Here is a 288358-nt window from a genome sequence, read left to right as displayed (position 1 = left end):
ACACTGGTGTTGGAACCAATTCAAGAAAAAAAAAATCCCTCATGAATATTTAAATAAGGCAAGAATAGGAAATGAAAAAGTGTGGTTTATGAAACAGGAGCCCAATATCTTAAATTCCATTATCAATTGTGATTTTTTAAGAAGTTCAGTGGATGAGACCTTGATTTGATGCTAAAATGTCTTCTTCAATTTCAGTTATACCAGCAACTCATTTGATTTTGAAAGTTTTTACTCTTAACTGTCTTTTAGCAAATTTGTTAATCTCCAGAATGCATAGAAGATAATGAGAAAACAGAAGCTACCTCTGGTTTCTTAAAATGAGAAAGGAGTGAATAACTCCTATATTTCCACTTGAAATCAAATGGAATGATCTGTTTTACTACCCTATAATTTATTAATCTGATCAAAGTAATAAATTACCATTTAGAGTTTTATTAAAACATAGCCATGACAGTCTGACAAAGGATGGAGTGTGTGAGAAGTTAGTTTGACCTTCCATCTATTTCCTAAGCGAAGAAGAAAACCCAACCAAAGTAATTTATTGAAAGAAACTGAGAGATAATCTAGCCAGAGTTCAAAGAGGCTGAAATATGAATCTGGCTTAGAAGAAAAGTTTTCTGTACCATTTTAAAAGTGTTTTTGCAGGTTGATAACAACCTTCTTTATAAATACTTTTGTCACAGCAACTGTCCATGTCACACTAATTTGCATTCACTGTATGTGGTGCCAACTTATAATTACTCTCTTGTGACACTTCATGCTCCAGAAATATCAAACCACTTGTAAGTTCTCAATTGTACCAGGCTCTCTGAACACTGTGTTTTTTACATGCTGTTTACCCAACTTGTATAGGTTCCAAACTCCTACTCTACTAAGTTGAGGCGAAAACATCACTGCTTCTATAATTATTTCCCTGTCTCAAGATAAACTTGAGTTCCCTCTTTCCATGGTCTCACGGTATCCCATGTAGTACCTGTATCTATTTATGTCTCCTCTTCACCATTAGACTGTAAACAATTTCAGGTCAAGAATATGAGAATTGGCCGGGCGTGGTGGCTCACGCCTACAATCCCAGCACTTTGGGAGGCCGAGGCAGGTGAATCACCTGAGGTCAAGAGTTTAAGACCAGCCTGGCCAACATGGCAAAACCTCATCTCTACTGAAAATACAAAAATTAGCAGGGCATGGTGGTGTGGACCTGTAATCCCAGCTACTACAGAGGCTGAGGCAGGAGAATTGCTTGAACATGGGAGGTGGAGGTTCCAGTGAGCCAAGATCACATCACTGCACTCCAGCCTGGTCAACAGAGCGAGACTCTGTCTCAAAAAAAAAAAAAAAAAAAAAAGAATATGAAAATTTTTGGAGGAGTCTCACTTTTTTTTTTAAGTCAGAGTCTCTGTCACCCAGGCTAGAGTGCAGTGGCATCATCATAGGTCACTGCAGCATCAGCCTTCTGGATTCAAGAGATCTTCCATCTCAGCCTCCTAAGTAGCTGGGACTACCAGCGTGCCCAGCTAATTTTTTATTTTTATTTTTTATTTTTGTATTAATTCCAGCGTGCCACCGTGCCCAGCTAATTTTTTAAATTTTTTGTATTAACAGGGGTCTCACTATGTTGCCCAGGCTGGTCTCAAACTCCTGGCCTCAGGCAATCTGCCCTTGTGACCTCCCAAAATGCTGGGATTACATTTGTGAGCCATTGCGCCCAGCCAGTCTCATGTCTTTCAGTGCTTTAAGCAATTGTACTTGCTATATGGTAAGAAGTCGGTGATAAATATATAGTGAATGAGTGAAAATCAGACAATCGACAGTGATCAATAAATCCTCTATTAATTCAGAGCCTCTGTCATATCTTCCATATTAAATAAAGAGGCGAGGCATGGTGGCTCATGCCTATAATCCCAGGACTTTGGGAGACCAAGGTGGGAGGATCGCTTGAGGCCAGGAATTTGAGACCAGCCTGGACAGCATAATGAGATACTGTATCTACAAAAAATAAAAAATAACCAGCTGGGTGTGGTAGCGTAGGCCTGGAGTCCCAGCTACTTGGGAGGCTGAGGTGGGAGGATTGCTTGGGCCCAGGAGGTCGAGGCTGCAGTGAGCTGAGATCACACCACTGCACTCCAGCCTGGGCAATAAGGGTACTGCTAAGAGAGAGCCAATCCACTCTGCGGTACCTTGGAGAGTCTCAAAATTTGCAGATGTCAAGTATAGTGAATGATGCTTAACAAATAAGTTAATGTAAGGAGTAATAGATGGTTTTTTTCATCTTAAAAGGGATGTTTCCCCCCATATTAAAACTCTACATATGCCCACCAACTGGTCTAAGTGAGTAAATTGAGTAAATCAGGTGTATAAAAATGACCCGAGTAAATAATTATTCGTGGCTCGGCATGGTGGCTCATGCCTGTAATTTCAGCACTTTGGGAGGCTGAGGCAGGTGGATCACTTGAGGTCAGGAGTTCGAGACCAGCCTGGCTAACATGGCGAAAACCCTTCGCTACTAAAAATATAAAAATTATCTGGCTGTGGTGGTGTGCACCTGTAATCCCAGCTACTTGGGAGGCTGAGGCAGGAGAATTGCTTGAACCCAGGAGACGGAGGTTGCAGTGAACCAAGACAGTGCCACTGCACTCCAGTCTGGGTGACAGTGCAAGACTCCATCTCAAAAAAAAAAAAAGAACTATTTCTAATAAACTGAAGTAGACTAGTATATGATTGTGGCTGTTGTCGGCAATGAAACAAAGTCCCGCCCTTGCCCATCCCCATGTGTGCCTTGTTAATAGGCTTCTTCATTCTCTTTCCGCAATCAGCAGCCAGAGAGAGAAACTGACACTTCCTTTTTTGAAAGTGAAACAGATGTATCAAGTGAAACTCTTTCTACTTTCACTCTTCAGTGCCTTTTTGCCTTCCACTTAAGTATGATCTATCAGAATCTAAATTTGATGAGTATGATTTCCCTGTAGTTAATACGGGGAGGAATTTTAGAGTTAGGGGTAGAGAGCACATTGATACATTTACACAGTAATCAACCTTTTTTTTTTTTTTTTTTTAAATATATCCTAATTGAATGTTCCTGTCCTCACTTGCTTTAGTAATTTACTGCTTGGGGAGGCCCCTGTCCGGTCTCTACTAGTGATGTACCAGCTCTTCATTCAGTCTCAGGTTTAAATTGTACTTAAATAACAACCATACACCTCACCACTCTTGAGATCTGGGTGTGTACAAACTTCTCAAATCCTTCCTGTGGCCATAAGCTAGGTTTAATGTATATTATGTTTTCTCTTTTTTATTTTTTCTGCGAGCAAATCTAGGAGGCTCTGACTCATTTCCTTGTCCCTGGAATCCCTTTTATATGTGGTTCAGCCTTCTTTTTCCATTTCTAATTGTCTTAACCTTATCTGCCTCTTCTTTTTTCTCTGCTTTTCTTATGAGCTATAACTCAATTGTAATTGAGCAAATAAAAAGTCAAATATATTTGAATCTATTTGTGACCACTTATAATGATCAACTCACAAAGTATTGATATGAAGTACTGATATTTTCATTTACACTAGTAGTCTTCAAACACACGCATACATACACACACACGGCAGTAAGGAAAGCTTGGTCCTTTCAATAAATGATGTGAGGTCAGTTGTATAGCCATATGGAAAAATAAAATTTTTCCTATACCTCCCATACTTCCCAACATTCAAAAAAGCTAATTCCAGGTGAATTATAATTTATGAAAGAGAAAGCAGTAAAGCTCCTGGAAGATAAAATAGAAAAATATTCATGACTTTGGAATGTGGAAATACCTCTTAAACAGGACATAGAAGGCACTCTCAATAAAGAAAGTAATTGAGAAATTGTTATATAAAAAATAAAATATAGGCTGGGCTGGTGGCTCAAGCCTGTAATCCCAGCACTTTGGAGGCTGAGACAGGCGGATCATGAGGTCAGGAGATCGAGACCATCCTGGCTAACATGGTGAAACCCCGTCTCTACTAAAAAAAATACAAAAAACTAGCCTGGCGAGGTGGCGGGCGCCTGTAGTCCCAGCTACTCGGGAGGCTGAGGCAGGAGAATGACGTAAACCCGGGAGGCGGAGCTTGCAGTGAGCTGAGATCCGGCCACTGCACTCCAGCCTGGGCGACAGAGCAAGGCTCCGTCTCAAAAAAAATAAATAAATAAAATAAAAAAAAAAATAAAAACAAATAAATATTGGAGAGGAGACTGAGGGCAGAAATAAGAAAAAACTAAAAAAAAAGCTAATTGAGAAATTGTACTTCATTAACTTTCTGCTTTCAACAAAACACAATTAGAATTATGAAAAGGCAAACCAAGCAGTAGGAGAGGGTGTTTGCAATTGGTGTAACTGAGTAAATACTTGTATTGATGACATACAAAAAACCTCTACAAATTAGACAGACAACCTCATAGAGAGTGATCAAGAGATTTGAATGATAACGACCAATAAACATTTGAAAGGGGGTCCAAATTCATTAGTCAAATTATAATGCAAATTATAATGGCAATGAGATACCACAACATGCCCAAGGGACAAAGTTTAAAGAGTGAACAATACCATTCTGGGTAAGGACAAGAAGAAATGAGAAATCTCATACACTGTGAGTGTAAACTGGTAGAACTATGTTGGGAAACTTTGGCATTATCTGCTAAAGTTGAGTGTATGCATACTCCACAACCCAACAGCTTCACTCCCTCTACATATGTATCTAACGGAAACGCATGCTCGTATACACAAAAGACATATACAACAGCGGTCCCCAACCTTTTTAGCACCAGGGACCAGTTTAGCGGAAGACAATTTTACCATGGACCTGGGAGGCAGTGTGGCAGGGGATGGTTTCGGGATAAAACTATTCCACCTCAGATCATCATTCTTATAAGGAGCATGCAACCTAGATCCCTCGCATGTGCAGTTCACAATAGGGTTCACGCTCCTGTAAGAAAGAATTCAATGCCTCCGCTGATCTGACAGGAGGCCGAGCTCAGGCAGTAATGCTCGTGTGCCCCGCCACTCACCTCCTCCTGTGAAGCCTGGTTTCTTCCTTTTCTTTTTCTTTTTTTTTTTTTTTTTGAGATGGAGTCTCGCTCTGTTGCCCAGGCTGGAGTGCAGTGGCGCAATCTCAGCTCACCACAACTTCTGCCTCCCGGGTTCAAGTGATTCTTTTGCCTCAGCCTCCCAAGTAACTGGGATTACAGGTGCGTGCCACTACGCCCAGCTGATTTTTTTTATTTTTAGTAGAGACGGGTTTTCACTATGTTGGCCAGGCTGGTCTTGAACTCCTGATCTTGTGGTCTGCCGCCTCAACCTCCCAAAGTGTGGGGATTACAGGCATGAGCCACCGCGCCTGGCCGTGAAACCCAGTTTCTTTTTTTTTTTTTTTTTTGAGACGGAGTCTCGCTCTGTCACCCAGGCTGGAGTGCAGTGGCCGGATCTCAGCTCACCGCAAGCTCCGCCTCCCGGGTTTACGCCATTCTCCTGCCTCAGCCTCCCGAGTAGCTGGGACTACAGGCGCCTGCCACCTCGCCCGGCTAAGTTTTTTGTATTTTTAGTAGAGACGGGGTTTCACTGTGTTAGCCAGGATGGTCTCGATCTCCTGACCTCGTGATCCGCCCGTCTCAGCCTCCCAAAGTGCTGGGATTACAGGCTTGAGCCACCGCGCCCGGCCATGAAACCCAGTTTCTAACAGGCCACGGACAGGTACCAGTCCGCAGCCTGGGTGTTGGGGACCCCTGAGAATGTTCAGAACAGCATTACTCACAAGAACCAAAATCTGGGGACAAATGCACATCACCAGGAGAATCAGTAAACAAATTGCAATATATTTGTACTTTGCAACTCTATACAATGAAGAGTCCACTACTGCTATATGCAAAACTCGACTGGATCACACAAACACGATGCATAGCATAAATACCAGGCATGAGATAACAGGTACCATATGATTCTCGGTAAAAAAAACCTCAGAAACAGATAATAGAAAACAGAATAGTGAATGTTTGGAGGAAGGGAGCAGAGCATGATTGGTGGGGAGCACAGAGCAGGCTTCTGGGATGCTGTTTGTGTTTTATGTCTTAAGCAGGTGATGGTGATTGAGGTTGTTCATGTTGAAACAATAGATTGAGCATTTACAATTTGTGCACTTTTCTCTATGGATGTCATACCATGTACGTTATAGGAAAAAAACTGTCTCAGAAAAAAGATAAATGTATAAATACTGAAATGGGCATAAGGTGAGAGCTGGTAGCAAGTTAAGGAAGACTCCATTGAGTTCCATACTGTTAGACTACCTAACATGCTTTAATAGATCATACTTAAGGACAGGATTGGTCCTAAGGGTAGTGATATGAGCTTGAGATAAGGTTCAAATAGTCACAGCTGGCTGGGGGCAGTGGCTTACATCTGTAATCCCAGAACTTTGGGAGGCTGAGGTGGGAGGATTGCTTGAGCCCAGGAGTTTGAGACCAGCCTGGGCAACATAGTAAGACCTTGTCTGTACAAAAATTTTTTTAAATAGCCAGGCATGGTGGCACATGCCTGTAGTTCCAGCACTTTGGGAGGCCAAGGCAGATCACCTGAGGTCAGGAGTTCTAGACCAGCTTGGCCAACACGGCGAAACTCTGTCTCTACTAAAAATACAAAAATTAGCCGGGCATGGTGGTATGCACCTGTAATCCCAGCTACTCGGAGGCTGAGGCAGAGGTTGCAGTGAGCTGAGATTGCCCCACTGCACTCCAGCCTGCGTAACAGAGTGAGATTCCATTTCAAAAGAAACAAAAAACTGAGCTCTATTGAATTGGGATGGCAAGATGAAAGAACACTCAAGAATAACAAAGTGTTGGCTGAATGCGGTGACTCATGCCTGTAATCCCAGCACTTTGGGAGGCCAAGGCGGGCGGATCACTTGAGGTCAGGAGTTCAAGACCAGCTTGGCCAACATGGTGAAACCTTGTCTCTACCAAAATATACAGAAAAATATTAGCTGACCTTGGTGGTGCACAACCATAGTCCCAGCTACTCGGGAGGCTGAGGTGGGAGAATTACCTGAACCCGGGAGGCAGAAGCTGCAGTGAACCAAGATCGCACCATTGCACTCCAGCCTGGGCAACAGAGTGAGACCATGTCTCAACAAAACAAAACAAAACAAAGTACTTCAAAATGTTGTCCCCTTTGCAGTTTGTGCTTTACATTGCAAAAGGACACACACACAAAGAATAATAGCTTCTAATTTCAGGAATCCAAACCTTTCTATTTTCTGTTTACACACTTCACAACAACCAGACTTTCTAAAGTAATATAAAAATCCTCCTATGCTCTCTCATAGTTCTAACAGCCTCTAGATTCTTAGGGGAAAATTCCTGGTTACTTTGTTTCTAACTTTTAAAATCCATGTCCTTTATCCTTCAGAGGTCTTTGATGGTTCAACATTTTCCCATCAAGCTAGTTAGGTTTTATCAGGCACGGTGTGTCCTGGTGTAGCAAATTTCGCATCTTCAGAGAAATGCCAATGCTGACAGGACTCAGGAGATTTCTGGTGAACAGTATTTGAGACTGGACAGTGCTATCAAACAGGAATTGAACATATTTTCTCAATCCCCCCCAATGAGGCTTTAGCTTAACTTTATAATTTTTGCTGCTCTATTGTTACAGGAAACAGGTCCCGATCCAGACCCCAAGAGAGGGTTCTTGGATCTAACGCAAGAAAAGATTCAGGGTGAGTCTGTAAATTGAAAGCAAGTTTATTAGGAAAGTGAAGGAATTAAGAATGGCTACTCCACAGAGCATCCTCGATAGCGGCTTGTTGCCCATTTTTATAGCTATTTCTTTTTTCTTTTTCTTTCTTTTTCTTTTTTTTTTTTTGTTGAGACAGAGGCTTGCTCTGCCGCCCAGGCTGCAGTCAGTGGCACATTCTCAGCTCACTGCAACCTCCGCCTCCCGGGTTCAAGCATTTCTCCTGCCTCAGCCTCCTGGGTAGCTAGGACTACAGGCACGTGCCATCACGCCCAACTAATTCTTGTATTTTTAGTAGAGACAGGGTTTCCCCATGTTGGCCAGGCTGGTCTCGAACTCCTGACCTCCCCATGTTGGCCAGGCTGGTCTCGAACTCCTGATCTGCCCACCTCGGCCTCCCAAAGTGCTGGGATTTCAGGCGTGAACCACCACGCCTGGCCAAGTTATTTCTTGATGATATGCTAAACAAGGGGCGGATTATTCATGCCTCTTCTTTTTAGACCATATAGGGCAACTTCCTGACGTTGCCATGGTATTTGTAAACTGTCATGGCGCTGGTGGGAGTGTAGCAGTGAGGATGACCAGAGGTCACTCTCATCGCCATCTTGGTTTTTGTGGGATTTGGCTGGTTTCTTTACTGCAAACTGTTTTATCAGCAAGGTCTTTATGACTTGTATTTTGTGCTGACTTCCTATCTCATCCTGTGACTTAGGATGCCTAACCATCTGGGAATGCAGCCCAGTAGGTCTCAGCCTCATTTTACCCAGCCCCTATTCAAGATGGAGTTGCTCTGGTTCAAATAACTCTGACATTATCAGTATGACTTCAGAGTTTCTGTGAAAAACTTTGCAGTTGACCAATGTTCTTCTCCCATCCTTTAGTCCCCAAGTGTCCTTAATGGTACTCAGGTAAGCCTCCTCTCCAAGGCACAAGGTATAATGATGGGAAATAGTTACATCTAAAGCCATAGCTGGGTCTTAGGAGATGCTTTGTGGATACACACGGATTTTATATCCTTCTAGATCTTCTCAGATCCTCTGTTCCATGCAACAGATGTAACTAAATTCACACATGTCTGAGATGGTAACCCATGTACTGGTGATGCAAAGACGAGTAGTTCCTGTTGCCAAAGGGGTCACAATCCAACACAGTGGTCCCCAACCCTGGAGCATGCTACTTACCAGGGGAGATTTGAAACATGAATACCTGAAGCCACCTCAACAGCCCCCTGCCCCTTTTTTTAGGTGGAGTCTCGCTGTGTCACCCAGGGTGGAGTGCAGTGGCACGATCTCAGCTTGCTGCAACCTCCGCCTCCTGGGTTCAAGCAATTCTCCTGTCTCAGCCTCCCAAGTAGCTGGGACTACAGGCACATGCCACCATGCCCAGCTAATTTTTGTATTTTTGGTAGAGATGGGGTTTCACCATATTGGTCAGGTTGGTCTTGTACTCCTGACTGCAGGTGATCCACCTGCCTTGGCTTCCCAAAGTGCTGGGATAACAGGTGTGAGCCATTGCACCCAACCTCAACAATCTTTTAAAATAGGTCTTGGGTAGGGTCTGGATATCAGTTTTTTTGTTTGTTTTTAAATATCCCCGGCGATTCTGATATACAGTGAGCAACAACCCATCTAGTAGGTAAACTAATGCAAAATTAGCATTTTATAGAGGACTGTTTTATGCCAGGCACTGTTCTGTTCTCATATTTTATATTATTTAATCATCCCAACAACCCATTAAGATAATATCGTTACTTCCTTTTTTTTCTTTTTTTTTTTTTTTTTTTTGAGACAGGGTCACTCTGTCACCCAGGCTGGAGTGCAGTGGTACGATCACAGCTTGCTGCAGCCTTGGCCTCCCAGGCTCAAGCAATCCTCCGGCCTCAGCCTCTCGAGTAGCTGGGACCACAGTCATACACCACCATGCCTGGCTAATTTTTAAACATTTTTGTGGAGACGTGGTCTCACTATGTTGCCCGGGCTGGAATTGAGCTCCTGGGCTCAAGTGGTCCTCCAGCCTCAGCCTCCCAAAGTGCTGGGATTACAGGCCTGAGCCACCACGCCTGGACCTGTTACCTCCGTTTTATGGATGAGGAGATGAGGCAGGGTAAAGTTTAGTGACGTACCCGAGACCACACAGCTAGTATGTGAGAGAACCAAGAATTAACGCCAAGGTCTGCTGCTGGAGCCTGTGTTCTTAACCCCTATACCCACTGCCTCAAGTCACCTGCCCAACAATGACTTAACTGGTAAACCCTTTAACAATGGCAGTTTGTTTGCTTTTATTACTACGGGATAGATTTTTACAAATGAGGGCAGCTTATAAAACATACTGAGCGGTGAGAGGTCGGAGCTGTTGATTCTGACTGTGGTTGAGGAGGTTGGAGAATATTTTGCAGGGGAAGAACTATTTAAATTTAACTTTAGGCCAGGCACGGTGGCTCATGCCTGTAATCCCAGCATTTTGGAAGGCCGCGGGGGTGGGATCACTTGAGACCGGGAGGTCAAGACCAGTCCGGCCAACATGGCAAAAGCCTATCTCTACTAAAAACAGAAAAATTAACCAGGCATGGTGGTGTGTACCTGTGATCCCAGCTACTCAGGAGGCGGAGGCAGGAGAATTGCTTGAACCCGGGAGGTGGAGGTTGCAGGGAGCTGAGATCGTGCCATTGTACTCCAGCCTGGACAACTGAGTGAGACTCTGTCTCAAAAAAAAAAAAAAATTAACTTTAAATGATGAGTAGGATTTATAGGCAGAACAAGGAGTTAGAGAGAAGAGTTCAAGGAGAAGGGATGTCCTCTACAAAGGCACTCAGAAGATGTGCACGAACAATTCCAGAAATGTGTTCTGTCTTTTGAGTTGAACTCTCTGGTTCCTTTAAATCTTTTGTCTATGAATGATCTATTCTAAGTATCCCAGCCTGCCTAAAAAGTAGTTTTCTTTAGTGCTTTCACCTTTCTCGGTTTATATCTCAAGATATAAAAGTGTATGTTTAAAAAGATATACTTTAAATATATATATCTTTAAACAGACATACTTTTTAAACTAAAATGAGTAAACATTTTTTCAACTAAAATCAGTAAAAATACAAGTAGAAGTACTTGTTGCAGGTCTTGGTCATCATTCAAGATATGACTGTTGTTGTCAGTACTTGGCCCTTCTAGGGAAGTGCCACTTATCAACAGTCTCTACAGTGCTGATAAAGTGGAGTAGGTTTTACTCAAAGTAAAACAGAATCTTCAGGTCGGGCACGGTGGCTCACACCTGTAATCTTACCACCAAGGCAGAAGGATTGCCTGAGCCCAGAAATTCGAGACCAGCCTGGGCAACATGGAGAGACTCGATCTCTATTAAAAAAAACAAAAAGCAGAGTCTTCATAAGTGGAAATATAAGTTTTAATTATTCCAGCTAAATCATCGCAGTGAAAAGATGTTACTATTTATCTCCATACTCATAGATAGCCTTGTGCTCTTGGAACATCGTATTTATGAAGTGAGCAAGCAGTACGTAGAATAGCATCAGACAGACCAGTCACCGAAGGTTGCTGACTTCTAGGAATGTCTCATGCAGGTTGCATCTGTGTGTGAACTGGGAAGTTGAGATTGCTTTCCACAGAAATTAAGCAAAATCCTGGAGGTAAGTTGTGGGTAGGGCTGCTGTAGACTCCTTGACAGGGTAGGAACTAGAACTCTGAAGTAAGCCACTGGTGCCTAACAAATTTATAAAGTTGTGGAGTGGATCCTTGGGGGCTGATGTGGCCTCCAATGCCTAACATGGTTGAAAAGGCCATGGACTTGTGTTCTGGGTTCCTCTAGCATAGCCAAGTCCTCACGTAACCTGGTCTATATTGACCATCTCTCTTGACCACTAAACTTGGGGAGCACGTTGCTGAGGGCCAATGGAAAATGCTGGAAGCCATGAGCCCTCCTTGTATCCCTGATCTTAGATGGGTCTATGGTTTTTGGTGAAAGCCATCCAGAAACAACTTCTAAACCCAGTCTTGAGTTGTCATTCTGAATCAATCCTCTTATTTTTTTTCCTTCATTACCTTATTTCTAGCAACGTATCTTACTTATTTTGTTCTCCTTGAAGATGAGTTGTGTATGAGTTTTGGGTGTACTATCTTGACAACCAAATAGCGTTATATTTAAACATGTATGAAAATAATAAGCTTAGCATAACCTGACTTGACAGATATGGTATGCCTAGTGAGGCTGTTTAGCTAAGGTTCAATCTCAGGATCTGTGGGACTCTAGTGCCATCTGCTGGTCACATTGATGGCTGCTGCCATCACTTTCTTGGCCAACTCTGCTGTCTTACTCTACAAGACTAACAGGATCCCACAGTTAGGAGAGCGACCTCTGGTGAGCAGGCCTTGGAATTTTTCATTTTAATTGAATTCATAAAGGCTCAGAATGCCATGTAGACAATTTGTAATGGTGGGAGGAGATAAGAGTATAAATATTGAATGTATTCAAACCTGTCAATGATGTTCAACTCTTTTCACTGTCCATAAAGATCTTCTAGATGCAATAGAATTAGATTTTGGCGATTACATCCTATTTGACGGGTGTATTGTTTTGCATTCATGGGCTGTTTGATATTGAAATACTATACAATTTTAGTAGTAAGAGCACAGGATCTGGAGTCGAAGCAGGGTTAAAACAAAGGCTTTGTGGATAGGCATGATGGCTCATGCCTGTAATCTCAACACTTTGGGAAGCTAAGGCAGGAGGATCGCTTGAGCTCAGGAGTTGGAGGCCAGCCTGGCAAAATGGCGAAACCCCAACTCTACAAAAAGTACAAAAAAAAAAAAAAAAAAGAAAAGAAAATTAACCAGGCATGGTGGTGCCTGCTTGTCATCCAAGCTACTTAGGAGGCTGAGGTAGGAGAATTGCTTGAGCTCGGGAAGGCTGGGGCTGCAATGAGCCGTGATCACACCATTGTACTCCAGCCTGGGTGACAGAGTAAGACCCTGTCTCAAACAACAACAGTAGCAACAACAAAAACAACACAAATGCTTTGCCACTTACTAAGTCTTTGCTTTGAGCAGGTTACTTAGCAGAATTTTCTGCGTCTCAGTTTCCTTGGCTTAAAATAGAGATAAATGTACCTAAACTACAGAGATGAGAACAATGCCCAGCGTGAAGTAAAACACTCAACAACTGTTAGCTGTTTTATTTTATTTCCTTGAGATGGAGTCTTGCTCTGTCACCCAGGCTGGAGTGCAGTGATGCAACTCGGCTCACTGCAGCCTCTGTCTCCCAGGTTCAAGCATTCTCCCTGTCTCAGCCTCCCAAGTAGCTGGGACTACAGGCACCCGCCACCACGCCTGGCTAATTTTTGTATTTGCAGTAGAGACAAGGTTTCACCATGTTGGCCAGGCTGGTCTTGAACTGACGTCAAGTGATCCACCCACCTTGGCCTTGCAAAGCGTGGGGATTACAGGCGTGAGCCACAGTGCCCAGCCAGCTATTTTTATTAAAACAAAAATCTCGTAGTTTATATCATTCTGGGATAGGAGTAATCTCTCTGGGCCATCTTTTTGTTGGAAGAGAGCTGAGGACAAATGACTCTTGTTCCAAGCATCGGAGAGAGGTTCTGCAAGAGGGAGGATACAAACTTGTACTCGTGTAACCTGGATGGAGAACCCACGGAGACAAAAGTATTCTAGGGGTGTGAATGGGGATGGTCGTGACTATCTCAGATGGTTTTGTGAGCAGAGATGTAGCTACAAGGATAGTGTTAGATTAATGAGGTAGGGGCCGTGGGAGGCGACAGAAAACTCAGTGATAAAATCCCATGTAGTCATTGGATATTGGCTGGGGCTGGAGGCGGCCTTCAGGCTGCTCCATGTGGTCCTTGAGTTGGGAACATGCTCTGCAAGTCCTCAGATATGGTCAACGCCCTTTCTGAGGAGCAGAAAGAATTAGTTATGTGCGAAGAACAAGACATTGAGCAATCCAGTGTGGGACAGGAGGATACAGACACAGAAGCTGGGAACAGAACTTGATGAACCCTTGCACAGTTATCGTTTCTGCAAAGCTGGTGGAGTTGCTGTTACGGCCTTGGTGCAGCGGGGATGCCGTGGTTTCTGTTGTCTGATGATAGAAATACATGTTCCCGCTAAGGAAGTCAAATAAGAGTTGGGTTTTTGTGGAGGGATTTTTTGATTCCTATTTTTAATTTTTTTCTTAAGATAATAAGGACAAAACTTAAACAACAAAAAATAGTATAAATAATAAAAACTATAGTCTTTTTTATGCTGTGCTTAAAGATAACCACTCTTAACTCATTCAGCTTTTTGTTCTTTCAGTTTTCTTCACAGGTCTAACTACTGTCTAAAATCACTATCTGTAAAGGGATCAATTTAAAGAAATATTTACTGACTTTCCACTCGGATACATGAATTTTCAGCTCACTATTCTAGTGTCTCTCTTGTAGAGGGTACAGATGGGTAGTGTTCTTTGGGCTGCATGCTATTGAAAAAACATTTGAGCCAACGTTCAAAGGATCGAGTTAAATATAAAAATATAGATTTTTCTACTTCTCTTGAAAAATCATCAAATATTTAAATGAGGTTTGCATTCTTTTACGGCAGCTGTTGACCTGAGCTGAATAATGACTCAGTCACTCAGATTTCCAGTTTCCCCAGATGCCCCCACTCCTTACTGCTCTTTAGTGCTGAGGCTGAGGGTAAACTGCCATTTCTCATCATAGGTCTCTTTCTTTTCTTATAGCAAACAAAATATTTCCCCGTGCCCATGTGGGAAAATTACAAATTAATAAAGCAAGTCCAATAGTCTTTCTCACATCAAAGTGTGTTTCATGCATGGGTTTAGCTGCCTGCCATGGTATGCATTTGCATTTGAGACCCTTGGTTGTTCTATTTGCCACAATCATAACCTGAAGCAATGTACTTGTAACAGCAGGGAGAGTAGGATGCTTCCTCTCCTCATTTTGACCGAGGCGCCGATAAGATATATGCCAAAATGGATGTGAAGCCAAGTCCTGTATGCAGATTACAAAGGAAACAGTCAACATCTGGTTTAATGACTCTCAAGCTCCTCTTTACCCATTACTTCATGGAGAATATAGAAGCGCTGGGGTGGAGAGGATGAGAGCATGTTCGAGGAAGGTTTCTTTGGAGAAGGTTGACCGTGAGCCTCAACCCCACATATCCCACCAAGGGACTGAGACAGAGATAGTCTGCCTCATTTCCTCAAAAAAAACATGGACTTTCCCTAGAGCAAATGGGGGTTCTCCCAAAGTATCCCTGAGGATTTGAGGGACAGAGTGGACCAGCATCTAATTCTTTTCTAGCAAGTCTGAAGGATAACAAAGGTTAGATGGTGAGCCAGGAAGCAGCTTGAATGATGGAATCCGAGAGGGTGGCGGTTCCGCTCAGGAATAACTGCATTCTCCTCCAGTGGCTGCTCAATAGGAGCACGAGTGTTTCCAATGGACCAGATGTGGACCACATGGCAGAGTGAACCCTGGAGCCACTTAAAGTCCTGCCTAAAAAGACAAACTGGGAAGGTGATGTATGCAAATAATCAGTCTTGTTGTTAAGTGGGTTGCTAGAGGACCAAGGGTTGAGTGGAGAGAGGTCAGCTGAAGGTGATGCACCACTCACATCCCAGGTACTTCACCCAGGCAGACCCTCCTGGGTCAGCTTCTGCAAGTTCCATGAAAGAAAGAGACAGTTTTAGGCATCCACCAGAACCTGATGGGCAGTTGTAACAGTGGTATGTCTATTTCCTGACAGTGAGCAGAAATGTCATGGGATTAGTCCAAGATGTCATCTGGAGCAGGAGAAATTGAACATCCCTGAAGACATTTGCAAGGAGCAATGGAAAAATAAAGCAAAGCACATATTGATCACATCCCATGAATTGTGCTGATTTAGCGTATTAGTAACTTGCTTTTACTTTTCTTTCTAGAATCATCACACGTCGCTTTATAAAATGAGACTATTATCACTTCCTCTCTTCCTCAGAACTGCTGCCATCTGCATTTAACTCCTGAAATGCCAATGTTAAAAACATAACTTCTGTAAGCATTACTATGTCTTTAATGTCTTTGTTGTTGTTAAGACAGGGTCTCACTCTGTCACCCAGGCTGGAGGGCAGTGGTGTGATCATGGCTCACTGCAGCCTTTACCTCCTGGGCTCAAGCAATCCTCCCACCTCAGCCTCCTGAGTAGCTGGTGTGCCCAGCCAATTTTTGTATTTTTTTGTAAAGACAGGGTTTCATTATGTTGCCCAGGCTGGTTTCTAACTCCTAGGCTCAAGTTATTCACCCGCCTTGGCCTCCCAAAGTGCTGGGATTACAGGCGTCAGCCACCGTGCCTGGCCAATTTTTTTTTTTTTTTTTTTTTTAATAGAGACAGGGTTTCATTATGTTGCCCAGACTGGTCTCTAACTCCTAGGCTCAAGTGATTCGCCTGCCTCAGCCTCCCAAAGTGGTGAGATTACAGATGTGAGACACTGTGCCCAGCGTAATGTTTATACTTTAATGAAAATATTTCTGATTATGGCTAGAGGAGTATAGTTTGTAGTAGACCATGCTCCCATCAAGGAAATCTAGAAAAACCAGATACAATTCCAAAAACATTTGCTGCAAGGCATTGAGGCAGTAAGGACTCAAGGGAAGAATACTGGAGATAAGGGTGGGTCACTGAGATGAGCTTCACCCTCTGCTTGCAGTTTGATCCCTGAGGCAATGCCAGTTCTTGGCACTGAACAGAGGTTTCGAAGTTGGTTAGAAGGTGAATGCTAAGAGGCATCAAAGTGGTAGAACTTTTGTCAATCTCACAAGGCACAGGAGGTGAACATTGGAGTTTTGGGGCTGCCAGAACAGTTGAGACTTGAGGGTACAAACTCCAGAGAGTGCAGAGAAGTAAGCCCAGAAAAGGGTACACACCCATTTTCTTCCTGGGGCCTTTACTGATTCTTAAGCTGAACAAGGTTAGAGTTGGAGAAATTGAACAGAAAAGGCTGAAAAGCAGAGTGGAAGCCTCATGGCACTGAGGTAAGAAGTAAAAATTTGGAGCCAAGGAGGAAGTGTTCTAGTAAACACCCCAGGCTTCATTTGCAGGGCTAACTCCCAGGACTGGGTTCAATTTAGAGGAAGGCTAAATCTTAAAAAGATTGCAAGATAGCTTCAAATCTCTATGCACTGAATGTACTGAGGTGATCTGCACCCACTCCTGCTGCCTGCCAGAGAATAAGGAAAAGCCTCTTGTTAGAAGATAACGTTATCCAGAGCCTCTGCAGTTTTTCTTTTTTCTTTTCTTTTCTTTTCTTTTCTTTTTTTTTTTTTTGAGATGGAATCTGGCTCTGTTGCCCAGGCTGGAGTGCAGTGGCCGGATCTCAGCTCACTGCAAGCTCCGCCTCCCGGGTCTACGCCATTCTCCTGCCTCAGCCTCCCGAGTAGCTGGGACTACAGGCGCCCGCCACCTCACCCGGCTAGTTTTTTGTACTTTTTGGTAGAGACGGGGTTTCACCGTGTTAGCCAGGATGGTCTTGATCTCCTAACCTCGTGATCTACCCGTCTCGGCCTCCCAAAGTGCTGGGATTACAGGCTTGAGCCACCGCGCCCGGCCCAGTTTTTCTATAGAATGTCTGACATTCAATAAAATGTTGCTGACTGGGCATGGTGGCTCACACCTGCAATCCCAGCACTTTGGGAGGCCCAGGTGGGAGGACCACTTACGCCCAGGGGTTCAAGACCAGCCTGCACAAGGTGGGGAGACCCAGTCTCCACACAAAAATGAAAAAGGTTAGCCAGGCATGGTGGTGTGTGCCTGTGGTCCCAGCTACATGGGATTCTGAGGTGGGAGGAGGATGACTTGAGCCCAGGAGTTCGAGGCTGCAGTGAGCCATGTTCATGCCACTACATTTCACCCTGGGTGACAGAGCAAGACCCTGTCTCAAAAAAAAAAAAAAAAAGGTTGTGATTAATACATAGAAAATAGGGAATTGAATGGTTGCTTTTAAGTTGGAAGTATAACTTACATAGAGAAAGGAGCACAAATCTTAAGTGTGAATTTTGCATATAAAAAAATTTCATAAATACATATACCTTTCTAACCAGTGTGAAGATCAAAATCTGGAACATGTCTAGGACCTCAGAGGGCTTCTTCCCTGCCTCTCTCATTTAGTATTCCACCAATGGAGCCATTATTCTCACGCTTATCACCTTGCATTAGTTTTGCCTGCTCCTAAGCTTTACTGAAGTAGAATCACACAGTATGCACTCTCTTACTTTTGACTTCTTTCATTCAGCATTATGTCTGTGAGAGTCACAGTTCTTTCTCCTGACAATGCAGAATATACCACAAATTCTTTGTATGAATATTTCACAATGTATCATTTTTACTCTTGGTAGACATTTGAGTTGTTTCCAATTTTAGGCTATTTTAAATAAAGCTTCCATGAGCTTTCTTGTAGGTGTCCTTTGGTGAACAGAAGCACTCCTTGCTGCTCAGTATATATTTGGAAGTGAAATTGTAGGGTCAGAAGGGATATATAGATTTAGCTTTAGAAAGCACTGCCAAGCATTTTCCAAACTGGTTGTACCTACTTATGCTTCCAAGAGCCATTTAAGAGAGCTCCAGATGCCTAATTTTCTTACCAAAATTTGTTAATATCAATCTTTTTTTTTTTTTTGAGATGGAGTTTCACTCTTGTTGCCTAGGCTGGAGTGCAGTGGCACAATCTCAGCTCACTGCAACCTCCGCCTTCCGGGTTCAAGGGATTCTCCTGCCTCAGCCTCCCCAGTAGCTGGGATTACAGGCACATACTACCACACCCAGCTAATTTTTGTATTTTTAGTAGAGATGGGGTTTCACTGTGTTGGCCAGGCTGGTCTCAAACTCCTCACCTCAGGTGATCCACCTGCCTTGGCCTCCCAAAGTGCTGGGATTACAGACGTGAGCCCCTGTGCCCAACCAATTGTCAGTCTTTAAAAATTGTGACTGTCCTGTTAGTAGATAACAGTTGTAGTTTTACTTTGAATTTCTGTGGTGACTAATGAGTGTTAGCACCTTTTCATATGTGTGTTATTTTAACATCCTCTTTGGTTAAAGTGTCTGATTAAGTCTTTTAACCATTTAAAAAATGTGATTAACCATCTTTTCCTTACTTATTTATAGGAGTTAATATATTCTGGATATGAATCCATTGTCAGTTGTATATAGTGCAAATATCTATTCTTTCAGTCTATGTCTTGCTATTTCATTCTCGGTTTTAATGAGGGTCAATTTATCAATCTCTTTTCCCCCCTTTCCCACATGTTCTCACAATGTATGGATCTTGATGGCTAATTCTTTTTGTGTCCTGTTTAAGAAATATTTTCCTATCTTAAGGTCACAAAAATACTCTACTCACTTATGTTTCCTTCTACAAATTTGATTGTTTAAGTCTATGATCTATCACTATATAATTTTTGTGTGTGACATGAGACAGAGGCAAGGTTATTTTTGTTTGAATATCCAAATGCCTCAGCTTCATTTATTCCAAGATCATCCTTCTTCAATGAATTGCAGAGGAGTCAGGTGGCCCTTTAGGTTTGCATCTGTTTCTTCACTCTGTTTAATTCCACTGGTCTAGGGACCCATTCTTGTGCTAACACCACACTGTATTTTGACCTGTAAGATGTGTACTTCCCTTGGTTTTCTTCTTCTTCTTCCTCCTTCCTCCTCCTCTTTCTTCTTTTTCCTTCCTCCTCTTTCCTCCTTCCTCCCCCTCCTCCCCTCCCTCTCCCCCTCCCCTCCCCCTTCTCCCCTCCTCTCCCTCCCCTCCCCCCTCCCTCTTCTCTTTTCCTTCTCCATCTTCTTCTTCCACTGCTGCTGCTACTTCTCCTCCTCCTCTTGTTCTTCTTCTTCTTCCTCCTCCTCTTCATTTTTTTCCATCCATGGTTCTGGTCCTTCTCCTTCTTTCTTACTTCTTCTGCCCTTCCTCCTCACCTTTATCCCCCTCTTCTTCTTTCCTCCTCCTCCTCCCCATCCTCCTCCTTCTTCTTCTTCCCTTCCTCCTCCTCCTTCCCTCTCTCTCCTCACCCTCCCCCCTCTTCCTCTTCTTCCTCCTCCTCTTTCTTTCCCCTCCTCCTCCTCCTTCTTCTCCTTCTTTCCCTCCTTCTGGTCCTTCTCCTTTCCTCTTTTTTTTTTTCCCCCAAGATGGAGTCTCACTCTTGTCACTCAGAGTGGAGTGCAATGGCATGATCTCAGCTCACTGCAACCTCTGCCTCCCAGGTTCAAGCAATTCACCTGCCTCAGCCTCCTGAGTAGCAGGGATTACAGGTGCCCACCACTATGGCTGGCTAATTTCTGTGTTTTTAGTAGAGATGGGGTTTTGCCGCGTTGGTCAGGCTGGTCTTGAACTCCTGACCTCAAGTGAACTCCTGAACGCCTGCCCCGGCCTCCCACAGTGTTGGGATTAAAGGCGTGAGCCACCGTGCCTGGCCTTGTGATTGTGCTTAATGCCACTACACTGTACATTTAAAATAGTAAGTTTTGTATTATGTATATTTTACCACAATAAAAAGAGTGAAGAACTGAATAATAATCAGGGGTGGAAAAAAAATGAACAAATTAGTAGCAAGTCTTGTAATAGAGACTAAATGAATATAATCAGATTTTACATTATAACAATATTTTCAACATGATCTTGTTTTTTTCACATCCAACAATCTAAATCCATTATTAAGTACACTACCATGAGGTGGTAGTAGTCACAGAAAGGGTTTTGGGGTCAGGAGGGCATCCTCAAATCACATCGCGAAGTGGGAGAGGAAGGCTAACCTTTAAGGGAAACCTACCATCTGTTCCAGGAACTTTATCTTTGAGATGAACTTTATCTTTAACAATCCTCATTTTATATATGAAGCCAGCAGAGGTTTGGTATTGCCAAAGGGCATATGGCATGTAACTTAACTCCTAAAGGGAAAGACCTGCTCTGCTTTAGTTTTTATTTATTTTATTGATTGATTGATTTTGTGGGACGGAGTCTCGCTCTGTCACCAGGCTGGAGCACAGTGGCGCCAGCTTGGCTCACTGCAGCCTCCACCTCCTGGGTTCAAGTGATTCCCCTGCTTCAGCCTCCTGAGTAGCTGAGACATCAGTCGCGTATCACCATGCTCAGCTAATTTTTGTATTTTTAGTAGAGACAGGGTTTCACCATGTTGGCCAGGATGGTCTCGATCTCTTGACCTTGTGATCCACCTGCCTCAGCCTCCCAAAGTGCTGGGCTTACAGGTGTGAGCCACTGCGCCCAGCCTAGTTTTTATTTATTTAAGAAACTTTTTTTTAATTTATAAAACTTTTTTTTTTTTGAGACTGGGTCTCGCTTCATCACCCAGGCTGGAGTGCACTGGCATAATCACAGCTCACTGTAACCTCTGCCTCCCAGGTTCAAGTGATCCTTCCACTTCAGTCTCCCAAGTAGTTGGGACCACAGGCACACGAGCCACTGCACCCGGCCTATTTTTATTACTTTATTTATTTGTTATTATTTTTTGAGACAGAGTCTCACTCTATCTCCCAGGCTGGAGTGCAGTGGCTTGATCATGGCTCGCTGTAGCCTCCAACTCCTGGGATCAAGCAATCCTGCTGCCTCCGCTTTCCAAATTGCTGGGATTACAGGCATGAGCTACCCTGCCGGCTGAGTTTTGATTCTTAGTGTCTGGTGTATAGAAGGTGTTTAATGACTCTCCTTTCAGACCTTACACTTACCATTAGCTCCATATAACTGAATTTGGGGCTGGACACTCTCAATACAGAGTCCTGGTTCTTTCTGCCTAGTCCTGGTTAAAGCCTCACAAGGAGACTCTTAGGTTACCATGGGGTTTATTCTCCAAGAGAACCAGAAATAGCATCAGACTCCAGGGCTTCTAATTTGCGGTATCTCCCACTCCATCTCCTCTTCCTCTTTTACCTATACCTTTCTTTTATGAGAATTTTGTTTTAATCCTAAACTTTTGGGATCATAAACCATTTAATCTGTGAAATATCAAATCTTTTGGGAAATAGTGGGTAAATTTATTACCTCCCCACCCTGCCCTGGGGGGCAGAAAATAACTGAAGGTGTAGGTTGTAGGAGGTCTGGCCATGGATGTGTTGTTTTAGAAATGCAGGAGTGGGCCGGGCGCGATGGTTCATGCCTGTAATCCCAGCACTTTGGGAGGCCGAGGTGGGCGGATCAGGGTCAGGAATTCGAGACCAGCCTGACCAACACGGTGAAATCCCGTCTCCATTAAAAATACAAAAATTAGCTGGGTGTGGTGGCAGGTGCCTGTAATCCCAGCTACTCAGGAGGTTGAGGCAGGAGAATCGCTTGAACCCGGGGGGTAGAGGTTCAGTGAGCCAAGACTGTACCACTGCACTCCAGCCTGGGTAACAGAGCGAGACTCAATCTCAATTAAAAAAAAAAAAAAGCAGGTGTAGCTTGTTTCTCCTTTTGGATTTTTAATAGCTGAAATGGAAGGCACACTGTTTCTTTAGGTCTTAAATACTTTTGAAGTATAATAAAACGATCACTTTAATACTCCTGTGAACAATGCCTTCCTTTTAAAAAAAAATCCTGGATTTTATACCACATGCAGCATATTTCTGAAATCTCATTTTCTTTCTTGGCAGGTTTATTAATAGCAAGTTATCTCTCTCTCTTATTTTTTTTTTGCCTTTTCCCAAATCTCCACTTCCACCCTTGTCTCTTATAAAAGCTCATTTAAATCTACTTTCAATAAACTAAAATATGTACCTACAAAGGGAAACAATTAACCGTAAGAAAAGTTTGTACCATAAACAATTTTATTTTATTGAATAATCTAATCCATATATATCAGAACCTGGTTCCCAATGTTCTGATAGTCACTGTGAAAAAGAATTTACACATATATAGATTTAGTATGTATATGTATAAATGTACAAATATATGTGTATGTCTCATAAATAATTATTAACAGTCATCTCAGGTCAGTGGCCTGAGTGATACAAACTAAGCCATCCATATTTTATATTCTCTCTGGGAAGGGTCATCCTTTTCTTTTAAACAAGAACCCCAGCTTCTTTCCTTCAAATACTGCCAACTCCGGGCTCAGTGACTCATGTCTGTAATCCCAGCACTTTGTGAGGCTGAGGGGTACGTATCACCTGAGGCTAGGAGTTTGAGACCAGCCTCGCCAACATGGCGAAATCCTATCTCTAATTTAAAAAAAAAAAAAATTATATACATATATATATATATAAATTAGCCAGGCGTGGTGGGGCATGCCTGTAATCCCAGTTAATTTGGTTTTTCACGACTCACAGAAATCTATCAATAGAGCAATAAATTGGCTGGGCACGGTGGTGCATGCCTGTAATCCCAGCACTTTGGAGGCAGAGGCAGGAGGATCACTTGAGCCCAGGAGTTGGAGACCAGCCTGGGCAACATAGTGAGACCCCATCTGTACAAAAAATAAAAAAATATTAGACAGGCACAGTGGTGCACACCTGTAGTCTCAGCTACTCCCAAGGCTGAGGTGGGAAAATCACTTGAGCCTGGGAGTTTGGGGCCGCAATGAACTATGACAATGCCACTGCACTCCACTCCAGCCTAGGTGACACAGCAAGACCCCATTGCTAAAAAAATTTTTTTTAAAGTTTAAAAGCTGTAAATTAAAATTGTTATTGAAACTATCCAATTTTCCTTTAAAAATGTCCCAAGCAGAAATAATCCTAGATGAGTGGTATAATTTTTGCAGTATTGGGAAGATTGTTGTCTGTGATTACTTCCTCTACTTTTGCCTGCTTCCTTGATAATCTGAAATTATTTTAAGAGGTAGTTCATGTTATTTTGCTATTAGAGAAAAGGCAAATATCTCTCAGAATGGTAACACATTGATTTAACTTTATTGAGTGTAAAAGATGGATTTGAGACTAGGGTTGATGAGGTGAGGAGAGAATAGCACAGCACTGGGAATCTGCAGGGAGAGAAAAAGGTCCTGGAAAGGATAGAACATTCCCTTATTGAAAAAATCTGTTCTCTCTCATTACTTACTCATTGACTTATTCTCCACATTGTAAAAAAGAATTCAAGGCTGCTTCTAAAGATGCACCCAAAGGCCAGGCGTGGTGGCTCACGCCTGTAATCCCAGTACTTTGGGAGACCAAGGCCGGTGGATTGCGAGGTCAGGAGATCGAGACCATCCCGGCTAACACGGTGAAACCTCGTCTCTACTAAAAGTACAAAAAAATTAGCTGGGCGTGGTGTCGGGTGCCTGTAGTCCCAGCTACTTGGGAGGCTGAGGCAGGAGAATGGCTTGAACCTGGAAGGTGGAGCTTGCAGTGGGCTGAGATCATGCCCCTGCACTCCAGCCTGGGCGACAGAGCGAGACTCTGTGAAAAAAAAAAAAATGCAACCAATTTAGCAAGATAAACTGAATATAAGTAAGAAAATAGACAAAAGGAAAATATGGGAAAGAAAGTAAGGTGACCCAGGAGTGATGTTAGCATAGGAGCCACACTCTGGGCCACCGCTTGTACCCACCTGACTCAGGGACGGGTAGCAAACCTGGCCCCCAGTGTTCTGACAGCCACTGTGAAAAAGAAGCACGTGACCACCAATAACATTCGTAGGGAATTAGAATCTTGAGGGATGAACCCCAGACCTATTGTGGAAGCCAACGTAACTTCATCTTGGAAGCTAATCCGCCATGTTGGCTTCTGATGAACTCTGTTCTAGGAATGCTTCTAATATTTCTAATTTATCTATTGTTTTTTGTTGAAGAACATGTATTTTGCATAAATCCTACCCTTAGACAGGAACTCATACTTACTGTGAATCCAGCTCTTAAGCAAATTGCTGTACATTTCCTCTGAAACTGAGAGGTGACAATGTGCTAGCAGCCCTCACTCTCAGCGCGCCTCTTTGGCCTAGGCATCCACTCTGGCAGCACTTGAGGAGCCTTTCAGCCCGCCACGGCACCGTAGGAGCCCCTCTCTGGGCTGGCTGAGGCCGGAGCCGCCTCCTTCTGCTTGCCGGGAGGTGTGGAGGGAGAGGCGGACGGGAACTGGTGCTGTGCGCAGCGCTCGCGGGCCAGTGTGAGTTCCAGCGGGCACGGGCGCAGCTCAGCGGGCCCCACACACGGGCGGCCAGCCGGCGCCACAGGCCCAGGGCACTGAGGGGCTTAGCACCCGGGCCAGCAGCTGCGGAGGTTACCCCGGGTCCCCCGTGCGGCACTCAAATTCTTACCGGGCCTTACCTGCCTCCAGGCGGGGCAGGGCTCCAGACCTGCAGCCCGCCATGTCTGACCTCCCCCTCTGCGGTGGCCTCCCGCAAGGCCTGAGCCTCCCCGACGGGCACTGCCCCTTGCTCCCTGGCACCTGGTCCCATGGAGAGCCCAATGGCTGAGGAGTGCAGGCCCAGCTGGGGACTGGCGGGCAGCTCTGCCTGCAGCCCCGGTGCAGGATCCACTGGGTGAAGCCAGCTGGGCTCTTGAACCGGATGGGAACTTTGAGAACTTTTATATCTAGCTGGAGGATTGTATGTGCACCAATCAGCACTCTGTATCTGGCTAACCTAGTGGGGACTTGGAGAACTTTTCCATCTAGCACTCTGTGTGAGCTCAAGGATTCTAAATGCACCAATCAGCACTCCTTGTCTAACTCTGGGTTTGTAAATACACCAATCAGCACTCTGTGTGTAGCTCAGGGTTTGTAAATACACCAATAGGTACTCTGTATCTAGCTAACCTCGTGGAGACTTGGAGGACTAGCACTCTGTGACTCTGTCTAGCTCAAGGATTGTAAATGCACCAATCAGCACTCTGTGTCTAGCTCAGGGTTTGTAAATACACCAATCAGCACTCTGTGTCTAGCTCAGGGTTTGTGAATACACCAATTGGTACTCTGTATCTAGCTACTTCTGTATCTTGCTAACCTAGTGGGGACTTGGAGAACTTTTCTGTCTAGCACTCTGTGTCTAGCTCAAGGATTGTAAATGCACCAATCAGCACCCTGTCAAAACGGTCCAATCAGCTCTCTGTAAAGTGGACCAATCCGCTCTCTGTAAAATGGACCAATCTGCAGGATGTGGGTGGGATCAAATAAGGGAATAAAAGCAGGCTGCCTGAGCCAGCAGTGGCAACCCAATCTGCTCCGCTTCTATAGTGTGGAAGTTTTGTTCTTTGGTTCTTTGCAATGAATCTTGCTGCTGCTCACTCTTTGGGTCCAGGCTGCCTTTATGAGCTGCCTGTATGAGTGGTAACACTTACCGTGAAGGTCTACAGCTTCAGTCCTGACAGCGAGACCATGAACCCACCAGAAGGAAGAAGCTCCAGACACATCTCAATGTCTGAAGGAACAAACTGTGGACGCACCATGTTTAAGAACTGCAACACTCGGCAGGGCGCGGTGGCTCAAGCCTGTAATCCCAGCACTTTGGGAGGCCGAGACGGGGGGATCACGAGGTCAGGAGATCGAGACCATCCTGGCGAACACCGTGAAACCCCGTCTCTACTAAAAAATACAAAAAACTAGCCGGGCGAGGTGGCTGGCGCCTGTAGTCCCAGCTACTCGGGAGGCCGAGGCAGGAGAATGGCGTAAACCTGGGAGGCGGAGCTTGCAGTGAGCTGAGATCTGGCCACTGCACTCCAGCCCGGGCTACAGAGCGAGACTCCGTCTCCAAAAAAAAAAAAAGAACTGCGACACTCACCGGGAGGGTCCACGGCTTCATTCTTTAAGTCAGTGAGACCAAGAATCCACCAATTCTGGACAGAAGACATTACTCCTTTTCCCAATGGTACACAGCCCTTGGGTTGGAGGGTAACAGTGCAGAGACCTATCTTGTGGTCACCCAAGACCATGCATCTGTCTGTAAATTCCCGAATAAAATCACTCTATAATGACAAACTGAATGTGTTGCGTCATTCTTTGGTTTCTTGGCTCCTTCTCCATGGGGAATTGCTTTGCATATATGGCTCTTTCGTGGAACACCTGTATTTTGAAATGGCTTTTCGTGTTATTCTGATGTGCGTTCCTCGTTAAGGCCCAAGTTTCTAAAACATTTTCTTCCTCTTTTCTAGAAAAGAAGCCTTGCCCGCCAGCAGTTCCCACGTGGGTACTGGGGCAACACCATAATACATATTCAAGATAAAGTACAGGAAAAGCTTTCTGCAGTGGAATAAAACGTTAAAGGAAATTGCTTTCCTTGATAACAATCAAGTCACCAAAGTGAGATGAATAAAACTTTTTTTTTTTTTTGAGAATGCAGGGTAGAATAATATTTCCCTTATTTCTAAGAGTTAGACAATTAGGATTAAAAATTTCAAATATACTAGAGTCCATGAATTTTAACAGTAATAAAAATGTTATTTAATATTGCAAAATTCTGAGCTTTTAAGGAAAAACATGTTTGGCTTGTTAATTTAGGACACATTTTGGTGAAGTTACTCCAACTTGTATGGCTTAGGAATGCCAGTTTGGGGACTTACATTTCATAACTGCCTAACGAAGTCTGCTGTTTCCTTCCGTAGACTATATGTCTGCGTTGGTGCTCTTAATACAACATTTTATAAAGCAAATTAGATCACAAGGGCGTATGCATTTTTTCTCCGTGTGTGCCTGTGTATAGCATTTCTGAGTATGTATGAATATGAAGTATGCTTTGATTTTTATGCATTGATTTACATGAATAGGAAAATGTTTGAATTTATAGTAAATGATTTTGGCCACTTGTCTGATGTTACTGTAACTGAAATAGCTCAAAAGCACAAAAGGTCATGGGAGGCATTTATGTAAAACTTACTAGTGCTGTTTATAAAGGTCCCTTGTGTTTTATTACTTTGTTCATGTACCTTTCAGGAAATCCAGTCAGGCCATCATTTCCTTCCATATTTCATCTGTTCCTCATTATAAATGAAAGTGTTTATTGCTAAGGCTTTCTCTGAGCCATGTGGGGGCGATAGGGGCAGGATTGACCTCTGTTGCACGTCATATATTCTTTGGTGTGATAGGCTCACCCAATCTTGAGTGTATTATGTGTGGTTAAGAGTGGGATGAATTTTATATTCATTGTTTTGCCATGCTCTGAATGTAAGGTGTCATTGCATTGTAAGGAATGACAGCCTTCCAAAGAAAAGATTTTAGATACTGTATCCACTCACCTATTGTTATTCTGCCTTTCCATGGGTACCACATCTAAACTCCACTCTCGGTTGGGCGTGGTGGCTCATGCCTGTAATCCTAGCACTTTGGGAGGCCAAGGTGGACAGATCGCTTGAGCTCAGGAGTTCGAGACAAACCTGGGCAACATGGTAAAACTCTGTCTCTGCAAAATATACAAAAAATTAGCTAAGCATAGTGGCATGTGCCTGTAGTCCCAGCTACTTGGGAGGCTGAGGCAGGAGGGTTGCTTGAACCTGGGAGGTCATGCCACTGCACTCCAGCCTGAGTGACAAAGTGAGACCCTGTCTCAAAAAACAACAACAACAACAACAACAACAAAAAACAAACCCTCTACTCTTTATGTGAGAATGGGCATTTATCCAGAAATTTGTTACATAGACCTTTAATAAAGGCCTCAGTTATTAAAAAATCTTCCCACTTCTCCTAGAATTCTCTTTATCTCCATTCCACATCAACAACTTGTAGATGTGGTTATACTTGATAAAATCTTGAACTCTATAATTCCTTTCTCTGACCACCACTTCACTTATAAGCCTCAAGTATGAGGCAGGACTGGATAGACTATGTTGTGGAAATCAATTAAACACTGAAATCTATTTCTCACTCATGTCGTGCTCTGGTGCTGGCCAGGCAGCTCTTCCCCAAGTGGGGAGTCAAGAACATATATAGTTTATATAAATGAGTGGCTTCAAGATGTTTCACACTCATGTTTCTACACACAATTTTGCATTTTGCAAGTGGGGAAGGAGGCAACAGGAGAGGAAGAAGAGGATGGAAGCCAATGTTTCCAGGTAATCACAAGAAACAACATGTGGCGGTTCGTTAAAAAGTTGGGAATGGTTTGCTCCAGAGAAAGTCTATTCCTTAAGAAATAAATAAAGCTGAGGAATAAGTTTATTATTATTTTTTTAAGTGGACAGGAAGTAGGATTTATTGGTGGGTATTAGGAGGGGACGGCACAGTGGACGCCCTCACGATTAATAATATCCAATTAAACATGAAGTAAACATGAGTTGCTTTTGTTTGTATAGTAAACTATAAAAATAATAAATATAATAATAAATAGTTTTAAAGTTCCAAAGGGCCTTCACATTTCAACTTTTATCCTCACTACAGCCCCATGAAGTAAGCAGCAGGCATTTTTAACCTTTGTTTTACAGATAAGGAAACTGAGGCTCAGAGAAAAAGTCAACTCAACAATTTCTAAGTGAGATGTTGGGATTAGAGTTTATCTCCTTGGCTTCCATAACTCCATCTTTCCTCCCTACATTCCTTTCACTTTACTGGATTTACCGGTGGTGCAGAGATCGACCCTGGGACTGTTGTACATTCTTTTTTTTATCATACAAAGTCAGCCAGACTGATGTCGAGCTCAGCCTGTGCTTTGCAATTCTTCCATCAGACTGAGGCCCTGCAGCCATAGGATGGAAGGGGCATGTCATTCACTCTATTGCTATTACTATTATTTTTTCTTTGAGATGGAGTTTCGTTCTTGTTGCTCAGGCTAGAGTGCAAAGGCGCCATCTCAGCTCACCAAAAACTCCGCCTCCTGGGTTCAAGCAATTCTCCTGCCTCAGCCTCTCAAGTAACTGGGATTACAGGCGTGTGCCACCACACCTGGTTAATTTGTGTTTTTAGTAGAGTTGGGGTTTTCCCACGTTGGTCAGGCTGGTCTCGAACTCCCGACCTCAGGTGATCCACCCGCCTCAGCCTCCCAAAGTGCTAGGACTACGAGTGTGAGCCACCGTGCCCAGTCTATTTACTCTATTATTGCATTCATGTCCAGCTAGGTTGGTATAGACTTTAAAGTCTCAGTGTCTCCGACACTGGCAGAATCATGTCAATTTCTCTGGAACCTCTTTAGTAGAGAATTACAATTGTGTGTGTGTGTTCTCGAATCTTCCTTCCCATGAACATGGTCTGCCTTTCTATTTGTAATCTGTTCTCAAATATCTTAGTGTTTTAAGATTTTCTTCATCTAGATGTTACACATTTCATCTTTAATTCCTAAGTGCTTTATTTTTGTTTATTTTAAGTAAAACAACTTTTTTATTTCATCTTCTAAATGATTATTGCTTATATAAATAAAGACTTGATTTCTGCATATTAATTTTTATATCTAGTCAACCCTATTGCCTTCTCTTATTTGAAATAACTTTTTAGTTAATTTACTTGGGTTTTATGGGCCAAGAATCATTTAATCTTCAAATAGTGATACTTTTACGTCTGCCATTCAAATTTTTATAACCATTATGTTTTTTCTCTTGTCTAGTTATACTATCTAGCACCTCAAATACTGTACTAAATAAAAATGGTGGTATGGCCAGGCGCAGTGGCTCACACCTGTAATCCCAGCACTTTGGGAGGCCAAGGCGGGTGGATCACAAGGTCAGGAGTTTGAGACCAGCTTGACTAACCTGGTAAAACCCCATCTCTACTAAAAATACAAAAATTAGCTGGGCATGGTGGTGCGTGCCTGTGATCCCAGCTACTCAGGAGGCTGAGGCAGGAAAATCACTTGAACTCGGGAGATGGAAGGTTGCAGTGAGCCAAGATCAGGCCGCTGGACTCCAGCCTGGGTGATAGAGCAAGACTCTATTTCACCAAAAAAAAAAAAAAAAAAAAAAAAAAAAAAAAGCGGTAAAGGACAATCTTGTCTTTTTTCCTGTTTTCAGCGGAAATCCTTTTAGTGTTTTCCTATAAAGGTTGATTTTGGTTTTTTGGTTGAGCTGGACAGTGTCTTGTTGAGGAAGCATCCACCTAGCCATGTTTATTTTCTACTGTATTAGAATTATGTGTTTCGTGCAGGCAACAAAAGTAAAAATAGACAAGTGGGACTACATCAAACTGAAAAGCTTCTTCTGCACAGCAAAGGGTGTGCAGAAGAGTGAATCAGCAGAGTGAAAAGGCAACCTACAGAATGAGAGATAATATTTTCAAGGTATATATATGTCTGACATGAGGTTAATATATAAAATATGTAAAGGAATCCTACAATTCAATGGGGGAAAACAACAACAATAATAACAACAACAAACGAATAACCTGACAGAAAAATGAGCGAAGGACCTGAATAGACATTTCTCAAAGGAAGATGTTCAAATGGCGAACGGGTGTATAAAATAATGCTCAACATTACTAGTCATCAGGAAAACGCAAATAAAAACCACAATGAGATATCACTTCACATTTGTTAGGGAGACTATTATTGAAAAAGAATAAAAGTATCATACGTGTTGGTGAGGATGTGGAGAAACAGGAACCCTTGAACACTGTTGGCAGGAATGTAAAATAGTGCATCTGCTATGAAAACCATATAGATGTTCTTCAAAAAATTAAAAATAGAACTATTATATGATCTGGCAACCCCACTACTGGGTTTTTATCCGAAAGAATTAAAATCAGGATCTTGAAGAGATACTAGCTCTCCCATGTTTATTGCAACACTATTTACAATAATGAAGATGTACAAACGACCTTAATGTCTGTTGACGTATGAGTGGATTAAGAAAATGTCATATGTATATACAGTGGAGTATTATTCAGCCTTAAAAAAGAAGAAAATCCTGCCGTATGTGACAACACGGATGAACTTTGAGGACATTGTGCCGAGTGAAAGAAGCCAGTCACAGAGGGACAAATACTGCATGATTCCACTTATCTGAGGTATCTACAATAGTCGAATTCATGGAAGCAGAGAGTAGAATGGTCACTGCCAGTTGCCAGCCGGTAGGGGAAAGGGAAAATGGGAGACTTGCTGTTCAACAGGTATAAATTTCAGTTATGCCAGATGAATGCATTCTAGAGATCTGAACAACATTGTGCCTCTGCTTAACAATATTCCGCACTTAAAGTTTTGTTAGGAGGGTAGATGTCGTGTTAAGGTTTCTTACTAACGTAAAAAAAAAGTAATAGAACAAAGTGTAGGCACTGAGCATAGAGTACCACTCAGGCTGGATAGTTGTATGGAGTAGCACAGCACTCCAGGGGCATTTGGGAAGTTCAAGGAGACACAAAAGTACCCTGCACACCCCCTCCAGGCCCTCCTCCCAGTTTTTCATGAGATAATATTTGTGTGAAAATCATATCTGTTACATACTTAATGTAGTCAAGAGACTGGAATAAATCGTAGCTGCCTTCCTAAACGTAGTAGCAAGATAGTTGCAAAAAGGGCTATAGCCACTTTAAGAAAAGGTAGTTTTCTAATCCTATTCCACAGAATTATCATCATCATCATCCTTATGGTCATATCACTGTGCCTGTGCCAGTGCCTGTGGGGGATGAGGAATATTTATCTAGTTTTTACTTTTTTTTTTTTTTTTTGGAGACAGGGTCTCGCTCTGGTGCCCAGGCTAGAGTGAATCATAGCTCACTGCATCTTCAACCTGCTGGTGTCAAGAGATCACCTGCCTCAGCCTCCTGAGTAACTGGGACTACAGGCACACACCACCATGCCTGGCTAATTTTTCAATTTTTTGATGGGATCTCACTGTGCTGCTCAGGCTGGTCTTGGACTCCTGGGCTCAAGTAATCCTCCCACCTCAGCCTCCCAAAGTGTTGGGATTATAGGTATGTATTAGTCAGGGTTCTCTAGGGTGATGCCACTAATAGGATATATCTCTCTATATATAAAGGGGAGTCTGTTAAGTATTAACTTACAGGATCACATGATCCCACAATAGGCTGTCTGCAAGCTTCAGGAGCAAGGGGAGCCAGTTCAAGTCCCAAAACTGAAGAACTTGGAGTCCGATGTTCAAGGGCAGGAAGCGTCCAGCACGGGAGAAAGATGTAGGCTGGGAGGCTAGGCCAGTCTCTCCTTTTCTCATTTTTCTGCCTGCTTTATATTTGCTGGCAGCTGACTAGATGGTGCCCACCAGATTAAGGATGGGTCTGCCTTTCTCAGCCCACTGACTCAAATGTTAATCTCCTTTGGCAACACCCTCACAGACACACCCAAGATCAATATTTTGCATCCTTCAGTCCAATCAAGTTGATAATCAGTATTAACCATCACAAGGTGTGAGCCACCAGGCCTAGATAGTTTATCTACTTTCTAAAGCAGCAGCAGCAGCAGCAGTTCTGATTCTGGATAAAGTTACAAATTAGGCAAAAAATTGTTTTGTTTTGCTTTGGGGCCCTCTTACCTTCCCTCTTCTTAGTCTCGAGGTACTTTCTCCTTCTACCCATCATCACCTCTCTTGTTCTGCTCTCCCTGGAGAATTTGTTTATTTATTTGTTCATGTGACAGACATTTATTGATTACCTTCTATGGCAGGCATAAGAAATACAAAAATAAATAAGATATAGTCCTTACTTTCCGGGATGGTCTAAAGAAGTGAGATTATGAGAGCAAGCAAAAAATCTTAAGGGAGAAACCTTTGCCAAAAGCATTCCATCCTTGAGTGGTTAAAGACCACCAGTATTCTGGATAAAAGTCGAAAATTAATTAATTTCACTACAGAGGCATCCCAATTTGCCAGATGGCAAGAGCTGAGGCTGTTAACTCTGGAGTATTTACACTATTACACTCTGAAAAGTAAGGAGGGAAACTAATATGTAACGAATTCCTATTGTCTCACTGATTTCACATATATCAGCCCCTGTCCCCCACCCTTTTTCTTTAGACAGAGTCTCACTCTCTCACCCAGGCTGGAGTGCAGTGGCTCCATCTCGGCTCACTGCAACCTCCATCTCCTGGGTTCAAGTGATTCTCATGCCTCAGTCTCCTGAGTAGCTGGGATTATGGCACCTGCCATCACGCCCAGCTAACTTTTGGGGTTTCGCCATGTTGGCCTGGCTGGTCTCGAACTCCTGAGCTCAAGTGATCCACCTGTCTCAGCCTCTCAATGTGCTGGGATTACAGGTGTGAGCCACCGCACCCAGCCATATATCCGCTTTTAACTCATGTGGAGGCAGAGGTTTGCAAATGAAGTGACACGGTCAGCAGAAGAGCTGAGATTTGAACTCAAGTCTGCTGACATCTGAGTCCAAGCTTTTTCTGCTTCATCACGCTGCATATGCAGGAAGAATTCTCTAATTGTAGTGCCTCAAACCCTGAACAGGTCAAGGGTCAACATTTTTGGACAAGAAGCCCTCCCAGCATCATTTTGTCATCAAGGCAGGCAAATGCATATAAGGCTGACTGTGTGTAGTGATGGCTGAACTATCATGCCCTACTCTGCTAAGGAAGCAAACTGGGGGACCAGCCAGTTGAGTGGACAGGCTGAGGGGCGTGGCTTTGCATAGACCCTCATTCAGCGGGGCTGCAAAGAGGAAGTTAGATGCAGTGACTTTCAATGGTGTCTGCTCAAGTCATCAAACCTCGGTTCTCCATCAGCTCCCACACAACCCATCAGAAGGTCTAAGCTCTTTCAGGGCAGCAGAGATGCTTTGTATTTGGCGTGTACCTGCTTTTGTACCTAACATACTGGCATTTGTGTAATATAGCTCTACAAGAGATTAATAAGTGGGCTTTGTTTTTACAAAAGGCAGGAATTATTTGAATATCAAATTTTAAAACTTCTCAAAAGTCTTTTGGCCAACTCTGGACACACTATATTCTGTATTCTTCTAGAATGTTCTTTGCTGTACTAAACAGTTGGAACTGTTCTTTCATGATTAAGCTGGGTTCTCTCATGTACGGGACCTGGCTCTTCAACTCCACCCTAAATGTACTGTTGCCGCTGACAGGAAGGGTTGTTGTGATAACAAGGAAATACGTGATTCACAGGAAAATCTCCCTTCATTCCTCACCTACCAATCCTCCGTGGTCATGTGCTTTGAGATCCTTGAACATTAGGGGAGTTTCCAGGATTGTTTTGATTTCTTTTCCCTGAATCTCCCTCCTACCCAGGCTCTCCTCCACTTTTTCCACCTATTAAAAATCAAAACCAAACAAAAATGACAATAGGACCACACATCACAAAACCAGAAAGTCTTAACGAGCCCACAGTTATCATCTTAAAATCAAACACACACATGCACTCAATCCATGTAACATTCTTTGAGACTTCACACATCCTTTGAGACTTCAAAACTTGAGACTAGCAACGTAAATTCCAAAAGCTTCTTTTGGCAAGCAGACACCAAACATGCATTTTCTAGCTCTGAGAGAAATGAGAAGCAGTGTTTTTCTTTTCTGCATTCAGAGTTGCTGAGGCTATTCTTCTGACCCCGACTCTGGTTCCCAGGGCTGGGCCAGGCTTCCAGCTCCTGTGTTGCGCTGGCCTGGCCAGGGCTTTTGGCTACTGTTACAGTCACGTGCTTCTGGACTGTGAAGGTAGTAGTTTGCAGAATGTGATTCAGGCTCCCCTTTCCCAAAGTACTGTTCTTCCTTCTTATCTGTTCCCAAACCAAAACCATTTGATTCTTGATTAGTGACACAGGTGGAGGCAGAAGGCCCCACAGGTGACAGGTCACGCTTTAATTAGCATACATGATTTTATCAGGCCAGTTGACTGGCAAGTTGATAAATACAGAAAGCAACATCCTGAGGTGTAAAGATAAAAGGGACGGAAGAGAAAGTAACAGCAAATGTCAGTTGACTGCAGGCACCTCAATTTGAATCAAAGAAAAGGAAGGGGCCGGACATGGTGGCTCACTCACGCCTGTAATACCAGCAGTTTGGGAGGCCAATGGGATTGCTCGAGCCCAGGAGAAGTTTGAGGTCAGCCTGGACAATATAGTGAGACTCCATCTCTTAAAAAAAAAAAAAAGCCAGGTACCGGGGCACCTGCCTGTAGTCTCAGCTACTCTGGAGGCTGAGGTGGGAGGATTGCTTGGCCATATGAGATCAAGGCTGTAGTGATTTACGACTGTGCCGTTGCACTCTAGCCTACACGACAGAGACCCTGTCTCAAAAAAAAAAAAAAAAAAAAAAAAAAAAGGCACCCAGAGGAAGAGAGAGATATCTGGAGGAGAGAGAATGAAGCTTACAATTTTGCCTTGGCCTGACCCTTTCCTATAAGTCGTATTGACTAGTGTCTGATTCTCTAAATAGATATGAGGAAAATTAAAAAGGGGAAATAAAAATCAGAAACTGTAGACCAGTGTCAAAAACAATCTGACTTAAAAAACTATAAGATACTATAATCTGTGTTGCCTCAAAACAAATATCCATAAACAAGTGATCCCTCTAATAAAGTCACTCAACTGTTTAACTTTTTTTTTTTTTTAAGCCTTAATGTCACTTTAGAAACTGACAAGCCTCAGAGCGAGGCAAAGCAACTGTTATTAACATTTCCTAATCCACACATTTATGGTCAATTGATTTTTGACAAAGGTGACAAGAACACACAATGGAGAAAGGATAGTCTCTTCAACAAATGGTGTTGGAATTACTGGATATTCAGAAGCAGAAAAACTAAATTATACCTTTGTCTCACACAATATACAAAAATTAACTCAAAATGGATTAAAGGCCTAACTGTAAGACCTGAAACTGTAAAACTAGTGGAAGAAAACACAGGAGAAAAGCTCCATGACATCAGTCTGGCCAATAATTTTTTTGGGTATGACTCCCCAGAAGCACAAGTAACAGAACCAAACGTAGACCACTGGGATTGTAATTTAGCTTGTCATCAAACTAAAAAGCTTCTGCACAGCCAAGGAAACTATTAAGAATGAAGAGACAACCTACAGAATGGTCGAAAATATTTGAAAAGCATACATGTGATGAGGGGTCAATATGCAAACTATATAAGGAACTCAAACAACTCAATGGTAAGAAAACAAATAACCCAATTAAAAGATGGGCAAAGCATCCGAATAGACATTTCTTAAAAGAAGATATATGAACTACCAATACGTATATAGAAAAATGCTCAACATCACTAATCATCAGAGCAATGGGAATTGAAACCACAATGAGATATCACCTCTTACCTGTTACAACAGGTGTGATCAAAAAGACAAAAGATAAAAAGGGTTAGAGAGGCTGTGGAGAAAAGGGAACCCTTGTACACTGTTAATGGGGAGGTAACTTAGTATAGCCATTATGGAAAACAGTATGGAGATTCCTCAAAATTATAATTACCTTAAAAATAGAATGATGATCCAGCCATCCCCCTACTGAGTATGTATGCAAAATAAATGAAATCAGTGTGTTGAAGTAATATCTGTGTTCCCAAGTTCATTGCAGCACTATTCACAATAGCCAAGATATGGGATCAATCTAAGTGCCCATCAAGGAATAAATCAAATTTTAAAATGTGGTATATATAGTTGATATGGTTTGGCTGTGTCCCCACCCAAATCTCGTCTTGAATTGTAGCTCCCACAATTCCCAAATGTTAGGGGAAGGACCCGGTGGGAGGTAATTGAATCATTGGGGTGGGTCTTTCCCATGCTGTTCTCATGATAGTGAATAAGTCTCATGAGATCTGACGTTTTTATAAAAGGGAGTTCACCTGCACCAATTCTCTTTTGCCTGCCGCCATGGAAGACATGCCTTTCACCTTCCACCATAGTTGTGAGGCCTCCCCAGTCATGTGGAACTGTGAGTCCACTAAACGTCTTTTTCTTTATAAATTACCCAGTCTCAGGTGTGTCTTTATCAGCAGTGTGAAAATGGACTAGTACAATACTACACAATGGAGTACTATTTAGCCTTAAAAAAGAAGGAAATTCTGTTTGTTGCAACAACATGGATGAACCTGGAAGGCATTAAGTGAAATAAACCAGGCACAGAAAGGCAAATACCACACAACCTCGCATACACAATACACCTGTTTTTATTGTGTTTTGCTGTATTTTGCTTCACAAATATTGTGGTTTTCACAAATTGATGGTTTGTGGTAACCCTGTGTCAAGCCAGTCTATCAGTGCCATTGTTCCAACAGCCTGTGCTTACTTTGCATCTCTGTGTCATGTTTTGGTGATTCTTGCAATATTTCCAATGTTTTCATTATTATTATATCTGTTCTATGGATCTGTGATCAGTGATCTTTAATGTTTTTACTATTGTAATTATTTTGGGGCTCCACAAACTGCATCCATATAAGACAGTGGATTTAGCTGATAAACGTGTGTGTTCAGCTCCACCAACTAGCATTTCCTCATCTCTCTCTCAATCCTCAGCCCTCCCTGTTCCCCAAGATAACAATATTGAAATTAGGCCAATTAATAACCCTCCAGTGGCCTCTAAGTGTTCAAGTAAAAGGAAGGGTCACATGCCTCTCACTTTAAATCAAAAGCTAAAAACGATTAAGCTTAGTGAGGAAGGCATGTCCAAAGCCGAGATAGGCTGAAAGCTAGGTCTCTTGGTGCCAAACAGTGAGCCAAGTCGTGAATGCAAAGGAAAAGCTCTTGAAGGAAATGAAAAGTGCTACTCCAGTGAACACATGAATGATAAGAAAACAAAACAGCCTTATTGCTGTTATGAGAAAAGTTTGAGTGGTCTGGATGGAAGATCAAACCAGCCACCACATTCCCTTACGCCAAATAACTTTTCCATTGATTCCTTCAAATGGGTTCTTCCTGAGTTGGACAGACTGAGTGAATAATAGAACAGAAGAATCAATACTGAATCTGAAAGTTTATAACTGCAGGCATTAGATGATGGTTAACGAGTTGGAGTTAGAAATTACAGAGAGAATTTTGGGAGGATTTCCTATGATATGTTTGTTTAATATGAAAGATGCCTGAACTTTTTTGTAGTATGTGTACATTGACTCTTTCAGAACATTTTCTTTCAAAACTAAGTATAAATTTAGGGCTCATACATTTGAAGGACAGGAATTTCCACCTTTAAAAAGACTATGTGTTACACAGAGTTTTAAAAATACCGGTTTTGCGTAATAGCTGTTACTTTCCAGGAAAGGACTGGAGAACTTTCTGTGCTCACGGTTGGAACTACCCATTTTATCTATTTTTAGCACAGAAAATGATTTAAAAAACATTGTTTTTAGGAACTTGAAATGTTGGGGAAGAAAATTTGGATTTAAAGGACTGACTTCTGGATAATTACGAGTAGTGGTAATGCCATTTTTCACCTCTTGTTCTTCTTGAGCTCAGGTAGGAAGTTGAGGCATTTTGGCATTTAGATGCTTACAAATTGTAACAGTCTAGAAATTTTGTTCAAAATACAAAACAAACATATCATCTTTTCCAAGTGTTGACATTGCCATAGGAATGTCTATTTATTTGTGTTTTGGGAAGAGGGTTTTAATATCCTGTACAACACTTACTGACAGTCCTATCAGACTTGGTAGCAGTTATCAGGATTAGAATAACTACCAAGATTAGAAATTTGCAGGAAGACAGAGGAACGCATTCTGCATGGCTATGAGTAGCTGTTTCAGAGTTTAAAACAGTGAAACGAAGTAAAGGTGGTGGTATTTCACAGGCATTTCAGGCATTAAATGACTTGTAGATTTTTCGTGTGTGTGCACGTGTGTGTGTGTGTGTGTGTGTATGTGTGTGTGTGTAACGATCCAGGCTACACAAATAGATTGTTTCTGGGGGCAATGTGATGTATAAACACAGTTTGGTACTTGTTCCACTGAACTTGTGGCTTCTAATTCTAACAAGATTCTTTATTGGACCCTTTAGAAAGACTTAAGATTTTTCTCATAGATCAAAAACACTTGACTGCTGATTAGCATTTCTTTTTTCTAACAGATGGTGCTATGTTGCCAACGATTCCATGGTAAACCCTCCAGATAAGTCCCTTCCTCTAGTTATCAACTTTGCCTGTTCAGTACATCTGGCCCACAAGCCAGTTTGATATCATGATGTCTTCAACAAAGTCTCTTTAAAAACTCTCTAATAATGCATGTATTTAATTCCGCAATAATTTTCTTTAATTAGCTTTTTCTCTTTATTAAAAGTCAGACATATCATAGGTATATCACTTGCTTCTGGCTTCTGAATATATTTTGTTTGACTTGGCTGTTGTTGGGTTAAATGAAGGTATTCATTAACACAGCCAGATTATGTTGACCTAAAATACCAAAGGGATTTTGAATAATTCTGCTATGTAAAGCTCTAAATATTTAAAATGGAAAAGATAGCTTTATTGTGTGAGACACTTTCAGGAGCTGAGGCCATCTGGTGACCGCTCCAGGTCTCTTTTAGCTTTGTGATTTCTTGACACCATGATTTTTGAGTTGTATTAGGCCTATTTAAGTTGTCGGACACAACGTGTAAATATAGATCTAGCTAACAGCAGTCATTTGCATCTCCGTGGCCAATCTTCTGTTGAATATTGCCACCTTTAATGGAATGACTTAAAAATTAAATGTACATATAATAATTATATTGGATTATATTAAATAGTTAACCAAGTGTGTCTTTATAAAGCAATTTTAATTTCCTAACTCATTATCTTTTAACTTTTTACTATGAAAAATTTCAAACATATATAAAAATAGAAGCAATAGTATAATAGTATATAGGCACTTTGGGTAGGTACCTAGTTGTCAAATTGCTCCACAATTTCATCACCCATTTCAATCATTATGAATCTATTGCCATTTTGTTTTATCTATGCCTCCCTACCTCTGACCTCACATTGGTTGTTTTTTATAGCTTTATTGAAGTATAATTTTATTTTATTATTATATTTTTAATAGAGATGGAAGTCTCACTATGTTGCCCAGGCTGGTCTTGAACTCTTGAGTTCAAGTCATTTGCCTGCCTTGGCCTCCCAAAGTTCTGGGACTACAAATGTGAGCCACTACACCCAGCCTATAATTTTACCTTCCATAAAATTAATCCATTGTGAGTGTGCAAGTCAGTTATTTTAGGTTAATTTCTAGAGTTGTGAAATGATCACCACAATCTAGCTTTGGAATATTTCCATCACCCCCACAAGTTCCCCTGTGTCTGTTTACAGTCAATCTCTACTCCCACACCCAGCTCCAAATAACCACTAATTTACAAATGTATAGATTGCCCCTTTCTGGGCATTTCATGTAAATGTATTCATACAGTTTGCAGTCTTTTGCATCTGGCTTCTTTTACTTAGCATAATGTTTTTGGTATAATGCTTACCCATGCTACAGCATGTAGTATTAGTTCATTCCTTTTTATTGTTGAATTGTATTTCATTATATGGATATATTACATTTTCATTATCCATTCATCAGTTGATTGAATTAGCATCGTTTCCAGTCTGGGGCTGTTATGTTATGTATAATGCTGCTGTAACCATTCATGTGAAAGTTCTTTTGTGAACATGTATTTTCATCTCTCTTGGGTAGGTACCTAGTTGTGGAATTGCTGAATTGCTTGGTAAAATTATATTTATCCTTTTAGGAAGCTGCAAAACTGTTCTCCAAATGGCTGTACCATTTGTATTCCCAGCGGGAAACACATTCTCACCACCATTTGGTATTATCTGTCTTTTTTAGATAACCGTGCTAACCGGTGCATAGTGTTATCTCGTAGTTTCTAATCATTTTTTAAAACATCTATTAAATTTGTTGAATGAGGCTAGTTTTTTCTCTGTGCCAGATGACTTTTCTAATTTCTAGGTATTACAAAAAATCCTGATTTAGTAATTAATGTGCTCACCCCCATGCATTAACGAAAACTTTCAAATTGATTCAAATTTGAGGCGCCTCTGTCTTCTCCCTCCACTCCTTGCCCCCACACACACACAGCTAAGGCAGGAGCCTGGGGGAAGGCCCGCAGGTGGCTAGGTGTGGCTGGCTTTCCTTCTTTTCCTCGTTCCTCATTTGGTTTTTTTTGTTTGTTTGTTTGGTTTTTTTTTTGAGACGGAGTCTCGCCAGGCTGGAGTGCAGTGGTGAGATCTTGGCTCCCTGCAACCTCCGCTTCCTGGGGTCAAGCAATTCTCCTGCCTCAACCTCCCAAGTAGCTGGGATAACAGGTGCTTGCCACCACGCCCAGCTAATTTTTGTACTTTTAGTAGAAATGGGGTTTCACTATGTTGGCCAGGCTGGTCCTGGTGATCCGCCTCCCTCGGCCACCCAAAGTGCTGGGATAACAGGTGTGAGCCACCGTACCCAGCCCTCTCCTTACTCTTAACCTCTCCCGTTAATTTGCTACTATGAAGGTGAGATGGGGAAGAGGCAGGGAGCAAACCAAGTCCTTTCTCATCAGGGACCGTCATGAGGGGCACAGCGTTTCCAGGGCGGTTGGGTTTTAAGGTTGACTCTATGTTTACCCTCATTCCACTCTCCTCTCACAAGGCTAGCTGCTTGCTTATTCCCTTGGGGGCTAGAAATCTGATAATTACTTCTTTTCTTTGTGGAGCTATTTTTTGCCCCTGTAGTTTACCCTTCTGGGTAGGACCTAAAATAACCCCCTCATATGAGGCCCACATCTATGCCTTAGAAAACATGAACTCATCTTTGCCCTCTAAATTCTGTAACCACTGGTGACCCAACCCCACCATCACTTCTTTAGCTCTTCCATCTTAGCCAGCCGTCTCTTCTCTCTCACTTGAGATTTCTCAGCAGAGATCAGGAAACAGTCACTGACAGCCTAAATCGGGAGATCCCAAGGGGCTTGGGGTGAAGGATGGGCATCTCCAGTGCTGCCACTTGGCAGCTAGGCAGGGGGTAGGGGTGGGCACAGGGAACACCCACATCTGAAATATTCCAGTCTCCTTTCTTTTACATCCTTAGTGAGGTGAGGGATTCAGAGTTATATGCCTGTTTTTGTGAGAAATCCTTTAGGAATTTGCATCTTGTTTGATACTTCACTCTGGCGTATCTATTGTATATTGAGATAGGTCTGGGTGATAAGATAAGTCACTCTGGCATATCTATTATATCTTGAAATAGGTCTGGCTGACCTAGCCAAAGATAGGTCCTGTGTGTGTGTGTGTGTGTGTGTGTGTAAAAAAAAGTGTATATATATGTGTATGTATGTGTGTATATATATATATAACTATTCCTATTCAATCTTCCTAGAGTTGTAAAACACAATTATTCTGACGGCATAGAAACAATTATTTTTTCTATGTTGAATATATATCTGCATGTATGGGTATATGTACATGCATGTATGTTACATATATTAATATATATGATATATATGCATATACATCTATAAATTCCCCAACAGAGAAAGAATGTTCTTTTTCAGTCAAATAAAGGGCAGTGGCTGAAGTCAGAATAACTGTGTTGGACACTTTTGGAAGATAGAACAGGAAAGCAGCGGGTCATGAGCTTTGAGTTTGCTGTCTAGTTCTATGTGACTTAGACACACTTCTTAACCTCTCAGGGTCTAGCTTTTTGTTTGTAAAATTGAGGAAATCGTACATTTCTTTTTGGATATTGTAAGGAATTTTTTAAAAAAGCACATGAGGCCGGGTGCAGTGGCTCATGCCTATAATTCCAGCATTTTGAGAGGCTGGGGTGGGTAGAGCACCTGAAATCAGGAGTTCGAGACCAGCCTGGCCAACATGGCAAAACCCAAACCCATCTCTACTAAAAATATAAAAATTAGCTGAGTGTGGTGGTGCACACCTGTAATCCCAGCTACTTGGGAGGCTGAGGCAGGAGAATCACTTGAACCCAGGAGACAGGTTGCCATGAGCCAAGATTGTGCCACTGCACTCCAGCACACGACTCCGTCTCAAAAAAAAAAAAGAGAAAAAAAAAGATAAAAAAAGCACGTGAAGACTACTCAGCCCAGTGCCTGGCGTGTAGTATCTGCTTCAATTACTGTGAGTTACAAAGTCTGATGACTGCATTAGTCGGCCAGGGCTGCCATATGAAGGACTAAAGTCTGAATGACTGAAACAACCAAAATTTATTTCCTCAGAGTCCTGGAGGCTAGAAGCCCCCACCTCACTAAGGATATAAAAGGATAGGAAGAAAGCAGACTCAATGATCTTAGATATGGATATTCCATGTGCCTCCCCACGCCCCGCTGAGTGGAAGCCTTGGAGATGCCTGTCCCTCTCGCCAAGCCTCCTAAGGTGGGGCCTCAGTGGGGTCTCTCAGTTTGGGCTGTCAGCCGACTGCTTGTTCTGTGATTCTCAGTTGAGAAATCTAAAGTCTAAAGAGAGAGAGAAGAGATGCCTGGCTTATGGATGGAAGAGCCAGAACAGATGAATTTTGGGGGAATACAATTCAGCCTATAACAACGATTAAAAAGGAAGAAACAAATCTGTCGTTGTTCATGGACTACATGGTTGTTTAATAACAGAGCAAAAGGCTCTGTGGTTAAGCTATTAGGATTAATAAACAAATGTATTGAGTTGCTGTATATAAAGTCAATATACAAAAATCATTTATGTTTCTATAAAACAGCAAAAAACAGAACTAGAAAATAGAAATAAAAAATATGATTTACATTAGCATAGAAACCACCAAATGCCTTGTAATAAATTTAATAAATGAAATACAAGACTTTCTCACTAAAAGAAAATTTATTCATAGAATTGAGAGAAATGAAAGAAGATCTAATACATCCTGTTAATGGATGAGAAGACTCAAAATTGCTGAAATATCAGTTCTTCCAAATAGACTTAGAGAGCAAATAACATCCTAATAAAAATCCCTGCAGGTTTAATTTTGTGGAAATTGAGTTGATCTTAAAATTGATACAAAAATTCAAGGGGGAAAAATAGCCAGGGCCATCTTAAAGAAGAACAAAGTTGCAAACTTCCACTGCCAGATAGCATGACTGTAAAGTTATAGTAACTAAGGCAGTATGGGATTGATACTGTGTTAAGATTTCCTAAGGCGAAGACCAGGGTTCCTCAGGTTGGGTAATTCACTAGGAATACTCACTATTTAGTTGTATTCGTGGTTATGACTTACCACAGCAAAAGGATACAAAGCAAAATTTTGTATTCCAGTGAAGGGATACAAAATAAAAGGACACCAAGAGCAAAGGGAAAGGTGCATGGGGTGATGTTTGCAGGAAAATACAGAAAACTTCCAAGAATTCTCTTCAGTGGATGCGCTGGGGATCACACAGGATGTGTTTAACTCTCCCGGCAAGTTACGACAACGAGTGTGAAATGATGTTGCCTCTCAGGGAGGCTCATCAGAGACTCAGTGCCCAGGGTTGTTGTTATTGTTGTTTGTTGTTCTTTTTGTTTGTTTGTTTGTTTTTGTTTTTGAGACAGAGTCTCCTTCTGTCGCCCAGGCTGGAGTGCAGTGGCATGATCTCGACTCACTGCAATCTCTGTCTCCTGGGTACAAGCGATTCTCTTGCCTCAGCCTCCCAAGTAGCTGGAATTACAGGCGCCCACCACTATGTCCAGCTCATTTTTGTATTTTTAGTAGAGACAGGGTTTCACCATGTTGGCCAGGCTGGTCTCAAACTTTTGGCCTTAAGTGATCCTCCTACCTCGGCTTCCCAAAGTGCTGGGATTACAGGTGCGAGTCACCACGCCTGGACCCAGGGTTCTTCTTAAGGACTTTTCATGCACCCAAGTTCCAGACTCTCAGAAGGAAAGCAAGTGTTCGGCAAAAACTGTATTGTTTGTAAAAACACTTCAGGCGGAGTGAGCCAAACTTATCCATTCTGAGAATGGTGGGAACCCTCCCCAAATCTAAGTTCCCAGATTCTAGCCAAAGGCCAACCTTCCATGCAAGCCTATCAAAAGGTAGCATTCTCAGGCCAGCTTTGTTAACTCTTTTATGAGCAGGTGCAAAGATGGAAAAGTAGAGCAATAAAACAAAGAGTCCAGAAACAGTTCTATACATATATGGTCACCTGATGTATGACAAAGGTCATTCTGATACAGTGAGGAAAATATGCTATTTTAAATAAATGATGCTGGATCATTTGAGGATCTACATGAAAAAAGGAAATCTTGCCACTTACTTTGCATGAGACCCAAATATCAACTTCAGATGGGTTAAGAAAATAAAGTTTGAAGAAAACAACATGCACACGTCTTTACGACTTTGTAGGAAGGTGTGCTTAAAAGTGCAGAAAAAGTTCTAACCATAAAGGAAAAGATTGATACACTGGACATGATTAGAGTTGAGAACTTATCAAAACATACCATTATGAGAATAAAAGAAATCAGCGGTGGAATGGGAGAATATAAGTATCATCTATAAAAGATTGAACGTAGAATATGTAAAGAACTCCCATAAAGCAAAAGCAAAAGAAAGACAATGTAATTTTTTAAAGTGGACAAAAGACTTAACCAGGCAAGCCTCTAACAAAAGAGGATATCCATGTGGTCAACAAACATACGGAAAGGTGATTCGATTGCGTTTCCTATGCCGTTGTAACAAGTTACCACAAACTTAGTGACCTATGGCTGATTCCTTATAATATTCCCAAGAGAAATGTGCACCAGCGTTCACCAAGGGACATGTTCTAGAGTATACACCGTGGCCCTATGTATAATAACTCCCAACTAGAAATTGTCCAAATGAATACATTGTCAGTACAGTAAATAAATAAATAAATAAATAATAAATAAATTGTGGCACGTTTGTACAATGGAATACTAAGCAGTACTAAGAATTAAGGAATTGCCACTATTACATGGATAAATCTGCTGGATACAGTCATGTGTCAATAAATGATGAGACTGTTTTCGTTTCCTTTTTTTTTTTTTTTTTTTTGAGACGGAGCCTCGCTCTGTCACTCAGACTGGAGTGCAGTGGCACGATCTCGGCTCACTGCAACCTCTGCCTTCCAGGTTTAAGCGATTCTCCTGCCTCAGGCTCCCGAGTGGCTGGGATTACAGGTGCCCGCCACTACACCTGGTTAATTTTTGTATTTTTAGTAGAGACAGGGTTTCACCACGTTAATCAGGCTGGTCTCGAACTCCTGAGCTCATGATCCACCTGCGATGGGGATATATTCTGAAAAATGCATTGTTGGGCAATTTAATCATATGAAAATCCTGGAGTGTACTTAAACCTAGATCATATAGCCTACTATACATCTCGGCTATATAGTAGAGCCTAGTGCTCCTAGGCACAAATCTGTACATCAGGTTACTATAGTGAATACTGTAGGTAAGTATAACACAATGGTAAGTATTTCTGTTTCTTTTTTTTTTTGAGACAGAGTCTTGCTCGGTCGCCCGGGCTGGAGTGCAGTGGCGGGATCTCAGCTCACTGCAAGCTCCACCTCCCCGGTTCACGCCATTCTCCTGCCTCAGCCTCCCGAGTAGCTGGGACTATAGGCGCCCACCACCTCATCCGGCTAGTTTTTTGTATTTTTCAGTAGAGACGGGGTTTCACCGTGTTAGCCAGGATGGTCTCGATCTCCTGACCTCATGATCCGCCCCTCTCGGCCTCCCAAAGTGCTGGGATTACAGGCTTGAGCCACCGCGCCTGGCCAAGTATTTGTGTTTCTAAACATAGAAAAATACAACAAAAATATGGTATAAAAGATTAAAAAATGGTACATTTGTATAGAGGACTTACCATGAATGGAGCTTGCAGGATTGGGCGTTGCTCTGGGTGAATCAGGGAGTGACCAGTGAGTGAATGTGAAGACCCATGATGTGACTGCAGGTTTGGACTGTAGCCTTTATGAACCCTGTACTTAGGCTACACTGAATTTATACAATTTTTCTCCCTTCAATAATAAATTAATTCTAACTTACTGTAACGTTTTTACTTTATAAATATTTAAATAAAAAAATTTTTGACGCTTTTTGTTTGTTTTGAGATGGAGTCTCGCTCTGTGCAGTGGCATGATCTTGGCTTACTGCAATCTCCACCTCCCTGGTTCAAGCGATTCTCATGCCTCAGTCTCCCGAGTAGCTGGGGCTAGAAGCTTGCACCACCAGGCCGGGCTAATGTTTATATTTTAGTAGAGATGCGGATTCGCCATGTTGGCCTGGCTGGTCTCAAACTCCTGGTCTCAAGTGAACCGCCTGCCCGGGCCTCCCAAAATGCTGGGATTACAGGTGCGAGCCAGTGCACCTGGCCAACTCTTTTGTAACAACATTTAGCTTAAAACACAAACACATTGTACAGCTGTACAAAATATTTTCTTTCTTTATATTTGTACTCTATAAGCTTTTTCTATTTAATTTTTTTTTTAGTTTTTGGTTTTTTACTTTTTAAACTTTTCTGTTTTAAAAACTAGGACACAAACACACACATTAGATTAGGACTACGTAGGGTCAGGATCATCCACATCATTGTCTTCCACTTCCACATCTGGTCCCACTGGAAGGTCTTCAGGGCAGCTGTCGTCTCCTGTGATCACAGTGCCTTCTTCTGGATGCCTCCTGAAGGACTTGCCTGAGGTTGTTGTACAGTCACCTTCTCTTTTCTTTTTTTTTTTTTCTAAATACGTAGAAGGAGTGCAGTCTAAAACAACAATAAAAAGTATAGTCTAGGCCAGGCGCAGTGGCTCGGGCCTGTAATCCCAGCACTTTGGGAGGCCGATGGGGGCAGATCATGAGATCAGGAGATCGAGACTATCTTGACTAACACGGTGAAACCCCATCTGTACTAAAAATACAAAAAACTAGCCAGACATAGTGGCATGCGCTTGTAGTTCCAGCTACTTGGGAGGCTGAGGCAGGAGAATTGCTTGAACCCGGGATGTGGAGGTTGCAGTGAGCTGAGATTGCACCACTGTACTCCAACCTGGGTGACAGAGTGAGACTCCATCTCAAAAAAAATTAAAAAAAAGTATAGTAAGTACATAAACTAGTCACATAGTCATTTATTATCATTATAAAGTACTCTGTACTGTTGTATGTGCTATCCTTTATACAACTGGCAGCAGAGTAAGTTTGTTTATACCAGCGTCACCACAAACAGGTGAGTAACTTTTTGCATTATGATATTATGATGTCACAAGGTGATAGAAAATTTTCAGCTCAATTATAATCTTATGGGACCATGGTCATACATGTCATCTGTTGCTGACCAAAATGTTATGTGGTGCATGACTGAAGCATGAAGCAAAAGCATTCAGACACACAAAAGAATATACTGCAGTTATATAACTTTCAAAAGCAGGCAAATTTAGTATATGGTATCAGAGGTCAGTAAAGTGGAGCCTTGGGAGGCGGTGATGAAAAGGAGGGAGCAAAGAAAATGTGGCACATATACACCATGGAATACTATGCAGCCATAAAAAAGGATGAGTTCACGTCCTTTGCAGGGACATGGATGACACTGGAAACCATCATTCTCAGCAAACAAACACAGGAACAGAAAACCAAACACTGCATATTCTCACTTATAAGTGGGAGTTGATCAATGAGAACACATGGACACAGGGAGGGGAACATCACACACTGGGGCCTGTCGGGGAGTGGGGGGATGGGGGGGGATAGCATTAGGAGAAATACCTAATGTAGATGACGGGTTGATGGGTGCAGCAAACCACCATGGCATGTGTATACCTATGTAACAAACCTGCATGTTGTGCACTTGTATCCCAGAACTTAAAGTATAATAAAAATATAAAAAAGAAAAAGAAAAGGAGGGAGCAATGGGGAGTTTTGGCAGTGCTGGTGATGTCCTACATCTTGATTTGGGTCTGGTTACACAAGTGTGTTCATTCTAAAAAATTCGTCAAGTTCGCTCAGGAATTGTGCAGTTTTTACATGGATGCAATACTTCAGTAAGAAGATGTTTACTTACAAAACACATCATAAGATTTTGAGAAATCTTTGAAAGGGAAGCAAGTCGTTATCAAGTAAACTTTTCCGCTTCCAGCCCCACCCTGAAGTTTTTTACTTGAAGAAAAAAAATTATTTCCTTTTCGGAATCCTCATACTCTCCAGTTGAAGGCTGAGTCCAATTTTAAGTTTGCAGAGTAGCTGGAAAGTTGAGAATATCCTTTCACGAAATGGGTCCTGAATTGTTTGAATGTGTTTCACAGGTTATAAAAAGAGTCTTGGTGGGAATTTCAGCTTCAGTATTTAGTCTACTGCCAACTGCACTTGACTTAGAAACTCCAGTGACTAATCATCTCAGGTCCTGACAGTGAGAATTAAGATGAGTTTGGAATTTCAGACAGAAAAGGGATCAGTTACTAGTAAGCCAATTTCTCTTTGTTGTGGCTTTTCAATAATGCAGACATGCCCAGTGGGTTCCCCCCACGTGTGAATGAAGATATTCTCTAATTACAAGGTTCCACACAACACTTGAAAGTTCCTTTTTATCTCACTGCACTTATTTGTTTTCTTGTTTATTTATTTATAAATATACCTTAAGAAATCCTGTGGTGAAAGATAGAAAAAAAAATAAATAAAGGCCAAGTTCCTTTCTTTTGGAATCACAGAATCTAAATTTATGGAAACATTAAGAATCATTTAGCTGGCCGGGCACGGTGGCTCACGCCTGTAATCCCAGCACTTTGGGAGGCCGAGGTGGGCGGATCATGAGGTCAGGAGATCGAGACCATCCTGGCTAACACGGTGAAATCTCGTCTCTACTAAAAAATACAAAAAAAAATTAGCCGAGCATGATGGTGGGTGCCTATAGTCCCAGCTACTCGGGAGTCTGAGGCAGGAGAATGGTGTGAACCCGGGAGGCGGAGCTTTCAGTGAGCCGAGATTGTGCCACTGCACTCCAGTCTGGACAACAGAGCAAGACTCCATCTCAAAAAAAAAAAAAAAAATCATTTAGCCAGCCATGTCCATGCCTCCAGAGTGTTGGGGGAACCATATTTCTTTCTTTTCTTTTTTTTTTTTTTGAGACAGGGTCTTGCTCTGTTGCCCAGGTTAGAGTGCAGTGGTGCAATCATAGCTTACTACAGCCTTGGCCTCTGGAGCCCAAGTAATTCTCCCACCTCAGCTTCCCGAGTAGCTGGGACTCTGGGTGTGCACTACTATGCTTGGCTATTTTATTTTTTGTAGAGATGGGGTCTCACTGTGTTGCCCAGGCTGGTCTCGAACTCGTGGGCTGAAGCAATCCTACCTCTTGGCTTCCCAAAGTGCTGGGATTACAGCCATGAGCCACGCACTTGGCCTGGAACCATATTTCTAAATCTTCGTGTTTGCAATATAAGAAAACTTCCATTTCAGTTCCTTAAAGGGAAGATTAGAAACATTAGGAGGATAACGTCTGCCCTTCTCTCATTCACCTTCACCTGGTGCCTTATCTGTTTGGTGAGATTGGGAGAAGCACTGAGTGCTCAACAGCGTGTGGTTCCCTGTCTCTGGAAGCAGTGTATCCTGAAGCCGCATTTGCCGCTGGTGTGGTGAAGCGCTTCCTGACAAGGGTGCTGTCTCTGTAGGGAGGTGGGTTTACAAGTGTGTGAACGGAAACTCATGGCCATAGGTACTCGAAGATGGACTGGGGCTACAGATCCAAGCTGCCTTCTCCAATCTGCTGTTGTCTGTAATACAGCATCCATTTTAATCTCTTTCCTCCTGACTTTGTGTCTCGTTCTCGACTGGGCTCATTCCACTTCGATTTCAGATGGCCATACAATGCCCAGTCACTGGAATATGCTGCTCCTTCTGTGAGGCTCAGGAAGCGTGTATGTATTGCCCTGCACAGTGAACAGATTACACTGCTAGAAAGAAAAGACTTGCTAAGTATTAGGGAGGAGAAAAAGGAGAGCGAAAAATATACAAAGAAAAACAAGAAAAATAAAGGAGTTTGTCTCAGTTCCAGCTGCTATAACAAAGTACCATAGCCTGGGTGGCTTTTCAACAACGAACTTTATTCTCTTACAGTTCTGGAGGCTGGGAAGTCTGAGATCAGGGTGTCAGCACGGATGAGTTCTGGTGAGGGTCCTATTCTGGGTTATAGACTGCCAACTGCTCATTAGATCATCTTTCATAAGGGAACTAATTCCATTTATGAGGCTCCACCCTTATGACCTAATCACTTCCTTTTCTTTTCTTTCTTTCTTTTTTTTTTTTTTTTTTTTTTTAGATGGAGTCTCACTCTGTCACCCAGGCTGGAGTGCAGTGGTGCAATCTCGCTCACTGTGACCTCTGCCTCCTGGGTTCAAGCGATTCTCCTGCCTCAGCCTCCCGAGTAGCTGGGACTCCAGGCGCCCACCACCAGGACTGGCTAATTTTTCGATTTTTAGTAGAGACAGGGTTTTGCCATGTTGGCCAGGCTGATCTCGAACTCCTGACCTCAGGTGATCTGCCCACGTGAGCCTCCCAATGTGCTGGGATTACAGGCGTGAGCCACCACACCCGGCCTGACTTAATAATTTTCTAAAGGGCCCACTCCCAATGCCATCACATTGGGGGTTGCGGTTTCAACATATGAATCTCCAGGGGTGGACACAACATTCAGACCAGAATAAACACTGAAATGCTGGATTCAGGCATTCAGCTGCCTGAAGTTCTCATTAGTAGTACTGCTGTCCAAAAAGTCTATAAGAAAGGTGGCTTTATTATCTTTTTTCTGATGATACAAGTAATACTCACAAAGAAAACTTGAGCAAGAGAATAGTATAAAGAAACAACTGAAAGTGCACCTCAAATCTCCTCAACAGGGTGCCCACTATATGTTTTGTGAAGGATTCTTCAGAGAAGGGACTTGAGAAAGCCTTCCAGAGTCCTGGAAATATACTGTATTTTTATCTTGTTGGCAATCACATGGGCATATACAAAGTAAAATGTATCGAGCTGAACACTTCCGATTGGTGCGCTTTACTGCATGTATTTTATGTATTAATTTAAAAATACTCTAGATATTTCACTCTCTACGTACAGGAATATAATTAAATGATCCATACTGTTTTGTTAAGTGTTTCCCAAGGAATCCTACATTACGGAACTTTTCCTTAGTAGTACCTTTACTCATACATCTTTGTCTTAGATAGGGATATTTGGTGGCAAGTTTCAGAATCTTACTGCAGCTGTGCTATACGGTCTGAATTTTTGTGTCTCCCCATCCCCCAAAGATTCACGTTGAAGTCCCACACCCCAAGGTGATGATATTAAGAGGTGGGGCCTTTAGAGAGGTAATTGTATCAAGGGGCCAGAGACCTCACAAATGGGAGTTTTTAGGGCCCTTAAAAAAGAAACTCAGGTGGCCAGGCGCGGTGGCTCACGCCTATAATCCAAGCACTTTGGGAGGCCGAGGCAGGTAGATCACCTGAGGTTAGGAGTTTGAGACCAGCCTGGTCGGCATGGTGAAACCCCGTCCCTGCTAAAAATACAAAAAAGTAGCTGGGCTTGGTGGTGGGTGCCTGTAATTCCAGCTACTCGGGAGGCTGAGGCAGGAGAATTGTTTGAACCTGGGAGGTGGAGGTTGCAGTGAGCCGAGGTCGCGCTGTTGCACTCCAGTCTGGGCAACAGGAATGAAACTCTGTCTCAGAAAACAAACAAAAAAGAAAGTTGAAGGAACCTGTGTGACCCTTCCACCATGTGAGGACTCAGTGAGAAGGCACCGTTTTATTTATTTATTAGAGACAGAGTCTGGCTCAGTCACCCAGGCTGGAGTGCAATGGTGCCAGCTTAGCTCACTGCAACCTCCGCCTCCCCAGTTCAAGCAATTCTCCTGCCTCAGCCTCCCGAATAGCTGAGATTACAGGCGCTCGCCACCACTCCCGGCTAATTTTTTTGTATTTTTAGTAGAGACAGGGTTTCACCATGTTGGCCAGGCAGGTCTCGAACTCCTGACCTCAAGTGATCCGTCCGGCTCAGCCTCCCAAAGTGCTGGGATTACAGGTGTGAGCCACCGCACTGGGCCGAGAAGGCACCATTTATGAGAAAGTCAGCCCTCACCAACACCAAGTCTGCTGGTGCATTGATCTTCAACTCACCAGCCTCCAGAAGTGTAAGAAATAAATTTGTGTTGTCTTTGTATATACACACTCTGCAGTATTTTGTTGTAATGGCCCCAACAAACTAACACGAGCTAGTTTAAGAAAACAGAGGAATTAATCTAACAGGCATTCTCACAGCTTGTTAGCCTAATTTTATTTCTTATTTTTCAATTTCTTAATTATCTTTTAACAGATCTTCTGAGCCTTCTCCAATTTATTTTTGAGGAAAGTTAGGATTTCTTGATGATCTCAGGGTAGCTTCATGGTTTCCATCAGGCTGTTTTCTCACTGAAGGGGTCATTTAATGAAGTTTCACTTAACCCATGGAGTTCACTGTGTGCACAGTCTGTACTGCACAATATGGCTATGCCTGCAAAGTGCAAAGCAGGAGGATAAATATCAGAGGTGACTTGTGTCTTACCAACACATCAAAATTGTTTGTATAATTATGTGGGCAAATGGCAAAAATATCTTTTGTTACTGTCATTGAATTTCATCCAGTGAATATTGGATTGAAAATCTAATATGTGTGACATTGTGTTGGATTCTGGGGATACAACAATAAACGTGTCGTTTATACTGATCCTCAGTGAGCAGTGTAAAGTGGAATGCAGAGTCTAGTGTAAAGTGGAATGCCCCTGTTGAAATGAGTCCCCAAGTTGGCTATTTCTTGAGTTTCTGCTTGGCCACGGGTGAGGGCTGCACCAGTGTAATCTCATTGACCATAGCGGTAGATGCCAAAAAGAGGTGACATGAGTGGAGGTAGAAAGAGTGCAGGAAGGTAGAGGTCTGGAAACCAAGGGAGACATTTGGAGGTTGGCATAAGGTGACATGGGCCAGTAGCAGATCATGAAACCAAGCACTGATGCCAGAAATCTAAGACTTGGGTCAGAAAAAGAAGTGAATCTGGGGTATAAGGTGATAGGGAATTAAAGTTCTAAAAGAGAGTATGAAGGGTGTAGAGGAGTAGGAATGAAGCCAAGGTAACTGCTGGCATCTGAGATAAGAGTGTCAGCATGGCTGGGCTCTGGTGAGGGCCCTCTTCTGGTTTACAGACTGCCAACTGCTCATTAAATGATCTTTTATAAGGGCACTAATCCCATTCATGAGGGTTCCACCCTTATCACCTCATCACTTCCGAAAGACTCCACCTGCTAATGCCATTACATTGGGGGTTAGGATTTCAACATATGATATTGAGGCTGAATACATTAGGCTTAATGGCCAGGGGAATAAAAGAGAGAATGGACATTAAAGAGGAAAAAAGTATGCATAGTAAATGTGGTGGTACTTCTGGAACCAACAAGAACCTGGTTAGGCCTAGCTGCAGTCATAACAGCAGAACAAGATAAACTGTATTTGATTGTTTTACATACCACATCTATTGGGATAAAAAAAAGATAGAAGGTTTAGTTGCTGGGTACTGGATACATAAATAAGGTTAGTCATCCCTTCCAAACAAAATATTGTATCTTCTGGTATTTTCCCAGGCACCCACTCCTGTCCACTTAGGTTATGTCTTGAAGAGAAATGACAAGCAACTTGAGTTTTTTCATGATCAGGATATAATTGCTACTGAAGATGCATTAAATATACAACATAAGGCCGGGCAGGGTGGCTCACACCTATAATTCTAGCACTTTGGGAGGCCGAGGTGGGCAGATGACTTGAGGTCAGAAGTTCAAGACCAGCCTGGCCAAGATGATGAAACCCCATCTCTACAAAAAAATACAAAAATTAACTGGGTACGGTAGAAGGTGCCTATGATCCCAGTTACTTGGGAGGCTGAGGTTTGAGAATCACTTGAACCCGGGAGGTGGAGGTTACAGTGACCCAAGATTGTGCCACTGCACTGCACTCCAACCTGGGCTACAGAGTGAGACTCTAACTCAAAACAAACAAACAAACAAAAACCATAAAATACATCAAAGTATAACTCAGAGTTACTGGCAGTTGGTGGGTGGTCTGGTTTGTTAATTGTTGTAGAATAAGTCTGTTACTGTCAACATGAAAAATGTGAAAACCAAACAAAAACTGTGGTCCAAAATAGGATACGGAATGCTGATCATTAAGAATGAGAAAGAGCGTTTGAAGAAGTAAAACACAGGTTGATTACTCTCTGGTGATCGTTCATGTTTAGTATAATGGTCATGGACTCTCTTCTCCTAACCCTAAGCTGACATCTAAGCCAAATACCTAGCATGAAAGAGATGCTAATAAGCTGTGTTGAGCTTGATCCCAGTGGAAATTTCATTTCTATTGTTTCTTAGAATAAGTAGATTTATCTTGGCTTCCATTGTTCAAGGAAATGCTTTGATTCCTGCATTCTTTCCAGCCAAAGGCACAGGGAAGAATTCCAGAGTAGGAAGCAAGCTGTGTGTGAGTCTTTGCTGCAGACTTGGACACGTGTTAGGAATTTTCAATTCAGAGCTGATGTGGGAAAGTGGAAGACATCTTACTGTGAAACAAGCAAGTAAAACCCAGAAGCCCGCTTCTCTAGCCGGTTCAGTAAGGGCCGGTGATACTGAAGTTTTAACTCTGTTGCTTTCAGTGTTCCATAGATGAAACACATGCATTTTAATTAAATTTCTCATTCACAATATCTTATCAGAGAGAGACACAGAGAAAGAGATAAAGAATGATTGATAGATAATTGGATAGACAGAAATAGAAAGGTTTCTATTGTGTTTCTATTACTGATGAAGTAATTTTGATATTATTAAACATGGATACTTCCTAATATTTGCTTTGTAGTCAATTTGTTATCACCATATATATAGTAGGTGGCCGTATCCGGTGCTTTAGGTACATAAGAATGAAATCATACTCACTGGAAAAATACTTGACCAAAACACAGGAAAAATAAAGACTTCATTCTATACTTGGGAACATGCTGGAAGATTACTGGTGGTTGGGGTGTCCTTGCCTGCCATCAAAGTGCTTGAAAGATCCATGGTCATGAAATACGCATGTTAAGAACCCCAGTTGCGAAGAAGTAGAAAAAGAAGACAGAAAGTGAGCTGCACGTGGTGGCTTGTTCCTGTAATCCCAGCACTTTGGGAGGCCGAGGCAAGAGGACCGCTTGAGGCTAGCAGTTTTGAGACTAGCCTGGGCAACACAGTGAGATCCTGTTTCTACAAACAAATATAAAAAATTAGCTGAGCATGGTGGTGTGTGCCTGTGGTCCTTCCTAGCTACCAGGGAAGCTGAGGTAGGAGAATCACAGGAGCCCAGGAGTTTGAGGCTTCAGTGAGCTGTGATCATGCCACTGTACTCCAGCTTGGGCAACAGACCCTGTCTCAAAAAAGAAAAACAAAAAAATTAAAAGGAAAGGAAGAGGCTGGGCGCGGTGGCTCACACCTGTAATCCCAGCACTTTGGGAGACCAAGGTGGGCAGATCACCTGAGGTCAGGAGTTCGAGACCAGCCTGGCTAACACAGTGAAACCCCGTTTCTACTAAAAATACAAAAAATCAGCTGGGCATGGTGGTACACTCCTGTAATCCCAGCTATTTGGGAGGCTGAGGCTAGATAATCACTTAAACCCAGGATGCAGAGGTTACAGTGAGCTAAGTGCGCCATTGCACTCCAGCTTGGGCAACAAGAGCAAAACTCCATCTCAAAAAACAAACAAACAAACAAACAAACAAACAAAAAAAAAAAGAAAGAAAGAAAGAAAAGAAAAGAAGAAAAGGAAGAAAGAGAAAGAGAAAGAAATAATTAACTCCCATTAGCGGAATTCCTGACCCAGACACCTCTGGGCTTTTCAACGCCAGCTCAGATGTCGCCTTCCCCACCAGGCTTTCTATCTGTCTCTAGCTCCTTTGTGTGTCTGCTGCATTTATAGTTAGGGCCAAGAAAATTAATAGGTCGGGTGTAGTGGCTCATGCCTGTAATCCCAGCACTTTGGGAGGCCGAGGCAGGTAGATTACTTGAGCCCAGGAGATCGAGACTAGCCTGGGCAACATGGGAAAACCCCATTTCTACAAAAAAATACCAAAGAGTTAGCTGGGTGTGGTAGAGCGTGCCTGTGGTCCCAGCTTCTTGGGAGGCTGAGGTGAGAGGATTGCTTGAGCTTAGGAGGCTGAGGGTGCAGTGAACTGTGATCCCACCACTGCACTCCAGCCTGGGTGACAGAGTGAGACCCTGTCTCCAGAAAAAAGAAAAGAAAAGAAAAGAAAATTAATATATGGTGGGCTTCTAATGTATAATATCTGGTACCTTCTATGTCTCATAGACTGTCGCTTCATAAGGGCAAAAAATTCTTCTTGTTTATCACAGTGCCTGGTAATAATATGTCAGCAATAAGTACTTAAATGATCTACAACTTTTGAAAAGTGACACTTTGTTTTTCTTGTCCCATCACTGAAGTGATGCAGTTCCCCTCTTCAGAGGCAACTGTGACCAGTTTCTTGTGTATCCTTCCAGAGATATGGTTGGCATTTTCAAATAATCACATATATAATTCTTCTCCCTTATTTCAACTTAAATAATGGTGTTCTGCATCTTACTTTTTTTCCTTCTGAAAATATTTCTTTTTTCTTTTTTTTCTGTTTTTGAGACAAGGTCTAGTTCTGTCACCCAGGCTGGAGGGTAGTGGTGTGATTACAGCTCATTGCAGCCTCAGCTTCCTGGGGTCAAGTGATCCTCCCACCTCAGCCTCCAGAGTAGCTTGGACTACAGGTACATGCCACCAAGACTGGCTAATTTTTAAAGTTTTTGTAGAGACAGGCTCTCATTATGTTGCCCAGGCTGGTCTCAAACTAGGCTCAGGGGATCCTCCCAGCTCAGCCTCCCAAAGTGCTGGGATTACAGGTGTGAGCCACTGTGCCTGGCCTATGTTAATTTCTGCTGCACATTAGAACATAAGGAGCCTCCTTAATTTTGTTTTCGTTTGTTTAAACAGCTCTTTTACATTCCATTCCATTATATGGAGTGCCATAATTTATTCAACCAACCTACTCGTGATTGACTTTTAAGGTACTCCTGCCATTTGCTACAAGCAAGTCTGAACATCTTTTCATATGTTAGAAAGCTATCTGTATTTCCCTTTCTGTGAACTGTCTGGTAGCATTTTTTACCCATTTTTCTGCTGACTTGTTCTTTTGCCTATTCATTTCTAGGATATTCTTATATGTGAAAAAAATTAGCCTTTTGTCATTGATAGGAATTACAAATATTTTCCAATTAATCATTGTTTTTATGCAGTCAAGTTTTTTTCCTTTTTTCCCCAACTTTATGGAGATATTATTGACAAATAGAAAAATGTAATATTTAAGGTGTGCAATGTGGTGATTTGACATAAGTATGCCTGTGTAATGACTCCCACAATCAAGCTAACACATCTATCATCTCAATAGTTACTTTTTTTTTTTTTTTTTGTGATGAGAGCACTTTCCTTGTCTGAAGATCTACTCTCTCAGCAAATTTCAAGTATACGATACAGTATTAACTCTAGTCGCCGTGTTGTACATTAGATGTCTGGAACTTAGTCATCTCTATCAGTAAACGTTTGTACCCTTTGACCAACATGTCCCAATTTTTAGTCAAGTTTAGCAGCTCTTTATTGCATGATTTCTAGATTTTGAGTCACATTTGAAAACGTTTTCATCTTTTCCCCAGAAACCCATTGCTTGCTTGCTTAAAAAAAAAAAAAAAAAAGCCTTCTTATCTAGAGATCCAATGAGCAACAGGAGGACTATAATTATAATATTGTGCTGTGTACAGGAAACTGGCTAAGAAACTAGATTTTAGGGGCTCTTACACACACACAGAAATACACACACAGAATATGTGATATAATGGCTATGCTAATTTGCTTGACTACAATAACTATTTCACTATGTGTATCAAAACATCATGTACATCTTAAGTATATATGATAAAAATTAAAAAATAAAAAGGCCTTCTCCACTATGAGTTTTATTTTTTAATTCTTTCACATTTAAAATCTCTCCCTTTTACAGTCTTACCTTGCCATTGTGTCTATTGTCATAAAGCTAGTTGCTATATAAGTGATATGTATGGACCCACTATGGCTCTTCAAAGGAGCAGAAAATTAAATCTAATAACAGAAACAAATCAGTGTGCCCAAGAAGGTCACAAAATATTTAAAGTACTACCTAGTAGACTGTTAACTGTGTAAATGTTGTTTTACATAGTACAAGGTCTCCATTAGTTACTTTAAAATAAATCTCTATATTACCACTTGAAAAATCTGTTCTGCATAATTTAAAGCTGAATTTAATTACACCTCTCAAAAGTAAACACGTTCGCAAAATCTCAGTGTTCAACATATTGGGTAAAGTGATTCCTTTTTTTGAGACAGAGTCTCGCTCTGTTGCCCAGGCTGGAGTGCAGTGGTGCAATCTTGGCTGCAACCTCTGCCTCCCAAGTTCAAGTGATTCTCATGCCTCAGCCACTCGAGTAGCTGGGATTACAGGCATGCACCACCACATCTGGCTAACTTTTTGTATTTTTAGTAAGGACCGGGTTTCACCATGTTGGCCAGGCTGGTCTTGAACTCTTGGCTTCAAGTGATCCACCCGCCTTGACCTCCCAAAGTGCTGGGATCACAGGTGTGAGCCACTGCGCCCAGCCAAAATAATTCTTATTGATGTATTTTAGGATGCTTTTCCAAGTGAAGGAGGTCATTTTATAAGTTCGGATAATACAGAAGTTTTTTGGAACTTTTAAGTCCACCAGCGTGGGAACGTGGAAAGGATTCCACAGAGGAAAGATGGAAAAGCTCGAAGATTTTGGGGCCAAATTCAGAATGCAAATTGTTAATTTTCTCTGGCATTTTGATTACTTTTACAGAAACAAATTAAGCACTTTGAAGTAATAGCAGATAACTCAACTGAGTACAAAATCTTGGTGTGTGTCCACTGAAGAGTTAACATCTGCTGTGTCTTTCATTAAAATGCAGTGTAGGACAGACATGGAGTACTTATGGTAAGGAAGTGTAAGTTTTCTTAAGTAGGATTTCCACTGAAAATTCAGTTTAACTACAGGAAGTTAACTTAGAGATCATCTTTAGTCAATCTTCTCATTTTGTTGATTAAAAACTCAAGAATCAAAAGATCAGATAACATGCAGACAATATTACTAGTGAATATCTTCTAAATGAAATATTTATGGATTCATAGCAGTGCATAAAATATATAAAATAAAAAGAAAAAATAAAAATGATTTAATCCATCATTCTTCCTAAGGGAAGGTAAAATGGGTTACCTTATAAAGAAAACATTTGAAGGCCGGGCACGGTGGCTCACGCCTGTGATCCCAGCACTTTGGGAGGCAGAGGTGGGTGAATCACTTGAGGTCAAGATTTCGAGACCAGCCTGGCCAACATCATGAAACCCCATCTCTACCAAAAAATACTGGGGGGGGGGGGGGGTGGTGGTGTGCACCTGTAGTTCCAGCTACTTGGAAAGCAGAGATGGGAGAATTGCTTGAACCTAGGAGGCAGAGGCTGCAGTGAGCCAAGATCATGCCACTGCACTCCAGCCTGGGCGACAGAGTGAGACTCTGTTTCAAAAAAATAAAAATAAATAAACATTTGAAATAAAATTTCAATATAAAAAATGTAAAGCTTCCTTGAAAGCTCAACTGAGTTATTTCAGAACAAACAAAAATGATTTTACTAGGTGAAGAGTAAGTACATGGAACGTATTTTTTCCAAAAGTGCTCTCTGTTAAGTTTCAAAGAGGATCATAATTTTCAAGAAAACCTAGGGCTTTCTGAGTACATTTTTGAGTTTTGAGTTTGACTTCATGGAAGTCAACCATGGCTTTCCAGATAACATTCTTTTCAGGAGAGCATAAGAGGCTGGTTTAATACAGTACGAGGTTTCCTAATGAAAGTCAGTTTCAATAGAAATAACATTATATCCTTTCCAGTCACCAAAAACTGCCTTCCAGAATATTTACCCTTAGAAATGAAAAACAAGTGTCGGGAACAGTCAGAGATGAATGGAATTCTTTTGGCCCAGTGTCCAGATTATTAGAAAACCAATAAAGTCAGTTGCCCATTTTGACTACTGGAATACTGTCAAGAAGCAAATTCAGGGAAATTCATCTTTGTGGGATTATTAAAAAAATAAAGTTTTGAGAGCCAGGGTGCTGTGGTGAGAACTAAAACTGATGAAAATATTTAAACACAAAAAAGACTGTTTAGAATTTGTCACTAAGTTTCGTTATTTATATTGGTTGCTTTTCTTCTTAATAAGAAAAAAAAAAGGAAACTTCTCCAAAAGTCATTCGCTCTAAGCTTTAAATTAAAGTGGCCCTTGGAGCTAACTAAGGGGTTTTTAAAAACTCAAGCGAAGATTATTGAGCCACTGATTTCATGACTTGGGTTTTCTCTTTATCATTTGTTTATTAAATGGAAAGCAATGACAATTCAGGAAATTGAGGATAGATTGTGTGCCAAATATGAAAAAGGAAATAAGAGAGCAGAATTCTTCTGGGATGCATTCCTAGTGTTTTTTTGTTTTTTTTTTTTTTTTTTTTTTTTTTTTTTCATCTCTTGTTTCTAACAGAGTTGAACCAGCTCCTGTGGCATGAATCCCTTTAAATTCAAATTCTGGATTTTACTAAGCCAGACTTCCTTCTGTGAGAAAGATACTGTGTATTTAAATAGACTTTTATATACCTATTTATATACTTAATCAAAGAAAACATTAAATTTTCTTTCAAAATTTTGTTCTAATGAATTGAAGTCTGCAGTAAATGAAATAGGTCTTCATTTAAAAAATAACTTAAAATTTCCTTTTGCGCCTACTTGCATTCCTGTCTCTGCTACCAAAATACATTAATATTGTATATATTGTATTCTAAATTGTACATTGGATACATACATTCAAAAAGTAATTTGGGAATAACATAATTTCTCTTTCTCCATGTTTGGGAACAAAATAAGAAATTCTAGCCACTATTTTTTAGGGTGGAGCAACGTTGAGCTTTGGTAATTGGGTCTTCTCTGTTTACCGACGAGTGCTACTATTGGAATATAAATTCAAATAGCCTATACAGTCAGGAAAATGCTAAGGGAAGAGACAAAGACAGGAGTTCTCTGGTTGCAATTGTATCTCTATATCCCTTAGAAAGAAAAGATAACCTCAATTTGGCTGGCTTAACAATGCATCCATAATATAGTCATTCTTTCCTTCTCCTCCAAGCTAGAGATATAGAGAAGAATAAAAATACAAGTTTGTTTCATTTTGTTTTTCCTTCTTGTGTGTTTCATAAAACCATCTCTGAGTTAATGCTTGAGTATAACATCTCTTGAAAATCATTCAAATATTTGAGAAGTAGAATGGAGTAAGGACATTGTATTAGTCTGTTTTCACACAGCTGATAAAGACAAACTGAAACTGGGTAATTTATAAAGGAAAGAGGTTTAATGGGACCATAGTTCCACAGGCTGGGGAGGCCTTACAATTATGGCAGAAGGTGAGGGAGGAGCAAAGGCACATCTTACATGGCAGCAGGCAAGAAGAGAATGTGAACCAAGCAAAAGGGGCTTCCCCTTACAAAACCATCAGATCTTGTGAGACTTACTCACTACCACAAGAACAGTATGAGGGAAACTGCCCCCATGATTCAATGATCTCCCACCACGTCCCTCCCACAGCTCATGGGAATTATGGCAGCTATAACTCAAGATGAGATTTGGGTGGGGACACAGCCAAATCATATCAGACGTTTTTATTTTCATTGATTGAGGACTGAAACCAGACAGCTATCTTTCACCAGCATTACCTTGGTACAGTTTAAAAAGAGAGAAAAGGAAAAATATAATCCTTGATTTTAATTTGTCTTCCCACAGACTAGAGCAAAATAGTGAGGTATTTCTAGGCTGGAACAAGTATTCAGAATATAGCTGAATATAGGAAATCATAATATACCTTTAGAATAATTAGACTATTTCTTCTCAAATTTGGATCTTTCACTTATTTTACTTCCTCCCTGTCTCTCTCTGTAGTCTTTGGAGTGATAGTTGTAAATTGTTCCTTGTCAGCATTTCAAGTCCCTTGGCATATCGGACAGTTAGGCACATGTGAGTTTTGGACACTGCAAAGGTCACGTTTGTGCTTTTTGTTGACTCCTGGCAGTTAGAGAACAGGCCATCAGCTCAGGAATTCAGAGGCTCCTGGACTTGGAGAGGCAGATGATGGGGTGGAGTCTGGCTGCCTGGGCTTGCATACCAGCTTCCCCACTTACCAGCTCTATGGCCTCAGGCAAGGTACCCAGTCTCTGAGAACCTCAGTATCCTAACCTGTCAAACGGGATAACTACTTTCTTTCTTTCTTTTTTTTTTTTTTTGAGATAGAGTCTTGCTCTGTCACCCAGGCTGGAGTGCAGTGGCGCAATCTCTGCTCACTGCAACCTCCGCCTTCCAGGTTCAAGTGATTCTCTCATCTCAGTCTCCTGAGTAGCTGGGATTACAGGAAACTGCCACAACGCCCAGCTAATTTTTGTGATTTTAGTAGAGACAGGGTTTCACCATGTTGGCCAGGCTGGTCTTGAACTCCTGACCTCAAGTGATCTGCCCACCTTGGCCTCCCAAACTGCTGGGATTACAGGCGTGAGCCACTGTGCCTGGTCAAGGGACAATTAGCTTCGTCAGAGGGTTATCATATGATAGAGTTTGGATGTCCCCTCCAACTCTCATGTTGAGATGTAATTCTTAGTTTTGTAGGTGGGGCCTGGTGGGAGATGTTTGGGTCCTAGGGGTGGATCTCTTACGGCTTGGTGCTGCCCTCACGATACTGAGTGAGTTCTCACCAGATATGGTGGTTTAGAAGCGTGTAGCAGCCCCAACCCTCACCACTCTCTCTCTTACCTCTGCTCTGGCCATTTGATGTGCCTCCTCTCACTTCACCTTCCACCCTGAGTAGAAGCTCCCTGAGGCTTCCCTGCAAGTGGAGCAGATGCAGGTGCTTGTACAGCCTACAGAACCCTGAGCCAATTGGACCTCTTTTGTTTATAAATTACCCAGTCTCAGGTATTCCTTTATAGCAATGCAAGAACAGCCTAATACATCATAAGTATGAACTGAGATAAAGGTAGCTTGCTTAGAACTGGGCTTCATAGGCAGTAAGCTCACAGTAGGTGTGAGCTCTTAGTGCTGAGGCAGGCAATGCCACAAAAGAAGGACACTGTAAAATTCATCCAGATCTTGGCAATGTCTTGTACCTAATATCTGGTGGTGACTTTGCACCCAAGCAGTTCCTTGGATGTGACCCTGGTTGTGAAAACCTTGGGTTTTGTGCTGTTTTCCAAATGTAGTCCTTCAGCCTTCCAGTTAGTTTTGTGAGCTACTCCGTAACTTTCCAGAACATTCCCTTTCTGCTTTACGCTTGCCACTATCCATTCAGATGTGTACAACGTGTGACAATCAAATAAATGCCTGACTATAGTGTCAGACTGTTTTATTTCATGTATATATAAGCCCTTTCCTGATAAAAAGCGAGTTAGCTTCTCAACAACAAAGACTCTATCTTACCTTTTGTTTGTATCAGCCATAGAGCCTTGGGCCGTACTAGGTCCCAAGCCAGCACTGTGCCATGGTCTCCTAGCACCTGGGCTGGCACAGGGGAAGCCGAAGGGCATATCTAAAGACATGTTGAATGAAGAATGAATAAAGTATTCACTGGGTATTACCTGACTCAGAGCTGACACTGCTGAGCTACGGTATCAGCCCTATACCATCCTACCTTGTAACAGGCTTCTGGTTATAGGTGAGATAGAAATTCCTATATTACTCGTTATTTTTGATTGGGTATTCTGTAATTGTAGCCAACACATCCGGACATTAAGGTGAAACATTGTTTCCCTAGTCTCTAACCTTTCTTTCTTGTTATCCATCTACTGCCAAAGAAGTACTTCTTTCCTTTTTTTTTTTTTTTTTGGGAAGGGATATATTTACTGAGTGTGCTCTACAATGTTATCTTGGAAACAAATATTAACTTGCAAAGATTTTGTGTAGTTCATCAAAACGAACTCTATCTCCTTTAATTCAGGAGAATCTCTTGTCTGTGTGATGGACAAACATCACAACACACAGAAAAAAGATGAAAAACAAGATGGAGGCCGATGCTTTTATTTTGGAATATAACCTTTTATAATGTTTTTGCATTAGGTTTTGTACTAGTCAATTATCCCATTCATTAAGGGCTAACAAAGTGATTTGAATTATACATTGTCAGAAAGTGAAAATAAATGAAAAAAATTTTTCTATTGAATTCTGAACTGCCTCAATGGCCTGTTTTTACAGAGGTACTTTAGCTTGAAATAACAACTTGAATCAACACAGAAGAAGAAATTTGAGCATGCACAGAAAATCCTTAGAAAGAGTTCTCTCAGAGCATTTATCTGACCACCAACCTGAAATACTGATCACAAGCCAGATCATCTCTCTATGTTGTCTCTCTTCAAGGGGTGTTAAACTGCAGAGCAGCCAGGATGGAAAAAATTCAGATTTTAATAATATCCAGCTTTAGATGCCATCAGCAAGATGACATTTCCTGGAAAGAACTATGTTATTAAAGTATTATTATTTGGAGTGATTTGCGTGATATGATCAACAAAGAAAAAGTAAATTATCCAAATGGGACTTCTGGCAAGAAACTGCATTCTCATTAAAGGGGAAGTATTAGTGGGCCAGACACATTTGAGTAAACACTGAAGATGAACTTTTTTTTTTTGAGACCAAGTCTTCCTCTGTTGCCCAGGCTGGAGTGCAGTGTCGCAATCTTGGCTTACTGCAACCTCTGCCTCCTGGGTTTAAGTGATTCTTCTGCCTTAGCCTGCTCAGTAGCTGTGATTACGGGCAAGTGACACCACACCCAGTTAAGTTTTGTATTTTTAGTACAGACAGAGTTCCACCATGTTGGCCAGGCTTGCCTTGAACTCCTGACCTCAAGCGATCTGCCTGCCTTGGCCTCCCAAAGTGCTGGAATTACAGGTGTGAGCCACTGCGCCTGGCCAGAAGATGAACTTAATGTTAGAGAGGAGGAACTGCTCATGGAGACCAAAATAATTTGTAAGGCCAATAATTCTGGTTTTGCCCACTTAGAGAGAATCAAACCACTCTGACCATTGCCAAACTCCTTGGCAGCCTTAGCCAGGCTTTATATGTAAGGAGAATTTAAAAGTCAAAATAACAGTGTGTATGATATCATGTGCTTTATCATCACCATCTTTTAGATACTCAGACATAATGGCATAAACTCTGGAGCTCTGGCATTTCAGAAAAATACCAGAAAGTGTGTGTGTATGTAGTGGAAGGGAAGGCAGATAATTTCAAATTCATTACCAGGATGTCATCAAGATTCAAATATACTAAGTTAGAGCTGATAGGCTTTGAATATATTACCAACTCTCATTTTGCCAATAAGAAAAATACAATACAAAAACTTTAACAATGACCTTGTTGGGTTCGTTATAAAAGAGGCTATAGATAATTTAACAAAATGTATTCATTTTCATTTTTATAGTTTGGACAATTACTTTTGAAAAATATATAGATGAAAAAACAAGGAAAATTTAAGTTAGGTAAATGAAGTTCTGATACAGTTTCTTAACAAATTTCTGCCAATTGCTGCTTTATTAAATGCCAATATTATTTCCTTAATTATTCTATAAGCACAAGATTTCTAAGTCTTAGATGTTCAATGATCTAACTTCAGTAGTATTTGACCCAAATTATAAGTGAAAGACATTAAACCATTTAGAATTACTTGAAGTAGGGTATGAACAGTACTACTGAATAACTATGAAAGTACTGAGATACAACTTTTATTTTTCTCTAAAAAAATTATTTTTAGTAGATAAGATAAAATACATTTTATAATCTAATTTAAAAAATATTGATAAATTGTATGGCTGCTCATCTTCCAGGTTTTTTGTTTTTTTTTTTAATCCCTTTTTTGTTTTTTTGAGATGGAGTCTCGCACTGTTGCCCAGGCTGGAGTGCAGTGGCATGATCTTGGCTCACTGAAAGCTCCTCCTCCTGGGTTCAAGCAATTCTCCCATCTCTGCTTCCCGAGTAGCTGGACTACAGATGCACACCACCACAACCAGGTAAATTTTTGTATTTTTAGTAGAGACGGGGTTTCACCATGTTGGTCAGGCTGGTCTCGCACTACTGACCTCAGGTGATCCACCTGCCTCAATCTCCCAAAGTGCTGGGATTAAGGCATGAGCCATTGTTCCAGGCCTATCTTCCAGGTTTTATACTAAAAAAAAATGAATGTCTTGAATTATATTCTTCATCTGCCAAAAAGTGGTAGTTTCACTCAGGAACTTGCTCAAAAAATTAAACTTTATGCCAAAATGCCCCCAAATCTAGCTGAGGAGATGGATCCAAGAGTCACATTTTAACAGAAGAGGTGTGTTATGAATTTACCAATTGGTCATAGGCTGCAGGTGGTGATGGTTGAGTACATGTGAGATGCAAAGAACCTTTGGCCAATCTTCGAAGTTTCTTTCAAATTTGTGGTGAATAGATTCCAATAGATTATCAGAAGACAGCCTTTCCTACACTTCTGTGTAAAATTCTTTTTAGAGCAGTCCAAGACACTAAGAAAATTGAATTATGTTCACAGATGTCAACCTCCTTCTCCCTCTCTCTCTTTTTCTCTCCTTCCGGCTCCCTGCACTGCCCTCCTCCATCACATTCCCTTCATCTCCCTGCACAGGATGCAGTGCCAGGTGATGCTAATTCTGAGTCTCTTTTTTGGCCCTTGGCGCAAAACTCTCTGCACCTGGGTTAATTTTTTCTTTTAAACAATAACCTACACATAGTCCAGAGTCTTTGACTAATATTTGTTGAGTTGAAATACAAAAACAAATTGTTAAAAATGGGATCTGAGCCTTTAGGGCTGATTCGTTTGCATTTGTTAATGCTGTTTGCAGCGAGTCTTGGCTCCGGTATCATTAGGTGAAGAGCAGCCTGTTCAGGTTTCAGTAACTGTGGTTGTAGTCCAAGACTGGAGCTCCCAGAAAATCAAAAGGCAGCATGGAAAAGAGAGGTCTGGGAGATATTTTTTGCCTGGTTGTTTCGCTTTTGACTGGAACAATGTGTTCTTTCCATAGACGGAAAAAGATTCTGAATTTCAGAATTCACTTGGGGAGTTTTCTAACACCTGCATTAGGAAACATTTATGCACACTCAAAAATTTCCACATTCTTCTGCATTTTCTTCACCTCCTATATAAAATATGGTCTCTCACTGGGGCTTTCCCTGCTGGCTGTGCTAAACTCAAAGCTCAGTTGTTACCTTTATAATGGAATCTTGGGAAAGTTTCCCTTTTCAGGAGTGAGGCTCCACCTAGAAGCCAAAAGAATTCACCAAAGCTAGAAGCTGGATGTCCCCTTGTAAACTTCTGTGACCATATTTTATTGATTCTGAGGTACATGCTTTTTCAAATTATTATTTCCAAAGCTGGGATGTTTGTTTCAATTGGTGGCATCTTACATTCTATAAAATACGGTATAACACCAACAATTTCTGTCAACAGCATAATTTCATCTCTTTGGAGGTTTCCAAAATCACACTGCCATCCACAGTCATGGGACTCTAAAATGCCTCACAGTAGCTTTCTTTGTCCTATATACTTAGAGCCCTGTGAATCACTATATGGCTTCCAATCCTCTTAAGATTCTGTGACTTGGCTGGGCGCGGTGGCTCACTCCTGTAATCCCAGCACTCTGAGAGGCTGAGGCGAGTGGATCACAAGGTCAGGAGTTCGAGACCAGCCTGACCAACATGGTGAAACCCCGTCTCTACTAAAAATACAAAAAATTAGCCTGGCGTGGTGGCATGTGGCTGTAATCCCAGCTACTCAGGAGACTGAGCCAGGAGAATCCCTTGAACCCGGGAGGCGGAGGTTGCAGTGAGCCAAGATGGTGCCACTGCACTCCGACCTGGGCGACAGAGCAAGACTCCATGTCAAAAAAAAAAAAATCCTGCGACTTGGGTTAGGACGGTGGTATATCATTTGAATCAATGAAGGCTGGTTTTTGTTTTGTTGTTGTTTGTTTATTTTTGAAGACTAGCTCCTCATTCTTTACCTGTTACACACAAAACCCACAAAAAATAATTACGGTTAATACTTACTTAGTGTGGACTATATAGCAGGCAGTGTTCTAAATATTTGAAATATATTGTTACTGACTCTGTGCAACAACATGAGAAAGGTCCAGTTATTATCTCTGTTTAACAGATACTGAAATGAAAACCTAGAGAGTTTAAGTAATCATGTTTAATAATAAGTATAGGAGCAGGGGTTTCAGGCCAAGCAGGCTGGCTCAAGGGCCCATGCTCTTATCATGCATTTATGATAACGTAATTGATAAGCACATAGGCTACAAGGAGACAAACCTCAAGCTAATACCGCCAACAGAGACTACTGTGGTATTATTATCATGTTATGTGATTTAGTTCTGAGCTCTGAACTTCAGGGATACAATGAAAACTCAATAGAGTTTACTATCCAGCTGAAGAAAAACCAACATGGAGACACTCAGAGATAGACAACTGGGCCAGGATGTGGAAGGCAAGATATAGCGACCACCTTTGTTTTAACTTCTCTATGCTTGAGTATTTTTATAAATTACCTCACATGTGTCATTGCCTTAACGATCCAACCCTATCATTCAGTTTTCCTCAGGCTTGTCTGAAAATAGGTGTTGGCTGTTTTTGAAGGTCGAAGCCAACCTCAAAGAGTAAAGATTTTTCACCACTGAAAAATTTCAAAAGAATATGCTGTGGTCTGTGAAGGTAATTCTAAAAGAAGCTCTCCTACATTTTTAAACAATGGAAAGCTCACTGGAAAAAGCGGATATTCTCCTGGACTGACCCCTTTAAATGTAGACATGCTCTTTAGATGCTCTAGTCATGGATATTTATTTTTAAATATGGTGTGTTTTATGGTTAGAGTTCATAGATTACTTAAAACAGGATTAACCTCTTAATACACTGCAGAGATGATTAAACTACATTCCTATCCTTTGCTTGCATTCTTCAAGAAAAGTAATGCAATATATTTTCCTGTTGGTTTTGAAACCACAGTTGGTAAGGATACCATTTGGTTTTCTATCCTAAAATTCCATTTATATGTAATTATTCTAGATTAAGATTGTGCTGTAGAATATATTCTCCTGACAAAAGGAAAACTCCAACTTATCCCATGAATAAAAAATAGATTCTATTTGAATAATTGAACAACATGCCAATATTTTCCCTTTATTTCTCATTTTACTTTATTAATCTATTAATCTATCAACTAGACTTCCAAAAGCTCAAGTAAAATGTCAATATATTTTTGTGTATTATTGTCATTATTATTTCTTTCTTTCTTTTTTTTTTTTTTTCTTGAGACACAGTCTCACTCTGTCCCGTAAGCTGAAGCGCAGTGGCATGATCTCAACTCACTGCAATCTCTGCCTCCCGGTTCAAGCGATTCTCCTGCCTCTCCTGAGTAGCTGAGAATACAGACATACACCACCACACCCAGCTCATTTTTGTATTTTTAGTAGAGATGGGGTTTTGCCATGTTGGCCAGGCTGGTCTCCAACTCCTGACCTCAGGTGATCCGCCCGCTTCGGCTTCCCAAAGCGCTGGGATTACAGGCGTGAGCCACCGCACCTGGCTGTTCATTATTATTTTATACAAATGTTAATCTTGCCCTCTAGGTACATTCAGAGATGCAAAGTATCCTTTTGGTACCCAGTGAGGCTCCACTCTTTCCTGTGGGCCACAGGACAGGATTATGGAGATGGAGCCAGTGTGGAATTTTCAGTGACTGGTTGAAGACTGGAGTGTGGCCCAAGCTCCTTTCTTCCTATTCCATAAACCTGTATGTTTTACTCCTACATGTTAAGTGGGTATTCTGGTTCCAAAAAAAAAATCACCTAAAAGTCACAGAAACATTTTTAAACATTCAACGAGCAGCCACTTTGATTCTTGAATTGGGCATTATTTCCAATCAAGTAAATTTTGGCAAAATTTTTTTTAGTTGTGAAATGTTTATTAAATACCCACCATGTAAGCCAGGCATAATAATTGCATTTTATCCTTATTTCTCTGCCTTGGAGCTTGGATATTGCTGTGAATCTGAACAACATTTTAGATTTCCTCATACCTGAACTGGAGGGTAGGGTGGGATGGGTAGTGAGCTGTTTTTTTGTTTTTTAATATTAATTTTTAAGTTTTAAAGAATTTAAGTTTTAATCAACTATAAATTTATATGAAACCGCTCCTCATTAGGGTAACCAAAGGCCCGGCTGTTTCAGGCCTGAAGAGAGTGATTTACTTATCTTATGCAAGTGATTTATTGAGAGAGAAGCCTGTACCGAAGTGAGGACACAGCAAGAGAATAAGCAAAGACGCGGCTTTTACGGAAGCCCAAGGGTGGCTCTGCAACGTGCGGGGCGCCCCCTATGGGGCCCCCATCCAGCAGAGGGGTTGTGCTCTGCAGCTCCGCCGGGGCCTTGCCGGAGGCACATCACGTCCTAGAGGCAGAAACCTCCCAGGAGCAGAGCACGGTTCTTCAGAGAAGGAGGCAGCTGTGAGCCACTAGCAGCCGCCACTCACCACAGCAGTGGGGTGAAGGCACTGCCTGGTGAAGGAACTGGGCAAGGCGCCAACAGTGTCCACAACAGGCTCCAAGGAAGCCAGAGAGGGAGCGATCAGCAGTCATCTCAAAGAAATGAGAAACTGCCATTTGGCTGCCTGTTGACTTTTGGAATTATCCAGTTTAGGTAATAAAGAGACATTAATTGTCTATTGATTGGGAAAAGTGAATCTGCACATAACTGTGTTTAAAAATCAAGAGGCAAAGGGGACTTGAATAGTCTCACCATAGACTTTTGAGACGTTGAAGTTTATTGCTAATTTAGTGAACCTGAGATCAAGTTGTCCATCTTCTCCTAAACTGCTTCAGGTAGCTTTCTGGGGGAAGTGGAGGCTAGTTGAAGATAAAAAACAATTACCAGCAACCAACATCTGTTTTATTAGCAACTAAAAGGAAAGCTTTTCTTCTTCTTTTTAAAAAGTAATGATTTGATTTATTTGATAAAATACCAGAACAACTGCATGCTCATTGGTATAATTCAGAGTTATAAAAGGTAGAGAAAGACAAAATCATTTCATCTCTACACACCCTCCTGAGGTTACCAGCATGAAGGGTTTAGTATTATTTTACCCATTTCACAATGTGAATATAAACACAGAAAACATGCAACATTCTTAGGGCTTCCTTTTCTATTTTTTAATAAAACAGAGTACTTTTTTTTTTAAAGTAGATACATAACATGGTCTGACCCAGCGTTCAGTGAGTGGGCTTTGTGCTTACTCTGCTTTCAAATGATTAAAAATAAAATTCCATGAGTAGGGACACAGAGGTAAGGGTCATAGGATATCACATCTGGTCAAGAGGAAATGTGGCCCTTGGTCAGGGGAAGAGGACTGAAACAGCGGCACTGTGAGGTTGATGCCCTTGACCACAAGGTCAGTCTTTAGGGTTTTGAACTACTTAAGATCCTGACTATTTTGAAGTCACTTTGGCAGAGAGCTGACATGTTTTATTTTTATGTTTTGGACCATATCTTTGGAAGGCTATCTGTTGTTCTTCCTTATGACTCTATGCAGAGGCAGCACAAACATTTCCCTTCTTGAAAACAAGCTGGTGTTTTACTTTAGTAGACATTATCCTGAATCCCTGAGTTAAGGAACTGTTTAGAACTGAAAGGAGACCACACAGATATGGCCACCCCACTGTAGGCCAGTGAGTGTGAGACACGTGCCCTTGTCCACGCAGCACATCGTTTTGCGGTTCTGATGGCTTGTCCAACTTCCTGGCACTTCATTGGCCCCACTTACGTTTTACTACTTTACTGATGAGGAAATAGAGGCTCAGAAGTTTACATAACTCTCCCCAGGGCACACAGTTAGAACGTGGGATGCTCTTGAGTCTGGGTTTGTTTAACTCCAGATGCCATGTGTCTTTCACTGCATCACATCCACCCATAATCTTGTGCCCGGATGTTTTACCAACTGGTGGAAATGACGCAACTATCCACAGGAAACAACTCTATCCACATACAGAGCTGAGAGAAGCAAAGTGAGTCAAGATTGAAGTGGATATGATTAAAAGAAGGTAGGATTGCAAGCCATGAGATTTGGATTCCAGCGCAGCTATGTGGTCTTAGACAAGTCACCTAACTTCACTGGCCTCAGTCCCTCATTTGGTAATTAAGGGTGTGAGCAATAGAGTAGAATTCCAGTGCTAACATTTCTGATTCGGGTTGAGGAAGCTGGAAGGAAAGCCATATGAACTTGGTCTTAAAGGGAGAAGTGAAGGAATGGCTGAAGGACAGTCCAGATTGAGGGAGTAACTTAAGCAAAGGCTCAGAGATGAGTTCAGACACGGTATAATCCTGGGACTGTGATAGATGTTCTAGCATTTGTTCACAAAGTAAGTTAGTGCACTTGGACAAAGGGCTAGACATATGCCAAGTAGGAAGTATTTGGAGACACATACTTATCTCACTCATTGCTGTGGATCTCATAACCCACCCTGCCACCCCACCATAAAAGCTTTCTTATTATCCACTCTGAGGAGGTGAGTTGGAAGTTTAATAATTCTTAAGAGAAGCTTTTTCTTATTGACAAGGAAAAAGATCTAATGTGGACTAGGGATTTGGGAAACTTGTGCACATGTGCTGAGTTAGGAGGTTTGAGCTTATCTCTCCTACTATCTGGTTGGGTGTCAATTCCTCTGAAGCAATAATTGTGAAGGGCTGATTATACACATGACGTTATGGCTAAAAGCAGCCCACGGCCTAATGAGTCATGGGCTAAAGGACTGTGAAACTCCTAAGAGCTGTGAGCAGGAGCTATGGGAAGTGAGTGGCTAAACCAGGCCAGAGGCGCCGGAGAAGATTTCCCATAGCAAGCATCATTTGAACTGTACCTTGAAAGAAGGAAAGAGGAAGCAGGGAAAAACAAACCAGATGAACGGAAGGGCATGAGGGAAGGCACAAAAGCATGACATACACAAAGTGATCAGGAAATGACAAGCCCTCTCTGACACTGCAGGATCTGCCACATGGAGGGTTGGAGAAGGGACGTTGTTGAACATGGGCTAAGGTCTCATCGTGGCTCTTTGTGTTGGGAACAAATGTTTCTGAACTGCTAAGGCATGTGGATGACCACACCATGTCCTGTGGCGTAGTGTGGGATTCTGGGATTGTACCTAGACGTCGTCACATTATGGTTACAGGACAGAAAAAATGGAATAAGCCATCTGACTGAAATTAAATGGCAAACTGAGCAGGTTTATTGAGGTTAATGGGCTAAAATACAGAAGGGTGTGGAACTGAGTAGGGAAAGAACTAGAATGTGGTTTTCATAAACACTTTGGAGTAAAATTGTTTTGCACAAATAAATTCAGATCCAGTCAGAATCATCAGAGATGATTCAGTAGTTCAGGAAATACAAAAATCAATTCTTATCATGTTGTTCTATGTTGAAACCTTGTTAATTGGTCTTTAAATTAAAACTAATTAAATGGACACATCCCACTTCAAAAAAGGCAGAGTTAAGTGATGGGTGTTTCTTAAAGTGGGTTTAGCACTATTCTTGGACTGGAGGGTTAGGGGTGCCCCCTTATGAAAATAATTTCAATAAATACTTAAAAGGTGATTCACTGTTTAAGAGTAGAAGTTTACACATTTATATTTTTCATCTGAGGGCTCGGAAAATTATGTATTATACACATCTAGGTTAGTGCTCATTCATTCATCAACCATTTATACCAAGTCCTTACTATCCTTGGTACTTTGCTGGTAGGAGGAAGAGAATTTCTGGGTAGAATGCCATGGGGTTGCTTAAGAATCTCAATATGAAGACCAAACGTCCAAGCCACACTTTAAAAGTATTATGTGAGCATACGCAAATTTTAATTGTATTAAATATTTCCATATGTAAATATTGGAGAAGCTGGGGCAAAAAATCGCACAGTTCCCCGAAATAAAACTCTGAGAGCTATTTTTAGCTCTCCTTTCTTCCTTTATCTGCTCACAAACCACCCCACCCAACCCAACACGAATTCAGTCTGTCACCAATTCCTACGAAGGTTACCTCTGAAGTGTAATTGATTGGTTGTTTTTCTTCTCTTCTGTCTCTGCTTTGGGCCTATTGTCTAATGGGAAATTTGTTTACCTGATGAGACATATAAAGTCATGAATCTCCTTATTTGTAGACATTTCTGGATTTGTATAAAATAGCATTGCTCAGCACAATTTTACTCACTTTGTTCATCAAAGTACGTACTAAATGGCTTTTGATCTTTTTCAGTCACGTATCCAGATCAGTGGTTTTCAAAGTGTTCCCAAGATCCCTGACATCCATGAAACCTTTTCAGGGTGTCTGTGATGTGAAAATATTTTCATAGTAATAGTAAAACCTTATTTTCCTCGTTTACTTTCATTCTTTAAGTAGTAGAAAGTGGAGTGTTTTAGACGCTACAGGACATGGGATGTCCTATCTCTGATGGCTAAAGGAAAGTGTCCTTAGGCATTCTTGTGTTTTAAATTTGTCTCGAGTTTTACTTATAATATATTAAAAATAGATATAACCCACATCAGTGAAAATTCTCTGGGTTCCCAGTAGTTTTTAAGAGTGAAAAGGGGTTATGAGAGAAACTGTGAGGATTGCGGGCCTACGTGAATGCCTTCCATAACTGGGCTTCCTTCTTCTCATGCTTCTCTGATCTCACCTTTATTCTGATCATCCTCTACATGTCCTCCACACTGACAACAGAGTCATCTTCCTGAAACCCAGGTCTGGTAGTTGCTATGAGTTTAGAAACTTCCAACAGCTTCATGTTTTGTTTTTTCTTCTTCTTCACAGAATGACGCCTTAGACCAGCACTGAGATGCTGTCACAGTCTGGCCTAAACCATTTTTTCCAGTTTCAACTTTCACTACACATCATCTACACTATCCCCTAGACATACAGCTGAGGTTGGCCAAAGACAGCAATTCAATGAGTATCGTTTCTTATACCTTTCCAGTTAAGATGAACAATTCCAGAATCTATAGTCCCAAAGTATAGCGTTTACACCTTTATTTGTCACTTACTACAGTTTGGCTAGTGTGATAACTGTGTAGCTCTTCCTCCACTCCTCGAATGTGAGTTCCTTAGGGACAGGACCTTGTCTTTTCATTCTTGAAATACCTCAGACCTAGACAGTGCTAGGCTTATTACATTTAATAAAAATAACTTTGTTGAATACATGGTTGAACAAATTATTGCAATAACCAGATTCTATTGTCTACATATGTAAGCATTTTGTAATAGGTGTGAATTTAGTTATGCAATATTAAGACTGATTTTTGAACCTACTTCCCTGATGAGACATATAAGGCTATTCATCTCCTTAGTGGTAGACATTTCTGGACTTGTATAAAATAGCATTGCTCAGCGTGTTTTTTACCCACTTTGTTCATCAAAGTAGGTACTAAATGACTTCAATCTTTTCCAATCACATATCCAGACTCAAAGCATTGAGATTTGCTAGCACTAAGATTATTAAAAGGAATATGTCTTATGACTTTGGACTTAATTACAGTTCTGTTCCATCCCATTCAATTCAACAGGCACTTATTGAGCTAGCAGCTCTGTGGGCAGCTGCGGATATGGAGATGAACGATACAAGGCTCCCGCCTTTGAGAAGCTCACAGGCTGATCTAGAGAACAGCGAGATACACATGTAGACACAGCTCATCACGATAAGGGTAAAAATAGGGAACAAATGTGGACCAAAAAACGATGAATTCTGTCTCAGGGAGGTGGTGATACGACAGTAAGAAAAGGGTTTTCAGGGAACATGTGTCTGAAGCTAGGATTTTATGGAGGAATTGGAATTTCTCAGATGGATGAGGAGTGGGAGTATAAGGGGGAAGGTTTCCAGCAAGAAGACGTTTGTCTTGACGAAAGTGGTTTAGAGGAAACAGTTGGAGGCCTCGATCATGAAGGTCTCATTTTACATGTCTGGACCTGATCCTCTAAGTGCTAAAAAATTTTAAGTGAACAATTCTAAAATTATCTGGAGTAGTAACATCAGGGTTGAATGAAGTGTATGCCTGCCAGGAGTACTAATTTGGAGGGCTTACACTCATTTGAGTATACAAGCTTTGATATATTTATTTTGAAAATCAATTTGTCTATTTTTTATTTTCTGTATTTTTGTTGTTGTTGTTGTTGTTGTTGAGAAGGAGTCTCCCTCTGTCGCCCAGGCTGGAGTGCAGTGGTGGGATCTCAGCTCACTGCAAGCTCCGCCTCCCGGGTTCACGCCATTCTCCTGCCTCAGCTTCCCGATTGGCTGGGACTACAGGTGCCCGCCACCTCGCCCGGCTAGTTTTTTGTATTTTTTAGTAGAGACAGGGTTTCACCGTGTTAGCCAGTATGGTCTCGATCTCCTGACCTCGTGATCCGCCCGTCTCGGCCTCCCAAAGTGCTGGGATTACAGGCTTGAGCCACCGCGCCCGGCCGATGTTTTTCTTATGACTGTACTGGGGTTATGGGTTTTTGGGAGGAAGACCACAGATGTGGAGTACCATTCTCATCAAATCATATCCACGGTACAGACTACCAAATGACTTAGCACTGTTGGTATTGACCTTGATCACTTGGCAGAGGGGCCGTTGGTCAGGTTTCTCCACTGTGGAGTTACCCCACACCCCCTTTCCACACTCTGCTCTTCGGAAAGCAGTCACTATGGGCAGCCCACATTTAGGTAAGGAGTTTGCTTCACCTCCTTGATAGTAGAGTGTCTATATAAATTACTTTGAATTCATTTGCACGGGAGATTTGTCTCTTCTCCTTCATTTATTTATTTATCACTGGTGATTTTTTTACAGTTTCCATGAATCATGTACTCAAAAGGCATATTCACTGAGGGCTTACTATAAGAAGGCATTAGTAATACATTGTTACTGAGCAATATTTTGTTTTATTTTTTTCAGAGACAATTCACTTAAAAATGAAGAATTTGGATTTCTTGTCCCACCTCCGACACTACTCTACTAGGAGGCTTCAGACAATTAATTTCACACCCAAGCCTCAGTTTCCTCTTCTGGAAAATTAGATGATGGAAAGGAATGAATTCTGACATTTTTTCCAGGATTGAAATTGTAGGGTTATATAATATATTCGTAGAATAGGCTTCAAATTGTCTACGAAAGGAAATTATTAATATCTGTAGTGGGCAGGCCCAACTCAGTGAAATCTGCATTTCAAATCTTCCTTCTCATTGCCTTAGGAAATGTATATTTTGTCTGCCATATTATTTTCTTATGACTCAGAGTTAAAATATATATACCCAGTGAAAATATCAAGTGGATGAAGTTAACCTTGTTAGTAGCATATAACATTTTATGACAAAGAAAAAAATGCCAGACCATCTGCAAATGACTGTTTTATGGATTTAATAGAAACCACTACTTAGGGAAAAAGCACCATGGAACAAAAACAAAACAAAGGAATTCGAAATCTGTTCTAACACCAAATGGGGGTGATATGGTCATGAGAAGGCTCACATGGACTCTTCCTCACTGCCATCTCTGTGGGGAAAAAGAAATATGAAAAAAGTGAAAAAAGCAGAGGAAATCTGGGGGATGAAGAGCATTGTTTAAACTTGAGAGAAAAGCGTACAAACATTCATTTCTTGTTTCTTCTGATGCTCCTCTTTGGCCTAAAGGAAGGAGGCCCCGAGGAGGAGGTCTCAGTGTCGAGTGCCAGTTGGCACTTAGCTTTACTTTACGGAAAAGGCAAAGTAACTTTGTTTCTACTCTTACCCTTTGCAAACTTCATCAGGCTTTTCTGGGCAGCTGGAGTCTCTCTTTTCACTGATGAATGTCTTTTAATGCATTTCTTGCAAATAGCATTCAGTGGATGTTCTTGCCAGTGGTTTCTGGGAAGATTTAATCTAGTCAACTCGATAGTTGTCAAGGCAAATTATAGTTCAATATAATTCAAAGAAAGAGCACCATGACAGTCCCTGCCTCCACCCCGCCTTTCCGTTGCCAGCTGTCCCACCTTGGGCAGGTCAGTTACCCTCCCTTGGCTGCGGTTGCCTCTGTGGTAACATTTTTCCTGCCTGTTCTGAAAAGAACGACACAGATGACCTCTTGAGGTCCCTTCTATGCCTGTGTTTCCTGGGGAACAGGTCCAAAGTAGCAAAAGTCAGGGCCCAGGTGATGCAGCCAGTGTCAAATTGTCACAAAGTGCCTGTGACATGCAAAGTGCTTTACTGTGCATTATTGAGGAGAGGTAAGTAAAATAGAGTCTCCAGGAACTTACACCTTGGTAAAAAATAAACAGTAACTCAGAGCAGCCTAGAAGAGGGCTGTGGTAGAAGGACAGGCACTCAGGGAGCTCAGAAAGCCTTTCTGACCCCTCCCCTGAAGGCCCAGCCTCTCTGCTCTGGCTGGAAGGGGGTTGGAAGGGAAGGAAGGATAGGGCAGAAAGCAAGGAAGGAGATCGAGCTGGGAGGAGCACTGAAGGGTGCGTATTTTTTCCATCTAGCAACGACTGTGGGGGCCCAGAAAAGTGACTCCAATGCCCTACAGCAGGGTAGAAACTGGAGGTCAGGCTTTTCTCAGCCTTGTTTTTGGCTCAGAACTGAAGTTGCAGGAGGAAGGCTGAAGACAAGGGGCTGTCGCCATCAGACCAGGGAAAGTCCCTGCACGTCAGGCTTTGTCACGATCACCAACCTCTCCCAGACACAGCCAGCAAATGGGTGGTTCCCCAACATGTGGGCATGAGAAGAAAAGACCTTCTGTGCTAATGCGGACCAAATTCCCCCACGAGTCTGTGTGGGAGGCGGGCGGGTGTGAATGACAGAGAGAAAAGAGGCTGTCACTGCTGGGGGCTGTGAGGTAAGGCGCATGTCCTCTCTAGGTGGAGTAGGAGGTGAGCGAATGGGGAGGACCCCAATTCTAAGGCATCCGCTCAGGGCTGGGTGGTTCACATGGCAACGAATACATGTAATTCTCATGAGGTAACATTCCCATTGGATTGATGAAGAAACATGAGGTTCTTGGGCCCTAAATAATTTAGTTCCCAGAGTTAATGGCAAAACCAGGAATTAAAACAAGATCAGTCCAAACCCACAGCCCAAGCCTTTTCTACTGCTCTCCACTGCCTTCTGTGATGGTCGCCTCCATGTTGTTTGAGGGACGCGTCAGCCCTCTCACTCGTTCAAGGGATGGGGCGGTGTGTGTTTCCCATCTATCCACCTGATGTGCAGTCGGCAATTCCATCATGTGACATTCATTTTTCAAGGGTGGCAGAAATAATCTCTCTTTAACTAGTCCCTTTTTTAACGTGCAAAGAGCCCCCGCCCCCGCCCCTACTTTTCCTGCCTCCAGCTGAGGCAGAAGTTGTACTTGCAATCTCTGCTTTCCCTCTCACCCAGTCCCCTGCAATCTTCCTTTCTATCTGGACCTGGCGAAAATGGTTTCTGAATAGTAGGGTAGCAAGAAGGGCCACCTGCCATCAATGAGGTGGTGACCAGAGACTAAACCATCAATATTCATAAGCTCATTCACAGAGTGGCTTCCAGAAGCAGGCCCCTTGGGGCACTCAAAGAGGGCCAGAAATTCGTCCTGAAGGAGAGGGGAGCTCCCATTATGCACATTCATACTAAGCTCAGCAAAGCTTCCAGGCCAAAGGAATGAGGAATGTCCCATGCCATGTGTGGTTCAGAAATGAGCCAAACAAGTTCTGTACATTGGTTACGTATGCACCTGTTGCCACTTTCAGAAATCTACAGTCAGTGTAAATAAGAACTGAGTGCTGATTGTCAAATAAGTTATACAGCCTCAAAAAAAAAAAAAAAAAAAGAAAAGAAAAGAAAAGAAAAAGAAATAATCCTAAGGGAATGACGCATCAATGTGATCACTCATTTTGCTGAATGTCATCTGTTTCCTCCCACCCCTTCCTGGACCCAGTATCAAGAACTGTGATTGTTCTGAGGTTTTGTCTTTCCTACAAGTTAATGAATTAGACTGTTATAGTTGTGTGGTTAATGGCAGAAGACATGAAACTTCAGGGTGAGAGACAAAAGACTGTATTACTCATTGCACAGTAGATAGTGTAAGCATCATTTTGCTTGTGTGAGTTCCCTTGTCCCCAAGTCCCAGGGGGGTAATGTGCAGGGTCCAGATAGATGCTACACAGATAGTGGGTTTGTGTTCAACTGAGCAATAGTGAGGACCCCATGATTTTGTAGCAAGCAGTAAGTAAGAAAAATGCTTTCACTTAGATTGAGACTTTACTTCACTCCTCAAAGTTGCTCACTGAAATACACCCCTCAGAAAGGATTTGGGTAGGCTAGGTGTGGTGGCTCATGCCTGTAATCCCAGCACTGAGGAAGGCTGAGGCGGGCAGATGGCTTGAGGTCAGGAGTTCGAGACCAGTCTGGCCAACATGGTGAAACCCCGTCTCTACTAAAAATACAAAAATTAGCTGGGCTTGATGGCACACGCTTGTAATTCCAGCTACTTAGGAGGCTGAGGCAGGAGAATCGCATGAACGGGAAGGTGGAAGTTGCAGTGAGCTGAGATGGCGCCACTACACTGCAGCCAGGGCGACAGAGCGAGTGAGACTCCGTCTCAAAAAAACAAAACAAAACAAAAATGGAAAGATCTGGATCAAGACAATTTAGGACCTTTCTGTGTTCTTGACTAGATCCTTTTCACTTCGGAAGGGAGGCTTGTTGGACCCTTCCCATCTTGTTAGTTACTGAGTCTGAGTTGACCCAGTGCCAGATGGTAATGTCACAAGACCTCCAGCTTCAACAAGTGCTCAGTAGGAGGTTAATAGCTACTTTTTTGTTTTTAAAAAGCCATGTTCTTAGTGACTTTCTTTTTCCCTTCTTCTGACCATCTGGGAGGGGACAGTGAGGCAGGTGTCCAGGTGGTGGTGGGGTGATGTCCCGTTGGCACCTTTCTATATGCTGCCGATTCTGAAAGGGAGAATCCCTCTGATACTTTTGAGGGATGGAGAACTGCAAGCAGGTAACATATCCATTCCCTATACATTCAGATGTGGAAGCCACAACAATACATTGAATCGACCCAAGGGACCTCACACCCAGTCACTTTAATTTCACTTCCCCACTGCAAGCCCTGTCCAGACTCTACGAGTTGAAACTGGCACTGTTTTCCCCTGCAGGAGTATGGCCAAAGGAGCATGTGAGTTAGTGGCTACAGCTACAGTTGCTGGGAGATCAGTGCTATCCCGTCTGGGAGAACAAGGGGTGCAGGGTGGAGGGGAGGCTGGGTGGCCTCCTTAATGGGGTTGTTTCTTTCTCCCATGAGTCCTTGCTCCAAGATTAGTGCCTGCGGACTGGCTCTGCTTCCTCCCCCAAGCACCTCTGGGCATTTGATGGGCGCTTGGGGTCACAGGTCCCAGTTTTTCTGTGCCCCTGCATGTTGCCACAGTTCTTAGTACCTTTGGCCTCCACTGTACCCTGTATACTATCCCTGTCCCTGGCCAAGTTGGGCTGTGGCAGAGGCCAGGCACGTGAGCATGGCTAGCTTTGCTCTGTCTGGCAAGGCCATGCATCCACTTTTCTTCTTGATCAGCTGCTTGCCTGTGGCTCAGAAAACAAACTTCCACTGTTTTTTATTTACCCAGGGGTCTATAACAAGAGGCAATGTCCTCATTGCCTTTTTTTTTTTTTTTCACATTGAGGACTCCTTGACGCAGCTGTCTCAGCCACATTGCCCTTCATGGGGCCGTGGGGCTTGCTGTCCCATTGTCATGGTATCATCTCTTCCACTATCTGCCTGGAAGAGAGTGAGCCATGGGGTCATGGGGGGGGGGGTTGTTTCAATCTCACTTCTCACCCCGTCTTCAGTTACATGGTGATCATGGGAGACTCTTACTCCCTCACCTGCCTACTGCTTGGATGGAAGTATCCACACTTTCAGCCCTACGGAGTCCTCTCATATCCCTGAATCCAGCTCGTGGGGTCTGGATTGTCCTCTTCTAGAAAGTCATGACTCTGTCAGCATCTCATCCTCATTGCCATCCAGCTGAGATTAGGGCCGTGTGTGGATGCGGATTGTCAATGGGGAAAATAAAGAGAAGAAGCCAAGTCAGGAAGGGCAGACACTTTGGAGGGGGTGTAACTGCTGGCCCTACTTTGAGCTGCACAGAGACATTGATATATGGGAATAGAATTGAAACATTGAAGATGGACGTAAGAATCAGGAGTAGTCATTTGTCTAAATGCAATTCTCTTTCATCTTCCCTTGATCAAAATTTACCTTATTCCTGTAAGAGGATGCCCTAAATTAACTGTCTTATTAGGTTCTTTCATTGACAAACACAGTAGATGATATCCTCATTTGGAGATCATTTATTGAATCGTTAACTTAAAAGTAAACCACGGTCTCACTATGTACCAGAGGCTATGGTAGGCCCTAAGGATACAAGGAGCTTAGAGTCTATGAGGAGAGAGAACCAAGAAAAGATGCAGAGATGAGTCAGGCTACTGCAGGCTTCATCCCCACCCAATCCATACTCCTGGAAAGTAGCCACAGTCAGACCAACCTCTGTGATGGAGATGGGGTTGAAACTGGAGTGTCAGGCAAATGATTATTCTCCTAATCACATCTTATTCCGCTTGGGGTGTATTACACAGTGCTTACAATGAACTTAAAAACACAGTTCCCTATAATGAAATTTGTAGGAGTCATTCTTATTTATCTTCCTATTCAGGGAGTCAAAGGCAGTGTTTATTGTTTGATGGAAAAATAGGGAGGTATCTTTAACCACAGGCAAAATAAAAAGCAATTATAGAAATTCCGAGGCTCATGAAATAAAAACATTCCACAACATTGCTTGTCCTCCACACCGAGAAATCAAGTTTGAAAACTGACGTAAATGTCGGGAATGCTGCTTTGATGGGCCCGAGTTCTTCGCAGTGAGGTTAATGAGTGAGAGGCAGTGATGACAAATAAACATATCTAAGCTGACAGTAAAGAGAGGGTGACGGAATCCCTCTGACTGGCAACAGGCACGTTTGTAAACTCAGATTGGTCATGGAGGATAAGATGGCAGATTTGGTCCAGAATAATCACTTCCAAAAGAAATCAGGAAACTTAGGGAAGCTCTCCCGGTGAAACGCGTTCTTCTCTCTTACCATTTTCCTTTGTTCAGTGATACAGGCCTACTTGCCGTTTCTTAACTGTAACTCCTCTATGGAGCCACCAGATCTTCTGGTCCGATTGCCCAGAGCGTCCTCTCGCCCAAACACTTATTCTGTTTGGTAAAGGACTTTTAATCTTTCAATACTTACATTTTCATCTCCTTGATGAAGCCACGCCCTAACGCTCCAGCCAAAGACAACTGGATTTAAATCCCGATTCTGCTCCTTGCTACTGTGTGACTTGGAACGAAACTTAAACTCCTCAGGTTTGCTTTTTTAAATCTAGAAAATGGCTATAATATCTATTTCCCAGGACTGTTATAAGAATAAGTGAGATACCCACTAAAAAGCATCCCGCACAAAGCAGCCATCGGATAAAAGTGAGTTCCTGCCTTCAGGGTGATCAGAACTTTCTTAACATCTCTATTTTACATGGATCCCACTCCACAGTGATTTTTGATTGTTTCATCAATGGATTGTAGGCTCCATAAAGATAACAAATATGTTTTTATTTATTAAGTTACTTACTTGAGACAGGGTCTCCCTCTGTTGCCTAGGCTGCAGTGCAGTGGTGCAATCTCTGCTCACTGCAGCCTTGACCTCTTGGGCTCAAGTGATCCTCCCTTGACCTCTTGGGCTCAAGTGATCACTCCTCAAGTGATCCAGCTCCCCAAGTAGCTGAGACCACAGACCTGCGTCACCAAGCCTGGATAATTGCTTGAAATTTTAATTTTCTTTTGTAGGGACGGGGTCCCACCATGTTCCCCAGGCTGGTCTTAAACTCTTGACTTCAAGCAATCCTCCTGCCTTGGCCTCCCAAAGTGCTGGGATTACAGGCGTGAGCCACCGTGCCTGGCCTATTTTTAATCTTTGAATCACCTGTACTACCTAAACAAGCACTTGGCAGGACAAGGGACTTAATAAATGTTTAATAAAGAATAAATAAGTCAATAAACTAATAAAATAAATAAGTAATTAACTGAGATACCCTAAATCAGTAGGTGGTTTTTTTTTTTTTTTTTTTTTTGAGATGGAATCTTGCTCTGTCACCCAGGCTGGAGTGCAGTGGCACCATCTTGGGCACTGCAACCTCTGCCTCCTGGGTTCAAGGACTATAGGCGTGTGCCACCACGCCTGGCTAATTTTTGTAATTTTAGTAGAGACAGGGTTTCGCCATGTTGGCCAGGCTGGTCTTGCACTCCTGACCTCTAATGATGTGGCCACCTCGGCCTCCCGAAGTGCTGGGATTACAGGCATGAGCCACTGCAAGCAGCCTAATTCAGTAGTCTTTAAGGTGTGGTTTTTCAAGGGACTGTTTGTTGAGCCACATTGGTGTGCGTGTGTATGTGTGTGCATGCTCATGCATGCATGTGCACACATGTAGGTATATGTGTGCTTGAATGCACATGCACAAACGTGTGTGCTGAAGACTCAGCCTTTAGAAGATGAAGTCAGGCCGGGCGCGGTGGCTCAAGCCTGTAATCCCAGCACTTTGGGAGGCCGAGACGGGCGGATCACGAGGTCAGGAGATCGAGACCATCCTGGCTGACACGGTGAAACCCCGTCTCTACTAAAAAAAATACAAAAACTTAGCCGGGCAAGGTGGCGGGCGCCTGTAGTCCCAGCTACTCGGGAGGCTGAGGCAGGAGAATGGCGTAAACCCGGGAGGCGGAGCTTGCAGTGAGCTGAGATCCGGCCAGTGCACTCCAGCCTGGGCGACAGAGCGAGACTCCGTCTCAAAAAGAAAAAAAAAAAAAAAAAAAAAGAAGATGAAGTCAAAGGCTTGTCTATGTCAAGGTATAAACTGGATTGGAGGATTAACTTCCACTTGTGACACAGATGTAAAGAAAGGCAAATATGTTTTTATGAATGGGCAGAGGACATATAAGGGTGGTGATGATGAGATTTTTATGGTATCTGTTTGCTACTAAGAGATGTATTTTGTTCTCACAAATATTGGGGAGTGACAATGACAATGACAACTGAGCCATGACAATAAACCCAGGCTGTCTATGACTAAAATATGAATGTTCTGTATGCTAAGTAAGACTCTTAGACTGTTAATGTCTGCTATGGGTTGTTGACTGTATAATCTTTTATTTAATGTTTTATAGCACTAGATCTAGATAATCTGGGGGCATTTGGTCTCAGATGGCCCTATGGGTATCCCTTCCACACTCACTGCCTGCGGAGCCTGACAATGAATAAAATATACAACAATAATTTAATCCCTTTAACCTACTAGAGGGAAAGCTCACGTTCCCCAATACCAAAGGTGGGTCTGGCATATTGGCCTTGCATTGGCATTCATGCGTTCATTCCTGTTCATTAAGCAAATATATCTTGAGTCTATAATGTGTCAGGCACTGTTTTGAGACACAGGGTGTTATACCTGTGAACCTGGCAGCTAAGTTTAGAGGTTAGAGTTAAATATATTATTACTAAGCACCTGCTAGGTTCCAGGCAGCATACCGCACTCTGCAGATATATCGAAAAAAAAAAAAAAAAGAGAGAGAGAGACAGAGAGAGCGAGAGAGAGAGAGTTCTTGTTCTCTGGAAGTTTACAGTCTAGTGAGAGGAGACAAAAATAGGCATAGAAAATTATTTTTACTGCTGGGAATCGTGGCTCACACCTGTAATCCCAGCACTTTGGGAGGCCGAGGCAAGTAGATCATTTGAGATCAGGAGTTCGAGACCAGCCTGGCCAATATGGCGAAACCCTGTTTCTACTAAAAATACAAAAATTAGCTGGGTGTGGTGGCACATGCCTGTAATCTCAGCTACTCAGGAAGCTGAGGCAGGAGAATGGGTTGAACCCAGGAGGCAGAGGTTGTAGTGAGCTGAGATGGCACCATTGCACTCTAGCCTGGGTGACAGAGCAAGACTCCATCTCAAAAAAAAAAGAAAAGAAAATTATTTTTAAAATAGTTAATGCAATGATTAAAGACATGTTCAGGGCCTCTGCTTTTACCCCTAGGTCCCCAGGCATCACATAAAAGTTTCTGCTGGATTTTCCAACTGTTCACAACTTTAATTTTGAAATACTTGCCTTGACTCGTTCTAAGCCTTGCATTCTTTCCCCTTTTTGGTCTTTCAGTTTCTAGATTAGCTTTAAATCTTAAACTTGATGTTCAGATCCTGGGTTCTTCTGGACCACAGTCAGTTTTCCCTCCATCTGCATTTAGATTGCTTTAGTTTAACTCCTGCCCCAGTTCAGCCAGGCCCAGGATTGGGGATGGGCCAGCCCACAGCCATATTCTGAGGCCACCCCAAATCCATGAGTAGGATTTGAACAAACCCAACTGATGTCAAATTTTATTTCTCAAAATCTCTCCAAAACATATATTTCCATTTTAGACTTATGAATATGGATAGACAATATATTGAATTGCATCTTTAATAATTAAGGCTCTCATATTCTCTTTGGGCTTTATCAGTTTAAACACTTGTTCTTATATATTGCAGTGAATCTATATAAAATGTTTATTATATTTAGAAACCAGCCTATACACTATCAAAATATTTATTAATACTCTAATTTAATTAATCAAAGTGAATTTATTAAATGCCACTGTCAACGAACTAAGGGGGTGGCTGTAAATGACATCAGAGTTCCAAGTAGGTTAAAAAGAGTAAGAAAGTTGATTTCACAAGAAAATCAGCAGACAAAAACAACACACGATAGATACCAAATGAATGACATGAACAGCAAGCACTCTCAGAATTCAGAGCTGTGAGAAAGATCCCCACCAGATGGGGTGGAATTTGAGCTGGGCCTCGAAGAAGAGCTGGGATTTCAATAGGAAGAGAGGAGGGGCGAAGCCACTGGGCAGACTTGATGGTATGAACAAAGATGGAGGGGTCAGGAGGTACCTGTGGCTGGAAAACATCAAAGAGCTCTGGTTTTATTGATACGACAAGAGCCTGTATTGCTTTCAGATCGTCATTGTGTTACAGTAAAATTTGAGTTCCCAGATAAGAATGACTGGCACTTTCTGAAGACCTAGGTTGAAAAGCAGAAAGAAATATAATGGCGCTGGGAGGTAGTTTGTTTAACTACACAAAGCTTTAATCACTTTTTCACCGTGAAGGAGAGGTATGGCTTTGGGATTGGACTTTTTATGTTTAGTTTCTCTACCAGGAAAAAAAAAAATCTCTTTGGTTGCTTTACTCAGGTCACTAGAGGTCTTCTCTGGAGAATTACTTTGTGGATAATTTCACTCACTGCCTAGTCAGATTAAGACCTTAAACTGAAGATAATGACATTTTCCCTGGCTTGTTGCTTCTGTCAACTCCATTGTGACAGCTTATATTTAAAAGGTGAATTTCATAAACTACGTGTCTGATGGGATTTTTAAGTTTGGTGTGAAATGTGCTCTGTACAGCGTGACTCAGAGGGTTTTGATGCTCTACAATTTAGCAGCCAAATGATTTCCAGTTTTGTATCGAGGGAACTCTGGAAAGCCACATGACATAGATAATCTGGCTTTGAGGGCAGGTGATAGCCTGGAAGTCCAGACTTTTGGGCGGGTGCTATAGACACAAGGTCAGGGCCAAGAACACAGGTAGTGCTCCTCCACTGCAGCCCCTCCCTTATCTTCCCCCTGCTCTGTCCTTCACACCGGAGTGCAGACCCTCCAGCCACATGATCTCCCTGAAAAACAGTCACCCACTGACCATTGCTCAGTTTTCAGAGTGTGCCCCCCGATAATACCATTTTTGCTCCCTTAGGAAGAGGCCTGTTTTGGCCCTGGAAGTAGGCTCAGGATCATTTGGGCAGGCAATTAAGTCTGGTGCATAGGCTAGAAAGAGTGTATGGTGTGGGCTGAGAGTGAGGCCATCCCGTTTGTCCCCTGGTGTCCTCACCTGGTGAGGATGGGTGTGGTCAGAGAAGGGCCCTGTCTTAGTCCATTTGTGTTGCTCTACAGGAGTACCTGAGACTGGGTAAAGTATAAAGAGAAGAGGTTGATTTGACTCATGATTCTGCTGCCTGGAAAACTAGGCATCTGATGACAGCCTCAGGGGCTTCATGGAAGGTGGAGGGCAGCCAGTGCATGCTGAGACCACATGGTGGGGATAGGGAAGGCCAGGCTCTTTTTAACAACCAGCTCTCAGGGGAACTAACTGAGCGAGAGCTCACTCATGACCACAAGGCCGGCACCAAGGCATTCAGGAGGGCTTTGCTCCCATGACCCTAACACCTCCCACTAGGTACCATCTCCAACACTGGAGGCCAAATTTCACTATGAGATTTGGAGGAGACAAACTTGAAAACTGTAGCAGGCCCGAATAGGACCCTCTAAAGCAGGGGCCTCAGAGCCCGGTTCCGTGGCAATACATGAAATTATAACCTTGAAGGAAAGGGGTCACTGAATCTAGCATTGCTACTTTGAGTGGCTGCAGGGAGGCAGCAGATCTTATGCTCATGAGGTATCAGGCCCCCTTGAAATCATGTCTTATCCAAAACAGGGTTCTTGCTGTCACACGGCAGAAGTGGTTTTGGCAAGGTCCACGGTAACAGCTGGGCATACAGGCATATGCTCTTAGACACTCTTCCCTCCCCACCTCCACTGCCCTGCATCTGTTTGGGGAATTACCCAATTTACAGAAATCTGCAACCTCCCTTTATTACAGAAGTAGAAAGTAAAAATTGGTATGTGTTTTCCCTGCTCCCACTGCAAACAGGGCACCAAGTAACGCAACTGTTCAGGGCAGAGCTTCTTAACCAGTGTGCTGTGGCCATGAATGGGTGAGAGGAATATTGAGATATGGAATTCTGCAGCCATTGGAGAGGCCTGGTTAGGGCTTGGGGTGGCCAGTGCTCCTGGACATGTCAAAATATAACTCTCTATGGTGCCATGGCATCAAAAAGGCTGGAAAGTGTTCGACTAGGGCCCTGAACTCGGAGCTGCTGACACGTAAAAACAGAGACCAGGAAGATTCTCTCGGGCATGCTAGTGTTTGCTACAAAAGATGCATCACAAGTTACTCCAGGCTAAATTGTGGCATCCAGGACCAGCAGTATTTTCTCACAAGAGCAGTTCTGTGGCATTTGTTCTCCATACTTTCTGGCAATATGTTAAAATTTCAATAGATTTGTTTTCTGTTTACATCATCTGGAATTGTATAATAGCTCTACAACAATAGCTATTGTAATACACAGCCTTCCACAGGGAAAGGCTATGGGAAGGGAAGCTTTCTTAGGGCGAATGCTTTTCTTCTTTGCACTCCTGGGTAAATCTTAACCAGTGGAGCCCCTTTGTTGGACGAAGATATCCTTGACAAGGTCCCAGCCTATGAAATGTAGAGCTTGAAGGACTGCGAGGATTCTTCTACTTCAGTCTTCTCATTATACCAAGAAGAAGCTGAAATGAAATGACTCGTATGTGGACCCACGCAGTTAGCTCATGGAACCATCTCTGGACACTCAGAAACGTGCTTTTCCAAACGTTTCCCGTCACTTACAAAAATGGATTCCCTCCCTACTCCCTGCCCTAGAGCAGATGCAATCCAAACCAAGAATACACTTTGAGCATTGTTTTCAAAGCTGAAGTTTCCAGTTAGTTAAAGTACTGCTGGAGAAGCTGCTTTATAATTGATAGCTTTGTGGAAACAGAAGGCATTCCACTCAGGTGAAACAGGATTTATTTCTGTTATCTAAGAAGGCATTTCCTTTAGCAATGCCATCTCTCACTTTTTAATAAAAACTTGGACCATTTTAATGTCTAGCTGTTCCTGGCATTCTCTTTTCCATAGGAAAGAATGCTCTCGATGGCTTTAAGCTAAAGCAAATACTTCTTTTCCTTATGCTTGTTAAATAAGCCAAATGCACTCTTTGCTCCCTTGGAATTTTCTTGTATTTTATTTATTATTTTTTTTTAATGTGAAAAGTGTGCCAGACAACTAAGCAGATTGCTGGTTGTGTTTCATATGGATTAGCAAGAAACCTTACAGCTTCAGAAGGTTTCAATTAGGCAATTAAAAAAGAATTTGAAAAGAAGAACTTTAAAAAAAGTTTCTTGTTTGTTTTGTTTTGTTTCAAGCCAAAAGAAAGATGGCTGGGTATGGGAGCTGGGGAGCATGAGTAGGGAAAGGGAGGAGTTACCAGCGGGCAGGAAAAGACTTTAGGGGTGATGGATATGTTCATTATCTTGATTGTGGTGAGACTTCATAGAAATAAACATGCCTCAAAACCAATTAAACTGTAATTTTAAAAATATGTGCTATTTGTTCTATGTCCATTATACCTCAGTAAGTTTGTTCTTAAAAAATAAAACCAGGCTCGGGGTGTGGTGGCTCATGCCTGTAATCCTAGCACTTTGGGAGGCCAAGGTGGGAGGACTGCTTGAGGTCAGGTGTTGGAGACCAGTCTGGGCAACACAGCGAGATCCCATCTTGCAAAAAAAAAAAGAATTATCCAGGTGTGGTGGTGCATGCCTGCAGTCCCAGTTACTCCAGAGGCTGAGGGGGATCGCTTGAACCCAGGAGTTGAAGGCTGCAGTGAGCTATGATCATGCCACTGCATTCCAGCCTAGGTGACAGAGTGAGACCCCCATCTCCAATACATACGTACATATATACAAAATAAAACCAGTGAAACATCAGTTCAGAGTCTTCTGTAAAAGACTCAGGGAAGGAGAAAGGGCCAAAGGACCAGAAACTGCTGAATATGCTGTTCAAAGGCCAGAGACGATGGGGAAATCATTATTAGTAACATGCTGTCCACTCAGCTTATAGGTAGGAGCCAGATCAGATGACTGATAGCATGGCCAAACGACTTTTTTTTTTGTTTGATACGGAGCCTTGCTCTGTCATTCAGGCTGGAGTGCAGTGGCACGATCTCTACTCACTGCAACCTCTGCCTCCCGGGTTGAAGCGATTCTCCTGCCTCAGCCTCCCAAGTAGCTGGGACTACAGGCACGTGCCACCAAGCCCAGCTCATTTTTTGTATTTTTAGTAGAGATGGGGTTTCACCCTGTTGGCCTGGCTGGTTTTGAACTCCTGACATCAGGTGATCCATCCGCCTGCCTCAGCCTCCCAAAGTACTGGGATTATAGGAGCCACTGTGAACCGCTGGAACTGGTTTCAAATGCAAATCCGACCTATCACTCAGCCTCTGCCTCCCGGGTTCCAGCGACTATCTTGCCTCAGCCTCCTGAGTAGCTGGGATTACAGGAACACGCCATCGCACCCAGCTAATTTTTGTACAGACACGGCTAATTTTGTACAGACTCCTGAGTAGCTGGGATTACAGGAACACGCCATCGCACCCGGCTAATTTTTGTATTTTTAGTACAGACAGGGTTTCACTATGTTGTCCAGGCAGGTCTTGAACTCCTGACCTCAGGTGATCCCCCCACCCCCACCTCGGCCTCCCAAAGTGTTGGGATTACAGGTGTGAGACCCCGCGCCAGGCCCCAAACACCATTTTCTCATGAATGGTGCTTCACATGACTTCTTCCCAGGTCTGCTTTCACTCAACGCTTTGCCCTAGGTTTTCTGAGTTCCTTGATTACCTTTGCTTGGGATGGGAGATGGGCCTTCCTTATGCTTTAAAAAATTACCCATTTATTTTTTGGAGGAGTGCAACAAGGATTTATTAAATGTAATTATATAATTCATCTGAAGGTTCCTGGAACACATAAAATTTAGGCCAAACTCTCAACCATAATCTCTAGAGTGTTTCTCAAATTCTTATGTTTTACTGGAATTCACGGGAGTTCCATTGTATAAGCTGCTCTGTGGAATAAATGGGAGAGAGGCTTGCAAGCAGAGGTAGAACTCCTGCTGAAGGTGGTTAGAAATTGGGATTTATATTGACAGCACAGACACCACCTGGGACTGTGCCTGGTCCCCTAGGAGATCTGGTCACTCTAGCAATAAGAGTCTGTGACCTTCATAAACGTAGAAAGCAATGTGCCCAGTTCACCATCTGCGTGTGTGTTAGAGGCAGAAGCAACGTTCTCAAGAGAGCCAGATCTGAGTTTGCTGGCTGAACTTACCTTACATGGTGCTGGGGAGAGAGCTGGGGGAGAGAAGGCAGGCGGGGGTTACTCACAAGGATTTAGAATCCACCCCGTGACACAGATTGATAGCTCCCTATGGGGCTTTGGTGAGCCCTACACCTCTTAAATTTTCACATAAAGCTTCGACTGGAGAAGCATCTGAACCACATACCAGCAAATCTCTGGACACAGCAACACATTCAGACTCTTCTGTTTGAGGAAAACATTGGGCAAAATAAGTAGGGCTTTTCTTCAATTCAGCTTCCTAATGGTCATGATCTTTGCAGCCCAGAAAGCAAAATTGAAGCAGACTTTTTCTGGTGACTTGTTTTGTTTCGTTTTAAAAATGGTATAGTTATTTTTTATAGCTTGTACTTCCTTTTTGGCACTCTTACAGAATTGCCACCAGGCCTAAGAGCTAGAATGGGAAAATGAAAGAGTAGAGGACAGTGTCACAGAAATGCGAATTAGGGAAAGGTTTTCAATATGGAAATATCTTTAATATCCTGCCAGGGTATGAAAGCGACAGGACCTTTCTTGGATAAGCGCTCATGAACCTACAATAATTAGGTTTTATTACATCATATTGAACAGCCTTTCCTAATACGGCAGCCTTTTCCTAATGCGGTGGTGCTCAAGGCTCTCTCTGATTTTCTTCCTGCTTATCTCTCTAGCCTCGTCTCTCAACCTCACTTCAGTCATAGTGTATGTTCTAGATATATTCAACCTCTTCTAGTGCTTTTCCCCCAACGACCCACATAGAAGACAGTAAAGACATTAAGAAGAGTTATTTTAGTTCTCCAGTTCCTTTTTATTGCTCTGTTCTCTGTAGAGAATGTTCTTCCTTTGACCTCACTCCTTCTCTGGTTTGAACTCTCAGTGGTCACTGCTTCCAGGAAGCCCTCCCAAACTCCCTCTCTTACTCCTCCCCGGGCTGGGTTAGGATTCCTTCTCTTTGCCTCCTTAATATCTATGTAGCTAGAACTTTGTGCTGTATTATTTTATAACTACATATACATTCATGAGTGGATAAATCAATATTTGTCACCATTGGGCTAAAAGCAAATTAATTTTTTTTTAGACCACATCTGGCTCTATCACCCTGGATGGAGTGCAGTGCTATAATCTTGGATCACTGCAAGCTCCACCTCCCAGTCTCAAGCCATCCTCCCACCTCAGCCTCCCGAATAGCTGGGACTACAGGCACGTGCCAACACGCCTCGCTAGGTTTTGTATTTTTAGTATAGATGGGGTTTTGCCATGTTGCCCAGGCTGATCTTGAACTGGTAAGCTCAGGCGATCTCCCTGCCTCAACCTCCCAAAGTGCTGGGATTACCGGCGTGAGCCACAGTGCCTGGCCTAGCAAATTAAATTTCTTAATGTATGAATTTCATCAAACTTTATGTTTTTTTTTTTTTTTAAATTAAAAAGATTTATCCCTATCACGGCTCACTGCAACTTCTGTCTCTCTGGCTCAAGCGATCCTCCCACCTCAGCCTCCCAAGTAGCTGGAACTACAGGCGTGAGCCACCACGCTTGGCTAATTTTTGTATTATTTGTAGAGACGTGGTTTCACCATCTTGGCCAGGCTGGTCTCGAACTCCTGAGCTCAAGTGATCTTCCTACCTCGACCTCCCAAAGTGCTGAGATTACAGGTGTGAGCAACCATGCCCAGCCTAAACTTTATGTTTATGTTAGATTACAAAATCATAACTGTATGACATTTAAAAATTTAGAAAATTATGTTATTTGAAGAGTCACCCACTAAACAAAAGCATTCCTTCTCTAATGTTCCAGATTCTTCATTTTATTACCACACTCTTTAGAGACTTTGCTCCAAGTCTGCAGTAAACTTAAGCCAATTTATTGCTTAGAAGTCGAAGTAGAAAGTTGTTTACTGCTCTATCTTTAAAGACTGACACAGGCCTGACATACAGTGGGTGCTGAATAAATGAAGCTTTATCCTAGTTTTTCTGTACGTGGTCCCATTTCTCTATTTCCTTTTTTTTTTCCTCTTCATTTTTAAAAATCAAAATGCCAATCTGTAAAGATGAGGGAAGGGCCTTCAGAGAGTACTATTTCAAAGGTGGTAAAAATCAACCTTTGGGAGACCATTGGTGCATCTGAAACAGTCACAGACTTGGTTTCCACACCAGCCCTTTCCCATCTCCTCACTCAGAAACAAACTGGACTCTCATGGTTGGCACTGTGAATGTGGAGGAGGTGTTTCCAGGGCCCGATGAAATTGTACATGAACCTGAGAAAACAACTGGTTGACACATTTCCAAGAAAGACAGGTGTGCAAACGATTCCTGCTGAGCGTAGGTGCGATACTGTTTACATTACTACTCTTGAGCCCAGTTTTGCTTTCCCGTTTCCTCAGAGTAAATATGTGCACATATTAGATAGAAGCAGATGCATGGAATTTATGTACAACTGTGTTATCAGACTGAGTAACACAGGCTTTGTTGGCCCCACAATAATGGATGTGTATTTAACTCTCAGTTTATTACATGTCAGCTTTAGTTTTCTTGGAACTGAGAAATCCATGTATTTGAATGATTATTTTGAAGGAAAATGGTGATCATATAATGAATAGGAAGTGTCGCTTCCAAACTGCTATTAGTGGGCATACAAGGACATTTTTTCCAATGTCCTTTTTAATTAAGCAAACACTGAAAGTATTTGAACAGCATCTTTATTTTTGAAGAAGTGCGTCATCTCAATTAGTGGAGGTCTGTAAATACTGAGGGAGAAAGTGGTTAGCAAAGTTCAAATATATTTCATTTTTCAATCTTCTGAAATATTGGTGATTATTATATGTTCAAATGGTAAACTTAAAAAAATCATAATTCCAAAAGCTGGGCATTAGAACTTAAAGTTTATAGACTCTGTTCCCCAAATTAATATCACTAGAAATTTAGCAAAAAGCAGGGTAACCTACCTTTTGATTTTCTGAATGCAGGCAAGAATGTGAAGCAGTCTGATCTGTTCATTAACAGCACATGAGTGTAATTATTTTTAGCTGTACAGATAAACCAGTGGAATTTGACATGGCTAGAATATTCAGGCTAGATTTCCTGCTTAATTATTCAAAACATAACTGAATACTCGAACAAAGGAAGATGGTTGTGAATATATCGTTCAAAGTACAATAGGGTTGAGTTTTGTTAAAGTTTTCTTCTGTAGAAGCCCAAAACTTGGGAATTACTAATTCAATGTACAATAAGGAGGTATCATTGGATAAAATCCTTTCGTAGCTATCCAAGGCTGAGGCATGTGTGACTTCTGATTATATATATATTGGACATGTCAATTACAGTGCCTCCTGTCATTTTTTTTTAAACAGTAGAAAACACACTGGCTGGCCGGGCGCGGTGGCTCAAGCCTGTAATCCCAGCACTTTGGGAGGCCGAGATGGGCGGATCACGAGGTCAGGAGATCGAGACTATCCTGGCTAACACAGTGAAACCCCGTCTCTACTAAAAAATACAAAAAAATAGCCAGGCGAGGTGGCGGGCACCTGTAGTCCCAGCTACTCAGGAGGTTGAGGCAGGAGAATGGCGCAAACCCAGGAGGCAGAGCTTGCAGTGAGCTGAGATCCGGCCACTGCACTCCAGCCTGGGCGACAGAGCGAGACTCCATCTCAAAAAACAAAAAAAAAAAAAAAAAAAAAAACAAAACAAAAAAAAAGAAAACACACTGGCCATAGCCTCCTGCTTAGTGAGGCAGTATCTGACTTAGCTGTGCAGGCATGGCTTCTGATGGGGCCAACTTAGAGCATGAAACCCAAGGCCAGATGTGAAGGTTTTGCCCTATAGGAGGTTAGTAATTAGCTAAGCCAACCTCATTAATTTCCTTCAAAACTATTTCTTCTTCTTCTTCTTTTCTTTTCTTTTCTTTTTTTTTTGAGACAGAGTCTCACTCTATCGTCCAGGCTGGAGTGCAGTGGCACGACCTCGGCTCACTGCAACCTCTGCCTCTCAGGTTCAAGCGATTCTCCTGCCTCAGCCTCCAAGGAGCTGGGATTACAGGCGCCTGCCACTGCACCCAGTTAATTTTTGTATTTTTAGTAGAGACGGGGTTTCACCATCTTGACCAGGCTGGTCTTGAACTCCTGACCTCTTCATCCACCCTCCTCGGCTTCCCAAAGTGCTGGGATTACAGGCATGAGCCACGGCACCCGGCCCCAAAACTGTCTCTTGGGGTGTAAGTCCCAAAATTCCTGGGGAATACAGAGTAGCTTCCCAGAAAGATGGGGCAGACAGAGAGAGCAAAGCAGTGGTACTTGGAAAGAGAGACCACATGGGCCGTAAGAGAGGTGGAGAGGAGAGTTGCCTCAAGAATTACTTAATAGTCTCATAGCATTTAAGCTCTGGTACTCACCTATATTTATAATATATTCCCATTTTTATTAAGGTGGCCTGAGCAAATCTCTGCTCTTGGTAATCAAGGGTCTAATGACTATACTCAAGGGATAAAAATTAGCTGCATAAAACCCTACAGCCACTGAAGAGAGAGCAGTTGCTAACTAGAGGCTCTTAATAGAAGGATAAATGGAGAAAAGAGACAGGCTGGAAGTGCTAACACCTTAAAAGCTCCAAACAAATGCCAGAGACTCTCCCCAGCCAATTCATGAAGGCCTCATGAGACAATAACCATATTGAGATCAACAATCATTGAAGAGGAGTTTCCTAAGTTAATGAAATAAAAGTTCTAGCAATTACTTGTTTCTGTAGGAATTCCCTTCCCCATAATAATACATTTGGTCAAAAAGCTTTTGATTTTTTTGGAACTGCTATTTAAAATTTCAAGTACCTGGGTATAAATTAGAGGTACTAAAGATTTAGCTCACATCGACAGTTTCAAACAGATAATTAACATATATTCCTTTTAAATTATTATTTTCTGGAAGGCAGTAAATATGCACTTGTAAAACCTTTGTGAAATGTACAAAGAAATATTTAATCAATGCTTTGCATGGTAACTGTGGTGGTAGATGAGGATAACAATGAGAGTGTAGATAATTATGAAGAAGAGCATAATTTCTGTCTTTTAAGTGGAGAACCAATTTGGCTCTCTCAACTAGAGCTATTGCCTAATCTGTCAAATCAAGAGCCAGAATGACAAGGGGATGAATATTTTATTAAGGGTGTCATAGATGTGTGCTAATCTAAAAATGCTCTTAGTAATAGATTTTTGGAATTCACAGAACTTAGAGAAGTAATGCATTGTAAAAAGAGATCAAAAAGATCACACAAAATTAATTGTGTACAGATTTATAAATTATATAGTAAGGTCATGTGCTTCAATTACATTGGTAACATTAATTACACATAATTGCATTTCTAGTTCATGTGCTTATGTAATTTTACTAAAGCTTTACTATAGTGGAACAAGTTTCAGCACATGGAAATAATTTAAAAGTAAATCTCTAATAATATTACATAATAAAAAATTTAAAAATGCTCTTGCATTTTGATACCACTCCATCCACTTCCAAACAGTAAACATGTTCAACCAATTTTCTAATCTACAAATCTGGTACGTTTTTCCTAAAACCAACCAGAAATGGTGTTTTTAATTGTACGTAAGTCATGCATCAGGATGAAAACTATATTGGTTTTTCTGACTTAGTTCCTAAAATCATCTTTGCACAAAAATTATTAGCTCTTCTCCCAAATATGAATATGACAAAATATACACATGAATACAAGTATCCAGACATGACATATAACCTCATTATCTTGTGTTTTCAATTAAAAAATTTGTATCCCCTTTTATATAACTTGAATCCTTCTGGCCAGGTTTGAATTTGAATTCCTTCAGACTTGGGACCTGTAAAACTCTGTGACCCCATGAACCTCGATCATCACAGTCTCTGTTGTAAGTGGACTCACCACCATCAGCTGTGTGGCCTTGGGCAGCTCTCTGTATCTATGTCTCAGTTTCCTATCTATGTTATAAAATGATGGGTTCAGTAGATCAGGAGTTCTCAAATAATGCTCCATAAGGCCTTGGTGTGTCTGTTGAACACTCCCTGGGGACCACTGGGTCGGGTGGGGGCAGTGGGGCAGTAGTTGCTTGGGCTCTGGACTTTCTGAGGTACCTGCTCAAATGGAGAAGCTTTACTCATGACTACTGGATTTATTGGACTTCTATATGAACTTTCATTTGACGAAAGAGCTAGAAGGCCAAAAAGAGGTTTGTAAACCACTAGTCTAGATAAAAGTTCAGACTCCTGCTTTGTCCTAGAATTAAATTATTCAACTTTGAGTTGAAGTAATATAAAACACCTGAATGAGTCTAGCATGAAATAATGTTCAACTAACACTTATTGGATGAATGGAGTTCCTGCCCTTAAGGGATTTATAGTCAAATGGAAAACCTTCCTCATCCTAGAAAATCCTATAGTTAAAATACTACTTCTTTTATCCTGTGGCCATTATACTTTTAATTGTTTCTTAATATTTTAATTTTGTATGTAGCAATTTTGTATGTCTAGGGATTCTAGGAAGATGGCAGAGGAGAAGGCACCAGGAATTTCTCTCCCCATCTAAGCAAGCATTGTAATGGCAGAATCTGTCTGATGTAACATTTTGGAACTCAGGAATCTATAGAAGGTTGCAAATTCCAGGGGTAGGCTTAGGCAGTAAATTGCATTTAATGTTGGTCAGTTTTAGCTCTTAGCAGGTAGCAGCAGTACTCATCCTCCACCCCAGCTACATGACAGGCACCTGTTCATGAGTTCCTGGAGTTCCTGGAGTGACTTGTAGGCAGCTTGTAGGCACTGGGGTGGGCAAAAAGGATCCTGTCCTCCAAACATCAGGGATCTGTGTTTGGATCACTGATTGCTTCTTCTGATCACAGACATACGGACAAAGAGGCTAATGGCCATTGTGTTTGCACCTCCACCCCATTTTTGCAAGCCCTTCCCCTCTAGCAGAAGTGATTTCCAGGAGATTTAAAAGGCTGGTGCCCTTTTCTGTCTCCCTTCATTTTCCTTTTTTCTCCCTTTTGGGTGCCAGACGTTGAAGACTATAACATTTGAAAACAACTGCATATATGGGGAGCATTAGAAAGTGACTGCACATAACCAGGAAAAGACCCAGGTTCAGAAAAGGCCTGCAAAGACCTAAAGTTTACAACTGACACTAATCTTTGGCACAGTGACAGCCTAAAACATCAGAAACACAAACAATAAAATATAAACACAAAAAACAGAAAATCCTGGGAAAGGGGGAGAACCCGAGTTCCAGAGTTAGCATATTATTAGATTCAGATGCCTGGTTTTCAACAAAAAATTGCAAAGCATACAAAGAAGCAGGAAAATATGGCTTATTCAAAGGAAAAAAGAATTAACAGAAACTGTCTCTGAAAAAGACCTGATGGCATAGCAACTTGACAAAGACTTTAAAATAACCATCTTAAAGATGTTCAACAAACTACAAGATGTAGAGAATGCCAAGAATAAGATGTATGAACAAAATGGCAACCCCAACAAATAGAAAACACAAAGAGAAACCAAAAAGAAATTCTGGAGCAGAAAATACAATAACCAAAATGAAAAACTCAGTAGAGGAATTCAAATGTAGATTTGAGCAGGCAGAAGAAAGAACCAGCAAACTTGAAGATAGGATAATAGAAATCAAGTCTGAGGAACAGCGAAAAAAAAAAAAAAGTGAAGAAAATTGCACAGAGCCTAAAGGATCTGTGGGATACCATCTAATGGACCAATATACACATTGTGGAAGTCTCAGAAGAAAAGAGAGCCAGAAAGGGACAGAGAGAATGTCTGTAGAGATAATGGCTAGAAACATCCCAAATTTGATGAAAGACATAAATGTAAACTTTCAAGAAGCTCAAAGAACTCTAAGTAAGTTAAACTCAGAGACCCACAGTGAGGAACATTATAATCAAACTTTCAAAAGCCAAACACAAAGAGAGAAAGCAGTAAGAGAGAAGCAACTCATCATATACAAAGGATCCATGATAAGATTATCCACAGATAATCATTGGGAACTTTAGAGGCAGATGACAGTGGGCCAATATATTCAAGGTGCTAGAAAAAAACCCAAACGAATTGTCAATCAAGAATCCTACATCTGGCAAAACTGTCTTCCAAAAGTGAGAAAGAAATTAAGACATTCCCAGATAAATGCGGAGGAAGTTTGTTATCACTAGATTTGCCCTCCAAGATCAAGGGAGTCCTGGAGGTTGAAATGGAAAGACACCAGATAATCACGTGAAGCTATGTGAAGAAATAAAGCTATAAATACAGGTAAATATATTGGCAATTACAAAAGCTAGCATTATTGTAATAATGATTTGTAACTGCATTTCTTGTTTTCTACATGATTTAAGAGACTAAAACATTAAAAGGAACAATTATTAGTCTAAAAGCTATTATTATTGTAAACTGATTTGTAAATTCACATTTTGTTTTTCATATGATTTAGGAGGTTAATGCATTCTGAAGAATTATTAGTTTATGTTTTGGACACACAATATGTGTCACACAAAATTATACAAAGATGTAATTTTGTGACACCAAAACACAAAAGAGGTGGGAATGGAGCTGTTAAAGGAGGAAAGTTTTTGTATGTTATTGAACTTAAGCATGTTAAGTATGTTATTGAATTTAAGGTATAAATTCAAGTTAGAGTGTTACAACTTTAGGATGTTAAATATAATCCCCATGTTAACCACAAAGAAAATAGCTATAGAATACATATAAGATGAAATGAGAAGGGAATTTAAATAATTCACTGTAAAAGATCAACTAAACACAAAAGAAGACAGCAATTCAGGAAGTGAGGGACCACAAAAAAGTGTAAGACATATAGAAAACAAATAGCAAAATGACAGAAGTAAGTAAGTTGCTCCTTATCAGTCATTACTTTAAATGTAAATGAGTTCAATTCTCCAATCAAAAGTCAAAGATCAGCAGAATGTATTAAAAAACAAAATTCAACTGTGTACTGTCTATAAGACACTTACTTTACATCTAAAGACACAAATAGATTGAAAGTGGAAGGGTGAAAAAGATATTCCATGCAAACAGTGTCCAAAAAGGAGCAGGAGTAGCTGTACTAATGTCAGACAAAATAAACTTTAAATCAAAAATGTTTGCAAGAAACAAGGACATTATTTATTAATAAAAGGTTCACTTCAGTAAGAAGACATAATAATTATAAATATTAATATTTACACACCTAATGACCGACCATCGTATATGAAGCAAAACTTCACAGAAACAGAGAAATAGTTGTATGATACCAGTTGGAGACATTAATACCCCACTCTCAAAAATGGACAGACCAAGACAGAAGCTAAATACGGAAACCAAGCACTTAAACAACACAATAAATTGACTAGATCTAACAGACATACAGAACATTGTATACCCAACAATAGTATACGTATTCTTCTCAAGTGCACATAGGACATTTTCCAGGATAGACCATACGTTAGGCCACAAATTAAGTCTCAATAGATTTAATAAGACAGTTATATAAAATATCTTCACTGACCACAATGACAAGAGAGTTTGGAGAATGTAGTTTGCAGAATTCCAGTTTCCGTGGTACAGAGAGCTGGGTGTGGAGCTGAGAGACAAAGGTCACTAAGGGACTTTTAGTGTGCTGCTCCTGGAAACTCCCAGCTTTGGAATCTATAGTGCTAAATATATTAGAGGGTTTTTTTTTTTTTCCACAAAACAATAATGATTGACTAAAAGGCATAAATGTATCAAAGACTTTTTTTTGAAATATCGAAGATATTTCACACCCTGCTAAAGGCATGCTAATCAAATTTATCCCTGACCCTAAACAGAGGATAGGAGGCAACTACATAAAGTTCATCAGAATTGATATTCAAAATTATCTCAGTGGAAGAACTACGATTCACAAATCACCACGATAAAACCTAACAAGAATAGATAAATGCGGGGTTTTCATTTGGGTTAAAAGAATCTTGTCTATTCACCCGTTTTACATAAAGAAAACGTATGAACTATAAATATGATACGGACCATATGATGGGGCTCCTAGAAAAATTAACTGCAACTGTCAGCTGTACTAATAAGAACATACTTTCTATATCTAGGATGGTCATGCCACTACTGTACTCAATTTTACTTGTAATACTAGTAATTCCTTTGCAACCGTGAGATCTCTGCATACAAAGTTCAAATTTATAGAGGCCTACCTTAGCATATCATTTGGACAAGTGGAGGAATTTGTAGTATGTAGATATGTGAAAAATACTACTTCACTTGTAGTTTTCCATCAGAGTATTGGTAAAGATAACAGGAAGATCAAAACATTCCTTTGTGTTCCAGACAAGTGATTTCATACTCCATCAGATCCAAAGCCCCTTTTTATAACTAGCTTATAATAATCTTTTCTCTGCCATGAAAACTATTGATAAGGTAACTTAAACACAAATTGTTATACAATTAAATATGATGTCATACATAATATGAAAGAAAAATAAAAGGTATTTCAGTGTAGAAATTCTCTGTTGCTATATAAGAAAATGTTATCAAGTATTAATAGTTAGATGCCTGCTCCTTGTTACAATGAATAATTTCAGATTTGTAATAAGTAAGAGCAATATTCTACTAAATATTTCCTACACTCTGTCCTTATATTTGAAATTTAAAAATAAGGGTTAAATAAGTATATTTCTCTTATGACCCAGAATATAATTTATCTTCATGAATGTTCTATAGTTGGGTGGAGTGTTCCATAAATGATGGTCAACTTTTCTTATAGTGTTGTTCAAATCTATTTTCTTATTGACTTTCTATTTGTATCAATTACTGATAGAGGAGTGTTGAAATTGCAAAATATTTTACTTCTCCTTTTGGTTCTATCAAGCTTTTATGTCCCTGGTACATAAACATTTAAGATTATTATGTCTTTTAGTAGGTGCATAAACATCTAAGATTGTTATGTCTTCTTGATGAATTGACATCTTTACCATTAAGAAATTCCTGATTTTGGATGGGCGCAGTGGATCAGGCCTGTAATCCCAGCACTTTGGGAGGCTGAGGCGGGTGGATCACCTGAGGTTGGGGGGGAGTTGGAGACCAGCCTGACCAACAAGGAGAAACTCCATCTCTACTAAAAAAATACAAAAATTAGCTGGGCGTGGTGCCATGTACCTGTAATCCCAGCTACTCGGGAGGCTGAGGCAGGAGAATAGCTTGAACCCTGGAGGCGGAGCTTGCAGTGAGCCAAGATCGTGCCACTACACTCCAGCCAGGGCGACAGAGTAAGACTCTGCCTCAAAAAAAAAAAAAAAAAAGAAATGCCTGATTTTTACTTTTAGGAATATTTCTTGTTCTGAAATTTACTTTATATGATATTAATATAGCTCCTTCAACTTTGTTTTGTTTTGTGTATTCATTGTATGTCTTTTTCCATCATTTTATTTTTAATCTTTCTGTTTCTTTATATTTAAAATGTTTTTCTCACAGACAACACAGTAGTTAGGCCTTGCTTTTTTATCTGATAATCTCCATCCTTTAATTGGAGTGTCTTTATTTTATTTTTTAGTTGTTGCTCTAAGGTTTATAATACACATCTAACTCATAGTTTACCTTCAAATTATATACATATAGTATAAGCACCTTACAATAGTATGTCTTCATTTTCTTCCTTCTGTCCTTGTGCTGCTGTTTCTTACATGTTATTGTCATACATTATGCTGTTTTGTCATACATGTCTCCACAATACATACTATTATTGCTGCTTTAAATAATCTGTATCTTTTAAGGGGATTAAATTTGGAAGAAAAAGTATTTTACATGTTCCTACACACTCATCATTTCCACACTCTTCACTCCCTGGTGTAGATGCAAATTTCCATTTATATTATTTTCCTTCTGTCTGAAAGACATTTTTTCATGTAGCTTGTAGTGCATTCTTCCGGTGATGAATTCTTTCAGCTTTTGTGTATCTAAATAAGACTCTTTTATTTTCACTTTCATAAGCTATTTTATCCGGGTATAGAATTCAAAGCTTTTTTTTTTTTTTTTTTTTTTTTAGTAGTAGTTTAAAGATGTTGCTTCATTGCCTTCTGGCTTGCAAAATTTCTGATGAGAAGTCTGCTGTCATTTTTATCTTTGTTCCTCTTTGTGTAACGTGTCCCATCATCCCTCTCCTGGAAATTTTAAGATTTTTTTCTTTATGACTGATTTTATGATCTTTCTTAGTTTGAATTTCTCTATGTTTATTTTTCTTGAAGTTGCTTGAGCATCTGAATCTGAGAGTTTAGAGCTTTCATCAAATTTTGACAATTTCAGCCATGATTTCTTTAAAGGTTTTTTCTGTCCTTCTTACCCATTCTATTTGCTATTCCAGTTTTACATGGTTTAGACCACTTACCTTCTGCTCTTCCTCCATACATCACTGATGCTCTGTTAATTTTTTCTAGTCTTTTTCTCTTTGTGCTTTATTTTGTTGAGATACTATTGCTATGTCATCAAGAATACTGATCTTCTCTTCTTTTTTTTTTTTTTTTTTTTTTTTGAGACGGAGTCTCACTCTGTCGCCCAGGCTGGAGTGCAGTGGCATGATCTCGGCTCGCTGCAAGCTCCGCCTCCCGGGTTCACGCCATTCTCCTGCCTCAGCCTCCCAAGTAGCTGGGACTACAGGCGCCCGCCACCTCGTCTGGCTAGTTTTTGTATTTTTTAGTAGAGACGGGGTTTCACCGTGTTAGCCAAGATGGTCTCGATCTCCTGACCTCACGATCCGCCCGTCTCGGCCTCCCGAAGTGCTGGGATTACAGGCTTGAGCCACCGCGCCCGGCCCCTGATCTTCTCTTCTACAGTGTGTAAATTGCTATCTATCCTATCTACTGATTTTTCTTCCCTATGATATATCATATTTATTAGTATTTAGTCAAAGATTTGAGAGAACCCTTTGCAAATCTTGAGAGTGTGCTTTCTCCCTCTTTCTCTCTGTGTAGCTTTCTCCTTTCCAGTACTTTGTCCCACAAATCTAGTCACCTTGCCTTCCTTAACTTTGATCTCTGTTTCCTTAACTCAGTGAGACTGTTGGCTGCATGCTGTGGCTTGAAAACTGCCTCCAGGCAGGAAGCTAGGGCAATCATAGCATTCAGTTCAATTGGTTCTCTTCTTTCAGGGTTCACGGTCCAGCATTACCAGTTGTTTAATGTCTGAAAACTGTTGTTTCATATATTTTATCTCATTTTCAATTTGTGCACGGAAGAAGGATAATTCCTGTAGCCATTAATCTTTCATGAATGGAAGTGGAAGTCTAAATAAGTAAATTTGAAAGTTAATATGTTATCATCGTAAATGCAATAGTTACAAAAACTGAGACAGCTGCTCTTTCATTGGTGCCTCCAATACCATAAGCATTTGTTGATGGTGATTTTCTTCAATAGTCCATTACTTTTGGTAAATTTCCAAACAAAACAAGTCTCAATCTTTCCTCAATTTACATGGTATTTGCATTCCTGGAAATTTCATATATATTAACATGAAGCAAAAATGCTTTGTGTTCATATGTAAAACGGAGTTAAGTTCTGGGCTCAGATAATATAAACAGGTTTTTCCTTACAGAAAAGTCACATAGAATGTGGAACCATAACCCCTTGGGTAAGACTGTGATATGGGATCCTTGACCCTTATTGAAAGCTACCACCTACATAATTCGTACCTTTCACATGTAACATATTTTATCTGTTGTATGCATAACCATGGAGTAGTCTTGAGGCCTACATGCTCTTGGAAAAGCAATAAATAAGGTATGTCTTCATTACAACTTTCATCATCAGGGAAAGGGGGAAGATACATGATGTTTTGCCAAGATAATTACTGTATTTTATAATAAGGGAATCTATTTTTAGTTAAGATTTAAAAGAAGTACCTCTTTCTGCCAAAAGGCAATGTAAAATGTCCCCACTATTCATACAACAGATAGAAATATTTATTGAGTTCTGTTATGTGCTAGGCATTGAGGATTGATGAGTGACTCAGAGAAGAATCCCTGTCCTCATGGAGCCTACGTTTACTACGGTTTGTGGAGAAAAACTGGCAATCAAAGGAAATGCCCACACGTCCCTCACATTCTAAGAGTTGTAACATCACACATTTCTGTTAACTAGTAAAACAAGTTATGAGAATTTTAGAGAGTATAATACAAAAGCAAAAGCCTCTATCAAAATCTTTCAGGGTTCCACACTTAAGGACTTTGAGGAAATGCATAAACAAAGCTGCAGATGATTTATTTCGACTCTATTTTTTTTTTTTTTTTTTGAGATGGAGTCTCGATCTGTCGCCCAGGCTGGAGTGCAGTGGCCGGATCTCAGCTCACTGCAAGCTCCGCCTCCCAGGTTTACGCCATTCTCCTGCCTCAGCCTCCCGAGTAGCTGGGACTACAGGTGCCCGCCACCTCGCTCGGCTAGTTTTTTGTATTTTTTAGTAGAGACGGGGTTTCACCATGTTAGCCAGGATGCTCTCCATCTCCTGACCTCGGGATCCGCCCGTCTCGGCCTCCCAAAGTGCTGGGATTACAGGCTTGAGCCACCGCGCCTGGTCTATTTCAACTCTATTAATAGATTCGAAGACATTTTCAACTAATCCTGTTCAACCCACACTTCGTACTTTACTGAAACTGAGGAAAAAAGCCTCTCTCATACTTTTGCCTAGTAAGAGAACACAGTTACCCAGGATCACCTTGGCTTTTGAGACATTATTGTTTTGGCTGAGATCCCACTTTCAGACCTCATTTCCTTAGATTTGGCAACTTGAGTTCTGGACTGATGACCACTTGGTCTATTTGGACTGATTCTCTGAGCTACCTACTCTCTATGTGGTGATGTGGCTTCAGCCCAGAGCCACAGGTAGAATGCACTTTGTCCCACTCCCATCAGGCAGCTGCAATGCCAATGTGGGACTACATTTGTCAATTAAAGATCCACAACAATATGAAATGTGTAGCCACAAAAATAAAACTTGGTGTCAGGAGCCCAGGGTCCAAATCTCTGCTCCCAAATCTATTTCATGTGGATCCTGGTGTAAATCAATTAATTTTTTTCTTCTGAGTCTCAATGGCCTCACCCTTAAAATGAGGACAATAATAACCTTGTTCATCAGATTGCTATGAGGATTGTAACAAAACCATGTGTTCCAGAATGCTTTGCAAGCTACACAGCACCATAGTAACCTACACTGCTGTTGTGGTAAGTGATGAGGAGGAGGGTAAGTGGCTGGATGAAAGTACCCAAAGCCTGAAAAGTCTATAGACCACTGACCTGCACATCTGAATGCAATGTACGTTTTGCTGCTTTTCCTGATTAGACAACAACAAGCTTTTGCTCTTAATGCTATTTCCACTTTTTACTTTTCTATTGGATTTGTTGTCATTGATTCCAGTCTATCTAAACATAATTTAGTTTGGTGCCCAGGAGACAGTGAAAAAGCTGGTGCCCAGCTTTTTCTTCTTTGGTGTGGGAGCTTCTGCCTGGGGCTGACCTCCTTCTCCGGGTTAAGGTCCTGTGTAGCTGTCTTAAACTGACCGACCTGAAGTAGACCCAGACACACCTGTAAACTACTTACCTTGCATGGGTGGTGCCAGGCCTGGGGCTAAGAGGGCATGCCTGCTCCTGTAATCTGTAAGGCCTAGTAAAACATGATTAAGGCTCTGCTTGCAGTGTGGGAGTCAACAATGCCATTATAGCCTTCATTGGCAGATGGTGGGCAAGAGTTCCTGCACTAATAAGAATTTCTTGCTGGATCATCAAAATGCATTATCTTTTTGGGGTTTGGACCTTGTAGAACCTTATTCCTATGTTTGAGGCTTCAGCATCTGTGTCTCATGGTCAGTCTGACCTCTCTCTAAACAAGAGATCTGGAAAGAAACACTTTTCCAGGAAATCATCCACAGGCAGTTGACTGACCTTCTGCCATACCCCTTTCATTCCACCCCCAGCAGTTTCTCATGGATACTAAATATGTGCCTTGGGATAATTGGACTAAACAGGTTTGTCCGATTATTTACAAGCTCCTTTCAGTTTACCTGTTTACTTGTTTCAATTTTGCATGGGCCATTTTAATATTTTTTTGTGGTTCAGACAAAAACCACATATATCACAGTGTTTTAGATTAGTTAGGATTCTCTATGATGTGATTAATATAATAATCCATTTTCGGCCTCTGTTGTGAATCAGATGCTTTATATACACGATCTGATTTCATCTTCATAATGCTCCAGAGTAGGCATTATTATCCCCCTTTTAAAGCTGAGGCTTAGAGGGCTAAACTCATCTGTTTAAAGCTATGTAGTTGATCATTATCAGAGCTGGAACTGGAGCCTACCTGGATTTCAGTCCAAGTCTATGCTGTTTCCACTATACCATACTGGCTCTTGACTCTTTACTTGCTCTTTAGCATGGCAGTGGAAATCAGCACTATTAATATATGAGTTTCAGGTTAAGTTCCCTTCAACTTTTCTGTGCAGGGATAGAGGATAGGGTACAAATAGTTCCCGTTTTTTTTGTTGTTGTTGTTGTTGTTTTAGACGAAGTTTCGCTCTTGTTGCCCAGGCTGGAGTGCAATGGAGCCATCTCGGCTCACTGCAACCTCTGCCCTTTGGGTTCAAACAATTCTCCTGCCTCAGCCTCCCAAGTAGCTGGGATTACAGGCATGTGCAACCACGCTCAGTTAATTTTGTATTTTTAGTAGAGACGGGGTTTCTCCATGTTGGTGAGGCTGGTCTCGAACTCCCAACCTCAGGTGATTCACCTGCCTTGGCCTCCCAAAGTGCTGGGATTACAGGTGTGAGCTACCATGCTCAGCATTTTTTTTTTTTTTTTTATCATGCCACATTATTTTTAATTACGTACAAAGATCTAACATGTCACCCAGGGACCATTTCACCCACTGCACTGTTTGGCCGCCGGTCTTTGTCTCTCTTTTCAGCAATGGTGAGGAGGGTACCCTTTCCTCAGGGAAGAGAAATCCATGGTTTGTTGCTCTTGTCAATAACAAAAATGTTGGAAAGTCGAGTGGCAAAGCTGTTGCCATTGGCATCTTTCACATGAACCACGTCAAAAGATCCAGGGTGCTTCTCTCTGTTGATGATCACACCAATTCTTCCCAGGTTAGCACCTCCAGTCACCATACACAGGTTACCAGTGTCGAACTTGATGAAATCAATACTCTTGCCAGTCTCCAAATCAATCTGAATGGTATCATTCACCTCGATGAGGGGTCAGGGTAGTGGATGGTGTGAGCCTCATGAGTCACAAGATGAGGAATTCCTTTTGTGCCCACAAAGATCATTCTCACTTTGCACAACTGGTACTTGGCCTCCTCAGGTGTAATACGATGTACAGCAAAGCAACCCTTGGTGTCATAGATCAGACGGAAATTCTCTCTTGTCTTGTCAATGCTGATGACATCCACGAATCCAGCAGGGTAGGTTGCATCAGTTCAGACCTTGCCATCGATCTTAATGAACCGCTGCATGCAAATCTTCTTTACTCCATCTCCTGTCAGGGCATACTTAAGTCTGTTCCTTAGGAAAATGATGAGGGGGAGACACTCTCTCAACTTGTGGGGACCGGTGGATGGACGAGGAGCAAACACACCAGTCAATTTATCCAGCATCCAATGCTTTGAAGCTGCTACCAGCTTCAGATGCTTCTTGGGACCACGAGCCATGGCTGCGTTAGGCAAGGAAAGAGGACCTCTGTCTTCTGGTGCGCATAGAAATTTCGTAGTTACAGTTTTTACAAATCAATATGCTTCTTGAAAACATGCCAGGAAGCAGATTGTCATGAAGCAGGCTGAGCATCCAGGGCTATGTCCAGTTATTGGTAGTGAGAAGTAAAGGAGAAAGCAATGAACAGTGTTGAATGGTAGACAGACACCAAGCATCGACCCTCTTCAGTCCCTCTCCTCATAGTAGACGTGTAATCATTAAGAAACACAAATTCAATTATGCCTTTACCACACTGTATACATTTGCTTTGATCTGTGTGATTGTTTATGAAGTTAATGACAGTTGCCCCAGTCGACTACGCTCTACAGGGCAGGGAGCATGTCTCTTTCACTTGCCACTGGATCTCTGTGCTTGACTGTGTCTGGCCCTGATCCTTTAACACAGCAGGGTTGTTCCTGACTTCAGATCTTTGTACAGAATTTTCCCTGGGTCTGGAAAGCAGTACTGCTGACCCCGCCACTGTCTGCCTACATGACCCTCTCACTCACTTCATGCAAGATTGTGCTCAAATGGCCCCTCATCCAAGCAGCCCTCACTGACTACTTTTTCTTTTTTTTTTTTTTTTTTTGAGACGGAGTCTCGCTCTGTCGCCCGGGCTGGAGTGCAGTGGCCGGATCTCAGCTCACTGCAAGCTCCGCCTCCCAGGTTTACGCCATTCTCCTGCCTCAGCCTCCCGAGTAGCTGGGACTACAGGTGCCCGCCACCTCGCCCGGCTAGTTTTTTGTATTTTTTAGTAGAGACGGGGTTTCACGGTGTTAGCCAGGATGGTCTCGATCTCCTGACCTCGTGATCCGCCCGTCTCGGCCTCCCAAAGTGCTGGGATTACAGGCTTGAGCCACCGCGCCCGGCCCACTGACTACTCTTTCTAAAATAAGATTCTTTCTCTGTCCCTACCCCACATTCATCACCTCCTAATCCTTTGCCTTTCTTATTTAAATATTTTTTCCTACCACAAATCACCTACCCACATTATATTATTATTAATTTTTAAGAATCTGTCTTCTACTAGAATATGAGTTCATTGAAGGCAGAGACTTTACTGCTGTGTCCTTAGTACCTACAATAGCGTCTGGATATAACACGTTTAGTAAATGTTTCATCTAATTGGTTAATACATAAATCCTTATTGAGTTAATGAACATCTCCTAAAATTCATCCCTCAGTTCTGTCCATAGCAGATGTTACGATGCCCTGAGCCACCCCCTCTCAGCCCGCCTCTGCTTCAGCTGTGGCTGTGGTGGACAATTTCAGTGCATGTCAATGTTGGTTCACCTCAAGTGCAGGCGGAGTCCCTGGCTTTTCTCCACCAGCTTTCTCAGATGATGCCCGGGAAGGTGCCTCGCCGCCTAGAAATGCAAGGAGTTACTGTCCTCAGGGGCAACACTCACCAGGAGGGACGGTGCAGGATCTCCACTTCAGAGGGGCAGGTGTGCACCATCTACAGAGGGGCTCAGAGTCCCCATCAGCATTGACCCGCAGGGATGAGGACAATAAGCTCTACCGGGTACCCTTCCTGACCTTTCCCTTCTTCCCCCACCACTCCACCTGCGCCATTGCTCTGGCTTCCTTGGATCATCTTTTAAAGTAACCGTCTACCTCCAAGTCCGCATGGAAAAAATCCAATCCAAGAGACTGTCCTTTCCAACACTATGATCAATAACACAGGTGTGAATAATCATGGCATATTTGTCAAATTTGTTTTAAAATATTAGCAGGAGAGTTTGTTTTTTTTTTCTTTCTTCTTTTTATATTTTCTTTCTTTTTTTTTTTTTTGAGACAGAGTCTCGCTCTGTCGCCCAGGCTGGAGTGCAGTGGCACGATCTTGGCTCACTGCAACCTCTGCCTCCAGGGTTCCAGCAATTCTCATGCCTCAGCCTCCTGAGTAGCTGGGATTACAGGCATGTGCCACCTTCCCTAGCTAACTTTTTTTTTTTTTTTTTTTGTATTTTTAGTAGAGATGAGGTTTCGCCAGGTTGGCCAGGATAGTCTCAATTTCCCGGCCTCAAGTGATCCGCTTACCTCAGCCTCCCAAAGTGCTGGGATTACAGGTGTGAGCCACCATGGTCACCGAGTTTATAGTTTAAAAAAAATTTTTTTTTTTTTACTTTTGTAGAGATGACAAAGTCTCACTATATTGACCAGGCTAGTCTCGAACTCCTGGCCTCAAACAATCCTTCTGCCTTGACTTCCCAAATTGCTGGGATAGCAGGCACGAGCTGCCCTACCCGGCAACGAGTTTATGTTGCTAATGGGGTTTATGGTTTACCAAGTGCTTTCACTCAGGTTGATTCATAGATTGCCTAACAGAATCACGATTCAAATAAGAATTGAAAATATCTGGAAAATGAGTTGAATTCAAGAAATAAAATCTAATAGGAAAAAGTGTAAAAGCCAAGCCTTAGGTTAAAAAAAAAAACAACCCACATACATAAAGGAAAGAAATAACCCAAACCTCACCCTGGTAGTTTTTCTTCATTAGGCAGCCTCAGCACTTTAACTCTTTTTTTTTTTTTTTTTTTTTTTGAGACGGAGTCTCGCTCTGTCGCCTGGGCTGGAGTGCAGTGGCCGAATCTCAGCTCACTGCAAGCTCCGCCTCCCAGGTTCACGCCATTCTCCTGCCTCAGCCTCCTGAGTGGCTGGGACTACAGGTGCCCGCCACCGCACCCGGCTAATTTTTTTTTTTGTATTTTTAAGTAGAGACGGGGTTTCACCGGGTTAGCCAGGATGGTCTCGATCTCCTGACCTCGTGATCCGCCCGTCTCGGCCTCCCAAAGTGCTGGGATTACAGGCTTCAGCCACCACACCCGGCCACTTTAACTCTTAAGTCTTGGCGGTTTCTACATCCCAAGTAACTCTTGAATCTTTACACAGCACTTGTTGCAGCAGGAAAGTCCAGCGTGGGTCCAGGCTGTCCAGAAAGCCACACTGTGGCAAACATGCACCAAACGACAGTTTTCCGAGGGAGTCCTAGATCAAGGGGGTGCCTGTGAATGCTCCACATGCAGCTGCCTGGGAAAATTAATCCCTGATTTGTAGCAAATGCCTGTTCCCATGGTGTAAACTTCTACGGTAGCTGATTTTAAGCTACCAACATGACAACACCAAATGTGGAGTTGGGAAGCAATACATACAATTGGCTCTCATGAACCTGTAAGGGCCAGCTCCAGCATTTTAAAAGTAGAGCGCGTCATTTTGCTTCTTTATCAAGTACCACCCCAGTTTATTAGGGAGTAAACTTTTGATCAACTAATTCAATGAATGACCAACAACATGCATACATGTAGAAATAGCTAATGAGGCCAGTCACGGTGGCACATGCCTGTAATCCCAGCACGTCAGGAGGCTGAGGCAGGCGGATAACAAGCTCAGGAGTTCAAGACCAGCATGGCCAACATAGCGAAACACCGTCTCTACTAAAAATACAAAAAATTAGTCAGGCGTGGCGGCGCACACCTGTAATCCAGCTACTCGGGAGGCTGAGGCAGGAGAATCACTTGAACCTAGGAGGTGGAGGTTGTAGTGAGCCGAGATTGCGCCACTGCACCCCAGCCTGGGTGACAGAGCAAGACTGTCACCCAGAAAAAGAAAAAAGAAATAGCTAATGAGCATGAGTTTGGGCAAAATTTGGTGAGTGAGCATGAGTTTCCCAAAGTTTGGTGGCAAACCTTCCGAAAGTTTGCCTGGTTTTAGGGACAGCCGTCTTTATAGTTTTTCTTTTGTCTAAAATCCATGGCCTCTGTGCGATACCCTAGATCTTTAAAAGTAGATTTACTAATTCTATATGTGAAGCTTGGGGTTATGCAAATGAAACAGAGAATTCTCACACAGGAATTCCAGGAAAATGAGACATGTTAATGGAAAGTTAATATTCCAATTCATTGGAACTTTCCATAGTACATATTCTTCAAAGGACCTGAGCTCACTTTTCGTAAGAGCACACAGCACTACAATGTCATTTAAGTATTGAAGGCTCTGTCCTAGCAACGAGTGTGCCTCTTGTCACTAATAGACACATTCTTTGGAACCTCTGGACACATTTTCACATGGACCACACCTCTGTGTGTTTTCTGCAAATGAGCACATGAGCATGTACCCGGGGATATGGCTGTGGCTGTCACTGTGAACACGTGTTCCTGGGCCTGCCCATGTTGGAGAGTTATCTCTGAGCACCCAGACATGCCATGCCCTGTAGTAAACTGCCTCACGGTGATGAAAACCCCAAAGACAGATGTTTCCTCCCGAACAGGGCATATCACAGAAAGTTCCACGAGAAACGTAAATAAGCAGATTTAAAAATAATGCTCAGTTTATGAAAGATTTCTCCAGAATATTACTGCCTCATTACTAAAACCAGAACGTGAAAGAAGGACAACTGTTGGAGCAAATGTTTTAATTTAGAAGTTTTCCTCATTTATCCCAGATTGAGAATGCAAGAGATATGTAAAACAACAAAAGCAGCTCGTTGTAAGACCACCCAGATATGAAATCAATGATTAAAAGGAGTCTTCGGAAGAAGGCTGTGAATATTCTTAATTATTATCAGGTCTCTAGGACTTTGTGCACTTTTTATAGAACTTGATGATGAACAAGAAGCTGATTGTTTAAGATACAGAACTCTCTTGACAAAGGTAACATTGATTTCTTCCCCTCTTTTAATAAAACACTTCTCTTGAAACTCTGAAAACCATGACTCTTTCACAACACCCTATTTAAATTTTTTTTTCCTGAAAAAAAAAAAAAAAAAGTCCCCAGTACAAAGCCTGTTAGCAAATGCAAGAGCAATATAATAATAATTCTTGACAGGGTGCAGTGGCTCACACCTGTAATCCCAGCACTTTGGGAGGCCAAGGCGGGTGGATCATTTGAGGTCAGGAGTTCGAGACTAGCCTGGCCAGCATGATGACACACTGTCTCTACTAAAACTACAAAATTACCCAGGCATGGTGGCACACGCCTGTAAGCCCAGCTACTCAGGATGCTGAGGCAGGAGAATTGCTTGAATCCGGGAGGTAGATGTTGCAGTGAGCTGAGATTGTGCCACTGCACTCCAGCCTGGGCAACAGAGTGAAACTCCATCTCAAAAGAAAAGAAAAGAAAATAATCCTTAACATGTTTGAGGTACTTGCCTTATGCATTATTCATTGTTTCATTTAAAGTTCACATACAATTTCTAAGATGAATACTGTTGTTTGTAGACTCCTATTTGTTGCTGACGAAGGTAAAGCTTAGGGAGGTTAAATGACTTGCTCAAAATCAACCAGGTAATAAGTGGAAATGAGGAAGGTCAGATTTGAAAGCATGAAGTTCTTTCTCAGCTACTACACAAAGTCTCCCTAAGAGGTTTAAGGAGCCCCCCAAAATAACATCATGTGGGAGATCCCTTGTCCCTGTTTGTGACATTTTGTCCTGCTGAAATCTTGTTCAAATCAAAGGCAGCAATAGTGGGGGAAAGTAGCAGGGAGAAAGCAACGGAGTTTGAGTTGTCAGTGAGATTGGAAGAGTCTGAATTCAGACACCTCTAGTTGCTATTAGTTTGGTGTAAAAGTAATTGCGATTTTTGTCATTAAAAGTAATGGCAAAACATCATATTTGAATGAGATATTGAAAATGTCTTAGATATCTTATATTTGAATAAGTATGTTATTGAAATAAGGATATTTTGACACTAAAAGTAATGGCAGAAACTGCAATTACTTTTGCACGTACCTAATATTAATATTTTATTCCATTAATTTTTTCTTTTTTTGAGATGGAATCTCTCTTTCGCCCTGGCTGGCATGCAGTGGCACCATCTCAGCTCACCGCAACCTTGGCCTCCCGGGTTCAAGCGATTCTCCTGCCTCAGCCTCCTGAGTAGCTGTGATTATAGGTGCGCATCACCATACCTGGCTAATTTTTGTATTCTTAATACAGATGGGGTTTCACTATGTTGACCAGGCTGGTCTTGAACTCCTGACCTCAAGTGATCTGCCTGGCTCGGCCTCCCAAAGTGCTAGGATTACAGGCGTGAGCCACTGTGCCTGGCCAATTTTGTCATCTTCTGATCTCCTTCTCCCATCCCATATAGCTGAGTTATATCTTTGGCTACTGGGTTTTCTCAGGAGAGCATGAGTCCTTTGCATCCAAGCGTCACTGGCATTCTCCTTGGCTGGCTGTACTCTGGGGCCAGCCCTCCCATCTGTAGTGTGACTAACTCATCCTTGGCTCCAGCAGCAGACGCAGACCTTCACCATGCCATTATTTTCTTCTGTTTCCTGAAGGATATTATCCAGGGGCCAGTTTGGCCAATTAAACAATTCCACCATTGTTGAAGTCATCAAAGTTTCATTACCTAGAGACAGATGAGAATTAAATATAATTCTTGCTTGATAATGATAGTAATTGATAAATCCATTTTTTTTTCTGTGTCTCTGCAAGATTTGAGATAAGTTCTCTAGCACCTAATTTGAAACGGGGTAGCCATGTCTCCAAGGCCTAGGAAACTCCTCAGTTGATATCCTGTTGCCTGTGCCAATTATTGACCAAAGTAATTTCTCACACTGTTGAGATGCCTCAACTCTTGGCAAACAGGAATCACCTCAGTTTTTTAGCAGGTCTTTGGAAAGGTACCACACAGAACAGTGCCAGGCAGTTCAGAACAGGGTAAGTAGAATTATTTTCTACTGTATTTTCTATAAATGGACTTAGTTATTGTGGCTGTGATTGAATTATCTTCACAGAGTAGTATTTGAGGGGAGGATTATGAAGCAACATGGATTGTGGGAACTGTGTGTGTGTGTGTGTGAGAGAGAGAGAGAGAGAAAGAGAGAGAGAGAGAGAGGAACAGGATGGGTGAGGCAATGTCAGCAGATATTTAACACAGAAACCATGCATCAAAAGTTTTCCTAGTATGCACTACTTAAGAATCCCTTTTATCTTGAAATTGTTAGAATTAGAGGTAAGAATTTCTTTCCTTGGGAAGGTACCACTTATTATTTCTCCTCTTTTTTTTCCTTTTTCTCCTATATATCCCTGACACTTGGAATGCTAATTTACACTTCTAATAATTTGTAATTGATAAATCACATCCACACTCATTATCTTATTGCTCTTTGCCCTGACCCTATGAGTCAGGATAGACTGGCACCCTTGTACCCTCTCAATAAATAAGGAAACTAAAGGTCAGAGCTCTTGTGATGGGATTAAGCTCACATACACAGCAAATATGCCACCCACTGGAAGTCAGGTCATGTGAGTCTATCTCAGTCCGCTTTCTGTTAGACACAGGGCCAGCTGGTCTCTTAATTGCTGGGTTTGGGGGATTTTGTTTTTGTTTCTTGAGGGATGAGGTTTTGGCCTAAAAAGTAAGAGCACAGTATCAGCCAGCCATAGAAACACAATCTGAAAAACAAGTATTACTTTCCAGGATGTTAGGAGAACAAATGTTCCATGCCACACAGAATTATACTGTTTGCAACTCTGTTTGGCACTTAAGCGGAAATGTATTTTAAAATGATGGTGTCATCACTCTCATGACATTAAAACTGACCAGATATGGAGTAATGCATTTGAGTAGCTCCAGATGTTGTTCGTCCACTGGGTCATTTGCCCTCATTGTATCCACAAAGTGGTTGCTGAACAACACTATCCTTGTGGATTTCTGGTACCTGATTGAAATTTTCCTGGACACTTTTCTACTTCCTGGCTGCAATTTAATTGATGCAGAAATATAAACTGAATGCGGCTTCTGGCTTTGACATGTCCCCAAATTACAAGATGCTTTTCCCCTAAACCTAACAGCTGGCATCCACAGAAATATCTGAAAACATCCTTCAATAAAGTTTACCAAAAAATATCCACCGCAAAATGCTATTTTGACAGCTGTTCAAGTGACAAGCATCTAAAGTGAACTTACTTAAGCCCTCTAAATTTTATATTTTTAAAAAGATGGATTGCATGAAATTGCCTCACCTGAATTGATTTATCTTTTATGACTTCACACTTTCAAACCTAAATATTTGTCCTGAATTACATCACAAAAACCTATAGAAATGCTTAATTGTTCTTTTCTTGGGAATTATGATGAATTTTAAAACATATATTGAAGTTATTTTCTTACAGATTCATTCATCTACCTCCCCATTCATGATCCATATTTGAACTTATATATAGCTTCCATCCTTGGTACTGTCAAAGACTACAGCTCCATGAAGTCTTTTAAAAAAAATAACAGGTTTATAGATATGTAACATATATCCTACAATATGTAACTTATATATCATACAATATGTAACTTATATATCATATAATATGTAACATATATATCATACAATATGTAACATATATCATACAATATGTAACTTATATATCATACAATATGTAACATATATCATACAATATGTAACTTATATATCATACAATATGTAACATATATCATACAATATGTAACATATCATACAATATGTAACTTATATATCATACAATATGTAACTTATATATCATACAATTCACTTATTTAAAGTGCACAATTCAATGGTTTTCAGTATGCACATCCATAACCACAATCAATTTTAGAATATTTCATCACCCCCAAAAGAGACCTCACACCCATAAGTCGTCCATGAGATAGTCTTTTTTTTTTTGAGATGGAGTCTCGCTCTGGCGCCCAGGCTGGAGTGCAGGGGCGTGATCTCCTCTCACTGCAACCTCAGCCTCCTGGGTTCAAGCGATTCTCCTGCCTCAGCCTCCTGAGTAACTGCAATTACAGGTGTGTGCCACCACACCTGGCTAATTTTTATATTTTTAGTAGAGATGAGGTTTTACCAGGTTGGCCAGGCTCCTCTCAAAACCTCAGGTGATCCACCCACCTCAACCTCCCAAAGTGCTGGGTTTATAGGCATGAGCCACTGCGCCTGGCCCCAGCAGATTAATGCATGTGTTTATCTTATAGAAATACTCAGAATAACGTTTCATCAAATATCTGTGCACCTGTGGCCCAGGCAAGTCAACAAATAAAGTTAACCATCACGAGTCCATCCTTTATTAACTTGATTCCTAAGTGCATCTCATTAAGCCATATTTAACCTCCAAACGAAGACAATAACAAGGTCATAATTCTGTTTAACATAATACAACTATGACGTGTACAACTCAGTATGTACCAATCCCTTCCCAGAGAGGAGGTAAAGTCCTCGAGTGATGTTTACTCTTCTCCTTCATATAACTTAAACACGATGATGTAAAATTAACAATACATAAACACTATGACAGAAAGTCAATACGTCTTATGTTACATGACAAGGAAATAAGAGAGGGAAGAAAACAAAGGTATTTGCTTTATTGTATACACACACATTCATAACAAAATAAGGAGGAAATACTCATGGCAATTATAGTCCTTGTTTATGTAGGTGGTCATGTGATCCTAGCTGGTATTTATAACAACCCTCTTTCAGTACTCACATTTTGTATTTCCTTTTACCTTCAGCAAGCACCTTAGCTGGTCATGGTATGTTACCTGGTGGGTGGCCAGGACCTTTATTCCTGAAGGGTCTGGACCATTAGTAAAACTGCCTGGATTGGGTTGTTATATCTTCCTGTTGACCTTAATCACAGGATATGTGATGAAGAGGCATCACCTTGAACACTAAGAGATGCCCTAAGGAATCCACTATATTCCAGACATACTCTTCCTTACACCCATTGTGGAGTAGCAGTCCAATTTCCTTGTGGTTGTCAGGATTATTCACTGTAATCAAAACAGTAATTCCCTGTTTGCTTGTTGATTCAGAGGCATGAGGAGCCCAAAGTGGCTGGGTGGGCATCTTAACTTCCAGTTCAGTGGAATTGTTGTGTCTTCTGCTGGAAGCATTCCCTCCTTTGGAATCAAGACCTCTAGACCTTTAGATCGTATGGTCTCTGGAATAGGAAACACAAACTTTGCTAGTAGGTTACTTGGGGTAATAGTGAGTGGTGCCACTCCCATCGCCATCCCTTGATTCCTGGACCCATGAATCCTGGCTATGGAAGAAATAGCAGCATATATTGGATGCTGATTCAGAACATATATAGCCTTCTGGAGAACCTTGCCCCAGGCCTGCAGAGTATTACCACCAACTGGCACAGAAACTCAGTCTTCAAAAGGCCATCCTACTGTTCTGGCAAGGGAGCTGCTTCAGAATGCTGAATTCCATGAGCTTGGGTCCACTGCATACTTCATTTGCTGAGAAGTGAGTTCCTTGATGAGAAGTAATGCTGTGTGGAATACCGTGATGGTGGATAAGTCATTCCATAAGTTCATGGAGTGAAGTCGTGGCAGAAGCATTTCCATGCAGGAAGGCAAATCTGTATCCAGAGTAAGCTTCTGTCTAGTAAGAATAAAACCCTCAGCCGGGTAAGGTGGCTCATGCCTGTAATCCCAGCACTTTTGGAGGCTGAGGTGGAAGGATCCCTTGAGTCTAGGAGTTCAAGATCAGCCTGGGCAACAGAGGAAGACCCTATCTCTATTTTTTAAAAAAAGAATAAAACTCTGCCCCTTCCATGATAGAAGGGGTACAATGTAACCAATCTGCCACCAACCTGCTGGCTGATTACCTGGGGACTGGGGTTGTATTGGGGGCTCAGTATTAGTCTCTGCTGCTAGAAAATGGAGCACTCAGCAGTCGCCTGCAGCCACGCTGCATTTGGTAAGTGGAAGTTCATGTTGTGGATCCCATGTGTTACCCCCCATCCTTACCATTATGGACACTTTGTTCAAGAGCCCACTGGGCTAGGGAAAGTGACTAACTGGTATCTACAGAATGGGTCATCGTATCTACCTTATTATTACCCTCTGCTGAGGTCACCTTTTGGTGAACATTCATAGGGGACATAAATATCCTTACATTCTTTGCTCGTTCAGAGAGATCTGTCCACATATCTCTTCCCCAAATTTCCTTGACACAAATTTTCCAATCATATTCCTACCAATTTCCTGGCCATTCAGCCAAACTGTTGGCCACAACCCATGAATAGATATATAATCACAAGTCTGGCTATTTCTCCTTCCAAGCAAAGTGCACAGCCAAGTACACTGCCCAAAGTTATGCTTCCTGGGAGGGCTTTCCTTCACCACTGTCCTTCCAGGGATGTCTCATGGAAGGGCTATAGTGTTGCAGCTATCCATTTTCAGGCAATGCCTGGCTATCAGGAGAACCACTTGGAAACAGTAGGTCAAAGTCTTCTCTTCCTCTGTCAACTAGTCATTGGATACTTTATGAGGCCATAGGTGCAGACTGAGAGAGAAAGACAGTATCTTATAGTAGGAAGCGGGACCACAGGTATTTGGGCCCCTTTTTCATGTAACTTACTTGTGCCTTCAGGACTTGCATGGACTTAGTTACATATACACCACTCCCATTTGATGGCGGTATATACGTGACTTCAGGTGGTCCTTATTGACAGGTACGGAGAAAAAAGCATTCGTTGGATCGATAGCTGCATAGCAGGTTCCAAGATATGTGTTAATTTATTCAAGCAATGAAACCACATCAGCAGCACACCCAACTTTATGGCCTGATGTATTAGATAACACCCAGTTCATGATGGTAGCTTAGGTCACATGGTAACTTGGTGGCCCATGGTTAATAATTCAGTGTCTACTAGGGCTCATGAGCAGGCTAAGAGCTGTTTTTCAAAAGGAGGGTAATTATCGGCAGAGAATGGCAGGGCATTGCTTCAAATCCCAAGGGCCTGCACTGCGATTCACTGGCAGAGGCCTGCCAAAGACTCCAAACAGCACCCATATCTGCTGCAGACACTCCAGGCACCATCACATCTTCTGGGTCACATGGCCTGATCCAGCGGCAGAACAGCTGGTACAGCAGCCTGTTGCAGAACCTCCCCTTGTTCTGGATCCCACTCAAAACCATCAGCTTTTTGGGTCATTCGGTAAATGGGCTGGAGCAACAAACCAAGTGAGGAATACGTTGCCTTCAAAATTTAAAGAAACCCATTGGGCACTGTGCCTCTTTTTGGGTTGTAGGCTGGGCCTACAACAACTTACCAGGTACGACAAGTTAACCTTCACCTTAGAAAGGATATCTAGACATGCCCCCACGCCTCTGGACCCCTAGAAATTTCACTGACATAGAAGCCTCCTGAATTTTTGTCACATTTATTTCCCAATCTCTGACACACAGCTGTCTTACTAATAAGTCTAGGGTAGTTGCAACTTTTTGGCTGGTAGTCCAATCAGCATAATGTCTTCAACGCCTGAAACAGTGTTGTTGACTGTTTGCGCACCCCACAAATTCACATATTGCACCCTAATCAGCACCCCGATGTGATGATATTTGGAGATGGGGCCTTTGGAAGTTAATTAGGGTTAGGAGAGGTCATGAGGGTTGGGCCCTTATGATGGGATTAACACCCTAATAAGAAGAGGAAGATGAGTTCTCCTCTCTCTGTCTTCATGAATACACCAAGGAAATGTGCACCAAGGAAAGGCCATGTGAGGCCATAATGAGACCCTAATGGGAGTCAAATCAGCCGGCATCTTGATCTTGTATTACCCTGACTCCAGAAGAGTGAGAAATAAATTTCCCCTACTTGAGTCACCCAGTCTACGGTATTTTGTTATGGCAGCCTGAGCTGACTAAAGCAAGTATGGTATCTTGCAGAAGGGAAAGAAGATCATGATCCCTGCAGACAAAATTATGACGTAGAGGTGGAGAGTCTTGATATACTCCTGAGATAGAACAGTGAAGGTGCATTTCTGGTCTTGTCAGCAAACTGAAAGCAAACTGCTTCAGGTGGTCCTTATTAACAGGTATGGAGAAAAAAAGCATTTGTTGGATCAATAGCTGCATACCAGGTTCCAAGATATGTGTTAATTTGTTCAAGCAATGAAACTACATCGGGTAAAGCAGCTGCAATAGGAATCACTGCTTGGTTAAGTATATGATAATTCACTGTCACTCTCTGAGATTCACCTTTCTTTTGCCCAGCCCAAATAGGTGAGTTGAATGGGGATGTGGCGGGAATACCACTTCTGCATCCTTTCAAGTCCTTGATAGTGGTACTAATCTCAGAAATCCCTCCAGGAATGCAGTATTTCTTTTGGTTACTATTTTCCTAGGTAGAGGCAGTTCTAATGACCTCAACTTGGCCTTTCTCACCATCATAGCACTCTTTCCAGAGGTAGATGGAACCAATGTGGGAATTCTGCCAGCTGATGTGTACATCTATTTCAATTATGCATTCTGGAACTGGAGAAATAATTACAGGATAGATTCAGAGACCTAATGGGCTCCCTGTGAAATGGACTTGAGCTAAAACTACATTGATTATCTGACCTTCACCTGATCTATTTTGACTGGTGGGCCACAGTGACATTTTGGGTATTGTGGAATTAGTATTCAGTGGTCCCTAAAATGTTTGATTATTTCCTTCTTCTCAGTGCACAATTGCCCTGGCAAAAAGCTGTATGTCCCTTTGGGTAAGACTGGAAAAAAGATTAATGTTATAATTTTTTGTAGGCCAGGAGCAATGGCCCATGCCTGTAATCCCAGCACTCTGGGAGGCTGAGGCAGGAGGATCACTTGAGTCCAGAATTTCAAGACTAGGACAACATAGGGAGAACTTGTCTCTACGAAAACGGAAATAAAAAAATTAACCAGGTGTGATGACATGTGCCTGTGGTACCAGCTACTCAGTAGGCTGAGGTGGGAGGATCGCTTGAGCCCAGGTAGTCGAGGCTGCAGTGAGCTGTGATCATGTCATTGCACTCCAGCCTGGGTGACAGAGCGAGACCCTGTCTCAAAAACAAACAAAAACTGGTTTTTTTTGTTTTTGTTTTTGTTTTTTCAGTATACTTGGATTCTTCCTCTAGGGGACCTGGCCTCCCTTTCATTCAAGGATTCTGGGTCTGTAAACTGGCTCAAGACTGTAAATTGTTTGAGGGGCCATGCTCTTGTTATGATTCAGGTTAGGCTTTTGTTCACTTGACTTAGAACTTTTCTGTTTATAAGGTCAAGTAAGAATTTAGTAGGCCTATTATCTTCTCAATTCCAGAAGCATCATCTTCATTGAGCCAATGCCTAGGTCTGTGCAAGTCAAACCATTCTGATTGCTGCCTGGACCCTGTACGGTAACCATTCCCATCTTGCCTCTGGTGGTTGAGTGCTGCCCCTTGGCTGCTGCCACCCTGGAATCTAACTACTCCCATTCCATTTAGGTTTTCTAGTTAGTGCTATGGCTCCCACCGTCAGGTCTGGACCACAGAGAAGAGCAATCACAGAGCTCTTCAAGGATGCTGGGCTCCCCTCACAAATTTATTTCTCACAACAGTGGTGAAAGGTATATGTTTTGGTGGGTGAGCAGGTCTTAAATGACAAATCTACTATAACATTCCAATCTCCTTACACCTTTGAATCCCTTCCTCTTCGTAAAACCAAGGCAGATCTGGCATTTCCCACTTGCTCACTACGGGTCACATTCTGGTCCACATTTCAGCCACACAACCAAACGAACTATTAGAGCCCTTTCTAATTTCCCAAGACACAACACTAAATTCAGACTCTCTGCTTTGTGAGTCCGTATCAATAAATTTGATCTGATCCAGCTTCACACTCCTTCCACCATTATCCCACATCCTTAATATCATTCCAACATATGTTCCCAGATTTCTATTTGTATAAATTAGAAAACTAAAGTAGTTCTTTTGCAGTATAGAATACCAACTCTTGGATCACATTTTGTGCGTCATCTGTAGGGGCCTGTTGGCACTTTAGTCTAGTTATAGGTCTAGAAGCAAAGAGGGATGATGGGACGGGTCCTGAAAAGAATCAGCATTGTCTTGCCTGACAACTGCCTCAGGGAGGTCATTAGTTTCCTCAGGCCATGCAGGATTAATTCTCTCAGATGGGGGTATGGAAGCCTCTGCTTCCGCTGGGGGTAGAGAGGCTGTTTCCACTCAAAGAAGACTTCAAAGAAGACTCATCAGAATTTAGGGGCTCAATGCCCCCATTCAGTGTCTTCCCTCATGTACCCATTCCAACTTGTAGGACTCGCACCTTCTCCATCAGTGTCCTCACTTTAACAGTAGACACTTTGTGATGCTGGGAGTTAATTTGTGTCGTAATCCAGTGAGTTGCAGGTTGAGATTCTGGGTTTGAGTTTCAGCAATCTCAGTTCTGCTATAGGACATAAGGGTCTCTTTCACAGCATACAGAGAAGCTCTTAGGTCATTTATGTGGTGCATGAGCTGCAAATTTGAATCCCTGGACTCATTCTATCCCAACCCCACCAGTTTGTCCAGCCACATTAAGAGCCATCAGCCAATCTCACAGTACTCATTATTTTGACAAAAATGTTCTAAAGTATCATATATGCAGTCACCATACGCCTTGCTTCTTATAAGTGGTTGACTAGAAGTAGCCAATGGTGATAGTTTGCATATCTCTATTGCCAGAGCATGCCATGGACTATCAGTGCACTCTTTACTTCTGGAAATAGAGTCATGAGCATCTTTAAATCTAATTAGAGAAAATTGCAAATATCCCAGAAATCATTTAGAAAACTCCACCTTAAAACATTGTTCCTTTAGAAGCACGCTTGGCACCAAAATCTGTATTAGCCTGTGTTCTCCAGCGAAACAGAACCAAAAAAAAAAAAAAAAAACCAAAAAACATATCTATAAAAAGATATTTGCTATAAGGAATTGGATCATGAAGTTATGGAGGCTGACAAGTCCTGAGATCCTCATTTAGCAAGCTGGAGATGCAGCAGAGCCGACAATGTAACTCCAGTCTGAGTCTGAAGGCTTGAGAACCAGGAGAGCCAACGGTGTTGTTCCAGTCCAAAACTGGCAGGGTGGGGACCCAAGAAGAGCCAATATTTCAGTTTGAGTCTCAAGGCAGGAAAAAATTAAAACAACATCCCTGTTCTGAACCCCTTCTCAGGCAGGGGATGTTCTCTCTTACTTGCAGGAGGGTCGGTCTTTTTTTCTATTCAGGCCTGAGATTGGATAAGGCCCATCACATTCCAAAGGGGGCAATTTGCTTTACTCGGTTTATTGATTTAAACGTTAAACTCATCCAAAAACACTAAGAACAATGTTTGATCAAATGTCTGTGTATCCTGTAGTCCAGTCATGTTGACACATAAAATTAACGCTCACGGTGACCCTATTTTGAAGCCCACCGGCACTGAGAACTTACAAGAAACATTTAGTGTTTTATGTCTAAATATGAATAGCCGGGGATCACTAAGCATCAGAGGCCAAGCCTCTAAGATGAAACACAGAGTCCAAACAAGGGTAACTTGAAGGAAACAGAAGAAATTGTCGAAAACAAACTACTTACTATTAGTTAACGTCCTCAGAAAAGGTGAGAGTCAAGATGCATGTAAGAATGAGAGTGATAAAAAAGTTAACATTCAGAGAACAAGAAAGAGCCTCCTGGATGTTAAAACAAAGATGGCACAACCGTAAAACTAAATATGAAGGGTGACGTTGAAAAAAATCTTCCCCGAAGCAAGACACTGAGACAGGAGTAGCAGCAAGCAGGATAAGCAAATTAGAAGATCCATCAATAATTATATCAGAGTGAGATAACAGAGAAAACAAGAGGAGAGGGAGATTATTTAAAGTTCAAAAAACCAAGACAGGCCAGGCAGGGTGGCTCACACCTGTAATCCTAGCCCTTTGGGAGGCTGAGGTCAGGAGTTTGAGACCAGCCTGGCCAACATGGAGAAACGCAGTCTCTACTAAAAATACAAAAATTAGCCAGGTGCGGTGGCGCATGCCTGTAGTACCAGCTACTTGGGGGCTGAGGGAGGAGGATGTGTGGAACCCGGCAGGTGGAAGTTGCAGTGAGCCGAGATCATGCCATCGCACTCCAGCATGGGCAACAGAGAGAGACTCCCTCTCAAAAACAAAAACAAAAACAAAACAAACAAACAAAACCCCAAATCTCAAGACGAACGATATTACTTTTGCTGAATTAAAGGACATGAATTTTCCTACTGAGCGGCCTACTAAGTGCTCTGCACAAGAAATGCAGTGGGTGGCGGGGGGTGAGGGGGTAAGTGACCCAAGCCAGAAGAGAACCCTTCTAAAGGACAAAATTAGGATCAAGACAAGATGACTTTTCTCTGTGAAGTCAGGAAGACATGAGCTCAGTGTTTCTGTTGGCTGTTTCTCTCCACATCTGGGGAGAGCCCATCTGTCTCATCCAGAGCAGAAATAAGAGATGGAGAGAGAGAGAGAGAGAGAGAGAGAGAGAGAGAGAGAGAGAGAGAGAGACTATGTTGGAATCTCTTGTTTTCGTCATTTATGCTCACCCTTCAGCACTTTCTTCTCTAGTATGTCTAGTATGATGGGAACTGATACCAATACATGTGTCTTTTGGCCAAAACGTTTTGAGACTGTTTTCAACAGGAGTGAGATGGGTGGTCTGTAATCCACAACCTGCAGGCACTTGTCACTGTTCTAGCCAAACCCAAACCCACACACGCACACACACGTGCAGGCTCTACTCCTCATCTGCAAATCACTGCTTAGAGGAAAGAAGTTCATTTACTCATTCGTGAAAGCTGATGTTCTTGCCCACTTAGTGCATTGCAGACACTCTGCTGGCGAATGAAGGAGGATCAGTCTCTGCCTTTAAAGGGCTTTTTGTCCAAAAGCATCCTGGTGAAGGCAGAAAAACAGGCAATTTCATGTGGCTGAGATGTTGGGCACAGCGCACAAGAAAGAGAGAGAGAAACCTGCCTTTCTTTCCTCCCTTTCCTTCCTCCTTCCTTTCTTCCCTCTTCCTTTCTCTCTCTCTCTCTGTTTCTTATGGTAGGAGTACCTAAAATCTATTCTCTTAGCAAGTTTTCGTATATTAGCTACAGTACTCATGTTGTACATTAGCTTTCCAGATTTATTAACTCTTCGTACTCTTGTTTTCTTGAGACAGAGTCTTGCTCTGTCGCCCAGACTGGAGTGCAGTGGGACGATCTTGGCTCACTGCAACCTCCGCCTCCAGGTTCAGGTGATTCTCCTGCCTCAGCCTCCTGAGTAGCTGGGATTATAGGTGTGCACCACCACGCCTGGATAATGTTTGTATTTTTAGTAGAGATGGAGTTTCACCATGTTGGCCAGACTGGTCTTGAACTCCTGACCTCAGATCACCTGAGACCCACCAACCTTGGTCTCCCAAAGTGCTGAGATTACAGGCATAAGCCACTGTGCCCGGCCCTTTGACTGCACCCTTTGACCCTTTGACCTACATATCCCCATTTCTCACTCCTCCCTAACACCTGGTAACCATCTTTCTACTCTAGGTTCAACCAGATTATTGCAAATGGCAGATCCTCTTTTCTTTTTTCTTTTCTTTTCTTTTCTTTCTTTCTTTTTCTTTCTCAGAGACAGTCTCACTCTCACCCAGGCTGGAGTGCAGTGGTGCCATCACAGCTTATCGCAGCCTCAAACTCCTGGGCTCCAGGAATCCTCCTGCCTCAGCCTCATGAGTAGCCGGGACTACAGGCACATGCCACCGTGTCTGGCTAATTTTTAAATTTTTTTTGTAGAGATGGGGTTTCACTATGTTGCCCAGGTTGGTCTTGAACTCCTGGCCTCAAGTCATCTTTCTGCCCTGGCTTCCCAGAGTGCTGATATTACATATGTGAACCACTGAGCCTAACTCGCCTGTTAGAAACTTTAACAAAAAAGGTTTCTTATTGTATGAAGACCTCTGCAACTTGCTTTTCTCATTCACCTTTAAACTTCTAAAATGCCTGTTTTCATTAATGATATTTATCATCAAAGAAAACTGCAATGAGTAGAGACATAGTAAACCCATCTCAGCCACAAATTCAGCATGCTGGCCTATGGACATTTTCCTCCGGGGTCCCGAAAGTTCTAATGGGGCATAAAGAAGTAAATTTTCAGGCAGTTATTTTGGACAGCTGATCATTGGTCTTATACATTGATAATTGTTTTTCTCCCTCACATTAAACCCACCTTTATTTTTTAAATTTTTAATTGTATTATTTTACATTTTATTTTAAGTTTCAGATACATATGCAAAACATGCAGGCTTGTCACATAGGTAAACGTGTGGCATGGTGGTTGCTGCACCTATCAACCCATCACTAGGTGTTAAGCTCCACATGCGTTAGCTATTTATTCTGATTCTCTCCTTCCCCCCACTCACCCACAGACCCGGGTGTGTGTTGTTCATCCATATCCCTGCAAAGTACATGATCTTCCTTCTTATGGCTGCATAGTATTCCATGGTGTATATGGACCACATATTCTTTTCCAGTCTATCATTGATGGGCATTTGGGTTGATTCCAAGTCTTTGCTATTGTGAATAGTGCTGCTATAAACATATGTGTGCATGTATCTTTATAATAGAATCGTTTATATTCCTTTGTAAACCCACCTTTAAACGTGGAGAATGTTTATTTAATGTCCTTCATAGAATCCTTACATAGTAGTAAAAAGTAGAAGACATTTAAATCTGAAGATTAATTATAACTTTTAAAACTCCGATTTGCTAACTACATATGTGGTCAGAATATTTATACAGGCTGGGCACGGTGGTGCACGCCTGTAATCCCAGCACGTTTGGAATAGCAAGGTGGGTAGATGGGTGGATTGCTTGAGGTCAGGAGTTTGAGGCCAGCTTGGGCAACATGGTGAAACCCCGTCGCTCAATAAAAACAAAACAAAACAAAACAAAACAAAACAAATTAAAAAACTACTTATGGAGCAGTGTCTGCTTGTATGAAAGAAAGACAAGTAATAAAATCTTGTCTCTTTCCCAGAAAATAATGATAATCATAGGAACTGCCAGTTTAAACCCTAGAAGAAATTTTATCTCATCTCCCCTCTCAGGTTCTAGAACACTTTTTGAGTACTGCCAGGCCTAGGGGTGGAATGGGGTTCCCAGGGTGCCCCAGCTGTGCCTGAAGAATTCAGGAATGTTAGATTACCCTCAGTTACCAAAACAGTCCTGTGTCAGCTAGGCCTGTGCAGAAAGGTGAATGAATGCCTGTGCTTTGGAATTCCACCCCCCCACCCCACCCACCAGCCTTTTCTCTCTCTCAGTAATAAAGCAGAGCTCATGCTCGCTCTGGGTGTTATTGCTCTTCAGGATTACACATTAATCCATACTGTGTAATTACTTTACAGCAACTTTGTTTTCTTAATTGTGCTGAGGCATCTGAGGAATTTGACACTGCTGTGGTGAGGTTGGCATTTGTTTATACCAACAACACACACCAGTAAGAAGCTTAAGCTAGCAAAAGCCTAATGCATTAGAGATGCCATGGCTCAAATATGAAATCATATCACGTAGCATATCTTAACCCGGGCACCAAGCTGTGATGTTTTATAATGAGTAAAAGGAGTCACTCCCCTTAGGCTAGGGCATGGTTAAGTTGAACACAGAAATGACATCATCTTGACTTTGCCTGGGCATTTGGCCACGTACCTCATATATGTTGCATCTTTAATAATGGGAAAAGTTATCCTGTGTCTTTCACCATGAGAAGGACAAGAAGTCAGGGCTAAATTGAATTAAATGCAAATCATCTTGAAAATCTGAAAACTGTGTCGCATAGAATTGGACTATAAAAACAGTCTTTATCTGAACCAGTGCAGAGAAGATCGAGATTGTCCACATTTCTCCCATTCTCTATCTCCGGATGACACTGTAGAGAACACTGAATGTGGGGCTTGTGGGAGAAAGGGAAGCCTAGCTCCCCAAAGCCTCTGCAGAGATAACAGGGGAGTGAGGAGGGCTCTGCAGGTGGACCTGTGGCTGTGAAGTTAAAACATTAGCCTCCATGGGCCCCAAAAAATGCGGTACTGCTGTTTCCCATATACACTTTGCTCAGTAAAGTAAGGTCAAGGGTGCATGGAAGAAACTCAAAGGGGAGGCAGAACCCCAGGGCTAATTCTGACTCACTATTAGGCTCTGTGGCATTGGGCATGAAGTAGAACCATTCGGGAAGTTTCAAAACATACGGATTTGCACCTTTAAAGAATACATTGTATAGTACTCTCTTTCCAGAGGCGTTAAGATAATGGGAAAACAACTGCTTCTGGGAATGGAGAGATGAGGATCTGAATCTTGGCTCTGTGATGGAATTTCTGAATTGCCCAGGCAAGTTACTTACCTCTTAGGGCTTCCATTTCCTCACTCTTAAATAATGCCAGCCACGTCACAGAGTTAGCTCTGAATTAATGAGATATTTGAAGTGCAACTGGATCATTGCCTAACGTTGTAGTCCACTTGTGCTGCTATAACAAAATATCGTAGACTGGGCGGCTTGAATAACAAACATTTATTTCTCACAATTCTGGGGGCTCAAAAGCCTAAGATCAAGCTGCTAGCAAATTCGGTTTCTAGTGAGGGCTGGCTTCCTGGCTGGTGGACAGCCACCCTCCTTGCAGTGTCCTTATACAGACTCTTCTCTGTGTGTGCTCATGGAAAGGTGATCTCTGTCTTCCTCTTCTTAGAAGGGCACTAATCCCATCAATGAGTTCCACTTTGATAACGAAATCTAAACTTAATTACCTCCCGAAGGCACCACCTCCAAATACCATCACACGGCGGGTAAGGGGTTCAATACACCGATTTTATTTATTTATTTATTTATTTATTTATTTATTTATTTATTTATTTATTTATTTTGAGACAGAGTCTCGCTCTGTTGCCTAGGCTGGAGTGCAGTAGTGCAATCTCAGCTCACTGTAGCCTCCACCTCCCGGGTTCAAGCGATTTTCCTGCCTCAGCCTCGAGGGTAGCTGGGATTATAGGCGCCTGCCACCACACCTGGCTAATTATTGTATTTTTAGTAGAGACAGGGTTTCGCCATGTTGGCCAGGATGGTCTCGAACTCCCGACCTCAGAAGATCCACCTGCCTTGGCCTCCCAAGTGCTGGGATTACAGGTGTGAGCCGCTGCGCCCATGGGGCCCAATAGACCAATTTTGAAGGGGCATATTTAGTCCATAACACTTCACAAACAGGAAGTACTCAGTAAACAGTAAGAATTATTACTGTCTGTAAAATGGGTAGGTTGGCTAACATGCTCTCTAGGGTATTTTCTAACTTAGAAAAAAATTCCAGATAATGTTATTAGCAACTCCTTTGCCCCTGCGTAATATCTTCCTTACTTCAGACTTCGCAAGAACGGCACTCCCTTCCTTTCTGTCTTGGAAATTCCTTCTATGTCTGTAAATTAGTGCCACCTTTTATCCAGCCATTGAATCAAACACAACGTGCTTGTTCTATCTAACTGGTATCCTTCAAATCCATTCATTTCTCCCCATATCTACTGCTATGAAGAACTAATGTTTAGACAATTGTTATCCCTTGCATGAATTACTAAAATTGCCTTTTAACTAGCTTTCTGCCTTCCAGACTTGTACTTCCTGCTTTATCCATGGGTAACCATGAATGGATTCCAGGTGTGTTCATTCCTTCAACCCTCATGGCGGCTGGGCGGGGTCTGGGGCCACCTCTTCCTGTTCCCTCATTGTACCATATAATATGACCATTTTCCATGCATGTTGTGGGTGCAAAATCTGGGAGGCACTAGTGTCTAATCCACTCTGTATACTGCAGCCAAAATGATCTTTGAAAGGAAAAGTCAGTGGCTCTTCGTGTTGCCTTTAAGATCAATTAAAATTTCTTAGACTGATAGATTCAGTTCACTTCATCAGCTTTAATTTATGTCAGGCTCAACAGGCTATCTTGAGAAAATATTTTCCGAATTCCTTTAATTCCTTTTTTTTTTTTTTTTTTTTTTTTAGCCTGCCAATAACTTAGCTTGGAGTAGTGAGCTTCTAGAATTTTCCCACAGTGTAGAGGAGACACTCCTGCCCCCAGTTATAAATGGAGTCAGAAAAGGGAACAGGATGTGGGGAAAGTAAAAGAAGAGCCCACTGGGCCGGGCATGGTGCCTCACGCCTGTAATCCCAGCACTTTGGGAGGCTGAGGAAGGCAGTTCACGAGGTCAGGAGTTCGAGACCAGCCTGGCCAATATGGTGAAACCCCATCTCTACTAAAAATTCAAAAATTAGCTGAGCCTGGTGGTGGGTGCCTGTAGTCCCAGCTACTCGGGAGGCTGAGGCAGAAGAATCACTTGAATCCAGGAGGTAGAGGTTGCAGTTAGCCAAGATTGGGCCATTGCACTCCTGTCTGGGTGACAGAGTGAGACTCTGGCTCAAAAAAAAAAAAAAGAAATAAAAGAGGTAGAAGGATCACTTGACGCCAGAAGTTCGAGGCTGCCGTGAGCTATGACTGCACCTCTGTAGTCCAGCTCGGGAGACAGAGTAAGACCCTGTCTTACTCTGTAAGAAATTTTAAAAAAGAAAACCGGGCCGGGCGCGGTGGCTCAAGCCTGTAATCCCAGCACTTTGGGAGGCTGAGACGGGTGGATCACGAGGTCAGGAGATCGAGACCATCCTGGCTAACACGGTGAAACCCCGTCTCTACTAAAAAAATTCAAAAAACTAGCCGGGCGAAGTGGTGGGCGCCTGTAGTCCCAGCTACTCAGGAGGCTGAGGCAGGAGAATGGCGTAAACCCGGGAGGCGAAGCTTGCAGTGAGCTGAGATCCGGCCACTGCGCTCCAGCCTGGGCGACAGAGCGAGACTCCGTCTCAAAAAAAAAAAAAAAAAAAGAAAACCTACCGGTCTTCTGGTCCTGAGGATTCTTGGGAGGAGAAGGGAGAAAGAGTGTTCGTGCAAAACGGAAGAAGAGGGAGGAGAGGGAAGCTGCCAGTCCTTAAGTCTCTGGTAGTGGAGTGGGGTGGGGACGCGGGACAGGGATGTTAATTAAATTAGTGGGTTACACCAAGAGGAAGGAGGGGAGCTATTGCCATAGGCTTTCTAGGGCACAGCCTCAGAAATATTATGGCAGTGTGGATATTTTTTAAGGCTCAACTTCAATTCCTATGTGGAACACAAGCCAAGTCAGTCGCGGGGCCTCCTGAGGCAGGGGGAGGTGAGCCTGGGGCAGGGGCCACTGGCAGGCTGGACACCAAGCTCAGGGGAAAACAGCCAGCAGAGCCAAAGTGAAGTGGAGTCCTGAGCAAGCTGGGAGGCCTAGCTCACAGGCTGCACCAACAGCTCACATGACAAGCAACTCCAGAATCATGATGGGGTCTGAGAACCCCAGTGTCTCCCTGAAACCTCACAGGTACCTCTATAACACACCCTTCCTCCTATGCACCTGGACAGCCTCTCAAGAAAGAATCAGGGTCAGGCACGGTGGCTCACGCCTATAATCCCAATACTTTGGAACGCCGAGGCACGTGGATCACCTGAGGTCAGGGGTTCGGGACCAGCCTGGCCAACATGGCGAAACCTTATCTCTACTAAAAATACTAAAAATTAACTGGGCACGATGGCAGGCGCCTGTAATCCCTGCTACTCAGGAGGCTGAGATAGGGAGAATTGCTTGACCCCGGGAGGCGGAGCTTGCAGTGAGTTGAGATTGCACCACTGCACTCCAGCCTGGGAGACAGAGCGAGACTCCATCTCAAAAAATAAAAAAAGAAAAAGATAAAAGGAATCAGAAGAGGGGAGGCTTCTCCAAGATTGAGCATTGTTTTCCAAGAGAGATGTGGCGTTCCCTAAACAGTCTATTTAAATCATTGGATTGTATTATGCATTTAACAGACTTGAGCATTAACTTACTTTTCCTTTGACAGTTGAAGACTGAGGAAAAGGACTAAAATAAAGAAGTTACCATTTTCTGCACATCTCAATTGGAGTGTGTGACACACTTTGCAAACCTGTTATGTTTGTAAAGCTCAAAGCAAAGCAATGGTTTAAGGTAGCATGCAAAACTGACAGTTCTGTTTTCCCATTTCTCCTCTTCTGCTTCTCATGTTTTGCAAAGTCAGCACAGAATGGAAGGCAATGTTCTGAGATTCCACATTTGGGCAATTGATTGAATGATGCTGCTGTAACACACAAGTCTGGAGTGGAGTTGATACTGGGAACCTGATGATGAGCTACATTTTGGACAAGTTTAATTTGATGTGATTATGCATTACCAATATCAAGCTATGTCTTGCAAGTTGGGGGTATCTACTTGGAGCTAAAGAGATTGGGACAGGAGATATAAATTAGAGAGTTTTCAACATATGAGTGATAAATGAAGCTGTTGGGATCCCCTCCAATGAGCAGTAAGAACATATATTTTTGGTAGAGGAAAGGGCTAATGATAAAGACCGAGAAAAAGAATGTTGTTAGTAAAATGGTCAACTGGGAAAAAGCGACAGAGTTGTGGAAGGCAAAAGAAGTTTCTTTCTTTCTCTTTTTTTTTTTTTGGATGGAGTCCCGTTCTGTCACCCAGGCTGGAGTGCAGTGACACGATCTAGGCTCACTACAACCTCTGCCTCCCCAGTTCAAGCAATTCTCCTGCCTCAGCCTCCCAAGTGGCTGGGATTACAGGCACATGCCACCACGCCCAGCTAATTTTTGTATTTTTAGTAGAGATGGGGTTTCACCATGTTGGCCAGGCTGGTTTTGAACTCCTGACCTTAAGTGATCCTCCCACCTTGGCCTCCCAAAGTGCTGGGATTACAGGCGTGAGCCACTGCACCCCGCCGCCAAAAGAGGAATTTCAAGAGTTGGTGATAATCTGGGTCAAATCAGCTAATTAACTATTAATTCACTCAACGAATATTAAGCTGGCCATGTACCTGGTATAGTATTAGACTTGGGGCATACAAAGTTGAAAAGACAAAGCTAGCAGGGTGGTTGGGTAGGATGGGAGCTGGGGGAAGCCACTGGATCCTGACACCAGGAAATCACCCTGTAGTTTAATAAAGTGAGGAGATCGGGGTAAAGTTGTGGTAGCAGAGGAGTGGCTGGAAGGGAGAATCTTTCTGAAGAAAGTCTGTGGTGAAACGCAGGAAAGCAAAGGGGTTCCACAGGAACTGACATTGGAAAGAAGACATTTGAGAGAGCGGGAAACGTGCGTGCATGTATAAGCTGAGAGGATCACACTGATGGGCTCAACGCATTCTTTCAGCAAGGGTTTATTAATAGCTATTTGGGAGCAGACACAATTACTAGGGAAGGGAAGGGTGACTGAGCAGTGAACAAAACTCCACCCTCAGGAGGTTTCCACTCTAGCAAAGGGAGACAGACAGAAAGCAAACTCAGAACATATAACGTGCTCATGTGTTGGCAAATGCTATAAACAACATTAGCACCAGGTGGTAGGGGAGAGGGGTACTTTATTGGAGGCCAGGCCTCTCCATGGTGTACACTTGCACTGAGGCCTAAGTCACGAGGCGAGGAGCACCTGCACCGTCATGCGGATGAACAGCCCTCCAGCAGAGGGAGAAGCAGGTGAGGAGGTGGGAGTGAGCCTAGGATGCTGGAGGGAAGGCAAGGCGGGGAGGAAGGTTGCAGGAAGTGAGGTTCATAGGTGGACAGTGGTCAGCTCCACAGGGCTTTGCAGGTCAAGGCAAAGGGCTTGGCTTTTGTTTAATCGAAGTGTAAAACAACCGAAGGCTTTAGGCAGCGAACTGATCAGACTTCTTTTTTTAATGGTAAGAGAACTTTATTTTAATAAAAATGTCCTCTTTTTCAATTCACCCCTTCCTCTACCACTAGAAAGTAGCTTTATTGCTAAAAAGTAATCCGTTTATTTAATTTAATTAATTAATTAATTTATTTGTTTTGAGACGGAGTCTTGCTCAGGCCGGAGTGCAATGGCACAATCTCGGCTCACTGCAACCTCTGCCTCCTGGGTTCAAGCGATTCTCCTGCTCAGCCTCCTGAGTAGCTAGGATTACAGGTGTGCTGTCACCATACCCGCCTAATTTTTGTATTAGTAGAGACGGGGTTTCACCATGCTGGCCAGGCTGGTCCTGAACTCCTGACCTCAGATGATCCGCCCGCCTTAGCCTCCCGAAGTGCTGGGATTACAGACGTGAGCCACCGTGCCCGGTGAAGCAATCCGTTTATTTAGACATTCTCTTCTTAGACATTTTTAAGTTTTTCCACCGCTGTAACACCACTGCGTATTTTTCACTTTCAGTCTTCTCTTGAAACACTTTTTTTTCGGGAGAATCTGCATCACTGTCTCTGTTCCTGCTTCCTTATCCTCTCCAATGAGAAGATCCAATGTATCTCCCACTTTCACCATTCTGCTTTTCTTCCATAATTTTTCCCCATTCAGCCTGAGTTCACCTTTGCAGAATGCATCTTCCACTTTGTTTCTTCCAATATCCCGGCTTGTCTTCAGGACAGCGTCATCCTGAAAAGATCGCACTACTGTTTCCAGGTCTTATAGTCTTTGACTATAGTAGGGCCATCCTCAAACTCCTCTTCCTGCTCACTCATCTCGTTCTGACCACTTTCTGCATCAGAGTCCTCTTCATCTTCTATTTTTTGCAGAGACTTTTTAGTAGATTTTTTAGAGCTTATATTACTTTTGAGTCTTATGGAACACGGAAAAATATATTCCAGAGATATTAAAAGTCCCGGGAGTCTCAGTGAGAAAATATTATGGAAAAGTGTTTTATAATTTGGTGCATATAACTTGGTACTAGAAAAATACAAGTATTGATTCCAGGAAGTACAGGGTTTGTGTGACGAAGGTGTCCCTCAGAGAACACCCCAGAGTCCAATCCAGGTATCTGGCTTTCTTAAAACACCAGCGTGAGATTTGACACTAGTCATTGCCATGGCACTTACAACCTGTGTGTCAGGGCCTCCGAACAGACACGTTTTTTCCTCTGAGGTCCACAGTGCTTACTGTTGGAGAACCATCTGTTGGAGATAAGAGGAGACTCAGCGAGAAGAGTCAGGAGGCCTGCGGTGGGCGGGGCAGGAGCTGCTGGTGCTTGGGCCAGCCCCAGGGTTTTGGCAGTGAAGATGCTGGGAAGTGGTAGAGCTGAGGATGGTTTGTGAGTGGAATTCCATCAGGACTTGATGGGTTTGGACGTGGCATTAAAGGGGAGCCTGGCTCAGAATAAAAGTGAAGTTGCAAGAGGACTGAATGATTGATAAAGAAGTCCCCAGAAAAGGAGGGAAAATGGGATTCAGCATTGCGGGGTGTGTGTGTGTGTGTGTGTGTGTGTGTGTGTGTGTGTGTGTAGGGAGGTTAAGACTTGATCAAAGCCTGGGCAACAAAGCAAGACCTTGTCTCTGCAAAACATTTTTAAAATATTAGCTTGGCGCAGTGGTGTGCGCCTATAGTCCCAGCTACAGGAGGCTGAGGCAGGAGGATTGCTTGAGCCCAGGAGTTCAAGGTCGCACTGAGCTGTGATCATGCCACTGCACTCTGGCCTGGGCAGTAAGATCCTGTCCCCTTCCTGAAAAAAAGAAAAAGAAAAAGAAAAAGTGAAGTTACTAGAGGACTGAATGACTGATAAAGAAGTCCCCAGAAAAGGTGGGAAAATGAGATTCAGCATTGGGGGGTGTGTGTGTGTGTGTGTGTGTGTGTGTGTGTGTGTGTGTGTGTAGGGAGGTTAAGACTTGATCTGATTGGGATGCTTCTTTTTAGGCCCAGACAAGAAGGAGTGGAACTTGTAAACAGAGAAACAGTCTATGACTTTGACAAATTCCGGGATCTCTCTGAGCCTTTTCTGTAAAACAGAGGCTTGTTGTTGGGATTCACACAGCTCATAAGTGCCCAGGGCCTGGCATAATGCCCAGCACCATAGCAGGTAGGGAGAGAAAAAGAGCTTTGCAATGGGGACAGAGGAAGCTTGAGGGAACCCCTTTCTCTGGATGACGTTCTCTTGGTGAACGAGGAGAGGAAATAATCCGAGGGCAGGGGCCTGGGGCAGGAGTGGCCTTGGAGGCAGGAGAGTGATAATATTTAGAAAGCTGCTGCCGAGGAGGTTGAGGAAGATCAAGGGCTATGACTTCTGAGATCCTTGCTGCGATTCAGTTATGTTTTTTTTCCCCTTGAAGTATTTTTTTAAGCCAACTGTTGCATTGAAAACTGAAAGTCTCTCTGTACAGAGTCCAAAAACAACAAAAGTCATATTACAATGATAAGACTTGACAGGAAAACAGCACTCGAGGGAGCTGTTCCCGGGACACCCCGGGTAGGAGGCTTCTTTAGTGACACTGTCTTTCCTCGTCCACTGCAAAGACCGACATGAGCCTGGTCCAGGCTGGGGACTCTGAATTGACTGTGCTGTGTGAAAGGGACAGAAGGGTTCTGATGCCAATTTACTTCCAATCCATATGTAGGTTTCCTTTACAGAGGGCCATGGGGCTAGGTCACATCCAATAAGAGGGAGTGAGGAATAGGCTGGCATGCAGTGTTTTGATATACAATTTATATGGCAGCTGAGCACGGTGGTTCATGTCTATAATCCTGCCCATTTGGGAGGCCAAGGCAGGAGGACCTCTTGAGTCCAGGAATTCAGGACTAGCCTGGGTGACATAGTGAGACCCCATCTCTATAGAAAAATAAAATAATTTTCTGGATACGGTAGCATGCACTTGTATTCCAAGTTACTTGGGAGGCTTAGGAGGGAGGATCGATTGAACCCAGGAAGTCAAGGCTGCAGTGAGCCATGATTGGGTCACTATACTCTAGCCTGTGTGACAGAGCAAGATCCTGTCTCAAAATAAATGAATGAACGAAGGAATTTATAGGCACTGGGTCCCAGTTAGGATTTATTTTGATAGATTTAGTTAGCCAGTTCATTCTTTTTCTACCTATTAAGAAAATATATATTGACAGCATTTAGTATGCATAAAATATTCCTGTCCTAAAGAACTACTTAAAAATCCTAAAGAACTACTTACAAATTTCACTTCTAGGTAGTTTCCTTTGCACAACTAGTATGCATAATAGCACCATTGAAATACTGTGCTTTTATTTTCTCAAAGTCCATGACTTTTGGATGATGTAATTCAGTGAATTAAACATATTTGGTACTTCTTAGTTTCTTTCTATAAGACAATAAAATGACTGGGAGCAGTGGCTCACGCCTGTAACCCCAACACTTTGGGAGGCTGAGATGGGAGGATTGCTTGAGCTCAGGAGTTCAAGACCAGTCTGGTTAACATAGCGAGACCCCATCTCTATTAAAAAATGATAATAATAAGTAAAAGAAAAGAAAATGTATAGCGTTTTCATGTAGATATTAACAAAAGAAGCTAATTTAATCCATTGTGATACTGATTTCAGTTTTTCTTTTCTATAAATCACTATAGCTTATTTTAATGAAACAACTTGTGAAATTTCCTGAAGTACTGTTATTTTTCCTTCCCTTTGTTAATTTCACATACTTTCAAATTTAATTTAGAAACTCGAGACTTCATTAACTTATTTCTGTATCTGTTAAAGTTTTTTATCCTTAAAAAAGGTTTGGGGCCGGGTGCGGTGGCTCAAGCCTGTAATCCCAGCACTTTGGGAGGCCGAGACGGGCGGATCACGAGGTCGGGAGATCGAGACCATCCTGGTTAACACGGTGAAACCCCGTCTCTACTAAAAAATACAAAAAACTAGCCGGGCGAGGTGGCGGGCGCCTGTAGTCCCAGCTACTCGGGAGGCTGAGGCAGGAGAATGGCGTGAACCCGGGAGGCGGAGCTTGCAGTGAGCTGAGATCCGGCCACTGCACTCCAGCCTGGGTGACAGAGCGAAACTCCGTCTCAAAAAAAAAAAAAAAAAAGGTTTGGGCCGGGCGCGGTGGCTCACTCCTGTAATCCCAACAGTTTGGAAGGCTGAAGGGGGCAGATCACGAGGTCAGGAGATCGAGACCATCCTGGCCAACATGCTGAAACCCCGTCTCTACTAAAAATACAAAAGTCACCTGGGTGTGGTGGTGCGTGCCTGTAATCCCAGCTACTCAGGAGGCTGAGGCAGGAGAATCGCTTGAACCAGGGAGTGAGAAGTTGCAGTGAGCCAAGATGGCGCCACTGCACTCCAGCCTGGCAATAGAGTGAGACATCATCTCAAAAAAACGAAACAAAACAAAACAAAACAAAAAAAGGGTTTGTTCCACAGAAATGAGATATTCAGAATGAATTTATGACTTTAGACTTGTGTTTCAGTTAGGAAGTAATGTCTGTGCTGACAAGTAGAAAAATACATCTTCAACAACACAGCTCTTTTTGGCCTATCTTGGAAAGTGTCCTTTTCCTGTTAATAGCAGTTATTAGAAGACTCATAAGAAGAGATGGAAAGATATTGTGTGAGAGTTTATTAGTGACACTGTCTCCCTGATTTAAGATACAAGAAATGCATCCACAATCCAACTGTTCATGTTCTATCCAGATTCTCGGTTTGAAAATATGATCAGAGAGCAACGTGATTGCAATCCTTGGAATGTATAGTCTTCTCTAACTGTGTTGCTGTGACTCTCTTTGGCAGTCCAGGTGATACTGTTTTCCGTATTATTCCTGTTCAGTTAAAGTGAAGATGTAAGTTATGTAGATGTCAATGACACCTCTGTATTGAGTTCTATGTCTATCAATAAATGATGTCACACAAGCAAGCTGGAAAGCAGCAGACTTTGCCAATTGCCAATGTTTTAACCTATATTACAACACTATTTGCTTTAAGTAATTAAAAATAATTTCTTGCTGTTTCTTGGACTGTGGTCAAATCCGCAGAGTAAACTCTGAGAATATTAATTCAGATCGAACCTCCAAGCATGTTAAATTTCCATTCTTGAGGAAGTTAAAATGTTTATTTTTTGGCAATCTTTATCTCCTGATTAATTTTACGATTCCTTCTTTAAATTCTGCCTTCATAATCACAGCCATATTATGGTTCGACATTTGAAAAACGGTAGCACATCAGCCATTGTATAGAGCATAGACTGGGGATGGAGGAAAAGTGGGAAAGAAAAGCATTAGGAATCCAGATGTTCCGGTCACCGGAAAATGGACTTATAGTATCTGACATGGTGACAATGAGAAAACTTGTTTAGCAGTCAGGCTCGGGGAATCATGAAATTTCTGAGCTCTAGATATTTCTTAAATTTGCATACTGTACAATCTAATACATCTCTCCTATGTTCATAGATGATGTAAGAAGAAGGTGGTGTGGTTAGAGACAGAACCAGAATGAAACCCTCCAGGGTTCAATTCAATACTCTGTTTACTATACAACAAATCCTGTAAATAAAAAGAACTGGGGCAGGATTTTGCAAACAAGTATCATCAAGTTCTCTTTGCTGATTCTCGTTTTGTTTGGAACTTGGAAACTCTGAACCAGGTATGGCTGCTCAGGTAGGGTCAAAGCGGGGAAGGAGTTGAGATTTTCTTTGATGTGTTTCACAGTGGTAGAGTCTGCACACTGGAACTAATTGAAGTTAAGAGACTTGGAATCTAATCCCAATTTTGACGTTAACAAATTTAGGCAAATCACTAACCTGTCAGTGGTTTAGAGGCTTCCATTGTAAATGAGTGATTTAGCCTAAATCAGCGGTTCTCAAACTTTCTGGCGTGCATCAGAATCACCTGGAGGCTTGTTAGAAACGACTTGGCTGTGCCCAATATCCCCTAAGTTTCTGGTTCACCAGGTTCAGGTGGGACCTGAGAATTTGCCTTCCTCGTCAATTTGTGTTTTGTCTGAGCACCCCATGTTGAGAACCAGTGGCCTACAGATCATCTCAAAGGTCTTTTCCTGTGTGAAAAATTATTCATCTTTTTACCTCAACCTTTTCAGCAAAGGGAAGTTTATACTTTCATGGTGCTTGGAGTGGGTAGGGCAGGGAGGTGTTTATTTTTATTTTTATTTTTTGGTGAGACAGAGTCTCACTCCTTCACCCAGGCTGGAGTGTAGTGGCGCAGTCTCGGCTCACTGCAATCTCGCCTCCCGGGTTCAAGTGATTCTTGTGCCTAAGCCTCCCGAGTAGCTGGGATTACTAGGTGTGTGCCACCACACCCGGCTAATTTATGTATTTTTAGTAGAGTTTTGTGAGATGTTCCGATGAAAGGCACAAGTTATTTGAAGTATTATTTTAATACAGTGTTATGTAGAAAGCCACAAGGTTGTTGTAAAGGGAATGTGAGATATTCTATGTATCTGGCGAAAAGAAAATGTGGAGGAACTCTATCATACTGAGTGCATTATCGACTTTAAAGTAGTGTCTTACCATGGAAACTCATCTCAAAACAAACTTTATTTATTTAAGTTGGAGTCAGTGGGAGTCGCTAACAAGAAAAAATAGTTGTGAATCAGAACATTAAGTGAAAAAACATAAAACAAGTATTTGATGTTACTGCTAGCTAAAGAATTCTTCAAGTAAGAATTTTTCAGTTACGTTTGATTGATTGATGTTCTTTCATAGTTAAAATAGCATGAAGCCATGGTTTTAATCCCGTCTTACTCCTTTTTTGACCTTGAATGCAAATATGCTTGGCTTTTTTTTTTATTGCGTTAAAGGCAATACTTTAATCATAACAAAGTAAAATGGGGAATCCAAAGGTATAGTCAGTTCTTTGTTCCTATTAGAGATCAGTTTGGCTTGTAGCAATCTCTCTTCAGGAGTATGTATTGGCTGAGGTTAGCTGTGTATACTGGGAGTTTTAGGGATTACAGTTACTTTCTGTACTATATGGTAACTTAGTTGCTAAGTGGACATACCCCTTGCTTTTTTACACACTGCTGATTTGTTTTAGGACCCGTTTTTAATAACAAATATTCCCAAGAGTTGGAAAGCATCTTGTAAAATGTAAAAATTGTATTTGAGATAGAAAAATATTCCCCGATATAAAATAATGTATTTTACATTTATTTAATCTAAAAATGACCTCAAATCTTATGCAGGTCACTTAAAAAGATATGACTTTTTTCTGGTCAAAGTTAAATGCACTGGTGATCTACTTTTGTCTCAATGAGATATGACCCTTGTAAAATGTAAATTTATAGAAAAGAAAGAAAATGAACATACACCTCTCAGAGGCTTTCTGTGGGCTGATAACAAAGCTAGTGTTTTACCTTGTTTTCACTGACACAGCAGGGGGGAAGCCGTGGGAGGAAGGGTCTTGCCATGAAAAGGAGCCTGGTTGATCATTTAAAGACCATCTGGGAAACTTGTTTGCAAAGAGCTGGTGAGTGCCCTGGACATTAAGTGCCTGATAGGGCACAACCATTGTCCTCACAGAAACACAAAGAGGAGCTCTGCAGCCTGCATCGAGGTTCATCAGAGCTTCAAGTTAAGACTTTCTTTTTTGTTTTAAGTCAGCTCGATTTGACATGATTCGATGGTTTTGTTTTAGAAATAATTGTATCAGAAATTTAAAATGCATCTCATCATGGTTACAATCAAAATATCAGAGAAGTGTTGTCAAGGATGTAGAGAAATTGCACCCCACACACTTGGTTGGTGAAATACAAAATGGTGCAGCTGCTTTTGGGAAACAGCCTCACACTTCCTCAAATGGTTCAATACAGAGTTCCCATAGAGTGGATTGGCCATTCCACTCCTTTCTTCCTCTCTCCCTCTTCCCACATACTTTCGGACCTGAGTGTAGGCTCTGTGAGAACAAGGTCTGGTCCTTTGCGTCACTGTCTCTCTCCAACACCTGGAATGAGTTCAGCACACAGCAGTGACTCAACATATTTTTAATCGAATAAATCAATAAGGAAGAGGCATACAAGTGAGGTCATTAAGAGCATGGGCTCGGCCAGGCACGGTGGCTCATGCTTGTAATCCCAGTACTTTGGGAGGCCAAGGCGAGGGATCACCTGAGGTCAGGAGTTCAAGACCAGCCTGGCCAACATGGTGAAACTCCATCTCTACTAACAATACAAAAATTAGCCAGACGTTGTGGCACATGCCTGTAATCCCAGCTACTCAGGAGGCTAAAGGAGGAGAATTGCTTGAACCCAGGAGGCAAAGGATGCAGTGAGCTGAGATCCCGCAACTGCACTCCAGCTTGGGCAACACAGAGATTCTGTCTCCAAAAAAAAAAAAAAAAAAAAAAAAAAAAGAGCATGGGCTCTAGAGTTACCCTGCCTCGGTATGAATTCTGGCTCAACTTTTAACTGCAGGGCCTTGCATTAGTTTACTAGGCCTCTTTGAGCCTCAGTTTGTTCATCTGTGAAATGGAATGCAAATAACACTTGGATTTTTGAGTGACAAGCACTCAGCAAAAGCTTATTAAAAGTAAAGAAAATTCATTTCACAAAGGGTTAATAAGAATTGACTGCATGACCCTTTTTACCATGTAATATGGGGCATCATCTCTATAGATGAATAAGATGTGGTCCCTGGCTACAAGATTATAAGAAACTTTCACCCTAGTAGGAGATAAATCTATAAAAGCCAAGAAACGACGTAGGTTTGCAAAGAATACACCAAGGCAAATGTACCACATTAGAAATCACACATTCCAGTGTTCCCAAAAATGAACACAAAGGGAGACATAGTAATTTTGAAATAAATTTCTCTCTCAAAATTATTGTGTCACCAGTGAAAATGTTGATTTCTGTAAGTTTCAAGTGGATAGGTTTTGGTCATCATGAAAATTTTATTTCATGCCTGCCTAATGTATCTCATTAAAAAACAATAAAAATTAGTACATTGAACTTAATGTGTCAGAATGAATTCAAAAATACAATGCATTTTTGTCTTCTACTCTTCCTTTACAATATATTCAGAGGGAGTATTTCCCCCCCGCCATCCCTAGATCGTAACTTGGGCCAGTCCTGTGATTATGGGGTTCACTGTTAGATAACTGCAGTCCTAGTAGATTGCGACCCCAGTATCTCTACTAGGTTATCTTCTTCCTCCTAGACTTAGGCTATAGAAAACACTATAGTGGGCTGGGCAACAGTGGCTCATGCCTGTAATCCCAGCACTTTGGGAGGCCGAGGTGGGTGGATCACAAGGTCAGGAGTTCGAGACAGCCTGGCCAGCATGGTACAACCCTGTCTCTACTGAAAAAATACAAAAAATTAGCTGGGCGTGGTGGAGGGCACCTGTAATCCCAGCTATTCAGGAGGCTGAGGCAGGAGAATCGCTTGAACTCGGGAGGTGGAGGTTGCAGTGAGCCAAGACCATGCCACTGCACTCCAGCCCAGGCAACAGAGTGAGACTCCGTCTCGGAAAAAAAAAAAGAAAAGAAAAGAAAAGAAAAGAAAACACTACAGTAAAGAATTCACAGCTAAGAAACTTAACACCATATGGGAAAACAAAATACAGATGGGAGACTGGGGCTATGACTTAATATATTCTATCCTTAGATTTACTAACTGTAGCTAATGACAACCAAATTAGGAAGAGTAGTTGGTACACAAGCTTCACAAACTTCTGCAGGAGTTGAAAGATCAGTTATAGTTTGAGAATTGCAAAGTTTCTCAGAAGATTCTGAAACTCTACAGATGTTTTTGAATGTGTGGAAAATGGAATCATTGCAAGATTTGCTAGTTAGGGTGCTCCTAATTGGCTGTCTAACCATAGAGAAGTGTATCACCAACATCCTTAACGGAGAGGAGATTCCCATGGGAAGAAGGGGTGGAGGCATGGGAGGTGGCGTATTCTAACTCTCAAAAGATTGATATAGGAACTTTTGTAAGGAAATCATGGCTATATCTTTACAAATAGTTTTAAATTTTTAAATTTTTTTTTTTTTTTTTGGGACAGAGTCTCACTGTGTCCCCCAGGCTGGAGTGCAGTGGTGCGATCTCAGCTCACTGCAACCTCTGCCTCCCAGGTTCAAGCAATTCTCATGCGTCAGCCTCCTAAGTAGCTGGGATTACAGGCGTGTACCACCACACCTGGCTAATTTTTTGTAATTCTAGTAGAGATGGAGTTTCACCATGTTGCCTCCTGAGCTCAGGAGGCTGGTCTCAAACTCCTGAGCTCAGGTGATCCTCCCACCTCGGCCTCCCAAAGTGCTCGGATTACAGGTGTGAGTCACCGTCCCCAGCCACCAACAATTTTTAAAAGATCCGTTGAAGGAAATAGCTAAAGCAAAAGTTGACTGTTGTTAAGAAAATCACTATAACCATAGGCTGTCTAAATAATGGTTTACTGTTGTCATGATCAAAGTATATATATATGTGACTCCTTTGTGTGTGTGTATATATATATATATATGGTGTATATGTGTGTGCGTGCTTATCTTTCTATAGTCCTAATATTGGGCAAAGGAGCCAATTATCAATATTCTTCTCTCAACTTAAATAGTGGAGGTATTTTCACGACTCTTCTGTTAAGACTGGAATTTCAATGCTTGCCTTCTCTATAAAAGAGGCTGATAAGAGGTTTTTCTGTATAAAGCAAGTCTAATTCTGCACAAATCCAAGAGAGATTCAGTTAAGTAAAAACCTTTGTGTGATAAAAATTTACTTAGCATTTATATAAAAACATCCCTTTACATATTTTTACATTTAATAAGAGTACACCAAATAAAAACGTTTTTATTAACATCTTATCCATTTTCAACTAATAATGAGTAACGAACCAGTTCTTGTCATCAGATGCGCTTTCTCTCCTCCTTTCCTAAGATCTCAAATAAATTAGTTTTACTTAATTAAAAAAAGTAGATCCTATAGTATGTTTTCCCCTTTCTGGTCCTCCCTGCATTTGTTCAGTTGCCTCTCTGGCTTCACGACCCAGAGCTGTTACGGTCTCTTAGATTTCCAGCATGGTCCCCGGAGAGGCAGACCTGAATGCCTGAGATGGAAAAAGTTCCGAGAAATATTTCCTTCCGCTATTTCATACAGTTAGGCATTGCTCAGTTTCCCAATCCCTGTGTTTAGCTGCTCCCAGGACACGAGGTTGTGTAGCCTTAGCTCTGCCCGTGATAGCTTCATGCCAGCATGCACAAAGCTCTGTAGTCCATCTCAGTCCCTGCCCTCCTTACATGCAGAAAGACAGTATTGAGTATTAGGTTTGCTTTCCCGTGTTCTCTAACATTATGTCCGTGATCTATACAAGGCTTTATTACAAAAACCTCAGCTTCTGCTTTATCTATGTTTTCTCTCCCTAACTCACAATATCTATTTTTCCAATTATTCCCCAAAAGATGTTTTATAAGGCCGGGCGCGGTGGCTCACGCCTGTAATCCCAGCACTTTGGGAGGCCGAGGCGGGCGGATCACAAGGTCAGGAGATCGAGACCACAGTGAAACCCCGTCTCTACTAAAAATACAAAAAATTAGCCGGGCGCGGTGGCGGGCGCCTGTAGTCCCAGCTATTCAGGAGGCTGAGGCAGGAGAATGGCGGGAACCCGGGAGGCGGAGCTTGCAGTGAGCCGAGATGGCGCCACTGCACTCCAACCTGGGCGACAGCGTGAGACTCCGTCTCAAAAAAAAAAAAAAAAGATGTTTTATAATTCTTGTGCAGTGCACCCACGTTTTTTGCCACCATATAAAAGTAAATCCACTGTACCAGAATCTAGCATAAAGAAACTTGTGGTTGGGGAAAGAATTTAATATTTGAAAGCTAAAAGCAAAGAAACAAACATACAAAACAAAACAAAGAACTCTTATTTCACTGATGAGCTTCTGAAATGTAGGATTTGCTATTTTAAAATTGTTAGTGGTTATGGCTAAATCTGTTCAGCAGAGTTTAATAACATATGATATAAGCATTCTCTGTCCTCCTTTCCTTTTTTAACCTAAAATTTTAATGAAAATACAAAACTTTTTGTTCTGCAATGTCGCAGTGCGTTGTTAAACGGGCAAAGGCCGTAACGTCTCCTTATATCACAGCTACAGTGCTTGCGCTGCCTGACCCTTGGGCTATGTTGTAATGCCTTTGAAATCTGGGCTGGATTTTATTTATTTTTGTATTTTCCCCTGCTTTTAACTTGTCATAAAATTTATTGGGGGGAAAAAACCTTTCTTATTGCTTCTGAAATTTTCCCCTGCTGGAAGATGATTTATGAAAGTAGTAAGGTCATTGTCTGCATATACTCCAAAAAGAAAGAAAATTTAATTTGTACCATTAGTTGTTTATTTCAATAACATGTAAGATTGGGAAAAATAAGAAATGTGGTACCAAGACGGTCTTTCTAGACCCCTTTGTTACTAAAAATCACACAAAGGCCCTTTTGTTTAAATGTTTTGGTTGCTGCTGATGTCAAAAGAACTCTGAAATCACTACTCCAGATGCAGTTACTGTGGGCAAGTATTCAACACCCACCAACCTTTGGTCTTCTTTTAACTGCAGCAGCTCAATAAAAGGGGGAGACAGAAGACACAGAGAAGGGAAAACACACATGCACTCACACACCTCCCAAACACATTAACACGGGCTGTGCGGCCTCTGTGACAGCCTTGCAGGCTCAGCTGGGGTTTTATGGCCTTTGCTGGTCTTGCTGGGGACAGGCAACTGATGAGCACGGGTAAGAGGAGCACGCAGATGTAGCTCTTTGCTATTGTTGTCAAAGAAAACAATACAGTTGAGCTCAAGCATCTCTAGTGAGCAGCATAATCATCACAGGGACACACGATCATTAGGCATCTATGTTTAACATTTCATGTAAATTGCTGTAATTAATATCATTGTAAAAAAATCTCACACACACAGGTTCTTGCTTTGGTGTATTTGTAACCAGTCTGGAATGTTCCCCTGTGAAACCTACCATTCCTTTCTGTCATTATCATCACCACCAGTACCATCTCCCCCACGTCACATGATCTAACTGCATTTACTCACAGAGGATTCGAGATCCCCTTGCCTTCTGAGGCATGCCCAAGCTTAAATTCTGCCCACGAACTCCTCCCACAGTTTGCCTCCCCCATCCTCCCGCACTGCCCTGGCCACCGGAGCCCTTACACTGTGCTCTGGTCCCCAGAACTATAGAGTGGAAGGCTGCTGGCTGCAGAAATTCGAAGTGTTGGGCTGTTGAACTCAACACTGTGTAGGTAAGAGGATAACAATTCAATGGTGAAACAGGGAAGGGAAGTCAAAGTTCAGGGTTGGTCCTACAGGAATAAGAGGATCTATGTAGATAGAGGGCTGGCTCCCCCAGTCCTTGAGTGGTGATCAGCTATGTTGAAGAAGATGAGTGAGGAAGAAAGGAGAGCCTGGCAAAGCCCAGAATAACCCTCTGGCCCGGCTTTTTCACCCACCCACACAAAGCCACTGGGCTTCTGAACTGGTTCCCTTTCAGGACATCCAGGATGCCAGGGGCATTTCTGACACCCTCTCCTAGTGTGGGGTCTGCCTCACATAAATATTCTATGTGGATATAAATATTAGGGGGTTAATAATTTGACGGTTTTGTCTGGAGCTATATCATTTACAAAAAGTGATTTCATTTAATCCTAATAACCTGGGATGGCAGGCAGATTATCATTCCCATCTTATAAATGAGTAAACTGAGGCTCAGGGGAGATGTGGCATGGCTTAGGTCCTGCCGACAGCCAGTGGTTAAGTCAGAACCCAACTCAGGTCAAGAAAGCAGAGATTGCTGGGGTCAGGAAGGCGGTGAACTCAGGGATAGAAACAGGGTGGGAATGGAAGGAGGAGCTGCTGAAGGTGAGGGAAAGGGAAAGGAAAGACAGGAAATCCCTGAGACAAACCTGCGTCCTTCCCCATTTTGTTGCATTAGACAGTTTATCTCCATCTCTGCAGTCAGTGAAAAGCTATGCACCAAGGTAATGTGGGCTCTTTGAGTGACTACTTTTTCATCTCAGCAAGAATTACTAGCTGCAAATTTTAAAACCTGAAAAAAAAAGTCTATCCTATTTTTGGGAACCCTTTCCTTTGGTTTCATTCTAGTCATATCATCAATTTCTGTTTATAAATGAATTTGAAGGGATCATGCAAATCCTTCAACTGCACGAACATCTGGCGTCCAATGTTGCTTCTCTGGGAAATCTTGAAAGACTCTCTTTCTCTTGGAATAGCTGAGTTCTGTTGTTCTTATATTAACATCATCTATAAAATATTCTGCCATAAATTATTAAATATTGGACTGCTTTTCTGCTAATCTTGCTCTTTTCTAATTTTAAAATAAAAAAATGTTCATTTAAAAATAGAATAAAACAATCTGTTGTTTTTAGCTAATAAAAGATTCTCGCCCTACTCTTAGCAGTTAGAGAATAGTTGTTCTTCTTTGGGACTTTTTTCTTGCTTCTTGCTCTTCCCTTGTGACTGCCAAGTTTAGATCATTCTTCTGTAAGTAGGGCCAAGATTATGCTATTTATAATGTATAAACTAGACCTCTAAGTCACTACATCAGTGGTCCTCAAACTTCTTAGTCTTAGAATCTCATTATACTCTTGAAAATTATCAAGGACTCCAAAGAGCCCTTATGTGGGCTTATGTGGGTTATATCTACCAATATTTACCCATAGTAGAAATTAAAACTGAGAGAGTTGTGAAATATTTATTTATAATTCATTTCCAATAGCAGTAATAATATCAACTGAAATAACATATTTTTAAAAATAAAAGTTACTATACTAAACAAAAAGAATGTATGAGAAGAATGGCATTGTTTCGCACGTTTGTAAATGTCTTCTGTCTGGCTTAATGGAAACAGCTGAATTCTCATATCTGTTTTACATTCAGTCTGTTGCAACATCACACGTCATGTAGGCTCCAGAAAACTCCATTGCAAAAAAGACAAATACCATCTTAGTATTATTATGAAAATAATTTTGACCTTATACAGCTCCTGAGAAGGTCTTGGGGACCATCATGAGCCTCCAAACTATATACGCTTTGATAATTGCTACATGAAATCATGATAAGACTCAAAGGAACCTGAAGAGATCACTCTAATAGTATGAAATAGTGTCAGTATTAAATCAGGTTTTGATTTTGTGTGTATTCTTGTACTGAATGTATCACTCACTTCCTCCTTAACCTAATATCCATATGATTATTTGCTGCCTGCTTTCTGTCCCATTGTTCAGGTTTGATCCTTGTGGTCATCTCAGAGGTATTCGTCTCAGCTTCAACTGAGAACGTAGAATAATATATTGTTCCTGGCCCACAGAAGCGTATGTTTTACTTATTATTATTTCTTTTTTTTTCTTTTGAGACGGAGTCTCACTCTGTCGCCCAGGCTGGAGTGCAGTGGCCGGATTTCAGCTCACTGCAAGCTCCGCCTCCCGGGTTTACGCCATTCTCCTGCCTCAGCCTCCCTAGTAGCTGGGACTACAGGCACCCGCCACCTCGCCCGGCTAGTTTTTTGTATTTTTTTTAGTACAGACGGGGTTTCACCATGTTAGCCAGGATGGTCTCTATCTCCTGACCTTGTGATCCACCCGTCTCGGCCTCCCTTATTATTATTTCTAATTATAATTATCATTACTTTATAAATCAAAGGTTTATTTTGAAAGTCAATAATAATTTTTAAATTTTCCTTTTAGTGGGTGATTATGAATGTCCATTAGAGTATTCAATTACAATCATGATCTGCTCATTGAAGGTCATTCAAACAGTCTAGACTACTCTACCAGTTTTCAACTGCATTTTCTGTTCACTCTGATGATAGTTTTTGCAATTGCTTTTGATGTTTTTGTCATGAAATCTTTGCCTATGCCTATGTCCCAAATGGTATTGACTAGATTTTCTTCTAGGGTTTCTATAGTTTTGGGTTTTACATTTAAGTCTTTAATCCATCTTGAGTTAATTTTTGTATAAGGTGTAAGGAAGGGGTTCAGTTTCAATTTTCATGGCTAGTCAGTTTCCCAGTACCATTTATTAAATAGGAGATCCTTTCCCCATTGCTTGTTTTTGTCAGGGTTGTCAAAGATCAGATGGTTGTAGACGTGTGGTCTTATTTCCGAGATCTCTGTTCTGTTCCATTGGTTTATGTGTTTGACTGTGTCTTCTTATTTTTCTGCCTAATGTTGTTTGTGCTAGACTTCCATAATCACACTTCTCCACCTTGCACCTGTCCACAGTCAGCCTTAACACGGGGTCTGGCTCCTAAATCTGTGGTTTCTTTGCCATGAGGCAGGATATCTAGCTCAAGGTCAGCCAGTTTGAATTGGCCATGTGCCCTATCTTTTTATGCTTGATCCATCTGCCCTGTCATTCCTATACTAGATTCAGAATCATCTGTTTTTATGAAACTTCTTATCTCTTGATTCTTCTGCTCAGCTGGGATAATGGTATAAGTTCTGATTCCCCTGGTTTTGATTTTGTGTATTTTCTTGTACTGAATGTATCACTCACTTCCTCTTTAACCTAATACCCATATGATTATTTGCTGCCTGCTTTCTGTCCCGTTGTTCAGGTTTGATCCTTGTGGTCATCTCAGAGGCATTCGTCTCAGCTTCAACTGTTTATTCTTGGTGCCCAACAAATCTAAAAATTCTCATGTCAATAACGTATAGGTTTATATAAGAAGCCACTGATGGCTAGGTGCAGTGGCTCATGCCTGTAATCCAAGCACTTTAGGTGGCCAAGGTGGGAAGATCAACTGAGGTCAGTTTTAAGACTAGCCTGGTCAACATGGTGAAACCCTATCTCTACTAAAAACACAAAAATTAGCTGGGTGTGGTGGCAGGCACCTGTAATCCCAGCTACTTGGGAGGCTGAGGCAGGAGAATCACTTGAACCCTGGAGGTGGAGTTTGCTGTAAGCCGAGATCGCACCACTGCACTCCAGCCTGGGTGACAGAGTGAGACTCTGTCTCAGAAAAAAAAAAAAAGCCATTGATGAACAATGGAGAACATAGAAACATCAGTCTCTGATATATGCGAAATGCGTAGTGTACTCTAGCAGAAATGGGTCTCGTTAAGGCAGCATTATATAAAGGTGTTGTTAATTAGATTTTTCCAGGATCTTGATAGCAATTGTCATGAGTTCACCTAGTACAGATATCAGTGTAAAATAATGGCTATGACATTATTAAGAAGACGAAAGGATTCGTTGAGTATGGAATGAGAAATAAGTGTACTTTTCTACAGACCTGCAGTAAACAAATTCTAGTGGATTTACAGTGGTTCAGATATCAACCTTCAAGTCCTTTTCAATAAGGAAGTGGTGATAAAACTAAGGAGTACAGTTTAAAAAATGCCTCTATTTACTCTAGTTCAGTGTAACCTGGGCACTATTGACATTTTGAGTGGATAATTCTACGTTGCTGAGTTTGTCTTGTTTATTGTAGGATAGTTAGCAGTATCTCTGGCCTCTAACTGCTAGATAGCGCTCCCTTTGACAATCACAAACGTCTCCAGACTTTGCCAGATGTTTTCTTGGGGGCAAAATCCCCCCCTATTAAGAACTACTGGTCTAATCTTTATACATTTATTACAGTGTAGCCTGATTTTTTATTTATTTGTGAAATGGCTACAAGGACATTGCACTTAATTTTATTTTTTTATTTTTATGAAAATATTTTATTACTGTAACTTGTTTTCATTCTTTTATTTTTTCACCCCCTTTACCGGGATATGAACTTATCATATTTGCTATATATTCTTGTGTAGTTATTTTATTGTTATTAATTGTTAATGTTAATCATTATCCATTTTTCCCAGCAGACTTTTTTTTTTTTTGAGACAGAGTCTTACTCTCATCCAGGCTGGAGTGCAGTGGTGTGATCTCGGCTCACTGCAACCTCCACCTCCTGGGTTCAAGCAATTCTTCTGCCTCAGCCTCTGGAGTAGCTGGGATTACAGGCACCTGCCACCATGCCTGGCTAATTTTTGTATTTTTAGTAGAGACGAGCTTTCACCATGTTGGCCAGGCTGGTCTCAAACTCCTGACCTCAGGTGATCTGTTCGCCTCGGCCTCCCGAAGTGCTGGGATTACAGGTGTGAGCCACTGCGCTTGGTCATTCCCCAGTAGATTCTAAGTACCATGAAGGAAAAAAACTTTTTCCAGACCAATGTATCTCTTTGTCTATATTAGTGGCTGCCAGCTGGTGGGTATTTAATGGATATTTGTAAAGAGAGTGAAAGAATTAATTTTTATGCTTGGATCAAGAGGCAATCAATATGTTATTGTTTATGGAAAACTGGAATAAGAGTCAGGTCTGGATTCAAGTGTTGGCTGTACTGTGAGGACTTTGGCAAATCTTTTTACTTCACTGACTGTTTTTGTTTGTTTTTGTGTTTGAGACAGGGTCTTGCTCTGCCACCCAGGCTGGATGTGCAGTGGTGCAGTCATGGCTTACTTCAGCCTTGATCTCCCAGGTTCAAGTGATCCTCCCACCTCAGCCTCCTGAGTAGCTGGGACTACAGACTTGCGCCACCATGCTCAGCTAATTTTTTAGAAATTTTTATAAAGATGGGGTCTCTCTATATTGCCCAGGTTGGTCTCAAACTATTAGGCTCAAGCTGTCCTCCTGCTTTGGCCTCCTAAAGCACTGGGATTACAGGTGTGAGCCACTGGCCAGCTTCACTGGCTCTTGATCCTCTCATAGGTAAAATTAGGACCCATTAAAGGTACCGTCTTAGTTTCCTAGGGCTGCTGTTCCAAAGTACCAAAGTACTGGATGGCTTAAAACAGGAGTGTACTGTCTCACAGTTCTGGAGGCTGGAAGTTTGAAATCAAAGTGTCTGCAGGGTCACACTCTCTCTGAAGCCTGCAGGGGAGAATTTTTCCTGGCCTCTTACAGCTCCAGGTGTTTGCCAGCAATCCCCGGAGTTCCTTAGTTGTAGATGCATCACTCCAACCTCTGCTTCCAGTATCACATGGCCATCTTCCCCCTGTGTGTCTTTCTCCTCGTCTAAGGACATCGGTCATATTGGATTAGGATCCACCCTAATGATCTCATTTTAGTTCGGTTACATCTGCAAATCTGTTCCCAAATAAGGTCACATTCACAGATACTGGGGGTTAGGACTTCAACACATCTTTTGTGGGGACACAATTCAACCCATAATAGCTCTCATTCAGCCTTTTTTTTTTTTTTTTTGAGACCGAGTCTCCCTCTGTCACCCAGGCTGGAGTGCAGTGGCACGATCTCGGCTCACTGCAAGCTCCGCCTCCCAGGTTCACACCGTTCTCCTGCCTCAGCCTCCCAAGTAGCTGGGATTACAGGTGCCCACCACCACGCCTGGTACTTTTAGTAGAGACAGGGTTTCACCATGTTAACTAGGATGGTCTTGATCTCCTGACCTCGTGATCCACCCACCTCAGCCTCCCAAAGTGCTGGGATTACAGGCGTGAGCCACCACGCTGGGCTTCATTCAGCCTTTGACTGTTTGAATATTGCTATTATGATTTTCTGTCTTTGCTCATTGTTCTTAAGTTATAGACCACCATCAATGTGTAGAACAGAATAATAGTTTAAATCCTGTTTAGTATTTAGGTTCCTGTGAAATGAACAGCTCAAATCTAATGGTGCCACGGGAATGTCTGGAGACTGACTTTGTTGAACCGTCACTTACACTTCAACGCTGTGTATGCCACATTGCTTTGCTTCTGTATATGGCCAACACCAAGCCATGACCATCCATAAAACTTCTTCTGACAGTGATTCTGGCCAGTGGCAAAATCTATGCTCATTGCCTGACTGCACTACAGTCTGCAACAAGTTCACTTAAACATTAATTACAAAAGAATATTGCAATGGTTAATTTTATGTGTCAATTTGAGTGAGTAACAAAGTCCTAGATATCGGTTAAAAATTTCTGGGTATGTCTGTGAGAGTATTTCTGGAAAAAATTGATGTTTGAATCTGCAGACTGAGTGAAGCAGATTGCCCTCCAACCCCCACCCTGCAGTGTGGATGGGCCTCATCCAATTGGTTAAAAGCCTGAATAGTACAAAAGGCAGGATAAGGAGGAATGTGCTCTCTCTGCCTGACCGCCTGGGTTAGGACATTGGTCTTTTCCTCTTCTCAGACTGGAACTTACACCATCAGTGTTCCTGGTTGCCAGGCCTTTGGACTCAGACTGGAACTGTACAACTGGCTTTCTTGGGTGTCCAGCTTGCCACCTGCAGAGATTAGATTATTCAGTTTTGATATGGTTTGGATGTGTCTCCACCCAAATATCATCTTGAATTGTAGTTGTCATAATCCCCACGTGTCATAGGAGGGCCCTGGCGGAAGGCAGTTGAATCACGGGGGCAATTACCACCTTGCTGTTCTCGTGATAGTGCATGAGTTCTCATGAGATCTGATGGTTTTATAAGGGGCTTCTCCCTTTTGCTTGGTACTTCTTCTTGCTGCTGCCATATGAAGAAGGATCTGTTTGCTTTCCCTTCTGCCATGATTGTAAGTTTCCTGAGGCCTCCGCAGCCATGCAAAACTCTGAGTCAATTAAACCTCTTTCCTTTACAAATTACCCAATCTCAGATATGTCTTCATTAGCAGAGTGAGAATGGGCTAACACAAGCCTTCATTCCACAAGTTAATCCTCATAGTAAATTTCTCTCTCTCTTTCTCTCCACACACACACACACACACACACACACACACACACACACACACACACACAAATTATATATAGATGTAAAAATATTATCGTCTATTCATTCTGTTTCTCTGGAGAACCCAAACCAATACAAGTATATATGTAATATTATCTGACACAGTTAAGACCTGTAAAGCTAAAGCTGGACATATTCTTGTCAATAGTGAGTTATTGTAGTGTTGAAGAGGTCAAGTTTTGTAAAAAAGTTGCCTAGACTTTAATTCCATTTCCATCATTTACTGTGTAGCTGTGGGCAAAGCACTTAACTGCAGTAAACCCACCTGTAAAATGGAGATAAAAATATCTACATCAAAGAATTGCTTTGAGGATTAAATGGCACAGACACAATGTCAAGAGGACTTGGCGAGACAATCTGAAGCTCTCACTGGCCAAAGATGGGAAAATTTGAACTTCTATAAGAATAAGAATTTCAATGGATTGAAACCTATCAAATATGTTTAAAACCATAACTTTGAAAATGAGTATAATGAATATAAAAAGTAAGAAACTCATCACCTTCTAAGGATAATAAAGACCCAATTTTTATCATGAAAACCACATAAGGGGAACACTTGTCCTGCTTTTCCCATGTGAACCAGACCACTGGTGACCAAATAGATGACAGGAAGAATCATCTTATAAAATTATTCCATTGCATAAATAAAAGCAAAGTAGTAGAATTAGAACATTACTAGTATGCAAACCTAATTAATTGATAGATCTAGGCATTGAGCACCAGTAGCTGCTACCATAAAAAAAAAACAGTGAAAACCAGATATTGCTGCTGATAGGAAACCAATATACCCGTATAGATTTCCAAAGAGCTCCTACCTGCCTCTGAGGCTTCCTAGGACTGCCATGACAAAGTACCACAAGCTGGGCCGCTTAAACCATGGAAGTTGACTGTTGCACCATTCTGGAGGTAGAAGTCCAAACCAAGATACCAGCAGGGTTGGTTTCTTCTGAATGCAGTGAGGACTCCTTCCTCGTCTTGTGGATGGCCATCTTCTCCTGTGTCTCTTCACACAATCTTCCCACATCTGTTTCCACGTCCAATTTCTCCTTTTTTGAGGACACTGGTCATACTGGATTCGGGCCCACCCTAATGAGCTCATTTAAAATTTTTTTTCTTTCTTTTTTTTTTTTTTTTTTGAGACAGGGTCTCACTCTCTCGCCCAGGTTGGAGTGCAGTGGTTCAATCACAGCTCACTGCAGCCTTGAACTCCTGGGCTCAAGTGAGTCTCCCGCCACAGCCTCCTGATTAGCTGGGACCACAGGCGTGCATCACCAGGTCTGGCTAAATTTTTTTGTATTTTTTTATAGAGACGGGGTTTTGCCATGTCATCCAGGCTGGTCTCGAAATCCTAAGCTCAAATGATCCACCTATCTTGGCCTCCCAAGGTGCTGGGATTACAGGCACGAGCCACAGTGCCCAGCCTTAATGTTTTTTTCTTTTCTTTTCTTTTCTTTTTTTTTTTTTGAGACAAGGTCTTGCTTTCTCACCCAGGCTGGAGTGCAGTGGTATGATCACAGCTCACTGCAGTCTCTAACTCCCTGGGCTTAAGTTAGCCTCCTGCCTCAGCTTCCTGAGTAGCTGGAACCACAGATGAGCACCACCATGCCCAGCTAACTTATTTTTAAATTTTTTTGTAGAGATGGAGTCTTGCTATGTTGCCCAAGTTGGTCTTGAACTCCTGGACTCAAGTGATCCTTCTGCCTTGGCCTCCCAAAGTACTGGGATTGCAGGCATGAGCCACCATGCCCAGTCTTATTTTTAACTTGATTATGTCTGTAAAGATCCTATTTCCAAATAAGGTCACATTCTGAGCTACTAGGGGTTGGACTCCAGTGTATTTTCTACTGGGGGAAAAAATTCAACCCTTAACAGGAAGGAATTTTGGGATTCCAGCTCCTTGAAGCATGGTCTAGAAGGGGTTGCATGGGATCCACGTGGTCATGTCCTCTTACCTCCCCTGTAGGGAGGGCCATGGCCGAGGAAAGCCATAGGCACCGTCGCTAGTGTGCCTGTGGATAAGGCACTCTGTAACGTAGCATGTATAATTATAAACTGTGGCAAACTCTACCCGGTCCTTTTCTCTGAGCCCTCACCATTTGAGAGCAAGCTGGCTCTATGACCTACTGCTAACGGCTACAACCCTTTGCCTGAGGGCTTTCTCTGGCCAAAACAGTTGCTCTAATTCAGGAAATTAACAATTCCCTGGAAGCAACTCTCAATCAATGACTGCAGGGAGTTGATGTATAAATACCCCGGCTTCCTCACTCCTTGAAAAGGATAATTCTGAGGAAAGGCAAACATGTGGACCAGTATCAAAGGCTTTCCCCTGTCCTTTTAAAATTTCATTAGAAGATATTTGTTTAATGTGAGAAAAATTGATGTTGAGCTGCTATAAACTCAACATTAATTTTATGTGTGCATATATACACATATATCTAAAAGTATGTGTATATACACATATATCTATATGTATATACACATATATGTATATATACATATTTGCACACATGTATGTATATATACATATACACACACACATATGTATATATAAAAACTCCTGGACCTTGCTTTTTAAGGTGGTAGAAGCAGACAATAAATGAAATACATGAAGAAGGGGGATATCCATGTGACAGCGATTCTTGCCTGTTTAGTGCACCACTGCGTCCCCCAGCCAACACAAGGCCTGGTGCATATGTGCATGAGTGATGCCTATTGAAGATGTTAACAGTAACAGAGCAGGGAACTGCAGCACCCATGGGGTGGGAAGGGGGATGAGGCGGTGCTGTGGTTTGGCTATTTTTCTCCTCCAAATCTCATGTTGAAATGTGATCCCCAATGTTGGAGGTGGAACTTGGTGGGAGGTGTTTTGGTCATGGGGACAGGTCCCTCCTGAATAGTTTGGTGCCTTCCCCATGGTCATGAGTGAATTCTTACTCAGTGTTCAAGTGAGTGCTGGTTGTTTAAAAAAGCCTGGCACCTCCTTCTCCTATCTCTCTCTCGCTTCCTCTCTCCCCATGTCATCACATGCTGGCTTCCTGTTCATCCTGCCATGACTAAAAGCTTCCTGAGGCCTCACCAGAAGCTGAGCCGATGCTAGTGAAATGCTTGTACAGCCTGCAGATTTGTGAGACAAATAAACCTCTTTTCCTTTATAAATTACCTAGTCCTGAGTATTCCTTTACAGCAACACAAAACGGACTAACACAGGCGGCAGAGTCAAGATTACTTATGATGTTGTACTTCATTATCTTATTTTGTTCTTACCATGATTTTTCTTTCTCCCAATATTATGATTCTTTGAAAGCTGTCTATACCTGGCACGTGATGTTTCTCTACATTTATTTTTTAAAACAACTGAGCAAGGGAGAAAAGTGGATGTCACCTGACTAGACCCAGGCCAGTGACAACATATCTCACAAGCTCCAGCTTGCCATTGCCTCTTAAACAGAAGAGTGTCAGACAATTATTATTTTCATTGTCCCAGGCATCAATAATTCATAAAACATTCAACTGTCATTTTTTCTATTAAAGGTGGAATCCCATTATTAAGTCAGTTATTATGTCCCTGATTTATTCATGCACTATTATTTTCTCTGTTCATTCTCTTTTTCTCTTTTTATTTTCTGGGATTGCTTTCTTTAGGACGTGGAAGTCAATCTGCTTTTAGCTCAAGCAACCCATACAGACCTGGTATTAACCTTGCTTCTGAAATCTTTACCTATTTCTGATTTCACTGAACTTCCATAGTTTCCATCTCTGGGACACAATTCAGCCAGGAAGCTGAACTCATACATAGTTTTACCAATTGCCTAATATAAGACTAGTGTGATAATCTTGTTCACTACAGTGCCATCTTTTTGTGGTGAATTATATTTTCTTTTGGAAAAGATGATCTAATTTTAAAAAATGTTATCTCATTTACATCACCTAGAACAGTAGGAGCTGGTGGTAGACATTCAACTCCTTGTTGGATTGATCAGGAGATAACTACAGGCTTTTTAAGGCTGTTTTAGACCTGAATGGTAAAATACAGAATAGCCATTTACTAGGCACTTCTTTAATGTCCAGTGAATGCAAAGAAAGTAAAAGATACAATGATGACCGTGGAAGAACACAGAGGAAATTGTACAGCTTGAATAAAGAAGCAATTTAGTAGAGAAGGATTCAATTGGACATGGTGGAAAATAATTAGATTGATTAGATGGGTCTTTAGATGCAAATAGGAACGCTGCTGAAAGAAAGAAAATGTACTGACCTGTCTGCTCCATGGCACACATAGGAAAGCAACAGCTTTGTGAGTGTTGAAAATGAACACTACACTATTTATTTTGGCTCATAGAAGACTTACCACATTGTACTCATGTTACAGCTCCTTAGCATTTTGAAGTTGTTGATAGAGTTCATCATGTAGAGACCCTTTAGTACACTTTCACACCAGACTCTGGGGTGTTTGTGTGTGTGTGTTACGTGTGTGCGCTTGGTAATTGTTTTTCTATAGTACTTTCTCTTCTCATACTTGTTTGTTAAACACTATGTGTAGAAATTGTAGAATTTTATCTACACTTGAACCTTTTCCTTTTGTCAACAAATAGATTTCACTGGTACTGTATCTAAATAATAAAATCAACAGTAGAAAAGTTATTCCAGCTTTCAACTATAAATATGATGACTTTTTAACCCCTTTGCTGAAGTTTATTTAGCTTACCACTGATTAAGCACTAGTCCAAAAAGTTTTTTATTCTCCGCTTTTTAATCTGATACAAAGTAGGATGAACTCATTGAGTGATTAATACATTCAAGAAATATTTATTGATTTATCAACACTGTAAGTCCATGGCACTGAACAAAACAAACTTTTGCTTTCATGCAGCTTACATTCTAATGGGATGGGATTGACAATGAATATATTAACACATAGTGTTTGATAAATACAGTATTGTATATTTATGTGACAGAAATCTTTATTTAGGGCCGGGAGCAGTGACTCATGTCTGTAATCCCAGCACTTTGGAGGGCCGAGGCGGGTGGATCACGAGGTCAGGAGATTGAGACCATCCTGGCTAACATGGTGAAACCCTATCTCTACTAAAAAAATACAAAAAAATTAGCCGGGCGTGGTGGCAGGCATCTGCAGTCCCAGCTACTCAGGAGGCTGATGCAGGAGAATGGCGTGAACCTGGGAGGCAGAGGTTGCAGTAAGCCGAGATCACACTACTGCACTCCAGCCTGGGCGACAGAGTGAGACTCTGTCTCCAAAAAAGGAAAAGAAATCTTCATGTAGAAATGAGTGAAATATTCTATATTAGTTATCTCTTGCTGTGTAACATACCCCCAAACTTAACAGCTTGAAACAATAAATGTTTATTATCTCACCCCATTTCTGTGAGCCAGGAGTGGCTTAGCTGGACAGTTCTGCTCAGGGTCGTTCATAGGTTGCAGTCAAGATGTTGGCCAGGGCTGCAGTCATCTGAGTGCTTGACTGGGGATGAAGGATTGCTTCCAAGGTAGCTGACTCCCATGGCTAGCAAGTTAGCATGAGTCATCGGCCAGGAGGCCTCAATTCCTCACCATGTGGACCTCCACGAAGGGCTGCTTGAGTGTCCTCACAACATGGAGGTTGTCTTTCTCCACTGGGGTGTGATCCAGAAGAAAGACAGGCAGAAGCCACAATGTCCTTCATGACATAGTCTTATAGTCACATATCTTTACTTCTCCCATATTCTGTTGAAGCAAGTCACATCTTCACGGGGAGGGAAATTAGGCTTTACCTCTGAAAAGGGAAATATCAAAGAATTTGTGGACATATTCAAAAATTACCATAATTACCCTGATGCATTAAAAAACAAACGGTGTGCTTCAGAGACCTTTAAATTAGCCATGCCTTGTTTTATTCATATTGTTTGTTAGCATATAATACCATGTTATGCCTTGTTTTACATCTGTTGCTTATTATTGATTAATATTATTGTTGGATAAAGAATTATTGACAATTTCAATTTCTTGAGCCTCATTCTTCTTACTACTTTGGTCACTTCTAAGCTGCCACCATAATTTAACATTTCCTTAATAAAAACATTTGAGATTTTTCTTTTTCATTTCTGAAATTGTGGATGAATTTAAGATCACTTGTTGTTACTTTACATTTGTATCAAAGACTATTTGCCTAAATGACAGCTATACTGGAATTACATGGTCCAGGGTAAAATAAAATCCCCTCTTAGTTTGATTTAGCCATTCCACAATGTGTGCATATATCAAAATATCATATTGTACACCATAAATATTTACAACTTTCATTTGTCAATTTGAAAAAATCTCCTCCAGTTCCCAAATAAGTTAATTTTGTGGTGCATATATTGTCTGTAGAAGTGCAGCTCCTATGTGGAGACCACTCAGGATTGTTTGTACATAAATACTGTAAGATGAAGTGAAAGTTTCCATTTTTAGTCAGCTACATTTTAGCCCAAAAACCTGGTGGGAGATTGTGCATGGTTGTTCTGAGGATATCAATAACATCTAAAGAAATGTGGGTGAAGGAGTAATTTTTTGGCTACTTGGCTATAATATTTGCATACTTGACTGGAACAAATAAGAGACTCTTCTTTTGTGGCCCATATGTGATGACAGTTACAAGGCTTATCTCTAAGTGACTGAAACGCTGAATTTGGAATTCATCAAGCTCAACTTTTCTCCATGACTGGACTTCTTCTTTGAGCAGTCTTCCATGAGAAGCCCTTAGGGAGTCTTTAAAAGTATGGCAGCTCTACTGGAGGTTGACGATGATTAAGCCTTTGGACCTTTTAGGATAAAGGACTTTTGTCAACTACATAAGGCTCCCTTTTCCCAGAAGGGAATGCTTTTAAGTTTCTTAGTGGATTAATTAGTAACTGAAGAAAACACCATTCCTTGAATTGTTGCCACTTTTCCAACAAATAAAACAGCAGAAAAAAATGCTATCAGAAGAAGAAATTTTAAAAACCATATAAAAGATAATCAGTCAAATTTCAGACCTTGTCAATTATGTAGAGATTTCATTTGTACTAGATTCCACACTCAATAGAAGAAGCTGCTGATGGAGCCAGATGTTAAAGAGAGGAAGAGTAGGAAAAGCACTGGTGAGGGAATTAGCATCCTAGTTTTACATTGACATAGATTGAAGAGGATGGAAGCTCTTTGTCTTAGAAACATCTAATATTTTACACAAAGAGCCCTAAATAAACAAAGGCCAAGTGCTGATTAAAGCAATACTTACATTTGAGAATCCTTTTGGGTGAGAGGATGCATACCTAAGACGCATTTATGTTGATGTTAAGCAATATTGCATTGGTTAAATTTATGATGACAGGGCTGAGAAAGACATTGTAGATGATTTAATTATAGATGAAATGATTTGGTGGATCATTACTTGATGAAGGGATATGGGAGAGCTACTAGCACCTTCCAGTACACTATTCTGGGGGGAAAAAAAGCCTCCACTGGTTTTGGATATTCAGTCTTTGTAAAATAATAACTTCATTAGAGGTCATTTTGTAGTTGTGTTTTCATTATGAGAAAAAAAGAAATGAGAACCACAGAACTAAACAGAATACAAACTGTAAAAATCCAGTGAAATTAAAGCTCAAACAACATTTGCCTGTGAGGTTTGTGGGGAAGACAGAGCAAAGGGCGCCGGAAGGCCGATAGTGTTTTGGTCCTAAGTGAAATTGGAGCCCCTCTGTTTACACCAGGTGTATTAGGGGTTTTCACAGAAAAAAACCAATAGGATACATATATACATATATGTATATGTATGTGTGTGTATATATGTATGTGTATATATGTATGTGTGTGTGTATATATATGTGTGTGTGTGTATATATATAAACACTGTGCAAAATATTAGGTGTTTCTGAGACAAAGAGCTTCCAACATCTTCAGTCTGTGTCACTGTAAAACTAGAGATGTCTCAAATATCCAAGATGCTAACTCTTCCCTATCTATATATACACACGTATCATACATATACATACATATATATACACACATACATACATATACACACATATACATACATGTACACACACAGACATATTTAAGTATATATTAGTATGCTTAATAATTTTTTAATTTGTTATGGGAATTGGCTCACACGATTATGAAGGGTGAGAAGTCCCACCATCTGTCCTCCGCAAGTTGGAAAAGCAGAAAGACCAATGGTGTAATTCAGTCCGAAGGCCTGAGAACCTGTGTGTGTGGAGGTGGAGGGGGTGGTGGGGGATGGGGGCGTGGGCTACTAGTGTAAGTACTGGAGTCTGAATGCCAGAGAACCAGGAGCATTGATGTCTAGGATGGGATTTGACAGGTGCTCTGGCTCAAGGAGACAGAGACAAAATCCATCCCTTTCTCTGCCTTTGGTTTTATTTGGGCCCTCAGTGGTTGGATGATGGTCGCCCACATTAGTACGGGTGATCTTTACTCAGCCTCCTGATTCAAATGCTAATTTCATCCAGAAACACTCTCACAGACACACCCAGAAATAACGTGTTACCAGCTCTCTGGGCATCCCTTAGCCCAGTCAAACTGACACATAAAATTAACCATCACACCAGATGGTGTCTCTTTCTTGGGGAGCCAAGTGGAGCCTGAGTTGGCATCTGATGACCAATAATGGCAATAAGTGTTTCTCTGTGGATGTAATATTTTTATTTTAATACTGACAGAAATGCCTCAGTTTGACATGCAAAGTATGATTTGCTATCATTGCATTATTGATAGCTTCTGATAAATTGCATATCTTCATTCTCTATTAAAATATATAAACTATATACAGAACCCTGAATCTCCTTGCTATCCCATTGTCACCATGCCCTCCCTCCCTCCCTTTCCCCCCTTCCCTCCTTCCTCTCTCTCTCTTTTTTTTTTTTTTGGAGTCTCACTCTGTCACCCAGGCTGGAGTGCAGTGGCGCAATCTCAGCTCACTGCAATCTCCGCCTCCTGGGTTCAAGTGATTCTCTTGTCTCAGTCTCCCAAATAGCCGGGACTACAGGCACCCACCACCATGTCCAGCTAATTTTTTTCTTTCTTAATTTTTTTTCTTAGTAGAGACGGGATTTCACTATATTGGCCAGGCTGGTCTCGAACTCCTGACTTTGTGATCTGCCCGCCTTGGCATTCCAAAGTGCTGGGATTACAGGTGTGAGCCACCGCGCCCGGTTTGCCTCTCTCCCTCTCCCCCGACTCCACTCCCCTCCCTCCCTCCCTCCCTCCCTCCTTCCTTCCTTCCTTCCCTCCTTCCGTCTTTTCTTTTCTTTTTGTTTCTCTTTTCTTTTCTCTTCTCTTCTCTTTCTTTTCGGAGAACAAGGTCTCACTCTGTCACCCAGGCTGGAGTACAGTGGCACAATCATGGCTCACCACAGCCTTGACCTCCTGGGCTCAAGTGAGCCTCCTGCCTCAGCCTCCTGAGTAGCTGGGACCACGGGCACACACCACCACATCTGGCTCATTATATTTGTTTGTTTGTTTGTTTATTTTGTAGAGATGGGGTTCCACCCTCTTGACTCAGCTGGTCTCAAACTCCTGGCTCCAGTGATCTACCTGCCTTAGCCTCCCAAATTGCTAGGATTACAGGCATGAGCCACCACGCCTGACCATTTCCAATTTTCAAACCTAATGTCTCCAAAACCAGTTCAGCAAGTGAGTTTATACAACTACAGTAAGCCGTGTGAACTCACGGCAGACAGGAAGGGATTCATTAGTTCTCTCATTCAAAAATGCCTTCTTGGTCAGGCAGGGTGGCTCACACCTCCCAGCACTTTGGGAGGTCAAGGCAGGAGTATTGTTTGAGTTTAGGAGTTTGTGACCAGCTTGGGCAACATAGTAAGACTCCGTCTCTATAAAAACAAAACAAAAAAGCTTAGCCAGGCATCGTAGCACGTGCCTAAAGTCCCAGCTACTCAGGAGGCTGAGGTGGGAGGATTGCTTGATCCCAGGAGTTTGAGACTGCAGTGAGCCGTGATCATGCCACTGCACTCCAGCCTGGGTGACAGAGCCCTCTCGAAAAAATGAAAAAATAAAAGCCCCTTCCTTAGCTGCCCTCAACAACTGATATCTCAATATTAGAAAAGAGAATGTTACAGCTAGAAGGATCCTTAATGTTCCTTTCCACCCAAAGCAGCTAGCTTGCTCAAGGTTATAGGGCCAGTTATGGACTGGGTAAGAGATCGGGATAATAAAGTTAGTTGGGAGTCTCGAAGTGTTCCTCTTGGAAACATGAATTTTCCAAGGAAAGGGAAATCTTAGGCCAGCACTTTAGTGGAAATGAAGTTATCTCACAAGAAGACATGGACGCAAAGGCAGAGGAGGTGATTCTGGAAAAGGAGTGAGGCACTGCCTGGTCCTCCCTGGTGAGACCAGCATTACGTTTGTATTCCTGTCCTTCTTAAACCTTAAGAAGGCGCTTTATGAAGTGGGCCCTATTTCTCCTGTCCTTTCGTACTAGGAGAAATATTAAATAGACAGAAACCCCATACCCCATCTGGCTGGTCACTGAGCGGCACACCCAGGGGATGTAACTTGGAGCAGGACAGAAGTGAAGGCTGTGGCCTTAACTTCCCGGTGTTTTTCAGGTTCTCCCTTAGGTTCTCTCCACTAGCAGCAGAGATTTCCTCCGACTCAGGTAGAACTGGTTTAACCACCCAGGGCTTTCTGTGGCTCCCTAAACTGAGGTTCCTCTAGCTCCTGAAATCCCTCCCGCCACCTGCCCCTTACCCCACCTGTTTCTCTAGGACTGGGCCCAGGAGAAAGGGAAAAATAGTGGAAAAGAATGGATAGAAGCCCATCACTCTGTAACCAAAAGCAAAAGTTCCATGAAACTCAAAAGGAAAAAATGATTTGATCTGGGAGTTTTCCCAGAATGGAATGCGAGTGTATTAAAACAATTACTGTAAAACAATGACTGTCGCTATCATTTGTGAGCTGGTTGTGGATTTCAATAATCGTTTTGCTGACTTTTTGGCAGCAAGTGTGAGTCTTCCTGTTCTATGAGACCTTTGGGAGTGCTCTCAAAATCCTATGGAATCACCTGACTGCCTACAGGAAACCCTGATTGGTATTAATTTTCATCCTTTCCCTTTTGATGTCGAAGTAGACTGAAACACTTCCTGCTTTTCTATGTTCTTTTTCTTTCCACCGCTCTCCCATCCCAAATGGTTATAGTATTTCCAAATGCAAGGAGCTAGTTGTGGAAAATTAAGGCATAGTCTCCTGTTACAGGCTCAAATGTCTAAGGATCCCAAAGGGGAAACATATATGTGCCTTTAGTAAAAATCTGGATGTGTTGATTAGCAGTGGCTGCAGAATCTAAATACCTTTGGTAGGCTGAAACTAGAAGAAAATCTCCTCCTCTGTATGGAATGGTAGTTAAGTAATGGAGGAGCAGACAACTTTTAGACTGAGTTCAAAGTTAATTAAACTTGCTTAATTATAGTCTGGGGCATTTGTGTATATATTTCTATTTTATTTGAAATAGGAATATTAAATATTTGTTATGCCAAACTGAAGTTAGGAAAATATAAAACAAAACATATTTTTAATTTTTAATTTTTTTTACCAGAAGTGTCTTGCATACATAAAACAATATATAAACAATTATTTTTATGTTCTTCTTGTTAACATTGTAGAGATTTTTTGAAATTTCAGCTTAGTGTGTTTAGGATACTCAAATCTGCATCTCCTTCCTTCCTTCGTTCCTTCCTTCGTTCCTTCCTTCCTTCCTTCCTTCCTTCCTTCCTTCCTTCCTTCCTTCCTTCCTTCCTTTTTTCCTCCCTCCCTCCCTCCCTCTCTCTTTCTTTTTCTGTCTTTCCACACAGTTTCGCTCTTCACCCAGGCTGGAGTGCAGTGGCATGATCTCAACTCATTGTAACTTCTGCCTCCTGAGTTCAAGGAAGTCTCCTTCCTCAGATTCCCAGGTAGCTGGGACTACAGGTGCCTGCCACCACACCCGGCTAATTTTTGTATTTTTAATAGAGATGGGGTTTCACCATGTTGGTCAGGCTGGTCTCGAACACCGGGCCTCAAGTGATCCACCTGCCTCGGCCTCCCAAAGTGCTAGGATTACAAGCGTGAGCCACGGCACGGGGCCAAATCTGCATTTTATTTCCAAATGCTATATTTTTACATTGCCTAACTTAATTATTGGTTTATTTTTAGGTTTAGAGTGACGTTCATTAATCTTTTTTCACCCTGAGACTTTGTCCTTATCAACATAGGAATCATGATTGAAACAAAAATCACTGAGTCTGAAACTCTTGGTATTATATTGACTTGTTCTGAGATTAGGAGTCCATAAAGTTAAATTGGAACTGTAAGAACAGCTGGTGCAAATGGCATTCTGTTCTTTTTGGATACTCCGCAACTTCATAGGGGGCACAAAAAGTAACAGAAATCCACAGGAAAAAAATGTAGGCTTGATTGTTCCCTCTTTGTCTGCAGCACCCTCCTTCGTTAGTAGCTTCTGCACTTCAGGGCAAGGACATACAGTTCTTTTGTGGGTACTGCCTCATCTATCAACTCTTCCAAGGTACAACGATAAGGCCTTGAAAATAGAATTTAGCAACGTCAATGTTTCTCTTTTTATTAGAAAAGATTAATCAACTTTTCCAAGTACGATTTAAAGTAGGTGAGGTTTTTGAATATTTATCTAATTGACATTGATCTTTGAGTTAGAGATAGGGTCAGTAAAAGAAAGCCAAATACCAGCTTTCCAACTGTAGAATGACTTAATGTTCCTGAATGATCAGAAGAATTTGAATAAGGCAGCACTTGAAAAATAAAAAAATAATAAAGCTTGAAGTCTTTACTACCTGAATTATCTGATAGGGAACCTGGCATGTTTAGGGAGATAACTACATTACTATGGTGTGAAGAATTCAGACCAAATGGAATTAAATGAAAGACAAGAACGTGAGCAGTCGGGATAATTTAGTTAACCAGTGATGACTTCGCAGTGATGTAATGTCATAGATAAGAATGCTTAGCTCTGACTGTAGGATATTTTCCAGGCAGAAAACTGCAGGTTTTTTTTGGTATCTCTCAAGATGAAAGATAACTTAAGAACATACACGAGACAATTATATGTGAAAAAATTAAATAATTTTGAATATTCTGAAAATAGTTAAAAAGAAATATGAGGGAAAGAAAATCAGAGAAGAACCTCAGATTGTGAAATAAAGTTGAATATTTAGAGCAACTTGATTTATTTTTTTCTTTTATTCTGGAAAACATTGTTTTTAACTGGGGAAGGAGACTGGCTTTTTACAGATTAATAATTTGCTTTAAAGTTTGCTTAATTTGCTCCTCTGTGTTTATCAAATTATAGTTATAACCACTAATCCAAAATACTCCATCCCTTGTTCTCACATAAAGAAGTAATAAATTTTGAACAAGCTTAAAATGTTAATATCACATTGGTCCTCGAATTCCCTTGTTTGGGTTTATTTACCAGGTCACTTTCCTTGGATGAAAGACTACAGAAGAAATCCACCCTTACAAAGTCACATGGTGTTTTTGATCTAAAAGGTTACTCATCATTTCTGAATCCTCCTGGTGCTTAGTTTAGTGCCTAATAAGTACCTAATATGTCTTTCATCAACTGAATAAATGACTTAAACATGCAAGAAGGAGAAGAGTCAGAAAAATGAAAGAGCTGGAAAGAAATCTAGAAGATCTGGGGTCTAGTATCAGTTCTACATATTAATTCAATTTTAAGAAGGCTTATTATGTATGTGTGAGGAATTGTAGTAAACATCAAGGCACAAATGAAGAGTTCTTATCTGGAAGATGGCATAGCTGCAGTTTGGTGTCGTGCGTGAACATATGGTGTAATAGCTACAGATTTTAGCTAGCAGAGATAGAAAAGTTAGCAAATTTACAAATTATCCTTTTATATGTACTTAATTTTTAAAGCCATTTACTTAAGGTTCTGCCTTTATTAGCTTTGTATGCCATTAATAGCTTTGCATGTCCTCCAGTTTGCATTTCAGCTAGGAAGGCAGGCCTCCCTAAAACTTTCACAGGCTAACAGCAGTAATTAAGGTAGAAGGCTTTATTTAAATAGTAATTAGCCTCCAGGAGTTGAAGTGTAAACAGAATGCTAATTCATTTAGATAGTTAATTGGTCTTCCGGGTTAGAGATCTTAGCGTGGCCTTCCTCTTTAGCTATGCTGTATTTATGTATCAAGTGTAGATAGTGTGTTGGCTCCGTGGGATGTTTTGCAAACTCTTGCTTGAGTCGCAGAATTTTAGTGTTTTAGCTCTTCTGGTAAAGACTACTGCCAATGAATCTGAAGACGTGAAAACATGAAGTAAAATTCCATGGCAAAATCATTAATATTTGACCTTTTTTTATAATTGTGTGGACCACATGGCCCAGTTTATTCATGTTATTCCAATGGAATTCTTGATAGTCTCTTCTTTCATGCTCAAGAATATTTTGATTTGGAGGTAAGTTATGTGGTCACCCTAATCATAATCAGAAATGACACAACAGGCAGTGATTGCTGAAACCAAAGGTGTGCATCAGGTTGCTGACACTTTCCAGTGAACCAATGTCAAGGTCCATCTCCCTGCCGACTGCTGTAAAGATGGTTAATGCCAGATGTCATTAAGTTTAAAGGTCATTTTTTTTTTAACAGGATAACTACTGTATCAGGAATTTTGTCATTGCCTTTGCCAACTTTCGTGGTCTCCCAGTCACTTTCGCTAGATGAAAAAAAAAAATCACTATATTTGATAGTTGTGTGTCTCTGTGTTGCCCAGTCCTTTAGGGGAGTTGAATGGGAGGTGGGTCTGATGTTTTGCTGTTTAAAAATGTTTCTTTTGCTTGGTTGCTCCAGCTCATCTCATGCTAGGCTGGCTGCTAGCCATTTTTCCACATGTGCGTCCAAAGAGACCTGTGTAAGCAGCACATATCACACGACTTCAACAAATACTGAATACAGTGGCTGGCACATAGGAAGCAGTCCCAGATATTTATTGAATGAATAAATACCAACCTTGCCTTTGGTCCCGTGCTGGCTGCTACAAGTTAGGTAGTAGGAAGAAAGGGAGGAAAGAAAATTCTATATGAGATCAAGTAGGTTCTGCCCTCACGGGGTTAATAGTCTCCAAGAGGAAGATGTAAATAAATAACCGTAATTGAAAGTAAGAATCATTCAGTGCCAAAAAGAGTGAGAGGTAGAGGTTGCTGGGGGGGGGGGGGCGGGGGGGTTGGGGGGGTGTTGGGGGGTGAGGGGAGGGGTGGTGGCGAGGGTGGCAGGGGTGGGGGAGACAGTTAGGATGCAGGGAGAACTTGAAGGAGAGGCAGGCATTCAAATTAGATTTTCCCCCAGTTTAGCGTTAACTCTGGCCCCAGTTGGAGTCCATGAATATGGAAGGACCCTCCCCCTGCCAGGCGCTGAAATTGTGCACGAGCTATTTTTTGTTGTTGTTGTTGGCTAACAACTTTCCTTTCACGGTTAATGACTAATCCAAAGGAGCATTAGCTCACGCTGTAAATATGAAATTATAATATAGCAAAATATAACGCTAAAAGCCATCAATCTAATTTTAGTCGCAAAGTTGAAATTTCATAGCAATAGCATTAAAAGAGTTACATTGTTACGATTTCAGTCAACATATAAATGAAAAAAAATTGTTCTGGCCTGGCGCGGTGGCTCAGGCCTGTAATCCCAGCACTTCGGGAGGCCGATGCGGGCGGATCACCTCAGGTCAGGATTTCGAGACCAGTCTGGCCAACATGGTGAAACCCCGTCTCTAATAAAAATACAAAAATTAGCCGGGCGTAGTGGCGGGCGCCTGTAATCCCAGCTACTCGGGAGGCTGAGGCGGGAGAATCGCTGGAACCTGGGTGGCAGAGGCTGCAGTGAGCCGAGATCGTGCCACTGCACTCCAGCCTGGGCGACAGAGGGAGACTCCATCTAAAAAAAAAAATTGTTCTACTTTAAGAAACTTAAAATGACGGCTTAATGGCAGAGTAATATTATGACATAAAGCATTTGAAATGAACAGAACATGCAGATCTTACTTTTTTTTTTTTTAAGTGTATTGTTGCTCACAGCGAGACAGAGTGTTCTGCTACCCACAGGGCCAGGGCCTCACACAAGCCAGCAGGCTCTCCAGGGTGCGCGCGCGATCTACAACCCGCCCCTTGAAAAGGAAAGCAGGGCCCAGGACGCTGCGGGTGTGAGCCAGACCGGCTTAGAGAGGGAAAGTAACCGGAGTCGGCCGCTTCGGGCGGACCCGCCCCCTCCCACGAGTTTCCCTGGCCCCTCGGCCCCGCCCTCTCTTTTATTCGGTTTGCAGTGACCGGAGCTGAAACTTTGCAACCCCAGCGCGCACGCTCTGCGCTCTTCCCTGCCAGTGCGGCACGGGAGGGCGGCGCAGGAGGTGGGACCTGCGCCGGGAAGGCTCCGGGACGCCAGCGCACGCGGAGCGGGGACCCCGGGGAACCAGCCGGCGAGAAGACGGGCGGAGGGAGAGCCGATCGCGCCTCAGGAGAACTAAGAAAGTGGTCCCGGGCCGGGAGGCTCCCGTGCCGAGCCGAGGCCAGGGGTCTGGGGTCGCAGCCCGGCGTGCCTGCAGCTGCCGTCGCCCAGGAGCAGCAGCTGTGCCCAGGATCCCGGCGGCGGCGGGGGAAGAAGGAGCTGCAGCTGGACTGTGGCAGCTGGAGGGAGAGGGCCAGGCTCCCCTGGCGGAGCTGCGCTGGGACGACCCGCTGACCGCGGCCATGCAGCCTTGAAGAAGTCGCTCGGGCGCAAGGGAGCAGCCGTGGGCGCGCCCTCCCGGGAAGGGCCACCGGAGCACAGGCGGCAACACTTTATCTCCGACTCTTCAACCCAGCGAGAGGCGAAGCCGTTTACCATGGAACCCGTGACCAAGTGGAGCCCCAAACAAGTGGTGGACTGGACTAGAGGTGCGCGGGCCTTGCGGGGGGAGTGTCCGGAGTCCTCCAGCCTCGGGGATGGTTGGGCGGGGAACTGGGGTAGGGGGTGCTTGGCCCTTCCTCCCGGCGAGAAGCGGTGAGGGCACAGCCCGGTGACAATGCAAACTTCTGCCGAGTGGCCTGTGCGCCGGTATCTCTCATACCTGCTCCGAGCTCTTCCTTTCCGGGGTGCGGATTGTGGCAAACCGAGGGGAGCCCCATCCTTAAACCAGGGAGTAGGGGTGGCCTTTCTGTGGAGGTTGAGGGCTGGTGATGTGGATCTCCGGACTCGGCACTCGGGCCGGGGGGCGCTCTCCCTGCCTGGCCCGGCTGCGGTGCCCGGCGACTCGGGGACCCGAGCGCAGAGGCACAAGGCGCCTTTGTGTGGGTGACTCCCGCCGGACCTCGTCCATGCCGCCTGCCCAGAGCCGTCCGCAGGCATGACGGGGCGGTCGGACAGGTAGAGGGAGACTCCGGCGGGTCGCCAAGCCTGTCTGTTTTTGTTGGAGAAGGCGAGAGGGCGGCGCAAGAGCCAACACCGTGGCATTTGCGCCGGAGAGAAACCTCCAGCCAGGACTCCCGGGAAGGCAGTGACTTTTGCTGCGGGAGGCGCCAGTATCCCCGGTGGCGCTGCATTTTCAGGCCACAAGGAAGCCCTGGGAAGGAGAAATCTAATTGTTTGGAATCACTGTCTTGATTCATACAGTATTTGGGATGAGGAAGGCAGTGGGACTGGGGCGGTGGGGGGAATGAGCAGAGGTAGAAGCTTGTCCTCCTAGCTGGCTCGCTTACTTTTCAGTGTCTCCCACGATTTCGAGGGAAAGGTACTAGAGTTTACTCAACCTTTTTCTGTACTTGCAAGAGAACAAAGTCCACCAAGAACAATCTGTATTTTCATGGTTTTCCCCCACCCCCAACATCTCTGTTTCGAGGTAGTATTTGTTTTTCTAGCTGCTCTTCCAGGTGAGGAATGGTGTTCTTTCTCAGTACTAACTAGAATTTTATAGCGCTTTACAGTTTGCTAAGAGCTCTCTCTGTTACTGCCCTTGGTCATCACAGTAAGCCTGCGAGGTAGGTAATACGGGTAAGACCAGGTCAGCTTTCAAACCGTCCCACCCATAGCTGCAGCATAATGAAAGCTGATCACCGCTACATCTCATTTCTCATGCCTGTGACTTACACGTAGACCACGTGGAATAGGATGTCCAAGGTGTGTGGGGTGTGTCAGCGGGTATGTCTGACCATTTCCTGCTCCTCTGGGAGAATTCCTTGAGAACGGGTTTGTCAAGTGAGCAGAATTTCCTGGACTCCTATGTAAAATGAAGCTAAAAACAACACATGCTTTTGCATTGGTGACTAGGTTTCCCAAAGAGTAAGTGGCATTGCCAGTACTTGGTAGGAAGCATTAGCTTAAAAGCCATCCATGCCCACACTAGTTTGAAATGACGTGTGTTCCTTCATTCAAGATGCTACCAAATTCCGTAGGCTGGCAACTTGCTGAAACTGAGTTGATATCTATTTTATCTGTATGTCCCTCATAAAGTCAACTTGAGACACTGCAAATTTCACCTACTATTGACTTCTAGAACTGTTCTGTCCAGCTTAGTAACCAGTACCACTTGTGGCTCTCCAGCCCTTGAAATGTGGCTGGTTAGAATTGCAATGTGCTGTAAGTCTAAAATACACATGGCATTTGAAGACTTGGTATGAAAAAAAAAAAGAACACGAAATATCTTAATACTTTTTATTACATGTGGAAATGATAGTATTTTGATAGGTTAAATAAAAGATACTACTAAAATAAACTTCACCTGTTTATTTTTACCTTCTTACATATGTTTCCTAGAAAATCTAAACTTACACGTGGCTCATATTTGTGGCTTCCACTGTATTTCTATTCTGCTGTAGAGGAAAGAAAGGGTTACATCTTATCACCCTGGCTTTTCTGAGCCTCTGCCAGCTTAGTTGATAACGTACAACCAGAAAAATGGTAACAGGCACACAGGAAGATGATGGAGTGAGATCTTCACACCCTCAAGACTTTGTCTTTTTTTTTTTTTTTTTTTTTTGTCCCTCTTGGGATTGGAAAAGGAGAAGTGTAAAATCACATCCTGTTATGTTTGTTGAGTATTTAAAAGGGAGAGTAGATTAAAGCATGTTTTTGTATCCAGTTGCCTTGATGTTATGAGTTAGTTGAGATTACTTTCATCTAGGAAAAGTTTTCTCCTGACCTGAAACGAGTATCTATGGCTGGCTCAATACCTACGATACTTATTAGGTTACATACCTGTGGTTGGCACTTGGCTACATTACACATTTGCCTGTGCCCTTTTGGACCCTGAAATACAGCCTTGTAGAAAGATCTGGATACTTTCTGTGTTCCAATCTAAAAAAGATGGCTAAGATGATAAGAGGCTGCAATCTTCCAAGTTGCATGACCCATTACTTCAATATTTCTCACAATAATGATGCTCAAGTATTGACTTTTTAATGAACTGTCGACTTACAAAAGCTTGTTTGCTTATAGGACTATTTTTAGTGCTCTTTGCTAATCTCTTTACCCAACCTTTATTTTATAAATACATGCTACTGATAAGCAGCTCTTCATGTAGACTTTGTGACTCTTGGTATTGCATGAATCTGGGTAGGGCGATTATGAGAACCATTGAAGGCCTTAGATTTAAAACTGTCTAAACCTGGCCACAGTCGACAGCTGGATCTCATGTCCTTGTTATTTGACAGATGTGTGCCTTAGGAAATAAGTTGTTGTCTACAGAATGAATTAATCTGTCTGGCTTTTATTATTAGTGTTTAGCTACACTGTCACCAATTTTACCATAATGTTAGTGGATCCTCAGTAATTATTAAGCAGTGTGTCAGGCACATGTCTAAGCATTGTACAAATATCAGCTTATTTAATAGGCACAACCACTTTTGAGGTAGGAACAGTTATTTCCATTTTGCAGTTGAGGAAACTGAGTCACAGAGTGATTGACAGATGACACCCAGCAGAGCAGGTGGTTTGGCTTCACTCCACTCCATTTTCTCAGGAGTTTCTTCCCAAGGCCACACCTAGACCACACCGAGAATCTTTACATTTGTGAATAGATCTTCAGGATTCGGTCTGAATAGCATATGTTAGTGGAGGAGACTCATCCAGTATATGTCTGTGTTACTCTCTGTCTTTAGTTCCTGTCGGAAAGTTATTTGTAAATCAAATTTATTCCTAGTTCATGGCACCTTGCCAGTCAATTCAGTAAAAGCCTTTGCAAAGCAAATGATCTTTTACAACATGTAGGGGGTTCCATGGTGCTGCCATCTTGTTCAGCCATTCGTAGCACATGGCATAGGGTATGGCCTGGCACATGGTGTTCATTTTCATACTTAGTGCTTCAGTGCAAGGTGGCGGCTCCTGCATGATTGTCTTCCTATTCCAGGCAGAAGGGAGACTCATGGAAGACAGAAGACAGATAGCAGCCAAGTATTCCCCTTTAAAGAGTTCTTTGAAAAACTATCAAGTGACCTGGCTTACATCTCAGGTGCCAGAAATGTGACATGGCCACCTCATGCAGCAGGGAAGGCTGGTCGCTGTAATTTCTTTCTTTTTCCTTCTTTTGTTTCTTCTTTCTCTTTACCCTTCCTTCCTTCCTTCCTTCCTTCCTTCCTTCCTTCCTTCCTTCCTTCCTTCCTTCCTTCCTTCCTTCTTTCCTTCCTTCCTTCCCTTTGCTCCCTTTCTTTTTCTTTCCTTTTCTTCTTCCTTTTTTCTTTTTCCCTTCCTTTCTTTTTTTTTTTTTAAGTTTGGTACATTGTGACCCTGAAAAAAAACTTGGAGTTTGGTCAGAGAGGAAAAAGGGGAGAATAGATATTGGTAGGCAGGCAACAGGGATTTACATGCACTGATTTTCATAGCTCAGTTCTCAGAGTAGACATGTGCCACATTCCCTACTTACATCCAGCCGTGCTTTAGAAATAGAGTTATATCTTCATTCCTGTTCAATCTTCTTAGGTCAAAATCTGAACTTATATGAGGTCCTTTTCTCTAAGCTTGATTTAAATATGAGAAATTTCATTGTGGAATGCAGCTACCACAAGTCATGTTTCTGCTTTAAGGCCACTGGGGAGTGCCTTCGACGAGGAAGAAGTGGGACTGGTTGTCCCAGCAGAACTGTCCTAGCCTTGGCCGTTGATCAGCCTAGAGTGGGTAGGCTGTCAACTGTGTAGTTGGCCGGGCGCAGTGGCTCACGCCTGTAGTCCCAGCACTTTGGGAGGCCGAGGCGGGCGGATCATGAGGTCAGGAGATCCAGGTCATTCTGGCTAACACGCTGAAACCCCGTCTCTACTAAAAAGTACAAAAAAACTAGCCGGGCGAGGTGGCGGGCGCCTGTAGTCCCAGCTACTTGGGAGGCTGAGGCTGGAGAATGGCGTAAACCCGGGAGGCGGAGCTTGCAGTGAGCTGAGATAGCGCCACTGCACTCCAGCCTGGGGGACAGAACAAGACTCCGTCTCAAAAAAAAAAAAAAAAAATAATAATAATAATAATAAAATTGTGTAGTTGAGTCAGCACGTCTATAACACCCAGCTTTGGTCCCAGGAGAGAAGTCTCTCTGGCCAGCTTCTGGTGCTGCTAGTTTTGGTCGCAGTCCCCATCACCAACCAAGAGAAAAGGGGACTTGCTTGCTGAAGGTCTAAGCCTCGGGCCCTGCTCTTTCCCTGTCATGTCTATTTGTTTATGACGCATCGCAATCTTAAGGTGCTTCACTATTTGGTCATGGAAAGGCTGGAATTTCCAAGTTAACTATAGAGATCTGATACATCATAGGTCAACTGCAATACACTACTTTGCACGGTTAGGCCCTTCTTGCCTCTGTCCAGACAGAGGCTTTGTTACCTTGATTCCAGTTTAGGTTATACCTTTTCTTTTAGCCTCTGAGGTCCCTGGGAAAGGGAGGCCTTTTTCTTTTAGCAGCTGTAGGTCTACCATTTGGCCATAGTTCAGAAAAGCTCTTCATTCCACCCTCTCCTTGGTTCCATTCTCTCTCCTGCACTCCAGTGATAAAATTCTCTTAGTAACAGAGAAACATTGATTGATGCATTTATTATCTTGGCAGATGCTGTTCTAAGTGCTTTATTTAGGCTCCCTCATTATAAAAATTCTTTACTTATTATTATTTTTTAATGCAGGATGGGGTCTCACTCTGTTGCCCAGGCTGATCTTGTCCTGAGCTCAAGTGATCCTCCCACCTCGGCCTCCCAGAGTGCTGGGATTACAAATGTGAGGCACTGCCCCCGTCCAGCCTCTTTCATTTCATCCTTAGAAAACCCAGTGAGGTGTATGAATCATTTCCAGCCCATATTAAAGAAACTGAAGCAGAGAGAGAGAATTTGCTCAGGGTCCCCTAATTATTAGTGGTGGTCTCTCTGGGGCTCTCCCAAACTCCATCACTTTGTCACTTTGATTACTTGTACCAGGTGGTGGAGCTGAGTGGTTCAGAGCATGGACTCAGTATCCCAGTTCTGCTTTTGACTGTGTGATCTTATGTAAGCTCTCCGTAAATTTCTACTCCTTGTTTTTATTGCTTCCTCTCTTCCTTTTTCCTATAGCTCCAGGACACAAACTGTTCTCTCTGAGCAGTCAGGTCTTTCATAAGGTGCATTCTTATCATCCAGGAGCACCTGTCAGTGTCAAAGAGATTTCTCCGCCATTTGCCAGCTGGTCAGAGGATCCGGGGCAGAACTTGCAGCTGATCAGGAAGGTTCTTGATTATTGGAGTGATAAATACCTCTTGCAAATATCATGAACTCTCCTTGGGTAAATTAGTTTGAGCCATATTTCCTCACTTCTAAAAAATTGTACCTGGGCTTGCAGTGAGGATGGCATAGGATGGTTTTTGCTGTCAACTGTTGGCCCCTGTCTGGCACCTGGTCTGTGACCAGCAACTTCAGCATCACCTGGGAGCTCGTTAGAGATACAGAAGCTTGGGCCTGGTGAATCAGAATCTGCATTTTAATAAGATCCCCTGGCGATTCATGCACCCATCACAGTTAGAGAAGCACTGTTCTAGCATGTAGCTGCAGACGTGTTTTCAAACTTTGCTGGAGTCCTGCTACTGTAGTGTTGGGCTATCTGGTCTGGTATGTACTCCAGCTGTTTCATTTACATTCTGGAATGATGACACTTAATTTGAGGATGCTTGACTTGGCCACTAATTAAGGCAAAAAACCAGTCTTACGGTGTGTGCTTATATTTATAAGCACCACCTAGCAACAGCATCAGGCAATTCTTAGTAAAATAAATGAGACATTTCCCTTGAGATTTCTTCCTTATTCCTTGAAGAGTTCTTATAACAGCCTTAAAAAAAAAAAAAAAAAAAAAAAAAAAAAAAAGGCCGGGCGCGGTGGCTCACGCCTGTAATCCCAGCACTTTGGGAGGCCGAGGTGGGCGGATCATGAGGTCAGGAGATCGAGACCATCCTGGCTAACATGGTGAAACCCCATCTCTACTAAAAAAATACAAAAAATTAGCCGGGCGCGGTGGCGAGTGCCTGTAGTCCCAGCTACTCAGGAGGCTGAGGCAGGAGAATGACGTGAACCTGGGAGGCGGAGCTTGCGGTGAGCCGAGATCGTGCCACTGCACTCCAGCCTGGGCCACAGAGCCAGACTCCGTCTCAAAAAAAAAAAAAAAAAAAAAAAAAGAAAATAAAATAAGGGCAGGGTCTTGCTCTGTGGCCCAGGCTAGAATGCAGTGGCACGATCATAGCTTATTGTGGCCTCAATCTCCAGGGCTTGAGGCTTGAGTGAACATCCTGTGTCAACCTCCCAAGTAGCTGGGACCACAGGCACATGCCACCACACCTGGCTAATAAAAAAAAAAATCTTTGTAGATATGGGTCTTGTGGTATTGCCCAGGCTGATCTCTGGAACTCCTGGTCTGCAGTGATCCCCCCTGCTCGGTCTCCCAAAGTGTTGGAATTATACAGGTGGGAGTCACCATGCTCAGACTGCCCCCTGCCCCCCTTTAAAAAAATCTTTAACACAAGTAGCCAGAAGGGAGTTGTGGGGTGGTCAGTGGTCACTGTGGTTGAAGTTTGTTCTCAGGATCCTCAGTAGGACCTGGGAGGATGAGATGGGCTTTTGGCTAGTCACACCGTCCTATAGTTGGTGACCACACAGCGTTTACTACACTGAGCTGACTTTTGGTGGAGATTTTATTGTTGATGGGAAATGACACCAAATGTCTTTTCAGGAATAAATAACCGTGGCAGGTCTCAAAATTTGGCACAAATCTATGTGTTGCACTGAGGCTGGGGTGTCTCCATCCTTTATCCATGGAGACTGGCGAGTGACAGCTCCTGCTTTGGCTCCTTTGTGCATTCCCCTTGTTGTGAGGAACCGAGAGGGGCCCTCCCGTCTGTGTCCCCATGCCTGTGTCACTGCCTCTCTTTTCACCCAGCCTGTTGTCTTCTAGCTCCCCGACCTGAGTGTTCTTGCCTTGCTTTTCCTCTGTCCTCTCATTTATGTTATTTCTGGCGTGTCATCACTGGCTTACCCATTATGTAGGCTTTAAGTGAAAAAATCAGATGTTATTTTCATGAGCTCTGCAGGGCACTTCTGCATTTGTTCTCATTGGACTCTTCCCAAGCCCGGAGATGCACAGGAAGGCAGTTTCCACTGCAGATGAGCAGCATGGAGGAGGCTTTTGGAAGTGAAATGAGTTGTCCAAGGTCCAGAGGTGAGGAGCTGGGACCAGGCTTCACAGAAGGCTTCTGTTCTGTGGTCCTGTCCCGTCCCTGGTTCCTCCTCTATCCAGATGGTACCTTCTAGTTCCTTCCTAACCAACAAGTGTGGGAGGCCGGGTGTGGTGGCTCACGCCTGTAATCCCAGCACTTTGGGAGGCCGAGGCGGGTAGATCACCTGAGGTCAGGAGTTTGAGACCAGCCTGGCCAACATGGTGAAACCCCGTCTCTACTAAAAAAAAAAAAAAATTGCTGGGCGTAGTGCCGTGCGCCTGTAATCCTAGCTACTCAGGAGACTGAGGCAGGAGAATCTCTTGAACCCGGGAGGCAGAGGTTGCGGTGAGCTGAGATCGTGCCATCGCACTCCAGCCTGGGCGACAAGAGTAAAACTCCATCTCCAAAATAAAAGGAAAGCCCTTTGTATAACGTATGGCATATGTGTGGAATTAAAAGAGGAAATAAATACAGGGAATGCCTCTTGCATAACGAATGGCATATGTGTTCACCCACTTATTATTCATAATCAATAATAACTCAAGTTAACTGGTAGTGTAATTGGGGTATTTTTATTTAAATATTTAATATTGTTGTGGCTGAGTGTCACCCTTCACGTGCTTACTAATAATTTATGACAATTCTATTCACCCTTTTGTTGTTATACAGAGGTAAGTTAAATTAAGTCCGTCTTCCGTTTTCTCATTGTTTCCTTGGACGCTTTCGCCCTGTTCTTAGGAGGACCTTCTCGGTTTTAGGTATTGTTCTAAGTGCTGGGAATCCATAGTCCCTGCTTTAGTGTGGTGGGTGTGTGGGTGACAAACGCCACCACCAACCACAAAACAGATGAATAAGAAAATTTCTACTGATAAGCATGAATCAGAAAATAAAGCAGAGAGGTGAGGGAGAGGGACTGGGTGGGGGACTCCTTTGGATGAAGTCATCAGGGAAGCCTTTCAGAGGTGACATGTAGGCATGAAAGGTAGGAAGGAACCGGCGATCAGAAAATTAGGGAGAGGGGCATTGTAGGAGAGGGAATAACTCATGCACAGGCCCTGAGGTGGGAATGGGCTTGGAGGGTTTGAGAAAAGGAAGTTGTGGTGGGGTCATGAGAGCGAGGGTGGGGGTGGTGGATGAAAAGCAGATGAGAGAGAGACACACACAGGGGCCAGATCATGTAGGGTCTTACAAGTCGTGGTCAGGGAGGTGCAATATTTTTTATAGTTGTGTTGGAAAGCAGAGAGTGACAGTATTTGATCTGTGTGTTGAAAGATCAGTCAGGCTTTTGGTGCAGAAGTGAATTCAGGAAATCCAGCCGGAAGGCATTGCAGTATTCTGGAGGCGATGGTGTCTTGGATTCAGGTGTTGGTGGTTCCAGCCTTTGTGAAACGAAGTTCTAGTTGCAGCTGGGTCATTGACAACTTCCAATCTCAGTAATGTAAACGTTAGATTCGAAGTTGGGATGTCTGCCCATTCTTTCCCCTCCTGCCAGGGCTAAGGTAGGTAGATGCTCTCCTTTCCTTTCCGGCTGGCTCCTCTCTGGCTGTGTATGATGGTCATTTAGAATAGAGAGCGCCCTCTGTCTTTTGCCTTGTTCATATCATTGTTTTCTGGCACTTTTTGCTGGGGCTACAGTTTCTGAAGCTGTTTATTCATCTATGAATAGGGTTTTTGTGAAATTGGACTTAGCCTACTTTGTTTTCTTTGACATCAAATGGCTGATGGAACATTTTTAAACCTGGGATCAGAAGGGCAAATGCGGCTGTGTTTATTAAGGCAAAGCAGCTCCTTAGAATGTGAGTCAATAAGATGGAGAAATTAGAAAGCTTTCTGTGTGGTAACTTTTAAAGTATTTGAGTAAAGAAACTGGTATATCTGACTTAAAATATTTTGCTCTACTGACAGACTATCCTAATTTTTGCTTTAGAAACTGTAGCTTCCATACTGTTGGTGGAATAGATGGTATTTTGATACATTTTCAACAGAAGCTGGGCATAGTTTTAAACACATAGTATATCACTTCTCCACAGCGCGGAAGGAGTGGGAGAGGGAGCTGAGGGAGGGGAGGCTGATATTAGAATAACCCGGAAGCCTTAATCCCTTGCTCACACCCAGCTGTGAGTCCCCCGAAAGGAGCCAGTCTGTCAGTTCCATCAGAGGAAAACCCCTACGTGCTTTCTATCAGAAAAGGCGGCGATTATGATAATCTGAATCATGCTTTCCCGAGGATAACCTTTTAGTGAAAGGAAGCATTCTATTTCCTATTTTCAGAGATTTGCAGAGAGGGGAAATTCAGTGCTTTGGGTTTGGGAGTGGATGTGTGTGTGTGTGTGTGTGTGTGTGTGTGTTTCTAATTTTACTTACATATGCATTAATTGAACAATTTTGCATGTTCTTTCAGTAATTTTACATTACAATGTCTTCAGGAGAATCAAGTCAAAATACTAGTTGGAATATGATCTTTGAAATAGAGGAAAACTAGCTTAATATGTAGGGTGGATCAGACTTCATGTAACACCTGTTAAAGTTGTCAGCACCATCTTAACAGGGATTCCAACTGGAGTCTTAAACTAACCATGAGCAGATGACACAACTGTGGGTGGCATTTAGGAAACAACTCTGTACACTAAAGCCTTAAATTGTTACTAATAAGTATTTAAGAAAACATAAATACTCTTTGCTAGTAAGATGCCTAGAGACACATGGTTTGAAGTGGTTTGATTCTAAGCACCTCTAGGCCAATTTGAAGAATTTTGCATAAAGCTGATTAAAGAAAAACCCTTCCTGGACCTGGAGAAATTCTTCATTCTTTCTTGGATCAAATCAGAGATGGACAGGCCGGGCATAGTGGCTCACGCCTATAATCCCAGCACTTTGGGAGGCTGAGGCAGGAGGATGGCTTGGGCTCAGGAGTTCGAGATCAACTTGGGCAACATAGTGAGACCCTGTCTCTACTAAAAGAACCCCCCAAATAAAAAAAAAAAAACCCCAGCAGAGATTGGCACCATGGAATGGAGAAACTAATGAGTACCTGTAAATATAAGATGGTTGTACCTGCCTCCTGAAGTGTTTAAACCGAGCTTTTGAAGAGACTCTTTCCCAGGCACGTACATGTGGGGCTTCTCAACATCCTGTCACCATTGTTATTAAACTCACTTCTTCAACACCAGCCTCACCTGGGAATATAGACATGTAAATTCCTGGGCCCCACCCCAGACCTGCAGAATCAGAAACTTGGGGGTGGGATCCAGGAAGCTAACAGACTCCTCAGGGAATTCTGGTACAGGCTAAAATGGGAGAAGCAGTGGTCTGCACCACTCATGTGGACTCTATGGAAATAGGTGATATAAACCAGACTCTTCCTCATAATGCCTGTCAACAGTTTTTTGCCAATACGTCATGACTGATTAAGAAAGACAATGTTTCCAGTAAGGACAGTGGTGACATATTTAAGTGGATGAGTAATGCACCTTGGCTTGTAAGTGTCCTTTCTGCAGAATAGACAGGGAAGAGTTAAAGCTGGTATCCCCTTGGGCTCTTAGCCACCTGCTAAACCCCAAGCCCAGGGCATCCTTCTGTTGTGTCCCTGTGAGTGCTCAGCCCAGGAACACACAGGAGGGGCATGTTTCATGGGTCTGAAAGGACCTGTTTAGCTTTCATGTGGAATTTCCAGACCTGACTCGAATAGGGGAGCAGAATGTAACACCCACCCCTGCCAACTCCATTGCAAGAAGATAGTTGTGCTTCCTCACTTAGCACTCAGGATTTGGCTTTGAACCAAGCATGGAGATGAGAAGTGAGGGAAAGAAAAATCAGAAAAGAGAAATACTGAGTCACAAACACGTTGCATTTCAAAGCAAAAAGCTCTTTTGTCTTAGTAGGTAGACGTTGTGAACGTTGCATCAGTGTAGATGGAATTTGAACCTGTAGTTTTGGCAAAACCCATGAGAATCCAGAATAAAAAAGACACTACAGAAGTGAACACCAAAGACCGGGAATGGCCCTGAGACTTGTAACAGGAATTGCAAACACGGATGCCTACAGGGGCTAGGAAGCAATGTCAGAAGTTGCAGTCTGGGGGCATGTGACAGTAGGGAGTGGTGGAGACTGCGGCAAACCCAAAGCCATGTGTTGTCTGGTTTCTGCTGATTGTGGATATAAAGTTTCCAGAGCTTCTGATTTTTGTCATTTTTTTGTTCTTGTCAAATGAAGCTGTAAATCTGGGTTTCTATGTGACATTTCCCAGTGTTCACAAAATTGTCTATAGCTTTTATTTTGACACAGACCAAACAAAACGTATCTGCCAGTTTGCAGTTTCCTCTGTGGACAGCAGTGGTCAGGTGTTAATTGTCCAGTGAGAAACGTACCTGTAAGATGTGAATAAAATTGGCTACGTGGTAATTCATCAGCTATTTAGTAAACCTTTTTTAATGTGTAATTTGTTTTTCCTATTTACCTAATTCCGTTATTCCTAAAATTGCGACGTGTAATTCCATGCAGGTATTATTTAGCCAGAAACACTCATGTCCTGATGTACTCAGCAAGCCACTTAATAGTTACTCTTCAGGGTAAAAACAGGAATTTGGCTTCTCTTGGTTGAGTTTACCTCCCCATAGTGGCTGTATAATATTGGCCTCTGACAGGAGCTGTTTGTGTTTGCACAGAAAGTTTTCACATATCACCTAAAATAGGAAGTGTGCCCCCCGATCTCCATGCTGGTTAGTGGGGTCCTGTGTCAATTAGTAAGTTATCTGTTGACTCAAGGTTCTTTCCATCTTCAAGGTGCTCTGCATGGGGAAATGAAACAAACAAGAAACATACCAGCTTCAGTTCTTAATCCAGAATAGTACTCACCCCAAAACACAATTTACAAAACTTCTTAAACAGTAGAGAATATTGTAGCCTTTCAGTTTGCATTGTAAGTATACAGACTATATAGATACATAAGTCTATATACACACATAATACAGATAAACATACCATACTTATTTATTGTGGATGACATTTTGATAAACCTTCATTAGGTTTTTATTTCAACCATTAACTCCCTTTCTAAAAGCTAAAAGCAAAAAAAGTACAGATTTCCTTTTTTGTACCAATTACTCTGCTTTATGCTAGGGACAGGCAGGTGAGTAGGTGTAAATGAAATCCGTGTCCAGGAAGCTGGCAATTTAGTAGGGAGGCAGCAGTGAGCAGCTGAGATGTATAGCATTTCTCTCTCTCTCTCTGTTTTGCTTTCGAGACAGGGTCTTCCTCTGTCACCCAGGCTGGAGTACACTGGCACAATCAGGGCTCACTACAGCTTTGACCTCCGGGGTTCAAGAGATCCTCCTGCCTCAGCCTCCTAAGTAGCAGGAACCACAAGCATGCATCACCACACCTGGCTAATTTTTTTTGAACTTTATTAGAAACGAGGTCTCATTATGTTTCCCAGGCTGGTTTCAAATTCCTGAGCTCAACACGATCCTCCTGCCTCAGCCTCCCAAAGTGCTGGGATTGCAGGAGTGAGCCACTGCGCCCGGCCTTTATCATGATGCTTTAACGGCCAGGCTCTTGCTAAGGCTTCTCATGCATTATCTCATTTCGCCTTCACAATGCTTATTTGATATCGGGTGCTTTTATCATCTTCATCTTAGAGTGAAGGAAACCAAACCCTGATGTGTCTGAGCTTGCGTAGATAGCAAATAGGGTTTGAATCAAGAGGCATTTGATTCCAGAGCCTGACCTCTCCCCTAGAGGCACTTAGGAGGTACCAATGTAAGTTTGGCCTGGTAAAAGGTTTTGAGGACGAGGGAAAAACATTTACATCATTAGCATTATGAATCAAATCGATCTACTTAATTTTAACCTGTAATCTTACCACTCAAAAATTCTAGGGAATAGTGTATCTACTTCTTTTGTCTTTTTGATATATGATTGGGCTCTTGTAAATGGGACAAGGTGGATTTTAAAATATATTTAATGGGGACTATTTGACCTTTGGGTAGTCACTTAATGTTTTTAGGTTCTAATGCTCTCATGTGTTAAAATTCTGAGATTATGTGACTGTACGTTTAAAAAAGACTAGAAGGAAATACATCAAAATGCCCACATTGGTTATCTATAGAGGACAGAATGAAAGATGGTTTTATTCTCTTGTTTGCTCCTATTAAAGCAATCAGATGGTGCTTCTCCTGTACTCAGAGCCCTGGCTGCTTCCTGCCTGGCCTCTCCTCCAGGCTGCTGTGGAACCAGAAAAGCCTTAAAGGGAAATGTGGGAGAGAAGGTTGGATTCACTTTCATGTCTTTCCAGGGTTGTGACCCCTCAAGTCCTGGCTGCCTTAGCTGTTCTCTGTTACCTTCAAACAGCCAGCTCGTCTTTATTTCTTTTTTAGTTTTGTCGGGGTTGGCTTGATAGATGTTAGTCCATCATAGCCGGATATGTCTAGCCATGTCTTTTGAATGCAAGATTTAGGGTGTTGGTACTTAGCTGTTAGTGGACATCAGAGTCACTAGTCAGGATGAAACAGTTCTTGGCTTTAACTCCCAGAAATTCTGGTAACGTCATATATAGTGAGGGCTGCACGTCTAACAGGTGGCCAGGTAAGTCTTTTGGGGTGATCTGTGAATCACACTTTGTGAGACACTGACTGTTAGCGAGTTTGTTCTGAATTCACTAGATAATAGGGATATAATACAGAGCTTTGAAAGGTGGTGTCTTGATGACAGAGCCGTGGCAATGGGGAGGGTTGAGGAGGTGGCTGTTGGACCTGTCTCCTGGTGAGAGTTGAAAGGGCCTGAACTCAAGCAGAGGCCTCGGAACCGAAAGGTGGGAAAGGATGCAGAGAGAGGCGCCGCATAGGAGTCCTCTGTGTGCCCTGGCAGGGTCTGAATGCATGTGGGAGTGGTGAGAGGGAGAACTGTAACTCAAGGTTTTGTACCTCAGTGACGTAGTGTGGCCATATATCATTAGAAATGCGTTGAGGCTGGGCACAGTGGCTCAGGCCTGTAATCCCAGCACTTTGAGAGGCTGAGGCAGGAGGATAGCTTGAGGTCAGGAGTTTAAAACCAGCCTGGACAACATAGTGAGACTCTGTCTCTACAAAAAAAAAAAAAAAAAAAATTGAAAGATGAGTGGGTGTGGTTGTGCACACCTATAGTCCCAGCTACTTGAGAGGTAGAGGCAGGAGGATTGTTTGAGCCTAGGAGTTCGAGGATACAGTGAGCTATGATCATATCACTGTACTACAGCTTGGGCGACAGAAAAGCCCAAAAGCTATCTCTTAAAAAAAAAAAAAATGGGTTGAATTCTGGGAAGGAACTGCTATGTGGGTTTAAGAGTGAGGACAATTTACAGATACCAATCTCAAAAGCTGTTCTAGTTTGTAGATGATACATCTTCCTTGATAGCAACAAGGATACTGCCATGATTCAAACGTTTAAGAAAATGCAGTGCCCTCTCTTACTACAGCATTCTAATTGTGTCATGTTTTAATGAGGTGCAAGTATCATGCAGCCTGGCACATGAAATGTGTTAGAATAGGGCAGTGTTAGTTGAAATTCAAGTCCTCAAGCTTGAGTGTGAAATGATGCAATATACATGAATATGACACCCAGAATTATTTCTGTACAGTGCATCCTAAGTCATAGACTACAAAATAAAATCAGAGGATTAGAGACCTACAGGACAGCATGTCAATGGAGATCTAAAATCAGTGCTGATCAATGCAAAATGCATCTTGGCATAATCCCTGAAGTCTCGTCCAGTGCTTGGTGAGATAAGCAGTTCTGGCTAACATAACTGGCTGCAGTTGCTGTTTGGGTGGGTGAGCCACTTCCCTGGGATTTGTGCCTCCTTAGGATTGCCAAGGCAAGAGGGTGAATGGAATACTGACGGGAGGATCAGGGGTGTGTAGGGCTCTTCAAGGTTTGGTGCTGAAGGAAGAGGGTGGAAGGGTGGCCTGTTTTCTTATTCATCATTGGCCCAATAAGCCCTTAGAAGTAGAGGTGATTTCTTCTATGCCTTCTCTCAGGTTAGGTTAATAAATCCTTTACTTAATCGGATTAGCTACAAAATGATAGATTATTTTTCTTATAAATTATTTTTCTTATATTTCTCTTCCCCCATGTTCTGTTTCCTTGACAGTTCTATTAAAACTTGCTAATTTCTCTTGTCTGATTTTAAAATTAAAACAAACCCCATTGATAGGGTTTGGCTGTGTCCCCAACCAAATCTCTTCTTGAATTGTAGCTCCCATAATCCCCACGTGTCATGGGAGGGACCTAGTGGGAGGTTATTGAATCATGGGGGCGGTTTCCCCCATGCTATTCTCGTGATAGTGAGTTCTCATGAGATCTGATGGTTTTATAAGGGGCTTCCCACTTCACTTGCCTCTTATTCTTCTCCTTCCTGACATAATGTGAAGAAGGACGTGTTTGCTTCCCCTTCCGCCATGATTGTAAGTTTCTTGAGGCCTCCCCAGCCATGTGGAACTGCAAATCAATTAAACCTCTTTCCTTTATAAATTACCCAGTCTCAAGTATGTTGTCATAGCTGTGTGAGAACGGACTGATATACTAATTTACCTGATATTATGAAATGATTTCTTATTAATCCTAGCTAGCTCTGAAAGTGAAGCTTTCAGTGGAGTTCAGTGTCACTGGAACACATTAGGGGCTGTGATATGGTTTGGCTCTGTGTCCCCACTCCAATCTCATCTCGAGCTCTGATCCTTAGTAAAGTTGGAGGAGGGACCTGGTGGGAGGTGATTGGATCATGGGGGCACATATCCCCCAGGTGTTCTCATGATAGTGAGTGAGTTCTCACGAGATCTGATTGACAGAGTGTAACACTTTCCCCTTGGTGCTGTCTCCCCATTGCTGCCATGTGTGCCTGCCTCCTCTTCGCCTTCTGACATGATTGTCAGTTTCTGAGGCCTCCCAGCCATGCCTCCTGTACAGCGTGCAGAACTATGAGTCAACTAAACTTTTCTCTATAAATTACCCAGTCTCAGGTAGTTTTTTATAACCATGTGAGAATGGATGAATACAGGCCAACTCCAACTCCCCTCACTCATTGCCTGTTAACTAAAGTGCTCAGTTAATTGGCACTTCCACTAAGGCTGGAGAAGGTTGCTATTCACTGTGCATTCATTAAACACATCTATTGAGTGCCTGCTGTGTGCCATGCACTGTCTGAGAGCTAAGGATGTGGCAATGAATGAAAGAGACAGCAGTTCCTATCTTCTCGGAGCTGATATTCTGGTAGGGTAGAAGGATGATTGTAAAATTCATAGCACGTGGATGTGATAGATGCCATTGGGAAGGGCCACAGGTGGATATGGAGGAGTGGGGATGCAGTTTTAACTAGGGTGACGAGGGAAAGATTTCACAGAGCAATGTGGCTAATGGGGGAAGAATGTTCTTGACAAAGGGAACAGCGAGTGCATGTGTCCTGAGACAGCCAGTGTTCCTGAGGCATCGTGACCAGGGGGAAGCCGAGAGTGTGGAGCCCTAGAGACCTGATCAGTACTTTGGCTTACAGTCAGTGTTTGGGAGCTATTGGGGGACTTTGAGCCAAGAAGTGTTATCAGATTTACATTTAAAAATGATAACGGTGGCTGTGCAAGGGTGGGATCAGGGAACCAGTTCAGATGCCATGGCAATAGTCACATGAAAGAGATTGAGAGGTGGCCAGGTTCCGGGTATTCTGAGAGGCCAGTACGATTTACTGGGAGATGGAATTTAGTGTAAGAGGATACCCTTGAAGTGTTTGATCTGAGGAATTGGAAGGATAGAGTTGCCATCTCCTGAGAGGTGGGAGAAGCAGGTTAAGGAAAGATTTGTTGTTGTTGTTGTTGTTGTTGTTGTTTTGGGACAGTCCCACTCTGTCACCCAGGCTGGAGTGTAGTGGCACAATCCCTGATCACTGCAGTCTCCGTCTCCTGGGTTCAAGAGATTCTCCTGCCTCAGCTACCCTAGTAGCTGGGATTACAGGCATGCACCATCACGCCAGGCTAATTTTTGTATTTTTAGTAGAGATGGGGTTTCACCATGTTGGCATGCTGGTCCCAAACTCCTGAGCTCATCAAGTGATCTGCCTGCCTCAGCCTCCCGAAGTGCTGGGAAGATCTGGCTTTTAATTTTGCAGTGCCCATTCACCCACCAAGTGAGGGAGACGGTGGGATATATGTGTTGGGATTAACCAGAAAGGTTGATACTGGAGACAAATTTGCTGGCCATTGGGGTGCAGATGGTATTAAATCTTTCAGACTGGATGACCTCACCAAGTGAGTGAGAGTAGGGAGACAAGGAAAGGAATCTAGGGCATCGCAGCCTTTAGAAATGTGGGAGCTGAGCAACCAGCAAGGATTGCAGTGAAGTTGCTGCCAGTTAAGTAGGAAGAGAACTAGGAGAGGGTGATGGCCAGAGGCAAGCGAAGGAGGTGTTCCCAGAAGGAGGTAGTGATCAACTGGGGCAAATACTGCTGTGAGGTCAGTGGGAGGATGACTGAGAATTGACTATTGGATCTAGTTAGCTGTGTGCAGGTTGGTGAACTTGACAGGGTGGTTTTGGTGGGTTGGTGGGACAGGGACACACAGCTGATGAGTAAATTCAAGAACAAACAGGAGGAGAGGAATTGATGTCCTAAGAAACCATCTGCTCGTGAAACAGCTCCCTGAATGCACATAGCTCTTTGTATTCTCAGGATGACATTTGTGCTAAATGCCTTTTAATTCCTTTAAAATCTGTAATAAACTGTTTGGTAACTAGATATCTGATAAATGGGGACCTGTTATGCCCTCCCTGAACTGGGTAACAGGACACTGTAGATTATACAATCCCTTATTTTAATACTAACAATGCCATTCATTTAGTGAATGACTATGTACTGGTGGTTTCTACAGAGAAGAGTTATTCAGCAGAAATTATCTCTTCATTTTTTTTTTCACATCATTTTGGAAATGAAGAGCAGGAAATGAGTAAATAGCTCTCTCTCTGAGTTTGATGTTAGTCTATACCTTACCCATGTAAGTAGAAAAGATTTGTTATGGACAGATCCAAAACCTTGGAAGAATTCCTTGTTACTAATGATTTACCTTTATACCTTTCAAGATTTATCTGAAACATTCAGAATACCATGAAATCATACATATGTCATGTTTGGTACAGACTCTAGGTGGAAGGCATTTGTTAGCAGGAAAACTGGTGGGACTGGAGAGAAACCAGTCAACTTGAAATAGAATTTACCAACTGTTTATTGAGTACCTACCGTCTGTCAAGTTCTTTTCTAGGTGCAATGAATAAGACAGGGGCCCTCTTTGTTTGGTGCCTTCAGTTAAGTGGCATACAGACAAATCAACAGGCATTTAGGCTACAGGGCATCATAGAAGTGCAGAGGAGGAGAATCTCACGCATATATGAATGGGCGCTGCAAGAGAAGGCTTCCTGGAGGAAGGGACATTTAAATTGAGACCTGGGCCGGGTGCGGTGGCTCATGCCTGTAATCCCAACACTTTGGGAGGCCAAGGTGGGCGGATCACCTGAGGTCAGGAGTTCAAGACCAGCCTGACCAACATGGAGAAACCTCACCTCTACTAAAAATACAAAATTAGCCAGGCATGGTGGCAGGCGCTTGTAATCCCAGCTACTTGGGAGGCTGAGGCAGGAGAATTGCTTGAACCTGGGAGGCGGAGGTTGCAGTGAGCCAAGATCATGCCACTGTGCTCCAGCCTGGGCAACAGAGCGAAACTCCGTCTCAAAAAAGATAAAAATAAAATAAATAGAGACCTGTGGGATGAGCAGGAGGTAGCTAGGTCTAGGGCAGGAGAATGTTCTTGGCAGAAAACTGGGAGGCAAGAAACTGCATGGCATTTTGACATTTGTCAGCCACTGAAAGAAGCCGATGTGCTGGATCTGTTGTGAGGTGAATGGAACTAGATGAGGCTGGAGAGTCGGGAGTCGCGTGTTAGATCACCAAGCCCCTCTGTAAGCCTCCAAGCAGGTGGGATGCAAGGAAGGAATGAAGATCTTTTCGTGGCCTTCCTTTGTAGAGGAACTGTGTATTAGTATGTATATATTGTGTGTGCACACATATAATAGATACATTATACATAGTAAATAGATTGTACACATATATACACACACAATACACATATACAATATGTATATATCATAATACGTGCATAATACATAAATACAATGATATATATGCATGTAAGCATATACTTAGATATATACATATAAATATGCATATATGTGTATTTATTTTTTAGGGCTCATTATTTGATTCAGAATTCTATCAGGCAGGCACTGTCCTCTCTTTAATGGGATGTAGCACTAAATGGGTTTTAGACCTGGAGTGGCCCAGTCACCCTACTGTAGGGGAAGCCTGGATCTCCAAAGGAAAAGTCACTTAAAGGCTCTGTGCAAAAAGGAACTTGACTGACTGGGTGTTTATTTCCTTTGATCTGTGAAATGTAAAACTGAGCTGACTTTAAGCATAAGAAAACATTAAAAACTCTTCATTAAAGAAAGAAGGAACTACTAACACATTCACCTAAGCTGAAAAAAAGGGATGGGAGTTTGAGCTGACAGGGAGTGGGAGAGGAAAGGGGAGCCGTGATGAATGGAGAGGAGGGAGACTGGGGCGGGGAGGGCGGAGGAGCCCGGAAGTTTGGACGGAAGTGTTCCCTGGAGGTCACACCTTGGGCTGTGGGTGTTTTCTGTGTTATTACCTGTGATCCGCTGCCCATTGCTGATGAACGGTTAGTAATTGTTTCTAGCTCAGGATGTAATTTAATCTTTATATGTTCAGAGACTTCACTCTAGTGGGAGAAGCCAAAGCATAGCATTGGTTGGTATTTTTTCTCTGGAAGTGGTCAGAAATAACAATCATCTGAGGGTTAGGATTCCCCCATCCCATGCCCCCAAAGAAGGGTACACTTAAGATAAACAACATAGTCCAGTATTTCCAACACAACACTGCCCACCTCCCTCCCATTTCACTATACCTAGTATTTATTAGTATTTATACACATATGCTAATATACAATAGAGTGACTTTTTTTTTTTTTGAGATGGACTCTTGCTCGCTCGGTCACCCAGGGGGAGTGCGGTGGTGGGATCTCGGCTTACTGCAACCTCCACCTCCCAGGTTCAAGCGATTCTTGTGCCTCAGCCTCCCAAGTAGCTGGGACTACAGGCGTGCGCCACCACGCCAGGCTAATTTTTGTATTTTTAGTCAAGATGGGATTTCACCATGTTACCCAGACTAGTCTTGAACTCCTGACCTCAAGTGATCTGCCCACCTTGGCCTCCCAAAGTGCTGGAATTACAGGTGTGAGTCATTGTGCCCAGCAGCAATAGGGTGATTTTACACCGAAATCTTGAAAATACTGAGTGAGCATCTCAGACACAAGCCCAGGGGAATCATATATTTGTTGTACCAGATCCAGAAGCAGCCATGTGGGTATTTATTTCTGAGTTCCTGAACCCTGTAAGAACACACAGGTTATACTTGAAATGAATGGGAATTGATTAGGCAGAATGACGAAAAACCCCAAACCCACAAGACCCCACCTCTGAAGGGTGCGGCCGCTCGCCCTCCCCTTCGTGTCATTTTCCAGATTGTTCACGTGGTCAGGGTTGTCGCATCATTCCCGGGGTTAGACGCACACTCAGTTCTGGGAAAGCTTCCATTTTCAACAGTCCAAAGTTAGAATTCAGTGGAATGTGATTTGAAAGTAATTTCACAAGGTACATTTTAAGTTTTTAATAGTTATCTTTTTAAAAAACAGTCCCAATTTTTCTGCTCCTGTCACCCCCGACCCCAGTCTTGATTTCTGAATATATGATCTCTTGGAGGACATAGATAGCTGTTATTTTAACTTTGAATTTAGCATCCTCATCTGTATATTTTAGCAATTTGAAATTCTGTTTTGTAACTTTTTTTTGGTATCAGTGGCCTTGTTTTCACATCCTGAGGGTGTTCTTGTTTCTCCTCTTTCATCTTTTAAAAAGATCCATCCCTAGAATGAATATTGAAAAAATATTTCCTTAAGATAGCATGTGTATTAGTATCTTTTTCATATTTTCATATTTTAAAATGAACTTTTAACTTGATATGTAATGTTCCAGTCATGCTGTAGAAATCCCGTCTCCTAAAATCATGGTCTAATGAATTAAGGAGAAAAGGAATATTTCCTAAGAGTAACTAATAACAAAGAAATAAAAAAGTACAAATGTCCATAAGCAACCTTAGGAATTCAGGAAGAAATCTAAGAAGAATCTGCCTTGTTAAATGGAGCTGTGGTAGATTTCCTGGGAGTGGTAAATGATGTGGAATCAATCTGTTATAATGACTTAATTGTCCTCAAAAGATCTCACACCAATTTTGTGGGTTAAGGTTGGTAATTATAGTCTTTGGTGGTAATTATGTAACTATAACATTCTAAAAACATTTTAAGACTACCTTTTCTTATGAAAACAGATTGCATAGTTTAGATCTTATCGTTGTTATTGCTGGTTTTGTTTGTACTTTACAGATCTAAAGTTGTAGTGAAAGTGACATACTGTTGATAAGATGTTTAGATTAGAGTTGTTTGGTTTGTTTTTTGTTTCATGTAGTTAGCATTCTTTTTCTCTTTTAAAAATGATTATTTTCATCTCAAAGCCAAATGATAGTAGTGTTAACTTTGTCCTTGAGATGGTCAAGGATGGCATCTGTTTATTCAAATTAAGGCCCTCCTAATAAATCTCTTTGGTAAATATTTGATAGGGAAGAAGGTAAACCCCTAAAGTCTCTTTGTCCAACAAAGTTGGAATCAGCCTATAAAAACCATGGCTCTGGCTTCAGCGCGTCTGTTTTGGGTGAAGGTGGGAGCCCATGCCTGTAGTTAATTGCCTGCAATAGAGAATAATTGTTTTACTTTTAGGGATTTTGCCTGGAGAGAAAATGTATTCATGTATCCATTCATTCATGGTCTCTTCCTGTCTCTGTTGGGGCTGGATAAATCCGTGTGTTTGTGGGTGGGCCGTTCCTCATTCTGAAACATTGTGGCTGCTGCAGGCGACTCAGTACTGGAGAACCAGGGCTCTTCAGGAGCTGCCCAAGTTTGGATCCTTTACTGCCTGTCATGGTTGCCTGATGTTGGCCAATTTATGTACGTTGTTTAGTCAACTAGCTCATCTTTAAACTTGGAATCATGCTGTTACTAAACTTTCAGGGTTTGTTTTCAGGGCTAAATGAGATAATGTGAGTGAAGCATTTATCATAATATCAGCCATATTTGAAGTGCTTCATAAAGCACTGGGTGCTACTTTTGTTGCTTAGAACTCAGGCATATCCTGGAAAAAAAATTCACGTCTTCCAACAGGGTAGTTTCAATCTCAAATCAAACAAGGATAAATTGTAAATAGTAAATTGCCCATCGGTGAGAGGAATGGTAAAGAGAAAACTGGATGCCACATCCTTTATGCAGTGTGTTAATATGAAATGGTGTTGAAACTAAAAATACAAAAATTAGCTGGGTGTGGTGGCACGCGCCTGTAGTCCCAGCTACTCAGGAGGCTGAGGCAGGAGAATTGTTTGAAATGGCCCCCCGCCCCCACAAAAAAAGAGAAGGCTGGGCACAGTGGCTCACGCCTGTAATCCCAACACTTTGGGAGGCTGAGGCAGGAGGACTGTTTGAGCCCATGAGTTCGAGACCAACCTGAGCAACAAAGTGGGATCCCTGTCTCTATTTTAACTTAAAAAAGTAAAAAATTTTCATTAGAAAATATTTTTAAAAGATGGCCAGGTATAGTGGCTCACGTCTGTAATCCTAGCACTTTGGGAGGCTGAGGCAAGCAGATCACCTGAGGTCAGGAGTTCGAGACCAGTCTGGCCAACATAGTGAAACCCCGTCTCTACTAAAAATATAAAAGATTAGCTGGGTGTGGTGGTAGGCACCTGTAATCTCAGCTACTCGGGAGGCTGAGGCAGGAGAATCGCTGGAACCTGGGAGGGGGAGATTGCGGTGAACCAAGATCGTGCCATTGCATTCCAGCCTAGGTGACAGTGCAAGACTCCATCTCAAAAAATAAAATAAAATAAAATAAAATAGAATGAAATAAAATAAAATAAAATAAAAATTAGCTGGGCATTAGTCTCAATTAGTGAGACTCCATCTAAAAAAAAAAGAGAAAAGAGAGGACAGTTATACCTTTTAAAATGTCGTGCTGTGGAGGGGTGATGGTAAATGAGTTCTTAAATGTCTTTCCTCAGTTCTTCCACTAGCATAAAGAGACCTGAGGGCTGGTGATATTGACATGTAGAGTAGGCATTACGTGGCAGAGGGGAGGCATCCACAAAGGCACGCCCTTGAAGTCCATATCTATTGTTTTATCACAGTTAATGCCCAACACTTACTACATTTCCTGCTTTACTGCTGCTTTTGATAACTGGTGGGTGTGACAGTAATACATGGGTGTGTCCACGATGTAGTGTGTATGCCACTGAGTTATTGTCCTGGCAAAACAACCCCAGATGGAAGGTGTCCCGTCATGCCAAGCCCAATTAAGGAAACCAGCCCAGTTCTTCTTGGGAGCCAAGAGGTTATTTCGAAAGATCTGCCCCTATCAGCGCTGTGGGAGTAACTTACAGGAGCAGATCTTACAGAAGCAACCATCAGAAGGGTGATTACCCCTGTTCCTTAGTCACCAGAGTTGCTTCCTCCGTTTCCAAATCACAGAAGGTCTCACACTTCTCAAGGGACTTTTAGATTGCCTGTGCGACGAGGAGAAATAATGACACCCACTGTGTCAAACAGGCGCCTTGCAGATAGTAACCTGGAGCGACGTGAATCACGCTGTTAGTGTTAAGTGGAGATTTGGGCTTATGGTGAGCAGGACTCATCATACCTGATGCATTTTGGGAAATGCAGGGTGTTAAATAAAAAACTTGAAAGTTGACCTGATTTGCCTTTTTATAGATGAAGGAGACTTTTTGTAAGGCATCTTTGAGCCAGGGGAAAAAACTGTTTCTATATTTTATTCAGTGTGTGCCTGTTTCCGGAACAGAGCTTTAGTAAGTGATTAATGTAGAAAAGTTCTTTTAAAACTGGAAAAATCTGTATGCGCCAAAGAAGCCCCTTTCCAACCCTTTAGAAACATATAATTTCTTTTGGATCCGTTTCCAAGTTAATATTTGTCTAATTTTTGTGTGTTGAGTAGTACTTTTCAAAAGATATTTGTAAGATACCTAGACCAATCCTCCTCCTCTCAAACATTGTAGGTTTGGAACTCTGTGTAGGGAGATGATTCGTAATTGATGGATTCATGTACAGCATATTTTAGATGCTGTCAGTTTTCAAACTTGTACATTGAACTTAAAAGTTGAAAAAATTCACCAAAAATTCGCATATAGAGAAGTTAAAATCCAAGCTAATTGGCAACTCTGCCTTCAGTGGAATTGGCAGGCTTGCTGTCCGAGAAAGCAGTGATGATGAATCAAGCTAAAAACCACCTCTCCAAAGGCCTGAGACAGGGAGGTCAGTAGCAGCTACCAGACCTGTGTGGCTATTCAAGCTTTCAAGCCTTAAAGATCCAGCGTGGGCTGTCAGTGTTCCTGTGCTGGTTAAACTTTCAAAGAAGCTTTGCCTCCATCCAGATGGCAACATTTGATTTTTATTTTCAAGCATTTATTCATTTTCTTTCGGGGAGGAGGGAGGGGATAATCATGTTTAGGTTTGAGATGATGGAGACAAGGAGTATCTTTGTTTTTTTTTTTTTTTTTTTTTTTTTTTTTTTTTTTTTTAAGACGGAGTCTTACTCTGTTGCCCAGGCTGGAGTGCAATGGTACGATCTCGGTTCACTGCAACCTCCACCTCCCGGGTTGCAGCAATTCTCCTGCCTCAGCCTCCTAAGTAGCTGAGATTACAGGCACACACCACCACGCTCCACTAATTTTTGTATTTAGTAGAGATGGGGTTTCACCATGTTGATCAGGCTGGTCTGGAACTCCTGACCTCGTGATCCACCTGCCTCAGCCTCCCAAAATGCTGGGATTACAGGTGTGAGCTACCGCGCCTGGCCAGGAGTATCCTTATAGTGAACAAATACTGGGTATGAGGCAGTGCTCAGATACAAATCCTGTTCACATCGATGAACCAGACGATAGCCTGTGTATTAGGCATATTGAGATGTTTCTTGACTTCGGTTGGTTATATAACAAGAGCACGCATTTTTCCTAGGACTGTGGTTTCAGCACTATGGATTCCATGTTTTTTCTTCCATCATTAACTCTAATTTTGAGGGTTGATAATGACCTTCAATCATTCAGTCCAAATACATCTTCTTTTGTGTGAATAAATTATTTTGTCGTAAATGACATTGTGGCACAGAGATTTAAGTGGCAGGACCTAGACCAGAACCAAATTCTCTAGACCCCCAGTTCAGAAGGTTTGTGATTATACCATTTTCCCACCTTGCCCTAATTGGCCCCCTTTCCCCAAATCCCATAAAACCTATGGCTTTGTAGGTCCCATCCACCAGCAATAATGTGGCACATCCTAGCATTTTTCCTGTTCTGTAATACACTCCCAATCAAGAAGCCTTATGAACCTTCTGTGTGATGGACTAGACTAGACTCAGTGTTGGGTTTCGAGGATCCACTGGTGAGGACATTCCGTCTAGCAGGAGAAATGCCAGCACTATTTATTACACAATATGATCTGATGCATTCAGATGTACTTACAGCTCTAGGAGCTGTTCAGAGGAGCACAAATGAATGACAGAGAGAGAGAGAGAGAGAGTTAGTTGTTTGTTCCACAAGGAGCAGTAAAGTATTTTAAAAATAAAAAATAATAAGGCTGACTCTGTCCTGCTTAGGAGTTGGCCATGCTCCACAAAAAGCAGTAAAGCTTTTTTTTTTTTCTTTTTTTTTAAAGACAGTTGCTTGAGGATGGTTTTAGAGGATAAATGCCAGCCAGATGAGGGGTGAGGGTAGGGGACAGCTAGGTGAAGTGATTTAGAAAACTAGGAGGATTCTGCCCATTGGTAGTGCTGGGCAGTGAAGTTGGTCGTGCGTGGCGAGTTGCAGAATCACTGGCAAGTTGCAGAAATCACTAGGTGTACTCCCACCGTTCCTCTTCTCCAGCCTGATTCAGAATGGAAAGAGGCTGCCGAGAGCGCATCAGTGATCTTCTGTTTTCTTATAGGTTGAAGAACGCTAAATGTCTGCATATGATGGCTGATGTGACGATGAACAGGCTGTGACTAGTGTGGATTGTTGGATACCTAGAGGCTCAGTGGCCTAGGTGTGATCAGGAGGAAGGGTTAGGGAGAACGCTTTGGTTAGACTCAGAAACAAAGACAGCAGGCTCTGTTTGGAGACTTCCTGTCCTTCGTCCAAGATGCCATTGGGGTAAAGGTGTGGATGCAGCTTTGCATGTTCAGCTTCTGGAACCAGACAGAACTGCCTTTCAGTTTTCATGGCCTTGGAGGAAACAGATAATGAATGATAGGAAACAGCTGCTTCTAACGTGGCAGGCAGAAATGCATCCTCATGGAGCAATGTGGTCATCACAGGAATATTAGTGGAAAATCGTCTCTGATTAAACATTCAGGAGCTATGGAATGTGATTTACTTTCATATATTCATCCTTCCCCCCATTGTCTTTCCGTTGCCTGTAGATTTTATTTTTATTTGTCAAATAATACAGAAATGCTTCTTGTAAAAAAAAAATTTAAACAACAGAACTCTAGATGGGTTGGAAAAGATAGTCCCCTTTCTGCTATATCCTTCTCCTTTCCCATAGCTGGAGGTCAGCACCTTCTGGAACCCTTCCTAGACATTTTCGTACATGTTTATTCTTATTTACGCATAATCATTGTCTTTTTATAAATGGATTTCTGCACAGTTGGAATCTGTTTCTTTTTACATTTAATACTGTCTTAATGATTTATCTGAATCACTATACTTAGATAAACCTCAAATTTTTAGAAGTAGTGCTTATGCAGTCAAACTTAATTAACTTTATTAATCTAAAAATTAATCTAAAAATCTAAGTGCCTCTTAGGAACAGAAAGGTGTCATGGCCCACCCACATTGGGACTGGACGGTGGATTTAGGATGGTTTGTGGCAGGCTGGCTTGCACCTGGCAAAATATCTTCGGTCAGTCTAACAAGGGAGAACTGATCTCCTGCCCTGAAAGTTTATTACTGTGGCACCAGTTCTGCTTAAAACAAACATTTAGTCTTCTTTTTAAGGCCAGGATTATATTAAAGTGGGAGGTGGCCTGATAAACAATCTGTGAGATCTCTTAGGCACAGGGAGAATGTGGGACTTGTATCTTTCTCCAAAGCTTGTTTCATAATTTGACAAAGCCTATTTGAGAGAAGTTGGTAAGGTTGACCCAAATGGCAAGGTAACTTCTTTGGATTTTAGTGCCGAGAAGGAGGACACAGAATTAATAAGGGGGAATCTTTTGGAAGGGGTCATGGGGCAGATCATTGTTCTGTTACATTCATGGGCTGATGACATCATTGGAAAGTACTTGATGACAGATTGGTAGAACTGTACTGTGCATTAGAGCTGGCCACCCCAGCAAACCCACTGACGGGACTTGGTGTTTCAGTTACTCCCTGAAGTGCAGTGGCAGTTGTTCTGGGAGTAGAAGATGCTCTTGGAATGCTGTCATTATTACCTTGGCTCATGTTATTTAGAAAAAGAGGAAGCCGCCTTCTTGGCCTGACAATGTGACAGCCACCTGCTGTCAGTCATTTTCTTCAGTGCTCTGAAGGTGACCAGAACCTGGTCATCAGGTCTCCTTTAAAAATAACAAAACACAGACATGCATAGAATCATACAGCATAAAAAGATGATGTCATTCTCAGGGAGACAGGGCAGCATGTCCCTATTTTCCTCATCTACTCTTGAAGGCATCAGGTCTCTGATATTTCACACTGCCAGTTGCTACCTAAAAGAGGGAACTTCTTGAGGAGAGATGGACATGATTTCATGCTCAGTGACTTAGAAACTGTATTAGAACTGACTGCTATCAAATAAGCATAAGACTGCTATAAATAAAATAAATATCAACCATAAATAAATAAGCAAATAAATACGTAAGCAAAATAAATAAATATCAAATAAGCATAAGACTGCTATCAAATAAAATAAATATCAAACAAGCATAGATAAATAAGGAAATAAATACATAAGCAAAAAAATATCAAATAAGCATAAGACTGCTATCAAATAAAATAAATATCAAATAAGCATAAATAAATAAAAAATAAGCATAAGACTGCTATCAAATAAATTAGAACTGACTGCTATCAAATAAGCATAAGACTGCTATTAAATAAATTTCTGAAAGATATGGGATCACGCCTGGCTTTAAAAGAAATCGTAATTGCGAGACATGGTGGCACATGCTCAGTGAACTGTTTTAATCTAGGTTTCAAAGAAACTGGGCTTTATGGGATCATAAGGAGGTCAGGAACATGGTATATCTTCTGTTGGATGTAAAATTGATGTTTATAGTTCAGTAGTGCCACTTTGACAGTGGGCACCCAGGGACATGCTCACACGTTGGTTAACAAAGGCTCTTCAGACACTAGATTTAAATTCTGCATTCATCCATGTAGTAAGCATTGACTAATTTAATCGCGTGGAGAATGAGCCAGGGAGCCAGCTTTGTTTCCCTGTCTCCGTCCTGTTCATGAGACTCTGCTGCGCTCACAGGCGTTACCTGCCTGGGGAAGTCACACGCCAGAACAGGTGCCCCACCTGCTGTAGGGAGAAAGCAGAGCCAGACTGGGGCAGAGTGAAATAACCCGTGTTGAATCCCCACTCTAGCACTCAGTGATAGTACGACCTTGAGCATTTAGCCCTTCGGAGCTTGCTTTCACATCTGTAGGATAGGCATGATAATATATCACATGGTTGTTATGAGCCTGAACGAAACACTGGGAGAGAGTGCCCAGCTCATGTTGTGGAATACAGAAAGGCTCGGGAAATGGTACTTGTTGTTTAGACATTTTTAAACAAAACATTCCTTTTCATGAAATGAGACGACCCCAGCACCAGACATCTGGTGCCTGATTCTCAACACCGTACACCATAGATAACTTTCCGTTCTTGACAGCCAACAACGAGAAAGTTTACTTCCCCCAAAATTATTCTTCTAGAATTACAGCCGTTCTGTGATTTATTTGCCTCTTTTCCTCCCTCACAATAACCACTGCAGTACAGTTAAACCCCCAGTCTGTTCAAGGGCAGAACGAATCTTAACCACCGTGTGAGGGAATCTGGGGGCTGGGAGAAAACACTCATGTACAGTTACAGTAAGTTGCAAGAATAAAATCTCACATGACTTTGGGACAAGTTTTACATTTTAAAGTCTCTTCCAGGTGCTTTCTCTGGAAGAACAACAACGAAAAAGTTAAAAGCTCACGTAAAAGGACACTTTATTTTTTTTACGAAGCCATTTTGAAATATGTAAGCACAAACATTTCCCAATAGAGACGTCCATAGTTTTCGTTCGGTGTTGCACATTCTCGTCTTGAATTGTGGCGGGGGGGCTTGATGTGTGCAGTAATTATTGTCAGTCCTTGGTTGACTCATGCATTCCTAACTGTCGCAGTGAGATCTAAGTTTATGTGAAATATGGAAACGATTTCTCCCCCCTCTTCCTTTTGTGCTCGAGTTCGGACGGAGCAGCTGAATTCTCTTTCTTTGTTATTTTTAGGGGGTCTTCAGTTTTGGAGCTCTAGTTTAGGCTTGAGGAGGGCCAGCTGTCAGCATGGCTTGGGCTGGTCTTTCTGAGATCTGGCTGGTGTTTCTGCAGTTACAACCTGATTCTGAATCCAGCTCCCTTCCACCCACATGGGAGGCTCTCACTTCTACAACTCTTATTTGCCCCACATTGAAAACAGAATGGAAACTAAAGTAACAATAGTGGAATCTGCACTGAAAGAATTTTTTTTCTCTCTGAATTCATCTCCTTTATTGGGAGCTGTATGTCTTGCGTCCTGGCCACTGCCTTTTTTCCCTTTTTCCTCCAACTGACTTTCTCTTTGGGTGTCTTAAGGATGGGGAGGTGTAGGCTGTGTTTTTAAAGCTCAGAGTTTAACTACACAAAAGCAAAACCAGAAAAGAGTATGTTCCTCCCCCTTTTTAAACAATTTGTCCTCCTTGGAAAGAAAGTTTTACTATGTAGGATTTAGGAAATGTTTGTGAAAATGATCACAGGCTATAAAGGAGTGTCCAAGCTGCTTTCATTGTGTCCAGCATGACATTCTCATGATATCTGTAGCAAGCCTTTCGGTGTCTTGGCAGATAGAGTTTCTTCCTTCACAGCATAATGTTTTTCCAACTGCGATGTTTATAGCTGCTTCATGCGCCGTGATACATGGCTAGGTGTCAAGATAGTTTTATAGGGGGAAGAACCCAAAAGACTTTTACAACATGCAGGTTTCAGGGAAAAAGGAGAGCGATTTTTACAAAGGGAGTTTCAAATAAAAAGGCATTTGTTTGTGCTTTCTCCATGGGCAGACCTTTTCAAAGATGGCATTGTAAAAGGAGGATGTGCGTTTTATTCCTTTATTAACGGAGGCCCTCGGGGACGGCTGTCTTGAAGGACCAGGAGCTGCAGCTATGGAGATGAGTGTCACAGCTCCGGGACCTTTAGGAGCTTCACTTTGCTCAGGCGTCAGACACATGAATAAACACGGTGCGGGCCAGAGGGGCAGAAGGGAGAAGTGATGGATCTTGCTGGTGAGGAAGCTGGTATGTGGTTGGTGTCCAGAGAAGGCCTCAAAAAGGAGGAGAAGCTTCTGGGGAGCCTTGGAGAATCAGGAGGAGTTGGCCAGACCAGATAGGTGTGTGGGTGATGTTGTAGGCAGAAGAAGAGCAAATGCAAACGCATGGAGTGTGAAGCAGTGAGGTGCGTTGGGAGAAGGAATCCCAGCTTCTGAGGCTGGAGTGCAGGTTGCAAGAGGAGGACGGGCAGAGTAGGAGCTTGGCCAGCAGGCCTTGGGCCAGCTTTGGGAGGCCTTTGCTTGTCATGTGGTCATGTCATTTCTTTCAGGCTATACTCACGTTTCTTGAGAGGCCTTCTTGGATGAGTGCCATTCTCTAGCCCCTGTGCCTGTCTTAGCCTTCTTCCTAGCACTTACTGCCTGCCCTGTTCTGGGTTTGGTGTTTGCTGCCTGTCTTCTGTCGTAAGGACAGAAGCCCCAGCAGAGCAGGGACATTCTTCTGTGACGGCTCTCCTGGTGCCTCGCGGTGAGTGATGTTAGGGGATTTGGACTCATCTTCGTAGTGAATGATGGGAGGATCACTGAAGGTCTAAATCGGGAGTCACCTGAGTGCATTTGGGTGTTTGAAGAGCAGTGTGGATGGCAGGAAAGCTGAAGACAAGTATTTAGGGAGCACCTCCATGCACATTGAGGGGAAGGGAGTCCATTAGTGGTCACGCTCTTCAGGCTACCTTGGGTGGGCCCAAGCTTCGCTGGCCTAGTTAATTACCAATAGCTAGTATCAATGTCATTCCATCAGTGACATTCTGAAACTACTAAAAATTACAGAGAAGCAGCTGGGTGCCATGGCTCACTTCTGTAATCCCAGCACTTTGGGAGGCTGAGGCAGGTGGATCACCTGAGGTCAGGAGTTCGAGACCAGCCTGACCAATATGGTGAAACCCTGTCTCTACTAAAAATACAGAAAAAAAAAAAAAAAAAAAAAAGTTGGGCTTGGTGGTGTGCGCCTGTAGTCCTAGCTACTCAGGAGGCTGAGACAGGAGAATTGCTTGAACACGGGAGGCAGAGGTTGCAGTGAGCCGAGATTGTGCTACTGCACTCCAGCCTGGGCGACTCCATCTCAAAAATAAATAAATAAATAATAAAAATAAAAATTATAAAGAAGCTCAGAATTTTTTTTTTTTTTTTCACTCTGCAAAGCTGATAGCTGCCCAGGGATTCCAATAAAAGTCATGATGTTATAATGTTACAATCATTTTTGATAGTTCAGTGATTGAAAAATCCGAAGGAATTGTCTTTTTTTTTAAATGCTTTGAAATAAAGTTGGTTCTTTATGTAAAAATAGGTTTTATTAGGTTCTTAAATTGGCTTCAGAACAGCCTGACCCCATAGCCATGTGCACTTCATAGTTGGGCTATTTGCAAAGTTAAAAAAAGATAAGAAAGTAGGCATTCTGCAGTTCTTCTGAGAGAAATGGTATGAGGTCTCATCCTGTTTGCTGGACCCATGAGGGAATGAACTGTTTCATATATAGGAATTTTCCTGATAACTGATCCTTAAGACCTGGTTTAAGGTCTTTAAACCTGGATATTTTTAAGACCTGGGTATATTTAATTTTTCCCTGTAGTTTTGGATGGAAATCTTTCTAAAATAAATTTTTATTTTTGGGGGCTTACAGAGTGCATTCAACATAAGTTAATGATTCCTTGCTTATGAAAGAATGAATTATTCAGAATCAGTGAAGTGTGTGGTTACTATAATGATAGGGCCTACCGATACTTGTATGACTATTTTGCCGAGTGACCCCAGCATGCCCTGTTTTCTCGGTTACTGTCCTTGGCTTTTAGGTAACCAGTGCTCCAAGCAGCATACACACTGGCTACTCTTGTGGATTTACTCAGCTTGTCTCTCTTGAAGGCTGGGAAACAAAAGAACTTTTCTGCTTTCTAAAATGAGAACAAACGGGCCTTGGGTGAAGGTCTGTCTTAGAAGGCCTTAAGTCAAGCCAGTGTACTTTACCGCATAGGTTTTATCACATCTTTAACATTTCAAAGAAAGAGGCCTCATTTTGTTTTTCAAGTCTTTCTAACACTGAACCATCCATATCTGAAAAAATAATTATATTGTTACTTTAACTGGCATCACTGCTGGGTTTGCAGGGTAAAAGCAACACCTCCAAGCCTTCTTACACTGTTTGCCTAGAGGCCCCCTGGCTTGCCTTTTGGTTCCAACGTGTGTGAGGTGAGGTGTTACTGTACTAAAGGTTTTTTTTCATCAAAGCTTTGACAATGGTGGTTATTTATTGATTGTCTGCCACGTGTAAGGCACTAAAAACAGCACAGGGAAGTGACTTCTTTCTAGAAACTTAAATTCTAGTTTGGAGGAGGACGTAGTGGAGCAGAGCTAGCCACAGTACTTGGAATTTGTCAGAGATCAGGGTAGCTCAGCCCCAGGAAGGCCTAGGGCTGGGGAGTCCTCCTCTCCCCAGAAGGCTGGCATTTGACTGAGAGTGCAGCTTTCAAGGGGACTTGATGGAACTGAGAGGGAGCAAGAGGCCCCGGGAAGTGCACAATAGCAGAATCAGCCCCATCTGTCAGCGGGTGGCATAAGGTGGCCAGAACACCACACCTGAGTTGAAGCTTGTCTACACATGCCAGGTGGGTGGGAAGGACAGCAAGGGCTGCAGCAGATGGAGGAGGTGACCATTTCCCCTGGGGAGGGGGCGTGAAAACTTCATGGATGAGGGTGGATTAATGCTGGGTCCTGTCTAATGAGCACAGTGCTGGGTTGGAGAAGGGGAGGGAAGGGCGGCCAAGGGGAGAGATGGTGGCTAAGAGGGGTGAGGTGGAGAAGGACCGGGTGTGTGTTGTAACTCTGAGGCACTGGCTTCTCAGCAGAGCTTGTTCTAACTCCTGGCTTCCCTGGCTGAGCCTGGCAGTGGGAAGACAATGGGTTCTGGAATCGGATAGGCCTGGACCTCAAGACCAGTTCTACCACTTTTTAGCTGTGTCATCCTCAGCAATGTCCCCAATCCCTCTCCATCAACTTCCTCATGTGTACAAGGGCGATCAGGAGTGATCTTGTAGACTCTTCAGAAGGAAAAAACAAGACTTAGATTTAACCATGAACAATGTAAACATAGTATATGTTCAGTAAATGGTAGTTTCCTTGGGCCAGCCCTTCCACAGAGCCCTGGTCTGGAGCCTCCTGAGACCCACAGTCTCTGCCCACTTTCTGACTCACTCACAGCCACTGTCAAGTCAGCAAGCACAGGAGGAAAGGCATGACCGCATCTTCTTCCCACACGTCTCCTCTCTCTTTTGTGCCACGTTTTCTGTCTGGTATAGAGTTTGAACCTGGTCCAAACCCTTGGCACCCTCTTTGGCTAGTTTTTGCCTCTCATGTGATGTCGCAGTCCATCATCTCATCCTGTCCATTTCTTTCTCCTGTGACACTATAGTCTGTAGCTGTGCTGGGTGCACATCACTCCACATCCGGATGGCCCCACTGCTTTCCCGAGGGCATCTCTGACTTTAGCAAGCCCCCGTCCATCTTGCACATTCTTCAGACCCTGCTGAACTCAATCCTTCCACGGTCCTTTGCTTTGGCCATATTTTTCCCATCTAACCTTGTTTTCTATTAGTTCCAAGAACAATAATAGCTAATATTGATGTGCGCCAGGTATGCTTTAAGGACTTTATATTGGCCCCCCTTTTATTTTTTGAGATGGAGTCTTGCTTTGTCACCCAGGCTGGAGTGTAGTGGCACGATCTCGACTCACTGCAACCTCTGCCTCCTGGGCTCAAGCGATTCCCCTGCCTCAGCCTCCTGAGTAGCTGGGACTATGGGCACCCGCCACCACACCTGGCTAATTTTTTGTATTTTTAGTAGAGACAGGGTTTCACCGTGTTAGCCAGGATGGTCTCCATCTCCTGACCTCGTGATCCGCTCGCCTCGGCCTCTCGAAGTGCTGGGATTGCAGGCGTGAGCCACCGCGCCCAGCTAGCCCATTTTTTTTTTTTATAACCTCATGAGGTAGGTATGATGGCTATTGCCATTCCCAGTGGCTCACACCTATAATCCCAGCACTTTGGGAGGCCAAGGCGGGCAGATCACAAGGTCAGGAGATCGAGACCATCCTGGCCAATATGGTGAAACTCCGTCTCTACTAAAAATAATACAAAAATTAGCTGGATGCGGTGGCGTGTGCCTGTAATCCCAGCTACTCGGGAGGCTGAAGCAGAAGAATCGCTTGAATCTGGAAGTCGGAGGTTGCAGTGAGCCGAGATCATTGCACTCCAGTCTGGCAGTGTGGGCAACAGACTGAGACTCTGTCTCAAAAAAAAAAGGTGGAGGGAACTGAGGCCTGGGAAAATTACGTGATTGTCTAAGTTGCACAGCTAGTCAGTGTTTGAATCCAGGCAACCCGACTCCAGACCCTATACTTCAGATCCACTCTGACTTCACTGTCTTCTAGACGCTCTAGAAGAGCAGGGCTCTGTCGTTCACCTCTACTCGTTACCCTGTGCCATCTGGATGTAGAGTAGACACTCCCTAAATGCATGCGCTATGGAACGCCCTCATTCCCTGTTCTGTGCCTCGTTTATGTCACTCTCCCCCAGCATCGTGGCAGGAGGTGGAGGCAGGGGTCAGTGCTCTGAATGTGAACTCAGACAGCTTGGGCTTCAGACTTCAGCCACTTTCCAGCCATCAATTACCTTGTCCAGGTCTCTCTCTTAAGCTACAGTTTCACCCTAAAAAAATGGCGATAAATCATTGTGCCCACCTCCTGGAGCTCATATGATGAATACATAAAATTTTGTGAGTCAATGCTTTAGTCCTATGCTTAACGCATAGAAAATGGTAAACAATAACATCCCCCCCACCCCATTGGCTCTATCATCTAACCTTGTCCATTCTTTCTGGCCCCTTTCAAGGTGTATGTGCCCTCTGGCACTTGTGTAACGTCTTCGGCTTATAACGAATTGATACTTGTTCCTGTTTGACCATAGATTAGCTGTGTGACTTTGAACAAGTTACTACATTTTACAAGCCCAAGATGTATCATGGTGATCACGAAGGGTTCTTTGGGGACTGAAGGAGGAATACGTGTATCATGGTAAGCACTGAGTCCATTTTAGTTTGTTTGTCTTCTTCCTTCCCTCATCACCAACTTCCCTCCACTGACAAACGGGCCCTCCATAAAAGCTCATTGATAGACTCAATACCTAACTTAGTCTAGAAGAAAGGGAGGTTCCTATCTTATGGGATAGCCTGGGTTGTAGTCAGTTCGCAGGAACTCTAGAAAGTTGTAGAGTCCTGCCCTGTATGGTTTTTTTTTTGTTGTTGTTGTTGTTTTGCTTTGTTTTTTGTTTGTTTGTTTGCCTTTTTGAGATATACTCTTAGTGGTAGTTCTAAGCATGGCCAGACCTTACAACAGTCATACAATTTTGACATCCTCTGAACTCATCCATTCAGCAAATAATTCTTGAATTATCTCCTCTGTCCCAAGAACTGTTGTAGCGGTTGGCGGCATGATGGAGACCAAAACAGTCCTGGTTTTTGTTTACATGGGGCTTTGTTGTTGGGAGACAGACACCAGCCATCCATAGAGTAAACTACATAGCGAGATGTGCTAGGAAGGGAAATGAAAGGTATCCCGAGATATGAAATAAGGGGGATTTAGAGTTGAGGGCCAGGGAAGTATTCCCAGTGAAAAGGACGTGTGAGCAGAGATCTGAGGGCCCAGGAGGAGTACCCAGGTACAGAGACAGTGGAATACCTTCAGATTTAATCATCACTCCTTTTCTTTTAATGTAATATACTATTTAGTATTTTATTAAGCTTGGATGATGACAGATGATAATTATTCTTAAAATCTGGAGGCACCCAAATATGCTGTCACTGGCTGCTTTTATCTCACTATAAATAGTACGTGTGTTGGGCTGGGTGAGGGAGGCTGAATTGTATTTAAGCACAACCGGTGCATTGTGTGTTTTTTTTTAATTATACTTGGGGCCAGTTCTGTCAGTAAAGCCCATCCAGGCACTTTGTCACATTATGGATAGCACTGCCTGGGCTTGCCTGCCCAGGGCAGGTGCTCTTTATTTTAATTTGTATTACGTATATTTGCTCTGAAAGTTGTTTTTGTTGAAACTTGAAAAGCCAGGTGCTTGCAGCTAGAGAATGGGCAGACTTATTGGAAATTTTCTGAACAAGGTTTGTTACCATGAAGTAGTGACACCCTCAGCCAAGTGTAATGGGCTATGTAGAGAACTGTCCATCAAAACCCCCAGTATGATGACCACTATGGAACTGGCCTTCTCTTTCAGGACCGGTATTTCCTGAAGCGTTATAGCAGGGTCTCTCAAAGTGATGCACCTGGGATAGTAAGAGGTTACATTGTAAGAGACACAAACATGACAGGGAACTACTCTGTCACTGATGGTGCCAGCACCTTGCTGTCCAGTCTGTCTGATGAGGTCAAGGGAAGATTCTCTCTGTAGCTGTCATTTTTCCAGCACCTTTTATTTGCAAATTTTTCTTTGAACATGAAGAAGCAGGCCCCGGGAGACAGTTCCATCTAGCTAACTTTGCTTTGCTTTCATATTTATATTCATGTTATTTATTTGTTTATCGAGAGGGAGTCTTACTTTGTTGCCCTGGCTGGAGTACAATGATGCGATCTTGGCTCACTGCAACCTCCGCCTCCTGGATTCAAGCAATTCTCCTGCCTCAGACTCCCAAGTAGCTGGGATTGCAGGTGTCCATGCCACCATGCCTGGCTACTTTTTATATTTTTAGTAGAGATGGGGTTTCACCATGTTGGCCAGTCTGGTCTTGAACTCTTGACCGCAAGTGATCTGCCTGCCTCAGCCTCCCAAAGTGTGTATTCATGATATTTCTATTTATGGCATGTGACACATATTTATAGCATTGACTTAAAGATTCTTATAAAAATGAAATTAAAAATGAATTGATTTGTTAAATAAGTAAATAATAGTAGACATGACACTCAGATTTGGTAAAATCATGAGGGTAGTACTTGAATGACTGAAGTTTGAGAATACTGCCTTGGCGTAATGTGGATTTTTTTTCTTCCACTGTCTGGTATTTAGTTTCTGTTTCTGAGGACCTACTAAAAATTGGTTGTTAAAATCTGATAACACAATAATATACTACTTCTTACCCACTATTATGGCTGTACTAAAAACGATGGATGATAACTAGTGTTGGTGAAGATGTGAAGAAATTGGAACCTTCATAAATTGCTGGCAGGAATGTAACATGGTGCAGCTCCACTGGGGAACAATTTGGCAGTTCCTCAAAATCTTAAAGAGTTACCACGTGACTCAACGGTTCCACTCCTAGATATAACCCCAGGAGAATTGGGAACATACATTCACCTAAAAACCTATACATGAGTGTTCATAGCAACATTATCTGTAATAGCCGAAAAGAGGGAACACACCCAAGTGTCTATCAACTGATGAATGGATAAAAATGTGGTATATCTATACAGTAGAATATTAGTCAGCCATGAAGAGGACTGAGGTACTGGTGCAGGCTTGAACATAGATAAACCTTGATCATGTGATGATATATGAAATAAGACAAAGATAAAAGGTTGCATATTGTATGAAATGATTTATATGAAATGTTCAGAACAGGCAAATCATAGAGATAGAAAGTAGATTCATTCTCAGCACTTTGGGAGGCCAAGGCAGGTGGATTTCCTGAACTTAGGAGTTTGAGACCAGCCTGGGCAACATGGTGAAACCCTGTCTCTACAAATACAAAAATTAGCTGGGCATGGTGGCACACATCTGTAGTCCCAGCTACTTGGGAGGCTGAAGGCAGGAGGATTGCTTGAACCTGGGAGGCGGAGGCTGCGGTAAGCTGAGATCGAACCATCCAGCCTGGGCAAAGGAGTGAGACCCTGTCTCAAAAAAAAAAAAAAAAGAAAAAGAAAGTAGGTTCTTGATTACAGGGGTTGGGAGAATAGGAAATAAAGAATGATGTCTCATGAGTAGGGTGTTTCTTTTTGGGGTGATGGAAATGTTCTCAAATTACAATTGACCCTTGAACAACATAGGTTTGAACTTCACAGGTCCACTTATAAGTTGATTTTTTTTTCAGTAAATACATTGGAAATTTTTTTGGAAATTTGCAACAATCTGAAAAAACTCTATAGTCTCAAAATATCAAAAAAATTAAGAAAAAGATAGGTATGTCATGAATGCATAAAATATATGTAGATATAAATCTGTGTGTTAATAGACTTTATGTTATCCGTAAAACTTCTGGTCAACAGTAGGCTATTAGTAGTTAAGTTTTGGGAAAGTCAAATGTTACACATGGATTTTTTACTATGAGGGGGTAGGCACGCCTAACCCCAAGTTATTTCAAGGGTCAGCTGTAGATAGTGGTGATTGTTGCATAACCTTGTGAAAATACTAAAACCCACTGAATCGTACACTTTACCAGAGCAAATTTTATGGTTTGTGAATTACATCTTAATAAGAAAGATCTGGTAGCAAAAGAACACATGACTGGTGATAGAAGGCTTTTTGTGGAGGTATTGTCTAGCGTTGCCAGTGGAATGGGACTGGTGGCATTGTCCCATTGTTTAATAGGATGATGCTTTTCCCAGTGGTGCCCATGTAGCTTTTGGTGCCAGAATCCTATTGTAGGCTGACATTAGCAAGCTCCAACGGGCTGGACAAAGCGTAATATTAGGTTTTTATCATCACAGTAGCACTCTGAGATCTCTGGATTATTCGTATATTTATTATTCATATGTGATGGTACTGAGGGAGGAGGGCTTAAAGTTGGGTGGTAGAGTAGGGAGCTGAACCCTGGTCTTTATACTTTCTTTCTACTGTTTTTTGTAAACAAACTGTCACACACTTGAGAGGTAGCCAATCAGTTGCAAAATGGTGTTGACGATGAGAAAGTTCACTCTTGCCAGATTAACTCGCTTATTTAAGGATTTATGCTCATGAACTTTTTATTTGATGCCACTATCAATATTGACTCAAGATGTCATTTACAGCAATAATAAAGTACTCTTTAATTTGCAAAGAACTGTCAAACACAGTACTTCGTATTTTCTTTCTTTCTTTCTTTCTTTCTTTAGAGATTTATTTAGAGATGAGGCCTTGCTCTGTTGGCCAGGCTGGAGTGCTAACTGCAGCCTTAGCTCACTCTTAGCTCACTGCAGCCTCTAAGTCCTGGGCTCAAGCGATCCTCCCACTTTAGCCTCCCAAAGTGCTGGGATTACAGGCATGAGCCACCATGCCCACCCTATCTTAGTTTAAAGCTGAGGAAACTGAAGTCTAGGGATTAAGCAACTTCTCTACATATATAGGAAATTAAGAAGTCAAGCTCGCTCTTAAGCCCAAGTTGTATGACTCTGTGTCCGCTCTATTTTTCCATAATGCCTTCCTTTTGCTTTGGTGTGTGCTGAGGCATTCATTCTTCATTCATTCAGTAGTTACTTACTAAGTGCCTCCTATCAGCAAGAATCTGTTCTAGGAGCTGGAGATAATACTGCAGGTAATAAGAAAGAGGAGATCCCTAATTCTACGGTGCAGACGTTTTAGAGGAGGTGACAGACAGGAAGCCATTATCCTAATAGAGTCGGTAATTTCAAAAAGTGTTGTCTTCAGAAGAAAAAGATTTAAAAGGCGGTATGATAGAAGGGACTGTGATACACAGGTGGACTTTTTTAGGTTAGATGGTCACGGGGTGTGTGTGTGTGTGCGTGTAAAATATATATGGGCCAGGTGCAGTGGCTCACGCCTATAATCCCAGCACTTTGGGAGGTCAAGGAGGGTAGATCCTTGAGGCCAAGAGTTTGAGACCAGCCTGGCCAACATGATGAAACCTCGTTTCTACTAAAAATACAAAAATTAGTTGTGTGTGGTGGTTCGTGCCTGAATCCTGGTGACTCGGGATGCTGAGGCAGGAGAGTCACTTGAACCTGGGAGGCAGAGCCTGCAGTGGGCCAAGATCGAGCCACTGCACTCCAGCCTGGGTGACAGGATGAGACCCTGTCTCAAAACAAAACAAAACAAAACAAAACAAAAAACGGGTGTGGTGGCTCACACCTGTAATCCCAGCACTTTGGGAGGCCAAGGTGGGTGGATCACCTGAGGTCAGGAGTTTGAGACCAGCCTGGCCAACATGGCAAAACCTCATCTCTACTAAGAGTGCAAAAATTAGCCAGGTGTGGTGGCAGGCGCCTGTAATCCCAGCTACTTAGGAGGCTGAGGCAGGATACTTGCTTGAACCTGGGAGGCGGAGGTTGCAGGGAGCCAAGATCGCGCCATTGCACTCAAGCCTGGGCAACACGAGCGAGTTTCCATCTCAAAACAATCAAATATATACATATATATACATATATATATATGCATGCATATATATTTATAATGGGCCTAACCACATACTTTACATACTTATATGGTATATGTATATAAGTAACATATGAAAACAAACTTGAAATGAAATACTTCTTTTTCAATAGAAGACTGTCATTCCAATGTGTGATTTTCCCATCAAGGCATAAGCCTTGTGCAAAATCACTTCAAGGAGTTACCTCTTAGGAATATGACCTCTGCTTCTTGCTTAAGTCACTAAACAGCTGTGACGATCGTAAGGAGAAGATGGCATCTCCAGTTGTTGATGCTCTTCAGGACCACCTGTTGACAGTGTGTATCATGAGAACCCCTGAAGGCATCTGTAAGCCCTACACGGGGGAGTGTTACATAGTTGTAGCATCTAGTAGATGCCTATGTCCTGGCTAAATAAATACAAGTTGGTTCAGATGGAATGAATTCTTTGTTTTGGGGAAAATGTCATTCTTTTAGGACTCCCAAGCAGAAAGCTTTTATATAGTTGGCAGCGCTGTGCCTCTCCAAAACATGAAACGGGTCACGAGGGATGGAGGTGATTTAAGTATCCCTGACTCCCGGCGGGTATCTGGGGAGGATGCGGTGGGTGGTTCCATGGGAAAGGTCTCAGTAACTGTTGTTTCACTTAAAGACTGCTCTTGGGAATGGCTGTGGAAGCCATTTGAGGGCTCTAACTGGAAACAGAGTGGCCTTCTAATCTGCTTTTCATCTTCCCCAAAGTTTGACCTTCCTCTTTGCTGCCTCGTGCCTGCCTGTCCTGTTTGTTTTCTCTTTGCTTAGCTCTTTCCCTTGGAGTGGCACTCCCATATTTTCTTCTCTTCCATAAAAAAAATACAAGTAGGCCGGGCTCACTCCTGTGATCCCAGCACTATGGGAGGCTGAGGTGGGTGGATCACTTGAGCCCAGGAGTTTGAGCCAGCCTGGGCAACATATCGAATCCCTGTCTCTACAGAAAAATGCAAAAAAAATTATCTGGATATGATGGTGTGTACCTGTAGTCCCAGCTACTTGGGAAGTTGAGGCAGAAGGATCGTTTGAGCCTGGGAGGTGGAGGCTGCAGTGAGCCATGATTGCGCCACTGCACTCTAGCCTGAGTGACAGAGCTAGACCCTGTCTCAAAAACAAAACAAACACTGAAAAAGCAATTGGAGGACAATAGCTCAAGAGGTCTTTTTAACTCATCCTTCCGTTCCCCCCATCCCCCCATCCCCAACATGTTTTCTGTAAGGGATCACCTAGCTGTTTCCGTAAGGGCCAAGGCTGGGTCCTGGACTCTGGGAGTATGAACCCTCAGGTTTTGCAATATTTCCAAAATTTTGCCGGTATTGCTGCTCATGCATGTGCGTGTTTCTGTGGGGCAGGCACTTCCTTTGTTTTTGTTTGCGTGGTGAAACACAAGTCAGTACATGAGCCGAGGGAACTGGCCTTTCTCTACTTACGAGCCACTAGTCAGGTATTTTGCTTCTGGAGCCCTTAGGATATACAGGTACATGGTGACCTGTGGTGACAACTACTTGACATTCTCTTTCTCTAGTACTGTTTCTCTCTCTCTGCTTTTGTCTATTTCTGAAATGTGAATGGCGCCCAGAAAACTTGAAGTACACAGCCTAAAGTACCATATTTTTATTTGGTCCCAGAAAGCGGTAACTTGCCCTTTTCTAAAGTTTTTTCAAAATAAATTGGAACATATAGGTAGAGAGTTTGTGAATTCCACAAGTGTTTCATCCTTTGGAGACAGTCGATTGCATATGGCCGCTTAGGTCCCAACTGGCCTGGGGGGCCAGTTTCTAGAGATACATTCAAATACGAAAGAGCTAGGAAAGAATTCCATCCAGATTTCCTGGAAAAAATCTACAGAATCCCTCTCAGCTGTATTGTTGAGTGTTATTTAGAAACTTGGGCTACCCAACTCATCACATACTGGCTTTTGATAATGTCTTTTAAGTTAAAAGTATTTTCTCGTCTGACCCATTCAGGTGGCAGAGCCATTTATATTTACATGGCCATGAAAATTTCTGATGGCAGTCACAGACAGTAAGCTAAGTTAGCTTAAATGATGTGTATAATTTCCTGTTATATAAAACTGTACTTTCCAGAGATCAGCTAAAGAGACATCTGTGAACGTTTCTGTGTTGGAGGAAGGGGGTAGCATCTGGCAGTGAGGATGTGAGTCCCCCGGTGTGAGCCGGGCTCGGTGAGGCTGTGAGCAAGTTACCTCCTTCTGGGTGCCTCAGTTCCTCAGCTCCAGGTGAGACAGTTATAGTACACATATGAGGGGATGCTAGGAGACTTAAGGGGTTATATATATATTAAGTCTTAGAGTGCCTGCCATACAGAAAGCAGTACCTGTTTTCTGTAATTAGATGTGTAATTTTATATGTTCATTTTCCCAAATTTTTGTTGATCCTTTTGAATATTAGAGGAAATTTGAGTTCTTCTTAACCATATTTGGTAACATAGATCGACCCTATTGTCTTTTGCATTAAAGACTTTAGAATTTTATTTAAGCTGTCAATTTTGCAGATCTGAAGATGGAAACTCTTGTATTTATTCACCAAATACAGACCACTTTTTTTTTTTTTTTTTTTTTTTTTGAAACGGAGTCTCACCCGGTCTCCCAGGCTGGAGTGCAGTGGCACAATCTTGGCTCACTGCAACCTCCGCCTCCCAGGTTCAAGCGATTCTCCTGCCTCAGCCTCCCAAGTAGCTGTGATTACAGGCGCCTGTCACCATTACAGGCGCCTGCCACCATCCCGGCTAATTTTTTGTATCTTTAGTAGAGACGGGGTTTCACCATGTTGACCAGGCTGGTCTCAAACTCCTGACCTCTTGATCTGCCCACCTTGGCTTCCCAAAGTGCTGGGATTACAGGTGTGAGCCACAGCGCCTGGCCCACAGACCACTTTGAAGTTTTCCCCTGCCCTCTCCCTCCCGTGCCATGACGTCACTCTTGAGAGTGCAACTGGTAGCCTGGGCTTTATGGCTCACTGAGGCCTTTGACTTTCTTTTTTTCTTTTCTTTTCTTTTTTTTTTTTTTTTTTAATAGACAGAGTCTTGCTCTGTCACCAGGCTGGAGTGCAGCGGTGTGATCTCGGCTCACTGCAACCTTCGCCTCCTGGGTTCAAGCGATTCCCCTGCCTCAGCCTCCCGAGTAGCTGGGATTACAGGTGCGCACCACCACGCATGGCTAATTTTTTGTATTTTAGTAGAGACGGGGTTTCACCATGTTGGTCAGGACGGTCTCCTGACCTCATGATCCACCCACTTCGGCCTCCCAAAGTGCTGGAATTACAGGCGTGAGTCACTGCGCCCAGCCCAGGCCTTTGACTTTCTTTAGTGTGCTTCTTAAATCCACGATGTATATTGTATGTTAGTGTGAATGTTTCCGAGAGTAGAATTTTTTTTCTTTTGAGAACCTCAGTGGCATTGCCTGCTCTTGCCGTCTGTGGGAAGGACAGCAGAGGGGGCACTGCTGTCCCTGCTGTGACAACGTGCAGTGATCACAGGGAGGCTTTTACCCTCCACCCTAACGTTCAGTCCCAGCTGAGCCAATCCAGGATCTGGTTTTCTGTGTATCAGATGCACGATGCACACAACTCTGTTTTATTAAGCATGAAACAAAATCAAGAAGTGTTAACAGTGCTTTACACTTCTTCTCTAATTCTGGCCTTGTATGATCTTATAATATATTAACCTCGGAAACACGACTTTTGCACATGTCAGTTAACTGTACACAAATAGTGCCAATTCCTGCCCTGTTGATGGGAGCTGGCTTTGCTATTAGAGAACTTTCTGCTATCAGGGGTTTGTCATGAAGGTGGTGCCTGATTAGTTTGAAGATGGGAAAAAAGATAGCACTTTAAGACATACAGATTCATAGCAACGCAGGGCCAGTGGGAACCACAGGGTCACCTTTCCAGCCCCTGCATTTTACCCAGTGGTGAAGAGGCCAAGTGATCCGATTGAGGTCACTTAGCTCAGGAGAGCCAGAGCTACGGGCCTAGATACTCTTCCTCCAGCACGGCAAAAAGGTGACTCTGTAAGATGAGAGGGCCCTAGAGATTCATGTCACGCAGCATAGGATCTGGGGAATGTTGTCTTGGCCCCTGGAGTGTAGTAAAACCTGGGTTTTCTGGAGAACAAGAGAAAGCTTCAGTTAAGTCATTCTGGTAACCAGGGCTGATATCCCATGAAGCCACGAGCATAGCAAACTTGCGGGAATTTTGTATTGAAGAACTTGAAGGATTCGTCCTTCCCCTGCTGTACTGCAGGCTGTAGGATTGGGATCTTCTCTTTCTCATGTCCCACGGTGAATACCCCCAGCCCATGTGCCAGGGAGTTGCATAAATATTTGGTGATGTGTGTATGAAAGAAAGGTGAGAAGGTGAGGGTCAGACAGGTTCACCCGAAAGAATACTGACAGGGTGGGGGGAAATTACACAACTTTATTGATTTACATGTTTCCAAACTGCTGTCTTCAACCTCAGCTGAACTTTTCCTTCATTTTTTTCTCTTTCATTCAACGAATCCCGAAGTGCTTCCTTTGTGCTGGGCAATGCAGGTGGCGAAATGGTAAATAATGTGGCCATGCATGGTCCCGGCCCTCTGTGGCAGGAGGCAGGGGGCTCGCGGCAGCATAACAAACACAGAAATAGTCACAGGTTTGGAAAGGCTTGTGGAGGGCACAGCGAATAATGGAGTGCTGGGTTCCTTCAGATACGGTGGTCATCTGAAGCCTCCCTGCGGATGTGAAGGGAGCTGACACTGAGCCATAGGAGGTGAGAACATTCGAGGTAGACAGAACCTCACAGGGAAAGGCCTCGAGATAGGAGCTCGAGGTGCTTGGCCAGCATCCAGCATAGTGGTTAGGGGAGCATGTGGCCAGAGATGCGTCCAGGAAGATTACACTGGACTTTTTTGGTTGTAGATTTGATCCCAAGTGCAGTGGGAAGCCAGCGGGGCTTGGAGCAAGGGAAGTTGTGTGTTAAGAAGGCTTTAAGGAACCTCAAAAACATGATACTAAGTGAAAGAAGCCAATTACGCAAAACCACATGCTATATGATTCTGTTTATGTGAAATGTGCAGAATCCATTATGTGAAACATCCAGGCAAATCCATAGAGACAGAAAATAGATGAATAGTTGTTCAGGGCTGAGTGTCAGACAGGTTCACCCAAGAGAATACTGAGAGGGTGGGGGGAAATTATACAACTTTATTGTATAATTTCGGGGGGAGGGACTTCTAATGAGTACAGAATTTTCTTTGGTGGGGGGTGTTAAAAATTCTAAAATTGATTGTGGTTAGGGTTGCACAGCTCTGTGGATATTCTAAAATCCACTGAATTGTTACTTTAAATAGGTGAATTGTATGGTATATGCATTATGTCTCAATAAAGCTGCTATTAAAACATTTTAGAAAGACTTTAATGCTGCCTGGCAAACCTGCTCCATTGTCCCAGGCGGCTGTCCCCAGCTGTTTCGGCCCTTTTCCAGCCTCCTGCTCCAACTCCTGCCACTTCAGGAAGTAAAAGGCATCAGTTGAGGATAATGTCAGATTCCTGCCATCAAAGCTCCAAATCTCCCAAGCCCATGCTGGGTTCATGCTCTCCTTTCACAGTTCTGGGAAATGACTTTAAATCGTGACTCTGCCTATTATTGGTTGTGCGACTTTAGGCCAGTTACTTACAAGCTGAGCCCCAGTTTCTTTCATTTTTTAAATAATAACGCTTACTGTATACCTGGCAATTTTTATAAGTGCTTTAAGAATATTAACTCATTTACACATTTTAACACATTTAATCATCCAGTTAATCCCATGAGGTGTGGGGACTGCTCTCCTCTCCATTTTGTAGATAAGGAAAGTGAGGCACAGAGAGGTTAAGTAACTTGCACAAGGTCACACAGCTGGGAAGTGGTAGAGCTGAATCCAGGCCGTCTGGCTCCACAGGCCATACTGTTTCTCCTGGCCTGTATAGCTGGCGTAGAGCTTCTTCTTGCTTGGTTTACGATTGTTTAATCTTCAGCTACTTGAACAGCAACTGTAAATTATGCCATTTCCACAATGCATTGCATGGTGCCAAAAACATAGTAAGTACTCAGTAATAGAAGGTCTGCACATTAACATACTCAATTGTCTTCCCCTCCACTTATTTCTTCATTGACCACCTCAGAACCCACAGGGATGTACGTTTGCCCAGTTGTGGTCCGGATTCTGTCTTACCTTTGCCTTTTTCCTGATAGTCTCTGAGATTTGCTTTCCTCACCAATAAACTGGAGATGATGATAACCTGACCCTCCATGGGGTCACTGCAGGGATCCATGAGCCACTAAATCAAGCCGCCCCCTATTCCTGCAGGGGTTTAATTTGATACAAGACCTGGCTGTTTGGACCATGCACTTTGAAATGATGATGGCAGGGTTGGGAGAGGGTTGGCTGAATGGTTTTTCCATGGAAATCCTGACGGCTCAGATGGAGCAGAAGCGATGGATGCGCTCACCTCCGTACGGTAGAACTTGCCCAACTTGACCCTCAAGCAGTGGGTGCAGCATCACGGCCACTGTATGTCTCTTATCTGTGCTGAGTTGGTTCTCCCCAGTGCTGTAAACGTAAACTTGCCGTGTGGCAGGGGAACTAGTTAATTCTACCCGTCGTTCCGTGTAAGCATGAACTGACAATCGTTTTGCCGGTGTTTGGCTTTTAGACCAAATCAAATTTACAGTTTTGGCAAAAGTAGCCTGCACTAGATGAGGCAAAAAGTACAGCTTCCTGGGTAAAGTGCATTCCTTCTGTTTCACATGTGGCTTCTCTCTTCCCCTCCGCTCCCCTTGTTTGGTCCAAGGTCTGTTACAAAATTGGATACAATGGTTTAGTTACTGAATTACAACAAACAACCTTGGAAAGTACACGTTTACCAGAGTGTTGTGTAGGCTTTGTATTCATCCCTACAATTGTGTTTTTGTCTTTAGAATCTCTCATTTTGCATTTTTAATGTCTGCTGTGAGATATAGGTATATGCTTATACACACATATGCACGCGCACACACGTAAGTCAGTGTTGTATTTCTTCCCTGCCCTTAGTAGTATCTTTCAAGCTCCTCATACATTGTTTTTCGATGGAGGAGCAAGGAAGGAGGACTCAAAGGAGAATATTGAGGGCTGCCATTATATTCTGAATTCTGATGATCTCTTCAGTTTACTTAAGATTTGCATACCGGTTCTTTTTTTGTGATTTAGATCAGCGTAAACTCCTCCCTCCAAAAATGCTTTCAGACAACACCAACTTCTATTCTTTCGCCTGTCCCTTCTCTGGGCACTTCTCCCGCCATGGCTAGACTTTGTTCAGCAGCTCAGGGTCCTGGGAGGGGGCCAGGCTGCGTCCCTTTCACAGTGGTCGGAAGTTGTACAGAATCTGTTGGGGTTGGGGCAGCGTAGGCTTGGGAGCCCTGCAACTTGAGAGCCAGAGGTTCCAGGTTAAAGTTTTCATTTGGGACACGTTACTTACCCATTCAGAAACCTCAAATGAGGGCAGCCCATCTGACTGTTGTTTTCTGGTTAACTTGAATCCTTGAGCTAAGGTAGTCCTTCTATTTTTACTTTCTTAAATTATCCTGGCATGGATGTGTTTGCTAGCTCCAAATTTTGTTTAAATAATATGTCTTCTACTTATGTCATGAAATTCAAAGTGTGGTTGTTCCTTGGTTACGTTTTCTGATGTCTTCAGGGTGACCTAGGTCTCAGAGGACTTTGGTTACTAGCAAGAAAGTTGAGTTTGCTTTGGGAATAAGAAAGTGCTTTAGCGTCGACTGTCCTTCCATTCCGCCTGTTTTTGCCTTTTGTAAGAAATTGAAGCTGTGGGTTCGTTACTACATATTTGGTAGCTCTTCAGCAATGTGTAGATCAGCTTTTTCAAACGGGTAAGAGTCTAAACTTTTATTCTCTCTTCTACATTACTGTTCTTTCAGCTTGGTACCCCCAAAAATGGCCAGTGGGGTGTCCCTTGTCCTCAAAATCAGTCATTCCATTTCAGAAACAAAGTGAAAGAACTTTGCTGGTTCTAAATTGGGCTTCCAGAGTTCTTGGTGGCTGGATCTTTATTATGTGTTTGGATTTCATGTGGCCACTGCTTCCAAGGGAGCAGCAGTCCCAGCTCACAGCTCTGATCAGGGTCAAAACCCTCACTTAAAATGCATCGTTTTTATATGGTTTTTCTCAACACCAAGTTCATTCATTTGCTAGTCTGTCTGTCCGTCCTTCCTTCCTTCCTTCCTTCCTTCCTTCCTTCCTTCCTTCCTTCCTTCCTTCCTTCCTTCCTTCCTTCCTTCCTCTTTCTTTCTTTCTTTCTTTCTTTCTTTCTTTCTTTCTTTCTTTCTTTCTTTCTTTCTTTCTCTCTCTCTCTCTCTCTCTCTTTCTCTCTCTCTCTCTCTCTCTCTTTCTTTCTTTCTTTCTTTCTTTCTTTCCCTTTCTTTCTTTCTCTCTCTCTCTCTCTTTCTTTCTTTCTCTTTATCTCTTTCTTTTTCTCTCTTCTTTCTTTTTCTTTCTTTTGTAGCTTTGAGGATATTTAGGATTTAAGTTTCTGGGCAGTTTATTTCCTTTTTCATACTCTGCTCTTATAAGTAAAGATAACTTCTGAGTAGCTCAGACATATGTTGGAACCATGGATCTTTAGACCTGTAAGAAACACTGCAGCTTTCCAATCCAGTTTTCAGACATTATGTTTCATCATGGTCCCCATTCTTCAAATTAAATTTAATCACAAACCTCGAAGGATGGCTGATAAAATCAGAGCTGCAATTAGTAGTGTGCGTGGGTGTCAGTTCTAATGGAAGCCTGCTAATCCACGGATGGGAAGCCTGAGAACCAGAACTAAGTGGGTTAGCCAGTGTTACCCAGGCAGGACAGGGAGTACAGCCAGAAGGAGAAATTGGGCTCATTTAGGTAGAAATCAGATTAGTGGCAGCTGGGAATGGGGCTGTGGGGAGGGAGTGGGCAGCAAAGGGGCCCAAGGGAACTCTTTTGGGGGGCAATAGGAATGTTTCTATCATGATCATAGGGTGGTTGCATGACTGCCTATTTGTCAAAGCTCATAGAGTTGTACACTGGAAATTGGTGACTTTTAATGTCTATGAATAATGCCTCAAGAGAACTGACAAAAAGAAAATAATAAAGTGGCTAAAAAGTTGTAAGGAACCTCCTAAAACATTCAGGTCTTTCATTGGGGGAGGGGAGGTAACATTTTCTATGCTTTTAAATTCAGTGTAACTGTATGAAATGATTCCTTAAAAAATACAACAAAAGAAGAAAAACTCACGTTCCCTTAATTCCAGACTGGACTGGTGGAGTCTGTTTTTCTGGTCGGCAGAGGTCATCATCACTCTGTACTCATCGCTGCTGTCAGTTCTACCAAGGGCCTGTAAACCTGGGCCAGGTAGTAAATATTTTAGGCTCTGTGGGCCACAAGGTCTCTATCACAGCTATTCAATTCTGCCATTGTAGTACAAAAGCAGCCAGAGGCAATATGTAAACCAAGGAGTTATGGCCGTGTTCCATTCAGACTTTGTTTGCAGAAACAGGCAGCCAGCGGGATTTGGCCTGGGTGCTGTTTTTGCCAATTTGTGAGTGACATTTTTGTTACTTTTGGAGAAACTCAGTGGAACAGGTGCACTTACTGTGTCCTCACCAGTAGGGTGAGTTACAGCATGATGGGACTGCAGGGAGGTTTGGAAGAGGACGGGTCCCAAAGGGCTTGAGATGCTGTGTTGAGCTAATGGACTGGGATCTGTAAAGGACAGGATGGTTTTGCTCAGATGGAATGATAGAGAATGAATTAAGAGGAAAAAGGGAGTGAGCATGGCCACCACTTTCTAGGTTATTGCAGAAATCCGGGAAAGAGATAAGTTCAGCCGTGACAGTGACCACGAGCAGAAGGGGACATGGTGAAGGGATCCTCTGCAGAGACAAATGACAGAACAGAAGGCAGAGAATGCCTGTAGCTGGGATTACAGGCCACCACGCTCTGCTGTTTGTATGTTTAGTAGAGACAGGGTTTCACTATGTTGGCCAGGCTGGTCTCGAACTCCTGAGCTCAGGTGATCCCCCCCACCCTGGCCTCCCAAAGTGCTGGAATTACATGTGTGAGCCACTGCATCTGGCCCACTCCTGGGTTTCAAACAGAGTATTATTGAACAACCTCAAATTGCTATATTTAAATCAACTCTTTATCAACTGGTTCTGAAAATTAAGGCCTAAAGACATCAACAAAACGAGTGACAGAAGAAAGGCATTTCCAAGTGATGTCATTGGGTGACTCATCTCACAAAAGGGCACTCGGAGGCCTACCAGTAGACCACCTTTCTGGCTTTTGGCGTGCCCTGACATCAGCCTTGCTCGCTCCATTAATCCTACTGTGCTCACATAGAAGCCAAACCATGTCACGCTTCTGTTTGAAAACTGTCTTTTTGTTCTTAGCAACATGTCGTGTTTGGGGGAAGTTATAATATACTGGACAGTGGTATCAGTAAGTCGGGAAGGCTAAGGAGCTTTGTGTCAGGTCTTTACCATTTAATGGTTTTCAAAGTATTGGGAATTCTGAGAATATTGTGGTCAGGTGTACATGTACCACCCAAATCTTGTTTCCTTCCCTCTGGTTCAGATAATAATAAAGTGACCTTCCCCTGAACCCCATCTCCTTTGTAGTGGAGGTTGATTCCCAGTAGAGAACATCTCACATGTAGTAGTTGCTTCATAAAGTTTGTTGAATTAAATTGAATTTGTGTGAGTCTGTGATGATTCTCCTCGTGGAAGAACATAGTCTACCAAAATCCTGTGGGAGCAAATTTCTGTATCACATGTCACTTTATTTATTTATTTATTTTGAGACAGTTTCATCCTTGTCACCTAGGCTGGAGTGCAATGGCGCGATCTCGGCTCACTGCAACCTCCGCCTCCTGGGTTCAACTGATTCTCCTGCCTCAGCCTCCCGAGTAGCTGGGAATACAGGGGCCCACCACCACACCCAGCTTTTTTTTTTTTTGTATTTTTAGTAGAGACGGAATTTCACCATGTTGGCCAGGCTAGTCTTGAACTCCTGACCTCAAGTGATCCACCCTCCTTGGCCTCCCAAAGTGCTGGGATTACAGACATGAACCACCGCGCCCGGCACATGTCACTTGTGGTTCTTAAAAGTCTTGAGTGAGATGAGAGTCTGCAAGCTTTAGCTAAACTGATTTCTGAATTTAATCATTAAAAAAAAAAAAAAAAAACAGAAAGCAAAAAGCAATCTAAAAGCACAAAACCCAACTCAAGTGGAAGTACTCAATGCAAATGCTGGAAGAACCACTCTGGGCTCCTGTATTTGAAGAACTGAAGCTTCTGCCAACTTGAGCTTGCCAAGCTCTTGGAAGCAAAGCCACAGAGGGTATGGTCTGTGGGACACTTTCCACTAAAGTCTTGATGACCATTTGTTTTTTGGGACCTACTTCATGATCTGATTTTACTAATTTACAGAAAATGAGAATAGCCATAGGTTTTTGTTGTTGTTGTTATTGTTTTGTTTTGTTTCTGGTTTTTTTTTTTTTTGCATTGGGGCATTTACTTTAATTTCTTAGTCTTCAGGTATATAATCTTTTCTCCACTTAGGGGAGATTAATTAATTAATAAAAATTCTTAGTACGAGGCAGGTATCTTGTCAAAGACTGATACTGAGAGGCTTGGAGTTTTATTTTGTTTATGATATTTCTCTTTGTGTAGAAATGACCTCCTTTAATCTTGAAATGTTGAGATGTGTAGCAAATATCTGTAACTGATACCACAATCAACAGTTTATCTTTAGTTGCTTATTTGTATAAGAAAATAAAAGCAGGCCAGGCATGGTGGCTCATGCCTATAATCCTGGCACTTTGGGAGGTCGAGGCAGGTGGATTGCTTGAGGTCAGGATTTTGAGACCAGCCTGGCCAACATGGTGAAACCCCATCTAAAAATACAAAAATTAGCGGGGTGTGTTGGTGGGTGCCTATAATCCCAGCTACTTGGGAGGCTGAGGCAGGAGAATTGACAAGAGTGAAACTGTCTGGGGGAAAAAAAAAAAAAGGAAAGAAAGAAAATAAAAGCAGATGACTTTTGTGCATTGGTGTGATATTAATTTTTATGTGGAGTTCTTTGTCTTTCTTCATGCATCATGTGTTTATTTTACAAATATTTATTGAACACCAGCAATGTTCTCCACGCCAGTGGAGGGAGTAGTGAACAAAACAAAGTCACTGCTTTTTTTTTTTTTTTGGTTTTTTGAGATGGTGTCTTGTTCTGTTGCCCAGGCTGGAGTGCAATGGCATGATCTCGGCTCAGTGTAACCTCTGTCTCCTGGGTTAAAGTGATTCTTCTGCCTCAGCTTCCCGAGTAGCTGGGATTACAGGCATCCGACACCAAGCCTGGCTAATTTTTTTTTTTTTTTTTTTTTGTATTTTTAGTAGAGACAGTGGTCTTGAACTTGCTTGCCAGGCTGGTCTTGAACTCCCGACCTCAGGCGATCCGCCCGCCTTGGACTCCCAAAGTGCTGGAATTACAGACGTGAGCCACTGTGCCCGGCCAAAGTTACTACTTTTATGGTGCTTATGTTCTGATATAAATCATAAAATTTTTGTAGGTGAAACCAATGATGATTGCAGGTTCTCACATTTGGGAACACTTTCTGGGGAAGGTAATACATGGCCACCTAAGCATTTGGGAGTTTCTGTGTCTCTTTAGCAACTTTTATTCTGTTTCAAAAAATTTATTTATTTATTTTTTCTGCCAGGTATAGCAGCTCACACTTGTAATCCTAGCACTTTGGGAGGCTAAGGCAGGAGAACAGCTTGAGCCCAGGAGTTCGAGACCAGCCTGGGCAACATAGGGAGACCATGTTTCTACAAAAAATAAAAAATTTTAGTTGGGTGTGGTGGCACACACCTGTGGTCCCAGCTACTTGGGAGGCTAAGGCAGGAGCATCACTTGAGCCCAGGGATTCAAGGCTGCAATGAGCTATGATCGTGCCACTGTCCTGCAGCCTGGGTGAGAGAGTGAGACCCTGTCTCAAACAAACAAACAATTTTTTTTTTCTGTTAATGGAGATGGGGTCTTGCTCTGTTGTCCAGGCTGGTCTCAAACTTCTGGCCTCAGGCAGTCCTTTTGCCTTGGCCTCCCAAAATGCTAGGATTATAGGAGTAAGCCAGCATGCCCAGCCAGCAACTTTTATTCTGAACATTTAGAAAACTGAGGACCTGAATAAATCACATTTTAAAATTTAACCAAATTTACAGAGTATTTACTATGTGTTCTATGGTGTTTTAAGCTCTTTATAAACATTAACATTAAATTTTCATTACAGTTCTCTGTAGTGGGTAGTATTAGTATTCTCATTTTACAAATGAGACAGCCGAGTAACTTGCCCCAGGTTATCCAGTCAGTGAGAAGGGAGACTGTTATTGGATTGTGGGCTCTTATCCGTGTGTGTGTGTGTGTGTGTGTGTGTGTGTGTGTGTGTTTGTGTTTTCATCTTGCATTTGGGATTTCCTTGGAGGTTTAGGATTATATACAGCTAGATTTCATGACAATAGAGTAGGCCTGGGACCTGTGGCTCCCTTCTGTGAGAATTTCTTCTCTTTTTCCTTCACATTTAATTGCGTGTTTAATTTGTATAAATGGAATGTGTTTAATCTAATTTTACTGAATTATGTGTTTCTCTTGGTCCTGCTAGACTTTCTGTAAATTGCTTGAAGCAAGAAACTGGCAGATAGATCCATCTGACAAATAAGTAAAAGAGTATGGTTTATTGCAAATTCTAAGACTATTAGATCAGTTTACTAGAAATTGAGGCTTTTCCCTCCTTTGTGGGACTGCGTAATAGTTTAATTTAGCTGTTTATAAATGTTTAATTGTATTCTAAACAATAGGACTGCCGAACAATAGGTCATAATGTATTGGAATAATAAAACTCTGGGAGGCAACACTATTTAAAACCTAGCATATTCAATATATGTGTGCCTTGAGGACAAAGTCTTGAGGCTACAATAGATTCTATTCTTATAGGGGTAGTAACGTGATGTTTCTGCTTGATAATTCTACATCTCAGGGAACTTGTGATTATTTGAGGTTACAATGCTTATTTTCTCTCATAATCCTCAAGGAGATTCTGATTAGTTTCTCAGAGAAATGCTCTGTATTCTTCAATTCTCAATGTCTAGTCATTTGTAGCCTGCACACTGTCTAGAACCCTCACCATTCCTTCCATCTCAACCTTTTCAGTGCTCCAAACATTTCCTTACTATTCTAAAGCTACTTCTGAAATCCCACTTCTTCCGTGAATTTTTCAGTTCATTAACAGAGAAATGATCTGGCCTCATCTTTACTTCTCCTTAGCATTCAGGAATGAAGCTTAAGGAACATCCAATATACTTTTTCACTGTAGTTTTAATGGACTGATTTATTCTGTACATGAAAACGAATGTGAATCTCTCAGTGTTATGCTTTGTATTATGAGCAGTGAGCTTGTTTAGCACAGTAAGCATCACCTGTTCCATTGGTCACTGGGCCTTGTTTAAGAGAGTCCATCACGTGTGGATTAATATGAAAGAAAATGTTATTACATTTGTATTTGGTTGCTTGGACTGCCATAACAAAGCTCCATAGACTGGGAGGCTGGAACAACAGAAATTTGTCTCATCACCATTCTGGAGGCTGGAAGTCTGAGATTGAGGTGTCAGCAGGGTAGGTTTCTTCTGAGGCCTCTCTCCTTGGTTTACGATGACCGTCTTTTCCGTGTCTTCACATATCTTTCTTCTGTGTGTGTCTGTGTTGTAATCTCCTCTTCCAATAAGGACACAAGTCATATGGATGGAGCCCACCTTAACGATGTCATTTGAACTTAATCCTTCTTTAAGGATTCTCTCTCCAAATGCATTCCAGGGTACTGAGGGTTAGGATTGTAACATACGAATTTTGTGGGGACACAGTTTAGCCATAACAGGCTTTAAATATATAACATAGTTGTCCTAAACTTGTATGACAAACTAAAACAAAAAAATTCTTTTTAAAGCTTAAAAGTAGGCTAGGGAGGACAGCGTCCTGAGAGAGAGGAGAAGATCATGATCAGGCTTAGAACTGGCTAAGTGATTCTGGGTAAACTTCACAGTAATTTCTGTTTTGTCTGTGTTTTCTCAGTTTTTTGTACTCATTGGGATCTGAAGTGCCTTTTAAGTGACTCTAAGATTCTGTAATTCTATTTTAATAACTGTCTTGTGGTTAGACTTTACTGCTCATTTAAGAAGTTGCTGGAGAAGAATTTTTATAATCCTGGGTTATTATGTCATGTTTGCGAGAAAATGCAGAAGAACGAGGCTGTGTCCAACAGACCCTAACTTGCATTTGACCTCTTTTCTTCTGCATCAGCCCTTTTCTTGGCATCTGACCAGCTATATGACTGTGGACAGGTTATGTATCCTCGGTGAGCCTTAATTCTTTCATCCACAAGATGGGAACAAAATAGTTAGGAGGCTGTCCTTCAATCTTGTCCCTTGGCATGGTTGCCTGCTACAGATAGATACCGCCCCCCCTGCAGATGATTGATTCTGAGTGTCCTGGTGCTGAGGTTGCATTTGCAGCCCAGGTAGGGTGTCGGTCTCAACACCTGCTGACTTGCCTGGCCTCCACTGCCTGCCCGACTCACATGCCATGAAGGCCACCTGTAGCTCAAGGCTGTCAGAGCGGAGCTGGGTTTATATCAATATTCCCAACCTCGCTTGCTGTGTAATGTCTAGCCCCTGGGCTAGACAGATGTCATTTCAGGGAGGATGAGTTGGGTTCCAAATGGTTACCATAGATTTTTTTTTATTACTTCCTCTTCCTATATTTAATAGCCCCAAATGGTTATCAGAAAACTACTGTTTTTCCTGTCTTATTAGGAGGAAAATGGTGAACATTTGTAGGGCAGAGATGTAGTTTAGCCTCACACATCAGATTTTAATATCCACAGACTTTAGTAATCCAAAAAGTAAGTGCTAGCTCACAGAGATACCCACAGGACACAGGTTTTGTGAGGGTGAAATGAAATAAATGTGTGCGTGTGTGTGTGCGTGTGTGCATGTATGGGCATGTGTGTGTGTGCACGTGTGTGTGTGTGTGCATGTGCGTGCGTTTGGTGGGGAGGGGGCAGCAGCATGCTTTCTACATACTTTTCCAGTTAAATTGAGTGTTCATTCTTTGTGTTGGGATTGAGTTTATATAACTCGGGTCTTTTAAAACACCAAGGTGACTTTTATTATTAGGCTTGAATAGATCAATTGATTCAGGGTAAAATGTTATTCCAGTAAAACTATTAAAACAAGTTCTCTGTACAGGAATCATAATTCTCAAGTTCTGTTTGGCTTACTCATTTTAGTCAATATATACAAGCATTAAAATATGGCACTTTTGGCCATAATGTTTGACCTGGAAAAATTGCCATAAGCGAACCCATTTACCATGCCTTTTTATATGGTTCTACTGCTGGTATCCGTCTCCTTTAGAGTCTTTTTCAGTTGTGAGGGACAGAGATTCGATACAAACAAGCTTAATCTAAAAAGAAAACTTATTTAAACTTAAGTGAAAGATTCTAGGGCTAGAAGTATCTTTATTAAGCAAAGTTATATCCAGGGGTATATAGGATATTATTGGGGTATTTTCTCTCTCTCTTTCTCAAATGAATTTATTCTCAGAAAACTGATGAGAAAAATGACTGCCAGCATTGCCAAGGTTTATCTTTTGACTTCTGATTGGAAGGTAAAAAAGAGCTTCTCAGTTCTTGTGGCCATATATCAAATATCAAGGAAGATTTTGATTGGTTCTGCTTGAGTCACACGTCCATCCCTAAACCTATGACTGGCTGGTGTATAGAGCCCTACAGGAGACCTGGCCATGTGCCACCCACTGTGGCAAGGCGTCTTGAGTGGCAAGCTCCCTGGGATTACATGGGATGGGAGGGATGATGTCCCAAAAGAAGGGTTGCTTAGCAAACAGACAACATGTCTGGTCTAGATAATTAGAGTTTTAAGTCAGCAGGGGTTTGGCGTTTATTCCTTTAGTTTACAGGGAATGAAAAGGTAACTATCATAAAAGTCTGCTGGATCACTTGAGAATGTTAAGCTGCACTTGAAAATCTGTTTGAGATGTCATGCAAAGGTGCCCATTAGGTGGAGTAGGCCTCACATGGATAATCAGATAGTAGCATCACAATTGGTGATTGCTGAGATTGATGTGACATGCGGGCAGTTTGGTGGGGGTAAAGGAACAGAATGACAATAATGGGACTTCTGGTTGTTTTCGGCAGGGTTGGATGACTGCCTGCAACAATATGTCCACAAGTTTGAACGGGAGAAGATCAATGGCGAGCAGCTGCTGCAGATTTCCCATCAGGATCTGGAGGAGCTGGGGGTCACACGGATCGGACACCAGGAGCTTGTGTTGGAGGCTGTGGACCTTCTCTGTGCACTGGTTAGTTCAGGAGAAGGTGATCTGTACCGTGATGACATTCTTTAGAGCCTTGTTCTCTTAAGCTCTCATTGTTTGTGATTTAGCATATCACTGTTTTCTTAATGCTCCATTGAAATAAAACATGAGCCGAAGATACTATAGGAAGGGGAAAAAATGAATTATTTTCTACGTTAAGGGTTGGCAAACTATGGCCTGTGAGTTAAATCTGGCCCGCTATCTATTTTTGTAAATAAAGTTTTATTGGAACATAGCCATGTCCATTCACTTATGTGTTTGTGGCTGCTTTCTTGCTACAGTGAGAATTGAGTAGTTGTAACAGAATCACATGGTTCCCCCAAAGCCTAAAATATTTATTAACTTTTCCTTTACAGAAAGAGTTTGTCTTTTTCAGAAAATCTCTGTATTAGTCTAAGTTAGTCTAGTTTTCTTTTATAAGGAAAAAACGTTGGAAATAGTCCTGAATGAAAATGTCACCTTCTGGTCAGGCGCAATGGCTCATGCCTATAATCCCAGCACTCTGGGAGGCCGAGGCGGGTGGATTGCTTGAGTCCGGAAGTTTGAGACTAGCCTGGGCAACGTAGCAAAACCCTGTCTCTATTAGAAATACAAAAAGTTAGCTGGGTGTGGCTAGCATGCACCTATAGTCCCAGATATTCAGGAGGCTGAGTTCAGAGAATCACATGAGCCTGGGAGGTGGAGGCTGCAGTGAGCAGAGATCGCACCACAGCACTCCAGCCTGGGCGACAGAGTGAGACCCTGTCTCAAAAAAGAAAAGAAAATGTCATCTTCTAAATTGAAGTGAGAAATAGGTTCTGATTTTCATGTCTGGTTTTGTTACTATAAAAAGCGGTTGAGTTTCACAGATATTTATGATATTTAAATAACTGATATTTGCACTTGACATGACCTATGAAATGGGAAAAAAACGTGGCCTTCATTACATTTTGTAGGTGATGGATTTTGGCTTTAACACGAATGAGTAAAATCCTGCTGGGTCCTGACACTAGAATCACATGGGTAGCTTTGTTAGGTGTGGGCCAAAAACACCTGTAAGGACGTTTTGTTTATACATTGGTTAGTGTGGGTGGGATTCAAGTCTGCCTGCCCCGGTGCCAGGCTAAAGATGCAGTTTACTTAACTGTCAGGATTTGGACAAACTTGACAGCATTCAGGCTGGGTTAGTAATGCCCTGAACCCCAGCCAGGGGTATATACAATTACATCACTGAGAATGGTGGGAAAGAATGTGCTGCTGATGATTTTGCCATCGCTGGTCTGCGTACTGTTGATTATATAACACTTGCTGCATTGTGTGTATTCTTCTTCTTAAAATGGACAGAGCCTTGTCTTCTGCTCTGAGATGCACTGCTCTTGTTTAGGAAAGTAATGGGGAAATTATTTGTAGTTGATAAATGAGCTGCCGCCTGGGAGACGCTACAGCCAAGTAGTCTGAGCACGGGTCTGGGAAGCAGGAATTTGCATTCTAATCCCGGCTCTGCTACATCCTTCTCCCTCTGTGACCTCCGGGGAAATGGTGGTGTCTGTTTTTCCCATCTGTACAGTAACGCTCACCTTAGATGTGGCTGTGCACTATTGTGTAAGTGCTTTGCACTGCCCAGACGTCTAAGCATCCTGTTTATTACTGAAACTGTATTTTTTTTTTTTTGTACAAACATGTTTGAGTTTACTTTTATTATACTTTCTGGGAACATGGCTTTTCCGTCTTTTCTGCTTGATGTTTTGCAAATTGTCTCTTTCACTTTGCAGTAATACTTGGAGGACAGGTAAATTTACTTGGAAATCCAAAGTAAGAGAGGCAGGGCAGAAGGGTCAGCTAGAGATGCATCATGTACATCGGGTGGGATGACAAATATAACAGGTGCCCCTGGGCATTCTCTCTGCTTTTTCCTCTTGTCTACCTCTTAGAGCATTAGACTAAAATGAACAAAGCTGGACAAATGCCAGAACCTAAAGCTGTGTTTTATCTCCTACAATTTCCTTCTAATTTCCTTTGCAGACCAAGCTTTGACCTCAGACTCATTCTGGACCTGCTCTGTACCAGTGACTGCATTGGACAGGGGGGGTCACGTAGGGGTTCACAAAAGTGTGTGGATTATTTTAGTGAGTTTTACTAAAATGTCTTTAGTCTTGATATAATCTCCTTTTTGAATATTCTTATAATTCATATACTAATTATACTATCTTTTTAATCTATTTGTAGCATATAGATCTTTGGATGTATAAATTGGTGCTGCTTTGAACAGACCATCTCCAGGGCAGTCGATGTATAAATGCAGTTGGCCTTGGTGTTATAAAAGAGGTTTCTATGTAAACTTAGTTTAGTGGATGTTGATTTTATGATAGACAGGAAATGAATAGAATTAAAGGTAAGGAAGGGGGAGGGGAGAAACAAAACCACTGGAAAGTATCAATGCAAAGAGAGGGGCAGATAGATGGACAGGAACCTAAAATAGGAAACATTATTATATAATAATAATAAATAGGAAACAATCTTATAAACATTAATATAAAATATTAATGAAGATTCCAAAACTGGTGAGCAGTGGCTCACAAATTAGCTGGTCGTGGATAGAGAGCAATGAGAGAAACCGCCCTTCGTGAATATTGTCTTTGACTGGCAGTCGTGGCTTAGGAGAGTGATTTGTATCATACGATGAGACCAGGACCACCTTCCAGGATTGAATTAGAATCTGTATCCAGTTTTTCTTCCTCTCTCTGGGTAGAGGGTACCTGAGACCGATTATAGAGCTGCTCTTTTCAGTAGGATAGCTGTTATCCAATGTGACTGTCTAAATGAAAATCAACTAAAGTAAAATAAAATTCAGTTCCTCGGTTGTACTAGCAACACTCCAAGTGCTCAGAAGCTCCATGTGGCTAGTGGCTACGATATTGGACAGCACAGAAAAAGAACATTTTCATCTTTGCATAGAGTTCTGTTGGCCAGTACTGGTTGAGAGGATGTGATTGAGAATAACCAGTAAGAATAACCAATGAGGGTAAGTGTGACTGTGGCCAGGCACGGTGGCTCACGCCTGTAATCCCAGCACTTCGGGAGGCCGAGGCGGGTGGATCACAACGTCAGGAGATCGAGACCATCCTGGCTAACACGGTGTGAAACACTGTCTCTACTAAAAATGCAAAAAATTAGCTGGGCATGGTGGCGGGCACCTGTAGTCCCAGCTACTCGGGAGGCTGAGGCAGGAGAATGGTGTGAACCCAGGAGGTGGAGCTTGCTGAGATCACGCCACTGTTCTCCAGTCTGGGTGACAGAGCGAGACTTCGTCTCAAAAAAAAAAAAAAAAAAGGATAAGTATGACTATAACCTGTGTTCTTTGCCAAGTCAGTGAGGCCCAGTTTACTGAACACCAAGGCATGGGCAGCTGTGTTTTGAAGGTTGAAGGAGGTTGAGAAGTGAACAGTTGGAATTGATACATGTGTTAAATGATGCTACCTAGACTTGGGGTTAAATGAAGTGCCTGTAATGAATCTATGGGCCTAGAGTGCATATGCACACTGGCATGCCTCTGAGATTATTCGTTGCTTATTGTTTACCCATGGCAAATCATTTAAACGTGTTATCTTTTTTATGAGAAGAAATGCAGGAACAGGAATTTTTGCTGGCAAATTATATTTAACTTGATCTTGCTTATGAGCTTATTTAAAAATGCCTTAGGAAGACTGTGAACTATATTTCTTAGGCTGTCTCTTAATTGACCCAAGTCAATAAGATGACTTTGATTTTGTGTCTCTGGCACACCTTAATCACACATGTTAGATCACAAACAGAGCTAGTAGGAATGGATAAGATGGTAGAGAAGTTGTATAAGGTTTGTCCTTAGCTAAATGTGTATAATTTTAAGACTCTTTTTGCTTTCCTTTTCTCTCATTTAGTGTATGATTCCTCTAGCCAGATCAGGAAAGGATCCCTGATGGTGAACCCTAGGAAGTGAGATCTCTGTGGAAGGGTTTTAGTATGTGAATAGATTTTCAGAAACTCACTTTGTATCTTTTTTTTTTTTTTTTTTTGAGACGGAGTCTCGCTCTGTCGCCCAGGCTGGAGTGCAGTGGCCGGATCTCAGCTCACTGCAAGCTCCGCCTCCTGGGTTCATGCCATTCTCCTGCCTCAGCCTCCCGAGTAGCTGGGACTACAGGCGCCCACCACCTCGCCCGGCTAGTTTTTTGTATTTTTTTTAGTAGAGACGGGGTTTCACCATGTTAGCCAGGATGGTCTCGATCTCCTGACCTCGTGATCCGCCCGTCTCGGCCTCCCAAAGTGCTGGGATTACAGGCTTGAGCCACCGCGCCCGGCCACTTTGTATCTTAATCTGTATCTTTTTGATGCCTTATCTCGAAGCAGTTTCTGAAGGAGACAGGTTTTGGGGAAAAGACTGGTGAAAATAATTAATCTGGTCTGAGAAATTATTTATTTTTGGTGTTTCCTTGTGGGGCACTTAAGTCAATAATCCCTTCCTGATTATGCTTCTACAGTAGAGGTTCTTTTGAGCTAATATAATCAGTTTCTTGTTCTCTCTTTAATGTGGAATGGGGTCGAAGGGAAGGAACTTTCCTTTTCCTCCTTCCTTCTTTTAAAAATTCTATTCTAGCTATATTTATTCATCTTTCTAGGTCCATTATTTGTTTTGGGGGAAAAAAAGAGCAAACTGAGTGGAAAATGAAGAGAACCAGTTACAAGAAGCCACTCTCCCCCTTTATTTCAGTATTAAAAGTGGTACGTTTTTAGAAGATGGAGGTTTAAAGTTTCTTGCAACAATAAAATGCACTTAATCCTCTTTGAGTTCAACAAGTAAACATTATGTATATGGTCATAAAAGTTCCAAGTAATTTATGGTGACATTGGTTATTGAAAGCTGAGTTTCCTGCTTTTAGTTCGAAACACTTCATGTAAGTTGGCAGGCTGAGAAACTGACTGAATGAGGGGGTCCTTCCCTTTCATCATAGTTACAAGTCCTTCAAAACAAGCTCTGTCTTGTGGCCTCTTTATCCATTGAATTGTGAGTCTTTGATTCTTTGAATTTAAAAAGCTATGATGGAGATCCATCTTATTTTTGTCTCTCTGTTGGAGGACAAGATTATATTTTAGTCTCTAGAAAATAACATAAAAAATGAATATCACATTTAGATAGAAAAATACTGCCAATATAGAATATTCATTTATATTTTGAAATTCCGTTTTTTTTCAAAAGCTTGGAAGAGAAACTTTTCAGCTAATTTTTGCTTCTTTCAAAATTTCTAATCTTTTAAATATTATTTTTTATTTTACTAGGAGGTAACATAAATTTAAACTTCAAGTAAAATCTATTTAAAATTAGAATTGTTTTGTTAAAGTCAATGCCTTTTGTTGTGGTTTTTAACTTACCATTGTTCATCTTGCAAAAAAAAAAAAAGTTTCTTACATACTTCCGAGTATATTTATGCTTTATGTATCTTGATTTTGACACATGACTTGCCTCTTTCTGGCCCACATGGCTAAAGCCAGCTGAAAGAAGTTTCTCCACAGCCGGGTGCAGTGGTTCATGCCTGTAATCCCAGCACTTTGGAAGGCTGTGGCGGGCAGATCATGAGGTCAGGAGATGGAGACTATCCTGGCCAACATGGTGAAACCCCATCTCTAGTAAAATATTCAAAGATTAACTGAGCATGGTGGTACTTGCCTGTAATCCCAGCTATTTGGGAGGCTGAGGCAGGAGAATGGCTTGAACCAGGGAGTCAGAGGTTGCAGTGAGTCGAGATCATGCCACTGCACTCCAGCCTGGTGACAGAGTGAAACTCCGTCTCAAAAAAAAAAAAAAAAGTTTCTCCACTTCAGAGGGGATGTGTAGAATTTTGAGAAGCAGAATAGCTATTCAGCTTGTGCTGGATCCAGGATCGCTGGACAGTTTTCCTTATCCTTGTCTAATGTCCATCTTGTCATCTGTCTTATCATGTGGCCCTTTTTTGGGTAGGTTGTGTGGAAGGGGACATACACAGCAGAGAGAGTAATCAAAAGCTTGTGCCCTAGATGCAGATTGCCTTGGTCAGAAGCCCAGCACTACCGCTGATTAGCTTTGTAACTTCAGAGAATTTATTTACTGTTTTCATGCCTCAGTTTCCTTAGTGGTAAATTAGAGATAAAAACATTTCTACCTTCTTGGGCTGTTTTCCTGAGATAATACACGTCAAACACTGAGTCCAATTCCTCGCATAAAGTGTTCAATAATGTTAAGTATTCTGTTAGTCTCGGTTTTTAAATGGTACCAGATTCTTGCCTTGGGATGCTATTGAGACAGCATAATCTATCTCAAGAAATATGTTTTTTTTTTTTTTTTAAATGATAAAACAATTTAGGACACACAGAGGCAATTGAATACAGAAATTTGTACCCCACCTCTAATGTCACAGACTTATGTGTTATTTCCCAGGATTGGCTCTTTTCTCTGAAAGGGAGTCTAGGACAGTATTAGCTTATGAAATTGATTTTTTTGAAGCACCCATGTAAGCTGAACGTTGTTCAAAAAGAACACAGGTTAGAAGCACAAGAGCAAGAAATTAATTTTATGATTGATTGAGACAGGGTCTCTCTCTGTCACCCAGGCTGGAGTACAGTGGCACGATCATAGCTCACTGCAGCCTCAACCTCCTGGGCTCAAGCGATCCTCCTACCTCTTGAGTAGCTGGGAGTACAGACAGGAGCCACATCTTCAAGCTCAGGAGATCACGCTTAGTGAATTGGTGTTTAGTTAGTGCTGCTGTGTTTTTTTCTTTTTTGTGAGTATCTTGCCTGGTGGAAATCCACGCACTCCATGACTATATGATTGTCCGCTGTGCTGGAAATACCATAGTGGGCATACTCACAGAGCCCTGCTTCTGTAGTCCTCACATTCCAGTGGAGGAAGAAGGCCGCAAACACGGTGCTTCAGATGGGGCAGAAGTGGGTGATGGGCTAGAGAGTGAATCGAAGGGGCGATTCTGCCACCAGGGGACACAGGGCGATATTGGGAGACATTTTTTATTGTTACACCGGGGGAGGAGGTGCTACTGCCATCTGATGGGTAGAGAGCAGGGATGCTGATAAACATCCTGTAATACACGGAGACCCCCAACCCCACAAGCATTATCTGGCCCCAAATGTCAGTAGGACTGAGATTGAGAAACCTTGTTCTAGATTAAGTAAGTGATCAGGGAAGCCTTGCAGGGGAAGGGACATTTGGGTCAGCACCTGAGTGATAGCAATGAGTTGTTGGCTGGGCTCGGTGGCTGACGCCTGTAATCCCAGTACTTTGTTTTTTTTTGTTTTTTTTTGTTGTTGTTGAGACAGAGTCTTGCTCTGTCGCCCAGGCTGGAGTGCTGTGGCTGGATCTCAGCTCACTGCAAGCTCCGCCTCCCGGGTTTACGCCGTTCTCCTGCCTCAGCCTCCCAAGTAGCTGGGACTACAGGCGCCGGCCACCTCGCCCAGCTAGTTTTTTGTATTTTTTTAGTAGAGACGGGGTTTCACTGTGTTCGCCAGGATGGTCTCGATCTCTTGACCTCGTGATCCGCCTGTCTCGGCCTCCCAAAGTGCTGGGATTACAGGCTTGAGCCACTGCGCCCAGCCAATCCCAGTTCTTTGGGAGGCTGAGGCGGGCAGATTGCCTGAGCTCACAAGTTCAAGACTAGCCTGGGCAACACGGTGAAATCCCCTCTCTACTAAAAATACAAAAATTAGCCCAGCGTGATGGTGTGCGCCTGTAATCCCAGCTATTCAGGAGACTGAGGCAGGAGAATCTCTTGAACCCATGAACCTGGGAGGAAGAGGTTGCAGTGAGCTGAGATGGCGCCACTGCACTCCAGCCTGGGTGACACAGTGATACTCCATCTGAAAAAATAAAATAAAAATAAAAAAAGAATGAGCTGTCCACGACAAGATTTGTAGGAGGAGCATTTGGGGCAGAAGAACTATGAAGAACAAAGTCCCTGAGGCCGGAGTGGCTGTGGAAGGAGCAGAGAGAAGGCTGGTATGGCTGGGATGAGTGAAGTGTGCTGGGGATAGATCACACAGGGTTTTGTGGTTGTTGTAAGAGTTTTTCAAGTGACTAACTGGGCTTTTGTGTTATCAGAGAGTTTGAATATTGTTTTTTGTTTGTTTGTTTGTTTTTATTGTGAGACAGAGTCTGGCTCTGTTGCCCAGGCTGGAGAGCATTGGCGCAATCTTGGCTCACTGGTTCACGCCATTCTCCTGCCTCAGCCTCCCGAGTAGCTGGGACTACAGGCACCCATCACGCTTGGCTAATTTTTTGTATTTTCAGTAGAGACGGGGTTTCACTGTGTTAGCCAGGATGGTCTCGATCTCCTGACCTCGAGATCCACCCACCTCAGCCTCCCAAAGTGCTGGCATTACAGGCGTGAGCCACTGCGCCCCACTGAATATTGTTAATTGTTTTGAATTTTTTCCCTTTGATTTTATTTTCCACAGAATTATGGCCTTGAAACTGATAACATGAAGAACTTGGTTCTGAAACTGAGAGCATCCTCCCACAATTTACAGAATTACATAAGTAGCCGGCGGAAAAGTCCCGCTTACGATGGAAACACCTCCCGCAAGGCCCCCAATGAGTTCCTGACCTCTGTGGTGGAGCTCATCGGCGCCGCCAAGGCCCTGCTGGCCTGGCTGGACCGGTAAGTTGGAGATGTGCCTTTCACTGCCCTGCAAGAGTAGCGTCCAAGCTGCATGGTAGCTGTGCTTTGTGTTAGGGAAAGGAACCATTGTTGTTTCCGTATCATTTTTGCCGGCTCTTTTTTTTTTTTTTTTTTTTTTTGAGACGGAGTCTGGCTGTGTCGCCCAGGCTGGAGTGCAGTGGCTGGATCTCCGCTCACTGCAAGCTCCGCCTCCCGGGTTCACGCCATTCTCCTGCCTCAGCCTCCCGAGTAGCTGGGACTACAGGCGCCCGCCACCTCGCCCGGCTAATTTTTTTATATTTTTAGTAGAGATGGGGTTTCACCATGTTAGCTGGGATGGTCTCGATCCCCTGACCTCATGATCTGCCCGTCTCGGCCTCCCAAAGTGCTGGCATTACAGGCGTGAGCCACCGCGCCCAGCCTTTTACCAACTCTTAAGGAGTCCTTGATCGGTGGTAGATTTTAGGATTCCTTTGCCAGTTACTTAAACGGTTAATAGCAGGAACAAATTAACTTCAGCTTAGAGAAGAGTGAAATTGTGCTAAAGGTTGTGTTTTACTGAGATTAAATATTAATGGCTGAGGATTTGATTGGTATGAAAGCTGTTAGTTGACTTCAGAAGGGATGTTAACTGTCATTTTTGATTTGTTTTTTTTATCTAGTCCTCTCTTGCTATTCAGATTCCTATTTTATGTGTTACTTGAGAGAAACCAGTTAAATAAAAAGCAATTTAATACAAAACTTAGCCAGGCGTGGTGGCGCATGCCTGTAATCTCAGTTACTCGGAAGGTTGAGGCAGGAGAGTTGCTTGAACCCAGAAGGCGAAGGTTGCAGTGAGCCAAGATTATTCCACTGCACTCTAGCCTTGGCAACAGTCTCAAACAAAACAAAACAAAACAGAAAAGAATTTAGAGTAGCCCATGGGGTAGCTATACTTACCAACATGCAGTGGGATCCCAGTGGATTCTCCCTATGCCTTTTAAGAGGATTGTTGTTACCTTCCAGGGCTCCCTTTACAGGGATCACTGATTTCTCAGTCACGAAGAACAAAATTATCCAGCTTTGCTTGGACCTGACCACTACAGTCCAGAAGGTCAGTAGTATGTCATTTTCGCTTTCTAATTTTTTTTTTTCCTGCTCTTCCTCTTCTTGAAAGGATTTTCATGCAGGTGCGAAGTACAACTCTCCTCTCCCCACCTCAGTTTTTTTCCCATCAGAACTGGGGAGAGATGAAAGGCTTTAAATTAGATCCATTGTAAAGATGGTTTCTGTGAAGACTGACCAGTGGCCTTTGAATTAAAGATTACCTTTTTGTGTGTTTTAAAATAGTCAAACTAATAATTCCTGTATTTCCCCTAAAATGTTAGAACACTTAATTTTTTTTAATGAAATTTCTGGAGTAACTAAGTTGCATGATAGTCTTTGTTCTGAGTACTTTACTGTATCTGCTTCTTAATTTTCTTTTCATTTTGGCCTCTCGTTTTTGGATTTACCAGTCAGGATGGGCTAGGTTGTGGTGCAGTAGCAAACACCCCCCCAAACCTCAAACCTCGGCAGTTTATTCCTTGATTATTTACATCCAAATGGGTCAGGGGCAGGGGACAGTCAGCTCTGACTTTCCTCATTTCAAAATGTATAGGACATAGATTGACAGAATCACTGTTATATCATGTTGCTTGTCCCCAAGGCAGAGAAGTAAAAATCGTGAAGGTCCACACACTGACTGATGTTCTGAATTGCAAGTGACACATGTCAGTTTCACTCATGGCTCATTGCCCAGACCTAGGTATCTTAGTAAAGGCTCAGGAAGTTTTATATTAGCCAGTCTGTAACTAATTGAGCTTCTGTGATCTTAACTTTAAAAAAAAAATTCTTCTTCTACCATCAGCTCTTAGGACTACCTTCTGTCCTGTTACTTGGCATGCAGCAGATGCTTGTCAAATATTTCTGAAATGAATTGAGGCTATGAAATGTAAGGAAGAGCTGCTTGTTTTTTCATGTCCCACTTGGTTCTAAAATTCTGTTTTCACATTTGTTTCTACTGCTGATTTGGCAAAGCAAAGAACATCCTCCCTTCTGTCCTGACCGTGCCATTACAGAGATGCAGTTCTGAAAAGCCGTGCGTTTTCTGGTTGTTTCTGGAATGTGAATTGTGAACTTTGTCTCTGCACGTGGCAGTTGTTTGCTCTCGTCCTGAGCAGCCATTGTTCTCAAGGCACATGGATTTTTGAGGTCGTGATCTTAGAAAGGTGCTCAGAGCAACTAAAGTAGCTTCTGAGTTTTTGCTCTTTTTTATGATGCATAAAGTAATTTTGACAAAAAAGAGTCTGATACCAGTTGTGATGCGTTAGTCATACAGCTATGAAGGCATGGCATTTGTGGTTGAAGGCATATCCCTGATACCTACCTTGAGTGTCCTTTTTTTCCCTTGCTTCCCTCTTCCCATAATATTTTGCTCATATTTTGATTTTTTTTTTAATTTTTAAGAGACAGGGTCTTACTCTGTTGCTTGGGTTGAAGTGCAGGGGTGTAATCATGATTCACTGTAGCCTCAGCCTCCTGGCTCAAGCAATCCTTCCACCTTAGCCTCCTGGATAGCTGGGACTACAGGTGCATGCCACCATGCCCAGCTTGTTTTTAAATTTTTTGTAGAAACAGGGTCTTGCTATGTTGCCCAGGCTGGTCTCAAATTCCTGGCCTCAAGTAATTCTCCTGCCTCGACCTCCCAAAGCACTGAGAGGCATAAGCCCACTGCACCTGGCCCTGTTTTGATTTTTAACCGAGTTTACTAGCAATCAATTAAATGAAAGAGGTAAATATTGTGATTAGCAAATGGGAAAGTTTTGCTTGTTGGTACACTTGTGTTTTATTGTGAAGGGTCCTTGACTGTGTGGCTGATTGAGGCTGTCCCCACTGCAGTGTAGGGAGAGGAGAGAAAGGGATGAAAGTAAAGGCAGAGGGGGTCGTGTTTGTTTCATGGGGTGAACTTCTGTCTAAGCAAGTTGATGTTGGCTTTCTAGGTATTTGGACACTTCTTTCAATACATTTTTGTTTAGCACTTACTCTGTGTCTGCTGCCCTGGGATACCAGAGTGAATAAACAGATGAAAAGTCCCTGACCTTCTGGATCTTACAGTCTCTGGGAGAGAGAAAATGGATTGATAAGCAAACTTTTATATATGAATATATGTGGTTATATAAAGGTAAAGCAATGCTAGGGAGGGAAGGTGCACAAGAAGGAGTGAGGATACAGTTTGAGATACATGCCTGGAGTCACCTCCTTGAGAAGGTGACACTTGAGTAATTCAGCCAGGAGAAGTCTATGCTTGTCTGATGGGATGGGCTTATGCATCATCTCAAGTGCTACTTTTCCTGGTAATTGGAGAGAGGGGTCGATCGTTAGGAACTGATGATGACAAAAAAAAAAAAAAAAATCTCCCCGTAGGAAATACACGTCCTGATCTGGTCACATCACAAGGGTACCTGTGAGCATCCTCATTGCGCCTGCCCAGCTTATTGAGGCTTAAGAATGCCTGGGACATGATAAATGGTGATTTTTAAAATGTGTGTTGTATGAATGAAATAATGCTTTGGAAAGTTAGGCTGCTGAGAATGGCTTTTATCAGAACTCAAGGGACACAAGAGGTATTAGTTTTGTTTCTACGTTCATTTTCTGTTTCTCTTTTTCCCGTGGTGCTCACCGAGGGAGGTTAGTCTAGTGGTTAAGAGCATATTCTTCACCGACAGCTATAGGTTCAAATCCTACCTCTACACATTAATTAGCCCTGGGGCCTTGGACAAGTCACTTACAAGTTTTGAACCTCAGTTTTCTCATTTGCAAAATGGGAATACAGATATTTACCTTATCAGATAATTTGGTGGGATTTCTACAAGTTAATGTTGAGTAAAAAAAAAAAAGGCAAAAAAGTAAGTGTGGTATGAAGATAAATGGTTACCATAAATACCTAAAATGCACGTGTGTGTGTGTTTGTGTGTGTATGTATAAAACATACATCCTATGCAAACTTGTATACAAGTTAATATGTAAATACAGTGGACAGTTTGGAAAAAAAGTTGTACTTACTCTGGCAGGGGGAGAAATAGGGAGGGAATGTAGGAGCCAAGCCAAAAAAAGAGAACAAAAGTTTTTTATTTACAAAAATCATGTATATGACCACATTTATGTAAAATGAGATAGAGATAAATAATATAAAATACTTAAAATAATACCTACTCCAAAAGATTGTTATGCAGATTAAATGAGATAAACATGTGGGCTGGGCGCAGTGGCTCATGCCTGTAATCCCAGCACTTTGGGAGGCCGAGGCGGGCGGATCATGAGGTCAGGAGATCGAGATATAACATGTGAAAAGCACAGTGCCTGCTTCAGAAGGAGTAGACTGTGGGAGGAAATACAAAAATCTTACCTTGTACTTGTTTTCTGAAATCAAATTTGATAGTTTGAGGCGAAGAACTGGACAAATATATTGCCCTCATCCTCTGGTATTTTTTTATTTTAAATTTGAACAGTTTTGAAGCAGTAAGACTGATACATAAATACGTATCAGGATATCATTTTCTGAACTTAGATTGAAAAATATGTTTCTTAACAAGTGCTGTTGACAAGCACATGTTCTCTAGTAATTGAAGTGCATAGCCGGGCGTGGTGGCTCACGTCTGTAATCCCAGAACTTTGGGAGGCCGGGGCGGGTAGATCACCTGAGGTCAGGAGTTCGAGACTAGCCTGGCCAATATGGCGAAACCCCATCTGCACTAAAAATACAAAAATTAGCTGGGCATGGTGGCAGGCACCTATATGTCCCAGCTACTTGGGAGGCTAAGGCAGGAGAATCACTTGAACCCGGGAGGTGGAGGTTGCAGTCAGCCAAGATCGTTCTACTTCACTCCAGCCTGGGCGAAAGAATGAAACTCCGTCTCAAACAAAACAAAACAAAGAAAGAACATAGGTGCTTTGGCAAATGGTGATGTTTGCGCACATGTGCGCTCAGATACACGAATTAGAAATCACAAACTCGATGAATGATTTGAGTGTGGCTTACCCCAGGTGCATTGTGGTGGTAGCAATGAGACTGAACGTGCCAGGGAAGTTCACATTCTCTTGCAGCTGCTTGACAGAAGATCTGTTGACTGGGAAGACATCTGTCTTTGCCATTTACTCCTTTTAACTGGGGAATTGGAGAAATAAAAGTTGTATTTCTTTCCAGACAAAGAACATGTTCTGCCTGAGCCTTTATTCTTGGTGTCCCTGTGAAGAGACATCTGCTTGTCCCGTCTCTCTTCTACATCTTGCCGTCCCCCCTTCTTCTTTTGTGGTGACATCCTTTTCCTTCCATCCATCTCTGCATCCTTTCTTCCAATAATAATTTATGAGTCCTCTAATTTGAAGGATACATATTGCTGCTTCTTTTCTCCTGCAAGGAAATCGCACATTTCTTTTAAGAAGTTTCTTCATTTCTTAACATTTGTTTAGCTGTCATCCTATACCAAGTATAAGGATAGAGCTTCCCATTCAGTGTTGAGGCTGTAATTTGAGATGAAGGACCCCAAGGTGGGAAGGGATTGAGATCTGCATTTCCATTGTAGTCTCCTCATGTCGTGATGCCATGAAAACTGAAATAGGGACAGCAAGAGAGACACAATGGCACTGGCAGGTGCTGAGTTTCAGTCTGGAAAGAAATAGAGAATGAGGCCAGGTGTGGTGGTGCACGCCTCGAGGCCCAGCTACTAGAGGCTGAGATGGGAGGATCTCTTGAGCCCAGGAGTTTGAAACCAGCCTGGACAACATAACAAGATACTATCTTAACAACAACAATAAAAAAGAATTAGGAAAATGAGCAATATTTGTCCCTGAGAAAACTGAATGGAAAGAAAGCAAGCCTGCCAGGCTGAATGTCTCACGCCTTTAATCCCAGCACTTTGGGAGGCCAAATCGGGAGGATTGCTTGAGACCTGCCTGAGCAATATAGTGAGAACGCTATATTAAAAAAAAAAATTAAAAAGCTAGGCAAGCATGGTGGTGTGTGCCTATAGTCCCAGCTATTTGGGAGGCTGAGGTGGGAGGATTGCTTGAGCTTTGGAAGCGGAGGCTGCAGTGAGCCATGTTCGTGCCATTGCCCTGAGGCCTGGGTGACAGAGCGAGACCCTGTGTCACGTACATGAAAAGGAAGCAAGCCATGGAAGCAGAAGAGGAAAAGACCACTGCTGAGTGCTGACTGCGTCTCAGGTGTATATCCACGCTTGACGCGTGTCATCACACCGAATTCTCAGCAGGTGTGCATCCACACTTGATGTGTGTCATCATCACACCGAATTCTCAGCAGGTCTCAGAGGTAGGCTTTGTTATCACCCCATTTTAGAAAGAAGGCAACTAAGGCTCAGAGAAGTTGAACCTGCTGCGCAAGGCTGCTCAGTTCCTGAGAAGGCAGAATAGGAGGAGAGGCTGGGGGGTGCTGAGAGCCACCCAGGCTGGGCCTCTGCTGCCAGGTGACCCGGGGCTGTGAGAAGCTCAGCTCACTGTCCAGTCTCTGAGGGGGTGACTTGGTTTCAGCACTCATTTTTCCATTCCATTGCCTTCATGCCAGAAAACAATGTGAAGTCATGCCTGCAGCTGCTTCCTCTCGGCAGGAATGGGTGTGAGAACCACGATCTCGGTGGCGGGAGGTGAGAGGGAGCCCTTTCACACGCCAGCTGGAACAGTTTGGGAGGCGGAAAGCTCCTCGTGCTGCTGGCTCCATCACCACTGCAGTCACCACCGCAGGGAGCCGAAATTCTTGGTGACCTCTTGGATCCCTCAAGGAATCAAGTTGTAGGAACCATGCGGTCACAAGTCTACCTTGTTCTTGAGCTCTGGTGTATTGAGAATTGCTCTCTGCCTCTAGGTGATGGTCTCCCCGGAGTGACAGTGCTTGTATTAATTTAGAGATTTGTGGGCCGGGCGTGGTGACCCACACCTGTAATCCTAGCATTTTGGGAGGCCGAAGCGGGTGGATGGCTTGAGTCTAGGAATTCAAGATCAGCCTGGGCAACATGGCGAAACCCCGTCTCTACAAAGAATACAAAAATTAGCCAGGCGTGGTGGCGTGCACCTGTGGTCCCAGTTGCTTGAGAGGCTGAGATGGGAGGATCAGTTGAGCCCGGGAGGTCAAGGCTGCCAGTAAGCTGACATGGCACCACTGCATTCCCACTCGGGCGACAGAGTGAGACCCTGTCTAAAAAAAAAAAAAAAAAAGAAATTTGTGATGAAAGATAAACACAAAGACAAAGTATTAGTTTTATTTCTAGCACACAGTCACATATGTATACGGTGTTTCCAAGGTTGAAATTTATTTAACAAATCTGTCAGATAGTATTAATGGGGGATGAGCCATAACGGTAGTTGACAGTTTAGTTTTATCTATAAGATAGAATTGGAAAAGCACATTTTAGCTATAATTATTCCTATTTACAGAGGTTGCTCCTGTAGTTTAAGTTAATATCAACTTCACACATGTAAAAATACATCTCTAAATTTATTTTTTTTAAGTCTTTTCTCCCTGGGCTGCTCTTTTCCTGAGAGTCAGTATAAATTTTAGGAGCAGTCCTTATTATCGTTTCCTACATTTTTATCTAGTAGAAAAAAGTTTAAACAAATTTAAGAAGACAATAAAAGTCTGATTATTAAATCATATAGAGTAGAAACTGGTAGTCATCTTCCTCCTTCAGAAGTAGTAAAACATAACCTAAAAATGACTTTTTGATTGAAGTGAAAAATCTTCGCCTGACAATTCCAACACAGTTGATTAACATTTTTTCATGTACATAAAAGAATTAGCATTATCTTTAAGATTGTCCTAGCTTGGGATTACAGTTAATAGTGCTGAATAAACTCTATAGAATCTAGTTGTATTGACTTTTTTTTTCTGCATGCATTCTGCAGTATAGGTTGAAATCCTTTGCTACGGATGAGTTCTAGAAGGTTAACTGTGAAAGTTTCACATTGGCAATTTCACTTTGGCAGCTTTGAGACAGGACAATGGTGGTTCCTATAATCAGCTAACCCAGTTCATACAGTGTTCCAAGCCTTTTGTTCTTAAGCTGAATAAATAATGCTTTGCATTCCAGCCCTTTATTTCGTGTCATCAATAGCATACCTCAAGACCACTTTTTTGGCAGTGTGTTAATGAATGTTTTGTTGAACTCTTTTCATCTATCAAGGACTGAAATATCTGATTTAATCTCAGTGGTGCTTAAAATAAACGTTTGTGGCTGAGTTTACTCAAGCCCTTATTTGAAAGCTATTCTTGTAGGCAGGTCCAGAGCTAAAGACTGCCAGCTTGTTGGCCCACTGCTATCTGTTCCTGGGGGCACACTGGGAGCCATCGTCAGGTTTCTTGACTTGGATTTCTGACTTACTACTCTCTGGACAGTCTGGAGAGTAGGTGGATTTCAGTGCAATGATTTTTGTAAGTTTTCAAATTAAGTAATTGGCCAAATGGGTTCCTTGGATGAGAACTCCTTGGGTCAGGGGAGAGCGGGACCTTCAGAAGGTGAGAATGTCAGCTCTGTTCTCACTGTGCCCTCCCTTTCCCATCCCAGTCCTGCAGGACTGTGCAGGCTAAGGGCTGTGTCAGGGACCACCTTGAGCTGCAGAAAATATCTAGAAAGCTAAGCCAACAGTTCTGAAGGTTTTTAACTCTTGTACTCAGTGTTCATTTTCTCCATCCCCTTCTTTAGGATTGCTTTGTAGCAGAAATGGAGGATAAAGTTTTGACTGTGGTAAGTATGCGTTCTAAAAGTTATTGTAAAATTCCTTTTCCAAAGGCAGTGGGAATCACATTAAGTAAATGCACCGTGGCTAATTACTTCAGGAGATACTCTGAAATATTGGCTTTTGGGACATGAGTTTTTAAATTTAGGTGGAAGGGAAAGCACAAAAGTTACTTAACAAGACCAACTACTGTGAAAATTCCTGTGCTTAAATTAGCTACATTGAGTCTCTGTTTTATTATTACTTTTTCTGAACATTATATCAGGATACAGTTATACGTACATTGCTAGCTAGCCTGCTAATCATGATTGAACTGATGTGCAAATTTCACTTTAGGACTGTTTTGATTTAAGAAAAAAATTCTTGGCAACAACCTTATGATGGAGGGGGGATGTGCTGTAACTGTTTAAGGAGCATTTTGTAACTATTCATCATCACTTCCTCCTTTTGACATAAGCCAGCCTGTGCTCTTTTGATAAGACCTTCCTCCTACTGATGTTGAGGAATTTAGCAATGAAACTGCTATAAATATATTTTCCATAAATAGGGAGGCCAAACAAATTGGAGGAATGTAAAAAGTATCACTTCTTGGATTCTCCCCCTTGGAAAGAAAAATCACTCTTTGGAATTTCCTGATTTCTTTGGTGGTTTAATTTTGAAAGGTTAGATGAGTCTGATTGGGGAAATAGCACACGTAACCACTGTGACTTCTACAAGGAGACTACTTAATAGGGATCCTCTCATTGTCTCTTTAGTTTTACCTCGTCGGTGTTTGGCATTCAAAGAATGTGAGTGATCACTAAAAAGATGATAGACCTAAATGTAAAATGCAAAACTATAAACCATCTAAAAGATAACATAGGAGAAAATGTAGGTGACTGTCAGTCAGTTTTGCAATGAGTTTTCAGATAGAATACCAAAAGCATAATTCATGCTTTTGGAAAAATTGATAACGTGGACTTCATTAAAATTAAAAACTGCTATGTGAAATGCACTGGTAAGAGAATGAAAAGACAAGCCACAGACTGGGAGAAAATGTTTTCAAAACACCTATCAGATAAAGAACTTGTATCCAAAATGTACAAAGAACTCTTAAAATAAGAATAAGAAGACAAACAACCCAATTATAAAGAGGCAAAAGATCTGAACAGGTACTTACATACACATGGCAAATAAGCCTATGAAAAGATGTTCAATGTCATCTGTAATTAGGGAATTGCAAATTAAAACAACGAGATACCACTATACACCTGTTATATAGGCTAAAATATAAAACACTGACAACACCAAACGCTGCTGAGGATGTGGAGCAACAGGAATGCTCATTAATTGCTGGTAGAAATGCAAAATGGTGCAGGCAGTTTGGAGGACAATTTGGAAGTTTCTTACAAAATGAAACATATTCTTACCATATGATCCAACAGTTGTGCTCCTAAATATTTACCCAAAGGAGTTGAAAATTTACATCAAAAAATGTGCACAGGATGTTTATAGCAGGTTTACTCAAAATTGCCAAAAATATTGGAAGCAACCTTAATGTCTCTCAATAGGTAAATGGATAAAGAAACTGTTGTACATCTATAAAATAGAATATTATTCAGCAGTAAAAAAGAAATAAGCTATTAAGTCCTGAAAATATATGGAGGAAACTTACAAGCATATTGTTAATTGAAATAAGGCAGTCTGAAAAGGCTACATGCTGCAAAATTCTGACTATTTGGCATTCTAGAAAATCAAAACCACAGAGATAGTAAAAAGATCTATGTTTGCCAGGGGTTCATGGTGAGGGATGGGGTGGTGGATAATTAGGTTGCACACAGGGGATATTTAGGACATTGAAACTATCCTGTATGAGACTGTAATGATGGATACATGACATTAGGCATTTGTCAGAACTCGTAGAATGTACACCACAAAAAGTGAACCCTAATATAAATTAAAGATTTTAGTTAATGTCTGAATTTTAGTTCATCATTTGTTTTTGTTTTGTTTTGTTTTGTTTTTTTGGAGACAGAGTCTCCCTCTGTCACCCAAGCTGAAGTAGAGTGGTGTGACTCGGCTCACTGCAGCCTCAGCCTCTGCCTCCGAGGTTCAAGCAATTCTGCAACCTCAGCCTCCCAAGTAGCTGGGGTTACAGGCACCTGCCACCATGCCCATCTAATTTTTCTATTTTTAGTAGAGATGGGATTTTGCCATATTGGTCAGGCTGGTCTTGAACTGCTGACTTCAGGTGATCCACCCACCTTGGCCTCCCAAAGTGCTGAGATTACAGTCGTGAGCCACTGTGCCCAGCCTAGTTCATCATTTGTAACAAATGCATTGCACTAGGACAAGATGTTAATAATAGAGGAAGCTGGGAATGGAGGGTGGTGGTGGAGGGGATATATGGGAACTCAATGGACTTTTTGCTCAATTTTTTAAATAAACCTAAAACAGCTTTAAAAAGTAAAGTCCATTAAAAAAGTGGTTTAGGCCCAAAACAATTTTTTTTTTTTTTTTTTTTTTTGCCTTGTCAATATTTGGTGTTCAGAGACTGTGAGCAATCATTGAAAAGTCAGGTAGGTGGCCTTGGAGAGATGATTCCACTTCATTGCTGAAAGGGGATTTCTGCCTGGCCTGTGCTCTTCGGTGGTCATGGAGGAGTGAATATAAAAACTGCCCTTTGTAAACAAAGCTGAAATAGTGGCACTGTTCCCACGGATGGTAAACATGGAGTCTAAATGCCATGCATTCATTGAGCAGAATTATCAGAATGATTGCCGACCAGAGCTAAAGATTATAGGTGAAATGCGTTTCTCTAAAAATCAGCTTGAGATAAACTTGGTTAATGATTGAACTTTCCTGACTATTTGCTTCTCCAATTCTAGGTCAAGGTTTTAAATGGCATCTGTGACAAAACAATCCGATCTACCACAGATCCTGTGATGAGCCAATGTGCATGTCTGGAGGAAGTTCACTTACCAAACATTAAACCTGGGGAAGGCCTGGTAAGTTCTAATAACACTTGTTTTATTTTCAGATAACATATATCATCATTTACTAAATTTTTTTTAAAAAATTCCTTATTGCTTTCACTATAATTCTGAAAAGTAGAATTAAGTTAGACCGCCTTCTGTGATGTAGTTAGGAATGTGCTATCTTGAATCCTGTTGATATGTTTTCTACCTTCAAAGTATAAAAATAAATACAATTTTAAAACTGTATACTCATATTTTGAAGATAACACTTTATTTTTAGGACTTAGCAATGCAAGGAAATATAAAACATTTACACAAAGGAAATATGGTCTCTGGCTACAAAAACAACATCTGTCTGAAAGTTTCTATTAGCACTTAGAAGAATGTCAGAAGAGACTGGCTGAAGGCAGTGATTCTTAAGAAGGGTTTAGAAACGTTTCATAAGTAATATACGAGCTATATCATAACAGGCTGTGGGACTACATACAGGTAGTCTCCTAGTACCTAGCGTGCATCCTGTGGGATTAATTTGCTGAAATTTTCATGAAGAAGCTGTGAAGCCCATTAGTTAGCTTAGAGGCTTTGAGTCAGAGAGAGCTGGGTTTAAGTCCCAGCTCTTTAGGGACTTAACCTCTTTACGTGTCAGTTTCCTCATAGGGTTGTTGAAAGTATTGTATTAGATTGTGAGTGCCAAGTGCCAGGCCCCAAGCACATAGTACGTGTGCATTAATGTGGCTGCAGCTACTGTTGCTGGTATTGATGATGAGGAGGTGAAAAAGGAGGAGGAGATGGTGGAGGGGGAGAAGTATCTAATGTATGGGTAGCTGTTGGGAGCTATTAAGGTAGTCTCTGCTCTTAGATAGAAAAAAACAAAAATCAACCTACTGTTTTAGGCCCACATTCTTAGTGAGCAGAAATTTGCATATTGGTACTGCTTGACTTCAAGGCAAATGATGGATTATAACAGATTAAGTTTAAACAGGGAGGACTTCCTGGAGGTAGGTTTATAGTCAAATATTTAAGCAGATAAATGCCCTGAGCAGGCAGAAATGGAGTTGTCATTTCAGATGGTAGAGTTATACAAGCAGTGCCCTGGGAGGGGGAGTACCATGTGTAGGGGAGAAGCTGATATAATCTGTGAGTGAAAGTAACAGGATAGGAGAGGAATGGGGAGAACCTGAAGGCGTTGGTGTTTGATGGGTCTCTCATCATAAATTGGTGTAGGTTAATGAGCAGGCTGGGTGCAGCGTAATGTCTGAGGAGGGTCCACATTATTACAGCATAGATACCAGGGTGAGCAACTACGTTTTGCCCGTTCTACTTTTTGCTCTCTTTTCCCATCTTGTAGCAGTTTAATTAAACAACATTAAATGTGGTGAGTCCAACTGCAGAAATAATTCCTCAATGATATATTCGGTGTATCACTCAGTGAGGCATGGCCTCTGAGTTTGCCTCTCAGGCCTCTTAGGAGAGAGAATATTCATTCATCTTTACATTTCCCTTAAAAGGAAGGATGTCTGTTACTAATTTGCTACCTATGCTTTGTTATTTAATAATCTTTGTTCATATATCTTTGTCTGATTATTAGTAGCTTTAATAGTCACTCTGAGGTTATTTCGGTTACCAAATTTAAATGAATATATTGTGTCCCTAGACCAAGAAATGGTCAAGAAAGAACCGTTCTTTGGCTGGGTGTGGTGGCTTACTCCTATAATCCCAGCACTTTGGGAGGCCGAGGTGGGAGGATCACTTGAGCCCAGGAGTTTGAAACCAGCCCGGGTAACGTAGCGAGGTCCTTTCTCTATTAAAAAAATAAAATAATTAGCTGGGTGTGGTGGCACACACCTGTAGTCCTGGCTACTTGGGGAGGCTGAGGTGAGAGGATCACTTGAGCCCAGGAGTTCAAGGTAACAGTGAGCTGTGTTGGCATCGCTACACTCCAGTCTAGGCAACATAGCAAGACCCCGTCTCATCGTCAACATAATAGAACCGTTCTTGTTTGAAGTGCCTCCCTCATTCACTCATTCTGTAGGTCTAAGAAAAAGCCCACATCCTCGGAGTTGTGGCATAATTCTGTGTGCCTGGTACACAGATTATAGCATCAAAGAGATCACACGTTTTACTGCTTTCACCAGTATTTCAGTTTGCTTAGCTCCCCTTCACCACCCTTTGGATCTTGTTTCTCGATGTTTCGGGAGGCTGAAAAACGAGTATTGTTCTGAAGGGACTGTTGTTAATGTTTTATAAGTTTAAGTCTTGCTTGGGGTGATGTCTGTAAATGTTGGAGTAATGAGTTAATCTGTTTGTGACTCACTCCAGGGCATGTACATCAAATCAACCTACGATGGGTTACACGTGATTACTGGAACCACAGAAAATGTAAGTGTATATTCATTAAGTGTAAAAGCTGTTGTGTGTTTAAACAAATTTGATCCACAGTCTCTATACTTTGAATTTAAATGTGTGCATGCTATTTGATTATTATGAGAGCATGGGTGCCTGCTTTATTTCTGTTGACAGAGTACTGCTTGTCACCAACTGTTGTCAATTTATTATTTAAATCGTCCTTTATTGCTCTTGTTCATACACCTTGCCCAGTTTTTATGCTACCCTTGTGTTAATTACTGCTTTTGCACCCTGGAAGTGTGAAGCCATAAATACAAAAGCAATGATCTTTTTGTTTTTGAGAATCACTCTTATAAGAACTGGGATTGGTAGCCATGTGTATAAAATATATATTTTTTGATTTAATGGAATTTTTATGTCTCCAAAGCAGCTATTTCAGGATTTTTTTTACAACATATTTTTATAGTTGTGTTTCATAATATTTGGCATGATACTGAAATTTAGTCCTCTCTCCCCGCCCTTTGAATAGGAAAAGCAGGTCTGTTTTCTACTGTGAGAGACTTGTGTACACTGTGTACTTCCTTCTGGAAATTCTGCTATGTGTAGGGTTGTCTTTAGCCCCTCAACATTTTGAATTTGTGAGAAGTAGAGCTAGTTGAATGCTTTCTTCTTGCAGCCTATAATATGGCGTGCTTTTGAAAGACATTGATATGAAACTAAAAATGTTTGAATAGCTTCCCTGTGTAAAAGAACCATGGATTTGGGGGAATTAACCTATTTAATCAGCTAAGACAAGAGGAGATAATTCCTAAAATTAGGGGAAATTTTAGTAGCTGCTTTTCTAATCTGTTTGGTAGAAATATGTGTCTAATTTTGAGCTTCAGCTGCTAGATCTTTCTTTTTTTTTTTTAATTAATTAATTAATTAATTTATTATTATTATACTTTAAGTTGTAGGGTACATGTGCATAACGTGCAGGTTTGTTACATATGTATACTTGTGCCATGTTGGTGTGCTGCACCCATCAACTCGTCATTTACATCAGGTATAACTCCCAGTGCAATCCCTCCCCCCTCCCCCCTCCCCATGATAGGCCCCGGTGTGTGATGTTCCCCTTCCTGAGTCCAAGTGATCTCATTGTTCAGTTCCCACCTATGAGTGAGAACATGCGGTGTTTGGTTTTCTGTTCTTGTGATAGTTTGCTAAGAATGATGGTTTCCAGCTGCATCCATGTCCCTACAAAGGACACAAACTCATCCTTTTTTATGGCTGCATAGTATTCCATGGTGTATATGTGCCACATTTTCTTAATCCAATCTGTCACTGATGGACATTTGGGTTGATTCCAAGTCTTTGCTATTGTGAATAGTGCTGCAATAAACATACGTGTGCATGTATCTTTATAGCAGCATAATTTATAATCCTTTGGGCATATACCCAGTAATGGGATGGCTGGGTCATATGGTACATCTAGTTCTAGGTCCTTGAGGAATCGCCATACTGTTTTCCATAATGGTTGAACTAGTTTACAATCCCACCAACAGTGTAAAAGTGTTCCTATTTCTCCACATCCTCTCCAGCACCTGTTGTTTCCTGACTTTTTAATGATCGCCATTCTAACTGGTGTGAGATGGTATCTCATTGTGGTTTTGATTTGCATTTCTCTGATGGCCAGTGATGATGAGCATTTTTTCATGTGTCTGTTGGCTGTATGAATGTCTTCTTTTGAGAAATGTCTGTTCATATCCTTTGCCCACTTTTTGATGGGGTTGTTTGTTTTTTTCTTGTAAATTTGTTTGAGTTCTTTGTAGGTTCTGGATATTAGCCCTTTGTCAGATGAGTAGATTGCAAAAATTTTCTCCCATTCTGTAGGTTGCCTGTTCACTCTGATGGTAGTTTCTTTTGCTGTGCAGAAGCTCTTTAGTTTAATGAGATCCCATTTGTCAATTTTGGCTTTTGCTGCCATTGCTTTTGGTGTTTTAGACATGAAGTCTTTGCCCATGCCTATGTCCTGAATGGTACTACCTAGGTTTTCCTCTAGGATTTTTATGGTATTAGGTCTAACATTTAAGTCTCTAATCCATCTTGAATTAATTTTCGTATAAGGAGTAAGGAAAGGATCCAGTTTCAGCTTTCTTCTTATGGCTAGCCAATTTTCCCAGCACCATTTATTAAATAGGGAATCCTTTCCCCATTTCTTGTTTCTCTCAGGTTTGTCAAAGATCAGATGGCTGTAGATGTGTGGTATTATTTCTGAGGACTCTGTTCTGTTCCATTGGTCTATATCTCTGTTTTGGTACCAGTACCATGCTGTTTTGGTTACTGTAGCCTTGTAGTATAGTTTGAAGTCAGGTAGCGTGATGCCTCCAGCTTTGTTCTTTTGACTTAGGATTGTCTTGGAGATGCAGGCTCTTTTTTGGTTCCATATGAACTTTAAAGCAGTTTTTTCCAATTCTGTGAAGAAACTCATTGGTAGCTTGATGGGGATGGCATTGAATCTATAAATTACCTTGGGCAGTATGGCCATTTTCATGATATTGATTCTTCCTATCCATGAGCATGGTATGTTCTTCCATTTGTTTGTGTCCTCTTTGATTTCACTGAGCAGTGGTTTGTAGTTCTCCTTGAAGAGGCCCTTTACATCCCTTGTAAGTTGGATTCCTAGGTATTTGATTCTCTTTGAAGCAATTGTGAATGGAAGTTCATTCCTGATTTGGCTCTCTGTTTGTCTGTTATTGGTGTATAAGAATGCTTGTGATTTTTGCACATTAATTTTGTATCCTGAGACTTTGCTGAAGTTGCTTCTCAGCTTAAGGAGATTTTGGGCTGAGACAATGGGGTTTTCTAAATATACAATCATGTCATCTGCAAACAGGGACAATTTGACTTCTTCTTTTCCTAACTGAATACCCTTGATTTCTTTCTCTTGCCTAATTGCCCTAGCCAGAACTTCCAACACTATGTTGAATAGGAGTGGTGAGAGAGGGCATCCCTGTCTTGTGCCAGTTTTCAAAGGGAATTTTTCCAGTTTTTGCCCATTCAGTATGATATTGGCTGTGGGTTTGTCATAAATAGCTCTTATTAATTTGAGGTACGTTCCATCAATACCGAATTTATTGAGTGTTTTTAGCATGAAGGGCTGTTGAATTTTGTCAAAAGCCTTTTCTGCATCTATTGAGATAATCATGTGGTTCTTGTCTTTGGTTCTGTTTATATGCTGGATTATGTTTATTGATTTGCGAATGTTGAACCAGCCTTGCATCCCAGGGATGAAGCCCACTTGATCATGGTGGATAAGCTTTTTGATGTGTTGCTGAATCCGGTTTGCCAGTATTTTATTGAGGATTTTTGCATCGATGTTCATCAGGGATATTGGTCTAAAATTCTCTTTTTTTGTTGTGTCTCTGTCAGGCTTTGGTATCAGGATGATGTTGGCCTCATAAAATGAGTTAGGGAGGATTCCCTCTTTTTCTATTGATTGGAATAGTTTCAGAAGGAATGGTACCAACTCCTCCTTGTACCTCTGGTAGAATTCAGCTGTGAATCCATCTGGTCCTGGACTTTTTTTGGTTGGTAGGCTATTAATTATTGCCTCAATTTCAGAGCCTGCTATTGGTCTATTCAGGGATTCAACTTCTTCCTGGTTTAGTCTTGGAAGAGTGTAAGTGTCCAGGAAATTATCCATTTCTTCTAGATTTTCCAGTGTATTTGCGTAGAGGTGTTTATAGTATTCTCTGATGGTAGTTTGTATTTCTGTGGGGTCGGTGGTGATATCCCCTTTATCATTTTTAATTGCGTCGATTTGATTCTTCTCTCTTTTCTTCTTTATTAGTCTTGCTAGTGGTCTGTCAATTTTGTTGATCTTTTCAAAAAACCAACTCCTGGATTCATTGATTTTTTGGAGAGTTTTTTGTGTCTCTATCTCCTTCAGTTCTGCTCTGATCTTAGTTATTTCTTGCCTTCTGCTAGCTTTCGAATGTGTTTGCTCTTGCTTCTCTAGTTCTTTTAATTGCGATGTTAGAGTGTCAATTTTAGATCTTTCCTGCTTTCTCTTGTGGGCATTTAGTGCTATAAATTTCCCTCTACACACTGCTTTAAATGTGTCCCAGAGATTCTGGTATGTTGTATCTTTGTTCTCATTGGTTTCAAAGAACATCTTTATTTCTGCCTTCATTTCGTTATGTACCCAGTAGTCATTCAGGAGCAGGTTGTTCAGTTTCCATGTAGTTGAGCGGTTTTGATTGAGTTTCGTAGTCCTGAGTTCTAGTTCGATTGCACTGTGGTCTGAGAGACAGTTTGTTAAAATTTCTGTTCTTGTACATTTGCTGAGGAGTGCTTTACTTCCAATTACGTGGTCGATTTTGGAGTAAGTATGATGTGGTGCTGAGAAGAATGTATATTCTATTGATTTGGGGTGGAGAGTTCTATAGATGTCTATTAGGTCTGCTTGCTGCAGAGATGAGTTCAATTCCTGGATATCCTTGTTAACTTTCTGTCTCGTTGATCTGTCTAATGTTGACAGTGGAGTGTTGAAGTCTCCCATTATTATTGTATGGGAGTCTAAGTCTCTTTGTAAGTCTCTAAGGACTTGCTTTATGAATCTGGGTGCTCCTGTATTGGGTGCATATATATTTAGGATAGTTAGCTCTTCCTGTTGAATTGATCCCTTTACCATTATGTAATGGCCTTCTTTGTCTCTTTTGATCTTTGATGGTTTAAAGTCTGTTTTATCAGAGACTAGTATTGCAACCCCCGCTTTTTGTTGTTCTCCATTTGCTTGGTAAATCTTCCTCCATCCCTTTATTTTGAGCCTATGTATGTCTCTGCGTGTGAGATGGGTCTCCTGAATACAGCAGACTGATGGGTCTTGACTCTTGATCCAGTTTGCCAGTCTGTGTCTTTTAATTGGAGCATTTAGTCCATTTACATTTAAGGTTAAGATTGTTATGTGTGAACTTGATCCTGCCATTATGATATTAACTGGTTATTTTGCTCGTTAGTTGATGCAGTTTCTTCCTAGCCTTGATGGTCTTTACATTTTGGCATGTTTTTGCAATGGCTGGTACCGGTTGTTCCTTTCTCTGTTTAGTGCTTCCTTCAGGGTCTCTTGTAAGGCAGGCCTAGTGGTGACAAAATCTCTAAGCATTTGCTTATCTGTAAAGGATTTTATTTCTCCTTCACTTATGAAACTTAGTTTGGCTGGATATGAAATTCTGGGTTTAAAATTCTTTTCTTTAAGAATGTTGAATATTGGCCCCCACTCTCTTCTGGCTTGGAGAGTTTCTGCCGAGAGATCTGCTGTTAGTCTGATGGGCTTCCCTTTGTGGGTAACCCGACCTTTCTCTCTGGCTGCCCTTAAGACTTTTTCCTTCATTTCAACTTTGGTGAATCTGGCAATTATGTGTCTTGGAGTTGCTCTTCTCGAGGAGTATCTTTGTGGCGTTCTCTGTATTTCCTGGATTTGAATGTTGGCCTGCCCTACTAGGTTGGGGAAGTTCTCCTGGATGATATCCTGAAGAGTGTTTTCCAACTTGGTTCCATTTTTCCCCTCACTTTCAGGCACCCCAATCAGACGTAGATTTGGTCTTTTTACATAATCCCATACTTCTTGCAGGCTTTGTTCATTTCTTTTTCTTCTTTTTTCTTTTGGTTTCTCTTCTCGCTTCATTTCATTCATTTGATCCTCAATCGCAGATACTCTTTCTTCCAGTTGATCGAGTCGGTTACTGAAGCTTGTGCATTTGTCACGTATTTCTCGTGTCATGGTTTTCATCTCTTTCATTTCGTTTATGACCTTCTCTGCATTAATTACTCTAGCCATCAATTCTTCCACTTTTTTTTCAAGATTTTTAGTTTCTTTGCGCTGGGTACGTAATTCCTCCTTTAGCTCTGAGAAATTTGATGGACTGAAGCCTTCTTCTCTCATCTCGTCAAAGTCATTCTCCGTCCAGCTTTGATCCGTTGCTGGTGATGAGCCGTGCTCCTTTGCCGGGGGAGATGCGCTCTTATTTTTTGAATTTCCAGCTTTTCTGCCCTGCTTTTTCCCCATCTTTGTGGTTTTATCTGCCTCTGGTCTTTGATGATGGTGATGTACTGATGGGGTTTTGGTGTAGGTGTCCTTCCTGTTTGATAGTTTTCCTTCTAACAGTCAGGACCCTCAGCTGTAGGTCTGTTGGAGATTGCTTGAGGTCCACTCCAGACCCTGTTTGCCTGGGTATCAGCAGCAGAGGCTGCAGAAGATAGAATATTTCTGAACAGCGAGTGTACCTGTCTGATTCTTGCTTTGGAAGCTTCCTCTCAGGGGTGTACTCCACCCTGTGAGGTGTGGGGTGTCAGACTGCCCCTAGTGGGGGATGTCTCCCAGTTAGGCTACTCAGGGGTCAGGGACCCACTTGAGCAGGGAGTCTGTCCCTTCTCAGATCTCAACCTCCGTGTTGGGAGATCCACTGCTCTCTTCAAAGCTGTCAGACAGAGTCGTTTGCGTCTGCAGAGGTTTCGGCTGCGTTTGTTATTGCCCTGTCCCCAGAGGTGGAGTCTACAGAGACAGGCAGGTTTCCTTGAGCTGCTGTGAGCTCCACTCAGTTCGAGCTTCCCAGCAGCTTTGTTTACCTACTTAAGCCTCAGCAATGGCGGGCGCCCCTCCCCCAGCCTCGCTGCTGCCTTGCCGGTAGATCACAGACTGCTGTGCTAGCAATGAGGGAGGCTCCGTGGGTGTGGGACCCTCCCGGCCAGGTGTGGGATATGATCTCCTGGTGTGCCTGTTTGCTTAAAGCGCAGTATTGGGGTGGGAGTTACCCGATTTTCCAGGTGTTGTGTGTCTCAGTTCCCCTGGCTAGGAAAAGGGATTCCCTTCCCCCTTGCGCTTCCCAGGTGAGGCAATGCCTCGCCCTGCTTCAGCTCTCGCTGGTCGGGCTGCAGCAGCTGACCAGCACCGATCGTCTGGCACTCCCCAGTGAGATGAACCCAGTACCTCAGTTGAAAATGCAGAAATCACCAGTCTTCTGTGTCGCTCGCGCTGGGAGTTGGAGACTGGAGCTGTTCCTATTCGGCCATCTTGCTCCGCCCCCTAGATCTTTCAATAAAGGAAAATGGCATGATCTTTGAGTGTCTGTGATAAGCACTTGATTTTTGTACTGACAAAATGATACTGCTTAAGGCAGTCAATGAATTATAAATGCATTGCATGGTTCTGGTAGATGAATGGGTAGGAAATGGTAGTGTCTTTCAGGATTCTCTGTTGAGCTACAGCGAGGAAGCCCTAAGAGTCACTAGGAGTTTTTATACCGTGTCACCTCCTAGATAATAACAGCACAGGAAGCTCTGCTTTTAGGCTGGGGATGGTGCTGAAGAAAAGACACAAGATGCAACACACGATTCTTCCTTCATTCTTGTGTGAGACTCAGTACGTTGCAGCTTAGCCGTGATAAGAACACAGTCATGTCTGTATAGATGAGAAACATGGTGAATGTCATTTCAGTTTTTAGAGTTGAAGTTTTGCAGTCTAGCAATTTGATGATTGCATTGTCTCTCTTAACCAGACCAGTGTGTTTTCCAACTCTATTGAGTCTTGAAGCAATTGCTATCTTGGATCTGGAGCACTACAGAATTACTACTGGAAGGCATAGTTTTCCTTCCTCTTGTACCACCCGCCTTTTTAAAGAAAGGATTCGGACCCGGCGCAGTGGCTCACGCCTGTAATCCCAGCACTTTGGGAGGCTGAGGTGGGCAGATCACGAGATCAGGAGATCAAGACCATCATGGCTAACACGATGAAACCCCGTCTCTTCTAAAAATACAAAATATTAGCCAGGCGTGGTGGCACGCATCTGTAATCCCAGCTACCTGGGAGGCTGAGGCAGGAGAATTGCTTGAACCCAGGAGGTTGCAGTGAGCTGAGATCGAGCCACTGCACAGTCCAACCTGGGCGACAGAGCAAGACTCCATTTCAAAACAAATAAAAAAGAAAAAAAAGAAAAGAGTTCAATGACAGACTAAACAAAGCTGCTCTTGAATTAAATGAAATGTCATATGTCATTAATGATATATTCCCTGAATTCCTACCAGAATTGTAACACTGGCTGACAGACTCAGGGTCGGCCCTGGTGTTCCCATGTAAGACTGTATGGAAGTCATTTCAGGGAGTGGTGGCTACCATCTTGTTAGAGATCAAAAAAGAAAACTTGTCTTCTTCCATCTGGTAATCCACTTGAAAATGTCACTCATTCCTTTAGTCATTCAGTTTGCATTTATTGAGGACCTGGAATGTGCTAGACACTAGGCTAAGTAAGTCTAAGTCTTCTAGACAAGCGTGGGAAGTTAGGTGAGAGCCCACTTCTCCCCGACTCAATCTGGATATTTTATTCTTTTTTTTTTTTTTTTTTTGAGACGGAGTCTCGCTCTGTCCCCCAGGCTGGAGTGCAGTGGCACTATCTTGGCTCACTGCAAGCTCCGCCTCCTGGGTTCACGCCATTCTCCTGCCTCAGCCTCCCAAGTAGCTGGGACTACAGGCGCCCACCACCACGCCCCACTAATTTTCTGTATTTTTTAGTAGGGATGGGGTTTCACCGTGTTAGCCAGGGTGGTCTTGATCTCCTGACCTCCCGCCTCGGCCTCCCAAAGTGCTGGGGTTACAGTCGTGAGCCCCCGCACCTGGCCCCTGGATATTTTATTCTTAATGTTGGGTATTATATACTTAAATGGCAGTAGAAAGTGCCGGCTCCAGGTCAGCTTTTGGCTGTCACTTAAGGTTGCTATGACTTCACTGTCAGAATGTTTTAATAGAAGCCTAGTATGGTAGGTAGCAGTGGATGAAAATCACCCATTGTTTTCACAAGTGAATTATGTTCATATTCTTCAATCTTGGACTTGAGGCTGAAGCAATGCTTGCTTGAGGCTGAAGCAAGCAAGCAAGGCCTTCAGTCCCTTTCTTTGAGGTAAGTTACCCGAGAGGCCAGGATCATTCCAAAGTCAGACCCAACCGTGTCTGATGTTTCTCTATCTTAATTCTTTTTTTGATGTTATTTTAGACCTTGACAAGAGTCTTGACACAACCTCATCCATACTTCTGTCCTCCACTCCTCAGATCAAATGGGAGTTAGATTAGCCTCTGAAGAATGGGTGCATTATTCTCTAGGTCATGACCCTTCTGCAGCAAACCAACACAAGCATCATTTTTCAGTTGTCCTCCTCATGGTGAAGATAGGCAAGAGCTACTGCCCTGGGCAGAATTTTGGTACCGAACTCTCTCTTTACCAGTGTTCTGCCAAACACAACTCTTAATCACTTGATTGGACATTTGAGAAATGAATGCAAAAGGGTCCTTAGGAAGGGAAGTCAATTCAGGACATCAGAGCATGTTTTCTAAGATTGCACATGTAGAGACAGGGACTTCCTGGCCTTTGGGCTAACTTTTGTAAAGTTAAGCTTATCTTAAATGAATCCCTTGCCCAGGAAGATTAACTGGACTCGACCGATTAAGATCAGAATTACTAAAGTAGGCCTGTAACTGTGGGTTCAGCATCTAACACACGGAACTAAAAGGAGCATAGATAAATTCATTTTTTAAGTGATGTGAGAAACGTGAGATGGGCCAGGCACAGTGGCTCACGCCTGTAATCTCAGCACTTTGGGAGGCCGAGGCGGGCGGATCACCTGAAGTCAGTAGTTCAAGATCAGCTTGGCCAGTGTGGTGAAACCCTGTCTCTACTAAAAATACAAAAATTAGCTGGGTGTGGTGGCAGGTGCCTATAATCCCAACTACTCAGGAGGTTGAGGCAGGAGAATGGCTAAGCCTCAGAGGCAGAGGTTACTGTGGGCTGAGGTTGCACCACTGTACTCCAGCCTGGGCGACTGAGCATGAGTTAGTCTCAAACAAAACAAAACAAAACAAAAAACCAGAAACTTGAGATGAACATGGGCTGGTCTCTCAGGTGAGCACTGCGGGGTACTATAGGAGTTTAAATGTTTTCACAAATAACTGTCACAGTTACCAGGGCCTTGTATGGACCTAGATAAAATCAAAGGGAATATTTCTACAGTTTAGGGCTGCTTGTTAATTTCCCGTTGAGCCTGTCACAACAATTTAGAGAAACTTCAGCCAGTGTGTCTTGGGTCTTGCTATCCCTCTCCCCGTGTTCAAAAGTGCTATTTTTTGGATAGTTGGAAATTGTTTGAAGATTCAGCCAGTGATGTAAGTTAGAAAATTAAATACTCTGTTCTAGATAAGGTTTGATTAGAATTTGAAATCCAAGGTTTGTCCTTTCTTCTTCTCTTAGTCATATGTGAGATACCTTCAACATAGGAGTTCTAGATGGCTTATATGAACAAGAACACCGTGAGCAAAATATTTGACAAATGGATTATATCCCTTTATATATATTTTTGTTGCAGCAATGGTAAATTAATAACCAGGCATTATTTGAAGGAAAAAAAGTTCGGGTTTTGTTTTGACACTGAAAACTCATTTTTGAATGTAATCTGAAAATGAAAAGAAAACTAAATTCATTTTCTTTAAAGCAATTTCTATTCCCACCAACTTTCTATTTTAGCAGCATTGCAATAATACGGAAAAGTAGAATAAGAACGACATTTAGTTTTAATAAGGAAACGAGATGACAGAGTTACAAGGATGATTTTCCGTGTTGAACAGTTGGTCAGCTTTTATGGGATTAATTTTGATAAGGATATGTGTAAGAATTTTTTAGTGAGCCAATAGCTTCTATCAGCCAATCATTTTGACAATATGTCCAGGTTGGGCGCAGTGGCTCACGCCTGTAATCCCAGCACTTTGGGAGGCTGAGGCAGGCAGATCACCTGAGGTTGGGAGTCTGAGACCAGCCTGGCCAACATGGTGAAACGTCATCTCTACTAAAAAATTAGCTGGGCGTGGTGGCAGGTGCCTGTAATCCCAGCTACTTGAGAGGCTGAGGTTGGGAGATCTGCTTGAACCCGAGAAGCAGAAGTTGCAGTGAGCTGAGATCCACCATTGCCTTCCAGCCTGGGTGACAGAGTGAGACTTTGTCTTAAAAGCAAAACAAAACAAAAGACAGTATGTCCAGTCTCTTCCCGATAGATTAGATGAACCTGGCTATTCTAACAGACAAATTATCAGTTATAACAGACACTAATAAAATGGATAACACAGGATTCATGGGGAAGGTCCTATAGACTGTGTAGTCTCGGGGAAATAAAGTGCATTGTTTATTTTTCCTGAGAAAATGTTATTTCAGTTGCTAATTGTCTACAGAAGAAAGAATAAATAAAAACAGAAAGAAATAGAAGGTTTAAAAAAATTAAGGCAGGTTATTTTGTTTCTGTACAGTCTCCTGCAGACAGATCTCAGAAGATTCATGCTGGTGATGAAGTCATTCAAGTTAATCAGCAAACTGTGGTGAGTTTGTTTATTGAGACTCAATTTTCCTCTTTAGAACTTTTAATTAAATCTAAAACCGTTCTGTTTAAAGTTTTAAAATTTTCTGCTTACATCCCATTTTTCATTATTTTAGGTTGTGCTAACATGAACATACTTGTGCCTGCCTATTTTGTTTCTATGTATTTGCTCACAACTCAGATTGCCTCGAGATAAATTCATAGGTTCAGTTTTTCATTATTCATGAGCAAGTTTCAAGTCCTCCCTCTCCATTTTCTTTATTTGAAGGTGGGATGGCAGCTGAAAAATCTGGTGAAGAAATTGAGAGAGAATCCCACAGGAGTTGTGTTACTGCTTAAGAAGCGCCCCACTGGGTCTTTCAACTTTACTCCTGCTCCCTTGAAAAACCTACGTTGGAAACCACCTCTTGTACAGGTATCTGGGATTGACTGTAAGCCTCCGTCTAGCATCAGCACCTGAACAATGTTGAGTATCTCATTAGTCTCCAAACAAAAAGAGATAGAAATTTGAAGGTGATTGATTGGTTTCGGGAGTTTGTATGTAATTATCCTATAATCCTGCCTATGTGAAAATATAAATTCTAGATCTACATGGAACAGTATAGTAGCCAGTAACCATATATGACTATTTAAAGAATAAGGCCAGGCGCGGTGGCTCATGCCTGTAATCCCAGCACTTTGGGAGGCTGAAATAGGCAGAACATGAGGTCAGGAGATCGAGACCATCCTGGTTAACATGGTGAAACCCCGTCTCTACTAAAAATACAAAAAATTAGCCGGGTATGGTGGCGGGCACCTGTAGTCCCAGCTGCTCAGGAGGCTGAGGCAGGAGAATGGCGTGAACCTGGGAGGCGGAGCTTGCAGTGAGCCGAGATCGCGCCACTGCACTCCATCCTGGGTGACAGAACAAGAGTCCGTTCTCAAAAAGAAAAGAGAAAAAAAAAAAAAAAAGAATGATATGACATTAAAAGTTAATCTCTGCAGGATCGCTGGCTACATTTCAGGTGCAGAATATTCACATACGGCTAGTAACTCCCATATCAGATAGGTGGATACAGACATTTCCATCACTGCCAAAAGCTCCTTTTAGTCCCTCTCCTCTCTCGTTTCAAACACATACCTACATAACTGTATACAGTTTGAACACTAATGCTGGAGAGACCACGTGGGGTTGAGTCTTCAGCAGCGCTTTACCAAGGCAGGGTTGGGGGCGGTGAGTGCAGCCCACCCCATGGGGAGCCGTATCACACCGTTATTTAGGCATTATGTAGTATTGCCAGTCTGTGCTGATAATAGAAGACAAACTGACTGAGTTTTATTTAAATTCTTTTCAAACAATATACCCCCTTATTGCTGACACCTGGGTGGATCACACTCACTGGTCACACTCCTTGTTGTGCCATTGGTCCTTAGTGTTTGTTTCATAAACTGAGAATGAAAAGCAATAACCTTATAGTGCCCTTTTATAAGATTGAGATTATGGTTTGTTTGTAACTATTTGATGTTATTGTATGTCTTCCCATGGAAGAACAATAGTCTTAAACCATCAGTTTTGAAACTTTCTGAGGCAAGGTACTGGAGAGATTATGGAAAGATTATGGTGTCACAGAGGAGAGGTTAAAAATAAATAACTCAGAGGCCGAGTGTGGTGGCTCACGCCTGTAATCCCAGCATCTTGGGAAGCTGAGGTGGGTGGATCACTTGAGGTTAGGAGTTCGAGACCAGCCTGGCCAACATGGCAAAACCCCGTCTGTACTAAAAATACAAAAAGTAGTTGAGTGTGGTGGCATGTGCCTATAATCCCAGCTACTCGGGAGGTTGAGGCAGGAGAATTGCTTGAACCCAGGAGGCAGAGGTGGCAGTGAGCCGAGATCACGCCACTGCACTTCAGCCTGGGTGACAGAGTGAGACCCTGTCTGAAAACAAAAACAAAAACCAACCAACAAACAAAAACTCGCAGAAATAAAGGTAGGGCAAGAGGGGACCATAATTACAGTTTATAAATAATAACCGAACATATTTTACAATTCACTTTTTAATTGACAGATACAAATTGTGTATATTTATATTGTGCAACACAGTGTTTCCAAATATGTTTACATTTTGGAATGGCTAAATCAAGGTCATTAATACATTTATTACCTCACATGCTTACCATTTACATTTATTTGTGGCAAGAACACTCAAAATCTACACGTGTTATAGCAACTTAGCAATTTTCTAGCATGCAATGCATTTTTATTAGCTATAGTCACCATGCTATACAATAGATCTCTTGAACTTATTCTTCTTGGCTAACTGAAACTTTGTACCCTTTGACCAGGATTCCCCAATCCCACTCCTTCCAACCTCTGGCAGCCACCAGTCTACTCTCTGCTTCTAAGAGTTAGATTTTTTTTCTTAGATTCCACATATAAGTGAGATCATGTGGTATTTGTCTATATGTACCTGGCTTATTTCACTTAACACAGTGTCCTCCACGTTCTTCCCTGTTGTCACACGTGATAGGATTTCCTTCTTTTCTTCTTTTTTTTGTTTTGTTTTGAGATGGAGTTTCGCTCTTGTTGCCTAGACTGGAGTGCAGTGCCGCGATCTTGGCTCACTCACTGCAACCTCTGCCTCCTGGGTTCAGGCGATTCTCCTGTCTTAGCCTCCTTCTGAGTAGCTGGAATTACAAGTGCCCGCCACCATGCCCGGCTAAATTTTATATTTTTAGCAGAGACGGAGTTTCACCATGTTGGCCAGGCTGGCCTCAAACTCCTGACCTCAGGTGTTCCGCCCGCCTTGGCCTCCCAAAGTGCTAGGATTACAGGCGTGAGCCAACCGCGCCTGGCCAGGATTTCCTTCTTTTTTAAGGGTGAGTAGCATTCCCTTATGTATATACACCATGTTTTCCTTATCCATTCATCTGTTGATGGACTCTTGGGTTGACTCCATGCCTGGGCTATTTTGAAAAATGCTGCAGTGAACATGAGGGTGCAGATATCTCCTCAGCATACTGATTTCATTTCCTTTAGATGTGTATCCACTAGTGAGGCTGCTTTTTCATTTTTCAGGGAACCTCCATAATGTTTTCCATAATGGCTCTGCTAATTTACATTCCCACTGGCCATGTGCTAGGATTTCTACATCTCCACGTCCTTATCACCCTTACCTTTTGTTTTTTGATAGTAGCCATTCCAACAGGTGCCCGCAGTCATCTCACTGTGGCTTTGATTTGCATTTCCCTGATGACTAGTGACGTTGAACATTTTTTCATATCTCTGTCGGCCATTTGTATATCTCCTCTTGAGAAATGTCTAGTCGGGGCTGGCTGCTGGGGCTCACGTCTGTAATCATAGCGCTTTGAGAGGCCAAGGCAGCAGGATCGTTTGAGCCCAGGAGTTCAAGACCAACCTGGGCAACAAAGCAAGATCCTGTCTCTACAACAATTTTTTTTAAAACCAACTAGTTGGGTATGGTGGCACATACCTGTAATCCCAGCTACTTGGGAGGCTGAGGTGGGAGGATTGCTTGAGACTGGGAGGCTGCTGTGAGCCTTGATTTTACCACTACATCCGCCCTGAGTGACAGAGTAGAGACCCTGTCTCCAAAAAAAAAAAAAAAAAAGGCAAGAGAGTGATGTCATTTCAGGTCCTTTACCCATTTTTAAATCAGGTTCTTTGTGGGTTTTTTTTTTTTTGCTATTGAGTTCTTTGAGTTCCTTATATAGTTTGGATATTAACCCCTTATCTGATGTATGGTTTGCAGATACTTTCTAGATTGACGCTTTGTCTTGTCAGTTATTTCCTTTGCTATGTAGAAGCTTTTTAATTTGATGTAATCCCACTTGTCTGTTTTTGCTTTTGTCGCCTGTGCTTTTGCGGTCAGAGCCAAAAAATCATTGCCCATAACCGAGCCTATTGATTATATCCCAGCTGCTTCTGTTTGCATTGGTCAGTGTAAAATTTAAACGTGCTTAGACTTTTTTGGATTTCTCAGAATATGATACTTAACATTACAGAGGTGCTAATTCCACATAGGTAATTGATGGATTCCTGCCAAATGCTTGCTCTGCCTGCTCATAGTTGCATGAGATAAATGTTGGGTTCTGAAGGAGAGAGAGGTATGGACTGGGAGGTGGGAGCCTGGGAGGGTAGGTGGGATTTGCATTGGCAAATGGGAGCGTGTATCACAGAGGAGATGAATGCTTTTGTTTAAACACACTCACCCACAAAACATAGATAGACCACCATCGGAGAAGGGCAGTGTCTTAGATAAGGTTTCCTAGAGCAGAGTCTGAGATGCACAACCTTGTGAGAGCAATTTTTGAGGGTATGTGCTCCAAATAAAACTGGTAAGGGAGAGAGGAAGGCAGAATGATGACGGAGAAGCAGCAAGGATGCCTCTCAGGGGCAGCGTAGCCTTGACCTACTATGCAGGATGAAGCATCCTGGTGGAGCCACACAGCTCCGGGCTCTGGTGGCCCTTCTCGGGCGAGGCAGCTCTGTCAGCTGAGGGCCATTCTTCCAAGAAGGCTCACGCTAAGCCGTGAGCCTTAGCGGCTGGCACTCCCAGCAGCGGGGGGTGGTAGCGGTGGCAGTGAGACTCTGGGTGGGCTCCAGAGCTTCTACCAGAAGGAATGAGTGGCTCAGACTCTGGAGCCGGGGCTGGGAGATAAAGTTGGACTGGTTGCCTGAGACTATCATGGCAGGTATGGAGTGTCAGGCTGAGGAGCATGGGCTTTCTCCCACAGGTGACAGGTTGACAGCTGCTTTGACATTAATACCTCTATTACTCTGCTAGGGCTGCCGTACAAGGTGGTAGAAGGTCAAAGTCAAGGTGTCAGTGGAGTTGGCTTCATTCTGAGGACCCTCTCCTTGGCATGCAAATGGTGGTCTTCTTCCTCTGTCCTCATGTGGTCTTCCCTCCATATGTGTCTGTGTCTTTTTTTTTTTTTTTTTTTTTTTTTTTGAGACAGAGTCTTGCTCTGTCGCCCAGGCTGGAGTGCAGTGGCCAGATCTCAGCTCACTGCAAGCTCCGCCTCCCAGGTTCACGCCATTCTCCTGCCTCAGCCTCCCGAGTAGCTGGGACTACAGGCGCCCACCACCTCGCCCGGCTAGTTTTTTGTGTTTTTTAGTGGAGACGGGGTTTCACTGTGTTAGCCAGGATGGTCTCGATCTCCTGACCTCGTGATCCACCCGTCTCGGCCTCCCAAAGTGCTGGGATTACAATGTGTCTGTGTCTTAATCTTATGGGACAGCATTCATGTCAGATTGAGCCCACCCTGATGACCTCCATTTTAACTTAACCACCTCTTTAAAGACCCTATCTCCAAATACTGTCACTTTCTGGGTACTGGGGGTGAGAATTTGAACACAGGAATTTTAGGGAACACAGTTTCAGCACATAACAACATCTAAACATAAGAACCACCAGAAGGGAGGCTACTGTATAAGGGTAGATACGATGTGGTCCTGGGCAAGGCTGGTGACGGGTGATTTAGTGAAAGACTAAGAATGCCAGAGGCCACTGGGAAGCACATCAGAAGGGCTCAGGAAGCAGCACAGCCTGGTGGTTATAAATGTGGCCTCTGAGTTGAACCACTTGAGTTCAGGTCCCAGCTCTGCCACTTACTAGCTGTTGTGGGACCCTTAGTCAAGGTATGTAATCTTTCTAAGCCATGCTCCGCTCTTTAATAGTGTTGACTATTAGAAAAAGTTTTGGGGTAAGGGTGAGAAAGGCCAGGGAGAAGCAAGTGTCCAATGTGACAGGGAACCTGGGTGGTGACAAAAATTGGAAAATCAAAAAAGAGGCCATTTGGAAGGAAGAGATGTTGGGTATTTTGAGCATAATTGAGTTTGAGGCAATAGAGGAAAATTCACATGGATCTGTTCAGAACATGAGTGAAAATAATTTTTAAGTACAGGCTAGTGTTGGTCCCTGGAAGTTCACTTAAGAAGGGACACTCTGCAATGTTCTCTGGTTTTGCCTACTTTCCTGCCAAGTCCCACTAACTGTGCAGTTTGGGGAAGAGGTGGTGGTAAGAGATAGAGACACCTAATTTTCCCTGTGACCCAGGGAGATAATGACCATCAAAATGCAGACACCATTTTATAGCTTAGCTACCAAGTGTTCTTGTGCCCAGGGTATTTTCAGAATATAAGCTCTGGTAGACAAATACTCTGTAGAGTTAGCCCCCAGCCCTGGGGGTTTCTCTGTGTTCCATTCTTCATTATTCTTTGTGCCTGGACACCCACCCTTCCCAGAAGAGAGCTCTTAAGTTTTTCAACATCATTTCTGTTGACCTGTCATAGAAAAGGCATTCACCATTCTGTTTTGATGCCACACACCTGGTAAATGAGAGTTACTGATATAGAAGTAATGATCCATATATGTATTTTCAGTGAGTATCAATTTTGTGGAAATGTTCTAGTTTACTTTTGCTTCTAAGATTTGTAGAATCTGGATCCTGGCCTCATGTTTTCAGATATGATCCAAGATTGACATGTTGAGATTTCAATTATAAATTGAATAGAATTGATAGATTATGCATTAATGACCAACGTTTAAAATATGGGGTTCTACTCTGGAAGACTGAAAGCTCAGTCCTTGCCCCTGTGACTTGCTATCTCTCCTGAAAATGAGCTGTCCTCTGTGAACCTCCTGGTGGCCATGTCTAGCTCCGTCACACTGGCCAGTCAGTCCTTTCAATCCTTAGAATCAGGTCACAGTTTCACTTCAGGGAGCTCTTCCATCACAACCAGTGTTGAAGGGTAGCTTTTTTTTTTTTTTTTTTTTTTAGTAGAAACAGGGCTTCATTATTTTCTCCAGGCTGATCTTGAACTCTCGAGCTCAAGTGATCCACCTGCCTCCGCCTCCCAAAGTGCTGGGATTTTTACAGGTGTGCGCCCACATGCCAGGGTAGCTTTTTATGTCTGCCCAGGGCTTAGCACAGTCTCACTGGCCATCACCAAATATTTCCCTGCCTTGACTCCAAGATTTCCTTGCTGTTCTTTACCAACCAGAAAAATCATTGTTGTCATTGTTAGACTGTAGAAAGGTAAGATTGAAGGTCTCATGTGAAACATTAAAAACCATGCCCTTTGAGACCAGTATCATAGTTCAAATTCAGCCGTGTGGATTTGAAATTAAGATTATATACATATATGAATGCATATATGTATATATAGTACTAAAACAAACGGTATAAGGTTGTGTATTTACTATGGGAAAGCAGTGTCCTAAGTTGTTTACATGTGTGATCTTAATTCTCACAGGCACCCGATGTTGGTACTATTCTTGTCCCTATTTATTCTCATTTTATAGATGGGGCACAGAGATATTGTGTGACTTGCTCAACAATAAACAGCTAATAAGGGCCAAGCGTGGTGGCTCACACCTGTAATCCCAGCACTTTGCGAGGCCGAGGTGGGCGGATCACCTGTGGTCAGAAGTTTGAGACCAACCTGGCCAACATGGCAAAACCCTGTCTCTACTAAAAATACAAAAATTAGCTGGGTGTGGTGGTGCACACCTGTAATCCCAGCTACTTGGGAGGCTGAGGTAGGAGAATCACTTGAACCCAGGAGGCACAGGTTGCAGTGAGCTGAGGTCGCGCCACTGCGCTCCAGCCTGGGAGACAGAGTGAGGCTCCATTTGAAAAAAAATACAAAACAAACAAAAAAAACAGCTAGTAAGTCTAGCCAGGGTCACATCCAGAGTTCCAAGCAATACTTCTAGTCAATAGTAGCGCTGCTACTGATTTGATTTCTTTTTCTTTTCTTTCCTTTCTTTCTTTCTTTCTTTTTTTTTTTTTTTGAGACAGAGTCTTGCTCTGTTACCCAGGCTGGAGTGCAGTGGTGCACTCTTGGCTCGCTGCAGCTTCTCCCTCCTGGGCTCAAGCAGCCCTCCCATTTCATCCTCCCAAGTAGCTGGAACTACAGGCATGTGTCACCACACCTGGCTAATTTTAATATTTTTTTTAGGGATGGGTTGCCACGTTGCCCAGGCTGGTCTCGAAGTCCTGAGCTCAAGCAATCCATCCACCTTGGCCTCCCAAAGTGCTGGGATAACAGGCGTGAACCACCATACCTGACCTTGCTAGTAATTTTCATGAACGAACTCATCTAATTCTCACTGCAGCTCTATGCAAGAGATATTATCAGTATCACTCCTTTACAGAGGAGGAAAGGGAGGCCACAGATGTTTAAGTGATTTCCTCAGAGCTAGAATCATAACCCTGGCACCTGGCTCCTAAGCCTCTGCTTCTTGCCACTATGCATCGTCTTTCAAATCCCTCAGCTAATTCTAAGGGTTTCAAAGAAGAATGTAAGTTAAATATTGCAAATATCTGTAAACACATGAATGACCTCAGTCCCTGTTCAGACACGGGGTTGGTGTTGGTTTGGGGAAGGGGAAATGAACACCAAGAATCATCTCTGAATTGATCTCCACTCTTTGCATTGCTGTGTTACTCATGTTTCAGACCTCACCTCCACCTACGACAACCCAGTCCCCTGAAAGCACTATGGATACCTCGCTGAAGAAGGAGAAGTCAGCCATCCTGGATCTTTATATTCCTCCTCCACCAGCTGTTCCCTACTCTCCCCGGTATGTTGCTATCCATTGTCATGGTATGCTCGTCTCCTGTTGGTGGTGTTTGTAAATGGTGGTGTGAAAAGAGGATCTTGAGAGAGGAAGTTGCTGAGCCACAGTATGACAGGGCTGAATCTTGAACTACCATTAAAAGTATGATCAGCCTTACTTTATAGGAGTGTAGGGACAGATCTAGGTTCTGTGGGGCTTGAAGCTATACAGTTTGGTGGGGAGGGCCCTTTTGAGAAAAGAATATGGCAATATTGGCCAGGTGTGGTGGCTCACACCTGTAATCCTAGCACTTTGGGTGGCTGAGGCGGACAGATCACTTGAGCTCAGGAGTTCAAGACCAGGCTGGGCAACATGGTGAAACCTCATCTCTACAAAAAAATACAAAAATTAACCGAGTGTGGTGGCAGATGCCTGTAGTCCTAGCTCAGGAGGCTGAGGCAGAAAAATCGTTTGAGCCCAGGAGGTGGAGGTTGCAGTGAGCAGAGTTTGTGCCATTGCACTCCAGCCTGGGTGACAGAGCGAGACCCTGTCTCAAAAAAGAAACAAAGAAAAGGATATAGCAATACCTTACTTTTGAAAAATGAATGTAAATGTGCTCTCCTGGGACCTTGGAAGGGTCTGTTGGAGGCCTTGCAGGTTAAGTTTCATTAACTCCATGGTAAATTCATCTTGAGGGGGTAGATAATAAGTATTTCTGTGAGATTAATGAGAGGTGCGGCTTGATTTTGCTGAGAGAGATGTGTTCTTCATAGAACTTGAAAAAAAACCTATGTGGCCAGGTGTGGTGGCTCACACCGATATTTCCACACTTTGGAAGGCCGGTTCAGGAGGATTGCTTGAGCCCAGAAGTTCAAGACCAGCCTGGGGAATATAGTAAGGCCCCATCTCTACAAAAAATTTTAAAAATTAGCTGGGTGTGGTTGTGTGCACCTGTGGTCTTAGCTACTTAGGAGGCTGAGGTGGTAGGATCACTTGAGCCCAGGAGGTTGAGGCTGCAGTACACCTTGATCACGCCACTGCACTCCAGCCTGGACAACACAGTGAGACCTACTCTCAAAAACAAGAAAACGCAAACCCATGTGACTGTAGGTATGAACATTTCATATTTGTGTGTGTGTGTGTGTGTGTGTGTGTGTGTGTGTGTACCATAAATTCTTTTTATTTTAATTTATTTTTATTTTTTTTTTGAGACAGAGTCTCACTCTGTCGCCCAGGCTGGAGTACAGTGGCCAGATCTCAGCTCACTGCAAGCTCCGCCTCCCGGGTTCACGCCATTCTCCTGCCTCAGCCTCCCAAGTAGCTGGGACTACAGGCGCCCACCACCGCGCCCGGCTAATTTTTTGTATTTTTTAGTAGAGACGGGGTTTCACCGTGTTAGCCAGGATGGTCTCGATATAAATTCTTAAAAGATAGTTGCTTTCTTCATGGCTAACTTAAATACTATATGGTATAATGAGGGTGGTATATAGAGTGTACAGGATGATTTAGGTGTGATCTAGGCTTATTTTAATCAACTCACATATTTATATATGTTGATAAAACTAGAAAGTCTGGCTCATTTATTCAGCATATCTTTCCTGAGTATTGGGTCTGGGTTACCATCTGACACAAAACAGACTCAGTCCTTGACCCTACAGAACTACCAGGGTCTTATTCAGCAATTCAAGCATATATTGAGAAATATATGATTAGGCTATAATATTTCATAAAACAAAGTTCGGGCTGGATTTTATTACAGTGACATTTTACTGTATATCAGAATTTGTTGTTTACTGGTTTTCATTTGAAACTGAGGTATTTGTTTCATTGTATTTCTTCTGTTTTGGGTGCAGAGATGTTTTTTGTTTCCTTGAGTCTTGGTTTACTCAGAACTTATTACAGCATGTACGAATGTACCTCAGGTGATCAGGGCATTCTGGTTCACGAGATCTTAAGTGTGTTTAAAGTTACAGGTAGTATTTGCCTCTGCATATAGAGAGCACAGCATTCCACGATGACTAATGTGTGGATTGTTTCATCAGAAACTGGAGGAGGATGCCCTCCCTTGATCCAGAATGTTCTTGTCTGGGTTGCGGGAGCAAGAAAAGGAGTGGTGTGTACATAGTGAGAGATAAAGGAACCTGGGGCTAGAAAGAGAACTGGATTAAACTGCTTGGGAGGACGCTTTTGAGAGTGCACAAACACACCACTCATGAAGGATTTTCCGAGGAATGAAAAACGTGAATGGATTACCGAGAAACCAGTCATGAGTCATGGAAACTTTGTGAATGGGGAGTTATATGCCAGGTTTAAAGGTATGGAAAGAGATATATTTGTGGGTGGGAGGGGTAGGTGGGTGCCATCCCACCTGGGAATACCACACACAGGCATGGCTGATTAGTAGATGGCTTTGGGACTCAGCTGATTCTGTATTTTGTCTAGCAGTTTTTGTCCTGATTTGCCTAATGGAATTTACCAAGTGCAAAAAAGTCTAATCAGCTGGTAACTTGGACTCAAATTAATCCTACACTTTAAACTGACAGGTAGATAGAATTAGGATGGAATCGGTGATCCAACTTTTGCTGGTTTTGTAGTATTTGGTTCAGAGAAGAATCACTCTCCATTGGTTAATATAAGGGTTCCTTTGGCCGGGCGCAGTGGCTCACGCCTGTAATCCCAGCACTTTAGGAGGCCGAGGCAGGCAGATCATGAGGTCAGGAGATTGAGACCATCCTGGCTAACACGGTGAAACCCCATCTCCACCAAAAAATACAAAAAAATTAGCCGGGCGTGGTGGCGGGCGCCTGTAGTCCCAGCTACTCGGGAGGCTGAGGCAGGAGAATGGTGTGAACCCGGAAGGCGGAGCTTGCAGTGAGCCGAGATCATGCCACTGCACTCCAGCCTGGGCGGCAGAGCAAGACTCCGTCTCAAAAAAAAAAAAAAAAAAGAAAAGGTTCCTTGGTATCTTTTGACATGGTTTTCAAATATAATAACTTCATTATATATCAAGAGTCTTTTTTGCTGGATTTTGGCAAAGATACAGCTCTTGGCGTGAGCAACATGGTTTGCTAGAGCACACCTTAACATGTGATTGCTGTAGTAAATAGGATATTCAGCTACACACAGAAGCACAGCAAAACTAGAGCTGTCTTCTCAAAGGTATATTTGTTTAGATACATATATATTTTTAAAACCCTGCATTTACTCTTTTTTTTTTTCTTTTTTTTTGAGGTGGAGTTTCACTCCATTGCCCAGGTTGGCGCTCCATTGCCCATAACCTCCGCCTCCTGGGTTCAAGCAATTCTCCTGTCTCAGCCTCCCGAGTAGCTGGGACTACAGGTGCCCGCCACCATGCCCCGCTAATTTTTGTATTTTTAGTAGAGATGGGGGTTTCACCTTGTTTGTCAGGCTGGTCTTGAACTCCTGACTTCAGGTGATCCACCTGCCTTGGCCTCCCTAAGTGCTGGGATTATAGGCAGGAGCTGCCATGTCTGGCCTGCATTTATTCTTATATTTCATCACATCATGGTATTTGGCTCTTGTGTAATAGGATCTGTATGTATTTGAGTGGCAACTGGGGTTGACAAAAGGAACGCTTCTCCAGTGGAAAAGGAGAATTTAAGTTACCTTCTGTGTGCGGAGGTAGCAGGACTGCTGGAATTCTTCAGTATGAGAACATCTTTGTAAACAACTTAAGTATTGCGCATATTATCTTCCAGGGATGAGAATGGCAGTTTTGTGTATGGAGGGTCCAGTAAGTGCAAACAACCACTGCCTGGTTCTAAGGGTTCAGAGTCCCCGAATTCCTTCTTGGACCAGGAAAGCCGGAGACGAAGATTTACCATTGCCGACTCGGATCAGTTGCCTGGGTATTCGGTGGAAACCAACATTCTGCCCACAAAAATGAGAGAGAAAACACCATCTTATGGTAAGTTTCGAGTGTTTGTTTTGTTCTGCCGTCGGCCTTGACTTCTCCTCCCCGCCCCCTGCCTTAGTTGGAACTGTTGGATGAATTTGGCAGACTTTAAGAGTAATCTGAGGAAAACATAAACCTCAATGAAATTCTAAGTATGAGACCTTTATTCATCTCTCTCAAGCGGATCCTTGTTGAGTCATTACTCTGCCTGGCATCAAAGCCCAACTGGGTGAGATCATGTTACAGTTTCAACTTTCAGTGCCTGGGTTTTAGCTTTGGAGTTGCTTTGCTCTGTAGACTCACAGGCTCAAGTTTAATGTGCCTCTATCTTAATTGCCTGCTATGGAAATACAGTGCTTTAAAATACTTTTCTTATTTTAAAATTTGTTATTGCTTCTGTCTAAGTGGGTGCGATATTGTGGGGTCTACGTTATAAATAAAGGCAAGGATTCACTAAAGTTCCAGAACTTGTCAAACTTGTCACCTTCTCTCTCGTCCCTCTGAAGGCAAGCCACGGCCTTTGTCCATGCCTGCTGATGGGAACTGGATGGGGATTGTGGACCCTTTTGCCAGACCTCGAGGTCATGGCAGGAAAGGTACGTTTAAGCCAAGCGAACCAAGGAGCAGCAAATGGGGAGTGAACAGACCCAGGCCCTGGTTTCACTTCTATTTGTAAATGTGTTATAATAAGTAGACTGAATATTTGGCCTCTCTGAGCCTCATTTTCTCGTCTATAAAATCAGGGCTGCAGAAGATCTTTAAGATCCTACTTATTTCTAGAATAGCAAAATTATGTCATCCTAGTTAGTGATTGTAAATATCCTAATTAGCATTGAGTGCTGTAAAAAGGCTGTAGACTTTAATGGTCTAATTTTTATTTTTCCATTTATTTTAGAGACAGGGTCTTGCTCTGTTGCACAGGCTGGAGTGCAGTGGTATGATCACACCTCACTGTAGCCTTGAGCTCCTGGACTCAAGCAATCCTCCTGCCTCAGCCTCCCGAGTAGCAGGGGCTACAGGTCCACGCTGCCACTTCTGGCTATTTTTTCTTTTTTTTGGTAGAGACAGGGTCTCAATATGTTGTCCAGGCTGGTCTCAAACTCCTAACCATAAGTGGTCTTCCTGCCTCAGCCTCCCAAAGTGCTGGAATTACAGGCATATGCTACCATACCCAGCCAGTGGTCTAATTTTTTAATAAATAGAAATAAATTATTCATTAAACAATCTTTTTTAAAATTTATTTTTAAAAATTGAGATGGGTTCTTACTATGTTGCCCAAGCTGGCCTTGAACTCCTGGGTTCAAGTGATCCTCCCACTTCAGCTTCCTGAGATAGCTGGTGTTATAGACCTGTGCCGCCATGCCCAGCTTTCATTAAACAATCTTATTCTAAATTTTGTTACTTTTATTTTTTGAGTCTCTCTGATTTCTGATTAACAAACATGGATTTGTTTTCTTCCAAGTCCTTCTTGTGTTAGAAGGTAATTACTACTTGAAAAGAAATTTGTGTTTAATTCACCCTGTAATCAAAGTCACTGGTTATTATACTAGTCTTGAGTGAAATGTTTTAAAACATTCTCATTTGATTGCCAGATTGCATTTGATCATCATCATTGGCAGAACACTATAACATTGTTTTTGCAGTTGTTGAAACAAAGGGCAGTTGAAAAGTTAAGTACAATAGGCTTTAGATAGTAAAGGGAAGAAGAAAAAATTCTGGAGGCCTAACCTTCCAAAGGGATTGATTGACCCCTGACCCTTTCTAGGGACTTGGTAAAGTTTGTCACCTAAGTACGCAGATCGCCTGTATTATGCTAAAGTGAAAAAGGGAGAGATGCCTGGGTACCATTCAAGATCCCCTTAGTTAACGTGTGAGTATCTGTGGAGCAGTCAGCAGGTGGCAGGGCTGTCCTTTGTTTAGATTTAGACACGTTAACATCTTCCTTACCGTTCTTCTGAGCCCGGGTTGAGCCTTTAATTTATTTTATACATGGAGAGATGAAGTGTCGGGGTTAGAGGGTGTGAAATTGGGAAGTGGAAAAATACTTGTTCCCTCCACACCTCCTCCCATATTTTTCTTGCATGATTGTTTTGGAATAAAGGTATCTATCTATACACAGCCACTTTAAAAATAACAGCTTTATTGGGATATAACTCATTGCATAAGGTTCAGCCTTTTAAAATATACAATCAGGTGGGTTTTAGTATATTCACAGACTTGTGCACCACTTGCCACTATTCCAGAACATTTTTGTCGCCCCAAAAAGAAACCTTGTGCCTTTTAGCAGTCACTCCCAATTCCATCCTCCTTCAGCCCCTGACAGGCATTCATCTACTTTGTGGATTTGCCTGTTCTGGACATTTCATATAAATAGACTTACACAACATGTGGCTTTTTGAAAATGGGCACGTTTTAGATGTGACTGTTCCCCTTTCATTACAAAAGCAAAGCAAGTACATTGAAAAACGTGGAAGGCATGAGAAAATAAAACTCAGCTGGAATCTGTTTCTCCAACCTAAGAAATAATCACTGTGAATGTTTTCGTGTGATTTCCAGTTGTTCCTGTATTCACATTTATATACTTAGAAAAAAGTGCAAAATGGGAGAAGTTGGCCGGGCACAGTGATTCACACCTGTAATCCCAGCACTTTGGGAGGCCGAGGCAGGTGGATCATGAGGTCAGCAATTCGAGACCAACCTGGCCAACATGGTGAAACCCCATCGTACTAAAAATACAAAAATTAGCCAGGTGTGGTGGTGGGTGCCTGTAATCTCAGCTGTTTGGGAGGCTGAGGCAGGAGAATCACTGGAACCTGGGAGGTGGAGGTTGCAGTGAGCCCAGACCGCACCATTGCATTCAAGACTGGGCAACAGAGTAAGACTCCGTCTCAAAAAAAAAAAAAAAAAAAATGGAGAAGTAAATATTCAATAATACTATGTAAAAATGAATATTATCTAGACATATTTTAAAAGAATATAGCCGTATTAGTAAGACATCTTATGGCTCTAGCGCCTATTTATTCAACGTGCCACTGTTAGAAATTTAGGTTATTTTTGTTTGTTTTTTTCAAATTCTAAATGTTTCAGGCTAGGTGTGGTGGCTCATGCCTATAATCCCAACACTTTAGGATGCTGAGGCGGGCGGATCATTTAAGCTCAGGATTTTCGAGACCAGCTGGGTGTGGTTGTGTGCACCTGTAGTCCCAGCTACTTGGGAGGCTGAGGTGGGAGGATCTCTTGAGCCTGGGAGATGGAGGCTGCAACTAGCTGAGATGGCACCACTGCACTCCAGCCTGAATGACAGTGTGAGACCTTGTTTCAAAAAATAAAAATAAGCATAAAAATAAATGTTTCAGTGAGCATCCATGCCCGTAGATCTTTGATATTTTGGGGTGTAGAATTTCTGCTTCACAAGGATGCTACCTGTTACCAAAGTGTCCTGTATTTTAACTTTGTATTAAGTTTCTTAACATTCCATCCCCATCCCAGGGGGTCTGCTGGCAGTTAGGGCAGGACTACTCTTTTCCTTGTTCAGGAATGTCCCTGAATGCCCTGCATTAAACAGTGCATGAGCAGTTCTTGTTCAGCCATCGCAGGGCACTACAGTCTCTGATCCCCACCCATTAAAGGAGCCCCGTGTGTTACCTCTCAGGTGCTAAAGCAGCCTGAAGTGGGAGGGACCTTTCCCATTTCTGCTTCCAGAGCACCCATTGGTGGGCTCAGCCACATGTGGGACCTTGTGGCCAATCCAGGGAGGAGAGCAGGGTACGGTGTCCACATTCAGGGTGGTGGCAGAAGTCTGGGCAGGCTGAGGGCCCTCTAAAGAGCACTGTGCGGGGGATTGTGACTTTTTTTTCTTTATTTTGAGAGCCAGTCTCGCTCTGTTGCCAGGCTGCAGTGCAGTGGCGCGATCTCGGCTCACTGCAACCTCTGCCTCCTGGGTTCAAATGATTCTTTGAATAGCTGGGACTGCAGGCGCCCGCCACCACACCGGCTAATTCTTGTATTTTTAGTAGAGATGAGGGTTCACCATGTTGGCCAGGATGGTCTTGATCTCTTGACCTTGTGATCTACCTGCCTCGACCTCCCAAAGTGCTGAGATTAGAGGCGTGAGCCACCGCGCCCCACCGGGATTGTGATTTTAATGGACTTTGTCCGTCAACAGGGGAGGACGCCCTTTGTCGGTATTTCAGTAACGAGCGGATTCCCCCGATCATCGAAGAGAGCTCCTCTCACCCATACCGGTTCTCCAGACCCATGACCGAGCGGCATCTGGTCCGGGGTGCGGACTACATCCGAGGAAGCAGGTGCTACGTCAACTCAGATCTCCACAGCAGCGCCACGATTCCGTTCCAGGAGGAAGGGACCAAAAAGAAATCGGGCTCCTCAGCTACGAAGTCCTCGTCCACAGAACCGTCCCTCCTGGTCAGCTGGTTTACGCGCCTGAAACTGTTGACTCACTGAGAGGGACCCTGCTCAGGCCACCTGCCTGGCTCCTCCCCAAGTGCCTTGCTTTTACAGTGGACAGCCTCTTCCCGTTTCAGCCTCAGTATTATGTAGTGACCTTATGTCATTTCTTTTTTTTTTTTTTTTTTTGAAAAGTTACCTACTGCCCTTCTTGGAAGTTTGCAGAATTGGATGGGAACAAATTCAGAGGATCTTAGGTGCTGGCTTGTGGAGACAAAAGGAGGAAAACGGGTAGAGCCTGTTTGTCTTGCTTCCCCAGAGACAAAATGTGGAGACACACACTAGAAATCGCAGCCCTGGCCAGAGATACTATGATCATTGTGAGGGACTGGTGACATTGTTCCTCTTTGAGGGGCTGGGGGGACTAAAATTGGTGGCTATTTTCACACAGATATGTTGGTTTGTGGTCCAACTTCTTTATCTGAAAAAGCCAGTGAGAAAACATTTTTGATTTGATTTTTCTTTTTTTTTGAGACGGAGTCTCACTCTGTTGCCCAGGCTGGGGTGCAGTGGCCGGATCTCAGCTCACTGCAAGCTCCGCCTCCCAGGTTTACGCCATTCTCCTGCCTCAGTCTCCCGAGTAGCTGGGACTACAGGCGCCCGCCACCTCGCCCGGCTAGTTTTTTGTATTTTTTTAGTAGAGACGGGGTTTCACCATGTTCGCCAGGATGGTCTCGATCTCCTGACCTTGTGATCCGCCCGTCTCGGCCTCCCAAAGTGCTGGGATTACAGGCTTGAGCCACCGTGCCCAGCCTTGATTTGATTTTTCTAAACTATGTACCATATTTGTAAGTGTAGCAGCTTTGACTTTGCAATAACGTGGCAAGTATCCGATTTCTCCTTTGAGGCAGAAGTTTAAGTATAGGCCTGTTACACTTGTTTGATACCTTTTTCATGACAGTCTCAGTATAGATCAGTTGGTACAGAAACACATGAACACATTTTGATAGGGCTTATTTCACACAAAGAAGTTTATGGTTATTTGTGTGGGGTGTTGTTATATATTATTGTCTTTAAGGAAAAGAAGCGATAAGATTCGCTGACAGCCAAAGTATCATTTAGAAAAGTGAAGCAACAAGATTTAGGTTGATGAAAGATACATCAGTTTGCATTTTGACCTGTTCAGTGTCTGTCTTCCAGCACAGTGTGTACAGTTCTTCAAAATTGTACGCAGTTTGCTAATTAGAAATATCTTGGAAAGCCTCATGGTCACTAATTTTCAACTAGCATCAGGTATTTTGAAAACGTGTGTCTGGATATTAACTCTTGTTTAAACTGAATGTATGATATTTTGTTAGAATGGAAAAGTACTATCTTGTTAATTTAAGTATTTTAAATATAGTTGTATATTTTTCTTACTCTTAGTCACCTGTAATTGAAATATTTCTGTTTCGCGTCATACACGAAGCTAGTGAAAGAGAAAGTGCGAGGTATCTTCAGATTAGCAAGTGACTGTGGCTGTTACCAGCAGGGCACTATTGTTTAAAAAAAAAAATCAAAATAAACCCTCCCAAGCATTTTGGGATTTTATGGATTAGAAATGGAAGAACAGGAGAAGCATGTGTGAAGTGAAATTGCACGAGGGGAATTTTCTGAGGTATCTTCCTAGGCAGAGCTGAAATACCCTACTCCAAAATGCCCTTTCTCACACCACCGAATTGTTGAGTTTGCTGAACTGCCTGGAATTCAGCCCATGAAAATCACTGGAGTTAGGAAACGTCTTCCCTTTAAAATGCCTCTGGTGTGGTTAAAGGAACTAGCAACCACTCATGTATTACTACTGTGACTGAATTCAGTCAGGATTTTTTTTTTTTTTTTTTTTTTGAGATGGAGTCTCAATCTTTCGCCCAGGTTTGAGTGCAGTGGCACAATCTCAGCTCACTGCAACCTCCACCTTCCAGGTTCAAGTGATTCTCCTGCCTCAGCCTCCCATGTAGCTGGGATTACAGGTACCTGCCACCGTGCCTGGCTAATTTTTGTATTTTTAGTGGAGATCAGGTTTCACCATGTTGGCCAGGCTGGTCTCGAACTCCTGACCTCAAGTGATCTGCCGGCCTTAGCCTCCCAAAGTGCTAGGATTACAGGCATGAGCCACCACGCCCGGCTCAGTCAGGCTGTTTTCCTCTCTACCTCTTAAGAGAACTTCCATGAAGA

The 288358-nt window shown here is 42.4% G+C and overlaps 1 protein-coding gene, 3 long non-coding RNA genes and 2 pseudogenes across 7 annotated transcripts; 2 read left to right on the top strand and 4 right to left on the bottom strand.

Annotated features, from left to right (window-relative positions):
• Nucleotides 1–110716: 110716 nt before the first annotated feature.
• LOC135970407 (small ribosomal subunit protein eS4, X isoform-like) lies at nucleotides 110717–111494 on the bottom strand (annotated as a pseudogene).
• Nucleotides 111495–138052: 26558 nt separating this feature from the next.
• LOC102129436 (mitochondrial transcription rescue factor 1 pseudogene) lies at nucleotides 138053–139212 on the bottom strand (annotated as a pseudogene).
• Nucleotides 139213–172026: 32814 nt separating this feature from the next.
• On the bottom strand, nucleotides 172027–173963 carry LOC135970406 (uncharacterized). The gene is made up of 2 exons (XR_010586080.2): nucleotides 173830–173963; nucleotides 172027–173727 (listed from the first exon to the last, which is right to left on the bottom strand). It is a non-coding gene; the product is annotated as an uncharacterized lncRNA (long non-coding RNA).
• A 416-nt stretch (nucleotides 173964–174379) lies between these two features.
• On the bottom strand, nucleotides 174380–175020 carry LOC135970556 (uncharacterized). Its single transcript, XR_012433552.1, has 2 exons — nucleotides 174861–175020; nucleotides 174380–174753 (listed from the first exon to the last, which is right to left on the bottom strand). It is a non-coding gene; the product is annotated as an uncharacterized lncRNA (long non-coding RNA).
• Nucleotides 175021–175149: 129 nt separating this feature from the next.
• Nucleotides 175150–287568, top strand: CNKSR3 (CNKSR family member 3). Of its 4 annotated transcripts, XM_045391344.2 has the most exons (14): nucleotides 175150–175748; nucleotides 212225–212331; nucleotides 234961–235124; nucleotides 243594–243796; nucleotides 244802–244889; nucleotides 252529–252570; nucleotides 255430–255549; nucleotides 257839–257898; nucleotides 269186–269254; nucleotides 269522–269668; nucleotides 277721–277845; nucleotides 281541–281749; nucleotides 282244–282333; nucleotides 285903–287568. In XM_045391344.2, exons 4-14 carry the CDS (start codon nucleotides 243618–243620, stop codon nucleotides 286199–286201), a joined length of 1428 nt encoding a protein of 475 aa, XP_045247279.2. In that variant the 5' UTR covers nucleotides 175150–175748; nucleotides 212225–212331; nucleotides 234961–235124; nucleotides 243594–243617; the 3' UTR covers nucleotides 286202–287568. The 4 variants fall into 4 exon arrangements, with proteins under 4 accessions (XP_045247279.2, XP_005552245.3, XP_005552246.3 ...); XM_005552188.4 differs by lacking the exon at nucleotides 212225–212331; XM_045391345.2 differs by lacking the exons at nucleotides 175150–175748; nucleotides 212225–212331 and adding an exon at nucleotides 175767–175946.
• Nucleotides 248703–251048, top strand: LOC141410076 (uncharacterized). The gene is made up of 2 exons (XR_012433553.1): nucleotides 248703–250086; nucleotides 250137–251048. It is a non-coding gene; the product is annotated as an uncharacterized lncRNA (long non-coding RNA).
• Nucleotides 287569–288358: the final 790 nt, after the last annotated feature.

The sequence above is a fragment of the Macaca fascicularis genome, chromosome 4, assembly GCF_037993035.2.
Source record: "Macaca fascicularis isolate 582-1 chromosome 4, T2T-MFA8v1.1".
Taxonomy (NCBI): domain Eukaryota; kingdom Metazoa; phylum Chordata; class Mammalia; order Primates; family Cercopithecidae; genus Macaca; species Macaca fascicularis.
This window is presented reverse-complemented; position numbering and strand designations above follow the sequence as displayed.

Bases quoted from the DNA above. Each gene is read 5' to 3' on its own strand.
- CNKSR3 (XM_045391345.2), top strand. From the start codon at position 175,877: ATGCAAACTTCTGCCGAGTGGCCTGTGCGCCGGTATCTCTCATACCTG. The intron at 175,947-234,960 runs GTGCGGATTGTG...TGTTTTCGGCAG, and splicing joins CCGAGCTCTTCCTTTCCGGG to GGTTGGATGACTGCCTGCAA. The intron at 252,571-255,429 runs GTAAGTATGCGT...CTCCAATTCTAG, and splicing joins AGGATAAAGTTTTGACTGTG to GTCAAGGTTTTAAATGGCAT.